Source organism: Podarcis vaucheri, assembly GCF_965113315.1.
Source record: "Podarcis vaucheri genome assembly, chromosome: 1".
Lineage (NCBI taxonomy): Eukaryota > Metazoa > Chordata > Lepidosauria > Squamata > Lacertidae > Podarcis > Podarcis vaucheri.
The window spans coordinates 77284817-77497325 of record NC_138759.1 but is presented as its reverse complement, the minus strand read 5'-3'; the positions used below and the strand labels follow the sequence as shown (position 1 = coordinate 77497325).

The 212509-nt window shown below is 44.4% G+C and overlaps 3 protein-coding genes across 8 annotated transcripts; all 3 read right to left on the bottom strand.

The window, feature by feature from the left end:
• Positions 1-40075: 40075 nt before the first annotated feature.
• DUSP8 (dual specificity phosphatase 8) lies at positions 40076-124629 on the bottom strand. 3 transcript variants are annotated; one of them, XM_082193577.1, is made up of 7 exons: positions 124290-124629; positions 104173-104578; positions 90125-90263; positions 53903-54069; positions 52125-52284; positions 50985-51108; positions 40076-50150 (listed from the first exon to the last, which is right to left on the bottom strand). In XM_082193577.1, the coding sequence occupies exons 2-7, from the start codon at positions 104401-104403 to the stop codon at positions 49037-49039; spliced, it is 1935 nt and encodes a 644-aa protein (XP_082049703.1). In that variant the 5' UTR covers positions 104404-104578; positions 124290-124629; the 3' UTR covers positions 40076-49036. The 3 variants fall into 3 exon arrangements, with proteins under 3 accessions (XP_082049703.1, XP_082049704.1, XP_082049705.1); XM_082193578.1 differs by lacking the exon at positions 124290-124629 and adding an exon at positions 106521-107784; XM_082193579.1 differs by lacking the exons at positions 90125-90263; positions 104173-104578; positions 124290-124629 and adding an exon at positions 69661-70087.
• Positions 124630-146529: 21900 nt separating this feature from the next.
• IFITM10 (interferon induced transmembrane protein 10) lies at positions 146530-173735 on the bottom strand. Of its 4 annotated transcripts, none has more exons than XM_082195387.1 (3): positions 173267-173735; positions 171083-171515; positions 146530-147609 (listed from the first exon to the last, which is right to left on the bottom strand). In XM_082195387.1, exons 2-3 carry the CDS (start codon positions 171293-171295, stop codon positions 147460-147462), a joined length of 363 nt encoding a protein of 120 aa, XP_082051513.1. In that variant the 5' UTR covers positions 171296-171515; positions 173267-173735; the 3' UTR covers positions 146530-147459. The 4 variants fall into 4 exon arrangements, with proteins under 4 accessions (XP_082051513.1, XP_082051512.1, XP_082051514.1 ...); XM_082195386.1 differs by lacking the exon at positions 173267-173735 and adding an exon at positions 172855-173098; XM_082195388.1 differs by lacking the exon at positions 173267-173735 and adding an exon at positions 172556-172812.
• Positions 173736-178202: 4467 nt separating this feature from the next.
• CTSD (cathepsin D) lies at positions 178203-205708 on the bottom strand. Its single transcript, XM_082194638.1, has 9 exons — positions 205496-205708; positions 201693-201849; positions 188938-189061; positions 186342-186460; positions 184367-184566; positions 183300-183422; positions 182833-182977; positions 181506-181604; positions 178203-180883 (listed from the first exon to the last, which is right to left on the bottom strand). Exons 1-9 carry the CDS (start codon positions 205555-205557, stop codon positions 180713-180715), a joined length of 1200 nt encoding a protein of 399 aa, XP_082050764.1. The 5' UTR covers positions 205558-205708; the 3' UTR covers positions 178203-180712.
• Positions 205709-212509: the final 6801 nt, after the last annotated feature.

Below are 212509 nucleotides of genomic sequence, written 5' to 3'. Positions count from 1 at the left end.
AGCGTCACAGGTTGGGAAAAGGTGCTTCTTCGCACCTACCTGGAAGTATGCCCCATTGAACTCAGTGGAGCTTACTTGCGTGAAAGCATGCGTAAATGTTTTGTTTTTCTTCGTAGCTTTTGACAGGGAAAGCGAGAAAACCCTTATTTTCTTTTTAGATTGCAAGCCTGAGGGCATGGGTAAAGAGTTGACTAAAACTTGTTTAAATAAATAAAAGTTGAAAATAGAAACCATCGATAAATGAGTTCTTTAAAATATATACAGTAATGTATTAGTATTATCTGGCTTTAAAATAGTATGTAGTCCTTCATTCTCATGCAAACCAGAAGAGGCTCATGCTTTTAGCCAAAAGGCCCAGAAAATAAACCTGTCTCTAAAAGTTGAAATGACTTTAGATATTCAATTGCATTTAATAACAATATGAAAGAGTTCTGTTTTATTTCACCTTCCAAACTGCAAGTAACTGGGAGCAGAACTTGTTTTGGGGTAAACATACATGGGACAGAACTGCAAATATAGCCATCATTCTTAATTAGATTGTTTACTGGGATTAGGATGTTTGTCAATCTATTTTTGGAAATTAAAGCATACTTCCAGTTTCCCTTCCTAGCCATGATCCATGCCTGAAAGATTCTGAACTTTCACTTAGAATGTCATGTATTTCTGAAAACAATGGGTTGTGCGGAAAAAGGGAGGGGAAGTTCTTCCATGAACTGTTGTTGTATAAATCTCTGCAGGAACAGGAGAACTTAATTGGATATAATCCAATAATGCTAAAGTTCAAACTAGACATTACACTAAATGTGCAATTGTATCTCATATGCTCAGTTCCCCCTACAAACAAACAAATATATCCCACCAGCTGTGGAATGGCACAATCAGGATTGGGTCTTGAGTGGGTTAACCTTTTCTCAAAACTTACGTTGGCCTAAGCAAGAAAGGACCAATGGAAACTCTGAAAGTAACAACAACCAGTTTCAGTGGAGTTTTCCTTATTTGCCTTCTGAATACTGAGCCTTGCTACCACATCAATGCATGCTTTCATTCATGTATCTTCTTCTCAAGCATGGTGCTCTAAAACTCCCTCAGAGCTTCCCCTACTGGTATCATGGGTTGTAACACCTGTCCAACACATACACCCCAGTATATCTTTCAAGGAGGACTGGAAACTCTTTCTTGTCTATTTAAAAAAATTAATAATAATATGTGAAGGCCACAGCAGGGTTTGAAGTTTAAGAGAGAGAAAATAGCAGAATATATTAAGTAACTTTTTAAAGAGGATGAAACTGGATGTGATGGAATTTTAAGATGCAATTGTTTGTAATCGTGATTATAAATATCAAGGACGGATGAGCAGGGAGTCAATAAGGATTATAACTGTTGAGAGATAAAATGTAACTTTGAACCTTGAAATAAAAGAAAGAGAAATCTGGGGGGAGGAAACAGTATGTCTATAATGTCTTAATGATGTGAACAAATTCTGCTGTTCCGCTCTGCAATTAGAATATCACCTCTCTCTGGAACTATGCAAGCAGTTCTGTACACCTTTAAGGAATAAACTCAGTGGGGCCTACTTCTGAATAAATATGCATCATAGGTAAAGGGGCCCCTGACCATTAGGTCCAGTCGTGACTGACTCGGGTTGCAGTGCTCATCTCGCTCTATAGGCCGAGGGAGCCGGCGTTTGTCCGCAGACAGCTTCCAGGTCATGTGGCCAGCATGACTAAGCCACTTCTGGTGAACCAGAGCAGCGCACGGAAACGCCGTTTACCTTCCCGCAGGAGCAGTACCTATTTATCTACTTGCACTTTGACGTGCTTTCGAACTGCTAGGTTGGCAGGAGCAGGGACCGAGCAACGGGAACTCACCCTGTCACGGCGAGTCGAACCGCCGACCTTCTGATCGGCAAGTCCTAGGCTCTGTGGTTTAACCCACAGCGCCACCCGCATCCCAAAATATGCATCATATTGTACTACTAAATGCTTAGCAATCCACATGAATCTGAAAACCCAGGCATGCTCCTCCTAGTTGGGAGGTGGGGGTGGAGAATGGGGATCTTTTGCAAGGGGGGGAGGAGAAGGCAAGGATGCTTAGCTTTTTCCCACCTACTGTTTTGCCTCTGCAACACCACAGCCACCAAACCACTTTTCCCTCATCCAGGGTTTCAGATGTGTTAGAAAAGTTGCTGGGGTGGATTGCAAAGTGCAAGTCTTTGTATGATAAATGATGGCCCGCATTACAAAGCTGTTCAATGGTCAACACATACTTGGAAACACCAGCTCAACTTCATTTTTGTAGTGAAGTACAGCTACGATTTCCTGACAAATGTTGACCCAACAAAAAAATCCATTCTGGTCTTTATCATGAAGCAATGGTATGAGGATAAACAAAAAACATAAATACCTGTTTTGACACCAGGGTAGGATAGATGTTAAGCAAAATACAAAAGGAAAAGCTAACAAGGTGTTAAAGTCCAGCACTTGCAGATTGAAACAGTCTAAGACGGGATCAGCAAACTTTTTCAGCAGGGGGTCGGTCCACTGTCCCTCAGACCTTGTGGGGGGCTGGACTATATTTTTTTTGGGAGGGGGGATGAACAAATTCCTATGCCCCACAAATAACCCAGAGATGCATTTTAAATGAAAGTACACATTCTACTCATGTAAAGACACCAGGCAGGCCCCACAAATAACCCAGAGATGCATTTTAAATAGAAGGGCACATTCTACTCATAAAAACATGCTGATTCCCGGACTGTCTGCAGTCCGGATTTAGAAGGCGATTGGGCCGGATCCAGCCCCTGGACCTTAGTTTGCCTACCCATAGTCTTAAGATATCTTCCAGCTTTTGTACAGGCTTCATTAGATTAGCTTCTGCTAGGTGCAAAACAAAGTTGCACCAAGGGTTTCTGGGGCAGCAAAACAAAAATGGCTCCCCCCACCCCCCAATGCCACCCAGATCTTGCTACAGTCCCACTGGGAACACATAGGTCCCTTGAGAAGCAGGTAAAATAAATAAAAAGAACCATGTGACTCCTGCTATTAGCAAGGCTAGAGGTTAATTTTAGGTGTTCCTGGGGTAAACAATCAATGGATGCCAAACTGCATAGCATTATCTAGTGTTTAGAGGGCACATAACTACCCAAAAGCTCCATAATCAGTGTCAGAAAATAATGTACCCCTGGTTTCAGGTCCAGAATGGAGTCTTTGAAGCCTAAATTACTCAGATATTATACTATATTTAGGGCCATAAATAACTAAAAAGTATAAATTGTCATTTGATCTCATGAATATTGCTGATCCATATCTTGTCCTACTTTAAAATTAGTGCGGCAACTGGACATCTAAAAGGCATGGTTCCTGGCTATCTGCATACCAAAGCAAAAGCTACTTGATCTGTTTACATTTGGAATGTTATCTTCCCCAAACCAACCGGCCCAAGACTCCCGTATACATGGGACGGTATTTTGGAATACATGGAAAATTACTAGTTAGCTGGTAAATTAACCATTAGCCTAGACCTCCAAACAACATGCTCCTCTGCAGCATTAGCTAACAAACAAACCAACTCCATGGTCTAGGCAAGGCAAGAAGTGGAAAGGATCAGAAGCAGCAGTTCAGGAGAGTCTTGTTGTTTTTTAATGCTTTGTGTGTCTGCCTCTACTCTTGCTTCTTTCTTAAAAAATTGTATTGGTGTGCATTTTTCTTTTTGTAAGGTAAAGGTAAAGGGACCCCTGACCATTAGGTCCAGTCATGGTCGACTCTGTGTTTGCGACGCTCATCTCGCTTTACTGGCCGAGGGAGCCGGCGTACATCTTCCAGGTCATGTGGCCAGCATGACTAAGCTGCTTCTGGCGAACCAGAGCAGCGCACGGAAACGCCGTTTACCTTCCCACCAGAGCGGTACCTATTTATCTACTTGCCCTCGACGTGCTTTTGAACTGCTAGGTTGGCAGGAGCAGGGACCAAGCAAGGGGAGCTCACCCCGTCATGGGGATTCGAACCACCGACCTTCTGATTGTCAAGTCCTAGGCTCTGTGGTTTAACCCACAGCGCCACCCGCGTCCCAATTTCTTTTTGTAAATCCACCCAAAAAATGTAATGAAATGAAATTGGGATTTTTCTCAGGATGGTGGAGGGGGTGTGTGCTGTGTCCCATTGGTGAAGTGGTGGTGGCACTGACCCTTCTTTTGACAAGAAATGCTCTGCAGGGGAGGAGGGACAAAAATGGGGGGGGCCGAGGTAGGTCAGTTGGGGAGGAGTCAGAAATGTCTATTTTCATCTGAGGAATGCTGGAGGTTATGCAATGGTTTGAAAAGGATACACTTACAAAAATGTGAACATTCCCCCTGTCAATAGTAGTTTCTTCTCAAATGTCTGTTATAACATACATTTTAATTTCTGCTTTTGATCTTCCACCTCTAGTTCTGTTTAAATTCTACACATGGAAATTGTTTATTTGTCGCCCATATTTCTGAAATTAATTTTATTTAACATATTCCACAGATTTCCTTCTTTATTGTTGTTACATGTACTGCTATATCGTCACTCCTGCTTAGCCAGATTTCTTTTCCTTCCAATTTCCTTTTGTACCTAAGAAAACTGCTTCTTAAAATTTGTGGACTGTATGGGATAATGAACACCATTGACAGATCCATTGACCAATTGTTGCTGTTTGTTCAATATGATTCAGCTTGCTTGCATTGTATAAGGGAGGAATCCTGACCATAGATCTGCTGGGCCAAGCAGCATAGGATCCAGCAGATCTCCAGCTCAGCTGGGTCACACCAGCATAAGACCCACAATCTGGCTCAGCCAGAGATACACCAATATGAGTCCCCCATATGAACTCAGCTGGAGTTCAGCCAGCTGAGCCAAATCTGGTGGCTTATATGCTTCTGCAAGCCCTGAAATAGGGATGTGGTGAGGCAGGGGTCAGCAAACCTTTTCAGCAGGGGGCCGGTCCACTGTCCCTCAGACCTTGTGGGGGGCTGGACTATATTTTGGGGGGAAAACCACACAAATTTCTGTGACCCACAAATAACCCAGAGATGCATTTTATTTTATTAAATCATTTTTATTGGATTTTTCCCTCTTATAACAATGTCTGCCATCATTACATTACATTAAAATTTCAAATTTCCCCTTTCCCTACTGACTTCCCTCAACTTCCATCCCTGGTTTATTGTCTCTCATATTACAATCTGCTGTTTGTGTATACTTCCATATTGTCATACTGTTATATTTCTTGTTCCATACAAATAAAATTGCAAATGTTTGTTTAAATCCTGCCAAAGACTCTATGGTTGTTGTTTTTGGGGGGTTTTTTTGCTGTTTCTGCAAGTATGATGTAAAGGGTTTCCATTCTTTTTCAAAGTCACTATTGTCTTTTTCACGTAGTCTGTCTGTTAACTTTGCCAACTCTGCATAATTCATCAACTTCTCTTGCCATTGTTCCTTTGATGGTATTTCTCCAGTCTTCCAATTCTGTGCTATCAATATTTTTGCTGCTGTCATCACATACATAAACAATGTTCATTTTTCTTTCGTTAGTTGTCCCAAAATTCCTATCAGAAAAGCTTCTGTTTTTTTTGTAAAAGTAATTTTAAACATTTTTTTTCAATTCATTTTTCAATTCATTTCCCAAAAGATTTGGATATTCCTACATTCCCACCACATATGATAAAAGGTACCATCCCCTTCTTTACACCTCTAACAGTTCTTCTGTTCGGTTTTACACATTCTTGCCAATTTTGTTGGTGTAACATACCACCTGTACATCATCTTCATATAGTTCTCTTTTAGCAATATACAATCCGTAAATTTCAAATCCACTTTCCAAAGTTTTGTCCAATCATCAAATTGTATGTTATGCCCTATATCCTGTGCCCATTTAATCATTACTGATTTGACTTCCTCATCTTTAGTTTCCCATTCCAAAAGTATGCCATATGCCTTCCTTAACAGTTTATGACATCCCTTTGGAATTTGGAAACTGTATAAGCAAATGCTTTTTTATTATCCTCTTTAAAAATTTATTTCAGTTGTCTATGATGCAACCAACTCTGAAGATATTCCTTTATTTCATCTTATTCTTTTAGTTTTAATTTTCCTTCCTGTTCAATTAATAAAAACACGCTGATTCCCGGACCGTCCACTGGCCAGATTGAGAAGGTGATCCGGCCCCAGGGCCTTAGTTTGTCTACCCATGCGAGGGCAGAAACAAAGGTGGAGGTACATTTGCTGGAGGGACACAGGTGGCGCTGTGGATTAAACCACAGAGCCTAGGGCTTGCCGATCAGAAGGTTGGCAGTTTGAATCCCTGCGACGGGGTGAGCTCCCGTTGCTCAGTCCCAGCTCCTGCCAACCTAGCAGTTCGAAATCACGTCAAAGTGCAAGTAGATAAGTAGGTACCGCTCCGACGGGAAGGTAAACAGCATTTCTGTGCACTGCTCTGGTTCACCAGAAGCGGCTTAGTCATGCTGGCCACATGACCTGGAAGCTGTACACCGGCTCCCTTGGCCAGTAAAATGAGATGAGCGCCGCAACCCCAGAGTCGTCCGCGACTGCACCTAATGGTCAAGGGTCCCTTTACCTTACCTTTGCTGGATCCTACGCCCATCACATGACCTGGCAAACCAGTGCAAGTTCTACCAGCAAAAAGGGTGGTGTAAGTCAAACTGCGCCACTGAAGTCAACAGGGAGGGCACAATGTGCCTTTCACCAATTGTCCTGGAGTTAACACTGGATCCCTAATACACTTTCAGAGCCATGTGGGTGAGGCTGTTGGGTGAGGCTGGGCTCAACTTCTGTGTTAATTGGCATACTGATCTTTTCTTCACTGCTGCGTGTGTGTTTGTGCATAGGTTCCCTGTGTTGCTGCATTGATATTAAATGAGAAGCTAGTGGTTTGCCCTGCCCTCTGCTTTTTACTTCTGCTTCCTCCTCCCATCTTGATTTTTTTTGTTGTTTCAAGATTACATGGTTTAAAAATGTTTATGCTGGCTGTCTTGGAGATACTGTGCCCTGAAAAAAATGCCATATAAACACCAGGTTGGGAGGTGGGGAAACCCACTGAAAGAGGGGGGGCGATAGCATTTTGTCAGAAACACAACTACCATTCGGACCACTTGATCCCAACAAGCAAAATGGCAGAAGTATTCTTAGCTGTGTGTATCTGTGTGCTTGTGTCGCTTCAGCAGTAGCCCTTTGTCAGTGAGGTGTGGATCAGGTTGCCGGTGAAATAAATGCATTAATGCCAATATAGAGAGACTCATTCTCAGCCTGTCTGGACAGCTATATAGTTTTACTTTGCCTTTAAATGGATACTATATTAAATGACGAGATACCTTCATTTTCCAATGCCATGTGTGCCTGACCTGTTTCTTCCATACGTCAGGTCAAATGCATTGTCTATATATAGTGCCAACTGTCCAAGTCTATGAAACATTGTCAGCTCTGAGTGGTTCCACAATTTACAGGATCCCAAAGCTTCACAGAAATAAACAATGAGCCTCAAAAAGTAAAGTGCAAAATATAATAATAATAATAATAATAATAATAATAATAGTAATAATAATAATAATAATATGTTTATTTGTACCCCACCCATCTCTGCCACTCTGGACAGCTCCCAACAGAATATTATTAATAATAACAGCGCTTTTTTCTGGGGGGATGCGGAGGTACGCATACCCTTAAACATTTTTAAGAAAAAAAGCACTGAATAATAATAATAATAATAATAATAATAATAATGTGGTATGAAGGAGAACCAGGATTTTATTCAGAGGAAACATACTTAGTAGAGAGGAAGTACAAAAAATACATTTCCACTATGAGATTCAATACCCAGACTTTGTTTTGATTTCATACGACTTATTCTATGTAATTTATTACAGAAGCAGTTATTTCTCCTGTCCATAGTAATACAATGCTCCTTCTGAAACAATCACTGAAATTGTAAAGATCGAGCAAGCATTTTAGCAAAAATGCTTTTGACCCTGGAAAGCTGCTCAGAGTTGCTTTTCCTTTAAACAACCAACTTCACCGAATCCCCATAACCCGCCCTGGCAAAGCATAGACATGTTGATCATTTTATATTGCAAATAATATGGTAAAATGCTACTAAATACACTGTAGGCTGGCATACAGATGTTTATAATTTAAACAGTATTTGAGATTTTCATAGCACCAAAAATGAGGTCACCACAGTATTATGAGAACATGTGACAACCGTGATTGTATTAGAGTGAGTGTAAATACACACTTATGAAACACACACACACACTTCATAGCATGGTCTTTATTCCTTGTCCTTTTCAGGGACAATTTGCACAAAGGTTTTTCGCATGGAAATTGCAGAGTGATTATGATTTCATGCGTGTACAGTTGGACTTGGTGGCTAGTCTTGTTAATGCTCTGGATTTTGAATCACCTCCTGAGTGCAACAAACTGCAATGGCAATATATGCTGAATGCCTGTGCTTTCACTGGAACGGCCACACCAACGTGCGGCGGCTTCGCGTGAAACCAAAAGAAAAGATGTAGAGGAAAATATGTAGCAAACTTCAGTGGCTCCTCCTTGTGTTAGCATTTGGAAAGACAGTCATATCGAACTTAGTGGAGTTTGCTTGAACTCATGCTTATTTTTAAGAACTCAGAACAGATCGATGAACAGCTGACCTTAGCATTTGGAAATCATTTTATATTCTACAGCATTTGGAAATCATTTTTTATTCTACAGCTTTTGTGCTATATTTGCACATGCCACTTCTATGCATCATTTGATTTAGATCCCATCAGTATACAGTACACCAGTGATTGAACCTGTGTGCTGAAGTTAGTTCAAGTGTGCCTGATTAGGACTAGGAAGACTCAGGTTTAAATCCTTATTCAGTTTTGGTCCTAGAGTGACCTAGAGCCAATTGCTTTCTCTGTGGCTCTTTCTCTCTCTCTCTGCCTCACCTACCTCCACAGCAGTATTTTTAGGATTATGGGCTGGGAGGGTATAGAATTGTGTGCCTTCCCTGAGCACCCTGAAAGCCAGGAGGTAAATACCGTATTTTTTGCTCTATGAGACACACTTTTTCCCTCCAAAAATTAAGGGGAAATGTGTGTGCATCTTATGGAGTGAATGCAGGCTCCTTGGCTTCAGGGATAGCAACGCGAAGCCCCCGAAGCACAATGGGAGCGCTCCCGCCTTGCTCTGGAGGCTTCGCGTTGCTTTCGCTGAAGCCTGGAGAGCGAGAGGGGTTGGTGCACACCGACCTCTCGCTCTCCAGGCTTCAGGGATAGCTGCCTGAAACCTTCGGAGTTCCCACTTCGCTCCGGAGGCTTCGGGTTGCTTTCGCTGAAGCCAGGAGAGCCAGAGGGATCGGTGCTCACCGATCCCTCTGGCTCTCCTGGCTTCGCTTCGTTGGAGAGGCGCTGTGCAGCTTTCCCTCTCTGCACAGCGCCCCTTCAGTGAAGAAGGAGGAGGAATGGAAGGGGCTCCGTTTCTCCTGCTGCTTCACTGAAGGGGTGCTGTGCAGAGAAGGAGAGGTTTCCCCCCCCCTTGTTCTCCCCCTCTAAAACAAAGTGCGTCCTATGGCCGGGTGCATCCTATAGAGCGAAAAATATGGTACATAAAATGTCAATGTATGTTTCTAGGTTATGACGTCCATTCTTTTTTGTGGTGTTTTTAGGGGAGACCCTTGAACATTTATTTACACCATTCCTAAGAAAGTTCTACATCTCTTACTTGTAAGGGTTATCCCTTTCCTCCTCTTGTACGATAATAAGTATCACACGCCATAAAACGGCGCATAGCAGATGTCGCAGATGTGCATTGAGCCTTACATTTTGAAATCTTGAGTAATCTTGCTCCTTTTGCCCCCCTTGCAGCTGCAATCACTTCACTTCTGAGAGACCATCTAAATGGTAGGCAGCATGACATAGACAGGCAAGACCCAAAGATCAAAGGAAACGCTACATTCCAACAACAGTATTACCCATCGCTTCACATAAAATCCCTTTACACAAAGGAAACTGTCTCAGCATAAAACCCCAGTGAATAAGATTAGCAGTTTTACCCAGTGTGACTAGCCATGAGATCACAAATAATCATCTCTCTTTCAAGGGTCTGTTTGAAAGAGTAGAAATCATTCATTTGCAAATCACTTTATGCTGTATAGAAAAATGACATTCTGCAGAAATCATACAATTTATTGCAGCGATAATTTCCTTTTCTTCCCCCTTTCCAGTTTTTTTTAAAAAATAATGATAAACCATCTGCTGATAATAATTATCCTTTATGCAGACACTTGATCCATCATTATCTGCAAACACTAGAGAACAGATGTCCCTTATCTGAATTATGCTTTCTTGTTACCCTTTGTTAAGAGTACTTTTGGCAGTGAGTGAAGGATGAATTTTCTCCAGTTCCACTGTGCATAGCATTGTACTAAGAGGAGGGTATTTAGTTATATGACACACATTTTAATCCATGGCTGACTCCCAAAACAATGTGTGCGTCATGTCAGATTAAATATTTTCTTCATCGGGCCGATGACGATATATGACAAAAAGCAAAAGGAGATTATCACCACAACACTTTCATTATAAAATACATCCCCCCCCGCAGGCTTTTAAGAATATTGTTTTTATGGATTTTTATTTTTGACCGCCACTGGTTTCCTGTACTGATTGCATCCCCTTAATTGTTGTTTTGAATTACAGTTTGTTTTCTATTTTCAGTATTTTAATTTTTGCACTTTGATAGCTGTAACAAGTCAGGATAGAAATATTTAAAAATTGGCTTGCAAATACTAAATAAATAAATAAATAAATAAATAAATAAATAAAGGAACATTGACATCTGTTTAATTAAGGCTGCAATACTATATACACTTACTAGGGAGTAACCGTCTCATTACACTGCACAGATGGCTCCTGAAATGCAACATATATTTATCTAAAACCATTTCAAATTCAACTTTTTGCACAGGAGAAAAAGTAATGAAGTACAGTACTTAAAAAAAAATATCAGAAAAATCTGGGACTTCCCTGAAAGTAGCACTTTAAAAAACCCCCACACAATCAGAAATGGCTTTCTTATTATTCAAGTTATATGCACATTCCTCACAGCATTTCTGTAAATAGAATCATAGAATCGTAGAGTTGGAAGGGACCCTGAGGATCATCTAGTCCAACCCCCTGCAATGCAGGAATATGCAGCTGTCCCATATGGGGATTGAACCTGCAACCTTGTCTAACCCACTGAGTTATCCAGAACAGAACTATACATTTTTAAAGCAACATTATAAAAGGCCTGATATCTAAAGGCCTTTCGGGACTTCCGGGTTAGCGCCTCTGGCAATGGCGGATTTCCTCTGATCTGGAGGAATCCGCTCCATGGAAATCAGGGTCTGGACCGCCACGGCAAGGCGGAGACCCACTAAAAACCACAGGCGGGAGAAGCTTGTGGATGTGGGATTCGGCTGGCACCTTTTGTGCCTCCCCTACTCGCAGAGAAACCCAGTTTCGGGGATCCAGAGCGACGTGGGGTGAGCGGTGCGGTGCTTCGAATCGACTGCTTCTTTCACGGAGTGAAGCCGCATTACTGTTGCCGGAGAGCACTGACTTTTTTCCTGTGGACAATTGGATTTTAAACAACTACAGTGGTGCCTCGCAAGACGAAATTAATTCGTTCCGCAAGTTTTTTCTTCTTGCGAGTTTTTCGTCTTGCGAAGCACGGTTTCCCATAGGAATGCATTGAAAATCAATTAATGCGTTCCTAGGGAAACCGCTTGCCAGGCTGGCGGTGCGGAGAAGGGCTTTTCTCCGCACCGCAAGCCTTCAGGACAGGTACGGGAACAGAGGGGAAGGCGCGCAGCGCTTTCCCTCTGTTCCCGGGGCTTGCGTGGGAGGAGGGTTTTTCCTCCCCACTGCCAACATTCAGAACAGCATTCTGAATGTTGGCAGTGGGAAGGAAAACCCTCCTCCCACCCCAAGTCTTCAGGAAAGCCATCCGATGCCGGGCGGCGGGGGAAGGTGTCCCCCCCGGCACCGGAGCTTCGTTCCAATGCCGCGCGGCGGGAGGAGGCGTTCCCCCTCCCCCTCCCGGCATCGGAGCTTGGTTCCGATGCCGCGCGGCGGGAGGGGGCGTTCCCCCTCTCCCGCCTGGCATCGGAGCTTGGTTCCGATGCCGCGCGGCGGGAGGGGGCGTTCCCCCTCCCCCTCCCGGCATCGGAGCTTCGTTCCGATGCCGCGCGGCGGGAGGGGGCGTTCCCCCTCCCCCTCCCGGCATCGGAGCTTCGTTCCGATGCCGCGCGGCGGGAGGAGGCATTCCCCCTCCCCCTCCCGGCATCGGAGCTTCGTTCCGATGCCGCGCGGCGGGAGGAGGCGTTCCCCCTCTCCCGCCTGGCATCGGAGCTTCGTTCTGATGCCGCGTGGCGGGAGGGGGCGTTCCCCCTCCTCCGCCCGGCATTGGAGCTTCGTTCCGAAGCCAGCGGCGGGAGGAGGTCCGAGGACAGTGGGGAAGACGCGCTGCGCTTCCCCGCTGTCCCTGAGATTTCCCTATGGGCTGTCGTCTTGCGAAGCAAGCCCATAGGGAAATTCGTTTTGCGAAGCGCCTCCAAAACGGAAAACCCTTTCGTCTAGCGGGTTTTCCGTCTTGCGAGGCGTTCGTCTTGCGGGGTACCACTGTACCCGTGAGTAGAACGGAAAATTGGATCTTTAAACATCTTAATTTGGCATCGTAACGGGAAGGTCCCAAACAGGAAGTCCGCCTTCCTCTTTTGTAAATAAATTGAAGCAAAGACGTTGCAAGCTAAAGCCTGGAAAGCCTTTTGTAAAGGATTTAATCTCCATCGGTTAAAATTACTAAACCCCCCTTGGAAGCAGGAGAAGAGGGGGGAAATTTTAGATCGTCTAAGCCTGCAGGAGAGAGAGTGAAGAAAGATAAATTACCACCGTTTTGAACCTGGGAACGGGCTGCCAGTAAGATCGACGTTTTGGGAAAATTCATTGACTGTGAATAAACATATGTTGACAGATAGTTAAATAAGAGAAATATATTGTTTCCATTGTTTCCTTTTGCACTTAAAAAGGAAAATTGAAACTAACTTTGTTGCTGGATCTGCGTTCAAAAGGATGGATACAAATAAAAATTGTTTCCCCTAGTGGGAGCTTTTGAAACTGTTGCAGGAGTGGAGCTGGGGAATTTTCCAGCTGTAGAGATTAAAGACCGTGAGAAACAGAGACTGACCTTGACAAGAATGTTGACAGAAGAAGCCTTAGTGATTGCATTTTGCAAGACAAGTGCTTTATTGGAACAGCTTCATGAGAAGACGGATGTGAGGATTATTAAAATTGACAATTTGGGACAAAAAATGACTGATTTGGGACAAAAAGTGAATACCTATACAGAAACTACTCAGGAATCGATTCAGGAATCTGTTTTGACATGGCAAGCTGTGGAGAAGATGAAGGAGAAAGTTGTTGTCGAATCTCAAGTAATTCAAATGGAGAGAGCCCCGGCCTTTCAGAGGCAATTTGATGAATATAAGCAGTGGCCTTTTATGATTGAATCTAGAGAAAGCCAGATTTGGAGGGATGGAGTCCCGCTTGGTTTGGAGAAGGAAAGTTGGTCAGATCTCCAGGGATGTTCTGGCTTTTGGGATCTGGATTTGGGTCAGGGGGAGATTGGAATTGTGGGGGCCCTTAGCTTTGGAGGGATTTTGAAACATGCTCTGAAATATCTTTTGGACTTTATTTCTGACTATGGAGAATGGGCTGACCTGTCAAGAAGGAACAAAGACATTGTTAGGTTGGAGTTTCTACTTCCCAGTGCCAAAGGAGATCTACTTCCCAGTGCCAAAGGAAGGAAATTAAGAATAAGATCAGCAGAAGATAAAGTAAAGTGCATGTATAAATATGAAGAAGATCTGCAGAAGGGACATGGAAACGAGTTAAGAGCCTCAGACAGAAGATCACCAGGCTGATGGACCATATGGAATTGATAGAAAGGACTGACAGAACCCGAGACCAGGGAGAAGTGACGGTGGAAGAAGATTGGAAAAAAGTTTAACAATTTATTTAGAGAAATATTGTAAAATTAATGAGTGCTAGAAAAATGTTGGAATGAAATTATATGGCTTTAGTAGAAATGTTATAAGGAGTTAAGTATAAATAAGTTTTAGGGTTTTAATGGTAAGATAAGGTTAAAATAAGTTAAGACAATTAAATGACAGAAAACAGTGAAAGATGGAAAGGATTTGCTGAAATAATTAATAACTAGAATACAAAAAAGGGAGGTGTGAGGAGGTCGATGAAACAAGTTAATGAAAGATAAAGATATGGAAATATTGGATGTGTTTTTAATTGTTTTTGCTTTTGTTTTTGTTTTGATGTATTGTGTCTGTTGATTTTTTTATATGTACTCTAATGTATTGATTTCTTTTGCTTACTTTTTCTTTTTCCTTTTTACTTCTTTCTGTAATTCTTAAACTTTTAATAAATATTATTTTTTTAAAAAGAGATCTAAAGGCCTTTCACCCATTAAGTGAAAGCTTGTTTCTGTATTTTTAGACATTTACCAAATACAGAAACAGACCAGTGAATGGTCTACAACGAGGGGCCACTAGTACTATTATTACTATCATTGTTGTTAATTGTATATTTTTATACAAACTCCCCTGAAAATTCTTATTGAAGGATGTTAAGAGAGTCACTTGAATGATGCAGACAGAGTCCAGAGGGGAAAGACACTGCTAATCCTATACTGTATAAATTGAACAAAAACAGTACATAATATAAGGAGAAGTGAGCAGAGAGGTTTGTCTTTCTTAGTATCTCAAGCATAGTACATAGCAGGAAGATATATAACTATACATACAGGAGGAAACTCCCTCAGAACTACACAGCCAATCAGAACTAGAGTTACCTCAGGAAGGAAAATGCCAATCTGAGTGGTTGCAAGATATACCTCTACCAAACGTTTGGTCCACTAACGGTGAACAGAACTGTAACCCTTAGACTACTATCCAAATGATCCCTGCTGCTGCACATCCAGCAAAGGCTCTTATAAATCCATGTGTGTTCGAAGAGCAGACTAGTGCCCTAGAAAATTCTGACGTAGCTACTTCTTTGTAATACATTTGTCGACAAGCCCTCTAAGGTAGTCTTATTCCAAACATACTGCAGATGGCAGGGGGAATGGGAAGCTGAGCCTAATAGTAGTTTGACTAAAGTCACCTAGTGAAGTGAGATTCCCTCCTGACTTTGACATTTGTTGTAACCTATACCTCTCTCAAGCTGTTTCACGGCGAGTAACATGAGCGGATAGTGCTGAAGATTAATTCTGTTTCTCTTTTCCTCTAGCTTCCTTGTAAGCTTGTGCAAACAAGACAGTGCTCTCTTCTGATATGGAAATGCATTGTTACATTCTTCCTTTTTTTATATACATAAAAGCATATTCTATTTTAACACCAGTTCAGATCTTCCCTGCTCATAGAATTTGAGGCAAAAACGGCATTACTCGTGTGTAAGAGAGGTATCGGCAGACTTGGGGTAACCCCAAGGTTTGCTGATGCCCAAAAGTGTATAGAAAAGGCTCTCAGAGAATGAAACCCACACAGAACCACTCCACAATAACTCAGAGGCACAGAATATTGAACAACTGAAAGGAAAACTCACAGCCAGATCAGTGGGGGAAAGGGAGAAGGACCTATAGATATTTTTAAAGGGTAAAAAAGAGCCATCTCATTGCCTGGGCAAGTTTCTAGTTCACTTTGAGAAGCAATTTTAAAATGTCTCCAGGGAAGTAAGTGACAGCTGCTCATAAACATCAATGGAGAAACCAGTAATTTTAGTGCAGTTGGTATTATCAGGCAGAAGTGCTTCCACTCTCCCAAACACCCAAGTGGAAATAGGGAAAAAGAGAGTCAATGAAAACTGATGGTGCTCAATAAGCATATGATGCTGACTGCCTGTTGGGGAGAATGGAACAGAGTGACTGGAATCCTGAAAACAGGCACTCTGCACTGGAATTTCCTCATCCTCACTGCTGGGGTTTCCTTATCACCCTGCTTCACAGCTACTGTGCAATGTTCAAGTAAGTATGGTACCATAACTTCTTTTTATTAAGCTACATGGGATTTCAGATTTTGCTGGCCAGGGTAAGTAAGGAATGAGAGTCTTCAAGCACACTGGGTAGAGGGCCTTTTTTAAAGTACGGGAACTGTACTCCTGAGTCTACACTGGACTAAGCCACTGTAAGTAAAACCACCTAGGTGGTTTTAGATAGGACAGCAACAACATGCTGCTACAAATCTGGAATTTGGGAGAAACAATACTGGTATCTTCCGGCAATACATGGTATGTTCCAGGCCCTGGTGCCTAACATCTAATTTTAGAAGTCAGTGGTCAACAAAGAAATAAAACAAGGTTTAACAAGGAAACCAGCCCGTTTGAAGGCTGGAGAGGGAAATTCTCTCTGCGTACAGGGATTGCTATTAATTCTCCCTTTCCCCCGTGGTGCAGTTAGGTAATTTTGGACTCTGGCCTTATTGGTCATACAGGCTTTCCCTTCAGATGGTAATGTGTGTGTACTTCAAAATGTGGCAAGCCAACAGCCCTGCTGCCTTTGTGGGGCCCTACTACTCATCCTCCTGAGTGAGGCCCTGGCCCTCTGCCCTGACAGCATCACTGTCTTTCCCCCTTCTAGTTTTATAATAAGAGGAAGATGATTTAAAACAACAACCACCCTGTTTGCATCACCCATGCAATAACTTTCCAGCATAGCAAATCATTCCTTCATCATTGCAGGGACCATAGGCACTGAATAGTTTAGCTGAAGGAAAACTTATTTTATTTTAATTCCGGGTCGTGTAGTTGCTTGAGGGAGCTGGGAAGTTTCGCTAAGTGTTTGCTGCCTCCTCCTCTCATTTTGCTCTCTGCCCTCCCATCATAAATCAACCGGCCACTACACGGCTCCATCCATAACAGTGGCCTCTTTATATGTCTCATGCAAAATTTAAGGTCATCTGATTGGAAGTCAAGCTGCTCTGTGATTCTGCTTGCAAGAAAGCCTGCTGTACAACAGCACCCTGTTAAGCTTCAGGCTTGGAACTGGGGCAGCAAATGGACAGGCTCTTTCCAACAGGGCTGCCAAATACTGTGTGGTGAATGTGACTGTTTTAGAGATGGGTAAGGTTGGCAACATTTGTAATAAAACAAGAGTGCCAGGGTTTATTTAAGGAAACAAACATCTGCCTCATGATCTGGGGTGGGGGGAAAGCAGCCTGGAAATGTGTGGCAGTCCTATAATGAAGGTGCTCTATAGGTATAAAAACTAGTTAAAAACAGATTTTCAGTCCCCAAGTCATCACTACAGTTTCTGGGTGAAACTACTCGTCTGGAGAAGGCACGGGCTGATTCCATGCTTCTTCTTTTGGCAGCAGGGTGGAGATCTCTGATACATGATACACTGAATTCATTTAAGAAGCCAGTAACAACCATAGTAAAACATTAAAACAAAACTATAAAACACATAAAGCACTGCTGTAGACACAACCCCAGAAAACATATTATGGCCAAGATTACCTAAATCTGTAAATAGTCTCCATAACAACATGTGCATTTGGATGTGAAAGCTGCCTTATCCTGTAGATAATCATTAACAAAACGCTAAGCATTACATAACGCTGTTGTAAGTATCTACTTTGGACATGGAGGATGAACTTTTCTCTAGACTTTTGGTTAGCTTACTTAATAGCAAAAATAGTCATGTAAGGCACATGGAGGGCTAGAAGACTTTTGCTTAAGTGAATGCTGTTGGTCTGTGATGGTTGGTGAGCACTAGGTGACGGGCACATCCTGCCTGTTTAGGTGGGGGTTGGGCAGATTGAATGCAGTTGCAGTAGGGAAAAGGCACTGGATTCTCTGCAGTTGGCTGGCAAGAAGGGGCCTTGGCATGTGTGCAGAGGCCATTGAAGGCATGGTCTTTCTGTGGATCATCCAGAGGACTCTGTTGACTGAGTGGCCAACAAGAGTTCGAAATAAATAAATTGTTGCATTGCCACATTTCTTTTCTTTATACTATTGGTCCATCTGCCTCAGTACTATATATATATATGGACTGGCAGTGCCTCCTCATTATTTCAGATGAGGCATTTTCCAGCCCTACCTGGAGATGTTAGAATTCCTCCCCCCATGTTGTTGTTGTTGTTGTTGTTGTTGTTGTTGTTGTTGTTGTTGTTATTATTATTATTATTATTATTATTATTATTATTATTATTATTATTTTGGACTGCAGTAAAGTTAGCAAACTTCTGCTGATGGGAACAATTTGTCTGCTACATTGAAGCACCTGCTTTGCATCTGAAAGGTAACAAGTTTCATGCCAGGCAAGACTGGTGTCTGGAAGGACATGTCTGAAACTCTGGAGAGAGAGTGCTGGTTAGTGTAGATAAGAATGCGCAAGATGAGCTTGTAGTCTAACTTGATATAAGGTAGTTTCCTATGTTCCTAGGCACACTGATGGAGGATTTAACTTAGCAATTTGCTGAACAAGGAGTAAAAAGCACATGTAGTCCTGAGTGTTGAGGAAACCTAGGGCCCTTGCTAGCCTGGGCTTAATCAGCTTCTGACAGTGCTCCCATCCTCCACGTTTTAATGGAAAAAGCCTGGTGGAACCAGAACCTATTTGTCTGCACGAGTGGTCTCTCACAAACAGAGACTCTTCTGTAAATACATCTCATATGAGCAATTAGCTCAGACAATAAAGCAGAACATATCCCTGAAGATTACCTCAGGGAAATGTAATTTCAATAGAAGGGAAGCAGGCCAGGTCTTGACTGGAAGAGCTACAGCAGCTCTCCTCTCCACTTTCCCACTTGGGCGCACAAGGAATCCCCCAGCATCTCAGAAAGGGTGCAGCTGCCTTAGGATTTGTCTATACATCTCTTGCAACTACCTGCAGAGGTAAAGTAAGAAAAAGGCACAGATTAATCTTGGGCTCTCTGTGGTTCTGCGATCCTATGACTTCAAAGCAACTTACAGTCATACATCTAAGTATGAATATAAAGTTATAAGAGGAAAAAGTACTTATTTTAGGGCTCAGGAATGTAAATCTGATGCCACTAAAATGCACTTTCCACTACGCTTGGAATACTGTTAAATAGATGTTGTTACCACATCCTGAACTTAAATTGGTTTCTTCATTCTTTCTGTGGTCACTTCTTGAGCACTTGTTTAGGTTGGTCTTTGATTGGGTGTGATCTTCTGAATAACAGAAGTTTGGGCCAGCCTGGGATAATGGATGAAAAAGTGGCCTTGGATTAGGAAAGCAGCTGAAATTCTCCCTTACTGTCTCCAAAAAGTCATCACCAGCCTGGTTCACTAAAAATTGGTGATTAGTACTACATATTCTAACAGCTAGGGTGACTGGGTTTCTCATCCCATTGGCCAAAGCAGTAGTTAATTATTGTATCTTCCAAGATAAGAGAATAAAATGCAATTTCACCACCTAATGGTCATATATAAAAAAAGAACAAAGCCTATTTACCCCACCATCACCCCCAGCTGATAATGGGAAGTGGGGGGATATGCACCTACAGGATGAGTGTAAAGAGGTTTTTTTAAAAAAAATAAATAAATCAGTACCCAGGAAACTTCACATGGGAAACTTCTCTTTTCTGTACCCACTTTCAAACCACCCTCTTCCTGCCCAGTAGAGAAAGCAAGGTCCAGAGTGTGGCCTGCCATGTGTGTTGGGCCAGTGACATGTTGGGAGAGCCCCATGGTTGTCATGGCAGCCATGAAGTCCTGCGCTGCCCCAGAACCAACTGCCTCAGCATGGATGTTGGGGTCACCCAGAACCAGCAGTCTGGGAGTCCTCAACACCAGCTCTGTCAGCTCAGGCAGGGAAACTGCTGGGCAGCGAGGCAGGCGGTAAACCAGTAGAATCTCTAATCTGTCCTGATCGCCCAACACAAGGAACACACATTCTAAATCCCCCCCCCCACACACACACTGGACAGAGACCCTGAAGACAGAGAATCTCTATAGACCACAGCAACTCCCTCTCCCCAACCCTCGAGTCTGGCCTGATGCTGCACCCAGGTGGGCATAGCTGGGTGAGACCAACCCCACCCTGTTCACCCACCCAAGTTTCAGTGATACATGCCAGATCAGCCTCCTCATCCATAATCAGATCATGGATGAGGGAGATTTTATTCCAGGCCGACCTGGCATTCGACAGCAGCAGTGGCAGACCCGAGGGCTGGCTGATTGCAGTTGACTGCTTGCTTTCCCATTTTGTACAGCAGGGAGCAGAGCTTTAGTTGAGTGCTGACTTCTGACTTTTTTCATGCACCGCCCACTTTTTAGGATTTACCAGTGGAGAATCACTGTGCAGTTCGACTCCATCTGATGATTAACGAGACTGGGCATTGAGCAGGGATTTAGCCCTTCATGTGGCAGTCCTGAGGGAAACCTGTCTTCTGAAACTAGTATTTGCTTTGGAGGTGGGGGAGAACTTCCACTGGCATTCAAAGAACATAAGAAGAGCTCTGCTGGATCAGGCCAAGGACCATCAAGTTCAGCCTCCTGCTCTCGCAGTGACCATCCAGATGCCCAAGGTAAGCTCACAAGCAGAACCTGTGTGCAACAGCTCTCTCCCCACTTACGATTCTGAGCATTTGGTCCTCAAAGGCAGCCTGCCTCCCAAAGTGAAGGCATAACATAATAATCATGGTTAACAGACATTCCAGTCCCATTAATTACCAGTCCCTCCCCCAGCCAATGCAATTAGATCAGACATGCCTAACATTACATTACTCGCCCCATCCCAACACTTTACTTACACTGTGCGGTTATTTTCTAAACCCACGCAAACCTCCACAGGCTAACAAGTAATAAATTCTGTACCAAGGGTGCCCCCTGATTTTATTCTCTAAATACAGGAGCCCCTTCAGTTTGGAGGATTTGATATTTGCAGATTTCTTTACAGATAAGTTGGAAAGAGGCTTTTAAAGGTAGCCAGTGTGGTGCTCTTCACATTTGCAGACTACAACTCCGATCATCCTTGTCCATTGATCATGCAGGCTGTGGTTGATGGGCATTGTATTCCAAAACATATGGAGTGCACTCTACTGGCTACTTAACTGGTAGCAGGAGAGCTAAATATCATGGCTGAGATCCAAATAGCTGCTGTGGCTCATGCAAGGGCCTTGCTGTGGCTCCTGTGATGGCCTGGGACTCGGGCTCAGACTCGGAACCGGAGGAATCTCAGTCCGCACTGGATCCTTTGCCTCAGGCAGCATTTGAACCAGGTCTGGGGCCTGATTCTGAAGAGCCCGTCTGCACAGATTCCCCTTCAACAAGCACCAACTGGGCCGAGTCAGGGGCCTGAGCCTGCCCTGGCTCCAGATGTGGGGATTACCTTGTTGCCTTCAGCTGAGCCATCACTTACAGCTGCTCCACTACCAGTTGGGTCAGGAGAGGCTGGGGCGGCCTCTGGGTCTAGTAACCCACCAACATCTCCCAAGCTGCAGAGCCTGAGGTCTGAGAGAAGGAGAGGAGTGCTGGCCTTTGGGCAAGACAGGGAGGTGAATCACCGGGGGATCAGGACCGGCTGTTACCCTGAAAAAGATAAAAGGCTATCGGACCCTGCCCCAGGTTGTGGGAGCCACATTGCTGTTTGCTAGAACCTGCCTGAGGCCCTGTGCCTGACCTAGCTTGGTTTCCTGCCTTGGCACTGTTGGACTGACTCCTCACGGAATCCTTGGATTCGGGACCGGACCTGGACCGCATTGCTCAGGTTAACACCCGGGCCCAGCACAGCCCCACAGAAATAGCAGCCCATGATAACACATGCAAGCTTTTTAAACTTCCCTCAGTTCTCCCTTCTGTTTGATGAACAACAAATCTACTCCCCCCTTGGTGTCAACCTCCGCACTTTATGCACTGAGTAGCACATGAATTCACCACAGGAAGATAACAATGCAGCGCCTTCATTATTACACTATAATAGAATTATAAGATATACACTGGGAGTGCTGTGATATGTGTGCCATATACTTTGTGAGGGACTGTTGCACTGAAGTCACAGAAGCAGTAACTAAGGGGGCACTGGATTAAGAATTATTTTTTTATAAAAAGTATTGTGACACGCTTTACAAACAATCCCTTGCATATATTTGCAAGGCAAGTGGCCATTCCACAGTCCCCTAGTAGTTGAGATTAAGAACTGGCATTTCAAACCGGGAGTTATCAGTGTGGAATTTGAATTACCTCAGGCCTGATTTTAAGAACAACGATGTTTCACCACCTGTGGCTCCTTCCCCGTCCCACCCCAGTAGCACTATGACCGCATTGCAGCCAAGTACCACAGACCAATCTGTGCTCAATGGCTGAAATGTAACTGAAAACAAGCATTTTCTAATTAGCCATTGCAAGGGCCATGTGCTCATGTTGTTAGGCTCCAAACTAAGCCCCACTTATTTTGAGGAAACATACTTCTGATCTCAGGGTCATTTCCCCAATAGACCTTGGAGAATAGAAGTCATAAACATTTAATATTCAGCAAAATGCTTGACACGCTCACTTGATAGCCGCACTTTCAGCTACTGCTTCTTTAAATCCCACTCCCACAGCCTCCCTCACAGAATAACACCACAGAGAATATATGTAGGAGAAGGAAAAGTAGAGATTTCCTGAAACAGAAGCCCTCTGGGGGAAGTTTAAGTGGAGGGTGATCGATAGCTAAGCTTCCGAGAGCCTCCCAGACACTCCAGATCAGCTATAATGGAGGGATGACCTCATTGCTAACAACTCCAATAGATGCCAGACCCAAGGGCACCTACTGGCTCAAGCAGAGGTGAAACGTGGGTATCATTTCTGTGCATCCCTGTTAATCAGCAACTATGGTGGTTCACTTCTCTCGGAGGCAGGCAGACGGAATGCTGCGCTCAGAGGCCATGTGATATGTCTTGAGAGAGTGCAAGGGCAATGATGACAGTCACCTTACAGAAGCAGACAAGATGGTTGACATATTGCTAGGCTTCTAAAAAGGCTTTGCTTAGGTTCTCCAGTCTGCAAGGCCTGAACTAGTTTCCTGGGGGGCTGTTTCAGAAGCTGCAGTGCTCCTTTGGGCATTCATTTTCTGCAATGTTGTTCAATGAGTAGGCTTCCTGAAGAAAACTCTCTGTGAAGAAGCAGTAAACATTACCACATGGGCCCAAGTTAAATGCATTTTTCTTCACCATCTTCTTGCAGGCTGGCCTCTCACCCACCAGGAAATCATGCTCCATTCTTGTGAGCAGGGCCTTCTCTCTGAAGTGTCTCATTCATCACTTGAAAAAAAGACAATAAAGGAGAACGCACCCTCACTTGGGCCCTCCACACTACCACTCCAGTTCCAGTGCACAGGAGAAAACTCCAGCCAAGAGGACATGGTGAGGAAGAGAAGCACCCACCCAGCATGCAGAGTCGCTAGTGCTCCAATGGAGGGGGAAGATGATAGGAGAGGTGGACCAGAGGAAGAGGCCCAGCTTTTGCTTTTGCTTTTTGGAAGAAAGTTGCTCATTCAGAGCAACTCCATAGTTGCCTCCTGAGGACCAGAACAGAACCAAGGGGACAAGAGCAGACCTGAGCTCAGTCCGTGAAGTTAACTGGATGATCTTACCCAAACATCTTACCAGAACAGAAGGATCCAATGGCCAGCCTGGGTGTGTGGAGTTAGTCCCCTGCCAGAAAGATCTTCATTGAGAAGCTGCCATCTACAGTTCAATAGTTCACCACACAGCACTGCTGCACCTGGACCAACATCTGCTGACAAACATAGGTTAGCATAGGATAGATCCACTCTTTACGAATTGTGAGCTCTGATATAGCGCTCAAAGTATGGGCAAGGTATGCCACCCTGAACTTCTTGGAGGAAAGGCAGGATATAAATTAATGAATCAAAGAAAGAAAGAAAGAAAGAAAGAAAGAAAGAAAGAAAGAAAGAAAGGAAGGAAGGAAGGAAGGAAGGTACGGTATGTTAGAAGGAATTCAGGACACCCAATCACAGGTGTCAGCAAACTTTTTCAGCCGGGGGCTGGTCCACTGTCCCTCAGACCTTGTGGGGGGCCAGACTATATTTTGAAAAATAATAATAAATGAACGAATTCCTATGCCCAACAAATACTGTAACCCAGAGATGCATTTTAAATAAAAGCACACATTCTACTCATGAAAAACACCAGGCAGGCCCCACAAATAACCCATAAATACATTTTAAATAAAAGGACACATTCTACACACTGATTCCCAGACCGTCTGCAGGCTGGATTGAGAAGGCGATCTGTCCCCCAGGCCTTAGTTTGCCTACCCATGGCCAATCATGTCTCCCAAGTTCAAGCTGAACTTCCTTGAATTGCCACTAGATGATGCCAACATGCCTCTTTATCAGAGCTGGATTTTCTGAGAGGAAAATCCAATCGAATATCTAAAGGGAAATCCTTGGGTGCTTCCAAACAGGTGGCTATTTGGGGACCAGTGCTTCACAGGTGTCCAAGTTCCCCACCCCCCTTGCAGCAGCCACATGGCATTGTGAGCATCAAAATGCTAGATTGTGTTCCTTTCCCACCCCCTTTAATTCAGGGGAAATCCGGTAAGTGAAACAAACCTGTTGCTAACTACCCATTTGCGACTTCCAGAGCACCTGACAATAAGCTTTTTGGGCATCTGGGAAACACTAAAGAAAATGCCATGCTTTGGCAGGTGTCAATCCCCGATGTCTTTATGAAATAAGATGATCTGGACACCTGCCAAAGCTGGCCTACAAGAACACAGTTATATCTGAGTGCAGTTTCAGTTCAAAACTATGCGCACAAAAATCTGCGATTTACAGAAAAAATAGCACAAAATGTGTATTTTTCTTTAAAAATATGGCTAGGAGATGAGTGTGTACGATGAGTGTGTACAAAATGCATACTTTAAGGAAAAGGAACTTTGGATGTGAAAAAAATGGGAACTTATAATAGAAAGCCTATGAAATAGGCTTACCTGTCTACCATACTGCCTGTAAATAGGGGGCCAAAGTGCTGCGTGGCATTTGTGTTCCTATACCTGCTGAGTGTTGAATGTACTCATCATAGCAGCTTGATTTTTTACAGCATACTTCATCTACTATTGCAGTAAACTGGAGTGTCCTGGCACACTGTTCAGATACCATTGGCAGAATTTGTGAACTTCTACAGTATCAAGTAGGGCTGCAACACAGTTTTGGCCAATTAATTGATGAAGTACAGTACAGCCTCATTTTCTAAAATTGCCATAACCACATGAGGAATGTCTTTGCTTAAAGAGCAAAGCCCTTCTTTTCAGGGATGCAATCTAGACATTTTTAAAGTGTTTGTGTATGTGCAAACTGTTTTGGCTAATCAGGTGTTACACAATAACATCTGGGTCAGATCAGTGATTCTACTCGCTTGTTATTCTGTCTATGGTTTTAACTTTCAAAAGGAACACAAGCCAAAGCTGTGATGATTTTAGTGGACCTTTTTTGTACTTCTTGAGCCATTGCAAAGGTGTTGAAACAAGCATTTGTATATATCTATTCCTTAAAGGCATATCCTGCCTTTCTTTCCCACTGGGAATTCCAGACTGCATTTAAAAAAACAAAAAAAATAGAATAAAACTATTTGCATGAGATGTTCTAAAAAGGGTAACTCCATAGTCATAAAATGGCATTTAATATTGAGATTTATACTGAGATCCAAGAGGCTGCTTGGGTCCACCCCCCAAAAAAGAAATCTTGGGATTATGTGAATAACTGCTTACTGAAAAGACAAAATAAGCAACTGAGAATAACACAAAAGATGATCCTAATGCTGTTCTATTAATCTAGGCTGCAGCCATAGTTGGAATACTGTGTGCAGTTCTTATAACCCCACCTTGAAAAGTGAAGTAAATTCCATTAAATTCAACAGGACTTCCTTCCAGGTAAGTGTGTAGAGGGGCTGCTGCCAGAAAGCTGGAAAGAGGAACTGAAAAGGAATGGTAGCAACTTCCCTTAATCTCGCAGCCATGGGTTTGAGCCTCACATTGGGCAAAAGATTCCTGTGTTTCAGGGGGCTGGACTAGATGACCCTCGTGAACTCTTCCAACCCTGCAGTTCTATGATTCTATGACTGATGTTTTTACATCTAGAAAAAGATGACAGAGGGGACAAAATAAGCATTTATAAAATGTTGAGCAAAGCAGAAGGTGTAGGCAGAGATTCTCTTACCACTCATCCCCTTATAATACTAGAATTTGGAGTCACCTCACGAAGCTGATTGGAAATAGGTTATGAGCAGACAAAACAAAGTTTCTTCAAAATGCAATGCATAGGTGTCATAAGATATGGTGTTGGCCGTTATCTTAGGTGATTTGGAGGAAAGACACAAAGTCAAATCTTATGCTATGCTGATTTCAAGAATTGACATTGGTTCAGAATGCTGAGGAAGAAGGCCCAAAATGACTGTCCAGAGCTGGGATTCCATTTTTATTATTTTGGACTGGAACTCAGAAGAAGCATTAGAAACAAACCTCAGGGAATATAATATACGGAACCAGTAGTGACAGCCAAGTCTCTCCACAAGTGTGTGTGTGTGTGTGTGTGTGTGTGTGTGTGTGTGTATGCGTGTGTGTGTAAAAACAGGACCCCAGTGCAAAAGTTCAGCCAGATTTGCCAATGCAAATCAGCTTGTCAGCATAGAGATAATGGTCACTTTATGCCTGTGGAGAAGCTTTGTGATTATGCTTGCCATAGTGAGATAGTGAGTCACTATGTTTCTGTAGCAGCTATACCATTGTTGGATTTTATTTTATTTTTGTTACTTCCTTATGCACATCATGCGAGTCTGTTCCCTTGTCTTGGATTCCTCAAAAGACAATCAAGGGAATGGCTATAACATCCATCTGCATTCACCACTCATACTGCAGTCAAGATGGGAGGCTTAAGTAGACACATACATGTGTGTTTGTGCGTATTTTCTTAGTGAAGTAATCCTCCAAGCTGGAGTGACACGATGAAGTAATGCCAGACCATTACACACCCTGAGTAAAGGATTCCAGTCTGTGCAGATAACTCCTGGTGCCTGGCACTGTGTCGCCATCTCAGTCTGCCAGAGATGTCTTGTTCAAGCCTTTCTCATAGCCTATAAACATTTCTCCTTTTAGCTATTATGGCCCTTTAAGTGGTTTTGCTTACAACTGTTGCCAGGGCTCTGCGTGACACAAACCAGTATCTCCAACCCAGAGCAATGTAATGGCACCAAATAAACACACTGATTTCACCTTTTGTAAGAGGGAGACCGAGAGTGCATGAGCATACTCAGAACCTTTTCACCCTCCTCCAATGCGAAGTATTTTCCCTGCTGTCTGGACCAGCAAGGATGCTGTCAATCACATCATCAACAGGCTGATAACTGCACCTTTGGGAGACTGACAGCAGAGTTAACATCAATCGATTTTCCGGGGCCACTATGTGTCCACACATGTACATTTGTTTACTATAAAGAAGAATGTCACACTCTTCTGGTTGTTCTCACCGCAGAAGCCTTTCAGCTTGCTAGATGAATGACTTCCAGCTTCTCCTCCTTTGTGCTGGTCCAGGGATTCCCCCCAAACTCCCCAAGCCAATTTTGGAAGTGGGGGGCACACAGGGGGAGGAGGGGGGCAAACACCCCCCAAGAAGTCACACACACAAGAAGTCCTTGTGCAAGGCTGATCCTGTCCTATATATTATGCAAGTTAGTAGTGCATATAATTTTTTTTCTAAAAATGTGTTCCTTTTGCCGAACTACAGTTGGCTTACTTAAAGTGCAGCTAGGGATTTATGGGACTTTGCTGATACATGTGCCAAAGTAGGTGTTAGAAACTTGCGACCCACCAGATGTTGCTAGACTACAGTTCCCATCATCCCTGAGCACTGGCCATGCTAGCTGGACTGATGAGACTTGTAGTGGAATAACACTTGGAGGTCTCCCACTTCTAGTATAGGGGATTGGACTTAACCGTCCAGGGGTCCTTTACCTTTTACCCTTTTAGTATAGGGGAAGGGTGCTGGAGGACCTCTTAAGGCACTGGGAGAGTTATGCCAAAGTCTTTGCCTTGCTCTCGTCTGGTGTCTGTGTTAGCTGTTTGGAGGCTTTTACCACTCCTGCATGCATCTCAGGAGAAACAAAACAAAACAGCCGTGGACCCACAATTTCCAGGCCTGTGTCAATAATGAGAATTGACTTAGCACAGATCTAACTGAAAATCTGTTTACCATCCACAGGGATATTGTGGTAATGTTTGTTATGAGGTACTACTAACTTCAGTGATTACAAATTTTAAAAGTGTGTGTGTGTTGATGAAAGTACAACTGGAATTAGATTACTGCAGATCACTGACCTAGCTGTTTGCTAGTGTTACAGGTTTATGAATTATTTAAATAAATAAATGTTTAAAATTATAAAACAAAACCTGCAGATCTTAAAATGATAACACGCAGGTGCCTTTCCTTCTAGAAACCAAGTTAGCTCAATGGTAGATGCAGAAGTGCTGGGAATATGCTGTGCCTGAAACCTTGGAGAGCTATGGCCAACCAGTATGGACAATGGTCTGACTCAGTGTGAGGCAGCTTTCCATCTTCCTACGTCCAAGTGCAGATTGTGAATGCACATTCTGAAAGCCATTAGGAATTGAATAGGCTATGGAAAGCCTCCACAATATGTGACCAACTCATGATCAAATCAAGCCTACAAGACTGGACTCATTGCCCCACACTCCTGCTGGCATTCTCCTTGCACAATTGTTTTTGAAGTTTTAGTTACTTTATTGAGAGTTTGGGTTTTCTTTAGGTCAAGGAAAGGAAGGGCAGAGTGTGGTGCCCTGGCCTCCTCCTCCTCCTGCCAAACTCACTCATCTGCTTAACTTGCCTTGATGCTTTGCCAGCGGAGGCTCCCGGTAGTTCACTGCGTGGGCTCCCCTCATTATCTGGCTCTAAATTTCTATGCCTGGCTAGTTCATCCCAGCTACTGTAGTAGCCAATGAGGTCAGGAGGTGTGGTTCGAAATCTGTTAGCCCCCAAGGAATAGGGAGTGAACAATGGGTGTTGATTAGGAGTGAATATGGCTTCTATAAGTGCACTTTTAATCTTTATAAATTACAAAAGGGAGTGGAAGGTCAGAATTCAAGTGCGATAACTGTAATAACATTATAATTTATCAAAACCAATGCTCAGGACTTCAAAAAGACTTTGACAGCCCCTGAAAAAAATCTCTGCTACCTCTTATTACACAAAGAAGTTTTGCTCACAAGGTAGTCCCTAGAGCCAATCAGTATCTGCCAGCCAACCCTATCTGCAGCATGATCTGTGATCAGGAATAAAGAGGTCTGGGTGGCAGGGCTGTAAACAATGTAATACTGGTGATTAGAACTGGAGATTGGGGGGGGGGAACCAAAGTTCCTTCGGCTTCATTTGCATTGGCTGTGCAGTTCTGTTTACATGGCACAGACCCACAACGCTGATGTCATCTGTCTTTGCTGGAAGGAGGCTGGCAATGACTTCAGTGCAGTGCAGGCAGGAGCCAAAGTGTTTGCTCCTCGTTCAGCCACACATCATGGAGGAGCCTTGGAAGATAAAGGAGTCTGCCGGCAGGCCCATTTGCTTTTTTCTACCTGCAATAATAATAACCAAATAAATAAATAAGTAAAAATAAAACAACTAGAGCCGGGGCTTTGGTGTTTTCTTAGGGGGTGTATGTGTGTAAAAACCCTGCATACTTTTGAAACCACAGATTTCGTCTGCTGCAAAACGAAGCAGAGTGGTGTTATCAGCTGAGAATTCTGACCTTTGGATGACAAAATTGATACAGTAGTTATGCACACTATTTTCTAGAAGACTTAATCCTTCATTAACACATGTGACTGACATGTTCTGAAAATCTGGAATCCAAGTAATTATGTAGGAACTGCTGAGTTATAAAGTCAGACAAACAATTTAATCTCATTCAGTTCTGAGAGGATTGGATTTTTTTGTGTGGAGTCGGTGCATGTATCCATTTAAAATGTGTATATACCTTTAATCCTTATGCCCAATAAATAACTTTGCACATAATTTTGTCCCAGCAGCGTTCAACATGGTACACAGAAAAATGATTGCATGCAGATACTTGGAACCTATACAGTATTGGACTGAAGCTGCTAACAGAAAGCATTATGAAAATAAAGAAAAAGAAAAAGAAAAGAACAGCATGCATCTTGGAAAGAGAGCTTTGGCTCCATCCTAGGGCAGCCTAGACTGATGAGTAATGGGCCCTTTTGAGTAATGCCATGACCAGCCAGCTCTGAGTCACTGAGGAAGCAGACCCATGCTGGAGCCTCAACATGGCTATTCTCAATCGCAGTCTGTTCCCCACAGATGCCTCACAGGGAATAAACAGGTTGAAGCATCAGAGGTGTGGGAAGCTGGTCTCCAGCTTTGAAAGAACTCCATGCTTTCTTTTGTTTTATGACCATCTAACCTCTTCTTCCCTTCCTGGTCTTCCATCTGCCACTTCGATCTCCCCATAGGAAGTCTGCTTTTTTCCATGATATACGTTGATTGCCTCCTCAGGATGCTTACGGAAAGAACAGGCTGCCCTGTATGTAGTTATTCCAGTTGCAGTCCAGAAGTTCAAGACCTTGTCAACCAGCTCATGCAAGGGATTCTAGGCACTTCAGATGGAATGGCAGAAGCCAGTTTGTAAATAGTATGTGCTCCATCTGGGGCAAATCCAGAGTGCATCCTGTTCCTCTCTGTTCCACCAGAGGTCTGAATGATCCTATGGACACCACAGAATTGTACCCCCCACTCAACTCTTTGATCCCTGAAGTCTTTGCCCTCATCACTTTATAGTGAGACTTACAAGCTAAGTCAAGGTCCTCTGTAAAATGGCAATGCCCAAGAACTGGCAAGTGTGGGTTTTCTAAGTTTCAGGTGCATGGAGCATGCTTGCAGGTGATAGCTGGAGTTTGGGTGTTCTGCTAGTGTTCTGACGTTGAAAGAGGTTTTCATGCTGGTTTTCTTCCAAATTGCACCCTTGAAGCTGCACAGGAGAATTCAAGTTGCACATCCATCTGCCCGTGACTCATAAAAGAAATGACTCTGATATTGTAAGCTGAAGAAAAGAAGGGTAAATGTGAGGCCTTCTGAATGTGAAGCAATACATGTGCCACTACTGAGACATAAGATACCACCTGGAAGCACGAGTGTCTCAGTAGGTAACCTGTATTATGAATGGAGGATGGGGGAATAGCAGTTATATAATTATGTTCAAAACACCAAGAGCCACAAAGTAAGAAGCTAGGAAAATTGCACCAGAGAACTTACTTCCAATTGTGCACATAGATTGCATCAATCTGTGTTCTACCCATGCCAGAATCCCTGCGTTGCATCAGTGTTCTTCACTTTGAATGCTTAATTCTGGAAGAAGTGTTGGAGTTTTGGCACAGAATGTGACAATTCTGTAAGGAGCAATGTGTCAGGAGAAGCACATTTTAAGTGAAGGGAAGTGGGTTCACATTGGCACCCAACCTCAAAAAGGAGATAAGAACCGAGACTTTGGGGTGGCCTTTATGGCAAAGAAGATGGCTTCCTCATCAGTGCCCCTCCCTGCCCCATTATGGGATGTTCTTCCTACAGCGCCCACTTGCCTGGTGCCAATGTTGATCTTTTCAGTGCCAAGCAAAGACTTTTCTGTTCTCCCAGGACTTTCAACATTCTTTTAGCATCCTCTCATTCCTAATTAGCTGGATATTTTCTCTGCTTGTCTTGTGGCTGTGTTGCTCTTAGCTGCTACTTTCTTAGCTCATGTAAAATGGTCCCAACTCTTGCATACATGTAGGTGGATTTGAGTGTAGTTGTTGGATTTTTGATCCATACTCTTTTGGATTTTATTGTTATTTTATTGCTTTATGAATCAACGGAGGGGCTTTGCTTTTAGAATTCAGCTGCCATGAGTTCAAGATCTGGGAGAAAAACAAGACATTCCCTCTCAAACTGAGCCGTGTGTTACAGGTCAGAAGTGTCCACCAGCCTCCCATACAGTACTCAATGGAGGCTGATCCATGTGAGCTGTCCCACCAACCTCAGCCAGCTCTCATCTGCCCTGCCTTCTTTCATGCTACAGGGGAAGCACTAGCTCAGTGTTTCCCAACTTTTTTTGGGCAAAGGCACACTTGTTTCATGAAAAAAATCTCGAGGCACACCACCATTACAGCCCCGTGACGTCAGCGCGCAGCGTCACGCCGGGAGGGACATGAATTGCTAGCAAATTACATAATCACCTCCTTGAGGGCTGGCTCATCTTCTCCGAAGGCAGAACCCCATTAATTAACAGCACAGACTCACACCATAGCCAAGACGAGGGGGGAAAACCTCAGTCATGCACCCCACCTGGCCAGGACAATCCCTGGGTGCTCCCTTGGGCCACTCGCCTGACCCACCTCGCAGGGCTGTTGTTGCGAGGAAAACACGGGGAGAACCACGCACGCCCCCGGGAGCTCCTTGGAGGAGAAAGCGGGTGATGAATGCAATGCACAAAATATATGAGAGGCGACCAGGTTTTGCAGGTGAGGGGCCCCCGCCAGCCTCCGCTTCCAACACCCGGCGCAACGACGCCAAAGTTTCCCCCCGGGCTCGGCTCGGGGAGCAGCGCTGCTCCCCCCCGGCTCCCCTTCGCCCTCCCGGCTCTCTCTGCCGCCCACTGGGGACCCCCCTCACCTGCCAAGTCCGGAGCGCCGGTGGAAGTTGCATGCATGCATGCAGGGCGCCGCGTTGCCATTGCATTGCACTGCACTCCATGCAACGCCTGCACGCATGTGTCAGGGGTTCAGAGACAGAGGCACAGGTGAGGGGGGAGACGGAGAGCGATGGGGAAGAATCCCAGGACAGTGAGGAAGAGGATGACAATGACTTGAGGTCTTCCATGAGTCTCTCAAGTGAATCGGAGGATTCCCAGAAGGGGGCGCCCCTAGTCAGGCCAAGGGGGGGTGACAGGGGGGACCTGCCAGGAGCAGGGAAGCAGCAGGGAAACCCCGAGTAGGAGTGGGAGATCGGGGCCGGCTTCCCAGCAGGAACGAAGTGAAGAGAGTGGAGTTCCCAGTGTGACACACGGAGCGGAGCAGGATGGAGACAGGGGAAGGAGATCGGGGCAGGACGTCCTGCCGGAAGAGGCGGAGAGTAGTACAGGGAGTAGTGTAAGTGTCAAGAGGAAGGTCAGGGGAAGCGAACGCGCGCCAAGTTCAAATGTGGAGGCGCGCGGAAATGGAGAGAGCCCGGAGGAGGAGCCTGGCCCCAAAGCACGAAGGAGGGGGGAACAGGCATCTGAGGAATCCGCTTCAGGAGAGAGCAGGAGGGAAGGAACCCAGGGGGGCAGAAAGACCCTGCGGAAAAGGAAAGACAGGAAGAGGTGGACTAGCACAAGCCTCTTAAGCTGGTGTAGGGGCGGGACCGATTCAGAGGGGACTTCAAACGTGCGCGCTCCGGTTGTGGAACCGATAATGAACTGCAATAAACATCCTTGTATATAAGAAGAGCCTGGCGTTGGTCTTTTGTGAGCTGAGACCTGAGGCAGCCCTGACAGCATGCATTGCCTTGCACGCCCGCCAAGGGGTTTCCCCGCGGTCCGATGCGTCCCCTCCAGCGCGGATGCAGCATTGCAAAAATAAACACCCCCCCGACGCAGCCCTACCTGGGGGGCAGCCTCCGCCTCCGCCGCTCCGCCTCCGCAGGGATCCCCGGGCTCCATCCTGCCACCCGATCTCCGCGGGGGCGCAGGCAGGCTGCGCGGGGTCTGCGTGGAAGAGCCCCTGCCCACCCGGCCGCCGCCGCCGCGCTCATTCCATGGCCGGGAGAAGAGCGCTTCAAACAAAACGCCAGGCCACGCTGGGAAACGTAGTTCGCGCACCCCGCGCGGGCGCGGAGCCCAAGGGCGAGGGGACTACGGATCCCGGCAGCCCCCGCGCCGGGGACGGAGGGGGAGAGGCCGGGCGCAGGGATGGAGGGACGGGTGGGCAAGCGAGTGAGTGAGTGGCAGCCGCCAAGCCTTGGCCGAGAGCCAGGAAGGGCCTCCCTGGAGGAGGAGGAGGAGGAGGGAGGCGCAGAGCGGGAGGGAACCCCAGGGGTCATCTAGTGACGGTGCCCCAATCGAAAATTTGACTTAAAAAAAATATCTTTCGAATTTTTTAATTTTTCCCGCGGCACACCAGGCAACATCTCGCGGCACACTAGTGTGCCGCGGAACAGTGGTTGGGAAACACTGCACTAGCTGTCAATTTCCTGCTCCTTATTCCCATGCAGAACTGAGCAGGGAAGAGGATGGGGACAAAACCAGCATTTGTTGGCTCTGCCTGTCACTGGCTCTAGCTCCACTTCCTGCCCACCTTCCTGCTTACCTTCTGTGCCACCAGCTCCAATGGGCACCAGCCACTGCTGCCCATACATCTCCCAATATGCTTTGTTGTGCTATCAGACCGGAGTGGAGAGCAGGCAGAATTTTCCTTAAAAGGCCACTCATTCATGACCAGAGCAAAACAGGTACACAATCTTAACTTGGCTCTCTCTCCCCTCATTCTGTGTGTGTGTGTGTGTGGTTTTACATGCCAGGAGCAAACACAAAGCAATTGATAGAAAATGTTCCAAGTTAATGGGCTCTATTTGCATAATTAGGGAGCAATTTCCATAATATGCAACTGAAGCTGCCAGGATTTGGGAGAATTAAGACTAGGTTGCCTCTATCAGAGTTAGTAAGAAGTTGACAGGCATTGCTGTAACCCACCCCAGGGTCTTAGGACAAAGGGCAGGATCTCGGGGGGGGGGGTTTAACCAATAACTAAACAAATAAATTCTCAATGCCCTATAGAAGACTGCTGGAGGAATGCAGATGCCACAAGCAAGCACCTGTGTCACAGATTGCCTATTACTGCCCTGAACAAGATGGAAAAGCCCCCCTCTCGTTGTGGGGCAAGGGCTCATGAAGATTGCACCTTGAGGGGTCAGTTTATGTGCAGAGGTTCAGCAATGCAACCTCCTTCCGCTAATGCACTGCGGCGCCTTGGCCTGCTGCCCTCCATGGGTGGTCACAGCACGATGGGGATAAAGCAGTGATAGATTGGATATTGGCAGCCTCTCATGGAGGCACCAAGCTAAATAAATAGACTGCAGCCTGTTTCAGTAGCTTCTATATTTAGCATGAGAACATTTATTTATAGGTTTGGCAGCCGCTCCGAGTCAATAAAAGCCTGAGTACTGGAAAAAGGATGTTCCAGTATTTCTCATGCAATAAATGCTGCTACCACTGCCACCTGAAGGAGGCTTTCCCCACATTCATTTATGAAGTCGTATCCTACCTTGTCCTGATGGCTCACGATGGGCTGCTTTTCCCAGTATATTGAAAATATATATAAAGGGGTTACTAAAAATTGTTACTTTCTATGCAATGGGAAAACAATAGCTATCATGGGGTTTGCTTTGCAAGCTGATTATGTTATAGAAAGGTCAGACGATCTATATTAGAGCTTCAGAGTATTCCTTGATTAAATTATGAGACTAGAGACTGATGTTGTGGTTCTGGTGGACCATGCTTCTTGGTGCAGTGCGGAAAACTGAATTCAATGATGACACTGATCTGATCAAGTATAACAAAAGCGGGGAAGGAGCTGGCCAAGAACCTTTGTCCCGGATGTGCTAGCTTTCTGTTTGCATGGGGGAGAATTCAGAGCCAGTGTGGTGTAGTGGTTAAGAGCGGTAGTCTCCTAATCTGGGGAACTGGGTTTGCGTCTCCGCTCCTCCACATGCAGCTGCTGGGTGACCTTGGGCTAGTCACACTTCTTTGAAGTCTCTCAGCATCACTCACCTCACAGAGTGTTTGTTGTTGGGGAGGAAGGGAAAGGAGATTGTTAGCCGCTTTGAGACTCCTTAGGGTAGTGATAAAGCGGGATAGCAAATCCAAACTCCTCCTCCTCCTCCTCCTCCCCCACCTCCTCCTCCTCTTCTTCTTCTTCAATCATATCCCCTGTGGATACCATGTTGGTGTGGTTTTACCATGTTGATTGCTTGCTGTTCTCTGTGCCCAGACTGAGCACCACTCTGCTTTGTTCCCCAAGTATTGCCCAACAGAGTCAAGGAAGGATAAACTTAACTTAAATTGCTATACATATATATAGTATACAAGTTGGGTTTGGGAAGTGACCAAACAGGATTTTTGAGCAGAGAGGAAAACATATGAAGACTGAATATGAATACTGCAATCCAATGCACTTTTGCTTGGGAGTAAGCCCCAATGAATTCAGTGGTATATCTGCCTGAGGAAGTGTGCTCAGGCTGAATGCATTTCAGAGGCTCTTGCTATGGACTGAATTCCTAAAGGGAGGTCCACAAATCTTTAAAAAATACATGCAGCTCAAAGGTTCGTGACAATAAAATAGGTGACCTAGATTGGTCACCTCTTGCCACTTCATTATGCTGCAGAACCTTTGGTAGCTGCTGGACAGAAGCTGCACATTATCATTGATCTCCGTTAAGCCATTGGATGCTGCACTGCCATATATTTGTCACAAAGTCTGCATAAATAGGCAGGGGAGAGTGTTGCAAGGCCTCCTTTGCCAAGTACTGTAGCTGGTTAACAAACTAGCAGTACTAGCAATGCTTGGAAATAATTTAACTTGGGGGTGGGAGGGAAGACTTGGGCAGCAACCCAGATCTCTGCCTGAGCCAGGCTCCCCTTCAAAGCTGCATAAGGGCACCAGCTCAATTCTTGCCAGAGGTAGAGTAGAGTTGGGATCAGCACGTTGGCAGGCAAGTTGCCCACCCCTTATGCAGAATCTAAGGCCATTAATCAAAAGCCTTTGATGCATTGCAGCCAGCCATTCCAAGATTACCAACCTTTTGAAGATCTCCTACACAGGAGGCTGCCTTTGTCACTGCTCTGCGAAAATTCACTTGCAGCATTCTTTAAGCACAGCTGTCTAGGGATTTCTGAAGACGATCAACGATCCATTTTCCAGTGGGATCGATTTTTGTTACGCACAGTAGCAATGTGAATGTCTTCACAGGTCAGTCTTTGGGATTTTTTTTTTTTTAAAGGGAATAAATACAAAGTAGCCGTTGATTTGTTGCAGGGAGTTTGAGTGCCCTTGCTAGAACTAGCAGTTCCGTTTCTGATTTTGTTAAATTTCCCAAGCATTCTCAAACTGCAGGATTTTGTTCCTGGGTGGGGTGCAGTGTGGAATGTGGAACATGGCTCATGGCTCTGCAAGTGTCAGGGACACCTATTGAACAGTGCCCACAACAGCATGACTAATGACTACACTTTGTCTATGCCTGTGCCGTTTCACAAAGTGTTTTGGTTTTATTTATTTACACAGACTTTGAAGAAACGTCTTCCTTCTTGCTCTACCATTGCAGCTGGGGAACACTTACTGAGTCTTGCAATCCCCTTGCCACAAAAATGCAAGACACCAGAAATGGCGTACACCCTGCCCAGAGCAATGTGCTGTTCTTTCACGAACTTTCTGCCAATTTCCCTTCTTAGCTCTGTGAAATTTGTGTGCTCCTGGTGTCCATTGATGAAGTGCAAAGCTCCTCAGGCCCTTTTGCAAAGAGAACAAGTTCAGTTCCTCCTCTCAATCTGTGCTATTCCTTGGCCCCTGCTGTTATACCAGAGATGGGTATCATGATAGTAGCGTTGGACTGGAGCTTGCCCAAGTGCAATCATTTGTACAATGTGATGAAAAAGCCTGGGCCATGTGACAGACACAAACTGGCTATGGAACAAGATTTCCCTTCTTGACCACCCAGGTTGAACCTAGAGGAAGGGCAACTGCCAAGACATCTGCAGTTGGTTTGACAGCAGAGGTTTAACAGAAGGTGTGTAGACTAACGGGGTCCATTTCTTAACTTTTTTAGTCTATAGGAACTCTTATCCTTTGTCTCTCCTGAGACTAGCCCACAATGCAATAGGGAAGTAGGCTTATTAATGGCATCTTATCATGGTGACTGGGGGATAACTCAGTGCCACTGTGGATTGCAATAGGATATTTTTGAAACTGTTTGGGGGTATTATCCAATATATACCTTCTGCATTTTGTGCCAGTGCAGATTTTGAGGGAGTTAAAGCACAGTCTGAATCTTCAGTGCTTAGACCTTGTGGTAATTACAGTAAAGCAAAGTTAGGCTTATGGTAGCAAAAAAAAAAAAGTGTTCTGTGGAAAGTTGTTCCTGAGTGATTTTTGCTGTGTCTATTAGTCTCTGGAACCAATTTTATGTTCTTTGTATGCTTATATAGATAAAAGCAATTTAATTTTATCAATACACATGACTGGGACTGATGGAAGCCAATAACACCTGACAGCTACAGGATAGCCACCACTGTTTTAGAGCCACTAAAACAAACTTATTTTAGGTGGATATGGAAACCTTTTCAAATATTGGGACCAAACATATGGTGAATGTCAGGTCTCAAAACCATTTTTTCACTGTAATTTTGTGTCAGCGCCTTTAAATTTATTTGAATTAAGGGAACTTCTGTCTGGGTGTTTTTATGCAGATCTCTCACACACTTAAAAAGTGGGTAATGCCTTCTGGTTAACTCCATCATCCCGTCCTGATACAACCATAATTGCTTTATTGATTTTTTTGTATCTACTGCTGCTTTTGGCTGCCTTGGGCATGATTCACGGAAAGGTGGGGCATAAATATTTATAGCTAATAAATAAATAATTGGTCCATGCCTCCTTATTCACCAGTTATCTCTAGTTAGCATTTAAGCCATCGTGCATTTGTATTCCTTCCTTTTCAATCTTACCTGTTTTTGTTTGTGGACATGGGTTTCTTTTTAAATATAGCACTTTAAATATTTATCTGGATAGTTCTAAGAACCTATTGCCTCTTCTAAGCTTCAATGTGTCCCTAACTCGTACCTGCCTATAGCTCAGTGTACCATACCAATATAGAATTCATCATGGTTTCTTCCTACATGTTTGTAACCATCCCCAGCTGCACAGGTACAAAACCTTCAGCCTGCGGGGCAACTTCAATCCCACCATTGTGCAGCAGGTTGTTGCCACTGAAATGGTGGCAAACTGTGTCACGAAATTCAGAGAAGTCTGGGAGGTGCCAATCTGGTTTTGTGTATAGTGGTGGGGTGGGGAAATTGCTTTTTCTACTGTTAAGCAAAGTCTCTTTTGAGGTAAACTTTGTGTGAACTTGGATGGGAAGTGGAGTTTGGGGAAACATGTGGTGCGATGTTAAGTGGGTTGATGTTCTGTAATTGGTTCTGATATATGGGGTGAAATTTTATGATTGGTCAGTATTTGAGCTAGTTAGAAGGTTCTGGAATGGGCATGCTCAGTCTGGACAAACTGTGGTAGCCTAAACGTAACATATCCTACCCTACCCTATAAAGACCATTGCCTAACCTTTGCTAGGGGCTTCCAGCCTGACCATTATGTGTGTCCTGGCCTTCATTTGTGTGTCTGCTGGGAGCCTTTCAGATCAGAAATAAAGTTTATTGAGGTGTTTCCTGAGTCTTCTTGTATGTTACCTCTTAAATGGGTCCCCTGGGAATTATAGGTAATTTCTAAAACAGTGTCATATAGGAATCTTCAGAGATTTCATTTCTCTGGCATCCCTATTCCAGCCTTCGCCAACCGGGTGGGGCTGATGGGAGATGCAGAATAACAGAATTGTAGACTTGGAAGGGACCACAAGGATCATCTAGTCCAACCCCCTGCAATGCAGAAGACCCCAAGACTGAGTGTCTCATACTCTACCAACGGAGCTATCCAAAATATCTGGAAGACATCAGGTTGGGGAAGGCTGTCCCTATTCACATCTCAGCACTGGTTCTATGGCAGAATGTGGGCTTTCTTGGTTGGAACAGTAAAATACTGTTGTTTTAGCTGACTTGACCATCGCTCCCATCAGCTTTATTGTGATCCCCTATGAATGCTCTCATTACTCCCTCCCCCCTTTTCTCCCTCCCTTGTCACTCCACACACACACACATTAAAGAACAAAACTGACACTGGCTGTTAAAACATCTATTAGGAATTTATTACAACACATTGTTCCCAAATACAAAAGAAAGGAAAAGAAAGAGAGGGTAAAAAAGCACTGCTGTTTACAGCCTCCAGTAATAAATAAATAAAGTCAAAGCCGGGGCAGAGTGCACCACTTAGTCCTGCCAGGCAACATCCAATGTCAGCATTCCTTTAGCAGGCAGAAGGGGATGCATTTTGGTTATCATGACTCATGAGAGAGGGAACGAACTCACAGACTAGATGCAAGAAGTCTATTCCCCACCCCATCCCACCCGACCTGTAGCCCACCCTGGACCGTACTCGGAATTCAATCCTAGAAAGCACGGGGACTTCAAAACTCATTCCCCAAGCCTTCCAAGGGCAACCTTTGATACTGAACTGCTCAGTTTGAGACCTATTCACTTCTTGTGTATGAGGATTTCCCCACAGACTAAGACCTTCCCGTTCTGCACCTGGATTAGGAGGTTCAAACAACTCGCCCCTAATCAATCTTTGTCTGTGAATGTTTGCAAGACAGGAGACCTGGGATAAAAACATGGCTCTGAAGACAAGAGACCAAAAAGGGATTCTACGTATGCCTCCTGAGAATATAGGTAACTCAGTTTCTCTACTCCTTCCAAAAGAATTCTGAGCAACAATAAATAAATGTAAGATACTGCAATGGAAAGACCTCATTCTGCACCTCTCTTCCTCCACCTTTTGTGTCTTTTGCATTGCAAATATAGTCAGTTTGATGGCTATTCTTAATAATCTCACCTTAAACTGATTCCTACCATGGTTGGCTAGGAAAGTACTGTGGCACAGAGGTGTTTTTACAGGAGGAAAATAAGTCTTTTTGTTCACTGGAGTTTTCAGTAATACTGACATTTCTTTCCAATACCGGGAAGGAAAATGTGTTTAGCAATATAGGAATGTTGAGACATGAGTCACCAGATGATACCTAAACACACAGGGGTTGTGCCTGATAGTTTCTGTCATCCTAAATTCCTTGAGAAATTTGTGACGGAACATGGACAGTTCTTCCTCATACAGGAACAGGCCTCAGCACATTTATCAGGGTGTTTTGGAGTCTTGTTCATGACTTGGAACTTTGTTTAAATTGTATTGTGGTTTTAGTTTTACTAGGACAATAATTCCAGTAATAATTTAATCTTAATTCACCTTTGAACTTTCTCATTAGTGATGTGAATCTCTGATCACTATTAAAGTGGAAGAGGGAGAATTTTGCGTTAGCGTAACAAAGCAACTGAAGCAAGAACTCCTTTAAGATTCTTGTGTGGAAATATCCTTACTTCTAAGTAAATCATAAGCATTTAAATCTCTTCCGGTCTGTTTGGACTAACGTAATCCCAGTTCTTGAGGTGGCTGAAAATTCTAGAGCACAGTGCCGTCAAACTCAAGAGTTCTTATGATAGGATTTGGAAACTAAACACTTCATCATCGGGCACAGATGCAGGTTTGTTCGTTTTTTATATCTCTAGGGAGAAATCTGGATTACTGAAATGTGGTCATTGCACTATAATTCTTAGGGCTACTTGTGTGGGGGGGGGGTTAGGGTTTGGGAAGACATTGCACTGAAACGTTTTTTGTAGTGCAGACAAGCTCTAGGACAGTGATGGCCAAACTTGGCCCGCCAGCTGTTTTGGGACTACAATTCCCGTCATCCCTGACCACTGGTCCTGTTAGATAGGGATGATGGGAGTTGTAGTCCCAAAGCAGCTGGAGGGCCACGTTTGCCCATCACTGCTCTAGGATAAAGAAAATGTGGAATATGTTGATTCTGTATCTTCTAAAGTACTACTTAATAATTTGAAATCATTTTGGAACTCTTCTGTTGCTCCCTAGAAACTTCCATGGAATAGAGATAGCTACTCCACACCTTTCCAAACTCCACAAGAACCGATCTGTTCCTCCTTACGACATCTAACAACCTGATGTGCCATAGTACTGACCAGCCACTACATACAAGGAGTCAGGGAAGGCAAAAGGGCAGTTGGAGATGGAAAAGTTCTGCATATACTCACAACAGAGAAACAAAGATCAACGTACATAGAAGTAAAATTACATAATAATAATAATAATAATAATAATAATAATAATAATAATAAATACTTAAATCTATAATTCATACATTGCAATTACAACATTGATAGCTTATTATCATTAGCATTAGGATCAGGAGGAAGGCAGAAAATACCTCCTTTTAAAGGGATGGCATCCAGGAGAGGAGACAGAACAAGAGCATATGGCTACAAGAAGAAACACAGGGAAAAGGAAAAATAAATAAAACCAGAGAGCGCAGATGAGAAAAGAGGGGGAGGGTCAAAGAAACATAGCACAGACTTACAAAGCGGGAGGGAAACTCAACCTATTTTTGTTGCTGTTGCAAAGAGAAGGTGCTGCAAGTCAGAAATTCACCATAGACCTGGGTGGTGCCAGCCTTAGTGTTTTGCACCTCAAGTGAGGTCAAAACAGCACATCTCCACCACTTTTTGCTTTTTAAGCTTGAGGGTTAAGAGGCAGGAAAACGATACTTCTCCAGAATCTGCCATGAAAGCAAACTGCCTCATGTTAAGGTTGGTCCTGGACTTCAAGATTTGCATTACGAACTCAATGAGCCTGCATTGTCCCACAAACACTAGAGCTTGGATTTATGAGGAATTTTTTAAAAGGTTCCTGGGATATTTCATTGGCATCGTACGCAAGGCCAGGTTGTTGTGTCTGAGGGTGGTTGTTTTGTAGTGGGGTGTTTTTTTGGTTTTTTTTGCCTTACCTTTTCGATAAATCTTAAAGACCTTATTTGCATCCCGGAAGACACTTGTCTCACAGCAAATCAAATGTTTTCATATAATTCTGATTGTCCGTGAGCAGAACCTATTTGCAGTCCCTAGATTCCTACTTCTGAGTTCCCACATGGGAGCTTTGGTTCTCCCGCATGCTGCTACTGAGTTGGCAATAATTCTGTGGCAGATAACTGTGTAGTTGAAGCATGAACATCAGATTAGAATTGGAGTCGGAGGTCCCCTGGAGCAATTTCCTAGTTGACAAGAACTGGCGAGTTCAACTAGGGTTGCCATACGTCCAGAATTTTCCAGACATAGCTGGGATTTGGCCGGCCATATGGCAGCCCATGTTGGACATGTAGATTTTGGTGAATTTCCTTAAAAAAGCTTGAAATTTAGCAAAAGAAGCTCAACAACTTTTGTAGCTGGATTTTCATTTTTTGAAATATGGCAACCCTTAGTTAAACAGCTAATATTTTTAGGAAAAGCTATTCTAGGTCACCTGTGGGCTTAACCTGATCCCAATAAAGACAAGACAAAGATGCCTTTTGAGTTCAACTAAGACAAGCATAATGGCATTTTTCTGATGTTTTCAATAGAAGGCAATGGTAGATTATTTCCTGCAGGATACATTCCACATAGGGCTATAGAAAATAGCCCAAATATGGCTTCTAACAAGGTTAGAAAGGAAATAAAAAATGCAAATTTGATTTTCATAAGAAGGGTGAAGAGTAAGACTGTGTCTTTCACCATTTTAATTTGCCCTTCTTTTCTTGATATTCTCTTCATTTGAGAAAATCCCCAGATTTTCACCTCAATCTCCACCAATTGTTCTAAAAATTCCTCCCCCCACTCAGATTGGCCCATTTTTTTCCTGCTGAAGGGAATTGTTGGCAATTTTGCAGCTTGCTGGGAATGCTAGCCTGAATACCCACATATTCTTCCCCACCTTTTTATTCTGGAGGAGTGATTGCTCTGAAATGACAGCAGGTGGCAGCTCTTCAGAGCAAGCAACCATTCATTTTTGTCCTTCCCCACTGATGCTATTAGTTGCTAAAATATACTGTAAGGATTGACTTTGCAGCACTGGCTGAAATCAGATTGTGAATTGAGAAAGTTTCCGTCTGACAGAATGGACTGCAGCACTTTTGTATAAATTTCAAGTGTTCGGTAGCTGTCACGAATTTGTCCTTGTGGTATTTTCTGCACCAAACACTGCTACACTTGTAACACAGAACAGATCTCAAGGGCCCTTGGTATTCACAGAATGCAAGTAGCACATTGTGTCACAGCAAATATGGCAGCCGACATTGAAAAGAGATAGGATTTTCCAGGTCATCCCTGTAAATATTCCCAAGGGACATGCTGAACACTGCAGTGCCAATGATCTGTGAACTTTCCAAGTGACTGTTTTTAATTCCTTGTGGACTTTTTGCAAAAACAACAACAACCAACCTAGGACAGCAATTTAGTTGTGAAAAGCAGAGATGCTGCAGAGTGACTGCTGAAGACTGGATTGCTTAACAGCCTTATAGATTTCATCCTTCATGTCTACTGCATACCATTTATGAAAGCAGCGCTCCATTATGAACTGTTCTGCCCTGCAGCAATATCTGCTCTGATCACCTGCATGTCTGAATGCTATTCTACTGTTGGTCCCACAGAAAAAGAGGCACAGGATTAAGTGTTTCTCAAACTTGGGTCCCCATCATCCCTAGCTAGCAGGACCAGCGGTCAGGGATGATGGGAGTTGAAGTCCAACAACAGCTGGGGACCAAAGTTTGAGAAACACTGGTTTAAAACATGGAGTTTCATGCTGCTAAAGGGTTAATCCACCCTTTGGATGCAATCTACTGGAGGAAATGAGGATTCTGAACTTAAAGCATCTGAAAGCATCAATATACATTAAGCACCCAGATACATTAAATTATGGTTGAAGATGTGAAGAGGGATCAAAAAGAAATTCTCAACCTAGGTAACCCATGTTTATCCTATTCCACTTCCGCCAGCCCCCACTACTCTGTCAAGATACTTTCAAAATACTATGCAGGTCAGTCGGATCACTTCTGAGCTTGCAGCATCTAATATGAAAATATTTTGGTAAAATAAGGATCATGAGGTCTCTACCTTATGTCTTGGTAGAGTACAGACAGCAATTGTTACAGTCAGGAAACAGACAATCTGATGCAAAAACATCATATTGCTGCTCCCTGTGGTTTGTGTTGGTAAGCTCTGAACCTGAGATTTTTATTTATTTTTTGTCTTGTGTAGGATTTTTTATTTTTGTAAAAAAATCACATTTCAACAAGAAAGAAAATGGGAAAAGAAATGAAGTTGCTTTTATCTCAAATAATTTTTTTTCTCATTTAAAAGCTACACAAACAACCCTGAGGTATTGGCTCAAAAAACCAGCATGTGATAAGAAAGGAGCAAATGCAAAATCAGTTACACAAAGAGGAAAATGTGCTTTCGGCTTTAAGAGAGATGGCTCTAGGCCTGTGTTCCAAAAGAAGGAGGCAGCATTGCAGTGCCTCTGCCAGGAGCTGTTGAGGGAATGTGTTGCTACTCCTCAAAAGGGAAGAAGACCAGTGTGGCCAAAGAGTGAAAATGTTCTTCCCTCCCACTTTTGTGTTTTTGACTGGGAACCTTTGCCCTATTACAGTAGCTGAATTATCAACACTCTACTGATTTGCTAACTCATTCTCCTGCTCAAGCCCCCAGGGTCAGACTCCCAAACTTTGGGGGATGAGGCCAAATATTCAGAATGTGAGAGGGATCGACGCTTGGTCAGCTGCAAATGTCCACACTAACCAGAAACACTGGTGCAGCAGAAGCCCGTTGTTCCAGCACCTTTTTGGCCCAAGATGGTCACAGTGCCCTCCTCTGACTCCATGGACTCTAGAAGCCCTCATGCAACTAGAGTCCCCCTAACTCCATTGGATCCATTGCCTGTCAAAGCAGGAAGGGCCCCTTTAAATGAGAATCCTCTCACCCAAAGAAGAGTTGGTTACACAGAGTTGCAGCTCCTACATAAGGTTCAGCATGAGGCTGAATAGTGCCGAGACAACATCTGAGCTCTGCTCTGAGTCTCTAGCCTGCTGTCCAGGGAGCTCTCGCCTTGCCAGAACCTAGACCTTGCCTTGCCAGCTTAGTACCTGCTGGAACCTGGACCTTTGCCTTGTGGGTTGGAGTGACCATACTGCTGAGGCCATCACTTGGAGCAGAACAAGAGACTAATGCGAACAACGTGGCCTCCAAAAAATACTTCGTGCAGCAGCGTTGTGCAAGAATGGTAATATTTCACAGCTACATACCACACAGATCAGTCCAATCACATGGACAGATGGCAACCATGAACGTGATTCGCTGGGGTTCGACTCTCCATGCAATTGGGCCCATCTACACAGTTGGTGATTTACAAATGTTACCACCTCTGTAGAGAACCTTCACTGCACTGCAATCTTCCTAGCAACTACACAAAAAAAGACCACCATGTTTCAACCTGCTCTTAGGTTCAGCCTTCCCCTGACCCCAGGTGTTGTTGGATTACATCTCTCATCATCCCAACAAGACCTGGGGACCCTAGGGTGGGCAAGGCTGCCTTAGTTCAACTAGGGGGAACAGACTCCAGCTCATCCTCATCCAGGGCCAGCCCCAATATGAAACGGAACGAAGCAGCCACTTCAGGCAGGAGATTTCTGCCATTAAAGAGTGACATACCGGTAAGTGGTGTACTTTATTCTTATACTTTTTACCACTGGGATGAGATGGGAAGATATGGATTATCCATTTCAAGGGTCAAAATACCCTGGGTTAACCCTGTCCTCTTCTCTGTCTTTTGGTGTATATCTTTAGAAAGGTGTCGGGAGAATCTTTCTTCCCTATCTCCGAAAAAAGGAAAAGAAATCCTGTGCAGGAGGATTTCTTACAGCCAACCATTCCCCCATGAAGTATGCCGGTGGGGATCTCAGGACTAGGTTTCTTTTGTGGGTAATATCACAGCCAATGAACATGATTTCTCAATGATAAGACAAATAGGTTCCATAGCCAAGCTAATCTCCTTGTGAACACATCAGTTGGAAGATGACTGCTGAAGGTGGGAGAGCTGGGAATGGATCAGTGGGTCCTTTGCACTACAGCTGAAATACTTTCTATCTTTCCTAGAACTTCCTTTCTCAAAAGGCTGTTCAGTTTGGTCTTTTACTGGTTTATATATTTGTCTTTGGACTGTTTTGTCATTGGATGATTTGCATTCGTTATGAAGTCTCTGTATGGCAGCAGCTCCCTGATAGAAAGTGAACATGTACTTCAGAGTAGGCACAAATTTATGATGGAGAACTGAAGCTGGGAAGAAATTCCTGCTTGCAGCAGTAAGTGGACACTTCCTTACTGTGGAATGGATCCCTAAGAACCTTCAATGATTCCCCCCCCCCTCTAGTACCACAATAACAGAATGCATTCAGCTGGCTAAAGCCATCCATTGCCAAGGTTTTAGGCATCAAGCATCTCCCTAACCCCTTCCACAAAACCTGATGGAGACTGGGTTGAACACTCTTTGAAAAGAGCAGCATCTGAGTGGCCATTCGCCATAATCCACCCTCCTTTGGAAGGGCAGGGAATGGCCTATTGTCACCATCATTCATCTGGGCGATATCCTGGACTGCTGGAAAGGGACTCATACTCTGGGAATTTAACCCCCAGCTCCAATACATTTCCTCTAGAGAGAAAATTAAAAAGAAAACCCAATACTCATCAAGCTCTCTTGATGACCCTTCCTGACTTTAGAACAGGACTCTCCTTCTCTTATAAAGGAACCCCGTGATACTCCACCCAGACCCAGGAAGAGAAAGGTTTTATGGCTTTGATTGCAGATGCGACAGGTGTAGGAAGTAAAGAAGCATTAAGAAGGATTCCTGGCTCAGTTTGTGTTGAACATTTTCTCACTTTTCTTTTTAAATAAAAGCGCACGCACATGCATTCTCTCTCTCTCTCTCTCTCTCTCTCTCTCTCTCTCTCTCACACACACACACACACACACACACACTCTCACACACACAGATTTCTCATCCCACTTTTTGGGGTGTCTGCGTCACTGACGTGAGTTACAGAAGGAGCCGCAGGCCTAGGATATTGCTTTGAAACTCGTGTTTCAGATTTAAATACCATACACAGTAAAAATAGAGCTGATAAGTACCGCCCCTACATTGTCTGAAAATCATTGCCAGAATGAACAGCTTCAAATAAATTAAAAAGAAAAGTTGAAATATTATTTGTCTCAATAAAAACTGTAGTAAAACCATTTAAACTTTTTTCTTTGTGTTTCTCTCTCTCTCTTATATTATATAATATATATATATATTTATATATGTATAGGGCTGCCGCAGTGCAGCATTTAAGAATTCTAGCCAGAGAAACACAAGAGGATCATGCTCAGTATGGGAAGGGGGACACACACCTAGGGAAGCTATTGAAATTTAGCCCCTCCAGGTTTCTGCAGCCCAATCTGGGAAGGAGCCACCCACAGATAATGTCCAACCCTGATGGAACGGGAGGGAAGCTCTCCCCCTGTAATGGGAGCGGGTGGGTAATATCAACAGTTGCTATTGTACTCTCACAAGAAAAGAACCTGCTTCCCTTTAGACTTTCCCCACTGGAAAGCTGCAGATCAAACAACAATAATCTTCTTTCAAGGAAAAAAAAAGCTTTTACATCAGTGGAAGTCTTTACAATGTTAATATCTCCCCTGTTTCTCTTTCACCCCACCTTTGAAGTTACACCTCAGCTCTCCCCTTCCCCCTGCCATGTTTGGGGGGCGGGGGCGGGTGGGCAGAGAGAGCACTACATGCGAAAGGAAGGAATCCAGGCTTTAAAGAGTTAATACACCCTCCACCAGCCAAAAAAGGGAATGCAGTGTGGTTTTGCCTTGGTGGTGGAGGTAGGAACATAAAGGGGAGGGCACCAAGCATGCACCGTTATGTTTCTTGACTTTGGATTCGTTTAGCTTTGCCTTGCTTCAGCATGTGTGCCCTTTGGAAACGCACACAGGCATATAAATAATACCCTCCCCTCCCCCTTCCCTCTCCCTAGTTAAATATCTCGCCAGCCTTCCCCCTCCCCACCCACCCACTGATGCACACGCAGCTTGCTCTCAGATCTCACAAGGTGAGTGTCAGGACACCTCAATGATTTCCATGCTGCCCGAAAAGCTAGACTGTTTGCTGATTTTGCCCAGGTCTTCCCGAGACCTGCTCTCCGACAGGGTCTCCTCGAACTCCATCTGGCAGCTCCTGCGCTTGAACTGCTTCTCGGCCGCGGTGTCCTCGTGCCAGCTGTGCCGCACATCCCGCGCCTCGCCCCGCTGCTTGTCCCTCAGCCTGATCTCGCAGCTCGCCTGGATTGTGCTGCAGCTGAACGAGGAGTAGGTGGCGGTGCCGGCAAACAGAGCTCCGCTCCCGCTGCCTTTGCCACCCGCCGCCGAGTCTGTGCTGAAGTACCAGGGGTTCTCGGAGGAAGGGGTGCCGGGGGACTCCAAGTGCACCCCCCAAGTGCCGGTGGGGGCCGGGGTGGCGGTCGGCTGCTGCCCCACACCGGGGAGGCCCGCCCGAAGCGTCTGCTTGAGGCTGTCCTCCACGCTGGCGCTCTTGTGCATGGCGCACACCCCACTGAAGTTCAGGCTCAGCCCGTGGGCAGGGGAGCCGGCTTGGTGTCTGTGCTTCCGTCTCTGCCGTACTTTGGCCTCGAGGAGGAAGTCGGGCCCGCTGGGCCAGTCCGGGCTGTCTGGGACAGGGGAGAACTGGCATGTGCCGTTGGGACCTGATGGGCTGTCCAGCTTGCACAGCTTGGGGGTTTCTCCTGCCTCTGTTGGACCTGGGGGGTCCTGCTGCCTCCGGCTAGGGGTGTAGGCTGACTTGATGTCCAGGGAGAAGGAACGCTTCAGCCGGTTGGTGTCTTGGATGCGCTCTGAAGACAAGTGGAGGCCACGGAGCCCTTGCTGCAGTGCTGTAGGCGAGACAACCTTGGAGACTCCCGCTGGCTTCTCGGAGTCAAGCGAGGAGGTCTCCGAGGTTGTGCTTCTGAAAAGCTCCTCAGCCTTTTCTGAGGTAGACAGAATCTGGTGCCTGCAGCCTTCAGGGGCTTCTGGCTGGTCTTGCTGGGATTCCCCTTCGCCCTTCTCCCCTTGGGCCTTCAGAGCCTTGAGCCGCTTCAGGCTTCTCTCATACTCTAGGAGCTGACCCAGGAAGTTGAAGTTGGGCGAGATGGAGGGACGCCGGTCTTTTACAAACCTGTTGGGGCAAACAAGACAGCTGCAGTTGTTACTGGGCCCTTTCTTACTTCTAAGGATTTGGGTGCGGGGCGCTGCAAAAATTGTATGATTCAATGCAGCACTGGAAATCGGCTGGATCTGTTTCCCCCACACACCCTGGGACATCAAGGAGTAGGAGTGTAATGTGACGCTTTAAAGATCACTCCTTGTTTATGTAATGGTCATTTCGGACAACCTTCAGACTCACGGCAGTAGCCATAGGATCTGTCTGTGGATGTTGGCTCCTTGTCCCCATACTGCCACTGCCACATGTCACACCAAGGTGCTTCTTTTCTTTCTTTTTCTTCTTTTTTTGCATGTTGCCACTAACAGCTAAACACTTATGTCTGCTGTGAGCCTGCTGACACATGCATGGGGACCAGCTGGCAACAGGCTGGGAGCCAACCTGCAGATGAGATTCAAGTGGCAACTACAAGCCTGACAGTCATGCAAACCAGCCTGTTAGCTTACACTGAAGAAACTGGCAAACGAGTAACTGAAAACACAGCACAGGTAGATTATGGGAGGTATCTAATTAAGGTATTATCAGACTAGACCTACTGAAGTTAATGGACCTGAGATAGTCACGTCCATTGATTTCCATGGGTTTACTCCTGGTAGGACTATGATTGGAATCAACCCTATAATGTATATGGCACTATGTTCTTTCATGCTTATTAGCCAGTACTCTTGAGCGAGACACACTGTAAGTATGCTTCATGATAAACAGCACCACTTAAAAAACAAAAAAGCCACACCCCAAAGTCAAATGCAAAGAAAAACATTAGTGCCTCTCTTTCAGAAGGCAACCTACCTGTAGGCATCATCTGAAGACATTCCCATGGTCTTCATGATGTATGCAATGGCAATGGTGGCCGATCGGGAGATCCCTGCCAAGCAGTGAACGATCACCTGGCAGCTGGACACCTTGGCCTTGTCTGCAGCAGGAGAAAACAGCCTTCAGGTCAATATTCTGGGACTCTACTATCTACGTTGTTCTGAATAACAAAGAGACTTGCAGTGCCTTGAAGGCTCACAAATTTATGTCAGCATAAGCTTTTGTGGACCAGAATCCCCTTCACGAAAGCTTGAACATAATAAATCTGTCAGTCTTTTAAGGTGCCACAAGTGTCTTGGTTGTTTTTCCTGTTGCATGCTAACACAGCTACCTCTCTGGAAATGGCTCTGAAGGAAGACGCTTTTTACCAAAAATGGAAGAGTAAATAAAGAGGAAAAACACAAATCTAAATGGTTTAAGTAAGTCAAATATGTGCAACCAAGAAGTGGAAGCTAGAAAACCATGACTTGTTTATTTGGCTTCTTGGCTTGTCAATAATGTTGCTGTTTTATCTGATGAGAAATAGTGGAGGGACTTCCTGACCTGCAATGGGTTGCTAATAAAGCACCAGATTATTATTCTTTTTTTAAAAAACAAACAAAACAAAACACCATTCACTAGTATATGCAATGCTTTAAAGAGACTTTTTTGGGGGTATTTCCCCCACCCTCTCTATTTGATAGGAAGAAAATTACTATTTGAACTCCCAGTCTCATTTAATCAATCATCTCTGGAACCAGAAAGAGCATAGTTGTTGTTGATAACGAAAAGCACCTTCATAGAGCAAGAGACATTTCTGTAGCAGCAACTGTTCTCCCAAGTGGTGTTAGCTATTCCTCAGGTGATGCTATGGGTTTACAACGGTCTTGGTAGCTTTGTTGTCTGGGGACAGGATGGTTGTTTTGTACAAAGGGAGAAAGTGTGCCTCCCAAGGGCAGACTGAGTGTTTTGAACACATCAGAGTTAAACAAAAAACAAAAACCAGAAGTCTGTGCATGTGCATGGGGGGAAATGAACCACCCAGGCACTATTGCCCAGATGCCTTTTGCAGCAACCAGGGTTACAGCCCAGAAGAAGTAATGAACTCCCCAAAATATGGTTGATCCACAGTCTTACCAATGAATTCAATGGACTTGTCCAGCCAGGGTAGAAGCTTCTCACAGTAATTGTCATTGACTGGAATGCGCATGAAGTGACTGTCACATATGAAATCTGGCTTGGGACAAGAGTTGCTGGCGTTGAGGACATAGCTTATCCCATTCTGGGTCATCAGGTCCTGAGAGAGAGAGAGAAAGAGAGAAGCAATGGATGTTTGGCAGTCCAGTGCAGGATGTTTTCACCCACTCTTCCAGAGCCCCTGAGGATGTCATTGCCTCCTCTTTTTTCTCCTCCATTGGCTACTAGGCTGCCCAGCCTGCAATGTATGGCTGTGCTATCACAGAGGGGGGCTGTTTGGGCCGCCAGCTGGGCACTGTTGCCTGAGGTCAATGAAGATTCAGTAAAAACCACTGGCTGCTGCCACAATGAAAAAAAGCAGGACTTCTGTAGGGAAGCCAAAACTCACTTCTAAAAGCAGAGTTTTACAGAAAATACCCAGAGCAAAGTTCTTTGGGGTTCCAGCTCATATTCCATTCCTCCTGTTTTCAGCCACTGATGCCCAATGCTATGCCCCCCCCTAGAGTTCTGTGGCTCCATTTTCCAAGTAGTCTCTGTGTAATAACTCTCACCTCGGTCCCTAGGAGCCAGCCGAGCTCCCAAGCTCACATTCCTGGCATTTTTCTCCCCCATTTCCTTCTACTCCCTGTGTAAAATGTTTCCCCTTCCCCTCTCAGTGTTTCTAGTTCAGGCGCTTCTACCTAACCCTCCCCCCAAGGCAGGAATGCCCAACTGGCTCCCTCCTGCCCAGGATTTGTGCCCACTGGTATGTTCACAACAATTGCGTCTTCTTTCTTCTTCTAACTTGCATTATTTTTTCTTTCAATGAAATTCTCTTCCCCGATGTGATATCATAGCCCAAGCATTCTGGTGTCCTTTGAAAGGATGCTGCCTGTTCCCTCCCCTCTCCAATTCCCAAAGCAGATCTTTGTCCATTTTGGGGCCTGCTCAAAGGGTTCTTTGCTTGCAGATGTGGGCTGCCGTTCCCTACACTCTCCCTTGCCCTCACCTCACCATCAGTCACTGTTGAATGCCAAGCTTAATACCTCATCCCCTGGCTCTGAGGCTGGACATGGAAGAGTTGAGGTCAGTGTTATTCTTTAGCTTGGCTGGCACTGGGCTCTGGCAAGAAACAGCTGGCTCCCCTGTCATAAAGCTCTCTCAGGGTCAACATTGCAGTTTTGATGCTCCTGCTGCTAATGTCCTTAGCTCTTCAAAAGGGAGCTCACGTCTATAGCTCTGTTTTGCTGCACAATTCAAAAATGGCCCACCGCTGTCCTGATCAGACAATATAGAGCAGGGGTCAGCAAACTTTTTCAGCGGGGGGCCGGTCCACTGTCCCCCAGACATTGTGGGGGGCCGGACTATATTTTGAAAAAAAAAATGGACGAATTCCTATGCCCCACAAATAACCCAGAGATGCGATTTAAATAAAAGCACACATTCTACTCATGTAAAAACACCAGGCAGGCCCCACAAATAACCCAGAGATGCATTTTAAGTAAAAGGACACATTCTACTCATGTAAAAACATGCTGATTCCCAGACCATCTGCGGGCCGGATTGAGAAGGCAATTGGGCTGGATCCAGCCCCCAGACATTAGTTTGCCTACCCATGATATACAGTTTCCCACACAGGGAAGACTTCCCCAAGTCTTAAGGGGAAGGGTTTCTTTAAGGCAAGCTACCTCTCCCTCCCCTCCCCACTACTTCTTCTCCTTCTTCTTTACATGATGTACCTTATTTAAGACATCTTTCTGGGAGCCTAGGTAGAGATGAGGCAAGATGCGAGTTGGGCCAACATTGGCCACTGGCATGCACGGCTGGGAGATGCTCATTGGCAGGATAGCAGTGGGTTTCCCTTCGCAGAGTCCTGGGAAGCAAGATGAGAAGGTGGCAAAGCCCCCTGGAGAAAGAGAGTGGAGGGAATAAGGTTATTGATCAACTATCCCCATTTCCCCACAAACTGATTTTTATGAAAATTCTGCAGATAGGGAACTGAATCAGAGAACTGGAAGCAAAGTCAAATAATGACCCTGTGGTAAAGAGGACAATTAAACCCCATTCTTCCACACTGAAGAGAAATCTTATATTCTGTTCTTGCATAATATAAATGCATAATGTTACATATTAAGACCCTAAGCTCCCACAAGAGCATTAGATACTAGATGCATGTAAAAGCAAGCTCCTTCGCCGTTTGCCTTGGTTACACACGATGGGCTTCTGGTGCCATGTCCCCTTCTGTCCTCTAGAGGACGGGAAAGGCAACAATTCTATTCATTAGCAAAAATAAAAATAAAGCAACACTCTTGGGGATAACACTGGACCTCTGCCGACACAGATTGTCTGGGTGTGTAAAATTCATCTTTTTATGATTAGTCCCTAGAATCTATAAACTTCCCTGCTCACTTACCTATTACAAAGACAGGCGTTTCACTGGTATCTAATGAAAGGTTAGAGAACCTGTGACCCCTCCCGGTGGTGTTGCACTATAACTCCCATCATTCCTGACCACTGGTCACACTGGCTGGGGCTGATGGTACTGGAGTCCATCATCAGCATTCCCACCCCTGCTTTTAAAGGCTTTTAAACCCGCCTCCCTTGTCACACTTGGCTCACTCCTTTGTTGCAGTCCTGCCGTCTGCCCCCATCCCTTGGTGCATGAAGCATTGTGTGTGGTCTCTCTGCAAAGGGGTAGGGCTCTCCACCTATTACTAGGTTAGCTAATCAACTGGCTGAAATAAATATTAACATACTCAAAGAAGTGTGCTGTTTTGTGGATATTGAAATGAAGGCGAACAATTCTGTGGACTAACCAACAACATCGCATCGTTTTCCCTTCGGGAAATAAACGCACTGCTAAAATCCTGAGACATGCAATGCTTTCAACAGTGCTGTCATCAGCACTGAGCACCAAATCGAGTGTGCTGCACGTTCCAATAAAAACCCCACATTTTAAATATGAGTTTAATGAATCAGCTCATTTATCATATCCATTAATCGCTTCATTCTTTCAGCCTTTACTATAATAGTAAACAGAGGGTGGATTTACCATTCACCATTTCTCTTCCGATCACTGTGCATCTCTTTCAGTACTGGTTTTTTTTGGGGGGGGGCACCAGCCGATTCACATGTGCTGTCTACTGTCAATCCCCAATAACTCACCAAAAGGATAAACTATTTTTCGCATTACCCTTTAACGTTTTAGTAGGCTGTCGCCTCCCAGCTGCATGAGCAAGCAGCATAGGCTGCTTCCAGCCTGCAGATTTTTAAATGATTACAAAGCAACCAAGTATCTTAGTGACGGGAGAGCAGCAGATAAACACACCATGCTAAATAAAATAAATTGAATCTGCAGGGGGTGGGGGTGGAGTAAGAGAGAGAGAGAGAGAGAAAGAGAGAGAGAATGTGTATGCATGTAATTCTAGGAAGGCAGGAAATAAATTACCTGCACTGGAATTTGGCCAGGATGCTATGGGCTAATTTTACTCCTCTTTTATAAATAGCCCCCCTGGGATCTTTAGCAGCCACATGTGAGCAACGCTTGTCATCTGAGAACAGGCAGTTGCCAGTGGTGTTGTTATAGGTTTAGAAGTGACTGAGGGAAAAGCATTGCCCAGAGCAGTGTTTCTTCAAATTGGCTACCTTTTCGTACATTTTCTGTGTTGACCTCACTGCCAATGAAGCCTTGCTATGGCTGCCGGGATAACCCAGTGTGCTATAGACAAATTTAGGGCATTTTCTAGAGCACACCCTCAGTTCCTTCAGGGCAGTGGCTGGAGGTGTTGGGTCTCCCCGAGTGAAATCAGAATGTGACCTAGGATACTAAGTTGGGTTGCACCAACGGCACTGCCACCATACAAGTATATGTTAAAAAATAATAATTAAGAAGCAGGACATGCCCCCAAGGTACATTTCATTTAAAGATAGGACCTGGATCTATTAAGATTGAAGACTACCGACCTCAAACACATCCAAGACTTTGCTGAAGCTGCATATTCAGAGGGAAGAATTGTGACATTGGGTAAAAGCAGCCTTTCAGGAAAGCCCTGAGTGATCTTCTCATTGAGGATCCTCACCCTAGTGTTCCCTCTGGAACACTCTGAAAATCAGTGGCTTAGGAAATCACTCCTAGGATCCTTCGACTGCGCCGGTCTGTTACTGGTAGATCCCTGTCCACCCCCCACCCCCGGTCCATCATCTGTAATCTCCAGCTGAATCACAGCATACATAGCTGCAGGCCTTTGTACTTGAAACAGACCCACGTCAAAGTCATGCTGCATTTCAGTAGTCTGCCTCTCTCTTTGTGGCTCCCACGCATGCACACAGAGCTCTTTTCTATTTCATGCCCCAGTGGATGGCCGATAAAGCGGCCCCGTGTACAATACTAATTAGGAAAGCGAGCCCATATACTCGATGGGTGGCTGAGATAGATGGCAGGATCTCATTTCTGAACAGATCACGGTGATTTATTTTTTTCCAGACGTTGCAGAACATGGCATAGCAAGCAGCACCTGAATCAAACAGATCTTGTTCTAACTTAGAGCTTCAGGCTTGTTCTTGTTCTGATCAGCTTCCCAAAACTGAGCAGCAAGGACATATCGGCGATAATGGCTTCTTCTGAAACACTGATGTTTAGTAGTGAGATTCTGTGAAGTTTACTTTCCAAATTGCACATCTTATATTGGATTGACACAACTAAATTGGAAAAGGCTACAAAGGTTCAGTAGGAGGAAATATTTGCTTAAGCACCAATTTATAATACAGTTTGACAAAAAATTGTTCTACAAAGGACTTGTGTTTTCCACCCCTGTGCCAGGCACAATTGAAAAGCCACCTTTTACGTAAAATACTGTTCCTGGCTACTCTTATCAGAAGGTAAAGCCTGACCATATAGTCCACGCAAGCATCTTCCTTGAGACAGCCTTCTGATCTAATGCTTCACAGGGTATATTTTTTGCTTTCCCTGCAGAATCTGGCAACTGACTAAACAAAAAAAAAAAAAAAACCCCCAATCCCTAAACACTAATAATATTTGTGAACAACACTATTTCTGCTGCCAGATAAATACTAGAATATTTTTTTTTAAAAAAAATCACCAAGTCTTGTCCGTTCGGGATGTGAGGAGTTAAATGCACTTTGCAACACCACTTCCTCTGTGGCTCTTTGTGGCATGACATCACCCCTCAACTGGGATATTAAATCAGAATGAACGAAACAAGATTAGCACAGGTGCACATGAGCTCTGGTTACTCCTAGCTGCCTCCCTCACCCCCCCCCCCCGCACCACAATTGCATCAATTTCACCATGAAGCATAAATTACAGGGTTGGGAAGTGTGTATGTAAGCATATGTAATTCTCTATTTTTTCTTGGTCTGAGGGTGTTGGCGGATAATCCAGGAGTCAAGACCTGGGCATCTAGAAAGACTAGACAAAAGAAGTCATCCTCTACACAACTTGTTGTATTGCTGCAAATGGATGAAGCAGTGTTATGCCGAGTTGAGTCAACTGGTCCATCTAGAGGACAGAACTGTGTATTCTGAGTGGTAGAGGCCCTCTAAGGCTAAGGTTCAAACTAGCTCTGTAAGCTCTGTGCATTTAGATATAGATCTCTCCACTCAACCCCCTCAAGACAGAACTGCAGAAAGAGGGAGTGAATGGTCTGTTTCTAACAGCAAAATGGGTACAGAATCCTCCCCTTCCTTGTAGCTTATGTCCCTGTAGTCCTTACTCTTCAAGCACTTTTCTCAGCTGAGCACACTCCTGCTATTGGAGTTTAGCTGAGAAGGAGAGAACCATCACAGAAACTGTGGACAGGTAAGCTGCCATGTATTCGTTCCTAAAAAACAACCCCTTCCTTCTTCCATGTGATTGGGGGTAGAGCCACATTTAAGCATACAAGTCTGCTGCCATCAGATCTATTCTGCTCAAGATCTTTTAACTGAAGATGTCAGAAACTGAGCCTGGCACCCTTACGCATGCTATTGAGCTATAATTTCCTCCTTCCCTAATGTGTTTTTCTGAATACTCAGAAGAAAAGCTAAGAATAACCAGCACTCAGCGTGTCAGGCAGGGAGGGGGGGTGGTTGTTGTTTTTTGCTTGCTTTTTTGTCTCCCAATAGATTCTTCTTGCCCAGTTGTAATCTGTATTGCAGAGTGATGGGGTTGCCAGTTGTCACTATGCTGTAGGGTGTCATAGGAAGGAGGTCATGTAATGCAGGGTTGTGCCCTACCCCTTCCTAATTTAAGTAATACCCTCTTGCCATGTTGGAGCATTAGCTCTGTCTTAGGGCTCAGTCCACCGGGCACTGCTAAGCTCTTGCACAGCTCCCATTCATTTCAGCAAAAACATTCCCCTTGAGGTTTTAGAATCTTTGCAGATGGAGAAACATGCCATTCATTTACTTGCCTATTATGCCCATTTTCAACTGGGAGGAATTGGGGCACTGAGAAATCTGCTCAGACCCAGGCTGCTCTTATCTGTAACAGCCTTACTAGAAAATACAGGCGGAGGGAATTTAACTGTCAGCAGATTCACTGCTAGTTTTGTTCAGGAAAATGCAAGCAAGCATGCAGGGTCTATTAAGAATGCCAGCGGGGATTCATTGAGGGAAGGAGGGCCCAGCATCTGATATTACTCTTGGCACACGTCCTCCTATCCCAACAAGCTTTTGTTTCAGAGATACAGCCTCATTATGAGCATGATCTTGCAAAGGCTGTATAAGCTAATTTATTGGATAGAATAAAGAAACATTAAGTCTGCCTGGGTCCCACTGGAACAGGGGTGGGGGTTAAATATCCAATTAAATAGTTAATTTCCTTAATCTAAATGGGGATTTGAGCAATCCTTCAAAGGAATGAGGGGGGGGGACAGACCTCTCAGCCACAATAGTGGCCTTAAAACCTCTTTTAACCTTAAGAAGTCAACATAGCTTAATGCAAAAAATGCAAAGGCCACAAGCAGGGTTCCAGACATGACTGATGATTGGGTTGGCTTTGCTATTAACACATGCTAGTTGCCCTTCTAGCATTAGATCAAGCGGGGGGGGGGTAAGGGAATAACAAAAGTCCTGGCCTTGTACAGTTGTGGTTCTTTTATTTGACAAGCTATATGGCCTAGGAGTGGTATTATCTTGGCATGAGTGGAATTAAGAGAGGGAGTGCATCTGTATGCGGGACAGCGTGGGCGGAAAGAGTTATCAGATTACTTATAAGTGCTCTCTCCAATAGGAGATCTGGTTGAGGCTTCAAGAGAGGATACCTTGCCCTGTCAAAAATCCTGAGGCCGGCCAGAGCTGTAGATTTCCTGGAGGGTTTAGACAAGATTACCAAGCACAGAATGATATAACTATAGAGATGGAAGGGACCACAAGGGCTATCTAGTCCAAACTCTGGTAATGCAAGCAGTGGCTTGGAGCTTTCAGGGGGAGATCAAAGTTGTTGAGCTTTTTTTTTAGGGCAGCCACTTTTTTCAGGAACTGCAGAGCACCCAAAACTCCAGGAAGCACCATGCCGCCCACAAACTCCCCTGCCACACAGAATCCCAATCCCTGACATGCAGCAGCTTTCGTGCCGCCCTACAGACCACTGTGCCGGCCTAAGTCCCCCACAAACCCGGTGCAGCCCGCACACCCCACCCTGATTTGTTATACTACTAAATGCAGGAATTACAACTAAAGAATCCCTGGTATATCTATCTATCCAACCTCTTTTTAAAGAAGAAGAGTCCACCACCTTCTGAGCTGGTTCAATCCACTTTTGAACAGCTCTTCCTGTCAGAAAGCATGTCCTAATGTTTAGTTGGAATCTCCTATCTAGTCATTCAACTCTGTTGGTTTGAGTCCTCCCCTCTGGAGCAGCAGAAAGCAAGTTTGCTCCTTCTTCAGATATTTGAAGATGGCCCTCATATCACCTCTCAGCCTCCTCTTCTTCAGGCTAAACATACCCAACACCCTCAACCATTCCTCATAAGGCTTGGTTTCCAGACCCCTTATCATCTTGGTCACCCTCCTCTGCACACCTTCCAGCTTTTTAATATCCTGCTTAAACTGTGGTGACCAGAACTGAGACCTGCAAGTATAGGGCGGTATACAAATTTAATGCATAATTAAAAAATAACAATAACTGGGTATGTATCAATCTTGAATGTGTTTACATGTCCCCAAAACACATCAGTGGATGAAATGAGATGAAAAGCAATCCATGGCCACTGGAAAGCTCAAAAAGGATTTTCTTCACTGGCTCCTCTTTCATCTAGGAGTTATATAATCAAGAACACGGTTGCTCTCTGTGATAAATGGGGTTCACAGTTCTGCAGATACTGCACAAACAGCTTTCTGAATGGCCCAGGTGGGTGCCTGAAATGTCTCGTTTGCAAGCACTAGAGTGCTCGTCATCCCTTCATTTTACCTCTGATAGCAACTTGTGAGTGAACAAGCCTTCCGCCTGCAGTCTCTGTGAGAAGGAAAGTGTTGCTTCATCAAACGCAAATGCTGTCTACCTGCATAGTAAAGTGTCCTATAACCTGAGAGTAGATATGGAATCCAATATGGAGAGAACACTTGGCACCTGCCTCTCTCACTTTTTTAAAACATATGATATAAAGGTTACAAGTGCTTAGGATGTTACAGGGGCACCACCTGGGTGTCAGCAGAAAAGGGTTAGGACTACTCCACATGCAGTCCCCGTTTTAGCAGTCAAACTACTCATGAATCAACCTTTCTATTTAAGCATCTTGAAGCATTTGAAGACATTAAATAATCCCACCTCACACCATCCAAGAGAAATAAGAGCATGCTTTTAAATGACACAGTAGACAGCTTTCTTAATCCTTGTCTTGTTTAGGCCATTAAAGAGGCTTGATTCACCCAGTCATTCTTTGTGCAACCAACATCATTTCTCCCAGTCTGTACTCTACCCCATGCTCATTGCAAATGATTTGTTGGAAATTTGCTGGACCACGGGTACAGTTGGAAATTTTGCACTTTGTCTCTCAAGCTACATAAAGAAGGTTTGTTATGGCAATTTTCATAGGGTCAAGTTCAGTGTTAGACACACCCATTGTTCTAGGTGCATTTTGCAACAGGGAATTTCATTAGCGCGAGTGGTTTCTGAGCTCTGGCAGCAGTACTGCGCCTAAGTTTTCAGATAAAAACTGCAGTGTAGAAGGAAAGGAGGACCTTTTTCTGCCTCGCCGCTTCCAGCTACTCTCTGAAGACTGGAGAAGAGACCCTCTTAAGAATATTAGGGGGTGGGCAGGGGAAGAACACCTGCAGTCCTGAGCATATCACTGTTCATAGCATTAGAGTGATGTGGAAATGTTACTTTCATCTCGCATGTTACACAGAGCAGGTTTTTCCAAGGCCACACAGGAAATCTGTGGCACAGCAGCTAATGGCTGCACTCCCAAAGAACACACGGAAAAGGTTTTCTCTAGACACAACACCCAACTAACTCATTCGTGGTTTATCACTTTCTCAGCCTTGTGAGCCCAGCTGGTAGCAGCTGCCTGGGAAAACTCTGAAGAAAGTCCCCAGAGTTCAGGCAGATGCCGTCTTTTCCATCCATGAGACTGAAGTCAACAAAGCTAGACTTGCAAGCCCCAGGTTAGTGCCTGATCATTAAGAAAGCCTTCTCTTCTGCAATAACCATAGTATGAAAACCAGAAATGTGAAAGAAATATCATCACCATCATCAAAGTGTCAAAAAGTCTATTTGCTGGAAAAGAACTAGTTTCCACCATAATGTGGTGCCTGGTGGCTATTTATGTTTTAAGCACTTAGCATCTTTTTGATCATGCGGAAGCCAATCTATTATTCCTCTACACCAAAGATTGTCCGCTTTTGTAAATATTGGCACATACTGGCTTCCCTACAGTTCCATGGAAATTCCCTAGTTCCCCAAGATTGCTCTTGATTTAGTTATTACTTTGCAGTGCTGTCTTTGCAATTCTGTCTTCCTCTTCCTAACTACATTTTAATTACGTCTGTGATTTCTACTTCTAAATTCAACTACTCCCCTGCTTAGTTTTGTATTGATTTGGATTATTTTTCTTCTTCTCCCTAATCTATTCTTCTGCCCTTGATTTCTTTCCCCACCTATTCTTCTGTGTTCCCTTGCAGAAGTCAGTTCATTTACAACTCATTATTTTCCTTCACTTTTCTTCTAACCTGTCCACTGATCTCCTTTGGCAACAGGTCTTGATTTCTCTTGGTTTCCAGTGATCACGTTTGAATATTTGGTCACAAAATATTTATTTTTCTTTCTGCTTCTCCCCCCACACCCCAATTTTTGCTCATTGTCTAATCCTTGCCACCTTTTGTCAAATATTATTTCTCTTTATTCATCTCCTAACTCTGCCGTGCCAACTTGCCTCCTAATGATGTTGTCTCCTATTTTGGTGGAATCTATCTGCCATGCAACAGCTGCTAACTGCTCCTGCTTTGACAAATGTGTTACTTTAATTTTCTCTTGTTCCTTCAACTTATCTCACTCATGCTCCTCTTGTTATATTTTCTTTCCTTGCTCTTCCTTCCCTTTTTTGAGACTGAACATCTTTCTTAGTTTTCTAAATATTTGCTTCCTTAATCTTAAACATTTCTTTCCCCTGCCCTCTGTTCTTTACTCTTTTACAATTGGATTCCATGCTTAAATGTCCTCTCCCCCCCCCCATAGGTGGATTGATTTAAATTAAGGCTGTTAAAAACATGAATTACATCACCAATAAAAAGACAGTCTTAAATCAGTGATTTCAATAAGGATACTCACTTTGAATTAATGTATTTCCTGAACAAGCAAACATTATTATTTGGCTGCTATAACAATTAAAATATATTGGGCTCGTTTGCATAAAGCATATCTGGATCCCTGGTTTATGAAACCAGGAACAAGCATTGAGCCTACATGTTAGAAATAGCCCTTAAAAATACAGGAATAATGGCCAGCAATCACAGCATCCAAGATAACTCCACTGATTATTCACAATTCATCTTTTTTTTCCTAGCTGTTTTTACACAGGAACAAAGCAGCAGGTTAGTTTAACATCATTATGCGCTGATGTGCAACCAGCCCTTGCAATCTGCATTGTGGCATTGATCGATTGTCGTCACTCCTGCACCAATTTAAAACCAAGCCACAGGATCTGGACAAAAGGCTTGCTCAGCTATTGATGCAATCATTGTGCCAGCATCTGTATGGAACTCTTGAATGAGGCCTGCACTTCACAGTCCATTATCTAGAGAACAATATACCTCCAAACCCCTCATGTTTTTTGTCATGTCAGTGTGGTGGCAGTGGAGGGAGCAGATGCAGCCTTAGCTTTCTTTGTGGTGCACATGCATTTTGACACTATTCTTTAGGTGAAAAAGCCACTGCAACCAGCCAGCTGCCTATCAACGAGTGGAGAAAGATCTCCCCAGCAAACAGGTTCTGAGACAAGTTTGGCTTTGGCTTTAGCAACTAGCTCAGAAATAATGTATCTTGTGGCTTCTCTTGGACAGCAAAGACTAGGCAACTGTAAAAGGATGTCAAATGATTCAGGGCCTTGTATTTGTTTAACTGCAGCTAGTGGTCTATCATCTTCCATCTTATGTACTTTAAGGATATGTGATCCCCTCAGACAATAGAGCTTGAAGCCATCTTCTGCTAGGCAAGTCTGGTTGATAAAGCATTTAAAACTACCTGTGACTAGAGATTTGGGCACCTACTCTAGGGTAAGATTTAGACCAGGGGTAGGCAACCTAAGGCCCAGGGGCTGGATGCGGCCCAATCACGTTCTCAATCCGGCCCGTGGATGGTCTGGGAATCAGCATGTTTTTACATGAGTAGAATGTGTGCTTTTATTTAAAATGCACCTCGGGTTATTTGTGGGGCATAGGAATTTGTTCATTTTTTCCCTTTACAATATAGTCCAGCCCACCACATGGTCTGAGGGATGGTGGACTGGCCCATGGCTGAAAAAGGTTGCTGACCCCTGATTTAGACTCAACTTCCATCCCCCAGCACAGAGCTGTCAATGTGCAACGTTTTCTGCAGCTCCTGCAGAGAACGATATTCTTGAAAAGATACTTAAGGGATATATGGAACTGTGTATGTGTGTGCACGCATGCACACACACACATTAGTGCGCGCACGTGCACACACATTCACATTATCTCAATGGCACCCTATGACCTTGCAGTATAATTTCGATTTCTCGCCATTCTGCAGCAGTTATCCCACAATTTGCTATTGCCACAGTTCCTTGCATGAACATGAAAACAATGCACACTGTTAAGACTTTCAGCCGTAGTTGCACTTTAGTGCTGGTGTCAATTCCTGATGCGCTTGCCAGCATCAACAATGGACTAGCAGTCTGCTGGGTGGACTCATGAAAGTTCTTCCAAGAGTACTGCTGAAAACCCTCCTTTACCCTTAGCCAAAAATAAACATTATTACTTAAGAGGAAAAAAAGAAGTCTACACTGCCTAGCTAGGACCCTGAGATCACCCCCCCCCCATTTAAGCCACAGGTGAACAGAATGACAAAATGCATCTACTTAAAATCACTTGAACTCAGTTCCTTATAAAGTCCTTATACCACCCTACCATCGTCAGAGTAAGATTTGTGAAAAGGTGCACTTCCCCCAGCCTGCAGGTTTTCAGTGCATGAGTGTGGGTGAGATGGGGATTCTAATTAACTTTAGTGATACTACATAGGAAATCAGGGTGGTAATTCTTGAATATTGACTGATACGAAGTACAAAGGTATGTATCATGCTATGTATGTGGTGTTAGAACAGGCATAGGAAAACTCGGCCCTCCAGATGTTTTGGGACTACAACTCCCATCTTCCCTAGCTAACAGGACCAGTGGTCAGGGATGGTGGGAGTTGTAGTCCCCAAAACATCTGGAGGGCCGAGTTTGCCTATGCCTGTTTTAGAATATCCGTCCCTTAATTGCTCATCTACAATGAAGAAAATGAAGTCTATCGGTTTTTAAATGAATTTTCTAACTATTCCAACACGTTAAGCCCTTGAATATAACTTGTAGAAAAAAATTTAAAATACTGAAGAGCACTAAAGGCAGCTCAGACTGGCGAATCATAGCATTGTAGGGTTGGAAGGGATCCTGACATTCACCGAGTCCAACTCCCTACAATGCAGGAATCTCAACTAAAGCATCCATGACAAATGACCATCCAACCACTGCTTGAAACTATTAAATGGAGAGTCCGCCACCACCTGAGGAAGTCCATTCCACTGTCAAACAGCTCTTACTATTGGAAAGTTCTTCCTGGGGTTTAGTTGGAATCTCCTTTCTTTTAACTTGAAGCCATTGGTTCGGGTTCTACACTCCAGAGCAGGAGAAAACAAGCTTGTTCCATATATTATGTGACAGCCCTTTAGATAGTTGAAGATGGCCATTATATCTCCTCTTAGTCTCCTCTTTTCCAGGCTAAACATACCCAATTCCTGCAACCATTCCTCATAAGGCTTGGTTTCCACACCCTTTATCATCTTGGTTACCCTCCTCTACACATGTTCCTCAATATCCTTCTTAAATTGTGGTGCCCAGAACAGTACTGCAGGTGTGGTCTGCCAAAGGCAGAATAGAGTGGTACTATAACTTCCCTTGATTGGAACACTATACAGTGGTACCTCTACTTGCGTTCACCTCCGGTTATGTATCCTTCAGTATACGTATGCGGCAAACGCAGAAGTATTTTGCCGGGTTTTGCCCCGCACGCATGCACAGAAGTGCTAAACCGCGTCATGCGCATGCACAGAAGCATCACCTCCAATTGCAAATTCCTCGGGATGTGACCGGAGCTCCGGAACGGATCCCATTCGCAACTGGAGGTCCCACTGTACTTCTGTTGACACAGCATAGAACAGCACTAGCCTTTTTGTTGCTGCATCACACTGTTGACTCATGTTCAAATTGTGATCTACTAAGACCCCTAGATTCTTTTTACGTGTACTACTGGCAATCCAGGTGCCCAGCATCTTATATTTGTGCAGCTGGTTCTTCCTGCCTAAGTATAGAACCTGATATTTCTCCCTATTGTAATTCATTTAGTTAGTTTTGGCCCAGTTTCCCAATCTATTAAGGTCATTTTGAATCCCGATTCTGTATTCCAAGGCATTGGCTACCCCTCCCAGCTTGGTGTTGTCTGCAAATTTCATGAGCATCCCCTCAGTTCATTCGTCCAAGTTATTTATAAAGATGCTGAACAACAATGGGCCTAGGACAGAACCCTGCAGCACCCACTTGTCCCTTTTTTCCAAGATGATGAGGAACCATTAGTGAGCACTCTTGGGGTTCAGTTAGCTACAAATCCACCTAACAGTGACCTTGTCCAGCACATATATTACCAGCTTCTCCCCAATAATATCATGGGGGACTTTGTCTAAAGGCTTACTGAATTCAATATATACAGTTCAATGTCTGGTACTTTTGCTTAAGGATGGCTTCCATTACAAGCCTCGCCAATGATGAAATCACAGCACTTGAAAATCTTACTCAGTCCTGCCATAGAAAATTCCTTGGCTTTCACAACCATTACTTCCTTTTTGCAGCTAGATGGTCTGCTCTGCTGTCTGCTCTGCTGTCTTGCCTTTACGTGCAAGACAACAGCCCTGATTTTGGTTCTTTTGTTCCCACACAAAGCAGAGTTCTCCAGCATGAGCTATATGTTTTGGTCACATACGAAACCCTGCTTAGTTGTCACACTGGAGCATTGCTACTCTCTCAACATAGCTAAATAAGTAGGAGGAGAGCGGTGACACCGCTTCCAGGGCTACTTCACACCTTCACTTCAATGCACAGGTATGCGTTTTTTGAGTATGGAGAAACAGCAGAACAAGCAAGTGACAGAGGTAGATCACACTATATTTCTATGGGAATTTGGCCTCTGTTCTTAGGGTAAGTAAGGGAGAGCTGTCATAACTGAAGAGTGTGGGTGGGATATATCAAGACCTGGAACAGCAAAATAGTCTCTGAAATTCACGAGGAAAGGACACTTGGCTGCATTCCCCACCCCCACCCCCACCCCTTCTAGGATTAGCAAAAGTCAGTTCTGACTTCCTTCCTCAAGTAACAAATGGTGTTCTACTCCTTATATTGGCTCAATTATCTCACCCATTGCTGGACATTGGCCAATTCCACATAAAGCCCCTTTTCGTATGTATCAAAGCGGATGGAATGTTCAGCACATTTTTTCAATGCAGCCTCACTGGCCCCTTTTGCAAGGGCAACATTTGCTGTTTCGCCAGAGCCAAACACCGGCTTCTAAAATGGCAGTTAAAGCAGCTTTCTGGAAAGGGGAAAAAAAGAATTGACACTCTCTCTTAGGTCTCTGGAGACTTCCTCCCCTGATCCCTCATTTTAAATGGCTTTAGGATCTTACCTCATCAAGTTCCTATTTAAATTCTATTACTGCAGTGAAAGGGCTCGGTTGGTCTTTGCAGCTGTTCCCCTCACAGCCCCCTGCTATATTGACTCTCACCATCTTCCTGTGCTGCATCAAGTAATCTCTGTTTTCATGACATTGTCATCATGGCTGGTGGCACTTTTGCTGGTGGCATCATCTTCATCATCATCAGGTATCTTTAACTCTGGGGTGATCGATTTCTGTTCCCCCCAATTCAGACAATTTTGACACCGCCATTGTGTGAGGAAGCTCAATAATTTGTCAGATGAAAGACTATCACATCTAAATTCTTCCTAGCTGAAGGAACAGGAACCTTAGTTCACCACCATACAAAGACCCAAACCTCTATGCACGCTTCTACCCACTCTATGCTCCCCCAGCCACAAAAAACCAAAAACATTTTAGGCATGTTATTTGCAGCATATAGCCAGTTCTGATTGTCTATACTAGTACCAGAGGCTAGAAGTAAGTATGGTTCTTGCTTTTACTGAGCTAACTAACATCTGTTGGGCAGGCAGTTTTGGGTTGCGTGTACAACAGAAAGAAGAATCCATAAGGGAGAATGGGGGGAAATTCCACATCCCCTGTCCTCAAGTCAGTCATGCTTCATTTTTTGAATCTTTGCCAACTGTTATATTTCTCCAAGGTGCAAGACCTTACGTAAATAGGAAAGCAACCATTAACACCAATATTTTTCTATTAAAAAAAGCATTGGGCAATAACACCCTTGAAAGAATCAGCCCTCCTGAGTTGCCGGTCTAGATTTTCCTCTGGTAAATGTGCCTCACCAGGACCAGCTCTACTGGTTCTAAGTAAAGAAAAATGTGTCATTTCCATAAATGACTTATTACTAATGACACAATCACTGGGCTATGCATCTCATGACACAAAAGGGCTTCCAAGTGCTGCAGGAAAATTCTGATTTTGTAAAGAGTGCAAGGGCTGTGGGAAAGTTTCATGGTTCCATCGTTTGGTAAAAGTAGGTCATTCTACTTTTTTAAAGCTGCTTTTCATTTCTCTTCTCACCTCTCAGGCTAGCCCTGCAAGTAATAAACCACTATGGATGCCTTTTCAATAAAGGAGTCATTCTCAGTACAGAAATGCAGTCAGGCATATTGAGCAGCAAAGCAAATGCACAAGATCTAGAGCTAGGGACAGCATAGTGCCCCCACCTTCCTCAATGCCTCTTCTTTTATTTTGCTTTTCTGGAAGGTAATTCCCCCTTTCCTTCCTTTCCTTCCATCTGCACATCCACTTGATAGAAAGTGACCTCTAAAGAAGGTAGCAGTGAATGCAAGATGCTTTCTCATGCATGGAGATGTCCCCAGGAAATTTCCATAGCTCCCTACCCTTCTGCCCTGGAGCATGTGGTGAGTTACATAAGAAAGGAAGAATCTGCCTCACTCCTCTGAGTTTCCCATTATATTCCAGTTTTAACGATCCCAGTTCATTGTGAAATTAAGTCCCCCCCCCATCCATTTTTTAAAAAGCCAGACCCTGTTAAAGGGGAAGCAACTCTTTTTTCTAGATGAGTGCTGCAGCACTGCACATGCAGGAACACAGAGGGACTCAAGGCAAGCATCACCCAATGCCCATCTTCTTGCAGCAGAGAGAGAGAGAGAGAGAGAGAGAGAGAGAGAGAGAGAGAAGACCTACACTGAAAGAGCAGCACATTTTCTGATTATTCTGGGCAAGGGGGAGTGTTACATTCCAACAGCCCAATTCTGAACATGTTGACTCAGAAGTAAGTCTCACGAATGAGATTTTCATTCGCATGCTCTGGATTGCTGCCTGTTGTGTCCTGCATCTGCGAAGGCTGGAGAAATGATGGGCATTCTCCCCCTCCTGCCGCCAGAATTTTAAACTTGTCCCAGTCCTGTGATGGCATGATGCCAGCTGCCAACCCCCTCCCCACTCGGCACACTCAGGAGGCAGGAGACATGGTTCAGGCAACAGATTCTATTCCTCTATTCCTCTATCCCTCTCCCCCCCCCCCGCACCCCCAAGCACACTCCAGTCCCATCCCCATTCACTTCTCATGCACACACCCCCATCTAAAAGGGATGGGAAATCCAGGGAACTAACCTCGCATCTCCCTGCTCTCCTTCATCCGTCTCACCCTGATTTTCAGCTTCATCTGCTCTTTGTGCATGTCTGGCCAGAACTGGTCCTCAGAGGGAGCAATCATAACATCCAAAGGCATCCAGGCAGCTGCGCTGCGTCTCTCTCCAAGAGCTACCTCCTGCCCTCGCAAAACAACAATTGCCAGAGGTGGGTGGGTGGAAGCCTCCTATTTTCCAAAAAAAGTAGGGGAGCCCGAAACACCCCTAGATCCAGCTTCTTGGAGAAATAAAAAAGGGGAGGGAGGGAGCAGGATAGGAATATTCCTGCTCCTTCTCAGCAGAACGATACTCCCCCTCTCTCCACTCCTTGTGTATGTGCAGCGCCAGCTCCAATGAGGCTGAATGAGATCAGCACATGAGCAACAGCCGTGCTGATCCACTAAGGAGCAGTCATAGCTAACGGGTCAGGCATGCAACCGCATTCCTTACTCAGCACACAGACATGCAGTTTAACTCAAGGGCTACGCTACTGGCATATGGTTCTCTCAGCTGCTTAAAGGGACAACATCCCTTTCCCTGCTTCCTCCAACCACCCTAGTGAACGGCAGGCGGCAGGGGTAAAAGAAACAGCTCTGGTGCCTTTTGTTTTTGCAAGTCAATATATCTGCACAGCAAACTGAAGCTTTAGAAGGCTGTGCAGCCCTGCTCATCCATTTGATACAAGCCTGGTCCCAAAGCACCAACAGAAAGCAGGAAGTGTGGTATAGTGGGCAGAGTACTAGCCTGAACAGCTAACGTCTGAGCCAGCAGTTTCCTGCATAATCCACTGCATCTCCCTTGTGATCAGGGGTGGCAGTGCAGTACATTACATCCTCTTCCTGCAACTCTTTGAACTTCACCTCTCCACCACCTCCACACCCAGGAGAAAACTATGCATCTCATTGAAGACTGTTCTGGACATGAGTCCCAAGCTGTCCTTATTTCTGGCCATTGCCCAGCTCCTGCTCCATCATGAAAGCATTGTTTTCAACAGCAAATCTGCACCACGACATTTTCCCATTTGTTAAGCTGGAACCAGGGCTCAACTAGACTTTGCCTCCCAACACCTTTTCATCCCAACACCAACCACACAACGCATATAACAGAATACACACAAGTACAGTGGTACCTCAGGTTACAGACGTTTCAGGTTACAGACTCCGCTAACCCAGAAATAGTACCTCGGGTTAAAAACTTTGCTTCAGGATGAGAACAGAAATTGCACGGCAGCAGCAGGAAGCCCCATTAGCTAAAGTGGTACCTCAAGTTAAGAACAGTTTCAGGCTAAGAATGGACCTCCGGAATGAATTAAGCCAGGGAACAATTTAAATGAAATTAATTGTGCCAGCAAAGTTATCCATTTTTATGAGGGCGAGGAAGGTTTTGTAAGGCCAGCGGTTAATTCAGAAAAAAATCCTCTTGCTATCAAACCCCAATGTGTCACCTTCTCACATTTTGCCTCTTAAAATATGGCACTGCTGCCATCCCCAGTTGCCCTGGTGGTGTGAGCACCCCACTGCATGTTCTACTCTCCAACGTGTAAGCTCTTTGCCACTTGCCACTGCTGGCCCTCCAGCCCCCATTTGCATGCACAACATCCCAGTTTCAATCCTTGCCATCTGCATGTAGCACTGGGAATGTCATTTGAAACCCCAGAGAGCACTGCCAGTCAGTGTAGACAGTACTGAGCTAGATGGACCAATGGGCCTGACTCAGTGTGCGGCACCTTCCTAGTTTCCTAACCCGTTGGCCTGAACATATCCGTCACCCAAATCTCCTGCTCCACAGACTGCCACCCTTTCTGCACCCAGCTTCCATAGCCTTTGCACTCTGCTCTGCTCTCCTTTACATTTCATGCTTTTTGACACCAGTGCAACAATCATAAAGGGAGACGTGGAAGAAGCTGATATTGAGGCCTGGCTCCTAGTTCCTGAACTTGTGTGGACTGTGGTAAGGGTACTCCACCCTGCTGACAGAGAAGAGCTTGATAAGGCAGTGGGGCCTAATGTTTGTTCTGCTGTGACAAGGACACTGGACAAGCATATACTCAGTATTCTTTAATTGCCTTTATGGCCTGATGCTTTCTAAGTCTGTTCATGGACTGAATGGTTCCTAGTTCTATGGAAAACCATCCAAGATTAGATGGGCTGGATGGGATGCTTTGTCTCTTTAAAGCCAATGATTTACAAGGGCAAGGACTCCAAGGCTGAACTGTTTCATGGGTGTTCGGTGTTTTTCCTTAACAGTGACATCACTCCAGATGAAGTCACCAGCATTAAATAAACCCTCCCTCCCACCCGCCGCTCCATGATTGGAACCAGTGTTCTAATGAGACTTGTTATTGTAACAAATATGGGGTTGATTATTATCATATGTGGGTTGGAGTTTAGAGAAGTACAATGAAACTACACTGGAGAAGAGGGGCAGTGTTTAAACAGAGGCAGTACGCTGAATGCTGCTCCTGTTAGCCCTCAGAACATATCGCTTGAGCACCGGTCAATGTATCATGCCAGTGTACTGCAGCAAAACTGGGGTAGAAGAACATAACTTTAGAGGACAAACGCATTTGCTTTCCTAGCATTTAGAACTGTTTCCTGAAACTGCGTAACATTTTCACTGGGTAAAGTAGGTTTAGCCAAGCAAACCTGTTATTTACTCTATTTCTGAACACTGCTTCCTGAAACTATTTTTAGGAGGGGGAGTAAGTACCCTATGCAGCCATGTCCCCTCTGCATTACGATTGGAGTTTCTTAATGAAAAATCAGGTCATATTTTATAACATACTATAGTCTATCATTTTCAGGTCAATATGTATGCATTCTCTGCCCAGTTGAACTGCTCAAAATTGACCTTCCTCCCATTTTTAATTGGACCTTCCTCCAATTAAAAAAAAACCTCCACCTCCCAACAATCAAGCAAAAGGTTGATAATGTGTTTAAAGACCTGGTTTAGAACTGAGGTACCATAAATATACCATTTATCAATGGAGAGGTCACTACACTGAGATGTACGAGCTCAGTTTCTTATCTTTTAATGTTATTTAATTCACTCCTTGGCTTGTCGCAGCTGAGCAAGCCCCTTCGACAGTAGACGCTGCTTCTTGTCAGGACTTCCTATGCTCTCTCTTTAACACTTGGGTGAATCCTGCGGGTACTTTAAGAAAAATAAGCATCTTTTGTTGCACATTTGCAGTGCAAGTCCTCCTAGCATGCAGACAACCAGGGCCCATGCAAATATTATAGCAGCTGCTCCCTGCAACGTCGACACTGACTGGCACAACACAATTTGTGAAAGCAATCAAGAAGTGTCTGCAATACTGAAAGCACTTTGTACTTCAGCATTCGGTTTATCAAAAGCTCCAGCTGGTGAGAAGGAACATCTACAACAGGGGTGAGGAACTTCTGGCACTCCAGATGTTGTTGGACTACAACTTCCACCACCTCAGACTATTGGCCATGCTGGTTCAGAGTGATGGGAGTTGCAGTTCACAGGATTCCTGTGATCTACAACAATGGAAACTTCCCACCTTTCCATTGCATGACTTCTTTAGGTAGCTCTGTCAGAAAAATAATAATAAAAACAGTTTTCTTAAAAGGAAATAAATATTAACTGGGAACAGGCTCTTATGTTATACACACACACCTCTTTTCTATTTGCAAGCATTGAATTATGACGTGACACAGTACTTTTGCCATTTTTGTATGTAGAAATTTGCTGAATGCCTCTCCTGTCCCCGCCCACCCCCAGCAGCCCCACACAATGAGTTTCTTGCTCTTGGTCCAATTGTTACAAAAGCTGTCTTGGCAGTGTGGGGGGAGGGAAGACAGTGGGTGGGAGTGCATTCCAAAGAATAATTATAGAATCAGGAAAACAAGTCTTCTGATGATGACATTGCTAAACAGAATGTTATAGAACACAGGCTTGGAATACAATTCACTCAGCCATGTGACCTGGCTCAGTCTCTCTCTCTGAATGAAGCACTCAGAAACATCTAAGATTCTGGCTGGTGATTACACTTCCACTGGGGCCACTTTGTACAGGAGTGAAGGACAGGCTAGCCCATGGGTAGGCAACCTAAGGCCCGGGGGCCGGATCCGGCCCAATCGCCTTCTAAATCCGGCCTGCAGACAGTCCGGGAATCAGCGTGTTTTTACATGAGTAGAATGTGTCCTTTTATTTAAAATGCATCTCTGGGTTATTTGTGGGGCCTGCCTGGTGTTTTTACATGAGTAGAATGTGTGCTTTTATTTAAAATGCATCTCTGGGCTATTTGTGGGGCATAGAAGTTCATTCATATTTTTTTCCAAAATATAGTCTGCCCCCCCCCCACAAGGTCTGAGGGACAGTGGACTGGCCCCCTGCTGAAAAGGTTTGCTGGCCCCTGACAGCAAACATAGCCACCATTCTCCTATCTTCTGTATGATGTTTCTAGAAGAAAAGAGAAAAGAAAAAACCAGGGAAGACATCCCTCTTCCTGCTGCATCTCACCTTAATCCATTCCCTTTCCTTGAAGGGACTGATCAGGGTGTGCTCACACAGGCACCCCTCTCTGAGTTCTTTCAGGAAGCATAAGAGGAAAGAGGGTGGGGGGAAGAGAGCAGAACTGGCAGATTGGGAGCTAACACAGTCTTTGTCAGAGCTTCAAGATTCTGCATGCAGGACCTGTAGTTTACAAGCTGTGTTTCAGGGGGCTAGACAGGACAGGCAAAGACAGGGGCTTTTCATGTGCTGTTTTGATACCTGACTGGTTAAGGCTTCCACTATGAAGCCACTGGCTTTTACTGACATGTATGCATTTATAACCTCAAAGCATAACAAAATATTATGGAATTTCTAATCCAAATGAATAAAGGAATTATGAATGTAAACCTATAAGAAGTTCAAATCAATTTCCACGTAAAACTGGAGGTCACAATGACAACTCCCAACCACCGACTGACTGGAGAGAGCGTCCAAAAGAAAAGAAAAGAAAAGAAAAGAGAAAAGTATTTACAGCTCTCCAAAAAAGGAGGACAGCCAAGTGGGACTGGTGGTTTTTTTCCCCTCCTTCTTCCTTTTTTGGCATAAGGGTTTTCTACTGTTGTGGGTCCAGCCTTGAAAAGGCCACGCTACCAAGCCTTGAGCTTGCAGCATATTCCTGAGCTTACTTTAAAGGGGGGGGGGCAGCAGGGGAAAAACACTAAAATCATAATTCTCTGTACAGAGCTGAAAATTAGTTCTTCTTCCAAATTGCTGGGCAGACAGCGGCATTAGTACTACACATTTCACCTTTAGTTTTATTTAAAAGTAATTATATGCCACCATTTATATACTGCAATATCAGGGTGCTGTGCGGCAATGAAACATTTCACTTACACATGCTTGTTCAAGACAAAGATAATCTATTGTTTGACTGTGAACAGATATGGGTATGCTCTGGAAGACTTTCTGTCTCTGCTTCAATGGACCAAAGACCATACCTCCATGCCACTGTGACTAATGCCACTAGGTCCACATTAATCCCCATCACAGATGCCACATAACTGGCTGAATGGCGCCCACCCACGAGCAGAAATATACACCACAACTGAACAGCATAGGAGCACGATATGCTGTGTACATAAGGGGAATGTCATTGCTATGTCATTGCTCTAAAAACAACAACCATTTTCTGAACTTGGTCGGGGGAACCAAGCTGAACAGGACTTGAGATCATGTCGATGCCCCATAAAAAGTGGGTAAACCAAGTATGGCAACACCACAGTACATGCCCAATGTGGAAGCAATCACCTGAACTTTCAGTATTAAACTAAAAGCCATCACCACCAACTATGATTCTTTGTGGATACTCAGTGATATTGAACAAGATCACTTGGAAGAATCTCTATTGGAATTTCACTGGAAAATAGAATTGTGCAAGTATCAGTACTGCTTGCATTGGGACAGTATTCCATTGGTGTGTGTGTGTGTAACAGTCGCTAGGCAACTACAAATGATCAGTGTGTTGCTAACCCACTTTCCAGAAGTAAAGGCTGCATCTGTTACAGGTTATTTGACTCCATCTAATAAACCAGTTTGTACTAGGGGACCATTGAGGTTCCTGTTGAGATGAAGAGGCTAGTGAGCGCCTTTGGTTTGCTTCTGGCAAACTGCTTCATTAGCACTTCATTAACACCTGCTGTTAACAAGCTTTTAAGGAGGCTGCCGCCTAAGCAGACAGCAGCTGCAACCTCAGCTTCTGGGCCAACCCAAGAACATATTCCCATTCTCTTCCCCACCATTTATGCACAAACTACTGTTTCTATCTCAGTACAGTAAGTACTCATGTCAATGATGAACCACTCCTGTCCTGAGAGTTAACGTAAGTGTGAAACATGGATGCACAAAGGATAATTCCTTTAGAAAACTTAACTGATACCTTAATGGTCATATCCGACAAACCCCTGAACTTTTATCTATTATCATGCATTCGATAAAGTGGGATCTTGTTCATGAAAGCTTATGTCATAGGGAACGTTCACTATTTCACTATGCAAAACGTGCTTCACTGTTTTTGCTGGAAACTGATTTATTAGACAAATCCAAACCAAGCCTAGAAGTTTTCTTCTGTAAAATTTGCAATAATGCCTTGTGGCTCCCAAGTACAGTATTTACATGTTTTCAAAATATCTTTGTCCACGTTCCTGTAGTTTCCTTACAGGCCGGTCCTGTGGAAAATGTAGCGAACTGGAAATGCCAAATCCCTTAACAAACCATATCTAAAGGCATGATATAATCTGCCACCAAACATTAGCTAGAATGGAATTCAGTGCAGAGAACATGGATTGGCAGCATATTAAAACAAGATGGAATTAAATTAGGATGCCAAGTTTCAAAGCTCTCCCTTTCTGCACAGTCAGCCACCATATTTGGACTCACAACACAATGCTCTCCAGCATTAATGGGGTACTGAGTGCCACCTCCTCAATCACTTGCCTTGAAAGGATCTTATCCATTAAGACTGATACACAACATGTATCACTGCCCTAAAGCATGATGGCTGCAAGGAAGATCAAAAGCTGGACATACAAGTTAGCCAATTAAGCAGTGCATGAAAAAGAAACACCAACATCTCAAGTCAACACAATGACTCTGCCAGTTGAAAGAGCAGTTTATCAAGTTTGTGTTGGCAGCTTTACTATGATTTAATTAAAAAGTTGCAGTTAAAAAACCCCCAAACCCTGTCTATACCTCTTTCACTGTCACATTCTACTTATTGCTGGCCCAAGGTAAGATAAAAGCTTAGATGTTCAGTTATCATGTATACAGCAGCAATGGACCACTTCACAGTGCTAAACTTTTTTTTTTAAAAAAAACAAACTTTCCAAGTATCTGAAAAGTGAATGGTTTTGAAAAAGCTTTTTTTGTTTTGTTTCTTTTTAAAGAACATCTCAGACAGTATAGTTTGATGCAGTGGAAAGTTGTTTTGTTATCTTTATGTGCTGCCATGTGATCAACAATTAGTACAGTGGTGCCCCGCAAGACGAATGCCTCGCAATACAAAAAACTCGCTAGACGAAAGGTTTTTCCGTTCGCGATTTGCCTCGCAAGACGAATTTCCCCTATGGGCTTGCTTCGCAAGACGAAAACGTCTCGCGACTTTTTTTCTTTGACTAAAAACAAAGACATGTTTTGTTTATAAAGTTAATTTATTTTCCCTTAAATTTTTGAACTGCTCTTTACAGTATGTGTGACTTTAAAGAGCAGTTAATAAACTGTTGTTGTACCAAATTTGGCTTTGTTTGGACTTTTTTTGACCATAGGAACGCATTAATTGATTTTCAATGCATTCCTATGGGATTTCGTGCTTCGCAAGACGAAAAATTCGCTAGACGACAAAAATTGCGGAACGAATTAATTTCGTCTTGCGGGGCACCACTGTACATCTTTTGAAAGCTGTACAGTGGTACCTCGGGTTAAGAACTTAATTCGTTCCGGAGGTCCATTCTTAACCTGAAACTGTTCTTAACCTGAGGTACCACTTTAGCTAATGGGGCCTCCCGCTGCCACCGCACGATTTCTGTTCTCACCCTGAAGTAAAGTTCTTAACCTGCGGTACTATTTCTGGGTTAGCGGAGCCTGTAACCTGAAGCATCTGTAACCCGAGGTACCACTGTATCAGAATTACAGAATTACAGAATTACCTTTCCCACTGATAACTTTCTGCTCTAAGCATCTGACCCTTCTCTTCTGTTTTACTTTTTAGTGCTTAGCCAATTTCTAACCCATTACTAAACTTTTAGATCTTACCTCTATGATACTTACCTTTTTTAATAGACTCCAGAGAAGGACATCTATAGGCCCATTTAGGAAGTTCAAATAAACTATATACGTCTATGCTACTGGTTTGACCATTTCCTTTGCACATACTTGTAAATATTGGGGCCCTGTTTTGCTTCATTTACCAGGCACCATTAAACAACCCCACATAAACAAATGGGGGGGGGATTAAATGGGCCGACACAAATATTGGCTCCTGACTTGTCAGGTGAATATAGAAGTATTTCTTCACAGCTGCTAATGTGCTTTCAACCCTTCCTGATATATATATCCCACAGGAGGTAAAGAAAATAAACGGATCTACTGAGTTTGGGGAAATAGGAGTGGAGGAAAAATGGGCATGTATGATATGCCACTGAAAGACGCAGGCTCTCCGTAGCACGGCAGGTTTGCAAGTGGTCTGGGAGTATGGCCAGACCTGTCAAAGGCAATGTGTTTGCTGAAGAGCTGGGGGATGGAGAGATCACTCATCAATTATTACCATGCCACATTCTTTCCAAATCATGAGTGTTAAATGGGTGCTCTAAATTTAGAAAAAAAGAGGGATGGAAAAATCTAAACATTCTTCACAGAACTGGTACAAGCTCTAGAGTGGGGAAGAAGATGGCTGATGAGCTCACATGTATACCTGGCCAGATGAAAAGCTACTGGCTTGAGAAAAGGTACAAAAGGCTTTAGCACAGCTTGGTGACCAAGAGTGTGGGTGTGGGAGGGACTCAGTCAGAACTTCAGAAGTAGCTCATTCAGTTGCAGAATATTGAATTCTTTATAACCTATGTCTTGAACTGTTGTGAACTATTCATCCTGTGCTTAAATGCAGGCTGAATTTAGTCCTCTATTTTATTTTACTTCAAAGTCTAATTCCACACAACTCTTAGTGTTAACTGTTTTATTTTTCTAGGCTGTGCACACACCCACTTCTCTTGTGAATGGCCTTAGGCTTCTCACATGAATTGCCCTAGGTTACTCCTCATGTGCCTGCAGTGTACCTCCCATGAGAAAGATGTGGCTATTCCACACTCCCAGGCTGCATCTATGAAAGCATAAAGGATGCTGCACTTGAAAAGCCAACCGTCAGAACCACCCCATCAGTCCTGCGATGCAGAACCAGGCAGGATTTGTGCATTTTAGTCCTAAGTAGGCTACCACCAAATTATGCTCCCTAATTTTCAAGCAAGAGCTACTTCAGCGCTATGGGAAACTGAGAGCAGAGTCATACTTTCAGCAAGTCCTTTGGTCTCCACCAAGCCAGGGCCCAATCTGTAACTTCCCCTCTGCTAGCATCAGACAGATTCAGCACCCACAACCTTGTCTTGTATATTCAGGGCAAAGCTGAGGATCTGGTTTGCTTGCTTCAGGATAACACAGAAAGAGGCCTCTAGTTGGAAATTAGGGTTTGTTTGTTTTTAAATAACAGGCCTTCTGGGCCACCACCTGAGGTGAATACATCTGACTTAGCACTGACCAACTGTGAGGAAGTATAAGTAAGTCTTACAGAGATACATCATGTGTTGTTAGTTTCATTTATCACTAGAGTCAGGTACTAACAGAGCCACAGGTACTGTGCGCAACTGCTCACACACTATTTGGAGCATCTTTCAAGCTAGTGTGACATGATAATGCTAATGGTTCTACTATTAGTAAGTGCACTGGTCATGGGCATAGCCATGGGGGGGGGATAGGGGGCAGCTGCCCCCTAAATCAATTCAAATCAATACAAATATGAGGTTCTGCTCCCACACAAAAATCCTGGCTATGCCCATGGTGCTGGCCCTCATCATGGTACACCCCAGCTCATAGCACCCATTTTTTGTTAGAGGAGGAAACAAGGGAAAACACTGCTGCCAACTGTCTCAAAAGAGCTACTTGACTCAGACTTTAAATAACCAATTCCATAAACTGTTTCAAGCACCAGTGACGTAAGTTGTGATTTGTGCCATTGATGCTGAAGCACGATCCTATTCTTGACTAGCTCTGCCCCACCCTCCCCAGGAAATCTGTCTCTCCCATTCCTATTAGCAATCAAACAATGCACGCCTGGTCCTCTCTCCAGAGCGGAGTCGGTGGCCCCTGCCAAGCTGCACAGAAGCACCAAAGGCAGCTGCGGTGTCAGCACTTGGGTCCGGCACATGCCAACTCTTCACCACCCCTGTAAGCAAACATAAAAGGGGAAAGAGGCTGGTGAGGGCTCCCTTGCCTCCTCCAGCCCAACACCATCCTTGCTGACAGCATGAACTTAAGAGGACTTTCAGGCAACATGCTTGATAAGCCAATTATAATAAAAGCGCAGAGGTGTTGAGGGAGGGGCTGCAGATGTTGCTCTGGAATCAGCAGAGGTTAAAGAACAGTCAGGCTCCTGCAGGAATAGCAGCGCTGGGAGGGAGAGGGGGTACGTAATGCAGAAAAAATGTTGGCTCCATTCACTTTTTCACCGCTTCTTGTGACGTCAGGAAATCCATCTAAATCAACAGGCTTGCTCCTCCTGCAAAGGGTGGGCAGCAGGCAGGGCTGTTTACACGTACTTGCAAAGCAGTACTGGCAACCTACCTACTGCCTGAGAAATGAAGAAGAAGAACTCTCCTCCTCCTTCCCATCTCCCATCCTTCCACCTATACCTGCTTGCTGAGAGCTGGGGCTGCAGGAGGAATCCCTTCTACCCCATGTCAATCCTCTGGCACTATGAGCTGCTATATTCCCTGCAGGTAACATATTGGCACCAAGTCGCTACATGCAGAGGTATGAGGTATGATAAAAGTATTATGAAAGACAGCAAAGCAGAGCCATACAGCAGGTGTGTGTGCCCAAGGCATCCCAGCAAGCAAGCAGCACCATCAAGGGCAAGACAGCCTGGAGTTCTAGCCCTGCTGACTGTGGAGCTGTAGCAGTGATTGAACTCTTGCTACAAGTGGGGAATTCTCACTGCAGCAAGCTCACCCGGTTGCATAAGCCAATAGATTTTAATGGCTGTCAGCGGCAGGGAAATTCCAAATGGGGTTTCTGAGGCCAGTGGGAGTGCTTTGTATCCTTACCACAAGATATCAAGGGTAAAAGAGGATACTGCTGCTTACCAGCAGCCTTTCTGCTGGTTTTCTATATAGGTATGAAGACTAGTCTATCTGAAACAGATCTTTATTTATGGGCTTAACCATCTGGGCTTTGGATATTGCGTCTTGCCTATGAAAACATAGTCACATTTGCACATATTCATCTGATTAATGAGATTTTTAAATAAAAAAAGTTACCTAGAAGATTTTAAAAACACAATTTTGGCTCAGATGTTTTCTTTCATTTTTTGTGCCCTAGAAGAAATGCTAGCACAAAGATTCTTAAAGGCCTCCTCCTCCTTCTCTTTCTACTGAGATATGACTTCCCAATAAAAGTACCAAACACAGGTACAGCCCATCCAGTATGAAGGAAGCACCCATCAATGCATGCTATGGCCCTCTTCAGACCAACATGGCTACCTACCTGAATTTAAAATATAAGTGAGCAATGGTCAGGCACAAACTGGGTCTCTCCTGACATGTATGTATGGAAACTGCACGCCTGAAAAATTCATGGATGCTGCCTTCGTATCCAATTGTCCCCACATGCATTCATCATGGGGGCACCCATACCAGAATACAACAAAATCAGTTATGAGATGATGGTGATGATGATGATCTTACTGATGTAGTCATGAGTACACTATATTGACATTATTGGTACTACCTGGCAGACAAGTTGTCTAAACAGGTTTCCTATAAGTCCCACTGAATTTGGTGGGCCAATGAATTGTGGGTGCTTTCAGAACAATCCTATGCATGATTACTTGGGTGTAAGTGCAGGTACTGGATGTTACTTCCCTCACTGTGAAGTTTTCTACAATCCTCCCACATTTCTCATACCAGAGAAGTAAGCCCCCTTCCTGTGTCCCTGCTCATGTAATTAAATTACTTGAGAGGGAGAACAGGGCCACACCAGCAGACCACACATCCTTGCATTGGGACAACACCCATTCACCAGGAAAATGTCTGCAACCAGCAAGCCTGCCAAATGCATGTGGGCTCTCCCTGTCATCTGGAACCCTGATTACATAAGAGGAAAACACCTGGAGGAGGTGATGGATTACCCCAGGGATAAGCAAACTTTTTCGGCAGGGGGCAGGTCCACTGTCCCTCAGACCTTGTGGGGGGCCTGACTATATATATATATATACACGGGAAGACACCCGAAGACACCAAAACCTGCATTCCTGTACCCGTGAAAATCTACGAAAGCAATATATATATATATATATATATATATATATATATATATATATATATATATATATATTTGCTTTCGTAGATTTTCGCGGGTACAGGAATGCAGGTTTTGGTGTCTTCGGGTGTCTTCCCGTGTAAGAGTCGGGGTGTCTGTGCGACGTTTCGACGAGGTCTCACTCGTCATCTTCAGGCTGGTGCTTTCGGCTTCTTGTTACTGGAACAGAGCAGAGTCTGGTGTTTGAGTTCCTATAAATACTGTTGAGGGGTGTGGTGTATAGCCTCCAACGTTCTGGGCAGAGAGGAAGTTCCTAGATTAGTGTGCCTTTTCTTCTTTTGTTCCTTAATTACTTGAGGGATATCTTGACCTCTTGAGCTTGTGAAGAGTTTTTCTGAGAAGATGGCTGTGCTGCATTTAGTTGTGCTCTGGCTTGGCTTCGTGTATAGGGGCGAGCTGTGGTTTTGTGCCTTGTGCCATCCAGTAGCCAAACTATAGTGGCACCTCCGGATGCTGCACCCCCCTGCAATCCCTACACAGATCTGGCTGGCACAAGGCACAAAACCACAGCTCGCCCCTATACACGAAGCCAAGCCAGAGCACAACTAAATGCAGCACAGCCATCTTCTCAGAAAAACTCTTCACAAGCTCAAGAGGTCAAGACACGAAAGCTTTAGCAACTAATCTACACTTAATGACCCACCCAGTGGTATTCAGAATATCACTCATGAAATCACCCAAGATATCCCTCAAGTAATTAAGGAACAAAAGAAGAAAAGGCACACTAATCTAGGAACTTCCTCTCTGCCCAGAACGTTGGAGGCTATACACCACACCCCTCAACAGTATTTATAGGAACTCAAACACCAGACTCTGCTCTGTTCCAGTAACAAGAAGCCGAAAGCACCAGCCTGAAGATGACGAGTGAGACCTCGTCGAAACGTCGCACAGACACCCCGACTCTTACACGGGAAGACACCCGAAGACACCAAAACCTATATATATATATATATATATATATATATATATATATATATATTGGGGGGGAGAATGAATTCCAAATAACAGAGAGATGCATTTTAAATAAAAGCACACATTCTACTCATGTAAAAACACGCTGATTCCCGGACCGTCTGCAGGCCAGATTTAGAAGGCGATTGGGCCGGATCCAGCCCCTGGGCCTTAGTTTGCCTACCCATGGATCCCTATGTATGCCAATTGTAGCATTTAATGGCTGTTCAATTGAAATTTTAGTAACTGAATCCATTACAGTTTCAACAGATTCCATGAAATATTCCCCTTATATCCACTTCTCAACGTAAGACATGCTCACTCTCTTGAAACATAAAATGTTAGAAAACAGGACCACAGAAAAACAATACATTTGCACAGGAAAACTGTAAAGAAACAAATGTGAAGAATATGAACCTTTCCTGGTAGTCATGGATGTATGTTACAATGTTATATCTTAAAATAGATGTTTGCATGTTTGGGCAGGTATACCTTTGGAAACTGACACCAAAGTAAGCTTCAGACCACCCAGGCATTGAACCATTTAGTCTAAATTAATAGCCTGTACATTAGACCAAAGAGGAAATTTTTTGTGTGTGCGTATTAGAAATCTGCTCTGCCTTCCTCTTTTAAGTTTTCAGCAGCCTTTTTCTTATTTTGAGTCATGCTTTCCACATAAAACTCAGCAGCCGTGACCCAGTGTTCTACATTTCAGTTCCTCTCCTCCACCCAGCACATTAGTGGTCTGTGTTTGACATTAGTGAATTGGCAGGCTCCAGGGCATGCAGTTCATGACGCCACAGCAAAAACACACATAAGAATCTTTGCCAAAACCTCAGGAAGGAAATTACCAGCAACTTCTGGGAACGGGCTCACTCCCCTCCCTGAATGTAATGGGGTGGGTGTGCATGCACACGCCTGAGAAACCGAATATATGTGCAAGTTGGGATATGTGAATGTAAAACAGAAATGTATATGGAGTCTGATAAGCCACTTTTTCTTCAATGGCAAAAGTTCTGCAAAATACACAAAGGATTGTATTGGAGAACGCTGAGAGAACATTTACAAGACACTTATACTGATTTTTTAGTTTAAAAATGAGGTTTTTTATCATGCTTATTCTCTAAGGAGGTCAAGGCAGCTCATTTTATCCTCATAATTCTGCCGTGTGCTTGATTAAGCATTGAACCTGTTAATCCCAAATCCAAGCCCAACATCCAATCCCTTACACTGGGGTCAGGTGGATGGAATTAGATCAGGATCTCCTGGCATATTTTCAGTTAGATTATCAAAGGTTTCTGACTCTCAAATGTTTAACAGTCTTAATAGCAAAACTGCATATCTTCTGCTGTTAAACTGGGTTGTTAGAATCCTGTCTCAGTAATAACTCAGATGTAGGTAAGCTAATTTTATATGCAAGTAACTGGCTTTGTCCCCAAGCCATCATTTTGCATTTGTCTCTGTTCCCTTAAGCCACTATTTTGCAGCTTGCTCTGGTTGGAGGACCTCAGGGGTTGAGTAAAAATTAAATGATCCTGCAGGCCTCCTGCCTGTCCACACCTACAGGGGGAATGTGATAGTGAGTTGGTTTGCACATTAAACTAAGCCAAACCATGGCTTACCATGAACCCGCAAGCTGCCATAGAGATCCTGGCCACTGCGCTCCTCCCTCAGTTTGTCTCATCCAGACAAACAACAAGATCTAAACCCAAGAACAAACCTGGGTTACTGCTTGTGGCTTGGTCAACAAACTAAGTCAAACAGTACAAGGAGGCTGGGGGAAGAGTGCTCTGGCTACAGTCTTCTGTCCAGGAACCCATATGCTTGTGATAAGCCACGGTTTGGCCAGTCAGTGTACACAAAACTGAACTGGACAGACGCTACATAAGGCAGCTTCCTGTATTCCTAAACATACTGGGAGTGAGAATGGGCAGAGAGGGAAGGCAAACATGGTCAGGGACTGCAGGGACACGAGAGAGGATGAAGTTCACATACTGGTTGGAAATAAACAGCTACAACTTGGGCAGCAAGACTCCAGGGTAAAAAGGCTGCTCTTTATTTGTAGTTGTGCCTAGGAGATACAGTAGTACCTCAGGTTACATACGCTTCAAGTTACATATGCTTCAGGTTACACACTCCACTAAGCCAGAAATAGTGCTTCAGGTTAAGAACTTTGCTTCAGGATAAGAACAGAAATCGGGCTCCGGCGGCGCGGCGGCAGCAGCAAGAGGCCCCATTAGCTAAAGTGGTGCTTCAGATTAAGAACAGTTTCAGGTTAAGAACAGACCTCGAGAACGAATTAAGTACTTAACCCGAGGTACCACTGTACTGAAATGTATGACCAGTGAGCTGTTTTACAGACTCTACTCCCAGGAAAGCAGAAGGGATTTCTGGGAGTTCAGGGTAAATTACAAATACTCTGGATGTGCTCACGGAAGACCCAGAATTATGTAATTTGTGCAGGGGCTGCTTGTCCTTGATTTATACCACAGTGACCTTGCAACCGTGGCACACAGTCTGCCGCCCGCAAGTCCCGCCTTGCCTACATCCGTTCTCCTTCCATGGGGAATTGCTGTCATGTGAAAATTGTTCAGAGCACAGCAAATACACTTGGCTGAATCACCACCTTCCTCCTCTCCCCACTGCTTGTGTTCTGTAACAATCAAACCTAAGGCAGTGCAGGGCATGGGCAGCAGACTCTAAAGCCATCATTACAGATACTATCTTCCTAAGCTAGCGATTATTTTACGGCTATATACTGTAGCGAGTGTAAGCATCTTTAGCCAATATAACATCAGAGCTCTGCTATGCCAAATGCTGTTTGTTGCTGAGCAACAGTCTCTGCCCAGAAGGACTCCGGCACCAACAGATAAGACACTGACATTTGCATTCTCCATTTTATAGGTGTTGGACAAAAGATTATTCAACTTGTCAATAGCATACAGCAAGCTCATGGTAAGAACTATTCTCCAGAGATCAAATATACGCTTGGGAGCAGACTAAAATCCTGCAGTGAAGACACCCTGACTGTATTTCTGAGATTTTTATTCACATTGCTTCCAAGAGATTCTCCTTGCATCACATGCTTGTTCCTGTGATCCCACATCTAAAGAAATTCTACCCCCTCTCCGCACCTGTGACATTATCATCATCATCATCATCACCATCATCAAATGTGTACGCCACTTAAAGCAGTTATGCATTCAAGGCATCCAGATAAATGCAACATTTCACAAAACAACCATCATGGCACAAACCTGGTACTACAAGTGACATTTCTGGATGGACAAGTTTGTAAACAAACTATATAAACAAAGCAATATAAACAGCAGCTCTGTTCAATCTATGGTGGCAGTACACATTATAAGGGCTAAAACAGAAACATTTCACGTGCTATATTGTAACTAATTTGCTTGACTTTAATGCCAGACATAAATGTGGAAAAGTTAGCTGAACGGAGAAAGGACTTTAGTACTGGGGTGTCTATTGCGGCACCCTGTGTATCAAGGCATGTGGCATTCTCAGACAGCCCCTTTGGCATCTGCCAGGGTTCCCTGTTCCTCCCAAATTTAATGATTTTAAAACTGAGATTGGGGGGCCTCTTTGGATAGTTGCTGTGGGTGCTTTCTGTTTTGGAGGGTGTTGATTGCTTGATTTCCTTATCTGTGTTTTATTTCTTTGGGGGGAGAACAGATGTTTTGCCTGTTATTTTCAAAGGGATTCTGAGCACCACAAGTTTTTCTTCTACAATTTGAACAGGGGGGGATGAAAATTTTATTCTTGATATTGGAAGCTGCCCCCCGCCCATGCAAATTGCAGGCATGTGAGTCCCTGATCCAGTTTAGGACCATTGCATGAGGATGCATGTGTTAAAGCTCCCTAATTCCTATGATAGGATCTGAACCCATATTGTGGGGTGGGGGGAGGGGGCAGGACGGCAGTCTTTGGAAAAAATAAGGGTTGCACTCAAAAGCAAGCTATGGAGTAAATGCCATGTGTCGCTTGGCCCAGAGTGCTAGGTAACAATATAAGCAGCAGATCTGGCTCCCAGGGTTATGGAATGAATAAGTGGGTTTAATCTTCATCTGCCTTTTCCTTTCTTTGTCCACTTGGGAGATTTCATTCATTCACACGCCTTTCCTTTGGAGCTCACTAGCACTGTAACTGTAACCACTCTGCAGAAAGCTATAATTAGAATATCATGCTTACTTAGCCACTTTACCATATGGGCTGTGGTTTGGGATAAGAGTCCCTCAGGGACCCTGATTCATTGCAACAAACCCCCCGCCACCACCCTCCTTTTCCTCTTTCCGAATGAATCCATTGATTATTTTTTTAAAGTGTTCTGGAAAAGAGCCCTGCTCATTCATTCACTCTGTAAATACTCACAAGGTTAGCGGGGAAGATTTGTTGACTCCCTGAAAACCTACCTACTTTTCTACTTTGATTGTCCAGTTCTGCAAACCCTGTTGGTTACTAGTTTCATGGAAAAGACACCAAGAAGAGCCAAGATGCAAGATCTATGCCAGCAGTTATGGCACAGGTAAGAGGGAAAGGCACAGAAAGAAGAAAGCTTTGCAGTGGCATGACAATGCGCTCATGTTCAGTAAGCCTGCGCTCGCTGCCACAGACTGGCTCAGGCTGATTCCTGCAGATGTGCAACACTCCCCTCTACTGGGCAAAATGGGATTTGTAGAGCATTGATGCAGCAATCCTTCTGCCCACCCCCAGCACAGCATACAGAACTTTTCCATGCTAAGTGGAACAGGCCAGTGGAATAGGTGTCTATAGTTACTCCTGCTTCCTTCAGAACATATTATTCAACCAGTCCGTGGCCAAAATCAGGCAGCCTTCTCTTCCAATGGTGTTCCCCAATATTCAAAGGTGCACTACATCTGAACATGCGAGGTTCTATCTAGCCACCATGACTACTAGCCATTGATGGGCCTACGCTCTTATGCCTTTGACTTATACCCCTGTAAAGCTATTTATATCGCGACCATTGCAACATTTTGTAGCAGACAATTCTTCAGGCACATTAGGGTGTAAAAGCTCACAGAAGCAGAATATTTCTATTTATTGTTTGAATTAAAATTAAGAACTTATATTTTCACATTCCATAAAAATGCCAAACACCACACTTTTCCCCGCTACCTACATTATACATAATGGATTTCACGTTCCTAACTTAAGTTTGGTTGGATAAAAATGCTGTAGATTTCCATTATTTCCCCCTCCCTCAATTTCCATTCCCCTCACCTCCAAAATCATTTTTCTCTCTAGGCTTTTATATTCCTGGATACGTTACATCTCTAAGTAGAGGAACAGATTCCAAAACCCCAAAGGGTCATCATAACAATTAGCAACTGAATAAAAATCACAAGATAATCTTAATATATGGAACAAACCGTATCCTTAGAGTCCCTAACTGAGTCCACAACACATATCCATATTTAACATCAATTCCTGTCCAATATAAGAGGGCAAATGAGAAGTCCATGAATCTTGCTCTCACACAATAGCTTAACAGAGTTAAGCAAGGCAACTAGAACTTGGGAATAAAGGTATATGGCAAAGAAGCCCTAGAAGGTACAATCATATGAGTGCTTGAGTTTTGTAGGAACACGGTCTATTTTCTCGATCTGATACTTTAAGCTCAGTGGCATCATCAGGCACCCGCATCAGGCATCAGGCAGGATGGTCACTTTAAAGTCCCTTCCATGGGTCTGAAAGTTCCTGAATCCTAGCTGAATCCCTGCTCAAGGCAGTCAAGGTATCTAGTAGCATAGGAGTGGGAAGAATGTGGTCCTGTAGATGTTGTTGGACTGAATCCCATTATATTATTATTATTATTATTATTATTATTATTATTATTATTAGAATTTATATACCACCCTATACCCTGGGGTCTCAGGGCAATTCACAGAATAAAATCAAGATATAAAACCACAAAATACCTAATAAAAATAAAAACAGCAACCCAATAGTGCCCCCCCCAAAAAAACACATTTCAAAAGGGCATAGGATATAAATCAAATCAACCAAAGGCCTGGTTAAAAAAGAATGTTTTTGCCTGGCACTTAAAGGTGTCTAATGAAGGTGCCAGGTGAGCCTCCCTGGGACAGCATTTCACAAATGGGAAGCCACTGCAGAGAAGGCCTGTTCTCATGTTGCCACCCTCTGGACCTCTCAAGGAAGAGGCACATGAAGAAGGGCCTCAGAAGATGATCTCAGCGACTGGGTAGGTTCATGTGGAAAGAGGTGGTCCTTGAGATATTGTGGTCCTGAGCCATTTAAGGCCTCAGTCAGCATGGCCAATGGTGGGATTTATAGTCCAGCAACATTTAGGGTCACAAGCTCCCTTCCCAAAATTATGTCAGCATGCACATTCCACTTCAGATAATGTTACTGTTCCCGAAGAGGAGGGTTTACAAAACAAAAAAACAAAACTGTGACGTGGCTGCAGTAAAGCACTTTCAGGAATACAGGTTGCTATTTAGGCCACAAGGTACTCGAGACCTAGAAAGGTAATGCATTAAAGGCTTACCATTTATTCCTCTCTCACACTCTAGCATCCATCTTGATGCCATGACACATCATCCAACCCCTTGGTAAAGTTCCCTTCTTCGTAGCTGTGCAATTAAATTCAGGAGTGACACAAAAGATGGAGGGGGAAGCTATTCGACCCTCGGTCCACCAATACAGCTCTATTAGTTACAGCAAACATCACATCTGGGGCTTGTGTCCAACATAAATCACATGGAAAGAACACTAAACGGCAAGACAGAGTAGTCTGTGGCTTTCTACCGCCACTTTTTGTCCTCTGAAGTGCTTCTTTCCCATACACTTAACAGGCAAAATCTTGGCCTTTCACTATGCCTGCCACCAATTCCTACCTGTGAGGATGGAGACATTGTGGAAGCAGCTGTCCAGCTTGCCTAGGAGGATGGAGAGGAAACTGTCAGACGCCAGTCCACTGGCATCCCGTGTGCTCTGGTCATAGACCACCACATCTTGGTGGTCTTCTGCTTCTACCTGCAAGAGAAGTGCCACAAGAAGACAAACGTTATTCCATAACCCATAAATGTTAAATTGCTACAGCTTTCAAAACAAAGAAACCTGAGTGGATCTCTTTACTGTCCCCACCCAGGGGGACAATGGTTTGCCCCACTCCTTTGTATGATCTCTCTTCATTTATAAATGCTTTGAAGGAAAGAAGGGGAGAGCAGGACTCGTGCGAGAAAGCTGTTGTTAGTGGTTGCAGAAAGAGTTAACAGAGTTTATTATTCTGGCATATGTAAAATACAGAAACTCTGTTATCCACCTATGCTAGCGAAGGGTGGTCAAGCCATGCCAGAACGTAGCAGGTAACACAGCTCCGAAAATGCACAAATTGTATTCAGGAACTGTACAGTACAGTGCAGTGCAGTGCTCAGTTATCTGAAGTTTGTGGAGGCCAGGAGAGGGAGAAGAGATCCTCTCAGCACCTTCGCAGAACAAATAACACAAATGATAATGGATGTTTATAGCAGAAGTACTAACTCAGCCAATTTGTCATCAACCACCCCTGTCTCTGTGCTATTAGCATCCCATGCATTCAGCGATTATTTACAAAGCAACACTAAAATGTGTGCGCTGCTTTGCAAAATGAAAGTCAGATCCCTGCTAAGAAGCTTATAAACCAAAATTTGACAACAGAGGAGACAAAAAAGGAGGGTAAGAAAATGGAGGCAGCTCACAGCAGAAGAATATGCATTCATTTCGGTTACTAGTTTCCAAACGAGACAAGGACTAATGGCTAATGGGTACTTTGAAGGTTGGAGGAAGCTGGGCTAAGCCAGCAGCCTCACAGAAGAAGAGGAGTGATCTGGAGAAGTGGTGTCATATACGTGCTCTGGAGGAAATTTCAGGGAAGGAAGAAAAAGCAGAGGTTGTTTTGTTTTGTTTTTTAAAGGAATAGGAGTCATTTGATAGACGAGGACAGGGAACTAATTATGGGCAGGGATACATCCGCTATGAAGAACACAACCGCCACCACAAGGCTGAGGACTACTACAGATGTTAGCAATAAGCAGGAGCAGATGAAGTACAAATGACCCACGCTTTCTTTCACACTTCCTGCGAAGGTGTGAAGTGGGAATCTGCACGCTGCATCTGTGGGGAGATACAGTAATTACAGATCTGTGTGGAGCTCACACTTCTCTCTGCAAAGAAGATGTGCAAAGTCCCATTGCATATGTTTCAGACAAAGCATGAAAAGAGGCTTCCTCTCGACAGTGGGCTTTTTTTGGGGGGGGGGGGTCAAAGCCACTATGCTAACTCCACCCACCCAAACACAGAAATTAAAGCTGGACAACCAGGGTGGAAATGCGTACTCTTTCTCTTCACCCCACATTTTCATACTTCCATCCTGTACCACCCATTTCCTAACCATCCACCCCAATAGCAGTGGTATCGTTTCTGATGAATTGGGTGGGAGTTGTCAGGAAGCAGGGGGAATCAAGTGTTTGTGAGTGCCCTTAAAAGGGGGCTAGGCTTAGACCTCAGCCTTCATCAGCTAAGCTAAGCCCCCCTTTCAGAACAAGGGCAGAAAGCACACACCTCCTAAGGCAGCCTTTGCCCACCTGGTTCCGTCCAGGTGTTTTGACTGCAACTCCCAATGGCCGTGCTGGCTGGGAGTCACAGTACAAAACATCTGGAGGGCACTAGCTTAGCAAAGGCTGCAGGAAACACATCTACTCCCATTCCCAGAATCATAATAAGCTGTTCTTTGCCATCTGGCCTGCAATCAGTTGTATTCTCTCAGATTCTAACAGGATTTCTCCATGGCACAAAATGCCATGTGGGGGTGTGTGTGTGCAGATTAGAGCAGAGAAGAATGTCGGAGGACGATTTCTCTAGCACAATTTCCTCTAAGTAAAAAAAAAAAAAAGGTGAAGGGCCGCTGGACAATTAAGTCCATTCAAAGGCGTCTATGGGGTGTGGCACTCATCTTGTTTCAGGCCGAGGGAGCTGCGGTGGGAAGGTAAACGATTTTCTCTACACCAGCACAAGGAAGCAGACCCAAGTCTGGAACTTTGTGCATGTGCAGAAAAGAAGGCATGAGGTTCACCGGGTTTGCGAGAATGTATCATTTGATCCCTGAGTAGGGACAAAAGGAGTTTCCCTCCGATGACAAGCCTCCGTGGCGCACCTAGGCCATGGCAGAAGCAGAGGCGGAGAGTGCGAGGCACAGTCAGGGGCTGCCGTGCCTAATGAAAGGTTAATGCATTAAAGGCCGATAAAATCCTCACAGTGCCATGGCTCAGTGCATCCACTGAATAGGCTGATGGGTGGCATACGCCGGCCTTCTGAGCTGGCGGCCTTCCTCCCTCTGGCGCAAAGCACATCTATCATTCTGCTGTCAGAGAACAGCAGCTGTGGTGAAGCAAAGCCAGAGAGACAGACAGACGGACGGACGGATAGAAAGAGAGAGGGCGCTAGCCAAATGGGGGAAAGGACTAAACAGCTCTTTCCATTACATTCCAGATAGTCTCTGAGTATGTGTTTGGTCAGCTTTGAAAGACACTTAAAATCAAGTTCGCTTTCATATGCAGCCATCCCGCTGTTCAGTGTATCAGACCGAGGAAGAGCTGTGGATAGCATACATGCCCTGGTAACAAAACCAAAAGCACATACCTTCTCCTAAAGAATGCTGGGAATTGTAGTTTGCTGAGAACTCTGAGAATTCTTTGTTTCAGATTCCTAACTCAGGCCCTGAGGAGAGGGAGTTACTAAATCTCTGGCACAAGCCTATGCACTCAAATAGACATGAAGCCAATCGGTGATTGCATCAGTAAATTTCTTTTTATAAAACCGTAGAACTTGTGTGCAAAGCAGGGGGGGGGGTCCCTAACCCTTTCTCTCCCCCATCCCCACAGCTTCTATCCTAACCCTTTCCAGAGCTGCTATTAGCAAAAAAAGGTGGGGAAACATACAGTCACAATATGGAGAAGTGTCATGGCTCAGTGATAGAGCATCTAGTTTATTTGCAGATGTTTCTTGGCTCTATTTCTGGCATCTCTGGGTCAGGATGGGAGAGACTTCTGACTGCAGCTTTTAGGGCTTGCTGTAATGCTAATAACTCCAAATTTCCTTTCACTTCCTTTTTACCTTCAAATTCCTTTGCACTAGCCTAGTTAATTAGATGCATGAAAATAAGAAAACCTATCTGTGGATAGAAGCTAATGCCGCTTCTGTGCACAACTGGTTTTCAAGTGTCTGGCATGTCAGTGCCCATGCAGACTACCACTAGCCCAGATGGCAGAAAGAGTCCAGCCATGCAGTGCACGTCAGGTGTGCAATTGCCATGGGAACCGTACCACCCATCCCTATATGAGACCACTTTTGTGAGAGTACTACAAGGATGCCCACTAAATGGATGGACATGGCTATATTAGATCCATTAATATCACTAGGTCTGGTTTAACACAGTTAGATGCAGCCTATGGAGCCCTTATGGCTGACCCTTTTTATGCCACACCAATCTCTCACATTTCTCCCTTTATACTAACAAATCTGGGGTGGGGAACAAAAGACTGTGTCCTCAAAAAGCTAGGGGAGGAATCCCTAGAGGCCACACCAGATTTTTGTTTAATTGCAGTCTCCTTCCTTGGAGGTTTCAAAGCAGAGGTTGGATGGCCATCTGTCATGTACGATCTAGTTGAGATTCCTGCATTGCAGGGGGTTGGATTAGATGGCCCTTGGGGAACCTTCCAAGTCTACGATTCTATGTTAGCCAGTTGAGAAGCTCATGCAAGCCTAAACAAGATGAACAAAAAGCTACATTCCACGCACCTTCCTCTGGACATAGAAGAGTGTGCAAAGCCAACTTGCAAATCCACAGAGAAAACAGATTCTATTCCAAGTTGTTTTGAGTTCACTGGACCTGTTTAACCATGTGTAGTTGCCTGGCAACTTTCAACACATCCCTTGCTGATTGACTCGTGTCTGGCTGCCAGCATGAAACTTGAGGGATGCTATTGATGCTAATTTAGCCCTCAATTATGACTGTCAAAACAAACCACTATAAGAGAGTAGCATAAATAAATGCCAAGCATGTCATGCCTCACTAAATATTTCCAGTGGAAATGGATATTTGGTTTTGTCTGTAGTATCTGAAACTCAAGAGGGGTGGGAGTTAAGCAGCAGAAGGACTGTGGGACATTACGGCTGGAAAAGGAGAGGGAGAGAATTCCCATTTTTATGCTCTAATGGAGAGGTTCTCAGAAGAAGGGAGCCTGGTTCTTTGGCTGATCCTGCCTTCACCTGCACCTTCACACATATATACTCACGCCACATCTTTTATACTCACTGCCTGCCATTTTCCCTAGTACATATTCCGAAACCCTGTGATCAGAATCCAAAAGATACTGAGTGGCCCATTCCTATTTTAATTTCCCCTGCAACACGCACATTAACACCAATTCCAAAGCTTCAGCATGAATAACCTGCTAAGAAAATGCATGTGACATGCAGTGTTGCAACGATCATTTTGCACCTGAGAGGAATACTGAGAAATTGAGTTATTGATCTAGCTGAGAAGCACCAAAGGATAGACTTCATTGGCCTTTCTGACTTAACAAACAAACAAAGAACAACAGCAGTGTATTTCCTGGCTTGTATTGGAAAATTTAATGCAGGATGTGAATACAAGTGCCCTGCGATTTTTAAAAATAACAGCAGACATTTATTCTTGTGACATAACCTAAGCACATCTAGCATGGCAAGCAAAGTAATCCCTCCAGCCTTGGCCACAGGGGCAAAGGTGACAGGAGAGTCACTCATGCGCAGTGTGCACTGCTGCCACAGGTGGGAGGATTCGCTACCAGGACAGGGCTGTTAGCAGCGAAGGAAACAACAGCTTTGGAAGCAGAATTATCCCACAGTAGGATTTAGTGTTCCTTCCACATGGGGAGCTTTGTTTTGGGCATTACTGACAGGTTGCTGAGCAACGGCAGATGGATGCGACACGGTTTATATCTTATTAAAGTTATAAGGTTTCTGGCAATAGAAATCCCAGACAAGCACTGGCAGCACAGAAGCAAGCCACATCGAGTAAACATGGTATTGCCTGGACTGAGTTCAGAACTGGGGAATAGCGGGAAGGGGTGTGGATGTTTCAAATACATTTTGGCTAAACGGGATTGCGTTTCCTTCAACTATAAAAGTGTTGAGTGACAGCTGACATGGATCTATGTTTAAAAGCCTCAACTGTTAGTGCCTGCTTGCACAGGGTTCCCAAACCATTTCTTCATTTCTTTGCCCCCAGAATGCTTCCCTGACCAGACCTATGCAGTTTCCACTTGTCATAACCAAAGCCTTCTACCTTGTCTCCAGCTCAGGCTTCATCACCTACTACCTCGTCCCGACTTGTGAGAATGACAGAGGAGGCATGAAAAAGGGATGAGCTTCTAAACAAACTTATACCTGGGTCATACAATGCTGCATCATCGGCTGAATGAGCCCTAGCATCAAAGCAAAACCTGCAATCAAATAATCAAGCTTAACTGCAGCGATGTTGATTCTTCCTCATTCAAAAGGTTGCGATCCTAAGCACATTTGCATGAAAATATAAATGCCATGGAAATCACCTTCCACATCAAGCGTGTTTCAAGCTGCAGAGTAACAAATCAATCCCTAAGTATAAACTGGTTTGCTACAATAAAAGGATCCTACCCCCCCCCTTTAGTGTTGCTAATGAAGGAACCCACACATGTGATCATGCAAATTTGCCAACCCAGTAGCAAGGGACACAGACTAAGAGTGACATTCAAAACTAGAGAAGTCTCCTGTATTGTTACTGTGTGTATGGAGGGGTTGTTGGGCAAAATGGCCTTAGCAAGCCATCTGCTTGAATGGGACCACCTCCTCTTAAAACCTCCTCTTAAAATCTTACTTGGCTACGAGTGATCGCCAAAGAAGAAGTGAATGCCCCATTCACTTGCCCTCCTTCTGTGGGCTCAACCTGCATATTGGTCCAGAGGGTGAGGTAGGCAGAGGATGCTGCTCCTAATCCTGTCCCAACCTGCTCATTCAGAGAGGGAAGGTGAAAAGTTAGCCATAGCAAGGAGGGGCAATACCAGGGCCAGAAGCTAGTGCCAGGCACACTGCAGAGGCCTTGGAATGAGCAACAGATTGCAGAGTCTTGATGCCAGCCTTGGCTACAGGGAAGGGCATATTTTCCCAATGCATTTTTCCCATCACATTACTGGAATGACAATTGCCGGGAGGTGGGACAACACACAGCACATTATCTTCCTTCTCTTAAACCATAAAGAAACAGGAGACCTTGTAGAGCCTGGAGCTGACAAGTCCAAGGCTGCAATCCTAAATCTCTAGTAAGTCACAATGAACTCACAGGAACCTGATCCTGGGAAAGCATGTCCACGTCTGGCCTGCGCGCATGTGTAAAAACATAACCTTCCTGTCTCACATACCAACCCAAATTATATAGGCCATACTGATCTCCTCTTACTCTTTCCATTCCCTACAGTTGCAAATTGGGAGGAGGGCCTGTCTTTATGGTCAGTACCTGACTGTTTTAGAAGCGATAATAAAATACTACTAGTACTAGATAAACATAATTTACCCAAAAGGGAGGAATTTGGGAGAACCTCTGGCTGCCTCCCAGCACACACACACACACACACACACACACACACACACACACACACAATTTCAAATTCTGTCAGCAGGAAACCAAAAAGGAGGGCAGGAGCTTGTCAGGAAGAATAATGGGGTAGGACAATTGTGCCTATGATGTCACCCTTCCTGCCATCTGCTACTCAGCAGCAGCTCCACTCACCCCCTGCCCCCCTCCCCCATTAGAAACAAAAAGACCCCACATAATAACATGAGGGTAATTCACAACACTGCTGCCCTCCACATGTCCATTCTCATCTCAGGAGAATTTGAAGAAGCATCACCGGTTACAAAAGAAGGCCAAAACTCACAGTTTAAATGTAATTGGTTTGGGGCTTTTTACTGTCCCAAAAATAGTGACCCTGGGTTGCAGGCGAGTGATCGAGGCATGTAGTAGGGATCTGCCCTGCTCTCAGATTCTTCTGACTCAATGCTTCACTCAATACTACCTGAACTAAGCTTAAGGAGGCTCCCATCAACCCACCAGAAGCCACACAAGGGACTGACTCTGGCTGCAAGTTAAAGGGAGAGGTTGCAACTTCATGAATGGACTGGCAGTCCTCCAAAGTTTTTCCTCTCTGACCACAAGGACAGCAAACACATGTTCAATTAATATTGGTTAAAAAAAAAAAAGCTAAAGAAGAACTAGTTGTATTTCATGCAGTTGTTACATGAGCAACTGAGAAGATAAGGGTGCAATAATCAACATCCTGAAAGGAATTTGCTTCTCTCTCTCTCTCTCTCTCTCTCTCTCTCTCTCTCTCTGCTACCTCTGAACTTACCTCTAACAACAACTAAAGCCCCTTAGTCCCAGAACCCCAAAGGCTTACAGCTATAATTTACAAATGTCCTTTATTACAAGCATCTTGACAACATATAAGCTCTGTTTGGGCACTTACCCCTTGCGTGATTACAGCTGCATAAGGAGATCAAGGCCATGCTTCTGACTCTGCACCCTATCCTGGCTGAATGCCCCGACTGCTGTCCATGCACTGAGGGTAAGGTCTCAGGAAAGGGGCAAACGCTATACAAGGGGGCTCCCTAGAACCCTAATAGCACAGGGTTCTAGATCATGGGAGTGGGGGTGCCTATGTGTATAGAGCAGACTCCCCTCTTCTGATCTTTGGCCACTATGTGTGGACAGTGGGTGATGGTGAGGGTATGGCCAGGTTCAGGAGGCCAGCATAGGAGATGCAGGAGCCAGAGAGCTGCTGCATGGCATTTCTAGCCATCAGGAAGCAAAGCTTCACCATCCTGCACAGCTCCTAGTCTATGCTCATGACCAGAAGCAGCAGAACATGGAAAACAAGCAGTGCATGCAAATTTGCTAGATATGCATAATTTATTGCTGCTGCAGAATTCAATTTTTTTTCACAACTGAACTTGGGTCACGTTGGCACGGAATCCTGTTCTGTGCATGTGAAGTTTATTTATTTATGTCACTTCCATTTATATCCCACCTTTACTCCAAGGGGCTCAAGGTGGCACACATGGTATTCTCCCCTAGTTTCTCCTCACAACAACCCTGTGAGGGTAGGCTAGGCTGAAAGACAGTGACTGACCCAAGGCCACCCAGTGAGCTTCATGGCCAGGTGACAACTTGAACCCTTGTCTCCCAAGTCCTATTTTAACCACTACACAACACTGGCTGTAAGTTGACAGTAAACTGGCCATAAAAAGGTAAAGGTAAAGGGACCCTTGACCGTAAGGTCCAGTTGAGACGACTCTGGAGTTGCGCTCTAATCTTGCTCTATAGGCCGAGGGAGCCAGCATTTGTATGCAGACAGCTTCTGGGTCATGTGGCCAGCATGACTAAGCCGCTTCTGGCGAACCAGAGCAGCACACGGAAACGCCAGTTACCTTCCCGCCGGAGTGGTACCTATTTATCTACTTGCACTTCGATGTGCTTTCGAACTGCTAGGTTGGCAGGAGCAGGGACCGAGCAACAGGAGCTCACCCCGTCACGGGGATTCAAAACTGGTCATACTACTGTGAATACTGTGGTGTGTTTATATACCAAGTCCTACATAATATGTTTTATTAATTGTATAATTCTATGCAGACATACAAGTCAGTAGACCCCATTGAATACAATGATGCTTACTTCAGAGCAAATATGCAAACAATATGTTGTTAGAGGGCCAGGATTGCTTTCCTTTAGACAGAGTTGCTATGTCCTTGACAGAAGGATACAGTGCCTAAATCAGATGTAATGTATATAGTAGTGTTTAATGTGGACTAGAGAGACCTGGGTTCAAATCCCTACTTAAGCTCTTGAAGAATGAAGTTCACTTGGTAAGTCTTGCCACTCTCAGCCTAACCCACCTCAGAGATTCATTGCAAGAACAACATACATGGATAGCTCAATGTATTCGCCTTTGCAGGAATGTGACAAAATAAACAAATCCTATAGAGAAATATCCACCTGGAATTGCCTCATTTCCCAAGAGAGACAATTAACTAACACCCAAAATCTCACAAGGCATTCTTCCTTTGCTGTCACCTCTTCTCCAAATCTTGCGGAAAACAAAAAAACCTAACCATGCAAAATTGCTCACCCCACTTTCAACAGATCACCAAACACCTAGAGCTAGGAACCTGCTGTTGTTACATGATTTACATCTTCAATGTACCTTCTCGTTAATGCCCTTTTGTTGAAATCAATGGAATTTAGGCGCAGGTTTCAGGTATCTTGACTGACTCCCATTGAAAGCAATGGTGGGTATTCCATTGAATTTTTTTTTTCATATGATGTATAATTACTTTGTAGAAGTCACTCTCACATGATATGATGACTGCCAGACAGCTTTAAAAAGGAAAGGATAGGGCTAAGAGTCTCTGAAGCAGTGTAAATTATGTAAGAATAAGCAAAATAAGCAAATTTGTCAGATTGGGATAGTTTGTTCAGGCTGCAGAATTTATCTACGAATCAAACACTGTATACCCATATCTACACATGATGATTAACAATACAACAGATGCAGTACTATTATTTACATTGAGAAATCTAGCATGATGAATACAAAAGACCTGTGCAAGTTTTTGATTACATCATTTGAATCAATAAATGTTTTGTTCCTGTGAAAGTCACCATGAAAATTTCCCCAAGTTCCTTTACTGTTGTTGCATTTTAACTCCAGTTCTTTCCCCTATAGATATTCATATTTGCTATTTTAGTAGTTATATGAAATCAAAACCTGTAAACTGCAGCATTTGAAAACCATAAAGCAAAAACAGAAATATTTCTAAATTTTAAAAAAATGCCTTTCAACTCAAGTTATTTTTTCTTAAACCATCTAATTAAAAATTTTAACTGGCAAAAATAATTTCTGGGGAGAAGATTTAGGGCCAAACTCTATAGATGAGATAGCCATCACACAGTTAGCAATTGTGTGAATGGATTTTTAAAAATAAATGGCAGCTTTGGGAGGCCCATTCTGGATCAGGGCACTGGCATGAGGTATAGGAGAGGTGTTGTTTAAATCAGGCCCCCTACTTCAACTCTTCACCTTTGGAAAGCAGGGAGAGAAGAAGCTTGCATTCATTCCACAATCACCAACTAATTGTCTGGGTGTTTGGGCCACCCTCCACTAAAAAATAAAAGCAAGATCAAACTTCTACACGTATGTAACCCAAAATCTGGCTCCCAAAGAGACCAGTTCTTCAACATGCATGAAGGATCTAAATGAAGAAATGTGTGTAACTTTGGCTTATTATACCATTTTTTCTGCCTTTCTACAATGATCACTAAAAATCCAGTTCAACATATACCTTTGACCAGGTCACATGCGCGCTGAAAGCCTATCGTGTGTAATCAAAAGAGCTCAAAACCTGTTGTAGGTTTGGCTGGGGTTTGGGTTTTGTTTAAGTGCAGAGCTATGGTCCTCAGGACACTGCCCATGCTTATGTGGTACCTGCATGGAATACAGAATCATGGAATACAGGTATGTCTGCAGATGCCTTCTGAGCTGTCTCATTTGAGAGCAGCTCCTTAACTCATTTCTTGCTCTACTTGCAACAGTTACCAGATGGCAAGTCAATTTCCCTGTACAGTATTTGGGAATAGCTAGCAAGTTATTCTAGGTCAAGATGCTCTCTCAGAATTGCGTTTAGCTTTTAAGCACGGCAGCAGTGACAGACACCCCACCCCCCTACAGCTCCCTAAGCAGTTAAGAACAAAAAGAGATAATGCTGTATATTATTCGGTGTTCTTCGTAGTGCTTTAAAAAGCCATTCAGGAACCTTTCTCTGTAACCTTCCCTTGAAGCGTCAGTAAAGCAGACTGGAGGCAAGAAGTATTCCCCCCCACACACACACACTCCACGCTCCCCACATCCAAGCAGGGGTGATGTCACTGCTAGCCAATTGCAATGAGCCGTGTGCACACATGCAAAGGGAGGAGGGAGATTATGAGGACTCCACAGATGGCTCCAGCTGGGCCTAGCATTTGATTAATCGCTTGAATTACCATTCTTTGCTACAAAATAATAAAATGGGGGAAGGGAAAGCAAGAACAAACACTAAAAAGCAATCCAGCTGCTGAGGGCTACCCACAAATAGAGAGCCGGAGGGGAGGGTCTATTGTGAAAGGATGGCTGCTGAACTGAATAGACTGTACCTGGGCTCTTCGGAAGAAGGGCAGCAGGCTGTGTGGGAGACAACAAGGTCTATACGTCATGAGATAAAAGCTTGCCTCCTTGCTTTTCTGTTTTGTAAGGCTGGTAGCAAGGATTTAAAACCCAGCATGTCAAAAAGAGCGAGGCATACCTGACAAGGGTTGCCAGACTCTCTTTGTTGTTGCTGTTAGCTGTGCTCTTCGGCCTGACGTGCAGCTTAACCTGCTTAATTTCTACATGCCATTGGCAAATAAGCATGACCGATATAAAAGATGATGGCAACCAGAAGCCTGCAATACAATACACACTTACCTGTGAGAAAAGCCTACTGAATGCAGAGGGATTTGCTGTCACATAAGTGTGTATACAGTGGTACCTTGGGTTACATACGCTTCAGATTACAGACTTCGCTAACCCAGAAATAGTACCTTGGGTTAAGAACTTTGCTTCAGGATGAGAACAGAAATCGTGCTCCGGCGGCGCAGCAGCAGCAGGAGGCCCCATTAGCTAAAGTGGTGCTTCAGGTTAAGAACAGTTTCAGGTTTAGAACAGACCCCCGAAACGAATTAAGTACTTACCCTGAGGTACCACTGTACTTCCTTGGGAGTAAGCACCATTGAGATTAAATTCCCTGGGTGGAGCAAAACCACATATTTTTTATAAAATTTCCTTCCTTTACCCTTTCACCTGTCTCCTCCTCGGCTGTATGAATAAGCATCCCAGCTTGCCTTTGCTATAGGGCAGCATGGCAAAGCCTTGCACTTACACCTATTTTTAGATCTCATAGTGCATCTGCACAGCCTGCTTCAGCCTATTCTGCTCTTCTACTGGACCACATGGCTGGTTGGCTACGATGAACATGGGGATATTCAGTGGGAAACGTATGCCTCATTTCACAGGGTACTATCTGCACACCTGATTGTGGAATCAGGTGTTCCTTATGGGGAACATAGGCAGTTCCCTTCTGGGTGTGCTCTATTACATCCGAAGGAAACCTTAGTGTTGGGCACTTATGCCCTTCACACCCAAGGTGAAGGAGGCTGCATGCCAGCCCCAAGGAGCATAGCACAACAAAACTTGTTAGTAAAAAGGCAAAGTAGATGTGAGCAGAGATTGACTCTGGAAAAGGAGGTTGATGGAATTGATCAACAATTTAGATAATGAGGCTGAATTGCTTGCCCTCAAGGTTCTAGAAAGAAGAGGCACCAGTAGTTAACCTCTCCTGCTTCAGAACATTGGCAAGCAGAAGACACACCATGCCAAATGGGCATGCAGAGTTATACCACCTCTGTGTCATTCACTGCCCTTTGTAAGGAAAAAGGATCAAGAATGATGGCTCGTCAGGAGCACAACGCTGCTCCTTCCTCCCTTCTGCACACAATTTACTCTGCATGCAATTATTTTCATTGACATAAATCCTACTTCAAAGGATTATCCCTGCTAACCCACGGCTCTTGAGGATAGATTATGCATCAGGCAACTGAGTTCAGAGAGACACAGAACTAGGTTCGATGAATGAATAGAGGAAACACTGCCTGTATTACAGACACTCTGAGGTTTCTCCCACACACAAATATTTTTAATGCTGTGAGTTTGGTGTGTTTTTTTAGTGATCCTCTGGAAACAAAATTTAAAAAGAGTTTCCTCATAGCACTTAAATAGCACTATATTATCAGGCAATGTGCTATTTCACGGCCAAGAGCCTTTCATAATGTTTACTTAATAGTAAGCCCTATTCAGCAAAGGTCTCTTTTCAATGTTAATTAAAAACTTCCTGTTTGCAGGTTCAGCCTGTTTTATTGCTGACCATTGAGTATCCTGGGGATTAATGATGAACAGCCCTCTAATCACCCCTTGAACAGCCTCTCTTCATTGTTCCTTATTGTAATTTTCTGTTATGATGAGGGGTTAATTATATTTTCTCTTATTCCCCGCTCTGGTTTCATTTTTATACAGCAAAACAAAAAAAGTAGGTACTTTCAGAGAAAAGAGCTTGTGTAGAAGCAATCTTAAAACACTTTTGCATTGCCAATGAATATATGTAGCAATCAGAACTGCAAAGCATTCTCAGTGTTTGTGCAGCCTTATATGTTAGTTAATACTATGCTTGTGTTAACTCTATTTGGTTCCCACTATGTCCAAAATAGTTTTGGTTTAAAGGCAGAACTACACATTTTGTGTAATCCCAGTATTCTCTTTGAGTATGAATTTTGTGTGTGTGTGGTTGTTTTTTGCCACAATGGAATTGGGAATTATGCAGCCATGATGGAAGCAGAAGACTGGAAATGGAGGAGAGCAGTTTCTTAACCCTTTCTGACTCATACTCATATTTCTCCAATAAGGATAAAAGCATCTGGTGTGGGGCAACTTTCAGTAGAAAAACAGCACATGGGGAGAGGATTAAAAAGCTCCTCTTTGCTGGTTCTGCACTGGCCTTCCTTTTGAACTGCAACCTGGGCTGATGCATATTTGTAAATGAAAAGGTCTCTAATAGGACCACTATGTAGCCTAAGTCCCAACTTAATACAACAGCATTAGCAGATCATTTATTGCATTGCTTCATATGTCAACTGCCCTTTGAGGCTACACAGGAGCACTGAGTCACAGCAGGACTAAGGGTGACCAAAGGCACCAAGCTTAAGTACCTTGATATTGGAGGCTGGCTGGATGAGCTCTGTGATGGATACTTTGTCTTGCTGAAGCCTTCTCTTGACCAGCTTGGAGCAGCAGATGTTGACGGAGCTGAGGACATGCCACGAGTTGTACTCCACAAAGGAGCGGCTGTCAATGACCAGCATGCTTTCGGACCCATTCCTCAAGAGGCTGGCAAGCTTCTTGGGATCCATCACTTTGCGTGGAAGTCTGTCCCCAGCCATGGTAGACTTGTCCCTTCCGCAGCAAGTGGGAGAAGGGAAGGAATGCCCAGGGCAGGGGAAGCCAGCTCAGATCTCCCAGAAGCGAAGGGGGCAGGGGGAAGGGGGGAGGCAGCTTGAAAACAGCCAAATTCTGCCACGTTGCTAAGGCCCTGTATAGCAAGTCATTGTGCCAAACCTGTTGAGAAGTACAGAGACAGACAGACAGAGAAAAGAGAAAGGTGGAAAATGTAGTCAGATGCTGTAAGTATCATATACCAAACTGGTACTATTTTGCTCTTCTCTAGCTTAGACATATTTAGGTGGGATGCGGGTGGCACTGTGGTCTAAACCACAGAGCCTAGGGCTTGCCGGTCGCAAGGTCGGCAGTTTGAATTCCCGCAATGGGGTGAGCTCCCGTTGCTCTGTCCCAGCTCCTGCCAACCTAGCAGTTCGAAAGCACGTCAAGTGCAAGTATATAAATAAGTACCACTCCAGCGGGAAGGTAAACAGTGTTTCCGTGCGCTGCTCTGGTTCGTCAGAAGTGGCTTAGTCATTCTGGCCACATGACCCAAAAGCTGTCTGCATACAAATGCTGGCTCCCTCGGCCTATAGAGCAAGATTAGAGCGCAACTCCGGAGTCGTCTCAACTGGACCTTACGGTCAGGGGTACCTTTACCTTTACCTAGCTTAGGTTTGACAAAAGCTACATAGAGTTCTATAACAGAGGTGGCTCCTCCAGATGTTGCTGAACTACAGCTTCCATCATTCCTGACCATTGGCTATGTTGACTGGGGATGATGGAAACTGCGAGTCAAAAAACATCTGAAGAGCCGTATGTTCCCCATCCCTTTTAAAGCAGGCACCACAGTGCATTGAATGGCTTAATGGATCAGCCATCCAGAGAAAGAGAGAAAGAAAACCCTGAAATTATAGATGGCAGCCTGGAAATGATACAGCCTGGGGCTTTTGACCTTGATGCTGAGCATCAGTGTATCATCTGTACATCACTCACAACTAAAGAAAAAGAAAAAAGACCTCAGCTTTTCTGGATGCTTCACTGATCTTCAATCCCACTCTGTTCTGTGTAGAAGAAGGGTTCTCAAAGTATGTTCCAGGGAGCCTGGGATTCCTCTACACCAAAGGGAACCTGTGGCCTTCCAGATGCTATTGTACTCCAATTCCCACGACTCCCAGGTAGCAGAGTCAATTATCAGGGATGTTGGGAGCTGTAGTTCAACACCATCTGGAGGACCACAGATTATCTCCCCTTCTCTAAACCCATCATGAGCCATTCAAAAAGAAGGTTTGTAATGGTGAAGCTACCAATGAAAGCACGCTCACCATTATGGATCAAACCCTGTAATACATAGCTGCAAGTCAATATGCTCTAGATCACTCTATTATTTCACATGCAAAAGGTACAAGACCCAGCAGGCATGGCCACCATATGCTCTGGACTAGAGAGCAATGTGCTATGGTTTCTCAGCAGACAACTCACTGTTGGGAAGGGGTCCCTGCTAGTAGAAACTCTGAAAGTCATTGACATAGGTCATGAAAACCACAGGGTGGGGGACGTACTGTTTAAGTTTACACTGGAAGAAATACTACCCCTATTTTGTACCCCTATTTTGTACCCCTATTTTGCATATAAAGGTTATACTGGGGTGGGGGAGAATAAAACAGAGGCGATATACAGAAATTTCTCACTTCATAGTGAGATTTCTCTGTAAAGAAATCAATATCTGTATTCACCCTTATAACTTAAACCTAGCAAGTTGCAACTAACCACTTGAAAATCTTACCTGGCGTGGCTTAATTTGCCAATTATTTAGAAAACCATCACAAAAAGTAAACCATTTCCAGCTCATCATTTAAAGAACAAATTAAAAGAGAAGAAAACACATTTTCTGCTTTCTTTACATTTCTGATCAATTCACACGCTCCCTATGATTTGTTTTTTAAAAAAAACAAATACAAAAACTGCAGGCCCAGTTTGTAATCCAATCAGCATAGATCCCATTTGAACCTTCCTCCTTCCATAGTTACCTCAGACTTAAGGCTTAAGAGTAAGTCCCACTGAATTTAATAGAGCTAATTCCTGTGCAGACATGCATAGGATTTTGTTCTGATTTACTCACAGTCTACTCTGCCTGAAGATGCTGAATTGAAAACTGTCTGCGTACACTGATTCGAGGGGACGACGGCCCAGTAATCCTTAAATCATGTAGCTCATAGTATTGTCTTCATTTTTTCCTTGTAGAAGAAACATTGAAAACTATACTAGAAGCCAAGGCAAGAAAACAAACTATTTCTGCTTAAATCTCTTCTCCTGCCTCAATTCTCAGTATTCATTATTTATTTATTTATCTGTAGGTTTGGCCAAAGATACCAATTACAGCAGTTGCTTTGGCAGTTGGCTGGTATACAACCCCTCTGCACCATCAGGTTCAGTTCAATATGTATGTATATATATTCTCTCTCTCTCTCTCTCTCTCTCTCTCTCTCTCTCTCTCTCATGTTCCACAATTAGATTTTCTTTTGCACTTCAGGGCAGGCTTTTAAAACTGAAACAGCCCTAATTAAGAAGGGTCTGAGGGGGAAGACAGAGGCTCCTGCTACCCTTATGACACACTTCATTATGCACTTTCCGCCTTGCTGAGGGTCCCCTGCTGTACCTGAGCTACAGAACCTAAGGTAATCAGAAAGGATGCAAATTAATTGGCTTTCTCCCCCTACATTCCTCTCCTGATTTTAACCCATCTCTCTCCACTGGTGGGGGAAAGCTAGCCGCACATTTCTCTCCATTTCTCCAAATTCCAACCAGGAGATTAATTGAAGTAGATAGACAAAGAGGCTCTCATTAAAGAGACAGAGATAATACAGACAAAGGGACGAGAGAAAGAGAGAGATCAGAACGAAATGGAGGAGTGGTCGAATAGAGAAGGCTGGCCAAAGATTGAGGACAAGGTAACAAATGGAGTCCTTCCGCTCTCAAGGCTATGAAGAAGGACAAATGCCCAGGACTTTCAAAACACAATTCAAAAGAGGACCTAGAGATTTAAAAACAAAACAAAACTTTATCACAGCTGCTCAAAGAAACACGGTTTCCAGGTGCCTTGCATATGCTTAACTGTAGTGAAGAAATAAATCCATGTGAGGGTTGAATAGCAACTGAGCCGGTCTGTGCTCTGACCTTGCCTTAATTGATGAAAAAGGTTTGTGGTGGCCTGTGACACAGCTCTGGCCCCCAAAGGCCCTTTCCGTAAGGTCTGCCAGCCGCTTCCGGTTGGCCCTGCGCTACCCCCACCCTGTTTCTCTCTCCTCTGCCCTTCCTGTCCTCTAGCAGCACAAGTACAAATTGAACTAAAGAACAGACAGAGAAAGGGAGTCAACTGTGGGTAGGCAGGCAGGCCCCTCCTGGGCAAGGGCAGAAAAGCCCAGCCAGTCTGGAGCAACTTTCCACAGGGCACTCTAGTCACTGCACTCTGTAGTCAAGCCTCCAGCCCCATGGCCCTGCCCGATTCCTGCCACGCTCTCTTCTCCCTTGTTTCCCCAGCCGTGATCAAGCTGCAGCTGCAAGGAGAAAAGGAGAGAGAGATGCAAGCAGGCAAGCATGGAACATGGAAAAGGTTTCTCTTAGGATGGCCAGCGTAGGGGCAGAAGGGGGGGGGCGGATCTCAGAGCTGTCATGCTAGGAGAAGTGCCTGCTTGCCTCCAGCAATCCCCTGCCCTTCCTCTCTCCTGCCCCACTGGATCACAGCAAGGAGAGAAAGGGAGAGAAGGGCAGGCAGGCAGGCGTTTCTTGTCAGACGTGCTGTGATTTCTGGATAATTCTCTCTCCCTAGTTAGAGGAAGGATGCGTGTAAACAGGGAGGGTGTGTGGAGGAATGTAAATGGGGGGGATGTGAAGGGATGGACAGATTGAGTGAAAGGGGAGGTGCGGATGAATGAAGGGGAAAGACAAGGATGGAGAGAGGTGACAGAGAGATGGGAGCTCCTGCCCATTTTTGGTTCTTGCCCTCATCTACTTTCTGTTTGAGCCTCCTGTATGTGCCCTCCCCCAACCTCACTATTTTCTCCCGGGGGAATGTGGTCATTTACCTGCAAAAGACTATACAAAGCCAGCCCCAAGAAAGAAAGAAAGAAAAGGACACGTCAAAAAAGCACAAAAGCAGTGAAAGCAAAATGGAAGTGGAAATCATGAGTTACAAGACACAGGAAATGCACACATCCCCAAATAAGGGGGAAAGTGTTAACTTGAGAGGTGTTGGGTTGCACCCCCAGAGGAACTCCTCATCCCAGGAGCAATTGCCAGCAAAAACCATCCTAGTGAAGAAGTGAGTCAAAAGCAGACCCACATTAAGCAGGATGCAGCCCACTAGCCATGTGTTAAGGCCTGCCACAGGTTCAATAGACTTCTTGGAAAAGAAAGGAAAGGAAAGGAAAAGGAGAGAGATTTGTCAACTACAAGCAGGCCACAGGATACAACTGGTTGGCTGAATGTGACTTGTGGGGGTCAGCTGCTGGGAAGAGTGGCAGCAACATGACTTCAACCAAGTTATTAAAACCCCCTCTTAATTATTAATTTTAAAATAACAAAATTTCCAGGGAAGAATCTGAAAATGTTTAGCCTATTTCTTTATCAGGCTGCCAAAGCAAAGGAAAACAATATCTTCTTGGGAACCAGCAGGGAGGGGGGAAATATTTGACTTGACTCTGGCACAGCTGAATTTAAAAATATAATTTAGTCTGATCCCACCCCAACTTAATAAGCTAGCAAAATTTACAATTTTTCAAGCTCTGTGTTATTCATTATCTCTCTCTCACAGCTTTTTAAAAAGAATATTACCAGGAAGCACTACCTGGCCTTGGAAAAAGGATGTCTTCTGAGGTCCAGTTCAGATAGGAGGAGCCACTCATGGCATTGGTTCAAGTGTGTGCAGAGTCTGCTAATGGGCTCACATGGAGGCACTATTTATATTAAATGATACAACCACAATACTCTTTTTTATTGTATTTATTCTCACAAAAAGTGGCTAAAAGTGACTTACAAAATAGTATAAACATTAAAACTAAATACTTAAAACCCCCAAAGAGAAGAGAAAACTAAAATCATATCCATTCATATAAGGGGCAGGTCTAAAACATCCTATCCCACTGGAGGCCACAAATACCTAAAACTCTTCAAGTTAAGGACCAAAGGCCTTACATCACAAAAACTGTTAAACCAAATGTATAAGCTACCAACAATAAAACCATCTTCTTGGCTATGTCCTGCCTCCACTGCCAGAGGCAATGTGTCTCTGAACACCAGATGGTGGGAATCACAAGTGGGGAATGTGCTGTTTTACTCAGGTCCTGCTTGCTGCTTTCCTGTGGGCATTGGTTTGGCCACTGTGAGAACAGGATAGTGGACAAGATGGACCTTTGGCTTGACCCAGTAGGGTTTTTATGTTCTTAAGATACTAGTTAACACAAATAGACCTTCCTCATTAACCCAGCAACAATCTTACAAACTTCAGAGGGGATTCATGTGAGCAAGCTGCAAATCTAGGCATTTTATGAAGATGAGGTAAAATTAAGGAATTAGGTATACCTTATTACCTCAATACAATGACCAACAGGCTACTAATTGTTAAAAGTGGGGGGAGGTTAATATGATGCCCCTCTTTTATCAGTTTATCAAAGCCACTGTAATCTTCTTGAGTGCTCCCGAAGACCATTATCATAATCCTTTAATCCCACATCTCTCTTGAATGACTTTAGTGAGGAGATGGGCACAGGGTTAACCTGAATGAAAATATTAAAGGAGGAGGTGCAGTGCCAAGCTGCAGCTTTGGGACAAGACGGGCAGCTTAACATTGGTATTAGGGTAACTACAGGCTGCCTGAGGACAACATGCAGTTCCTGTAGTGAAGGGAGGAGAAGATACAGTAGAGGCATGCCAAGAGAGCACTAAGCTCCTTGAATGAAACTTCAGGAATCCTTAGAGCAGGGGTGCCCAAACTTTTTTCAAAGAGGGTCAGATTTGATGAAGTGAACATGTGTGAGGGCTGACCAAAGTCACTGAGCTTTTTTTAAGATTGAAATTTACCCAAAAATTGTTGGGGGTTTTTTTAAAGGATTGAAGTTACTGGGCTTTTTTAAGGATTTTATCACAGGACATATACTGCCAGATTGAATCGACCGACGGGCCCCATTAGGACTTTGGACATGCCTGCCTAATCTAAAGCAGGCATGGCAAATTTCCGGCCTATGTGCCAAAACTTCCAGGCTATTTGTCCTTATTTTTCCCTAAGCCATGCTCACCTGTCCACACCCAACACCGTACAAGACATCAGAGGCGGTGCTAGTAAAACCATGGCTGAGAAAGAACAAATCAGAAACCTTAAAGTGTCCTTCGAATAATTCCTTGACAAGCAGGGCTTGCATTCAGCACCTTTGAAATTGGGCACCAGATGCAAGCCATGCCCAAATGCAGCCAGAGTTTGCAATCAGCACCAAGGGGCTGAGGGACCTGAGTGACTAGCCTGCCAGCTGGCCAGATCCTGTTCCCTAACCCTGATCTAGACCCATTCCAATCTGGTTTCAGGCCTAGCCATGGGACCCAATTGGTCTTGGTTGCCCCGATGGATGACCATTATCAAGAAAGAGACAAGGGGAGTGTGAACTTGCCCCTTCTTCTCAGTCACTCGGTGGCTTTTGATACTATTGACCATGGTACCCTCCTGGATTAGCTCTGTGGGATGGGTATCAGGGGCACCGTGTAACAGTGGTTCCAATTCTATCCGCTGGGCCAAGCACAGTCAGTAGCATTGGGACAGTGCTTTCTGGTCCCCAAGCAATTAAGCTATGGAGCACTACTTTATGCCCAGTGCCATTAGGAGATTTAACACAAGCTACCGAAAGTATGCTGGTGACACTCAGCTCTATTTTTCTGTCTGAAGCAAGATGCCATGCAGGTCCTGGATGCATACTGTACCTGGATAGAGTGCAGTGGCGTAGCGTGGGGGGTGCAGGGGGGGCCGGCTGTACCGGGCACAACATCGGGGGGGGGCGCTGCACGAGCAGTGCTAAAATCAGTGCTAAAATCCACGGGTTAGGGGGCGCAAATTACTTGCCTTGCCCCGGGTGCTGACAACCCACGCTACGCCACTGATAGAGTGGTGGAATGAATGAGGGGAAACGAGCTAGAATCTTGGCAAGACAGGCTCTGTGGGCGAGTGGTTTCTGTGTCTGAGAAGCTGGCCAACTGTCAGCCTTGAATGAAGTTACAGCCTCTCTGAAAGAGAAGACACGCAATCTGGAGGTGCTCTTGCTACATTACTGGAGGCCCAGATAGCCTCTGCAGCCCCTTCGCCAGTTTTGGCAAATATAAGAGCTATGACCATTGCTGGGCCAGGATTAGCTTTTCGTTCAAGTGTTGCTAGCTACACAAATAAATTACAGCATGTACAGTACTGGACATGAGGCTCTTTTTGTATACCTGAAACCGGTTAGCACAGAATGCTGCAGCACAATTGCAGGCACATTGCAGTGTAGAATATGTGCATGGTGGAGTATGTGGAGGGGGGGTATCGTGTGCCATTCAGGATCTACATCAGGGGTCAGCAAACCTTTTCAGCAGGGGGCCAGTCCACTGTCCCTCAGACCTTGTGGGGGGCCGGGCAATATTTTGAAGGGGAAAAAATGAACAAATTCCTATGCCCCACAAATAACCCAGAGATGCATTTTAAATAAAAGGACACATTCTACTCATGTAAAAACATGCTGATTCCTGGACCATCCACGGGCCGGACTGAGAAGGTGATTGGGCCGGATCCAGCCCCCGGGCCTTGGTTTGCCTACCCATCTATTTGCATGTAAAGCCTGTTCACACAGCCACCAAACACATAGTGAGATGGTCTGAGTGAACCCCCAGCTATTTTCTCCATACCCCATTTGCTTCTAGTCTGGCAAGTAAGAGGCCAGATAGAGCCCTGGGGCTTCCAGCTGCTGTTTAGTGAATCTTCTGTAGCCACCGCTTGGAGACAGGGCTGCCATTATGTAGGGAGCTACATGTAGCACTTGCTTCCTGGTACAGCAATTAAAGGGTAAAGGGTAACAGTGTGTGCAAGCCTTCAGAATAAAATATGTGCAGGGCAAGGGGTTGACAGAAAGTAATTCTTGGTTCAGTCTTCAGGCATGGCAGTTTATTATCTGCCGGAAGGATTACTAAGGCAAGTAACTGTCAGCTTAGAACCTGCAATGCTGGCAGGATGGCTTAAGCTGGGCAGCTACCTACAGTCTTATTAAGATGTAAATTCTGGCACTGTAGCTAAAATCTCTCCCTACCTCCCTCCCTTCCACCCACCCCTTCTTCTTTCAAGTGCTTAAGTGCTTAGCAAGCCTCACTCTAGCACCCACCCCATGCCACACAAGGAATCCCTACATCACATGACTATTACCAAATCATTATTCATATTTTTGCCGTAGTGGCAAGCAAGGATACAAGTCCTATTAACAAGTTAGCGCCTTGTGTTTCCACAGCAACCGCACAGATGCCAGGCAACAGCTATACCTTGGAGCCCAGGCAGACACTGACCAGGTTTCTTACTATTTCAGGCATAGCCTGGTTCTCTCTGCTGCCCAGGCAATTTCCTACAGCCAGAACATCAGTTTGGAACAGAGGACAACATCTCCACAGACTGCCCTGTTAAGGTGTTGCCCACTGTGGGTGGGTGGAGATACCTTGTCTATTTTGGGGCCCAAAAGCATCTTTGAAAGTCTTTTTCAAGAGATGGCCCTTATCCACTCAAATCGGGTGGGATTCCACTCCCAGCCACCACCACCCTTTTTCTGTACTAATCTCTGCACTCCCTCTGGCTAACTTCTGAAGAGCAAACCAATGTTGAAAACAGGTGCAATTAGAAAAATAGGGCAACATATGCGTAATTAGCATTTTCGTAACATCGCTCATTAAAAGACATTCGGCACAGAAGTTACTTTCATGAGTGCAGATTTTCACTGCTCATGCCAATCAAGTCTTATTTTATATTACTTATTTATTCAAAAAAGAAAAAAGAAAGGATAGCCCACCTATCTAAAAAAAAGACCTCAAGGCAACTTACAAGAATGAAATGGTCGAAAATATTTTGGAAATTAATGCCACACACTTCATATGAATTGCCTTGGTTTCCAGTATTTACAACAGCTTTCTTAGTCTGTCCTGTGGAAACATGGATAGTTTACAAGAAGCATGTGAAGCAGACACTGGGCATGCTATATAACCTGAGTTCTGGACCTCTATTTGACACACAAAAATAATTAAAGACTGTTTAATCACTGAACAAAGTTGATTCATTGTTGACATTTCAGTCTTCTTATAGTGGAGTTTAAGTTGCATTTCCTAATATGCTCATGGAACTGCAAATAACACACATTGTGGACCTGGAAGGCAGTTTCTCAATTCTATACCAATAAATTAACAAAAAAAGAATGGGTCAAACCATTCCTAGACCATCTGTCCTGGGCATCTTCCCAGAAAAGATTATACGTTTCCTTCATAAGATCTTGTAGCCCTCATTCTTGCTGCCCATATGGAAATTGTTTGGCATTTGTAAGACTCTTTAGCACTGTGACAAGTACAAGTGAAAAGCCAAAATCTGTTAATAAGAACATGAATCAAAATACTTTTCTGTATATACAAACTAGCACGCTTGGGAGTACACTAGACTAAAACCTTTCCCCCTGAACATCCAGTTTTCTGGGTTTGGGAAAGATTTCTGGAGCATATTCAATTAGGCCAGCCTTACCTGAACTCTGAAGAGGCAGAGAGAAGAAACAAGTCTAATATTTGTGGGAGCTTGTCCATAGTCTCCCAACTCAAAATGGTCCACTGGACTCCTGCATTCTCAGCAGAGCCATGACTTTTCAACAAATAAGCACATGTATAAACCTACCCAATGATATGGTTCAAATCATAGGAGTGACTCACATAAGAAGACAACAATGTACCCTTCCCATGAACTCCAATGACTGACTGTAAAAGCGGAATTCCAGAAAGACTTCTGCATTCCTAAGCTCCCACACAACCATTTATATTGAAAAATCTGAAAAGGGGCTTTCAGTAATACCAAGAAGCCCCAAATATACAGTTATTGAACCTACAATTCTGCACACTTATCTAGGAGTAAGAGTTCAATGGAACAATTAGCGAATATCAACAACTCCACCATCTGAGTCCCGTTTTCCACAGCCTTCTAACATGCTTCCTAACAGTTCCTGACAGGCTTACATGCTTGAGTGTAAGTATACTTCAATAACCCATCCCATGATGGGTTGGGGGTGCAATTATTCTGAAGTGAAACAGAAGGGAGGAAAAAGAAGACTAATCAAGGACATCCCTTCTTTGCATGTAATATACTCCCGTCTCTGATGCCCAGTGACCTTGCAATGATGGCCTCAAGATAAATTAATTTGAAAACCGGGGTGGGGTGGGGAACTGTCATGGAAGATGGGATTTAGAGTCTAGCAACATCTGGAAGGCCACAGAATCCCACCCCTCATGTAAACACTCACACAGGCATTGAGTTTCTACTCTATGAAGTCACCTTTGGAGTAATGGAAGAGCACTCAGAGTGATTTAACTTCATACTGAACACAAGTTAGCAGGAGCTACTGTCCAAGTTATAATCACTCCAATGCTTAAAAATGTCACTGTGGAAACTTTTTACATATTATCGTTTCCAACAATGCTGCAAATCTCTGGGAATGATTTAAGAGAAGTCCTCCAGTATAATAAAAAGTAATGCAAAACACTGGCCTAGGTGTGACCGTTCCTTAGCTGTTCAATCCAGTTCAAGACCTGTCCAACTTCCTGCATGCACCAGTACTTGTAAGCACAATAGTTTCTCAAAGAGATTCATAGGCTGGCACTATCGGGGAGCTTGGAGACGTCCTACTTACATACTCTACCTTTATGCCAAGAGGAAGAACATCTGGCATGCAGATGATGGGCCAACACTATGGGATATGCGATTCCTGAATTTTAGGTTGAAAATTGTGATTTACAAACAGGATTGCTGTGCTTGCTGATGCAGTGTTTTGGGGAGAGGGTAAGAGATCAACCAAATGCATGTTCTTCTTCCTCCCTCATCCAGCCCAGCTACCCAGAGTAGCAAATGCGCACTGCTGGAACTTAATGGTTTTCTTCTTGCATCACAAAATCTCTCATTCCTCACTGCACCAATTTACAGAATAGGGAAAAAGCATTCCAGCACAGATAATCTCCAGTGGGATCATTGATGTAACAGCTGGCAAAATGGGTCAGCTCATTAGCCACTTTGGCTGGAAAAGGGAGGCAGAACATTCCAGTATTTGTTCTCAAAAATGGATTCCAAAGTTGTATACTTTTTAGGGCATTCTTGTTATCAAAAGCCTGTCCTTTGTCTGATGGCATGCCCTATCCAAGGAGGCCACTTCACAATTACGTTTTAAGGTGCACAATAAAGTTTTTAGCATTATGCACCTACAAGTGTAAAGTGTTTATGCAAGAAACATTTGCAGAAACATCCAACATGAAGGTAGACTCCAAGGTGAGACAGGCTCCAGCTCCTGCTTAAGTGCACAGTCCTGAATAATGTGGATTGTAAATAACCTGGTCTACTACCAGTTAGGAATGTAAACATTTGATCAGCCATTGCACCTTCGCCTTTAAGGTTGGTCTATATCATCCTTCTCCAACCTGGTGCCCTCCATTATCTCCAGGCAGCACAGCTGGACTAGGGAAGGCTGATACAGATCATTAGCAGATGGCAATATGCTCCGTGCCATGCCCATGCAATGAAAAGCTACCAATTTCTTTAGACCAGCCTGCTGTTAACGACACAGGAGCAGGTCAAGCCAGGATGCTGGCAACCCGATCACATGTTTCAGCAGTTCTTTAGAAGGGGAAATGAAAAGCAGTTAGGGCAGCTGGTCTTTTAGGTGCAACAAAGCCCAGTGGTCATGGGAAAGAACCAAGTGGATAATTTTCTTCCTTTTGAATCCCTTTCCAATTTGGCACCGTATCTCCATCTTTGGGGCCAGTTACTAGTTGATCAAACCATATGCTGGTGTCAAAGCTAGGAACAAGTAGGGGAGGGCTTAAAAAAGAACGGCCTCGTGAAAATGATAACTCAGATTTTAGCAAACAAAAGGGGAAGACATTCAAAGAACTCAAATGACCATAATTCTCACATGATAACAGAAGCCATCACTTGATCGCTTATAGGCCAAGTAATTCAAAATGTCAAGGCACCAGCCTCAAATTCTGGGGCCACTGGCACTGGATATCCAGAGGCAAAGGGAATGATTCAAATGCAGAAGCAAGCAGTTTTTTATTCTAAAAAACAGCCCTTCTTGAGTTTAGCTCTTGGATGGAAACCTGTGGCCCTCCATATGCTGTTGGAATATAACTTCCATCATCCTTGACCACTGACCATGCTGACTGGGGCTGATGGGAGCTGGAGTCCAGCAACATCTGGAAGCTCACAGGTTTCCCAGTCCCGGTTTAGCTCTTTGTCACAGAAATATATATTCTAATGTTCCTTTTTTTTACTTGCTCCAAAATGCATTGTAGAAGGCAAGCTTTTCCTTATCAGTGCCTCCCTTTAGGAGCAATAAAAAAGGAAAGCATACTGTATATATTTAAAAAGGTATATATATTTCCCTGGACAAAGAATGTGCCATGCTTAACAAAACTGCTTCTTGCCTCCATCGAGTCATTTCTTTGTCACCAGATTTTTAAGCACTATCTTGTGCACAGCCATGCAAATTTCCTTGACAAAAGAAACAGAAATTTGAGGAACATCACCGCCCAACTCTCTCTCTCTCTCTCTCTCTCTCTCTCTCACACACACACACACACACACACACACACACAGAGCACATTTGGGATTTTCAAGACCTGACTGGTTGCCTGCCTGTGTTGCCAGTTCTTGTTGTACTAGGTTCAAAGGTGCCCATGTTCAAATGCACAATTCATTTGGAAGCACTTTGGGCTACCTTTCAACACAGCATAGGAAGACTGGGAGGAGGACGACGGAGCAGCACACACAGTGCTGAGCTCATAGCAGGGACAGCAAGATAAAAATGTAATCAATAAATATACACCATCAACACAGTCCAAGTCTCTTAGCATAGTATTTGTCAATGGAAAGGAAAGGAGGCCCGCAGCAAGCTTGTCATGCATTAACCATTACATGAATTCATCCTGTAAGCGTTGCTCTGAAGCGGACAGGCATGCTCATATAAAGGGTTTTATTCATCCCTGTTTCAGTAATGAATTAAAACTACAGATACAATGCCTACTTATTTTCCATGACATAGTTTAAACATGGTTGAATCAGAGGCAATCCAGTGATGCGCAGCCTTAATCCTTTCCCCCACGCCATTTTGCTGCTGATCTCAGTTTAGCTTTAGAATTTCACTAGAACTGGTATATGACTGATAAAAAAAGAAGAAATAGCTAAATAAATGTGTAAACACCCACTCCAGAGTAGTTTTCTCCCCTGTTTATTCTGCACATATTGCTATACACATCAACTTAAACTGGCCAGGATGCGTGAAACTACTGAATTTGGACTTTACTGATGTTAATGGAAGTTTTAACATTAATGGTAAATAAAATTATTTATGCACTTCCTGCCTATGTACAAAGGGAGCCTTCATGTTTCAGACCATCAGCTGAGAACCTAAAGAAATCCATCTTGTATTGCCTTTTTTCATTTTTCGGTGCTGGACAGGAGTTCCTCATATTGGCACAGTCTATGAACCATACCTACTGAACAGCATAATGTAACAAATTGGTGCACCTTGGAGCTAACCCAATTCAAAGCCAGGCTGACAGTGAGACAGATGAAGATCCAAGTCCTGTATCTTCACAGAAGCCAATGCTCCGAAAGGAAAATTACTATAATGCAGATCAATAGTTTAAAGCTCATAGCAGCAGTCTCTGTCTCTGACACACACAGAACAACTGTGGTCCAAGTGATGGGAGAGACATCAAACAAAACTTCCGGATCTACACCAGCCCAGCATATGGTAGAGAGACTTTTCATTTGCTAACTATTTCTGGAAGAGTAGCACTTTGCAAAAGATGGGCTCTGAGTCCTGAAAGTTTTGCAAACTGTAACAGTCCAACTGAAAGGTCAGCCTTTCCCCTGCAAAGTTGATCTACTAAAATGTTTTATCTTTCTTGCTTCTGTGTCTTTCACATAATCTGGAACCAGTAAGGAAATGTATAAACCCACCTCACTTGTGGCTTAAAGATCAACAAGAAATATCTGAAGAAAAATGGGGTGACCAGGACCCCAGGTACTGGAAAAGGTATCTGGAATAGACAACTCCACCAAAAAAGATAATGAGCACGAGGCATCAAAATTACATCAAGAAAATAATTTCCAATGTCAATTATCTTGCTTCCACAATTTCTACTATTCCCATGCAGCGCACCCCTACCGCCAATTCTAATCTCACACCTATCCATTACGCCACACTGGCTCTCTGTAGTTTTAATTAATTGAAACAGTTAAGAAGCTCTTCAATAGCTTTTTACAACATTGTTGCCATGTTGGCATAAAAAGTAGGAAAGATGATTTATTGGCGGTCATGACTTAGATAGCAGTGTAAGAAATATTTGCACTGTTGATTAACTCTTTAGGTATCTTTACCATTTATGCTATTTTAATGCCTCAGAAACATGTGTGTGTTTAATTTTGCAGAGTTTAATTCACTGTATTTTCTCCTCCGCTTCCCATTTCAGCTTGATTGCAAGTGATGTAAGACTCTAGTACTTTATTCCATCAACAGTCCATTAAGTCTACCATAAGAAACCACTTTGTATCTACAGGAAAATTGCCAAAAGCCGCCTACTTTTCAGAAGCACTTGCATTTTTTCAAGTGCACTTGCTTTCAGTTTTCACTAATATGCCAGAGAATAAACTTACAGCAGTTAAACCAGCATAAATGCTACAAAAAAAACCCCTCAATTAGCTCACTACAAAATAAACTATGTTGGCCCACCCAGCTTCTCCACATTTAAAGAAAAAAAAACATGCCAGTATAAATTTGACTGCACAATGTGGTCTAAGTCTCTATTAAATCAGCAGCAAAGATTGAACTGTCAGCCACGAGTAGAAATCAAGCCCATATTAAAATATCCCATAATTGATTTCATATAAAATAACTCTGACTAATTCTACTGATAGTCTACACTGAAACGTATAAATCAATGAATTGCAAACAGGAAAAACCCCACTATTTTTAAATAAATGAATAAACAAATGTAGTAACTGCTTGCCCTTCTATATAATGCACTGTTAAACCCCAATTTATGATGAAGTAGGCATTATGGTCCCACTGCTAGAGTGCAGTCATATTCATAAGGACAAGCCTTAGAAAAACCCAATAATAGGTTCACTTCTGTTCCACTATGTTATCTTGCCCTGACTAACTTACTCCAAACGAATATTTGATGAAATAATTTTGCAAAATGGGGTGGGGAAAATGCAGAGCTTGAAGGACTAGTTTTAACTTATTATTCATTTGGATAGAAAGCATTGAAATGGCTCTGTCCTGTTGCTAAAGTGAAAGGCTGCTGCAGTTTGCAAGGATTTTATATGATCCCTGTACAAAAGTAAAATAAATAAAAATTGCAGCTTTCTTGCAGATAATTCAGTGACAGGGCCATACTTTATAAATACTCAGGGTTGTGTTTCTCTTGTTTACATGCTGCATACTTTCTCCATCTTTTTAAACAAGGATGTGAAATCTCATGCTGAAATAACAGCCTTTAAGTCGCCAGACTCTCTTGTCTTCTTTGCTACAACACACAAACACAGATGTGGAATCCACTAAGCCTGCGCAAATTTCACCGTGTGAAATTAAAAGCCCAGGATGAAGGGATATACAAAGTTTCAAAAAGCCATATTCCGTTCATTCCACCCTGCTCTTGTCAATACATACCATTACCTATTTAGAGCACTTTCTAAACCATCATCCCACTTTCCCCCTTTAGCTATTCCTATGGAATAATGAATAAAGAGTGAATCTGTAGTTGCCTTTTTCCACGTTTCACTGAAGACCATCTTACTACCATGTTTAACTTCATATACCTTACAATATTATATGAATGTACACGTGCTCACACTCCTAGCCCATGTGCACACACTCCTAGCCCATAGTTCTGACTGAATTCTGCCAGTGGTTTGTCAGCTGCACTGATTGCTAGTCTATTTCCAGGCCCAATTTAATGTGCTGGTCTTAAACCTTTATGACTTGTGACCACATCACCCGAAGACCACCTTCTCCTGTATCTGTGGTACAAACATATCCACACACTTAACAGCTTCACTATGCCATACTGGAGAATATTCAGGGTTAAACAGTTGGAGAATTCTTGATCTTTAGAGTAGGCGTTTTCATCCTGCACAGCCAATTGTGTGGGTTTTAAAAATCCTGCTCATTACAGAAACACACTAGCTGGACCTGTGAACAAACAAAGAAGTGTTTTCCCCAAACCCCTGTGGAGAAATAGCCCATCTACAAACAACCCCTTTCCAGCACGAGGAAATGAAATGTTGTAAGGTTCATTCATTTTCTGTCCATATTTGATACTTCCAGTATCAAGCTATGCTTCTCACTTTCATTTCTGTCAAGCCACAAGAGACGCATGTGCTCAGGACGGGGAAGGTGCTGTGACCCTTCTGTTTTTGGCAAAGCATACAGCTCAGTACTGGAGTTAAACATATACTATTTAAGGTGCTTCTGGACAGTGCTTTTCACTGCAGTGCCAGGCCAGCAACCGGGAGGCTTGCTTTGCAATCCTCTTCCTAACTCCCACCAGTCACTGCTCTCACCTGCACTGCCTGCTGCTCGACATTTTAATGAGTGGCGCTCAGCACAGCTCATAAGAACTGAATCAGTGCACAGATGCAGATGGCTGTACTCTGAATCTGACTGGTTGTTCAATCTAATTGAGAGTGGGAGAGTGTTTCCTCGTACACAATCTTATTTGGCCAATGACCCTGGGCTTTGGGGATGCTTTTCATTTTTCTTTGTGGAATTCCCCTTTGAAGCGCAGGCTCTCTTCATGTGACACACCGCAGTCTACACCGGCCTGCTAGTCAAGCTGCTAAATTGCTGCCCAGAGATCATGCTGTTTCTGAACAACCGCACAGCCATGAAGGAAGGGGCGGTTTTGAATTTTCCGAATCCACAGCTTCTTGACCATTTCCACCAGGGATTTTTTTTTTAAACCACTCAGCAGTTGGAAAGAGAAGATGGACAAAGGGGCCAAGGAAGAAAGAGAGGACCAGGATGCTGTGGATGAATCCCTTTGCAGCTCTAGAATGGTTAAACATATCCAAGTTGAAATCTGGTAGCCTTGTCTGGGGGACTGGAGGATGCCTGGTCCATCTTCCCTATGATGAGGTATCTGGGCCCTTTCTGTGACAAGAAAAGAACTGGAGAGGGAATCAAACTGTGTGTGTGTGTTTGTGTGCGAGCGAGAGAGAGAGAGAGACTGAGAAAGAGAGATCATCCCATGCAAGGTTTGAGGTGAACAGAAGACATCTAGCACCCAGTGCAGTGAAGCTAGCAACCCTTCTCTCTTTATTGCTCACACCATTTCATTCAGACTTGAGCTCAGCTATTGTTCACATGCAAAACAAATCAGCTGACCTATCAAAATGTGTAATGCTGTCTGCTCAGCACACTTCCCTGGCTTGGATGCAATGACCATTCACACATAGTCTCCTTAGACTTCATTACAGACAAAGGGCATTTTCATCCATGACACTGAAAGTATTTCCTTTTTCTTTTTTGCATTCCCTGCATGCAAAATACGATTGCAAAGCCCACATAAAGTAGAATGCACATTCGGTTTAAAAACAGCTTCGTTTCCCTTACTTTCCCATTGTTCACACCTGTATACAAGTGGCACGAAAGACTAGACTGACTGCTTTGTGTCATCAGTGAAAATAGCCATACTTTTATAAAATAGTACCCAGAGGGTAAGCCTGATGCAATGGCTAGAATGTCTGGATAAAGCAAATCAATGTCTGCTCAGCTTTATGTATTCTCAGCCTAATTTATCTCACGGGGTTGTTGTGATGCCAAGCTTCTAGGTAGTCACGCAAGCCTTAAATATAAGTTGCACTGGCCTTACCAAAAAAAGGTACGAAAAGGTAAGTTCTGGTTTGCATCGGCTAATTTACATGGGGGCTTCTGTTCCTCCACCATGCAGTTTTTGCATTTTGACTAGCGTAATTCAACTGGGTTGTGCCAGAATTAAGCCAAACTGCAGCAAGATCTTGGGAGTCATTTGTTGCAAGCCTTCAAAACAAGGGAGTACAAGCGTTTTTATAGATGGCCGTACTATTAAGCTGATGCTTGCAGGAGCTAGGCTGAAACAACTCTTTACATTCATTATGAGAGATGTATAGAGAAGTCTTATATTTTTAATCATACTGAGATGCAGGTTGTTGTGTGTGTGAGATGCCTAAAGCGATGAAGCTTGGATTAGAACCTTTGCAACTGACAGCATAGTGATTTCACACCCACCCACCCAAAAAACCCATGCTTTATGACAAGTTGGCAATCCCTCTCCTACAGAAAGGCCCCAGAACGTCTGCATGCAGTATTTCTTGGCCACAGCTGTATCAAATCTCAATTCTGTATCGTGCAAAAAATAAAATTAAAAAGTCCCCCATCTCCACCACCAAGGGGGGAAAAGGCCCTTCCTGCTCTGTTCCTGATTGAACTGAAGACATGAAATGTGGGCAAACCTTCCTGACCATTCTATTGGATGAGGTGGTTGTTGTTTTCAAACCGTCAAATGCTGAATCACAGCACACACACACACACACTGCTGCTCCTAGTCAAGGCGCTAGCCAAGGTGAAACGCAACAGACTCTTGTTTCCTCGGGTGCTTCCGAAGCGCCAAGGAACCGGGCGGCAAACCAAACTCTTTCGGTATTAGGAAACCACAGTGCTGTTAACACCAACCTCACAAACCACAGGGGGAAAGCTTTATGGACCGTCTCTGTCTCTCTCTCTCTCTCCCCCCCCCCCGCGATCCTAAGAAGAATGAGGACACTCCACGCTCCGCATCCAAAGCGAGCCTTGAACATTTCTCCTCGTCTGATTCTTCCTGGAAAAGTCTCGAGGCATAACAACCACCTCTTAGGAGAAACGCACACAAACACGTCCCCCCCACCCCCGCCCCGGTCACAACTGCGCACACCCATATATAAGCACAGAGACTTTCCCTTCACTTCGCAGGAGCCTGCTGTTTTATTTCAGCCTAGTATAATCGGATTCTTAAAACCCTCCTGTTACTTAAACACACGTCATAAATATGCGATTCGCTGAACGCAGCTCTCCCTTCCCTGCAGCACGGCTGACTCTACTGCGCATTTTTCTGTATGCAGCATTGGAGAGGTGTTCCTCCTGCTAGAATTACACCTTTATTTATTCTTTGCAAAAACCTTCGGCACCTGCTCTACCTTCCAAAATTAGCACCCCCCACTCCCCCATCCCCAAAGCATTCCCCTCCCAGATAAGATTACGATGCATGCACTAAATTTATGCACAGTCACAGATCTAGTAGAAGCCGGCATTACACATAGGATTCCATGGGAACGCATGCTGAATGCAGCAACATGCAGCATTCGCGTCTTGATGCGGAAGGTCCAATAAGCGTATTAAAAGCCTGGGCAGGTTGTAGTACCCACCCCGCTGCCCACCCGCCCCCCATACAAACCCTCATGGGATCTCCCGTACTGCAGCATTCTGCAGGGTCATTAAACGATATGTGGAAGTCCAGTCCCCACCGCCACCCCCGACTCTCGCGCGGATCCTTAATAACATTTAAAAACACTTACCTTCCTGGCACTTCCTCTGTAGCCCAGGATCAAAGCCCTTTAAACCCTCCAGCTGATTGCAGATTTCTGCACATTCGTCAGGATAATTTAACCACAATTACGAGAAGGTCGGGTGGGAAACGCTCTGGAAACGCTGGGGCAAGTGCTGATGATGCAAGATCTAGCCCTCTGCAAATACACGCGCGCAGCCACACTGAAATGCGCTCATAATGCCAGCCCTGTAACTAAGGGGCAGGCATGTATCTGCAGAAGGGGCGAGGGTAGTGTGAGGGGGGGAGGTAGCACAGATAAGCATTAACAGGGCTGAAGGGATCCAGGAAGACAGAAGGTTGCACTTTAGAACTAAAAATGAACTGAGGATGAGGTCATGCCTTGAAAAAAAGCACCTGACGTCACCCTCAGCCAATCAGAGAGGGAGGCTCAGGGGCAGGATGACGTCAGCCTCTGATCCTGGGGCTTTGGGTGCAGATTAAAGGGAGACAGGCAGGCAGAATTGCAGCTTAAAAGGGGCAATGGCCTAGATTTTCCTTCTTTGCCTCGTTCCCTTCCAGTTTTGCAAGCTCTTAAAAGGGAAATGCCCCAGCCTCGGTGGAGAAAGCTGGTGCAGAGATGCAGCACTGTAAAACAAGCCGCTCATTCTAAATCAATGTGGCATTTATTGTTGCAGGAGGGAAAGGGAGGGCTGGCTCATTTCAGCGGCGCACAGATAATCCCTGCTGCTCAGAAGGAGGAACTGGGAAAGATTTTTTCCCTTGTGCCAAAGGCAAGACAAAGTTTAATTGGTTGGCTGCTGAATGAAGCAGGCTTAAGATTTTCACATCAGATGGAGTGATGTACCAAATGACCTCCAATACAAATGCATTCTTGTATCAAAACCTTAGTGGTGCTTTTTCTATATGGCAAAGAAGCACAAATGCTGGTCCTGATGACTCAGAGAAGGATAGATTTAGAAGATGAAACAGTTCCAAAATCCATATTAGGGCAACACCCTTATTAGGCCAACCAAAATATCGCAAAATAGTATCTAAGCTACTGTCACATTTTGGTTGGCATAATAACAGAAGTATTGCCCGAGTATGGATTTTGGAATTTTTCATGCGGGCCAACACATATGAAAATGCCTTTGCATTTTGTGTGACAAAGTAAACAGTGTTAATAGTAATAACACAGTTATTCTCATAGAATCATAGAATCTTAGAGTTGGAAGGGACCCAAAGGTCATCTAGTCCAACCCCCTGCAATGCAGGAATCTCAGCTAAAGCATCCATGGCATATGGTCATCCAACCACTGCTTAAAAACCTCCAAGGATGGAGAGTCATAACCTTCCAATGTGGTGTATATGTATTTTAGCATAAGCTGTAATCAAATTCAACATATGGGCAAAACATATCCAGGACTGACATCTGAATAGCAAGCTTTTATAAACGCTGTCACCCTTTTAAGGCCTTTTTAGTCACCACCAGTCTTGTACTCCCTCCCCCAATTTTAACCAAAACCCAACCCCCCCCCCATTTGTCACAATTTTGCTCCTCCTGATGAGCTGTGACATACTTTAGGGAGAGTCCCTTCTGTCACAGATACTCCAGTTAGTAACATTTTACCTGAGATTTCCACACATAATCCTTTAAGTCTATTAATCCAAAACCATAAGGAATGCAAGATAAGGAAAAGGGAAGTGTGGGGGAGTGTCTTCCTTAATTCCTCCCTTGTTCAGACTAAAATTTTAATGCATGCCTGACTTTTCTCTCTGTAAATTGGTAGGCTTTTGAACTGTGATATTCTTCCAAACCAAGAGCTGAGAGAGAGAGAGAGAGAGAGAGAGAGAGAGAGAGAGAGAGAGAGTTTTGACATTTCCCTAATTTCCCTTGTGGCTGTTCTGAAGAGGTCCAGCTGAATTTTTCCAGTTCACTCTCAGCTGCCAGTGCAGGGTTTTATTGTCAACTGAATGGCTTGGGCATACCCAGTAGCCTACATGTGCAACATTTAATTAATTTGTCAATGTTTCTAACAAATCCCAGTAGGGATTCTTTTCCCCAAGCAAGGGTACATTTAATAGCTAGATCATCTAAATTTTATTAAGCTTGGGTACTTTACATGGGAAAATTAAAAACAACCCAACCCAAATTCTTCACAAATGTTTCGGGAAGAGCCTTTGCTATGAGGGTGTGCCTCTTAAAGGTGCAGTGGCACAACACCTTTGATTAATTGAGGATTTTCTGCAAGGTGAGGGATGTTATAGACTCCCAACACTGAAATATGGCTCCCAGAGTTACCCATCTCAGTAACATCCTTTTATTGTAAGAACATGAGGAACAACCCAACCTCACTTCCAGACGTCCCTTTGCTTCCAGGTTCCTTGGTTTTTCTTCATTTCTCCCAGTGAATGCAAGCTGGCCAGGTCCTGTTGAAGCAGAGGCCTAGTATAGACCGTGGCTCACAGCTTCAACAGAAGCTGGGTTTTCTAACCCTCAGGCCCTAAGTGCTCTTTTCCCACCCCTTCCAATTCCCTTAAGGTTTCGCCCCTTTAACAATATATAGCCCCTAGAGTCCAATGTGGCATCAACAATCTCTGTCCATCTGGCCAAAGACAAAAGTCTTTTCTGAGCTCATCAGTTTTTCCTGCATAATTGCGTTTTCAAAGATGAAAGGCTGTTCTCCCCTTGAAAGCTGAGGATGCTGTGGGTTGATCTCAGGAAGCGGGATAACGGGCAAGGACTCCATTTAGGGAAGTCAGGGAACATCATCCACCCACCTCTGTTTCAGAATAAGGTCAAAAACAATGATTCCTCAGGAACACCTATCTTTCTGGATTACTCACTACATACAGGTTGACTACTGTGATAAACCATTAAGTGGGCCTTTTTTCTTGACTCACATTTCAAAGGAATGAATCTTTTGACTCATGCTGAAGACACTGTTAAAGTTACTATAAGGTATAAAAATGTCGCTGCAATTTAAAATACAGTCTTCTTGCCATTATTTAATCTTGAAATATATTTAAACTAGACAGAGACCCTTAATCCTTTCCCACTAACATCTGTTTGCCTTCACCACAGCTGAAATCTGAAATGGTGGCCCTGAATGTGGAAAATACTTGTGTGGTTGGTTCCAAAAGAGTAAGGGACATTTGCTTTATTAACGTGAAAAACAAATAACGCACACCCTATATTTAATAAATATTTATGTATCTGTGCCATAGCTTTTCAACGAAATTATTTTTCAAGCTTCTGCAATATAAACACATAAACTGCCATTCAGGATCAGGTCAAATGCCTGGCCTTCAAGCACCCAGCTAGACACCAGACTCAGAAAAGCCCGGAAGAAATTAATACCATAAGTTCAGAAAAACAGGCCACTGGACTTGGCTTGGAGTGAGTAAAACACACAATGCACGCAAGAGGCTGTCGATATGAGTTTGGACAGAGGTGTAGGGGGAAAGCCTTTGATCTTTACCACTCACTTCTCCTTAATCGGGCATCAAAATCAGAAAAACACAGTTTGGGAGTGGCAAGAAAACAAGGAAAACAAGTTTAGCAAATCCAAGGTGTTGAGAGACTGAGCTAGATAATGGGTTGTTCTCCTCTACTGTTGTCAGTATATGAAGGACTGTCTCCTCCTTTTGTTCAGACCCTCTAATATTGGCAGAGGGGGTCCTCTTGGTGGTTCCACTGCCCTCAGAAGTGGGAGGAACGGCAGCCCAGGAAACAGCTTCCCTTGTGGCCAGGTTATTCTTTACCTCAATTCAAGCTGAGAGGAAATGCATCATTTCATAAGAAATGCGTTTCATAAGTACTGCGTTTTCTAAGAAACAACAGATAGATATGGATTGTGGCTAACATCTTGTGACCACTGCTTACAGAACCAGTAGTGGGAGTACACTGGATGCAGAGAAAACAGGAGTGTGTGCACCACCTATGGGATGTGGGAGAGAGACTAGTTCCCCTATTTGTCTATTTGTCTGATTCCTGTCTGTTACTGTGGGTAAAAGGGTAGGGAACTTCTCTGCAGAGCTTGCAGAAGGTGTTTCAGTTCCAGAAGCTCCCATTTGCCTTGACATGACTGGTTCCCCTGCGCCAGACCTTTCAAAAGGTGAGTGGGAGCACCTTCTATTTCAGATTCTGCCTCCGTCACGTCCGCAACCCAAGGTTCCACTATGTATTTAAGCAGATTGTGGATTGTTCTGAAATAAGACGATATGCTGGCTTTCATCAGACCACCCTTTTACAAATTCTTATGCTCAGTGTGTGTGTGCACATTCAGCAAGGAGAATACATATGGAATCCACAAGACAACTTAACCGTTTAAGCTGTGCTGAAGCAAAACAGCAAGGGTCTTGCTTTTATCAGGAATCAGCCTTTCCCCTGGGGAAAAATGGTGGGTGTAGCCAAGATTCATAAACAACAACAACAACAACAGGGAAAGGTATGTCAATGGAGACAGGGAGTGAAAAACCCATGCAGGTTTAAACTGACCTTGAACTGCTTTGAGCCTCCCTCAGCCTATTTGTGGATCAGCTTTGGGGTGCTAGATTAGATAGCAGTTTTTGTCAGAACCCTAGTCTTGAGGAGCAGTCCTCACTCCAGCTGCCGACTCAGAAGTGCAGGCCAGACTGGACCTTTCAGGCCAGTAGTGCAGGAGCCAGAGGTGCTAGAAGGCAACCCAGGAAGCAGCATCATGCCCAGATGAGAGCCACACACCATACCCTTCAAGCCTTGCCCCTCACCAGGAACTGTCTCCCTCTATGTCAGGCACCTGCAGCTCCATGCTGACCCATTTGTAGAGATGACTCAACTGGAGTCAGAAAGGGGAAGGAGTAGTAGACTGTAAGCTGGCCAGGGCCAGCCCAATACAGTTTGGCACCTTGAGGCAAACCACAATATGGCACCTCCCTCCCAGCCAGGGAAGAAGGGCTGTGAAGACCTACACCCAGGAGCAAAGGGGGAATAAATATCTACATCAGGAACAAAGGGTGGGAAATAAAATCAACCTTCCCCAATGGCTGAAGTGGGAATCAAAGGACATTACAGGGGGGAAAGGGGGCCTGTTCTGAATCATACTGGGCAGCTGCAGAGCCCAGGAGACCCCCAAAGAGCAGCTCTAGGGGACCAGCGGTGCCTCCTATTCCCTGAGAGGCTGTTGTGGAGGCAACTGCCGAGGAGGCAGAAGATCGTCCCTCCAAGAAGCATGCAACAGCTGTTGCTGACACTGCGACAGCAGAAGCAGCAGGGGGGGTGCATTCCTTGGAGGCTGGATTCTGTGGATCCTGCTGCCCAAGATGGTTGTCTTGCCTTGCCTCATGAGTGGGCAAGTCCCTTGAAGATCTTCCATTCCTTAAGGAGCCTGGGACGGGGTGACCTGAAAGCATAAAGCCAACTTGGATGGTTTAAATTGCTCTCTTGAAGCTTTCCTTGATATTGCAACTCCTATGAAACTACTTGCTCTATACAAGATCCTTATCAAGATCAGGAGCAGGAGAGTCTTGGACTAGGCATCTGTCAGCGGCTGCCTCAGGTCTCAGCTCACAAAAGACCAACGCCGAGCTCTTCTTATATACAAGGGTGTTTATTGCAGTTCATTATTGGTTCCACAACCGAGGCGCGCAGCCCCGAGTCTCTAACGTCAGACATTTGAAGTCCCCTCTGAATCGGTCCCGCCCCTGCACCAACTTAAGAGGCTTGTGCTAGACCACCTCTTCCTGTCTTTCCTTTTCCGCAGGGTCTTTCTGCCCCCCTGGGTTCCTTCCCTCCTGCTCTCTCCTGAAGCGGATTCCTGAGATGCCTGTTCCCCCCTCCTTCGTGCTTTGGGGCTGGGCTCCTCCTCCAGGCTTTCTCCATTTCCGCGCGCCTCCACATTTGAACTTGGCGCGCGCTCGCTACCCCTGACCTTCCTTTTGACACTTACACTACTCCCTGTACTACTCTCCGCCTCTTCCAGCAGGACGTTCTCCCCAGATCTCCTTCCCCTGTCTCTTTCCTGCTCCGCTCCGTGTGTCACACTGGGAACCCCCCTCTCTTCCCTTCGTTCCTGCTGGGAAGCCGGCCCCGATCTCCCACTCCCGCTCGGGGTTTCCCTGCTGCTTCCCTGCTCCTGGCAGGTCCCCCCTGTGACCCCCCTTGTCCTGACTAGGGGCGCCCCCTCCTGAGAATCCTCCGATTCACTTGAGAGACTCATGGAAGATCTCAAGTCATTGTCATCCTCTTCCTCACTGTCCTGGGATTCTTCCTCGTCGCTCTCCGTCTCCTCCCTCACCTGTGCCTCTGTCTCTGAACCCCTGACAGCATCCATCTTCCTATTTGGGGGAGAACACCCTGAATTTATCTCACCACAACATTAGAGAATTCTACATTTGTTAAGTACAACTATGGGCCTGACTGTTGGGCTGAGAAAATGTCTAAAATCAATTGAAGGACAAATTAAATGTGCTGCGGGAGGCCTCGGAGCAGGGTTACTTGCATTTGCAATGCTAATCAGCAGCCCCTCGCAGGTGCTTTGAATACTGGGTCTTAACCCTGTTCTCCATCAGTTCACCAGTCTACATTGTAGGGTTGCAGTTTGCTGTGCAAGGGTTAAAAAAAAAAGGCAGACGTATGATGCATGTGCCTGTGTTTTCCTGTGGTGGAGCTAATAGCAGCACTGGTGGGTGAGTGGTTTTAGATCACAGAAAAAGGGTTCCAACCTCCTTTCTCCTGCAGCCCTTCCCTACTTTCTCCATGCAGTGACAGTCACAAGCAAATGGTGGTATTACATAGCTTCCATCATTCACCCTGGAGTGCCACCCACAAATGTATCCATGACAACGCACATTGAACAGATGGTGCATTTACAAATACACTTAAGATTATGGACTGGATCCGAACTATCCTTTTTGTGAATGGAACGGATCTCACATTCATGAAATTGGACTTTCCCACCCCCTTTCCTTTTGCAACTCTCCCTGCTTGAGAGGGGTTGGAATAGATTGTGTAGGAGCTGCTGATGGAGGAGGGAACTAGTGGCTGTTCCTTATGTGAACGGCATTGAAATGTAGGTTCCAAGCCTAAGACAACTCAGCATTTGGTTCCTTATTCACTTTTCCAGCAGGAGCCTGAAGCACATATGGTCCTTCATAACTTTTGGGGATCTTTACCATTCCTTCTGGGAATTGGCGGTGGAGGGGGAATTGGTGAACCCAGTAACCAATAGGGCTTTCATTGCCACTGGAGGTAGTAACAGATTTATTTGTTTAGGTGTCAGTTGCCAGCTTTTCCAGCAGAAAGACATAATTTCACATTGTGATCTCCTGGAGAAAGAGATAGAGAAAGAACCAGTGGTAAGGTTGATGGCCTTTGCATAAGAACAGTGGAGTCATTCAAAGACACTTTCTCCCAGCAAAAGAGAATCTGCCAGGCGAAGTTTGTCCATCTAGTGTCTCTTTCAGCAGTCTTTTTTCCACAAGCAGTCGGAGTGGTGAACCCCCAAAACCCTTTTAGTTCAACTTCAGTTTCATGGCAATACTAATCACATTGCCAACAGTGCATTGAAGTTCTTTTTAAGAAGGTTTTATTGATTTCCAATATATAGCAGCAATAAAATAAAATAAATTTTAAAAAGTGAGAGAAAATGCAAAATAAATACCCCAATTTACGCCCCCCCCACCCACTCCAGGACTGATCAGTCTATTTAAGTTTGCCAAAGTTCAGTCTGTGATTTCAGTGGTTGCCATTCTTCAGGGTTATCAGTAAAGTATTTCATAAAGGGATGTTATATTTCAACAAAATCATCTACATCATTTGTGTAATTGAAGATCTTGATATGCGTGTGTGTTGCCAAACCTGCAGGCACTGAGGCATGTACAACGAGAGGTCATTCAGTGCAAAGATCTTAGAAGCAACTGAAGAGCTTGATGTCTTTTGGAAAGTGGCAAAACATCTTTATATTAGCATTACAAAAAAAAAAAGACACAAGATTCTAGTGACTACCAGTTACGCAAGCTCTTCACTCACCTAACAAGTTCTCCGTCCGTGGCATCCACAAATGACAGGGAAGAAGACAAATCTCCTGTGAAGAGTACATGAAGAGTCAACCTAGTCCCAGGGCCATGAAAAATGATGTGAGAGAAATGAAACATTCAGAGGGCTTGTGTTCCAAAGGCCTGTTTGGGGAGCAAAAAATGTAAACAAATCCACTTCAGGTTCTTCTTCCCTGACTACATAAAGATTGCACAGTCTGAGGGGGCCCTCTGCCTGCCACATCAATAACGCTCTCCAATAAATGCTTTGTTACCTCAGGCAGGATCTATGGAAGCCCCACACTGTGCAAGGCAATAGTTGTGTCGGTTAGCACAAATGGATATGACTACAAGCACAGCCCTGAAGGAGGTGGCAGACCTTAAAGTCAGGTCCGCAAACAAGTGGGAGCTTTTTGTTGTTCAGTGAGGGCAAAAACATTTATACACAAATTGACTTTGATATAGGTCACCATTGTGTTCTTATGGACTTCCTGTTTATTTCATTTAGCACAAGGGGTGTCATTTGTATTTTGTATTTTTTTTACCTCAGGCACTAGAAATGGACAGCCTTGCCCACAAGTGGCAAAGGTGCCATCACTCTTTTGGCTCGGAAGGCAACTGTCTGAATGTGCTGCTTCTTCTTTGGCGATCACTCATAGCCGAGTAAGATTGTCTTCCATAAACACGGTTTTAACAATGAGTCCGTAAGTGACTGTGGAAGCCAATTCTGGATCCACACATCCTTCCACAGTGGGAACATTGGTTCCCGGGTGGGAGTTGATCACGGTGTGGATTTGCCAAGCATGCCTTCCTCTTAGCACGTTTCTCCCTTGCGTCCTGAGTTTGAGTGTCTTCAAAGCCCATGGCACCTTTAGTAAAGTTCTCCAACTGGAGTGCTCGCAGGCCCGTGTTTCCCAGTTGTTGGTGTTTATATTACTTTTTAAAAGATTTGCCTTGAGACAGTCTTTAAACCTCTTTTGTTGACCACCAGCATTATGCTTTCCATTTTTAAGTTCGGAATAGAGTAGTTGCTTTGGAAGACGATCATCGGCACAACATGACCAGTCCAACGAAGTTGATGTTGAAGAATCATTGCTTCAACACTGATGATCTTTGCTTCTTCCAGTACACTGATATTAGTTTGCCTGTCTTCCCAAGTGATGTGTAATTTTTTTGGGAGACACCGTTGATGGAATCTTTCAAGGAGCTGGAGATGGCGTATGTAAGTGGTCCATGTTTCACAACCATATAGTAAGGTTGGTAGTACAATAGCTTTGTAAGCAAGCATTTTGGTTTCCCTGCGAAATGCACAGGTATTCTGGAGATAGGGTTATTTCCTTTGCTTGTCCCTCCATGCCATCTTCTATCCAAGAGTGGCTGTGGCTTTCTCACAGAGCAACCATGGGCAGAGTCACTTAAGAATGAATAGGTCAGAGTGGGGGAGATGAGGAATGGAGTTGGCACCTCCTAGGCCTAGCTCAGCAGTAAAGCAGCCACAATTTGCATGCCAAGGGTCTTGGATTCCTCAGGATGGAAGAATCAGATAGCAGGTGATGAGGGTCTGCCAGGCAGGCAACACTGGATTAGATGGGTCAACAGGGAGGTAGCTGCCTTATGCTAGGTCAAACTGTGTTCACTCATACTTGCTACAGGGGAGAGACTGCTGGAACAGTCAAGGGGTAAAGCTTTTCACCTGCCGCGGACCCTTAGAAGAAATTGCTTTTTCCCTTTGCTCTCACTGACACCTTTTGCTTTTTTTTTTTTTTGGCAGGAATATGAATGCATTTGGTTTTTATTACTTTTTGAAATGTTAACATTTTGTTGCCTTGGATTTTGATAAGCTGCACTGTTCATGTTTAAATTTTGTATTTGTATAACAAGAAGAAGAAGAAGAAGAAGAAGAAGAAGAAGAAGAAGAAGAAGAGGAAGAAGAAGAAGAAGAAGAAGTCCATCTTCTAGGAGGGATGTATGGCATATCTTGGAAGGTAAGGTGGGGATGTGGTTTCTGATGTGGTTTCTGATGTGGTTTCACTATGTCTTCTCAGGCAGAATGTACAGGAAGTTCTTCCAAAGCCATAATGAATAACAAAGCACTCATGCTGAAGGTGGTTGAGCAAGGTGACATTTGGAAGATATTCCCCCCCCCCCATTGTGTTGGACTGCTTCAAACTTGTGAGTGCTGGGAAGGCATTATTGCAGACGATGTAACTGCTCAAATTTCCTGATGCTGGCAGTGAAGACTCGGGGTTGCGAATATGCAGGGGTTGAGGCGACACTTGCAAAAACAGGCAAGAGGTAGAGGAACTTAACTTCTCCTAGGTCTGCTGTTATGAAAATGCACTTCCCATGACTGTACACACACACACACAGGTTACTTCATACTTTGAGTCAGGAGTGTGTGTGGCTAATGAGAAACAACCTGTGAGAATCTACGGGGAAGAGCTGGCGCCTGGGAGAAAACTGTGATGAAAGCAATGGCGCCACCTTCCTATCACTTTAAGAAATGTCTTCTCATTTTAAGAAATTCCCTATCCATATACATACAGTGTCTAGCAAGAACAGGAGGGAAAGACTGCCTTGGGTTTGCAGTTTCCTAAAGCTATTTCCCTGAGCTACCAAGGTGTTAAGTATTGTTATTTTGCTACATGCTGGAACTGGTGAACCCAAAGATCCTCTCTTAGCGATTGCATCCCTCTCCCATAGCCCCCTTCTGGAAAACAGCATAAAAGTAAGGTGGCTTGTTCACCCTGAATATGGCTTATTCCTTGTCTGAGCCTCCGAAGGAGTCCAGTGCATCTCTGCTGTAAAGGATGCAGAGTTTTATGTAAATGTTAAACTGACTTAGAAACTGTGTAAAAGTTAGCTAGAAAACAAATTGCCATTTATTTTCTTTTTCTGCAGTCTCCGACTCCTTTTCCTCTTTTGTCTTGAATCATTTAATACACAACTGGAATTATAGGCCAGGAATTGAAGAAGTACAGTATTGTGCTACCTCATAGGTTTGGCCTTACTCAGGTGCCAAGCTATTGTGGGTTATATGCTACTCATTTGTATGGAGGGATAAACAGGAATTGCGGGGGGGGGGGGGGTCTGGGCTGGTGGCAACCTGTGGACCTGATAAGCATTTACTTCCCTTGTCTCAGGAAACCCCATAGCTCTGAAACCCCACCGCCTTCAAAGTCAGGGAAACCTAGGAGGTGCTGGCAGTCAATCACACACAAGGAGCTTCCCAACCTGTCCTACTTCACAAGGTAGGTGGGGACATGCGCTTTTTCATAAGGGGTCAGCACCCTCCCGCTTGACAATACTCCTTTGCAAGTGTCCTCCATGCCCAGTTCAAGGAAAATGCTGGGTTGGCAACTCTGTGTTTCCCCAGTGGTGTCCAAACTTTTTTCAAAGAGGGGCAGATTTGATGAAGTGAAGGGCCATGAGGGCTGACCAAAGGGCCGATCTTTTTTTAGGGTTGAAGTTGTTGAAATAAACTGCCACAGGGGCTGCATTAAACTGACCGGCCCCCGAAATGGACATTGGACACACCTGCCTTATAATGTACAGCTCTGCCCACAGCACATGTAAAGATGGTGGATTTTCTTCTAATGTTGAGACACTGGTAAAGCCTTGCACTCTCCTCAGGTCTCAGAGAGGCAGAATTGGTATCTCTGCTTAATATATACTCTTTTGTCCCACTATACACAACCACACAACCACTACCCTCTCTGTGCTGTTGCCAACACACAATCCTGTGCCTCAGTTTGCCTGTTTCTCTCTCTCCCATTCTATGCCTCTCCAGCACTCTTTTCCTGGTACTGCCCTGGCTGTGGGTATTTCTAGGCACAGGTCTTAAAGTGAGCGCTTTTTATTTTTGGCCCAGTCCTTTACCGCTGAATTGGAGCAAACCACAATATGTGGGAAACCTGAATTGTGGTTGTTTATTCCACTTCAGCATTAAAGAGCGAGTTTTTGCAGGGAAAGCCCTGGGCAAAAAGAAATAACTCTGGCATAGCACTTTAAAGCACAGACCTGTGCCTAGCAAGTGCAGGGCAAGAGGTAAGTGTAGATGAGCACCATGTTTGTTCAGAGCCAGAATCACCATTTCTTGGACAAGAACTGTTGCATGCATCCCTTTACTAAGTTTAGATCATAAGTGATGATGCCTCAGGAATGCCTGTCGCTCTGACCCGCCCACAGCAAGAAATCCTGCAAAGTGCCCCAGCCGTCTCCCAGTCTTCACCAATTCCACACTCACCCCATGAATCTCTTCAAGAAACTGCAAAAACAAATCACAGCACCTTCTAGAAAGTGTTTAAAAAAGGAAGGCAGAATCTTGTATGACTTCTGTGCTACACTGTATAATCAAAAACTTTCTGGCTGGAATGATCATTCAGGTGTTATCCTTTGAAACAAAAGAGGAATGGCTTGTCTTGCTAATCCTTAGCTATTGTTCTTTTTCAAAGAACCTACAAAGGAAGTTTACTTACAGCCCTGATCCTGCCCCTCTTCCATTGTTGCTGTGTACTTCTGAAAGTGTGTGTGTGTGTGTGTGTTGCTGGCATTAACATCATTACTCATGATACACGCATGGGTACTGTTATGTAGTGTAGTTTCACCCTGGGCCAACAGGGGGATACTGTATATAGTTTCCACTCAGGTCTGTAGATAGTTTTCACTCAGGTCCGCGTCCGTTATTTTAGGCGGGAACTCTGAGCTGTTATGGTTACAATGTTGACAGCCGGCTGACTATAAATACAGGCCGGCTGAGCTGTTCGCTGCCAGTTTATTTCCAGCTTACCAGAATAAAAGAGCTACTTGAAGAAATCGCTGTGCCGGCTGCTATGTCAACCCACCACTTAACACTGGCAACGAAGGTGGGATTGATGGACATCAGAGCACAGCCAGATGCGGCCAGCCTCTGAACTGAGCTGAATCACAGAGCGAAATCACTGAGCGAAATCACTGGGCAGAACCAATTCAGAGCTGACTGTTCTGGCTGGAGCACTGTGTTCCATCCATCGCCCTTCACGCCGGCATCGGAATCATGGCTTCACTTGTGCCTCTACCGCCGTTTGCGCCAGCATCTGAATCATGGGACTCCTACCTCGCTCGGTTCGACTGCTACCTCCAAGCCAACGAGCTGACAGCAGTATCAAAGGATCGGAAGCGGGGCCTATTCCTCAGCCTCTGTGGGCCTGAGGTGTTTGAGACGGCCCGAGCATTGGTTGCGCCTGAAGCAGTCCAGGAAACACCATGGGACACGATCCAAGAGAAGCTCCGCAGCCACTACGCACCAAAGCCGTCCAAGATTGCTGCCCGCCATGCGTTCTACCACCGGAACCAGGCAGAGGGGGAGTCAATCAACAACTACACCACCGCCCTGCGACAGGCTGCAATGCACTGTGAATTCCGAGACTTAGACGATGCCCTGATGGATCGAATCGTCTGCGGGGTCCGGGACATCCATCTGCAACGGCGTCTCCTAGCCAAGCCAGACCTCACGCTACAGAAAGCCATTGAGGAGGCTGTGGCCTCAGAAGCTGCTGAACGCTCCGCTCAGGAGATCCGCAAGTCCAGCAGCCCGCGTCTTACTAGGGAGCCAGTTCCGGTGCATCATGAAGAGGCCAGCAGTGATGAGGCATCCTCCAGTGAAGACGATGATGTGCACCAGACAAAGCGGGAGCGCAGGAAGTTCCAACAGAACTCCAAGGGCCAACCGGAATGTGCTGGCTGCGGAGGCAACCATTCCCGTGCCAAGTGTCGATTCAGAGACGCCATCTGTAGGAAGTGTTCCAGAAGGGGCCACATCGCTAAGGTCTGCCGATCGGCTCCGTCTGACTCGCAAGTCCAAGTCTTCACTCCAGTCGGCCAAGGAAAGTTGTTTCGCTCTCACCAACTGCCGCTGCCCGTCTGGAACCACGATTGGCTAAACCGACTCGTCGACGCGACGCAAGCTGAACGTCACGGTGCTCATTGAAGGAGCTCCATGTGACATGGAGATCGACACCGGGTCTGCCCTGTCCATCGTGTCATGGAGCACCCTCAAAAGACTGGTACCCAGAGTGTCCAAAAGGCAACTCGACTCTCACCGCGTACACCTGAGAGACTACCAGGGAAACGACATTCCCGTGGTAGGCGTTGGCCGGTTCCGGATCGCCTTCAAGGATTTTTCGGGCCTGCTCCGGTTGGTGGTGGTCGAAGGTCAGCGGCCAAGCCTCCTAGGGCTAGACTGGTTTGATTCCCTCGGCCTGGAAATCACCGGCATCAACTGCATCTCTAACGCAGAGACTGAGGGTCTGGTCAAAGACTTTGCCGAGGTTTTTGACGGCACCTTGGGGCAATATACAGGTACGCCCATCTCCTTTAGCCTTGATCCACAAGTCGCCCCCATCAAGCTAAAGCCACGCCGGGTTCCCTTTGCTCTCAAGGCTAAGGTGGACGAACAACTGGACAAACTGATCGCCCAAGGAGTTTTGGAGCCGGTTGACCACGCAAAGTGGGAAACCCCCATCGTCACGCCTGTCAAGCCAGATGGGTCGGTGAGAATCTGCGCTGACTACAAGTGCACGATTAACAAGGCACTTCAGCAGCACGCTTATCCGGTTCCTGTTGTCCACCACCTGCTGCATTCCCTGGGTGAGGGTAAGGTCTTCGCTAAGCTGGACCTTGCCCAAGCCTATCAACAACTGCCTGTCGATGATGCCACTGCTGAGGCCCAGACGATTGTCACCCACCGGGGGGCATTCCGTTGCCGCCGGTTGCAGTTCGGGGTGAGTGTGGCTCCTGGCATCTTCCAAAGCCTTATGGAGCATCTCCTACAAGGGCTTCCGGGCGTGGTACCATATTTTGATGACGTCTTGGTGTCTGCAGACTCACACCAGCAGCTGTTCGAGCGCCTCCGTGCCGTGCTGACCAGGTTCCAGGAGGCCGGGCTCAAGGTAAAGAGGGAGAAGTGCCAGATTGCCGTTTCACAGGTAGAGTTCCTGGGCTATCTTATCGATGCCTCCGGCCTTCATCCAACCACATCCAAGATCCGCGCTATCCAGCAGGCTCCCACCCCAAAAAACAAAACGGAGTTGCAGGCATTCCTGGGGCTGCTGAACTTTTATAACATGTTCCTGCCCCACAAAGCCACAGTGGCTGAGCCTCTTCACCGACTCCTTAGCACTAAGACGCCTTGGGCCTGGGGTCATCGGGAGACGGCGGCCTTCAACGCGGTCAAGGCTCTCCTTTCTTCAGACAGTGTGCTGGTGCAGTACAGTGAATCCAGGCTGCTGGTCCTTGCCTGCGACGCCTCACCTTTTGGCATCGGTGCTGTCCTTAGTCACCGTTTTCCAGATGGAAGAGAAGCACCGCTCGCCTACTTTTCCAGGACACTATCTCCGACGGAACGGAATTACAGCCAGCTCGACAAGGAGGCATTGGCACTTGTGGCTGGAGTGAAGAGGTTCCATGAATACCTCTATGGCAGGACTTTTGACCTCATCACTGACCACAAGCCACTCCTGGGCCTCCTCGCCGGTGATCGTCCAACTCCACCGGTCCTCTCACCATGCATGCTGCGATGGACTGTTTTCCTGGCTGCCTACCACTACCGGCTCATCCATCGCCCGGGGAAATCGATGGGCCATGCCGACGCCCTCAGCCGTTGCCCTCTTCCAGCATTTGTGGAAGACCCGGCTCCAGCTTCATCGCTCCTTCTGATTGAGGACCTTCCGACAGCGCCTGTATCGGCTGCCACTGTGGCCTCTGCGTCTGCCCAGGATCGCACCATCAGCCGGGTGCTCAACTGGGTGTGGAGGGGGTGGCCACAAGGGCCTTTTGCATCGGAGTTCCAGCCCTTCGCAACCAGACAACATGAACTCTCCGCTCATCGCGGCTGTCTGCTGTGGGGAGGCCGCGTCGTGATTCCCCAGGGACTCCGTCAGCGCGTCCTGGAGGCTCTGCACGTTGGCCACCCGGGAATTGTCAAAATGAAGGCGTTGGCTCGGTGTTACGTCTGGTGGCCTAATATGGACGATGCCATCACTGCCTGGGTGTCCGCCTGCCAAGCGTGCCAAGAGTCGAGGCCTGCACCACCGGCAGCTAAGGGACACACCTGGGAGACGCCAAAGACACCCTGGTCGAGGGTGCACATCGATCTGGCTGGCCCCTTTCACGGCCGGACCTTTATGGTAGTGGTGGACGCCTATTCCAAATGGCTGGAGGTCGCCCTGATGCCCTCCACCACTACCGAAGCTGTCATCCGGGTGCTGCGAGGCCTGTTTGCAACGCATGGGTGTCCTGATGTCCTGGTCTCTGACAACGGACCGCAGTTCACGTCAGGCACGTTTGAACGGTATCTTTTGGGACTGGGCATCCGCCATGCCCTAACGGCGCCTTTTCATCCATCCAGCAACGGGCAAGCAGAAAGAATGGTGCGCTCGACAAAAGAGGCACTGGCGCGCCTGGACCGGGGAGACTGGCATGAGCGGGTCGCCGAATACTTGTTCGTGCAACACATCACCCCTCATGCGGCCACAGGGAGGAGCCCTGCTGAACTGCTTATGGGCCGCCGCCTCAGGTCACCGCTCGACCGGCTACACCCAGACTTTGCCGTGGCTGAACCCCCAGGCTGTGCCAACGCACCACGGTCATTTGTCCCAGGAAACCAGGTCTTTGCCCGGAACTATGTGGGGGACATCCCTTGGGTGCCAGCCACAGTAGTGGGAGTCACGGGACCTCGCTCATACCAGGTGGCACTCGAAGACGGACGCTTGTGGCGATGGCACATAGACCAGCTTAGGCGCAGGGTTGGGGACTTGGACACTACCGAGGTGCCCCCAACTGCGTTTGCGGCTCCGGAAGAGACACATACAGATGGCGAGGCCCTACCTACACCTCCCTCGCAAACTGCCAGCGTGGAGCCGAACCAAGCCGTTTCAGAACAGACTCAGACCACTCCACTTGCGGAGGCTCCACCCACAGCAGCGGATCCAGGGGAGTTGGTTCCAACGCCACCTAGGGTCGCACCACAGCCTCAGCGAGAACTGTGTGGCCCTCCGGACTTGGCTACCAGTCCCCGGCGGTCTGGCAGAGTTTCCAAGCGCCCAACTTATTTAAAGGACTATGTTGTTGGACAGGTATCACTGTTGGTCTAAGTAGGGGAAATGTAACCGATATGCTTTTGTGCCTAATTGAACCATTATGCGTAGTGCTGTATATAAGGAAACCATTACGATTATAACTAACGCCTTATCTCGGTGGGGAGGGGTGTTATGTAGTGTAGTTTCACCCTGGGCCAACAGGGGGATACTGTATATAGTTTCCACTCAGGTCTGTAGATAGTTTTCACTCAGGTCCGCGTCCGTTATTTTAGGCGGGAACTCTGAGCTGTTATGGTTACAATGTTGACAGCCGGCTGACTATAAATACAGGCCGGCTGAGCTGTTCGCTGCCAGTTTATTTCCAGCTTACCAGAATAAAAGAGCTACTTGAAGAAATCGCTGTGCCGGCTGCTATGTCAACCCACCACTTAACAGGTACTCCTCTCAAGTGCTCTGTAAGAAGGGGATGCAAAGGGTTTGTCTATTACCAAGAGCTGGCAGCCAAAAAGTAAATAAATGTGGAAATGTGAAATTTAGCCTAGTCAGTCCCACTGGTTCTTGACCTTTCCTCCTTCCTCTGGACTGACCATCAAGGTTTTGCAGGGACCACAGGAACTGTGACAGGCCAAATTCCTATCAGAATGTTCCATTTTGTGCCTCCTATTGTTTTCCAAGTCAAATGCAATATTTCCAATTTCTGCACTGTTTCGTGTGTTTTTTAAGCTGCTTTTATTATATTTTGCACAGGGCCTTGGAACACATATATCTGGATTAGGGAGTAATAAAATAACCCCAAATTTAATAACAAATTAGCAACTAATAAACAACAACATAGGATGTAGTCCAACACAGAGCTATTCACATATTAATCCACCAGACTTAAATGTGCCTAACTCTGTGTTTGATTGTGAGTGCCTGCTGAGTATTTATTATTCTAAACAATTATCTAGAGTTTATGGGATAGGTGTACATGCCATATGTGCAGTATTCTTTATTTAAAATAGGATGACTATATTTGGCCCATGTCATTATCATTGCTAACATCACTGTAGCTTTTGTGAGGTATGAAACAGAAGTATAAATGATCACAACAAATTCTGCTATGGTAGTTTCATGTTTTGCAGTTTAGTCTTGAATTTCTCCCTGAAAAGATGTTTGGGCAAGACCTCCTTTGAAACCTTGAAAACCCTCTGCCTTAAACCCAAAGGTGTGGAGGCAGGGTGCAATTTCTTTGTGATCAGGGAAAGGCACTCTGCATATGCTTAGGGACTGTTTGTTTCATTATGTCTTCACATATTCCTGAAATTACTGATGCTGAGCCCTGGCAACAACATAATCCACAGAGGAAGCAGCTGGGGAAAAGATCATTCAGCATCAGAAAGTACAAAACTTATGCAGGGGTTACATTTTAGAGATGGCACCTAAAGCCAAAATTGTGTATGATCAAAACACATTAGGGACAATGGAGGGTGGGATTGCCAAAGTCTTTTCCCCCCACACGCTCACTTCCTTCTGCACCCTATCTATCTATCTATCTATCTATCTATCTATCTATCTATCTATCTATCTATCTATCTATCATCTATCTATCTTGCCAAGTATATAAAGCTGAATGCACACAAATTAAACGTGCGTAAGTTGCGGGCTTACTGTACTATAATATATAGTAGATAAACTGTATCAAAGTCCTATATATAAGCTGTAAAATATATAGACTGTAATGAGAAACGAAAGCAGTCTCTGCTGACCTTGGACTGGGATTTTCCTTCATTGTGCAAATATTTATTACATGCAAATGAAAAATTGACATTGGTTGTGCCCCTCTGCTTCCTGCTTCTAATATATTTCTGTGATTGCCTTCAATACTGGGGAAAGTGGCTTGTTCCCCTTCTGTTTACACAGGAGTGCCAACAGCAGCAATAGGAACAGAGGAGAGGTGGGCCCGTTTCCCCTGCTAATCAATAACCTGAAAGCAACAATCAGCTTCTGCTGCAAAGACACTCCTCACTGCAGAGCAAAAGGCAAGGACTAGAGAGGGAAGTGTGTAGCAATATTCCAAGGAAATCACAAATCAAAGCCTGCACCTTGCTGCTTCTCGGGTTCCGAAATGCTAACCTTCTGACAAATGGAGCAAGCAATCAGACATGAAAGATTTTCAGATCACTGGAGCAATAAGTAAAACAAAAATATGCACGTCAATGGGATGAGGAAAAATGCAACAGCAACAGCAGCAGCTACAGTACATCTCTTCTCAGACCTATCAGGCTAGAACATTTCTCCCTGGAGAAAGTCTGCAACCCGGCAGGGGGAGACCAGTTTGTATAATTGTTTAGCCTATTTGCCTCATGTAGCACATCCTAATACAAAAGGTGTTAGGTTTTATGAACTGCTTCTGTCTGGTTCAGAAACCTGTGTATGGCAGGATGCAGGTGGATTCTGTATGCTCCAGCAGCATAGTGTGTGGAAAGAAATGTGCAGACCCACCCCTTCCATTGCAATGAATGGGGAAGCTGTTGTACTGTATCGACAAGCCTGTGTGTTATTAAGATCTTACAACTGCTATTGACTATACAGTGGTACCTCGGGTTACATACGCTTCAGGTTACAGACTCCGCTAACCCAGAAATAGTGCTTCAGATTAAGAACTTTGCTTCAGGATGAGAACAGAAATCGGGCTCCGGCGGCGTGGCGGCAGCAGGAGGCCCCCTTAGCTAAAGTGGTGCTTCAGGTTAAGAACGTTTCAGGTTAAGAACTGACCTCCAGAACGAATTAAGTACTTAACCCGAGGTACCACTGTACAGTACTGGATAGTAGGCATTACTGTTTTGGTGCAAACCAATCTGTATTCTGTTCCAGCTATTCATATTTTAGTATCAGCTAACCAGGTTCTTTGTGAATATGCCATATTTGCCTAATGAGATTGGAATATACTCTCCCTTGCTCTGCTCTCCAGCTCCCTGAATACGAATGTGCACGTGACTATGACTAGTTGCATGCGGACACACACAGCCTCTCATGCTGTCCTTGCATTTTGCCAACACGGAATTTGGACATCCTTGTCTTTGCAGAGCTATTATCTGTAGCCTGTCCTTCCCCTCTCATCATGCAACTGTGTATGCTGGTCGCGTATCCATTTCTTCATTCTGCTGACTCGCCTGTGCCTGCGGCGCTGCTGCCTGTCTGTTATATATTTGATTTCCTTCCATTTGTACAAGCCCGGCTGCCTCTTACTTAAGGTGTGTAAAAGGGGGAGAAAGTATGTTAAAAATACAAAGGGATAACACCAGCATGAATAATGCCTTCTGCTACCCATTTTATATAAGGCCGTGGTAAACGGTGAAATTTCACTATAGGGACAGATTGTGCAAGAGGGATTCACACCAAATTGAATGGTCCTCAGTGGCTTCTGGTGCTGCTGATGTGGCTCCTGGTCTCACTTCTACCACCACTACTAATTTTATTATTTATTCCCTACCCATCTGGCTGCGGTTCCCCAGCCACAGCACATTAAAATTTTTAAAACATTAGACATAAAAAATTTCCCAATAACAGGGCTGCCTTCAGATGTCTTCTAAAAGTCAGATAGTTGTTTATCTCCTTGACATCTGATGGAAGGGGGTTCCACAGGGAGGAAGCCACTACCGAGAAGGCCCTCTGCCTGCTTCCCTGCAACCTCACTTCTCACAGGGAGGGAACCACCAGAGGGTCCTCAGAGCTGGACCTGTGTGTTCATTATTTAAGCCCCATACTTGTCAATGGCTATGTTCTGACCTATAGCCAGCTTTTGCCTAGGCTTGAATTATACATTGCACATACATTGGGAAGGGGATGGAGCTCACTGGTAGTTTCCATGCAAATGATCCTAAGTCCTCATGGGAAAGTTCTCTCGGAGAGCACAAATCAGTGTACAGACAACACTAAGGCAGATAGATCAATGCTCAGATCAATGGTAAGGCAGATGGCTATGTTCTTTCTCCAAGGCTGCCTGCCATGCTGCTCCATGAAATGGTGAAAACAAACAGAAGGGGGAGGAGCCAACAATTGGCTATGCATATGTCCGCAGAGCATGACCCTGACTAATTCTAGACCCTTGGAAAAGAGAGAGTAGCAGCTGGTGGTATAGGGGGGTCTGTGTTGCCAAGCTGGCTTTCTGACATCAGGCATTGCAGCTGGTTACTTGAATAGGAAGGGGGCAAGGCAGCAGGGAGCTCAGCATGGTGTGGGGGCACAGCAGCAGCCTGCATCATGCTGAGCTCCTAAACTGTGCCCCCTTGCCAGACCACAGCTGGAATAGACCATTTTCTGGCAGTTGCTAAGTACCTGTGAAAGCTTCCATGGAAGAAGGAAGAGGAGGAGGAGGAGGAGGAGGAGGAGGAGGAGGAGGAGGAGAAGAAGAAGAAGAAGAAGAAGAAGAGAGTTTGGATTTGATATCCCGCTTTATCATTAGCCCAAGGAGTCTCAAAGCGGCTAACCTTCTCCTTTCCCTTCCTCCCCCACAACAAACACTCTGTGAGGTGAGTGGGGCTGAGAGACTTCAGAGAAGTGTGACTGGCCCAAGGTCACCCAGCAGCTGCATGTGGAGGAGCGGAGACGCGAACCCGGTTCCCCAGATTACAAATCTACCGCTCTTAACCACTACACCACACTGGCTCATGGAGGCAAACAAACGAACTACCCATGAATCAAAGGTACTTTTAAGCAAAAGCGGCACCGCTGACTTCTCCAAAGTACATCCAAATAGTTTGGGCTATACTAACAATAGTGAAACAGCTGCAATCTTTGTATTTCTCTTTTAAGTGCTCTACTGAAGCTAGTTTGGTAGAAGGACACAATTCCACTATGAGGAAAGAGGCAAATTCTGTTGTCCATTAGAGTACTCCAGCCCCCGGCCCCTGTGGAATGAAAGTATTTATCAAGTGAACAATACAAATTGTCTGTAGGCTTACTAAATTGCTGAATGGCAATGCTATCTTGGGGCAGTTGGGGAAAAATATTTACTTTTGCACTGTGACACTGACCTAGATATTGTAATATTTAAAAAGAATGGTTCGGCTTGTTTCAAAAGCGATATTAAATGAAATCCTACCATCTTTAAATTGGTAAACAAAGCCCAGCTTTCTCCTGCTGTGGATGGCATTATGAGGCAGAAACATGCAACCTGTAGTATACAGTGTCTGATGGTTAGAGGTATTTTTATTGAAAGTTGACAGAGATACAGGATCTATGCAAATTTTCCATAAGTTGTCTACATTCTCAGTGTTTCCATGAGGTTCCAAAGAGGACCATTACTTTTTCCCTCCCCTCTGGGATTTACCCTGGAAGGCTCCAGGATTCGTCAGGAGAGGCTAGTGTAACCTGTCTAGAACCCAAATTTCCTGATTTATAAACATTTTTGCAAGCTATTATGGGCTTCAATCAAATAAATATGAAAACAAGTAAAAATGTAGACGGCAAAGATGTGTGTGTGTGTTGGGGGACACAGAGTGGGGAGCGGAGAGGGAAAGAACTTGGAAGCAGTCTGAGTGCAACTGATATGTTCTGCAAAGGCCATGCCTAACTCTTAGCAGCAAGCTTTTTTTTAAAAATTATTCCATTCCCTCTCTTGAGCTTCTGAAACTGTGTACAGACTTAGGGGTATATCCCGAAAGAGGTCTGCCTTTCACCATGCCCAACAGGGCAATCTGCCCCATCCTCTCAGTTCAGCACTCTCAGGTCGGTTATGTTGCCTTCATCTTGGGATCACTGGTGTACTCCTTCCGTTTCCCCTCCACCGCAGTCCGCCGTCCCCTCCGATTAAGCTGTGTCATTTCCATCTCACCATCAAATCCTATTTCTTTATCATGAAAATAAATACTTTGTGTACAAAATGTAAAAGTAAAACTCTCTGCTACGTAAGTTCACATACCAGTCAGGCTATTTGAGGGGTGGGGGTGGGGGAGAGGAGTGTAAAGGGGAGTCCTGATTGTTTCTTCGATCTGTTTGGGGTGGCGATTGCCATTTGGAGGGAGTTGCATGGGTGTCGTCTTATTTGTTTGCGTCCCTTCTGTTAGAAACTCAATGGCGGCTTCTGGTACGGGAATTTGGGCAGCAACTACTGGCCACGGTCTAGTAGTTGGTGAGTGGGTATCGCAGAAAGATGAAGACAAGGATGATGCAGAAAGTGGCCAGTGCCGAGCTGGTAATGTTAAAAAGACGGGCAGTCTTGGCGTCTTCGACAGCACCATTCAGGTCATTGAGGAGTTTTTTATCCCGAACCTGGAAAAAAGAAGAACAACCATTGCGTGACATGTCCAAAATGGAAGCCAAGTAATCGGGATACAGGAAGAGCCACAACCTATGACAAGATCTGCCCAGTGATTTCTGGTGCTTCAAAGAATGTGAGTGGAAACATCTAGTATTTGTTCCTACTGCATCATATGCATTTATTTCCTCTGCCTGGGACTCCCAGCTATCTCCTTTACCTTTAAAGGATCAGGACAGTACTACTGATATACTTCTTCCAGCAGGGTGAACAATAGCACTGCAAATGTGATGACGGGAGCAGGTGAGTCAGCGGGGGGGGGGGGGAGAGATGACAGGTAGGTGCTAATTGGCTTTTCCTTGCGAGCACAAAGCAGTATAGCATTATGTGTATAGCTGCTTCCTCTAGGAAACTATGTCTTTGGTCTATCCATTGGTCGCAAAATTTGAGATGCAAATAATGGGGAGGGGAAGATGGAGTGGAGATGACTGGGGCATTAACCGTTGACATGGGCTGTGTGTCATGCACTGGAGGAAACAATCGGTACATAGTTAAGACATTTCATTTCTTTAACAGCTAATGGCAAAAATCTGTGGTCTTCTAAGTTGAGACTTCACCAGGTTCGGCCCTGTTATGTGCTTCCTTTGTGACTGCAGCCAAGTTAATTTCCAATGCTCCTTCTGAGCAAAGCACATTATGGCAGGGCAATACACAGTTCAGAGTAGGGGTGGTAACCCTGTCATGCACTCCCATTTCAACTGGATCATGGGTATTTATGGGAGCTGTCAGTAGTCAATTGTATATGTGTGTGTGCGTCCCATCCCTCCTAGTGAAATCTGGCACAGGATTCCACTGCAGCAAGAAGCTGTAAGTATATTAATATTAATAGGGTTAGGCTAATGGAGGTCTTATGCAGATCCCATGCAGTTTAACCTATAGCCACTGCAGCTAGACTTCAGGTTTCATTACTACAGAACAGATCTTGCACATCATTCGTACCAGTAACATTGCAAAAATAAAGCAGCATGCTCTGGAGCAGCCCTGCTGGTGCCTCTGTATTCTGGAATAGGTGGCTGAGAGAAGGTGGCCTCTACAGAGAGAATCCAAAAGCAGTGTCACTAAGCAATTCTTTCAGGTGTGCAGAAGCTGTAGACATATGGCTCAAGCTTGACGTGACTATAGTTACATTCTATATGCTAAAGTTATTCTGCTATAGTACTTTCATGTGTTATTAGAGTACCCTTCATCAGTGCATTTCTTTGATTTGTCAGTGGGTCTATATACACATGGTTGTAGAGCAGTGTCTCTCAAACTTTTTTCTCTGGGCCACACTTACAGAATAAAAAATTGCTTGTGCTACACTGATTTTTCTTTTTTTTACTGATAAGAAATAGATTGGAAAACACAACTAGGATTGTCATCAGTATCACTTGATGCTTCTTCTCTCATTTTGAGAAGATACCTATCCATTTCCTGTAAATATTTTTTAAAAAGTTTTGACACTATACTACCCTGAAATATTGAAATGTTTCTTTGTCCTTGAATCTTCCCGCCACACTTGCCCCCCTCTCCTGCCACACCTTTGAGAACCACTGGTGTAGAGGAAGGATGGGGGGGGGACCAATGGAGTCCCATGACCATGAAATGCCAAACGTACAGCTTGTGACAGTACAATTAAAGTTTAAATGTATGCACAAAAAACAATGGAATCAGTTACAACAGCGGTAATTTGTGATAACTTAATCATCCTTCCTTTGTTGGAGAATAGCAATGTTCATGTCAGCATTAGGAGAGAGTCCTGGGAGACTGAAATGTTCTCTCACGAGTTTCCGAACGTTGCCATTCCTGATGTCAAATATGTGATCATCATTATCATCATCATCATTGCACAGAGACTGACTTGAAACTCAGTTACACAGCAAGTTTAAAAGAAGACGCCGGTATGAAACTACTGAATTAGAACTGAATAAGAAGTTTGATTATATCAGTTCTGAGCATAAGTAGAGCATAAGCATAAGTAGAGACTATGGGTTCTTGTCCCACTACAGACATTAATAAATTTAACAATGATTAAGGTAAAGGTAAAGGTACCCCTGCCCGAACGGGCCAGTCTTGACAGACTCTGGGGTTTGTGCGCCCATCTCACATTTATTGGCCGGGGGCCAGCGCTGTCCGGAGACACTTCCGGGTCATGTGGCCAGCGTGACAACGCTGCTCTGGCGAGCCAGAGCCGCACACGGAACGCCGTTTATCTTCCCGCTGGTAAGCGGTACCTATTTATCTACTTGCCCCCGGGGGTGCTTTCGAACTGCTAGGTTGGCAGGCGCTGGGACCGAGCAGCGGGAGCGCACCCCGCCGCGGGGATTCGAACTGCCGACCTTTCGATCGGCAAGCCCTAGGCGCTGAGGCTTTAGCCCACAGCGCCACCCGCGTCCCCATTAGGGTATCACTAATTACTGCTGTTGTGAATAGTCACTGAGTTTATTTTGCATACAATTTTAAGCTTCAGTTGAATTTTCATAGAGTGTACTATTGGCACTTCATTGCCATTAGATCTCATTATTTACAAGTGTATATAGTGAAGTGGACTCTGGTCCACGAAAGCTTATGCCGCAGTAACTGTGTTAGTCATTCAGGGGTCACAAGACTATTGCTTTTGCTGTAACACATGAACATGGCTAATTCATACTGCAGGGAGTTACTGCTTTAGTGCACAGGGAAGGCCATGTGATGCCCTTCAGATGTTGTGGTCTACAACTCCCATCAACCTGGACTGTTGATGGTTAGAGCCTTCAACATATAGAAACACTACATTAGCTACCTCTGCCTTACCGACTCGCATCAGGTCATAAGATTGCAGTAAGAAACGGAAGCCCACTTGCAATGAACCAAGCTAAACACCAGGTGTCAGTGGTGAACTATGTATGGCAAACCTACCAAGCTGTAGTGCAGCAGAGCTGCCTAGAAAGAGCTAAACGTTTTAATTGACCAAGTGTCTCCAGAAATCTTCCACGAATTCATGCAAGTCATTTTTAAAAGTGATTTCCTTTATAATTCCCCGAGTGTTTACTGCCTTGTGAACTTGACATTGCTCAATGAAGTGATGGCAGTAACAAAAGCCACAAGTTCAAATATTCGGTCTGTGATTCCAGCTTGCCAATTTCCAAAGCCTGCAGCTTATTTCAGGCCACGCAGCAACATCCCATGCATTCTAAATACATGAGATCTTCCATTTTGCTCCCCTTGCAAGGCCGTTCTTTTACAAATACACTCCTTGCTTATCACAGACTCTGCCTGCTGCCTGCTTGCTGGCACAGTTGCTATTGAAGGAAATTGCTAATGTTGACTGAACTGTAAATGGCGTAGGGAGAAACTGCCTGTTATGCAAATGCATATATTAACTCCCTAAATCAACTTCTTTTAAGAAAAAAAGCAGCTCCAGAAAGGATTGGCTTTCAGCAGAGAAATAGATGGATGTTTAACCCTTTCCCCACCCAGTGCTCTTTCTCAGTATCTCCTCGTTGGGGATCCAGATGTGTGTTTGCTGCACACATTCCTGCACACATTTGAAAAAGCATATGCTTTAAATATATGGTGTGGACGGTGGTATCACTGCAGGTGGGGGAGTATATTTCCGTTTCTGCATTAAATTTTGAAAATTGACAATCAGAAAATTAATAATATGCATTCTGAATATATTAAGAATAGTAGCATATCATTTGTTTTCATTATTTAGTTTATTCCACTTGCAGTGTCTCATTTTCTTGCAAAATGTATTTACCGTGACCAAGACTTCAGAAGTGAAGGGATTTTGTTTGTTTGCAGATAAACTTCAACAGAGTCACAGAGATTTTACAAATGCAAGCCCTTCTATCCCGAACTGTAATCATATTCTTTTATTGAAGAGGCTACATGAATTTGGTTCTAATCACCAAGACATCAATGGTTATTTATTATTTACCTCCTACATACCTTCTACTTTTTACATTCATCACAACCCTGTGAGGTTGGTTAGACTGAGCCACAACGACTGAGTCAAGGCCACCTAATAAACTCTGTGGCTGTGGGTGGGTCTCCCCAGTGTAAAGCAAACACTACTACAACTCACTGGAAACAACTTCAAAGATGGTCCCACTGCATTGCTTTGGATGGGCCTGGATTTATTTAACGAAATTGTCTTGTGGAAACCCAGCCATTTCATCTGCCTCTAGCTTTGGCCCATAGTCTTCCTTAGATTCACCACCTTTCAAGAGTCTCAAAGCAATCTTTGAGGTCAAGTTTTCTTGCCATGGAGATAACAATAATGGGGAAAGAGCCACTTGTTGACTAGTACTTGTTGCACAAATACAAACAGCACATAACTTTTACTTATCCCCAAAGCAGAAGTGGGGAACCTGTGGCCTTCAGGATGGTGTCAGACCACCACTGCTTTCATCCTTGAGTGGCTGAGGCTGGTAGGAGGTGGAGCCCCAATTTTTTTTGGAGGGCAGCAAATCCTTCCCCCCCTTTCCAATGTAGTATCATGTCTGGGGGGGAGCTCCATGGGGGGGCATCATATGACTTCACACAAAGAGCTCTGGGAATTATAATTGTGGTGAGAATTCTGCTGGAGAACCATAGCAGCGTAATGCATAGCATCGTATCCTACATTTGGTGAGTTATAAATCAATTCATTGGGGGGCAATTCCTAAGAGTTTAAATCCTTTTAAGTTTGCGGTGAAGACAGATCTCTTGTGCGTCGCTCATAGCCGCTGCACAGTAGCAGCAGCCATCTCTGCAAAAACATTTTTAAAACACCCTAAATAATGTATTAGCTAGCATTAGTGTCAATTATTATTAGTTACATTTGTATCCTGCCCCTTTCCCCAAGGAGATCCAAACAACATCTGTTCCTCCTCAAAAACTGAGATAGGTGAGATTGTGAGGCCAAGGTAGGCACTTGGCCAAGGCTACCAAAAAGAGCTTCATAACTGAGTGCGGGTTTGAACCTGGGCTTCCCACATCCACACCCAATCCTATAATCATGACTACACCATCACTGAGGACTCCTCCAGGTGTCCTTTTCATTGCACATTCATCATGATTTGTGTTCAGGTTGGCATTGGGGCAGTTATCTGTGATCTTGCTTTCAGCACCGTAAAAGTTTGGAGTCAAACGTGCGCCATTGCTTCCAACAGGTGCATGTCCCACAGTTTTCCGCCGAAACCCCCAAACTTTTCATACTACAAAGTCCCAAGGATTTTTGGTCCCACTTTTGTGCCCCCTCCAGATGACAATGAGGTGGTAACACTGGGGATGCATCACACAACAACTAATAAAATGGAACAATGTGTGAGTGATCCAGTATAAATCCACCACTAATAGACTGCTATTGCATCACTGATAGGTTGCAGAATACACCCACAAACACACCCACACACATACACACTAGTCTGGAGGGGACCTGCATGATTTCCAGGTGAACATGCTAATTTCCTTCCATTGATTCAGGTAAAATAAAAGCTGTGTTCCGTTTGTGATGGCTATTCCACCTATTCAAGCCATTATTTGAGTAATGGATTTGTAGTGAAGATGTTTGCACAGAGTTGCCTCTGTCTGATTAATATATTCTAGCACTATATGCTTCTTTGCAATTTATTTATTCTTTTAGATCTAACAAAAACCCTTTTAAAAAAATGTGCATCTAAAAATGTATGTGTGTGTTTGGAAACATATGTGTCATAGAGATTCACTTATCTGAAATCTAGAACTGGTTGCAGCTTACCATCCAGTTTATACTTTGTGGCAAACCTAGGATTGCTGCCACACATTGTGTGAAAAGGTCCTTTGTCTCATTCTCTGTCTGAATCTTCTACACCTCTTCTTCCTATTGCTGTTCTTCTTTCTCCCACATTCTCTATCTATACCTTTCCTTTAACACCTGCTTCTCTGTTGTCAGACTGCTATGTCAAGGCAGTGGGTGGGGGCCAGCCCTGAAGCTATTCCAAAACTGTAGCCAGCTTGATTTTTGCAGTGAAATGCAGACAAAATCTCATCACAAGTCTCTAGGAGCTGCAGGGGTACAACACTTTTGATGAAATAACTGAAAAGAACAAATGAAAAGAGCAGATCATTTAGGACTTGCAGATGCTCATGATAATTAGGAGCATTTAAATGAAGGTGTTCTAGGAATGTACATCTCCCAGGAGCACCAGAATGAACTTTCTCCCTCCTTTTGATCTGTATCTTTGTCATTCCCTCCTGTCCTCCTTTCCCCCACTTTTCTCACATTGCTCCCTTTCCCCACTTCCTATTGTTTTGAAGATTAATATGGATTATCTACCACACTGAATGCTTTTAGGTGAAATAGTGCAGGGTATCAGCAGGGATTATAACAGAGAAAGCAGGCACTCTTTAATCAAGCTGACAATACCTTGCGTACTTTTACATGCCCTTCTGGCAACCCATGTTAAAGAACTATATGCTGCCTCCTGTCACAGCAAAGCTGTTCACACAGGTCTCTCTCATCCTCTTTTCTTCCCCAACCCCTAAGCATATTAGGAGTACAATTCTGGCACCAGCATCTGCTGCTAAGTTTTGTCTGACAGGGAACCAGAGCACTGCACTATTGCTATTACACTGCTACCTCTTGTGATTCCTATTTAACTAGCCATGGCCTCATGCATGCTAATCTATGCTTCCTTCCAGGCACCAGACAGGTGTTGCGAATGACAGCCTCAGGGGACCAGATTCAAAGGAGAAAGAGGCTCCTGTGAGTTTAATAGCTGCTTGGGTAGAAAAGCTGCCCTTGTAAAATTTCCTCTCTGAAGCTTCTTTAACCTTTGGCCACTCCAGGATGTCCTATTGTTATGATCATTTTGTGGTGGTTGTGTTTTTTTTTTGGGGGGGTGTAAATATATATAGAGAGAATGCATTTTTAATCATGCACATCTTGCTATTAAGTGGCATTCTAGGCATTTAGGAGAATGGCCCCCTGCTTTCCATGTGGTTCTGGTGGTGTGCCAGTTTGTGATTATGTGGGGGTTAATAGATTCACAGCTGTGCCTTTTATTATGCAGAACTCCTGGTCAGCAGCATTTCTCAAGGTGCAACTATCTTTTTTTCTTGTTCTCATTTAGCCTTGTGTTGCTGTTCTTTCCCTCTCTGTTAGCTGCTGTTGCATAAGGATCGATAAAGGAGATCTTGGCATTGTGCTCTCACCAGGAAGATTCATGGTTTTCCTGGCACAGTGTAGACATCCTGTCCCGAGAGTTATGCACACATAATGTTTCTGCAGCATTTACTAGTAGAATAGCTGCCACAACTGGGCACAGGGCAGGCTGCTGACAGATTCTCAATTATCTCTAGTGAACTACTTCTGTCCACTGACTCTGTCTACCTGATATAACCCTCTCCACCCAGACATAAATGCAGCACAAACCAAGGGTTTGTTCCACGCAAATGAAACTATACACCCCCCCACCCACCCAATCTCCATCCTTATCTCACCACATTCATGTTATCAAACAATATAAATAACCATAAGATCACACCATAAAAATAATTAAAGCAACAGTCATAGCCAATTGATACGTCAACGCACACACACAATATTAGCCAACGCAACACAAGTAAAAATCCTATTTGGGAAAGTCTGCCTAAACAAAACAAAAAAAACACTCTCATGCAACACCCTAGCAGGGATGCACAGTGGCAGGATCTCATCATGATCCAGAATTAAGGGCCCACTGCCAAGAAGGTAGGGCCATTTACTGCTCTCATAAAGAGGAACCTAGATGATCTTAAAAGGTAAAGAGATTCCTAAGGGCAGAGATGATCTGAGATATACCAAGTCCAGGTCATGAAGGACTTTGTAAATTGAAACCAGCATCTCTAATTCAAGGTAATAGGTAGTCAGTACCTCTGCTGCACAATTACCGTATTGGCCTGAATATAAGTCTCACCTTTTTTTTCCCTTCAAATTCCGACCATGAAAAGTTAAAGTGCAGCTTAAACTGGATTTTATAATATTGCTGCTGAAACAGGCATACAGTAAAATGGGGCGGGTGTGAGTGCCTGCGGAATTTTAAGGGAGTGGCTTATATTTGGGTATTGTATTTTTTCCTTTTTTGCCCTTGAATTTTAAAGGTGCGGCTTATATCGGGTGCAGCTCATATTCGGGCCAATATGGTAGTTGAAAATTAGACTCCCACCTCCCTAACCCAGCAAGAAAGTGGACTGTGGCAATACATGTAAACTAAAGCCTCTGAGATATCATTGACTGTCCAACCTAGAACCATTAGATGGCAACCAACATTTGCACAAGATTCCAGGCTTCCATACTGACTTGATCATGATAGTGCAATCCTGCACGGGTCTATTCAGAGTTAAGTACCATTGCTTTCAATGGGGCTTACTCCCCGGTAAGTTTGTGTATATAGGATTGCAGCCTAAAATATCTTGAAATACTGAATTCACGATGAAGTTGCTGTTTGGAGACAAGCATTCCTATGATCCCTGATCTCTCTCTCTCATATTATTTGCAGGTGCTGCACAGATTAGCTCAGATACATGTTTTCTTTTAATCACCCCTTTTCCCAAAATGACTTCAAATAATGTTATGCTACTAAGGGTGAATTCTTATCAAACCTCAAAAAAAAAAACAACCCCAATATATTTGTCCTTGTAATAAGGCAATGAAAATGGAATGGAGAGCTGAGACACAGATTCCTAAGGCCAAATGTTTCCCAGAGCTTGTAACGAGATTGTGGTAAGTGCACAGAATTCAAAACTAGACCCAGACTTTCTGAAAAGGTGCCATTTATTAAATAAATTAAAGTAAAACCTCTGGGGATCCAGTTTCCATTATGCAGCCTTTGGTGTGAGGTTTTCAAGAGATCAGCAAGCAGAATAAAACTATCAAATCTCATTTGATGAATCTACATCCTACTTAAAATGCAAAGGCACATCTGTATGAGAGCCTCACTCGCTTCCAGTTCAATGCTTTAGTGCCAAAAAGGAAGTTTAAAACTATTCTGCTGAAAAAGAAGAGAAAATGTTATAGAAGCCAAGCCAAGCCCCTCCCCATATCTCCCCGTTTCCATGACTTGTACAAACAATGTGTTAGAACTCCAATCTGCATATACATGCAGGTAGGGAAAGGATAGAAAACACATAAGAACGACCTTGCTGGATCAGGACAAGCCTATTTTCCGGCATTTTGTCTTCAAGGGTGATTGCTCAAGATAGCTATGAAAAGCTCACAAGCAGGACATGATAAAGATAGTCATCTCCTTTTATCTCTCATCTGTTGATCAGAGGTGAACTACCTCTAAATGTGGAGTTTCTGCTTTTAGTGTTAGCTTAGAAACTACTGATAGGGCTTATACTCCATAAATTTACCCAATGCACTTTTAACGTTATCTGCAGTTGTCCTTATTGCTACATACTGTGCAAATGAATGCCACAGGCTAGTTCTGTGTTACACAGAGTACTAGTCTGAAATGGTAGGAATATACCATTGCTTCTGTTTATTACAGGCATGGCAATAACCACATATGTATTTACTGAAATTCACCAACATAAGAAACACCAGGTGAAAATAGCTTCCCCACTGTACACAGAATAGATCTTAGAGCTCTGTTGCAATTAGTGTTCTAAATGCTAGCTTGCTGTGCAAATAACCAAACTTCCCTCTTTTCTGAAATATACCCAGAAATTATGTGTTAAAACTAATTTGTCTCTCCTGCTCTTCAAGATGCATCCACGTAGACCGCTTACTCGTTCACTCTTTCAAAATCCTCTCTTGGCTTGCTCTCATAATTCATTACCTTCCAACTACCAGTCTCTGATTTCAAGGCCCGTTGTGACTTATATCTCTGTCCATCGGCTGATGATAGACTCCTCAGCCCTTTCTCCTAATTTTCTTCCAGTTTGGGACACATGGGGTTTTCGTAGGCATGAAGGGGGCTTATATTTCACAAAGTTCTGTGCATTTTCCTACTACATGGTACCCACACTGACGCCTTGATTTTTGTGATTGTCCCTGAAGAGTGTTGGCGGATCAGTGCTGATCAGCCAAAAGATTTGCAGCCACTACCATGGACAGCGGCACTAGAGGTCAAAAGGATAGGGTGATTGCAGGACTGACAGTTAGATCAAGGAGTTTGTGATTTGCCTGGTCAATGCCTCTGGTCCTTGCATTAGATCACTTAAGGGTTCTTCTGAGATCCCAATGGCATAAGGCATAGCACTCAGACCCCAGTCCCTGTTGGGGGCAGAGACATGGGGGCTGTTTTAAATTGCTCTCCAAGCTGCCAATTTATGTGGCAAGTTGTGTGTGCTGCAAATTACCATGTGGATCATTACCAGGTGGTGGAGAGAGGAAATTGTCCACATCATTGTGGAGCTGCTGCACTCAAAAAGCTTGACGTATGGCAAGAACTGCCACATGGAATGATTCAGAATGGCATTCACAGCACTATTGTTCCATGTTCACTAGACCTCAGTGACTTTGAGAATGGGATGTTATGAGTTGAGAAACAATTGGAAGCACGTGAGTGTGGCAGCCAAACCTCGTGTTAATTGTGTTTCTGCATTTAACATGCAGGGTTGTTGTTTTTAAGCATCAATGGTGTGTGTGATGATAATGATGATGATGGTGATATATTATTATTATTATTAATAATAATAATAATAATAATAATAATAATAATAATAATAATAATAATACCCCGCCCATCTGGCTGGGTTTCCCCAGCCACTCTGGGCAGCTTCCAACAAAATACAGTGGTACCTCAGGTTACATACGCTTCAGGTTACATACGCTTCAGGTTGCAGACTCTGCTAACCCAGAAATAGTACCTTGGGTTAAGAACTTTGCTTCAGGATGAGAACAGAAATCGTGCTCCAACGGCGCAGCAGCAGCAGGAGGCCCCATTAGCTAAAGTGGTCTTCAGGTTAAGAACAGTTTCAGGTTAAGAACGGACCTCTGGAACGAATTAAATACTTAACCTGAAGTACCACTGTATTAAAATACTGAAATACATCAAACATTAAAAGCTCCCCTAAACCTTATTATCAAGATTGTAGCAGGCAGTGAGGAGGAACTGAACCATCTCATTCTTTCTTGCAGTCATAAAGAAAATCTCTCTGCTCTGAAGCTATTATTTGCACTTGAAATTTAATGAGTTTAATGCCAAGTTTACTTTGGCCCTGAATGGACCTATAATAGTGGAAGCAACCAAAAAACCCATAGGAGAACCCAACTGTCCCACATATATCAAACTATGTAACCCATGAAATTATCTATCATCATGCAGTCAGAACCAGATGCATGAAGAAAGGTGCATGTTTAAGCAAGCAGCTTCATATGGCTTGCACAGGCAAGGCAAAAAAATACTGCAGGGAAAAGCACTACTCCATGCTCCACCAATACCCTCCCATAGTGCTGCAACTCAAGCAGACCTGGGGGGGGGCACTACTTTCTGGTCTTCAAGAGGCAGATCCCGACCTTTCACTGAAAGCTGAAATACATGACCATCAGCATCATGTTACATGGAATTATATCACTTTGGGAGAAAGCTAGGTAAGAACCTTCTTTCTAAAAAAGCCAGGATTGGGGCTTTAAAAATATATCTAACCTCTTAGTGTTGAGGTCCGACAAACAACAGGGGACCTCTGTGCTTTTGTACCACATACCACCACAACCACCCCATCCAAAAATCTTATAAAACTGCAGGTTTAGGACAAAAATCCAGCCTGGAGCTGCTCAGGATATGAAGGTAAAGGCTGCCATCATACAACATTTCTCTGGCCCCGACACTCTTAAACCTCATCCCATATGTTGCTGCTGTGCTGATGCAAAGGCAGCTCACAGCACTAGGGTTTCAGGAACCTGTTGAACTTAATGTCCTATACTTTAGGGCCTATTTAAGGCAATATTTTAGCTATTCAACATCATTTTATTTTTTAAAAATTTATTTTAAGTTCTTAAATTATTTAAAGTTCCAAGAGCAAACTCTGGGGATCTTATAGCCTTCGGCATGTTGGCTACCTCTCAGCTACAATACTCTGAACTTATGTTAACACAAAACAGTTTTTTTCTTCTTCAAGAGACAGCCTCTAGTTGTATTCACAACTGAGGCCCCAATTAACTTTGCTTGAGCAAACATGTAGCCCCAGTGATGTTAGTAGGCCAAAGTTCTTCACAGAAATTGCTGTTGTGGTCTGAGTAATGCCTGGAGCAAACTACTTCTCAATTAATATACATTGCCCAAGCTTACACAGCACCAGGGGCTGTGTCAAGTAAATAGCCATGCACAGCACTTGATCTCCACTTATGCAGTTTCTTATCACTTTATTCCACTTTAATCAACTTTTGATTAATCTCAGCTGAACTGTGGTCATTGAAACATATTGTGTTTGAGATGACATCACACAATGAAAAGCTGTTATCTGTAGTGATCAATCTGTGATTCCCACACACAAGCTGTCACTTGAAGTTCAGTTAAATCAGTCTTAGGATGGTCTATAGTAAATTGGGACAGTGCTTCTGCTTTTCAATACCATTGTCAGGTTTCCCAAAAGATAAAAAATAAGATGTAGTCGTAGCTGTTGTTTTTGATTTAGATAACCTTCTACTGGTCTAGAAGTATGCAAACTCCCCCCCCCCCGCCGCCATGGAGGGGAAAAAGAGACAGTAGTGAAGATTTCATATTGTCATTCAAGGCTGTAGTGCTGGGGTGCTCCTAGGCCTGTTGCTCAGTCTGGAGGGTTAAGCTATAGCAGTGGTCAGACATGCTTTTCACCAGGACCACCTGGTAAGACAGCTGGATATACATCTGGTGACATGGTTCATACCTTCTCTTTGTCACCGTACAGTGTAATACACAGCACACGGCTGCCCTTGATAATTGTCAGAGAGTGCTAACTGCTGCAGAGCGAAGCCATCCCTTGATGAAACAAGGCAGCAGGAGCATATTACACCAGTGAGAACTTGCATTGTTTCTCTATGGGATCCCAGACACAATTCAGGCGGCTGGCTTTGATTTATGAAATGCTTAACAGCTAGGGGGCAATTTAGCTATGTATCCATTCTGCACTTCTCACCCTGTCTTATCATTAGCATGCCTAAGGGCATTTAAATGCAAACAGTGCACACCTCAGTCACCATTTAACTTACTATCTATTGCGACTTATTCTGCAAGCAAGTCCAGCGAGTATTATGCACAGTCAGGATCCATATTTAGGCATTCGTTGAACTCTGCTTTCTCTGTCCCCATCCCCATTATCCTCTATGAGTTAGAAGGAGACTGTCAGGGTTTAACATTGTGTGTGGCACTTACATGAGCACACCAGGCTCCCTGTTGCAGACAATCACCTTCCAGCTTCTGGAGGGTGACCAGGGCAGCAGTGGCAGTCATCAGGGCAAGGGAGAGATGCTTGCCTGACCCCTGATCACTGCTGTCACTGCGGCATTTCAGGAAGGGAAGGAGTAAGGTGGCTTTGAGATGGGCATTATGCGTATGCACTTACGGAATCTATCTGGCGCTGCTGTTGGTGTGCTTGCACCATCCTGACGTCATCACTACCTTCCTCCTCACCCTTCCTGGTACATCACAGTGATGACAGTGATAGGGGGTCAGGTAAGCAGCACAGTGCTGCCAGTAACTACCGCAGGACAGAGTTGGTGCACTTTATCCCCATTCTCTCCCATCACATGTTGATTTAACATAGGAAGCAAGTGCCTGAATAGGATTAGGGCAGTGGGAGGATTGCAAGACTTTGAAAAACTGTACTGTACTCTAGCACAGTAGAAAAGGAGGGAGTGGATACATTCCAACAAATATATAAATAGACACTTACTTTAGTTTTTCAGGCTGCCCTCCATGAGAGAAAAGGATGGAGCAGAAATCTGAAACACGTTCATCACTCACCAAAGTGCTCATTTTGCTATACACTCTGCCTCTATCTATTCCACAGACCCCTGTGCATAAGCCACAAATGCAATGGGCACTGCCTCCTTTGTCACTCTCTTTCTGTGCCTTTGAAAAATGTTGTGCTTGCATTTTTTCCATTTCTCTCCATCTCTTCCCTGCTATAAAATCAGAGCTGCAAGAGAGAGAAGAGCCCTATGGGCTTGCTGCAGGAATTACTGACAGAAAATCTTCTGACCTGTGCCATGCAGAAGGTCAAAATAATTGACCATAATAGTCCCTTCTGGCAGTGAGAGCTATGAAGATACAGAAACTGTCTAGCCCACCACATGCTCCTGCTGACATTCCTTATATTGCTCTTATCAGTGCACAAGGCAGGTTATTTCATTTATTTCTCTGTTATAACAAATACCAGCGGTTCCATGGACTGACAGACATCAACACTACCTTAATGATCAGCTTGTTTCTCTTGCCTTAATTTTAGCCATTTTCTTGGATCTTTAGAATTGCTCTGTTCTGAACGAGTCAATGGGAGCTATAGATTCTGAGTGCTTTTGGTAAACAGACTTCTATCTATATCCCTCTGGAGGATTCCAAACATTTATTTTACCACTAAGGTTTACATCCAAATGACATTTACATGCAGTAAGCATGGCTCTGATCCTGCAAAGTATGGAGTACCTCCTTCAACCTTCCATCTTTACTGAAGCCTGCACTAAGCACTTCTGCATCTTCTGCATGAAATTTTTATGGAGCTTTTGACTGGCCAGCTCTTCTTCAAAGCCTAGATTATAAACCTGAGGAAATGAGAGGTTATAAGGACTGTAAGAATTGGAAAACTACACATCATCCAAGACACCTGTTAAGGATTTTCTCTCTCTCCTAAATGAACAAGTCTAGCTCATGCTGACATTTGTAGTTATTGGGCTGTAGATTTCAGAATATCTGCCTTAACTCTTTGCCCATAGATGAAAGCATTCTTCAAACTACTGTTATGGTGCACAAGAGTCCATTTTATTAAAACAATAAATAAATTGGGGTGAAGGATGAAAACAAGCTATTCCAAGACCTATGCTACAAGAATCTTCTAAAGAAAACTTTCCTTTCTAACCCAACGTCAACCCTTTGCTGCCTGTTTCAATGTACAGACTTATTCCTTTAATTAACCAGGCATTTAAATCATGGGTTAAGATGAACAAATTGCCACTACATTATTTGCACTGTGTATTCAGCATGCAACTTTTTCATTGACTTCAGATTAAATTGCTGCACTTGCCCAAATGTCCCAGTTCTCTGAGCGATGCTAAATTTCAGGTGCGAGCAGTTACCCATTTTTGTGTTTCTTTGGCATGAAGTCACTGGGGCTTAAGGCATTTTGTAATGTTTGTATTCATTTTCAGCTATACATGGTGAGCATAGATGGAAGAGTTCTGCTTAACAACTCCAACAGACACTCAACATTCATCTGTCTCCACATCAGCTTCAGTGGAGCAGGCTGCATCCTGAGATGTTCCAGATCTCCAGTTCAATTTTCTGTCTTCTGATCTGCCTGGCTCAAAACTTTAAATCTCATAATTTTATTTTATTTTTATCAGACACTAGTTTACTCACTTCTCTTCCTGCCATAGTCAGAGGAAGAAGACTAAGTACCCGTAATTTCTGCCTGTCGCCTATGCCTTTCTTGGTCATCTTAGCTCCCACTGAGACACACCAGTTGACAATGGAGTGCACTTCCAGGGGTGAAATCAAACCAGTGGAGAATCACAATGCCTGCTGTAGCTGCAGAGACTGGTAAATGCTGCCTCCTGTATTGTTTTTGCTGTGTTAGAAGAACTGGTGTCCTTCCTGAGGCAAAAGCCTGAGCAGTGTATATGGAGGTCCTGGGCTGTCCAGGCCTTGCTGATGTGGTCCAAAGGAAAGCAGAGCCATACATTTGGCACCAGCTTGGCTGCAGGAGTTGCCGGAAGGAGGCGTACAAGGCACCATCCAACCGTCCTAGGGACTCCACTCCAGATTTGTGCAGGGTTTACTCCTTAGCCTTTTCCTCTCTCCAAGATGTCCCAGAACCAATTGGGGAGTGGGGTCAAGGGCAGGAAAGCCCCATTGCCATAGCAGAAGTTCCTGCACAGGTTTCCACTTGTAAGTTGAATCCAGCCTATTGAATTTGGTGATATTATTAGAAGATTCCCAACTTCTGTCAAAGGTCTTTTAAATCTTGTATGCAATTATCCTTAAAAGGATACATCAGCAAAACAAAATAATTGTTTCTAAAGCCATAACACAAAGCAGAAAACTTTGTGAAATATAAGAGGCTCCAGAGATGATTGAATTGGACTCAAGGCTCATTTAATGCTTGTCTACACAGAGTAATAAGTTACCCTTCACTATTTTTACTACCACCTCTTAGGACTTCTAATTGACATGTCTGCTTTAAAGGAACACTATTGTTTATCCAAATCTATGTTTTGCTAGGTCTGAAACCAAAATAGTATCTCCAATTTCGCAGCTCATGATCTGCAAAAAGGAGCAGTAATTCTTGGGGGCAGGGGCGCTGCAGATACGCTCAAAGTATCTACTATCATCCCATCTGCAGTCCTGATGACAACTGTAGTTTCTAATTCTGACTTGCAGATTAACCACAGTCAGCCCAGTTGGATCCAGGGGTGGGGGAAATTGGTACAGATGAGAGGAACATGGGTGGGGGGAGAATCAGAGGGCGTGTGCAACCTGACCAGACCATGAGGCTACCAGAAGGTAGCCAGACCATGATTTGGCATCAAATGCAAACCAACCCAATGACTACCAACTCAATTTAAGATGTATTATACCATTCTGAAAATAACAAAAATGAAAAGTACTTTTACATTTCCCTAATCAAATGCTTCGAGAATAGTGACATTTTTAAAGATCATCGAATCATCATAGAATTGCAGAGTTGGAAGGGACCGTGAGGGCCATCTAAGTCCAAACCCCTGAAACACGAGAATCTTTTGCCCAATGTGGGGCTTGAACCCACGACCCTGTGATTAAGAGTCTCACGCTCTACCGGCTGAGCTATCTCTCAAGGGACATAGATGTATACAGATTTATAACAAAAGGCCATATGTAATAATTGCTGGGGTACATGGAGATTAGCAGCTGCTCTATGTTGGGGTTGGGTCAGAGGCACCTCAATGGGTGGATTCCCTTAACGTGACTTAATGTGTGAGGGAGGCTTTATTCTGAAGTGAAAGTACATGTTTACTGGCCAGTATGAGGGACAGTCCATCTCAGCACCCACTGCACAGAGATGCACTGTACTATCTGCAGGGAGGCTGGGCAACAGTTCTATTAAGTTCCCCCGTTATCTTCACTCTCTGCTTTCAAGACTGGATTCTATGTCACCTGACCCCATTTTTATTGACCAGAATTTGTTTCTTTTCTTCCACGTAAAAGTCAATAGCTGCCACTGACTTCTATGGGAGAAAGTATGCAAACACGGAGCCCCCTACCTCGCCTTACCTCAAAAACTGCTCATCCCAGTGCATGGTGCAGGCTTTGCAACCTCTCAAGTGTACATCAGACTCAAGTCCCACCTTTTTAATTAGTTAAAATAGTTTATCATTAATGCTGTTGCCACTGTCGTCATCATCTATCTACCTTGTTTTTTCCTGTTAATTAGGCAATAATAAAAACATACAAAATACAACATAAAATTAGCAATAAACCACAAGCAGAAGAACTGCAAAAAGAAGCTAGCAGCAAAATAACTTAAAACAATGAGTACCAGCAGATTAACTACAAAAGCAGCAGTGTCAAACAACAGGCAGCTAAAATACTCTATTCCCAAAATGCTTAGGGGGGTTATAATAAAGAAAAGGCCTTTACATTCCTCTAGAAAAACTGGCAAAGATAAAAAGATAGAAAGACCTATTTGGGGAGAGAATCACCATGCCTGTGGAGCAACTGCTGAAAAGACACACTTTTGTGTAGAGAACCTGTGTGGAGAATTTGAGCTAGGGATGTATCATTCAATTTAATAAGCCTATTTTCTTCTTGATAGCTATGTTAACACTTCAAATGACTTCTAAGTTGTTCTAATTTTATTTCTAATTCTTCTTCATTCTTTATTATTATTTATTGTTATTAGTAATGAAAAATCTTAATAAATAATGGTATGATTCACCACCAAAGTTTCATTCCGTACCTAAAATTCTGCATCTCCACCTCAGGTTCCTTGCCACTTCTTGGGTTTTGTGGCTCACAGTCTCCAAATTCCTCTTGCTGCCTCGCCCGTTCTGTTGGTGCCAAGACTATTGTGACATTAAGGCAGGGTGTGTGCAAGAGGGGTTTTTTTAACCCCAAAATCCCATGGGCCGTCTTAACTTTGTCTATGTGTGTTCTCTTCCCTTCAAGCTACGTGCTCTCCCGAGGCCTCTTCTTCCCACGAGGTGAGGGAACTGCACACAGACATTTCTCTTGGGCACAGAAAAGCCATCCCAATAAAACCTAAAATGTGTTTGGGCTGTCCCAGAATTTGCAAAGAAAACTGCCTCTAACCATGAGCACAATGCATTTCCTTTGCCAGTGAACAGCTGTAACATATCGGCAGCCCCCTGCCTCACAAAATACTTAGAACGAAGGCTTATAGATCATATGCCTGGCATTACATTCACACAGATGAGTTCCAGAACTAGTCTTTTTTGGAAATGTCCACACTTGTTTTCCCAACAAAACACATAATGAGAGAATAAGAAACTCATCTCCGCAATAACCCATTTCTGGGTTTCTCCCTTAGAAACCTTTTTCAACATTTCTGTCAAAACCCAAACCCTAACCCTTTACCCTCCACAGGCAAGTTCTCTGTTCTTTGTCTCCAACCCATTGCATAAACACAAGATGTCATCTAGGGCACAGTGAGCTCTAGGTTTAAGGTGGTCAAGCTGCAAAGTGCCCTCTGCTGAACCTCTCCCTGTGCTGATAGTCATGCACAGCATTGTATTATTCCATTGTATTATTGTTATTAATGCCACCCAACAACACACATCTCAGGTGTCAAAGGCCAAGGCAAGAGATGCATCTTCAGCATCCTACAAGAGCTGTCTACTGAATGCCGGCAGCACCTCTGATTCCTCTCCCCTTAATCAATCTAATATCAGGATTTTCCTCATTTTTCTTGTCCTTTGGGGCAAGGGTGTGAAGATTTGTCAAATTTCAGCTCTTTAATATCACAGTGACAAGTGAAGGTCAGGTTTCCTAGCAATTGTGCCATATAAAAAATAGGCAACAGGTGCTTCAGAAGCTGCCGCATGCTGCCATCTCACTACTATCCATGCTCCAAAGTGGACCAACAAGGGCACATAAAAAGGCATTCTCAGTGGCTTCCCCCTTTCCCTTGAATGCTGTTGTACAATAATTTTGTTTGGGCTGGCACTCAGAAATGGGGGGAAAGGGAAGGAAACATAGACAACCAGGGTAGCTCACACTCTTCTGCAACCTCTTCAGAAGCACCCCATGGATTCTGATCCTTTAAAAAAAAAAGGCAGCATGTATTGCTAATGCAGCTACATGGTGGACTGCCAGCAATAAGAATTTGCTGCAAAGATTGTCACTGAGGAACTTCACACATAACTAATGCCCGACATACTTTATACCACTCTCCCTCTCATTCATATTGCTTGTTCTTATTTAGTGTTGTAATTTCCCTGTTCTTGATCACTTGGAAATTTGCTTAAAAGCAGAAGTGTTCACATAAGTTTTACCAAAAGCCATAGGAGGACCATTTACCAGTGCTGTGTCAGGGACCCCAGGGCCTGATTCCCCACCTTATCACCTGGCCTGGTCTCTACCTGCACCTGGCTTGGTCAGGTGGCTGCAACTGTGTGTGTTCAGACCTCAGATCAAGGAAGAGAGTGGTGATCTGCAACATCCAACCCTGGAAGTAGTGGGCAGTATGACACATCTGGGAATGCCCAGGTCTGGCATAAACAATGGGAGCTTGGACTTAGTTGACTCTTGCCTGGTTAGCAAAGTATCCTCTGTGTGCTGCACTTCAGGCTTCAGCTTCCAACCTCAGCAACTGACATTGGGCACCTTGGAGCAGAGAACATTCATAGAATCATAGAATCATAGAATCATAGAGTTGGAAGAGACCACAAGGGTCTGGTCAGCTGGCCCTCTGACGGCCCTGGCATGTTAGTCCTGTTTGCAGGCAGATTACTCCTGAAGCACTGAACCAAAGACATGCTGGATGTGCAGCATGTCTTTGGTTTGCTGGATTACTCCTGAAGCACTGAACCAAAGACATGCTGGATGTGCAGAAAACCAATGAGGACTAAATAAGGTACAATGAGGAATGAGAAGGTCAAATACACAAGAGCTAGAAAGTGAAAAACCAAGATGCCACCTGTGGAGATATGCCCTATTGTTTGAAAATTAGTAAGATATATGCAATTTGGGTTTCAACAGAACATGGGATACTTTGATAAGAGCCATGGCAGGACAGGACAAGGAAGAAACTAAGGCTTGAGCCATGGTGATTGAAGGAAGGATAGAGAATAAGAGCCTAGCAGCTTTGAAGGAAGTCTGAGTATGGCCCAGAAGCTTGGCACACAAAACTGAGGTCAAATTCAATCTTCACCTTTCTACTCCCATTGCTACAAAAATTTTAGTGCATTTTGATCTGCACATTTTTCAAACTTTTCTCTTTTACAATGAGAGCTTGAAATGTGATTCCCCCCCCCCACACACACACAAATGCTACACTGAGATACACAGAAGGCCGGCCTGTTGTGCTACATTGTCTTGCCTTTGCCCACAGTTAACACAGAACAGCCACGGCCTGTTTGCTCTGACATTCTTTCCCATCTTGCAAGACGCTTGTGAGGAAGGCAGATAACGGTACCAAAAAACCCCAACAACCCACCCTACAGCTTGAGGATTAAACTTGCAACAAGGGGGACTTTGTGAACAGAATGACCTTCTTCCCATTTCTAAAGGAGACTCTGCTCTCAAAGTTTTGAAGCCATGTTTTGAAGGGGGTGGGGTGAGCCATATAACTTTTGAGCCGCCTGCCAAAAAATTGCTAAGCCCTTGTAGAGCTGTTGGCACACAACAGCCCATTAACTGCATCCGACCTCCCAAAATCTCTTTCATGAGACTGAGGGAGGCATCTGCAACCCTATTTCACATGTAGTGAAATGGAGAAATACAATAACACAAGCAAGGGAGGCAAGTTATTCAGCCCCCAAATAATATTTTTTTCAGAGGGGGGGGGACACACAGGAGTTTGTTGGAGCAAAGCCAGGTATTTGGTGGCCAGCTTGTAATACCAAAGAGACTGAGGGTGCAGCTAGCTTGGAAACAACCCTATTGCTCTCTTGTGGAATTCACGGTCGCTGGAGTTATATGCAATTAATTGATCTATTTCTGTGATGAAATCCCTCTGAATAGTGTAAATGCTGTCTGCCAAAACACATCCGTTATATTCCCCTCTGGACCTCAGATATATTAGAGGCTACACAACAGCCCCTGGGCCTCCTTTATCCCACATCCAGATAGCTATTCCCCCCCATATGTAAAAGGGGAAGTCGCCATCCATTCTTCCTTGATAGATGATCGCAATTTGCTTGTTGGCTGCACTGAGCAGTGAAATCCTGGAGCCCAGCTGGCTCATATTCACCCTGTAGTTATGAGGAATAATTACAGCAGGTCTGGTGTTCTCAGAGGGTAGTGTTACCTTAGAAAAGGTTACACAAGATAGAGAAGCTACATGGCCAGAATTTCATCTCCCACTTCTGCCATCTCCATTCCTGTTTTGACCAAGCAAGCCAAAAGGCTTTTATAGCCTTTTAACTGGCTGTAGGTTCCCTTTAACTCAATCGCCTGAGTGCATCATCTCCTACATGTTTGCTGATTTCCCTTTTTTATTTTTAAATCAAAGCTCCCATTTCTAGAGCCACCTTCCTTGCCCATATGACATGTACCATCCCCTCTGTCTTCCACCACTCCAGCCAGCAATCTTGCTCTCCTAGAAGGTCTCCATTGCTGACCTTGTAATTTACAAGGCCCAAGGGAGAGTGAAGCATGAGTTGCTTTCCTCCTCCTCGCCTGGGTATTCTAAACAGCAGCAGAACAGCAGCTGTTTCTTTCACCCCCTTCTTGCTCCCACTTGCCAAAGGAAGAAGCTGGCCTAACGCAGCAGGGGTTATAAGAGACCTAGAGGTCCCCCGAAGAGCAGAGTAAGAAGCTGACAAGCGATTCATCTGTGCTTAAGGCTGCTTCCCAAGGGTTTCTCAGGTCTTCCGGTTTGCAGCTGCTGCATTCATCAAACAATTCCTTTCCATCGAGAGCCAATCAGATCCCCAAAACAAAAAGGCTTCTCACTAAGGGTCAGATGCCAATGCCACAAGTTCGTAAAAAGGACTCCCGCTGATTCTGATTAGATTCTTATGAAGCATTCTTCCGTGGAGCTCTTAAAATATTGTTTTCAAAGATTTCCCTTTGCTGAAACTAAGCCACATTCTCAGCTTGCAGAAATATTCACCGTCCCTCCACTGCAGGCAACAGTATTATTACATGCTTCTACATCAGTTGGACTCCAGATGTTCACACAACAGTGATGCAACAAATTCAAGTATGCATCTACTTGGAGAACTTCTACTTGGAGAATCCAAACCACATTCCTAGCTTTCATGAGGGGCAAACATTCTAAAACCTAGCTGTGCCAAAATATTCTAGCCTGTTAAACTGGGAAACAATTCAGTAAAAGCTGTATTAAAGTTTAAAAAGTCCTGCATGAACAGATAATGCTTCATGGAATATGAGTGTTAGTGCAGTCCTGTTAGCACTGAGTTAAAATCCCTAGTCAGTCATAGATTCACTAGAAAGCCAGAGAAAGCCACAATTTCTCAATCTCAGATTATCATCTACAAAAAAGGAGGGATATTAATAACCTACCCCATAAGACTGCTGTAAAGAATAATCCAATACTATTCATGAAGGGCATTACAAGTAATGTAGAAAATGACACAATGATGGATGGTGATGGTAGGGATGGCAATGGCACGAAAGAATCCCTAACTCACCAAAATACTTTTAATTACATTTCTCCCCGGCTAGCTCTTTGTCTGCCAGTTGTAAAACTCATTTGCCAACCTTATTAGCCATGAAATCGGAAGAGAGATAATCACAAATCTTCAGCAACAGCCAAAGCCAATTCAGATCTATAATGGCTGATTCTTCTCATCTTACCCATCCAGATTCCTATGTTACTTTCACATAAGAATGCCTGCAGGTTATTAGAATGCTCCTTTTCTTTATTCTGTTGGATGCCATTCACAAACCAAAATATTCATGCTCCACAGCCAAAACATTTGTGCCCCACAAACCAAAATATTCATGCTCCCCTGGAGAGAAAGTTCTTCTCCCAAACCCAACACATTACGCCTGATAACATGCAAGAAAGAGCAGTTTTCATCAGAGAGCTGCAGTAAATCAGCTTCACTATAGTGAGCCCAGGTGGAGGGGCACAGACTTTCTCCAGCTATGGCCCCAGAGAGCCTCACTAAAAAGGGCTGAGATCGGTACTTACTTTCAGAGAATATGCCAAGGCAATGAATCCCAGACAGCAGAAATTGAGGTATACAAAGTTGAAGATGGACCAGAGATAGTAATCATTCACCTCGGTGGTGTCTGGGTAGATTTCAATCACCGTGGTGGGGTTAGTCATCGTCTTCTTCTCTACAGAGTGTTTGCATTGGACAGGTGGCCGCAGGCTGTCCCCTTTGCAGCTCTTGTTCTCCATGAGGCAAACGGCAGAAGAAGGAGACAGGACCGGCGATCCGTGCTGTGCAGGGGGCGTCTTGGAGATGCAAGCAAAGCACCCCTGCTGGGGGGCGTGGGGGGGTCTTCGAGTCCAAAAGGCCCCGTCAAAGGGACATGGAGGGCCCAAGGGGGGTTCCTGTGGTCTCTCCGTGGTGGCAGTCCCCAGTTTACACAACTATATCCCGGCAAAGTGTGATCCCCTGAGAAAGACGGGGAGGAAGGAGGCAGGCAGGCAGGGAGGATCAGAAAGGAGAAAGAGGTGGGAGAAAAACAGAGAGTGCAAGGATGCAGGAATCAGAAGGGAAGAATAAGAAGAGGGGGAAGAAGAGGATTAAGGCAGAGGATAGGGCAGTACACAATTGGGGAGGAAAAGAGGAGCAGAGGAGAGGGAGGACAGCATATCCAGGCAGGGAGGGAAGAGAGAGAAGACTGTTTACACACATGTACCAACCGCCAAGGAGTATTTCTCCGGCACACTGAGCAGTCATTAATGTATGCAGCAGTGTAACAGTTCCTGGTCTCCCTGCAGCTGGGTGTCCCAGCTCCCTCCCGCAGTCTGCTCTGCTCGGCTTCCCCTCCCTCGCCTCCCACACAGAGCAGCCCCAGAGTTCATCAACACCCCGGGAAAGGCAGGGGAGCTTGACCCATCCGTCTCCTGCTTTCTCCCTCTCTCTCTTTCTTCTTCTTCTTCTCCCCCTCAACCCCATTCCCCACTGTCTTCTGTTGATCCCTGCCAAAGTCCTTTGCGGTATTGTCTGACAACAACAACTCCTCTCTGTCATTCCCTCTCTCTTGCCCCTCCTCACTCACTCAACTCAGCATCAGCTTCCTAGACACTATCAATGAAGATGAGGATGGATTTTTTTTTTAAAAAAAAGAGAGAGAGAAAGAATTCCAAAGAAAGGAGCCTGGGCTGGGACTAGCAGGCAGTTCCCCAAACCGATCCGCTGCCGGCGTCCCCTTCGCTGCCTCCCCCCTCCCTCCCTCCCGCGGCGACCCTTCTCCTCCTCCCCTCCGTCCATCTCGTCATCCGAGCTCTCCTGTCCCGTGCCAGGATCGAAGCTGGGTGCTGGGAGCCGGGCGGGCGAGGAAAGCGAGTCTGTCGCGGGAAGAGGCTGCACAGCTGCGACAGATCAGCCCTGCCTTGTCTGTCTTTTGGTCTCTCTCTCTCGATTTTGCTGAGTCCTCATCTTTGCTGGATTCCTGATGTAATTGACTTTCCCTCCCACCCCCCTTTCACCTGTCAGCAGTTTTCCCGTTTGGACAATGTCGCGCGGTCAGGGGTGGCTGTGGGAAGAGGAGGAGAAAGGGGGGGGTGGAGAAGAAGAGGAGGAGCAGGGGGGTGTCAGCCTCAAATAACCCCCCCTCTCTCCCTCCCTCCCTATCCCACACGCTTTCCAATTGGGAAAAGCAGCCTGCTGATAGCCCCACGCTTGCTTGCCTGCCTGCCTGCCCATCTAGCCGCCCATCCATCCATCCATCCATCTCCGGAACAGAGGAGGAGGAGGAGGAGGAGGAGGAGGAGGCGAGACTACTCACAAGGAGGGACTCGGGGAGTTGCTGCGTCTCCTGCTCAGCACTGCCTCCGGCTCTTCTTCTTTTCCCACAACTGGAGTTGGTGGAGGAGGGGAGAGGGGAGCGGGGACAGCAGGGGAGGGGAGCGGCGAAGAGGTCAAGCGGCATCTCTCTCCCCTCAATTCCCAATCAGGGCAAGGCGCGCGCACACGCTCATTAGAGCCTTGAGGCTGCCCAGCTCCACTTCACCTCGGCCAGGCGCGCTCGTTGGTGTGCGCTCGCGCGCTCTCCTCCCCTGCTGCCGCCCTTCTGGCCCCAAGCGCGCGGGGTGTGTGTGTGTGTGTGTGTATTCGCGGGCGCGCGGGCGCGCACGCGGCGACCTTCTACACGGGAGACCAATAATAATAATAATCAAACCCACTCAACTCCCACCTACCTTGTGGAAACGCGGGCCGCCCCCCGCATCCAGGCGCAGGCATCGCCAGTTGAATGCCTTCCAGTTGGTCCACAGCGGTGTTTCAGAAGCAGCGGGGAAGCTGAGGGGCCACTTGTGTCCGAGGCGTGCAGAAAGTCCCTCAGGCAGCAGGCCCGGCCCGGGCCTCCGTGACCGACGCGCATGCAGACACGGGCACGCCGTCCGTCCAACATGGAGGTGCGTGGCCAGCAGCACTGAGGGACTCCTGGCCACCCCCGCCCCGTCCCCTTCTTCAGTCTCCTGTGGGGAGGAGGGTGTTGCCCTGCTGACGCGAGCGCCGAGGGGCAAGGGGCGCTCTGTGCGCTCCAGTCATGGGGAAGAGATCGAAATTGGATAAAGATCGAATGTCGCCTGCGCGGGCGGCGGACACACGCAGACACGTATCTGTACAGTCGTGTCAGAAGCGCCCCGCTGGCCCACAGAAGCTGGGGAACCAAGAGAGAAGTCTGGCAAGAGAAGGGGAAATGGGAGCTGGGACTCGTTTCCTGTGGAAAGATGAGGGAGGTCAAAGAGTTAAGGCTAAACGAGAACAAAAAAGTTGAGGCCTCAGTGGATTTGAGGGTGGCGCACTCTCCGTACCCGCCCAACACAAAGCAAACCCAGGCGACATCCCAACTGGAGAGAATACTGTATAGGAGAATACATATATTGCTAACAATTACTAGCATGAAAAGTTCATCATATTTTGAACTGAAACTAATAGTCTGGGTTAAATGTAAACAAAAAGCAGGAGTATCTTTTGCTATCTCCATTCTGGGTTTCTTTTTTAAAAATAAAACAAAAGCATCACTTTTTATATCCAAACGGTCTGGGGGTAGTGCCAGTCATTCCTGTTTTTTTTTTTTTCTTTTTTAACAGCCTCTGTTTCGGGTACTTTCTTGAATTCTTGCCCTTCTTGTCAAGGTTTTGGTCAGATAATGTACTGTGGTCCTTCTATTGGTTTGCTCTTTTCAGACTGGGATTTCTATCCAGAGTAATTCTGTAAAATGCGTTTCCTATAAGAATCCCTTTATTCTCTGAAGTACGCCACTTTCAGTTTGACCTTTCTATATATTTTAATAGAACCATGATAGAGTACTATTTTGTCTGATTTTCACTGTTCACCAGATTATTTGTACTCCATTTGCGGATAAGACTATCGGAGCTACATTGGTTGTGTCAGAGGGCAGCTTGCCTCTGAATTGAATACCACTTGCTGGGAATCGCAAGTGGGGAGAATATTGTTGCACGCAGACACAGGTCCTCCTTATGAACCTCTATAGGCATCTAGTTGGTCATTGTGAGAACAAGATGCTGAACTAGATGGACCTTTGGCCTGATCCAGCAGGGCTTCTTATGTCCTTATGTAACTTTGAGATTCATTTCATTTCAGTATGTTTTCTTACAATAGCTGGCCAGACACGGACAGGAAGCCTACAGTGGGGACATGGTGGCAACAGCCCTCTCCTGGGGTTATTCATCAGTGATTGGTATTGAGAAATATGCTGCCTCCAGATCTGAAGATAGCATGTAGCTAACAAGCTGCAGGAGGCAGTGGAAGGCAGGAGTGCCTGGCATGCTCTGGTCCATGGGGTCACGAAGAGTCGGACACAGCTAAACGACTAAGCAACAACAACATGACTATTAGTAATCTTATATTCCGTGAATTTGTCTAATCTCCATTTAAAGCTAAATTGGTAGCCATTCTCATATTTTCTGATAACAGATTCTGTTGCTTTTGATTTTAAGTGTGCAATGACCAGCATCTCTTGGAAGAAACTGTTGTCCAATGCCTAACAATATTTCCTCCAGGAATCATCCTCTCAGCTGCACACTGAGATTCTAAAAGCTCTGACTGGGTAGCCTGTGCATAGAATAAGGAGCATCTCAAAAAATAAAAGAAAAATGCTGCTTTGGAAGCTCTCTCAGAATGCCCTTGTTGCATGGCGTACTCATCTGCTTCTAAATAGATAACAATACTTTGCATTTATATAGCATATTTAAAGAGTTCAAAGCACGTCACGTGCATCAGTAACCCTTGCAACAGCTCTGTAGGCAGGCCTCAAAGAGTAAGTTCTATCGTACCAAGGGAAGGCCATGTCTCTAGTTACCACTTAACTGGGGGTAGGAGGATAGTCAGGAAATATCTTCAGTTCCAATATGACTTCCTGAGATACTGTATTTCCTCTCAGCTGATAGCCTTGGGCCTGTGATTTGTTCCATTTAATAGGCAGGCTGAGTTTCATTGTAGTCTGTCTCCTTTAAAAAGTGCTTATAATAAATGCCAAGAGGTTCATTTTTTATATATCAATTACCTTTCCCATGGGGTTTGTGGATGGCTTCCATGAAGGATTTGTAGAATTATGTAGCCAAGATACTACTACCGAGAGAGAGAGAGAAAGAAAGATGTGTAGACATATGTATGCTAGTGAGCATATAGTGATATATTTCTGACCATGTAGATCTTGCTTGAAATCCACTTTCGGCTATAGAGACCTTGGGCAAGCCACTGTCTCTCTGTTTAAATCAGCCCAATTCTAACCACATAAAGTTATTTTCTGAGGATACCAGTAACCCCATCTATGCCAACCTTAGTGCCTTTAAGGAAAGGCAGGATGGAATATTGAAAGATGCTGGTTGATATGTAGTATCCAGCTGTCTTCTAAGAAGTCACAGGATGGGATCGCAAGGGCAGCTTCAAAGAACCTTCAGATATGGAGAGGTAAGCAATACAGAACAGCAGCAATCCATCTCTCCTTTCTGCCACCTCCTCAAAATGCTGTACTGTGCATCAGTAGGTGGGTATGCTTGTGTCTGCTGCCTCCATGAAGTATCTCTGTGTTGCCCCACCCCTCCTCTCTAGATAGAGGCTTTTAAACTACACTTCATTTTTATTTCCCATCCCAAAGGAAACTGATAATAAATAAACCAAAGGAGTAGAAGAAACGGAAAGCACTTATGGAAGTTTTGCAAGTAAAAATAGTTTCCTAAACAATAAAATGTCTTTACTAGGAGGTGAAACATTCAGTTTGAGGCTGTTGCCATTGCTTTTATCAGAGGTGGGGGAACTGGTGGTCCTCTTGCTTAGCAAGGATAGTGAACTTAAGGCTTGGAGGCCAAATGAGGTCCTCATTCTTGGATCCTCAGGACTCTCCCAAGCCATACCCACTCCCGCTAGGTCACAACCCTCACCAGCAGCCCTGTTTGTACCCTCATGTGTTTTTTTGCCTCTCCTTGCCTGGGAGAGGGATGTCCGACTGTGTGTAGAAAGAGGTTTTTGTACAAAAGGTAAAATTAACTCGTTGCTACACCCATGTTTGCTTCTGGCCCCGTTCACCACTGGCATGATGTGTCCTCTATAAGGCTGAAAGAGTTCCTTGCCCCTGCTCTAGACAGTGCCAAAATACAGCTCCCATCAGCCTCGGCAATGAACAAGGATTGACATTTTAGTCCAACATTATTTGGAGTTCTACATGATACCCATCCTTGTCTTATGTAGAGCTAGTCTATAACCTCAGGTTACTCCACTTCTCACCAAGTTCACCTATTTACTTTTAAGTTCATCATATGGCAAGTAGTAGACCTTTAAGCAACAACAGCATAACTATTCCCTACAGCAATTAAATGCATAGGGTCTGCTCTCTTCTGTATTTTGCAACGCTCCTTGGAATTGCTCTTTCCATACTGAGAATTGCTTGCCTACTTTCTTTTGTGTGCCTATCACATATGCTAATGTTCAGCAAATTTGTCAACAAGGTATTCAAAGTAAGAAAGAAAATAATAATAGAATCCATTTCACTGCATTGATTTGATATAGCATATATGGCAGCAAGCAGTACTCCTGCTGAGGCTGTCAAATGTTTATTTCAGACAGGCACAAAAAGCCATGCATGGCACAGAAGAAATAGGTCATGTGACTGCATTCTGGCAGGGAGACCTGTGTTTTTTAAAGACAAGTATAGCCTCTGTGTAACAATTAAACATTAGTATCTTGCATATATTTAGCAAATGACTGGGTTGTATTCAATTACGTCAGGGTAGACCCACTGAAATCAATAAACTTGAAAGTTTGTCTAGTTCACAGATCTGACTTAAGTCAGATATAGCCTATCATTAGCAAAACTTTGAAGTTGCTTCTGTAGCACAGACATAAGCAACAATTCTGTTTGGGGCCTGTGGTGGCGCTATACGTGTGTGGCTTAATGAAATTTAGATTAAGAACCAAGAGTGTATTTGGAAAGGCAATTGATTTGCTTGCTCCATATGGGAATTAGGCATCGTAAATCAAATTACTCAGAGCAGAAAGCACCTCTGCCCACTCCCCTCCCTCAGTCTTCTCCAGTCAGTGTCTTTTGCTGCTAGCTCTCTCCATCTTAAGAAGTAACTAGGAACATTTTGCAGACCCTAGCACAGCAGCAGCAACCTCAGCTTTCAAGAAGCAATGCACTTCTCAAGGAAGGTGTAGTTTCAATAAACAAAATGTAAAACCAACTGCGATGTCAATCGTGTTCTTTTAAAAGGATATACCAATTCCTAGCAGATGGGCTATGTGGGATGTACAGCCATTGCATAGTGTGTTGCCAGCAGTAGCATTGAGGGCCTGGAAAAGATTAGTTTGTTGCCTAAATAGAATTGCATGAAACCCAACAATTATATTGAAAAACCTATTGGTAGAGCAGCTCTGGAGACTACAGGGACATTCCATTAAGAGGGGGGTGGGGATGCAATCACCCTTGAACTTTTTTCAAAGTAAAGATGCATAGGATTGTGCTGTAAACATAATGATCTGTGCCTTCTTTTCCATTCTGGATTAGCCTTGGTTTCTCAGCCAGTTTGGACATTGCTTGTACTGAATGGATCATCTGGTTCCTTGGAAAACACCACCCAAACCACTCAAATGATGACGCAAGATGGAATGTAGAGGAGACAAAATTTATTTTTTCATTACAATTTTTCTATGACAAATTGAGTGGAGAGATCAGCTACAACTTGCATCTGCCCAACAGGAGAGCCACAAGAGCATCTTACACATTTAGAAAAAGCAAGCAAAAAACAAGGGGGGAGTGGCAACCAGCTCTAAATGTATTCCAAACAAGCGGATTCCTCTACTGAACCTTCCAAAGGTCTGCAGAGAACGCTCTCCTCCTTTATAGACTATGCCACATGCCTTTTAAAGGGGTGGTGGTGGTTAGGCTGCTGTTAGCAGTTGCCTCTAAGAGACTGAAACATATACCATTACCGGCCAATCAGCCCACTCAGTGCTAATGAGCGAGATATACTTTTTATATATAATATATGGCATTCATGATAAAATTTCTTTAAGACAAAAGACTTGTGTTCAATCTTATCCTGATATGAATGACCACCTAAAGAAAATTTAAGACACTTTCTATACAGCTTCTCTTAAGAAGAGCTTTGGGCACTTAAGTTTGAAATGAAAGTTTGTACTTGATATTACTCAGTGAGAAGCTATTCAGTGACCTTGAATTACTAGTTCAGGGTTGAAGACTGTTAGGAGGAGCTAAGCAGGGATTTTAAAGAAAAGTATTCAACCCAACCGTGGGGGTGGGGGGTGGGGTCATAGTCTAGGACATGCAGCATATTCACAAATGTTCAAATTCCAGATGCCTTTTACTCCCCCGTGTTCACCAGCTTTTCTATTGTGTTGCTCTTCATGAACCAGATTTCATCTAGTTTAAAATAAAGCATCTTCAGCGAAGTGTGCTTGGCTCTGCATCAGAACAGCTCTTTGTTTAATCTAAAAGTTGTGTTCTGTGTTATCCGTGCTGTCTCGCAACCTTAGGGCTGGGCTCCAAAATATCAATGGAACATTTCAGATTTATCTAAAAAGATACTGGAAGACTTCATTTACCAACTAAACAATGACGTTCCAGTTTGTTCAACTAACATCTACCTAGCTTACCTCCACCTTCCTGTCCCGAAGGGCTGCTCCATGCCTTCTGCTTGCCAGGCCAAAATAGACGCCAATGCAGAGGCAGCTCTTTTTATAAAACACTTTCCATAAAAGTCTAGGTAACCAGAATCAATCTGTGCAGAGACCAAGCTTCTCATAGCAGAGTAAGTTTCGTAACAATGGTGGGGAACCTTTTTGGCTTGGCGTGCCAGATCTTCATCTCCCCACAACCCACAGGTCAACTCTTGACAGGTGGATGATCCTGGCCACCTGCCAAAGTTGGCCCATGGGGTTGGAGGGAGAGAGTGACCAAGCAGGATTCAAACCCCTGCCTGTCAGCTGTTGAGCAGGAAGATCAGTTGTGCTTTCTGCAAGGGCAGGTTGAACTTGCCCCACACCCAAAGTTCCCTGTTTTATCAAGAGATCTACAGGATTTTTCTGTACTGAGAAACGAGTGTCAGAGTAGCTGTGACTTGATTTAATAGTGGGGTGTGGGGAGAGGCCATATTTGACAAGTTGGTGAATCTCCAAAGCAACCTTGAGCAGGAAAGATCTCACAAAAATCATGGTCACTTTCCTTACACCCGCAAAAGAAGCTGGGAATTATGTAAGGTGTGGGAAACCAAGAGAAAGAACTTGTAACAATGTATCGTGAAACTACAGTACCTGAATGGGGTTGCTCAGACCAAAATCAAAACTGTGGCCGTTTATAAAATATGAGATGGAGAACCCAATCATACCTTATAGAAATACCCATTTCCACAGTTATAACTTCCCAAGGATTCTCTACTCATTGGAGCCCATCTAACCCAAAGTAATGTGGACCTGCTACGTTTCTTTTAAAAATGCAAATCAGGACAATTTTGCTATATCCCACATCCCCACAATGCAAGAAATACTACGGGGATCATTAGCCCAATGCAAATTCCGTGGTAACTTCCCAACTACCTAGCACTTCCCCCATAAACAACTGTGAAAGATTCTGTTCTCTATGTTGCCTTTATATATATATCAATAAATTAAAAATGGGGAACAGCTAGGCAAGTGAATCTAAAAGCATGTATAAAGGGTTCTTTTTTGGAGCGGATAAATAATAGAATTGTAGGATTGGAGGGAACACCAATGGGTTCATCTAGTCCAATCCCCTGCAACTGAGTTAATTTAAATATGGCATTTATAGTTCTTATGCTTAAAAAGGAATAGCATGTCAAGTAACCAGATGTTTGAACAGCTCATACAATGCTTGGCTCCTTAGGTATGTTTTTATTATAACTTTTCTATGGCCTGTATCATTCGAGGAAGGACAAGTGTTTGTTCAATGGTCACTAGTAGCTTTTCAGATTATTTTTTAAAAAGATCTCTGCTCCTTCTTATTTAAATTTTAAAGTGTCATATTTTTTTTCCTTTTAACTTTCCTGATTTTGTTCCTAATGCCTACAAGACACAGTAGAAAACTCCAGTGTGTTTGTGGGTGAATTTGGAGAGAGAGAGTGGGAAGTGGTTGTCAGCTGCATTTATGCGCTGCCGGAACTTTTTGCAAAACCAACGGCATCATTATCTCGATCAAACACGGTGTAATAACCGCCGATGAAGACATCACCCAGGATCCAAAGAGGTCCACCAGGTGGTGGGACATCCAAGCCTGAAAATCCACTCAAGCAAAGAGTTTCTCCTTGAACAGTAACCTACAGGGAGAGAAAAGAAGGTGTGGGTTTTTTAAAAACAAGAGAGTGAGCAAGCAAGAGCATATTAGTCTTCTCTATAGTTGCACCTTGTTTGCTTCCTTTTGCAGTTTAGTGTTCAGGAGCACCTAAAGAGCCACCAGTTGTTGAAGAAGATCCATGCATACAATCCCTCTTCAATATATATATATATATATATATAAAAGCCCAAACATATCCTTGTAGAAAAGCCGTGGTCAAACAATGTTTTATAGATGTGCATTGACCACTTAAGCAGCATTTATTGCCCCCCACAATATTTATTAGTTTTCAGTCCTCTTCCTGCTCCTCCCCAAAAAGAATTTGCTCACTAATCCTTCACTTAAGTAATTGGTATGCAATGAGAGAACTCCGTCTTAAGTTTTAACTAACTACCATGTAAAAAGACACAAAGGCAGAATCCATTGTGCTTTTAAGAGTCCTAGCTATTTCCCTGAAGTGCACAGGATCCAGTGCAGATATAACAAATCTATTACTAGATGCTGGATGAACATCAATAAAAGCATCCAGGGGACCCAAAACTGCTGCGTCTAGGATAGGTTGGTGAGCATTCTTAGGATGATCTCATAAATAGTTTTGAACTTACCTTCAAGGCATATTGATCTGGAGTGAGGGCATAGGATTTCCCTCCCAGGACCAAGTTCACAGTGGGAAGGGAAGACAGCTTATCACATGGAAGCATGTACTGAAAAATAAAAATAAAATGGAAGTATAAGAACCTTGTTGTAGAGCTACGAATTTTGACTCCTGAAGGTGTGTAGGCAAGAACTAGCTAGTGACTCCTACACTCCACTTCTCCCTAAAAGGGACTTGTTTAGGCTATTCTTCCTGGAACAGGGGCACCCCTTGGATGTTTCCTGCTGGCAACAAACATCTTGTCCCCAGCTGCAGTACAGGGGCAGCACTGAGCCATTATTAGGATTACAGTGAACGTTAAGTTCTCTATAAAAATCCCAAACATTACTACTACTACTACCTCTTACACTTCAATTAGTGCCACATTCTGATGCCTTTCCCACAAAAAAAGCCGTATATCTGGGCAGTTAAACAGATGGAAGATCCATATCTTGAGTAGACCTACCTTGCTGCACCTTTTAAGAACTACACAGACAGGAAATTTATCATTATTCAGCAATTCTCAAAGTGCTGAAGCGGCAGCTGAAGCTGAACATAGCAGAATTTCTCCTCCTATGCCATTGGCTGAGGGAGTTCTCTTAGACCCAGCTTACACAGCATGCAGGCTACAAATAAGCCCTTTGAGTGTAAGGAGTTCAGCCCTCACTTAAGCCACATTTTAAGCATTCTTCTCTCAGCCACTGTTCTGCTTGCATGTAATGACAGGACGTCGATGGCGCACCTGCAGAGGCTGCTGATCACAGGCATGCTAACATTACACACAAGCGCCAATGCGAAGCACAACATGTGGGATGTTGACACTGTAAGAAGTCCTGCATGCTGTATAAGCCAGACTGGAGTATGGACCTGAAAATCCTCTGAGGTGGAAGGGAGGGTGTATAGAACTTATTATGGCCAATTCTTCCTAAGCAGGTTTGGTTGTGGGGGGAAAGCTGCAGTACTGTAACATAAAGGTCACCCAACATATGAACCGCTTTGAACTAGTAACCAAGCTGCTTTTGAGGTAGCAATCCAAGCTATTGGCTGCATCTGACCCCAATTGAGACCAAACCCAATATATAAAAAGCAGTGCTAGAGAACCTGTGACCCTTCAGATGCTGGACTCCCAAATCTCATCAGCCCCAGCCAGTGTGGTTAATGTGTGGAGTTGAGTAGAGCCGGAGCCTAACAACATCTGCAGGGTCCCAGGCTAGCCAGCCCTGATAGAAGCAGTAGTCAGGCTGCACATATGGATGTCCCAACATTAGACCCACCACCTCACCCCATTCCCACATTACCTGTCCTTTAATGATTGGCTTAGCTCCAATGGCTTTCTGCAGTTGCTTAATTTCATCTGTTGGGCCTGTGATGAGGGAGGTCCCTGTGTCTACAATAGCTTCACAGCCATCTTTGCACACAGTCAGGCCATTGCCAACGTCAACCCTGGAAGAAGACAACAATTCCCAGATGTTTTTTTGTTTTTTTTAAGAATTCAATTCTACCCACCTTTGTGCAGTTGGGCGTAGCAATATCCTCAGCACTGGGGACTGAAATTCTTCTGTGCTACATGGCACAGCATGGAAGATTTTAGGAGAGTGGGGTTTTCTCCCCCCCCCCCCGGAGTCCTCACTTACTGCAAGCCCTACATGGTGTTACACAGCTCCCACTGGGGATATAGAACAATGCTTTGTTGCAGGCAATCTATATGCTAATAAACTATGGACCCCCTTGTGCACCTGTGAAACAAATGAGAGAAGCAACTCACTTGTCCATGTGGATCTGCCAGTAAGCTTTGCGAGTGACGTTCACCCAGGTGAAGTCCCCAGTATAATATTGTGGGTCCACCCCACCGAAAAGCAATTCACCTCCAGTGGCTCCTTTCGGATCCCTAGAAGAGGCAGCACACAAGTGGAGAAGGAAAATGTTAGTACAAAAACGGAGGGAGATCCGTAGCTTCAGAGCAATACACTCAATGAACTGTGGAAATGTAAAGTGGAAAAAACACGTAAGGACAAGGATACAGAAGTGATGCAGGGCAGGGAAAAGGCCCCCAGAATCCAAGGGAAGCAATGCCATCCTTTGTGTACTTGGCATATTTCTTTAAGTCTGGCTTTCAACAGCTCTGCTATCCTAAGCAGTCCTACCAGTGAGAAAGCCCAAACTGAACTCAACAGATATCTCCCCAAGTAACACGTGCACCAGATCGGGTGGCAATCCTTTATCACGTACACCATGGTGGTCTATCTAAAGAGCTCAAGACTGGTCTGTGTATGGTTTCCCATAGGGCTGCACTGCAAGCCTTCAGACCATTCTGAGCCTGCACCTGTGTCGTGCTCATTTGCTGGTTCCCTGAGCCCTTTCACAGTTGTGGGCATACTCTGCTGGGGAAACCCTTGGCCCATACCCAGTAACAATGGGGCATTTCTTATATGATGCTGCAGGACTCTTTATTCATGATCAGGTGATTTGCACCATATAGTAATCAATATTATGCACTGATTTTTGTGTGCAAATATTGTATTGTGTTGTGGGTTTTTTAAAAAAAGAATAAAGAATTGGGTGTGAGTCACAAGACAGAAATGAGTCAAAGGACATCAGGATGTTTCTAAATGACAAACAATAACTTCTTCCCTTGTCCATCACACCCTGATATTCCCTCTTCTCCTAATGGATGCCACACATAATCTTTCCATCTTCTTAAAAGGGCTTTATCTTTACACAGCAAATGTAGGCACCACCACCACACATATGAAATAATTAAGACGTTTCCTTTGGGGATAGAAAGGCCCTTTGGTCCTTGGCACACAAGTTAAAGCAAAGTGACATTCTCACCTGTTTAGATAAAAGGAAAACAGGTTCTTCTCCATTAGCGCCTGTTGCATTGCATTGTCAAAGAAAGGCAACACTTTATCCACAGAGATCTTAGGGTATGCCAGGCCAAGGATGCCATCAAACTTTGCAGCAATGAAAGTGATACCAGGCTGCTTGACAGCTTCACCAAACAACTGATTCTGGACAATCAGGTCACCAATCTGGGAGAAAGAGAAAGGAAGGTTGGGAGAACCCAAAACATACACATTTACACCATTATTGGAACAAATATGGTATCATTCTTCTGGTAGTAAGATAAAAACATGCTCAAGTGGTGCCAGGATCTCTCCCTTCTCAATACATGCCATATAAAGGCACATGGAACAAACAGAGCAATCTTGAAAAACATAAAAGCTGATAAGGAGCATGCAGTTGCCTTCTTAGAAGCCAGCAACTTCCATTATCTCGCTATTGTATTCATTTTGTAATTTTTAAGCGATTAAACTGCTTTTCTAAAGCTCAAGGCTGTGAGCAACAACAAACGCAAATGTAACAAAAACCCACAAACACAGAATGCAGGAACTAGACACAGAAGCAAATGCTTGCTGAAAAGAGGAAGTTTTATCACCTCTCTGAAATCGCAGAGATGTTAAGCTCTGAACTTCCCCCAGGCAACAATTTTCAAACCTTGGGAGTCAATGTGGCAACAGCTCTGCTTTTTTCTGCTCCTACCCTTCCTTGCCGCAGAGCCACAAAAGTGAGCAATGCCAGGTGAATCTGACCAAAGGCGGCACAGGGTGTGGGAAGGAGAAAGAAATACCATCCAGGGCTTCACATGAATTCATCTAGGCTGTTTCTTCGCCACTCAATTTATGACCAGATATGATGAAATTGTGAGACTTGGCAAAGATTTTGTTTGGTATGTCAGAATTGTTCTTTCTAATCTCTTGCTTGTCTTCCTCACTATTAACATTCAGGAGGAATTTTAAAAACATCCCTGCTCATCCAGGCATTTGATGGTTGAAAGATACCGTTCCTAGCAATCCTGAAATTATTAGATGTGAGAACATGTGGCTATTTTAATATGGTTTTAGATGCTCTTGAAGTTTTTCCTTGCTTTATTTTTTAATTGTGCTGTTATATTGCTTTATGGTTTGCCACCCTAATTGCCTTTGGGGGGAAGGGCAGGACAAAAACTTAGTATATGATTATGATTATTCTATTTTTTTCTGCTCTGTTAGCAAACGCTCCTAAGAATAAAAAGGGACAAGACCACTTTGCCCTGTAAAAGTTGCTTCATCAGCCAGTGATTACATGCATATCATAGTTAAGTCTCTCTTGCTCCCCTTTCCTTATAACGAGACACAATGGCTGAAGCTTTTTCAGAAACTAAGTTTCAGTGCTTGGTGCTAAATGCTGCTTAAAATAATTGTATCACCCTAGTCTAGCAACTTCCATCAACTTAACCTGGACAAGCACAGGTTCCCTTAAGGCCACAGCAGCTGTAGTTTACTTTAGGAGGATTACGAACAAACCAAGGCAATTCTTTCCATACACATGTGGCTTTAAAACTGGCCACTAAAGATGGCAGGCTCATAGAAAGGACTGGCAAAGAGAGCTTCTGGGGCCTTTCATGGCACACCACGAGAAAAGCTGTTTTAATGTGCAGCTACAGGACAATAAATTTGAAAGTAACTTCTCCTACCTTGTCTTTAAAAAAAAAAAAGTGCCATAATGCTGTCATTTACTTTCTGAAGCAGCAAAACAAACCCACAGTGCTCCACATGAAAGCTGATCACTGGCAAGGCAATCTACGTTTTGCGAAAAGCACATCCCATATGCCTCACAAACTTTTGGTACTATCCCCAGGAGTTCCTATCACACTATGATATTTTAGTACTCTCATATGGTGGTAGTGGTGGTAGGCTGTTGTTGTTTTGCTAAAGACTCAAAGCTTTAACAGCTTGGAGAAGTGAATTATTGGTGATGTACTAACCGTTACATGATCTTGGCTGAGAAATCCTGACAGGCTCCCAGTACCATAATGGATGGCAAAGTCTGTACCATTTTTCACATACGAGCTGGACTTGGAAGAATCGTATTTGTGATGCAGCACTGCAGGGGGGAAATAACACGACACACACATATACATAAATCCACATAAATCCACACACAGTCTACCAACTTGGAACACTTGACAAATATTTGAGGAGACACCAACCCCGTGTTCCAGATCAAACAGAAACTATAAGCCAATCCATAACTCCTTTCTCACAGCTTTTTAATTAGTGTTAGGAATCAGTTTTGCAGCATTTAATTAATTGGAGGGAAAACAACATTTATTCCCCCATTACCTTCAGTTTTCTTGATTCCTGTATGTAAATACATTCAAGAAACAAGCAAAAGGCAATTGTGCTTTGATGCAGACCTGACTTAAGATATGTACTTGATGACCTCATGCTAGAACCCCCAAAATGGATGTAGTATTTATTCTGGAAGAAAAAAAAACCAGGACAGACACGGACAGTACCCACCCTGTAGTGTCACTTATCAGCCAACAACCCATAATATGGACATTTATAGGTTTCATTTCAAAACAACAAATTTCTAGGCCAGCCAAATTGTTCTGAAGGGCTAGAGTGAAATACTGAATAATAGCAAATAGCAAGCTTACTGCTAACCCTGATTATGTGCAAGCTTAGGGACTGATGGACTGGACTCATTTTATAAACGGAGGCCATGGTTACTTAATAATCACAGCTATATCGCCTTCTGAACATCTTAAGTGGAGAAGCAATGAAGACATCTAGATGGCATATTAACCTAGTCTTCCTCTATAAATTGAACTTTTTATGCCATGCCCACAATGGTATCAGGGATGTTTAGGAAAGCAACTACAGTTAAATTGTAGCCCACCGGGGCTTCCGGAAAAAGGTGGTCTTTACCAAATCTTAGCTAGATCTGGCATGGTTGTAGCACAACTAACTCTGCCTGTTTCAAGTCCCATCTGCTGGGAAGAATAATTTTTCATTCCTCTTGAACTAAAGGGACTTGCAGAATAGGGTAGAACGACTGCCAACATGCATCTCTTTACCTGAAAGCATTAGCACAGAGTGCTTTCTAAAGCTCTTCGAACACATGGAGAATTAAGTGGAGAGATCCAATTTGGCTGCTAAATTGGATTTGAAAAGTATATTTTGGGATTCAAGTATACCTGGCAGGTTTATTTCTTGAAGATTCCCAAGACATGAAAAACCCGGGTACACGTGCTGAGCTCACACACTTTTCAAGAGGGTTGAAAGAAGTTTGAGGGGCTTCATTTCCTATGAGACACCCTTTTTTTTTGTCCTATGCATTTCTAGTCAAACAGGCTTTACAGAATAAAAGCTTGCAAAACCAGCTGGGTGTGCATAACAAGCATAGAACACCCTCTTTCAAACCACCTTTAATAAAGTCATTATCCGTTTTCCACCTAAAGCAAGGGTGGCTAACAAGCAGCCCTGCAACTACTGCTGGAATAAAACGCCTACCAGCCCTCCCCAGCACAGCCAGTGGTCAGGGATGTTTTAAAACTCCCATCAGTTTCAGCCAGCGGAGGTGCTGCGCACAGGTAAGTTCAGAAGACGTGGTCACCATGATCTCTACCAATGTGCACAAGGGTCTCATCAGAAGCAGAAACAGCTGCATTTAATTCAGTAGTCTGGGGAGACTACTGAATTAAATGGAGTATATTTTATTATCACTTTAGGCTCTCAGAGGTAAAAAAGGTGGAATGGTTAGCAGACCTGTGTTGCCACCAACTCTGTTTAAGTCAGCCTTTCTCAACCTGTGGGTCCCCCAGATGTTGTTGGACTACAACTCCCATCATCCCTGAGCTCTGGCCTTGCTAGCTAGGGGTGATGGGAGTTGTAGTTCAACAACATCTGGGGACCCACAGGTTGAGAACTGCTGGTTTAAGTGCTCTGACAGATCCTCTGGGAAAGAGGGGGAAACACAGTTGACAGCATAAGTTCTAAATCAGTGCTGGCTCTCCAGATGCTGCTGGACTACAAGTCCCATCGTCCCTGACCACCGGGTCCAAGTTGGCTGGGGCCAATGGGAGCCGGAGCCCAGGAGCAGGTTTTCCACTCCTGCTCTAAATGGCAAAATGTTATTCAGAACTAAAGGTTATATTTAAATTTCAAATTGCTTCATATTCCTTGTGCAAGGTTATATGCCTCAATAATATAAGAACAGTGACAGATAGATTTGGCTGACCAGTTTCCAACGTGCTGAGGAGCAGGCATCCCAGGAGAGAGAAGTACACTTCTTTGCCTCTCAAGCAATGGTCAGTTGAATCAAAGTATTCTTAAAAAGCAGCAAGGAGTGGGGAGTCAAGTTGGAAGCAATATTAAAAAATAGTGGACAGGAAGTACCAGGCTTCTCAGAATGAAGCACAGGACACAATCAATGATATGGCAAATAAAATTCTTTTAAAAAAGTTAGTCATTTTCATGCAAAGTAAGAGCTTGGCATAGGCTTTATCACATAAATACACTATAGAGGATTAATGGATGGTGCTACTTAAGTCAGTCAACTGAAGAGATACTTACAGCAAGCAATGTCCAACAAGTGGCACTTGACAGAAGGCACCCAGAGGTTGGAAGAGCCAGTGTCGAAGACCACAGTAAACTTCTGTGGGGGTGTCCCAATGCCAATCTCTCCATAATACTGAGCCTGCAAAATGAAAGTTGAGATGAGAGGACAAAAGGTAAGAAGCTGATCATTCCAGGCTAGCACCAGGTTTGCAAAGAAATAAAATAAGCATCACTTTCATGGTACTGGATTGCCAAATACAACGCTCATTACCCCACAGTATGGAGGATTACTACTAAGGGATCATTCTTACCACAGTGCTATTTATAGGATTGAGATAAGTCAGTGGCTACCGCAAAAGAAGCCACCAAACTTACATAACTACCCCACGCCCATATCAAGCTGCATATAGAGAGAGGGAGCAAGAGTGTGCACCAGGGAGGAATAAGGATCAGAGGGTCAGACCAGGAGTAAGCAGACCCAGGTACAAATTCCCACTAAGATATGAAGCTTCCTTGGGTGTCTGTGAGCGAGTCATTCTCTCTCAGCCTGAAATACCTTACAGGTTTTCTTGTGAGGAAAAAAATGGGGCAGGAGGGATGGAGGCAATGAAGGTTGCGTTTAGACCCTTAGAGGAAAGGAAGAAGATGCAAAGTAAATCAATAAAAAGAAGGGGGAGTTGGCTGTATCAAGATGAGGAGACTCTAGATGCAAGTCTCATTTGCTTCCAAAAGATGTTGCAAGGGTCACCAGCTTGCATGTTTTTGCTGTATATTTTTTGGGGTTTTGTGGCTTTTTTGTTTTGTTTCGTTTCCGTGACTGTGTGGAACCCAGTTCAGCTACTGATTGATTGATTGTGTGACTGCAGTACATTGTTTATTGTTTTCATTTTATGGATCAATTGTCTCATTAGATAGTAAAATTCATGTTAAATTGCTGTTTTAGGGGTTGTTTTTAAAAGTCTGGAAGAAATTAATCCATTTTGCATTCCTTTCTGTGGTAAAGCGCACCTTGGTTTTGGAACGCTTTGGTTTTGGAACGGACTTCCGCAACTGATTAAGTTTGAGAACCAAAGTACCACTGTAGTTATTATAAACTACACTTTGCCTACACTTTGTCATTATGATTGATATCGCATGTGGGGCTTAGATGAGGAACCTGTGGCCCTCCAGAGGTTGTTGGATTACAACTTCCACCATCATATCCAACCATTGGCCATGCTGGATGGAAGAGTTAGAGTCCAGCAGAATAAAGAGAGCCACAGACTGCTCATCCTTGGCTTAAACATGGCAATGTTTAATTGCCAGTGTGTTCGGAGCACAGAGATGCATTATGCCTCTCGATTATTCCCAAGAGTAAGGCCTTAGCCACTCAGAGCCAAGAGATTTCACTCCAACCCTAAGAATGAATTGCTACCATTCACTTATGTGGAAGTACTAAAATGTTCTATTTGAACAAGGGCTAAGCCAACTCTTTACTGCAAGTTCATTCCCAACATCCAAAAATCTAGCAAATGCTCATATGCGATGGCTCCATGATGGATACAACAGGATGTCATCATTCCTCTTCCCTGGTTCCCTTGGGAAAGTGTGCTTGAATTTAAAACAGAGTTTTGTTTCCCAAACATGCCCCAAACTTATATGCAAATCTCTCAACAAAACTTCCAGTCATATATTGCAACAGAATGTCTAACTCCCTTTAGGGTGTGTGGGTGGGTGGCTAAGAATGACAGAAGGTGTACCCAATTTAATCCGCAATGTTTGGGGGTTACCGCCTTACAAAGGTAGATTCAAATGTCCATGTTTTGGTGACAATATTTAAACTTCACTTGGCTCAGCCAGTAACTTCATATTGCTTACCAGCACATTCAGAGTTCCTGGGGCACAAGTGCACAAAAACTGGTGGATGAGAGGAGCTCCCAAGGCAACAGCTAATGACACAGCCAACAGCTCCACCACCCAGGGTGGGAGGTGCTTTTCATTCCTCTGGTCAAACTACCTGGGTACAAAAATGTTACCTGCGTTCTGTGCCTACAGCCTATGGAGATTAAAGGAAATTATACTGCCATCTCCTCCCTGGCACCTCACATTAAAACCATTATTGTATTAGGGCAGGGTGTGTTTTCTAACCTAGTACCTATATAGCACGTCATATAAGCCAAAGATATTGGCTATTACTCTTAATGCATAGCGGAGAATTAGAGGCTGTAAATCACCTTGTAATTAACCAGGACTGCTGCCTTGATATTCATTTTGTACTTAAGCAACTTTTGTTTACAAAGGCCAGTGTTTTATGCAGCGTTTATCTGTACAAATTCTCTCTCACACACGGAGGAATAAAGTCCTGGATCAGTATTTAGAAATCATTATATTCCATTCTTGTCCATGCTCCTAAAGCTAAAGTTGAGGTGCCACGTGGTCTCTACACATTTTTTTTAAGTATGCAGAATCTTTGCTGCAATGCGATAAATCCTATGTATTGCTCACCTGTGCTTCCTGGAATAGTTGCTATACTATGAAGGAACCACCATTCAGGCAGGAGCCTGGCAGCCTTTGCACTCAAATCAGAAGGGTAGTTTAAGTACTTGAACCAGGAAGAGGCTCACATTCCAGATGGGAGGAATTAAGCCGTCTAGAAAGAGGGAGCGGAGTTCAACTAAGTTTTGGTCAGAGTAGACCTACTGAAATTAATGGACCTAACTTGCCACATTTAATTAGCTTCAATGGTTTGTGTAAAACTGAATTGCATTCCCTCGAGGCATGGGGAACCTGCAACCCTCGAGACATTGCTGGGCTCCAACTCCCATCAGCCCTAGCCAAGGATGATGCAATGTGTAAGTCCTCCCAGCATCTCGAGAAAGCTTCCCCATCCTGCCTAAGGAGCATGTGAAGCTGCTTATGCTTAGGATGGTCACTTACCAGGACATGCATGTGATGGGAAGGAATTGCTACGTATCCATTTACTAGCATCATTTTGCAGATTCCTCCATTAGGACCTACACTGTTGTGAAACACACACACACCTATTTTTGGGGAGGGGGAAGAGACACAGGAAGGACTCTGGAAGTGAGACACTGCCACTGGAAGACAAGCAGTAACTCCCTCCCTCCCCACCCTGAAACAATGAGTGGGAATTCTGCAAGCAGCACCTAGAGCAATGACATAATTGGTTTGTGCTAACAGCAGCCAGATGGGTTCTACTGTTTAACACGGTCCAACAAGTGGCAGAGTAGAACTAAAAATGAAGTAGCACCTATCCTATGAGAGGGCACAGAACTTGCACACTACCCCTCCCCATTTTTGCTATGTGTTAAAGGGAGAACATTTGTAACAAAGGTCCACACACACCGCCTTAGCTCCTCTAACACACTGAGTAAATGGAGGTTACTTGCTCCTCATCCATCTCTAGGGCTGCAGCTACTATGGCAGGGAATATATTCCAGACTCCTCCAACTTTTAAACAAGAGGGAGGGAGACTCTCTTACGTTTCCGAAGACATCCTAGCAAACCATGCAGTCAGCATTTGACTCAATTGCTCAATGAGACATAAACATGTTCCCTTTCTGCTCCAGCATAAGCACCAGTGAGTGCAAAAGTAGCGTACATGCTGAACCAACAAGGATTAAGTAGGTCTTTACGCCTTTTGCTTCCAGTGCATGTACTGACCATAGAAAGGGGGGAAAGGGAGGGGGGAGAGGACTTTCCAGTTGCAAAGAGCTCTTCATCTACCACAATCAATATCCTGTAGCCTGCTGAAATTTGCACTTAATGGAAGAATGCTTTGGTTGTTTCCTCCCTCCTCAGCTGTCATGGCCATAGTATGCAACGGACAATAAACCTCACTCCCCTGACTTTAAAAAAAACCCACAAAAACTTATTGGAGCAGGATTCCTACTAAACTGATTAGGTACAGCTTGCTGTTCCCATCCGCTGGCAATTGCTGCACCTCAACAGTGGGGAAAGCTGCGCCTCCTCCCATTTTTGCTGATCCAACAGCTATTACACAGAAGTTCTGCCTGGAGAAAGAAGAAAGGGTGGCAACCCAACGCACATGGCATTTTTTTTTTTTTTTTTTTTTGCTCCAGAACAGGTTTGTGAACTTTGCCAAGTGTTTTCCTGGCATGAGTAGGCACAGTGCACTTATTTTTTCATCTTGAGAACCACAAGCATTTTTTCCTACTCATTTACATTTGAATGTGTTGAAAACTGCTGATGTGGAGCTACTGGTTGCTTATACCCCTCTTCAGGTATACCTGCCAGGATATTGCTGCAATCCACAGCAATATCTGGATTGGGATCTTCAATCTGGGATGAGCAATAATTGACTGAAGGCTGGCAAAAGCATAGTTTCTCTTCTCCTCCCTACCACTTTTGAAAGCAAACTATAAAAAGGGGATCATGAGCTGCATTGATCAGTCTGTTAAGGCCGTTTCTAAGCTGTCTGCTGCAGACATAGGGCTGCCACTATATATAAAATGCACAGAGAAAAGAAGAGGAGGAGGAGGAGGAGTTTGGATTTGATATCCCGCTTTATCACTACCCAAAGGAGTCTCAAAGCGGCTAACATTCTCCTTTCCCTTCCTCCCCCACAACAAACACTCTGTGAGGTGAGTGGGGCTGAGAGACTTCAAAGAAGTGTGATTAGCCCAAGGTCACCCAGCAGCTGCATGTGGAGGAGCGGAGACACAAACCCAGTTCACCAGATTATGAGTCTATCGCTCTTAACCACTACAGCACACTGGCTCTATACCAATTCCCTAGCATTGGTGTCTCTACTGAGTATTTACCTGATGCCACCACTAATGCGCCTAGTCCATCCTGCCTCTGTTCTGCACTGCAACCCCTAATAGTTGCACCTGGGAGGCTTCTGTGTGTGGTCATCCATGCATTATACAACTAGAATTGTAGAGTTGGAAGGGACCATAAGACTCCTCTAGCCCAACCTTCGCTTTTGTCCAGTGTCCACAACCCTGAGATTTAGAGTCACATGCTCTACCACCTGAGCTATCCCTTTGCCAGCAAGGGCAAGAGTTAAGACATACATCAAGTGAAGGATTTCATATTTGGGTGGCTCGCTTGAGTTCAGCAATTAAAGATAAGAAATTCACTTCACTTCTCCCTGCCTAATATAGACAGGCCATTGTGTAACAGCCACCATGGGGACTGCTTCTAAAGAAAGATGGAATAAAGCCAAGACAGGTATGAAGCTGTTACAACACCTAAACAGATTGGGTTGGTGGGGGGCAGCCTTACTCTAAGTAATATTAATTGGAAAGCTGACTCAGAAGTGTCTTGTTCTTGCAAATTGCAAATGAGGTGGTGTTTAGAGGAGTGGCAGCAACCTGGCTAGGAGGGCTAAGCCTTAGGCTAACAGGGAGTTCCTCTTGGAAATATACAGAAGAATGATCTCCACCTGCACATCAAGCCAGAAAACTGACAGAGCGACTTTTCCCAACTTTGATTTTGACCACTTTAGAAAGCTTTCACAGTTACAACCTTGACCACCTTCGCAGCCTTAAGGAAGGAAGGGTGAACATCCTATCGGCCGTAAACAACAGTAGCACCCATGGACCTGCCATTTTTTGTATCCACGGAATGAATGTGTCTAGTGGCGTTGGGTTCCTTTTGCTTTGGGTGCAAGAGGTGCTGGATTCACATCCCAGGCAAAACCTTGCAACTTTGCATTTCATAAAGGGAGAGCATCCAGGTTTAGGCTCCAACGTAGCCAAGTAGTAGGTCTGAAAACTCTGGAGAGCCTCTGCTAGCCAGGACAGGCAATAGGGAGGTAGATGGGCAATGGGTTGATGCATGGGAAAGCAGCTTCCTTTGCAGGATGCTCCACTGTGAGAAGCTTGACTAGGCATAGCTATAAAAGCACCAGGAATATATATTTTTGCCTGTGTGAATGAGTGCGGAGTGGTCTGGGTGTGTCAGAGTGAGCTTCCAGTCCACTTTGAGAAGATTGCCCAAGTTTGCTATTTGCCAACAGCAGCAGAATTTTTTTAAAAAACAAAACTGACAGTAACAAGCTTACAACAGTCATGAAGCAACTTTTCCTTCCACTTTTGCCATTTTCAGAAGGGAAGGTGATGCAAAATAGGAGGATATAACAAAGATTCAGTGTGGTGAAAGGGGGACAAGACTGACCAGCTGATGTTGGAAACAACAGCATCAAGCTGAGGTTTGGGGGTTTTTTTGTAGAAGAAAGAAAGAAGAACTAGCTGAAGCCAACTACTTCTATATTGGACTTGTCGAATTCATCCAGATCTCTATTCACCAGACTTCCCCAACCTGCTGCCTTCCACATGTTTTGGACTACTCCAAATGTGCAAGGGCTGATGGGAGTTGTAGTTCAAAACATCTGGCAGGTCCCGCATTGGATTAGTGTGCTGCCTTGTTCTGGTGTAGCAGCCAACTAGTCCAAAGCAGCCTCACTTTGTAATGGTGGATCAGCATAGCCATGGGTGTGCCCCACCCTAGAGGCTAAATGCAATCTAAATTAGGACTGGGCTGTAATTTTGAAGAAGTCTTTTACAGTACTCAAATGAGAAGTCAACACTGCTTCCCATATTGAGCTCAAATATCAACCTATGTAAACAATCCCCTTGCTTGCAACATTCATTTAAAAAAAGGGGGAAGGGGAGAGAATCTTCCAGATACATAATTCTAGCAGAGCAACACCCAAAACTGTATGCTCCAACAGGATCTGAAATGTGCCCAGAAGAATTAAAGATTTCCCTAAGAACACAAGGGGGACCTGCAAGAAAATGTGGTGTAGAACGATTCCGTTCAGGATTCCAACCACCCCGTTCCCCCTCCCAACAGGCAGTCAGCATTCCATGCCCACTGAGCATGCTCAAGCTGCATCAAAGCATTTTTCTGGGGTCCCTCCATGGGATTCTTTTGATAAAAAGAGTTATTCAGGTCTGCAGTTCCATTGGAAGGCTACTTAACCGGGCAAATGAGTTAGCAAATCCAGTTGTATACATGGGGAAAACATTGTCGCATGGCAAAAGGATTTATAAGCTTCTGGACTATGTGTGTGTGTCACAAGAGAGAGCTCATCAGTAAGCTATTATTTGCACAATTATCATGTCAGGAGCTCTGTTACAGTTTATCTGTCTCATGACTAGACTTCAAAATAGATACACAGCCCTTTTGTAGATAAAGCTAACTGAAACTAGCTGGGTTTTTGTACCACAACCATGAATCCCCCATAGTCTTATCTCCTCATGGAACAAGACAAATGGGGAGCATTGCAGGGTGGTAAGAAGGGGGCGGGGAGCAAGTCTTAGATGTAGCACTATTCCAAAGCTAGCCCCAATCCAGCCTACGCGCAATACCCTGCACACATCAGAGGCAGGAGGGTGAACAGCCTTGTTGTCACTTTTTGTTCATTTAAAAAAGTAAAAAAAAAAATCACTGGTAGCGCAATCAAACTTTTACAGTGCTTAAGATCTCATTTGCCATTCTTCACAAAACAGGAGACAAGGCACAAAAAGAACCATTTAATATATTCTGCTTGTCCCAAAAGTGAAAGGGATATATCTGGGAGCAATCTATTCTCTCCCATCACTTTTCTCCAAGCCACTAGTTTTGAAGCTTGCAGTTTAGACCCAGTTTTTGGGAGAATGCCTACCATCTACCCATTAAATTCAGCGACACTTATTGTTGCGGGGACAGGAATAGAAGTGTTTGATGATCAGCTGCCTATTATAGCTGCTACAAATTTCAAGTGCTTCTGGTAACAGAAACACTTTAAGAAAGGCATTTGTAATTTCCTGCAAAAAATATACATTTCTCATGCCGCGTAACAAACCCAAAAGCCTAGCATTAAAAAAACTTGGGACGTTCCTTGAAAGTTTCTAGATAATTATCATTTTCTGAATATACAGGGAAAAATTTAGCAGAGAAAGTCCTTGGTATATGTTCTTGGAAGGGTGAAGTATAAAGGAAGCAAAGCAAGCAGAATATCTACTGATTGCCTTTCTCCAAGGGAAATAAGGACCATCAGGTTTGTGATGCCTGCTCTCCTCTCTGGTCCATCCTCCAATATCTTCAACTGCTCCAGTGACCTGCAGTCTGGAGGAAGTTACAGATCCTACTCTTGAGGCATAGAGGCGCATAGTGATCCACTACCATTGATAATTGCCCCAAACCCATGTGTTATTTCTACATGGCAGGCAATGGAAATGAGGAAAGGTATGATTGCTTGAGGGTCTCGAGTAGTTTCACATCCCTGAAGAGCAGCCAGTTGCATTTCCATGCACAAAACTCGACATTAAAAGTATATTACTACCAGCTGCATGCTGATACAAGCTTTATGTAAACTGTTAATTATAGGATGGGGGGAAGAAAGGCATATATTTGCTAATTTCTTTTAGTATCCTGGGTTACGGAAGGTTTTAGTGTGGCCTTGTAGCAGCTGAGAGAGAATACTGACCCTACTCTAGGTCAGTGCAGTAGTAGCCTGAGAAAAGGAGTACACAGGGGCTGCCACACACAACTCAGAGCATGTGCTTGCCATTTGCAACGTGGCAAGAAAAAAATGGCAATGCAGTCCAGCACTATTTTCTTCTTTCTCTAATAACCGTAAAAAACTTTCCAGATGGACTTCAACTCTCATTAGTTTGGAGGACTGATCTACACATTCAGAGAAGCACATGATCCAGTGCTTTTAAGACTGCAAGTATTTCAGGACACAGGTATGGGCTCAAGTGTTTAAACAGCACCATCTGCCACTTGAAGTCAAGTATGTCATGGGAAAAGATTCCAATCCATGTTTCTCTCTGGTCTGTTGCCAATACATGCAATCTGATAGGTTCTATTTGTATTCATTCCAAATGTTGAAATTCAGTTTTTTTAAAAAATGGCATGAGACAAAGCCTTCTTCAAATAGGGAAAAAATGGTTTCGGATCAGCCATGTATTACACAACCTTCACCTTGCACATTTCAACATCAGAGGTAGAGCTTGATTAAACACTTCTGTCCCCATGCTTGTAGAACTCCCTTGGGATTGGCAAACAAAGAGGACAAGTCACAGGAGAAAACTGGATGGCTGACAAGAGCCTGGGGCGGGGGGGGGGGGGGAGAGAAGCCAAGATACTTGCTTTCCCAAGAGACAAGGCACACACAATTCAGAGCACAGCAAGCCCAGACTGCACCTCAAGCTGGAGAAGCAGCCCCCAAACTCTCAGGCTTCAGCTGCTATACTGGCCACTCACATAACTTCCCCATCTGTCACAACTCTCTCCAGACACAAGGATGTTCAGCCTGGATTTCTGCAAGTACTGTGGCAAAAACCCTCCGCAAGTCTAACAGCAGGTGTTTGGTAATTCTGAAGGAAAAACAAAAGCCATCCTCCCATATTTAGAACGCCTATCATGAACAGAACACTGATGCCCCACCCTACTACAGGCCTCTATGATTGGGTCAAGGAAGTGACTGACTGTGGCCAACTGTGAATGCAAGAATTAAGAGAAAGGGAGTAGCAAGCGTGTGGTGATGGGCAGAAGTTATGTAGTTAATTTCAATTCAGGAAAATGTGTACGAGAGGACAGGGAAAGTCAAGAGACCATATGGAAAGATCTTTACAGTCTTGTGATTTTAATTTGACAATTTTAATAAGACAATTGGATCCTACTGCTTATAGGTTTTACTGTATATTGTATTGTGGTTTTAAATAAAGAGGCCACAATATAACTACCTTCCCATGTCAGCAGTGGCCCACTTTCAAAGACAAGGGTAGGGAAGCTTTTCTGATAGGATGGGCAGATCTTCATCTCACCCAGCCCAGTAGGCCAGTTGACAGGCATGTGAGGCAGCTCACCTGCCAATCACCTGCCATCAGGTGATGCTTCCCCCGAAGCCCTGGTTCTCAGGACTTCAAAGCCAGCAAATCACAGGGCTTTCAAACAGCCCTTTATAAACAGCCTTGTACCAGGCAGCACTTCAAAGGAGGAACCAGGTTGTTCCTTCAGTCAAGCAAGGTGTGCTCCTACCCATCCATCAGCTGATGGGAGAATGGGAAGATGCCTTCAAATGCAACACACAAACATCCCGGGCTTCTACTTCAAAGCTCTGTGGTTTAAGGAGAAATGCTGGGTGTGTTGGTATTGAAGGTACACTCCATTCTGCCCAAAGACAACCAGAAGCTTTGAACTATGAAGTCAACATTCAGATGGCTTATTAGAATACAGTTATTTACAGAAGTAATTCTATGCCATCATATAATAAAAACTTTCTATACCACCTTATCATAAAATTTTAACAGCATGTATTGTGAAAATATAAAATGTCATTTTAATAAATTAACTTTTGAAAATACAGATAATCAGTAAGGTGACTGCATGATCAGAAATCAAATATTTCTGGTCATGAATTTAATGCCTGCTGGCATTAAAAAGTCTTCAAGAGATGCTTGAAAGTCAGAAGTGAGGATGCTTGCCGAAATGGTTTCGCAGCAAGAGACCAGTGACACTAAGTGCTCGACTTCTAGTTGAGGCCAGTCAGGCTTTTTTAACACGGGGTTAAAACTGGACTAGATGGTCTACAAGACTCCTTCCTCCAACTTTAAGAGTCTACCTGATGATCATCCAGCAGAGCCATCCATACCAAGCACCATTTGGGCTTATTCTCACATTTGCTAAAATGACCCAACAGTTCACCACCTGTACAGTGGTACCTCGTGTTATGGATGGGATCCATTCTGGAGGCCCGTCTGTAACGTGAAATGCCCATAACTTGAAGTACTGCGTCTGCGCATGCGTGATTTAGCGCTTCTGTGCATGCGGCAAAACCTGGAAGTAACCAGTTCCGGTACTTCCCGGTTGCTGCGGGATGTAACACAGAAAGACGCAACATGAAGCAGACACAACACGAGGTATGACTGTAGTTCTAAGAACTACTCAAAATATTTACATGTAAATTCCAATAAACCTGGATGAACTTGGTTTTAAGATTGAGCGTCACATTTTTATATGGAATCTTTTCTATTACTTCTCTATTGATGCAACTTGGCATCATAGCACATCACCTAGACCAACCTAATCATGAAAATCTGCTAAGAAGTGCAAGTTGGCCTTACACACTTCCCTGCTCCAAAAAAGCACTATTACCTCACCAATTCAGATTCTGAATGTATTCTGTTCACTTATCCCTTGGCTTGCAAGCCAGTATTACATTATGGCATCATTAAATCAGCAGGAAGGAGGAGAGATGGCTGTTACAGCACTTTACAAAAAAAAAGTTCAGAGTGGGAAACGGTCTGCAGAGACTGTAGCAAATTTCATTTCAAGCTACAGTGGCCTCTTTTCAGAGTTCAATGGCGGCACTTTCTCTGCGATTTATAAAATGGCAAGAAGAATTCAGCGACAAGTTATGGCATCCTAGCACTGATGGGTGGTCTGCATCAAAATCCTATTAGGGAAGAAGACTGGACCAACAGCTACTGTGAATCTTTGTTAACTGGATTAAGTTTCAGCCTGTTCAGGTATGAGTCATCCTTTTAAAGTGTGGAGGAAGTGACGTGGGGAGCAGAAGGGTTTTCCAAGAGGAATGCAACTGAAGCCAGTGGGATTGCCAGAAAACTAAGTTCTGCTCAGAAGCTTCTAGTTCTAGCCTTATACTCGGTCCTGTAGCCCATGGTTATCACACTGTTAAGTCTACGCTTGGCCTTCCCCTGCATGTGAAGACAGGCTGTGGCGGATTCAGCAGGCAAGACCAAGAGTGGATCCAATGGTCTAGAAGGTGCTTCTGCCATGTGCTGTAGATGGAAGTGAGGGTCAGGTGGGGCTCATAAACCTGGGAAGGTAGCCCATCTAGGAGAAGATCCTAAACCTCCGCTGCCTTGTGGGATATCTTCGGGAGAAGAAAAGGCTAAGGAGTAAACACCACGCAAATCTGGAGTGGAGACCCCAAGACGGCTGGATGGGGCATTAAACACCTCCTTCCAGCAAGTCCTACAGTGAAGCTGGTGCCAGACATATTGGTTTCCTTTGGACCACATCAGCGAGGCCGAGATGGGGGGGCGGGGGGTCTTGCCTTCAGGTTTTTCCAAAGACATTTCCCAGGCTTGGGCCCTGGGGGATGTCACTTTGGTGATGCTAATGCAGCAGTTTGACATCATCCCTGGAGGCAAATGGATGCCAAGAACAGCAAGTCTTCACTTGCTCATTGCGAGCGTTCTTTCTTCAATGTCAAGATCATCCGAGTCATAATGGCTATGATCCTACATGTCAAGCCCTCAGGAGCATCCTCCATATCTTATCCAGTCTTAAGCTTCCTTGATTTCCTCATACCCCTCCTACACATTCCCATTTGCTTCAACAATTACCTTTGCACAAGGCAAACAGTCATTATCAGCCTGCCCTATCTCCCACAAACACACGGCTTCTCTAGAAAAGGAGGCCATGCCCCAAGGAGTGCAGCGCTTCAGTGGGAGGAGAATTCACATGGTGCTGATACACTGAAATGCTTCTGGGATGACAGCACAAGTTCTCTGCACGCCAAGCCTGCCTAATGAAGAGGAGGATGTGCAGTTGTGACCCTGAAACACTGAGTGCCGGGTGTTTACAAATACCACTATGGATAATTTTCAAGGTCTGTTTTAAATGTGACCTTCTCCCTAATGGTTTTATTCACTGAGACAGGCAAGGACAATAGCAGGGTTCCTGGATATTGCTCTACCACACAGATCCCAGTCACCAAGAAGGAAGAAACAGTCAAAGCATTAGGAAGAGTGACAATCAACTACTACAACTACTATACTTACATCCATGTAGTTCTTCAAAGCTTCTGGGGTTGGTGCGCCCACACCAGCGCCCCCAAATTTGTATTTCAGCATTTCCCCCAACTCATTCAGGTCTTGGACGTTGGTCCCATATTCTGTGTAGATGCTGCGCATGGAGGGGAACTTCTTCAATGGAATTCTGTCAAGCAGAAACAATTTGGGGACCATTATCAATATTATCTAGTTTCAATTACAGTAGTACCTCTGGTTAAGTACTTAATTCGTTCCAGAGGTCTGTTTTTAACCTGAAACTGTTCTTAACCTGAAGCACCACTTTAGCTAATGGGGCCTCCTGCTGCCGCCGGAGCATGATTTCTGTTCTCATCCTGAAGCAAAGTTCTTAACCTGAAGCACTATTTCTGGGTTAGCGGAGTCTGTAACCTGAAGCGTATGTAACCTGAGATACTACTGTACACAGCCAAAGATTATCTCAGAGAAGTTCAAAAGAAATACATCTCTCTTTGCAGCAAATGCAGCAACTTTCTCTTTTGTCTTCATATCAAAAGAACAAGCAGCTAGGTTCTCCATTGGGGTTTGCTTACTGACATGGCTCCTGTGAAGTTCATGGATCCTTGCTAGTCTACCCCTACAGGGAATTTGGCAGCATTTATGGGAACCTCCCTACTGGATCCAGTTTTGAAACTTGATTTCTTTTTTTTTATATGTTAGATTATGCTGGGAGGCTATCCTCAGGGAAATTTGGCAACTAGCTTTTGATTATAATACTCTTAAATGGCACCTTTCATCTGCAGATACCAAGCAGCTTTTAAAGCTGACAAACGAAAGTACCAAAAGATAGCAGATTAACAACTGAACACATCCTGTGCCTGATCACTTTTATCACCCAAAGAGCCATATACAGTATGTGCCCCAACAGAGTATAGCAGCGACTATACTTCCTCTTATAATTCTTATTCCATGTCATGCATCCATAACCTGGTGCTCTTAGTAATAACAAATGCATTAACAACAACCTGCCTAACACTTCACAACTTTAAGCTTGTTTGCCTTTGTGTAACAAGATGCAGCCTCCTGGCAAGCTTTTATCCCGAGGAGGATAAAAGAACCAGCTCCAATAAATCACAATGCTTCTTGTCTGGCAATTTGCTTGAGCAGCCTGGGTAAAGGCTTTGGAACAGCAGCATCGCCCCAAAGCCACAGGATGCTGAACAGACATCAGAGCAAGAGTTTCTTTTCGGCTAGGAGTCACTCATACTTTAATAAAGAAACAGACATGCACAATTCCAGCAAAGCAGTTCAACCCAAACTGGAATTTGCAGAAAATCTAGGTTAGGTGTTTTCCGGTATATCCTAGGGGTTTGAGTTCAATGGAATATATCTGAAGTCAAGTGTGTATGGTATACGCAGTGTTAGATACTACCAAGAGTCAGTGGAACTATCTGCAAGTTTATGATCCCTTCAGATGACAGTAGCCATAGAAGCAGAACTACACAATTTTTGGCTGGCTTGAGTGGCCAATTTTTCTTCTGCTTCTTCTTTTGCCACCATCTTCGAGCATGTATAGAGATGGAAGGAGGGAGTCAGCAGCCAGCTTCTCACCATGCCAGGGAAGAAGTAGCAAGATCTCCATACACACACACACACAAGGGAAAGGGGTGGAGTGGAGTTATCTTTCCCACCCTGGAACTTATAATGGGCATTTGAAACTGGTTTTTTAAAAAAAGTTTTGATCAACTGTGTGAAATACACTTGACCTGAGTATTGACTTGATTAGGACAAAGATACACTAATAGATTGCTAATGGCAAATTAGTTTTATTTCACTGGTTCATAGCTAACAATCACTTATATACAAAAGAAACTAACAAATTATAACTTCTTGCAAAAACATAAGCTACCACCTGGCATTCTTGGTTTCGTGGAATATTTGAAACAATGGTCTACTAACAATAACTGACCAGCAGGTTGGCCAACCCAGCATAAAGCAAGAGACTGCTCCCACTGCAGATTCTCTGCAATGCATGGAAAACAGAGGCAGAGAAGGTAAGCATGTCTCATTCTGCTGGGTATTCAGAGACAGGCGGACAAGAGTTACTTGTCACCACTGCTGAAACACTTTTGTGGATCTCAGGAGATGAAGTGACCTATTTCAATTACGGCTCATTCTCGGAACGTTCCCTTTCTATGGGTATGACCCTTTCTGAAATAATTCAGTCTTCTCTGCAACTGGCTATGGCTCATGTTTTTAGCTGTTTCAACATGATTGGAACATTTAGTACTAACAGAAAGCAAAGACTGGGAAAGCTATAACTTTGGTCAAGCTAGACCCAAGTTTTAAAGCACTGCCAACCACGTAGGAGGCACTTTCTACATGTCAGAACATCAGCCATCAAACTCGTTTGCTTACTATGAACATGTGATGGCGTTAGTCTTTATCCGAGTGCCATCTCTTCAAACAGGTGTTGTCTCATGTGTGTGTGAAAGCAGGGGTGGGGTGGGGTGGGTGTGAGAAACCAAGTGAGCAGAGTTTTACAATGCCTGTGCCTATAAAAATCTACTCTTGGAGCTCTGTTTCTTATGTGATCCATCAGTGGGGCACTGTCTCAATGTTCAAGGCTCCTTACCTCAAGCACTTGGTGCTTGCAGTTTTTCTGAAAGTATGTATAAACTAAGCAGCGCTTTCACATTCACTAGATTAAGACTGGGTTATTTGGTTTTTTGGGTAACATCTATTGTTCTTAACCAATTCTATTGCTTTATTCTTTTTGTAAACCACTCTGAGGTTGCTATTTTTATAGTCAAGCAGTATATAGACTGTATGAAATAAATAAGTCCTGTTAATAAGTATCTGAGAAAGGAGAAGATTCACAGGCCACTCAGGACTACTTCTCATGCTCAAGTTGCAACCCTAGGTACACTAACATGGAAGTAACCCTCACCAAACTAACTGGGTCTCTCTCAGTAAACCTGCACAGAATCGTCTTATCAAAGACAACTTGCCTACAGAGCATACCGTAATACCTCCTGAGGGTGTTACTTCTTCCAATAACTAACTTCCTGCCACACATGAACTAAATCTTGGTTTGCACAGCAGCTTGATCTCTTAAATCCTCCCTCTACCTATCCTCAAATCTTGATGCCCCCCCTCCATTACATTTTAGATGGAGTTGGCACAATGAGAGCCAGGAGTATCACAAAACTGGGTACCAAGGGGGTGGCAGAAATTATACCCCGACAGCAACAGCCTGTATTCTTTGCTACATCAGCCTACAACCCTAACCCCTTACAAGGAAGTGAATTTCGTGATATTTTCTTAAAAGATAAAACATGCTTGGAGGGGAGAGGCCTACCACACGGATCCACACATTAACCCTCCTTTGGGGCTGCCCCAACCTTCCTTTTGAGTGAGTGTCCCTTGTGTTTGAACCCTCAGCACTTCCCCTTCAAGGAAAGGATCCTGCTCGCTCGTCTGAGAGCCCTGCAACCGGGCAGATGACAGCAGAGCCGCCCAGCCCCTCCAGATCCCGCAAGGCTGCAAATCGAGGGCAGCACGCCACGAGCTGAACTTGACGGAGCCCTCGAGATGTCCGCTCTTTCCGGACACGCCCTCCTGGGTGAGAAGCTAAGCCAGGATCAACACAGTTGATTAGCAGACACGGGGCTCCATTTTACTCCAAACACAACAACCCTGTAGTTTCCTCCGGAAGGTTGCAAAGCTTTCCTTATCTCCCCCCCCCCGCGCCGCCCCATCTTCTTTCCAGTTTCCTCCGCCAGCCAAGGAACCCCGAGCGCTTGGCGACTGTGCGAGAGGAAGGCGACCCTCACCTGATGAGCGCCGAGCTAGCGACCACCAGGGACGCGAGCAGGATTAAAGAGCGGAGCCCCATGACGACGGCAGCGGCTGGGCTGGATCGTAGCAACTCTCAGGTACCGACGGGGAGCAGATGCGCTTCTCGTGCTGCTCCAAGTCCGGTCTGTTTTGCACACCCGCAGCCCTCCCGGTATTAAGGGGAATGACTGAGCAATACAACCCCGTGACTGCTTGGTCAGCTGACCGCCCGAAATGTGCATCTCTCGCAGTCACGTGGTCCCCGGAGGAGGAGGGGGAAGGTCTTTAACCCGGTAAGTGCCGTCAGGCACCAGGAGAAATGCTCCGGTCTCATTACAGCAAAAGCTGAGCCAAAAAAAGCACATGCCTGTTTACGCACATGCGATTTCCGCGAGAGTTGGTTGGCTGCAGAGGAGGAAGTCCGCGTTAAGCGCTGGCGCTGCTGCACCCGGACACCCCCAAAAGTCACACGGCTTTGCTTAACATTAGCAAATGTTGGGTTCCTGTTTTTTGTCACGCACCTGATTCACAACTTAGCATTTTGTTCTAAAGTAAACGATGATCCGCACTTTTCGTTGCTTTTTGTTTTTGTTTTTTTATCCTTGGACATCAGCACTGCTGCATGTCCGGGATGAGAAAAAACTTGCTCATTTATTTTTCTTTTTTTTAAAAAAAGCTAAATCACCCTTTGTCCTGATTCCAAAGTGGTGGTAGAATAAGAACAACCATATCCTTCAAGCAGAAACGGAGAGGTACAAATTAATAAAACTAAAAAGCATACAGAGGCCATAAAGCCAGCACTTAAGGAAAAGTCTTGACCTGGCACAGAAAAGACTGTGGTGCCAGTTCCAGTCTGACTTCTTTCAGGAAGCCCCCTTCTTTGCACATACATAACACACTTCAGAAACTCAAGTGACACCGGAAATGCTTTCGGGAATATGCTCTGCGTATGTAAGCTTTGCAGATTTGTTTTTATTGCAGTGTTGTTTTACTGTACTTAAACCTACCCTGAGATCATATTGATCAGGGCATGCTAGAAATTCATATATAAAATTAACTAATGGACAGTATTATGAGCAGAGCCACATCTGAAGATTTTAATGCACAGGCAGGCTGTTGTGGGAGGAGGCACTCTTTATTGTAAGTCCTTGTAACAGGTGACAACAGTCCTGAGGTGTGAGGGATCATTATTGTTTATTATTACTATTATTAAATTTGTATACCGCTCTTCATCCAAAGATCCCAGGGCGATTCACAACCGAAAATGACATGAGAAAAGATGAGAAAGTTCTCTATGGACTTATAGTGCACATGGAGGATCATATATAGAATTAATATATAATAATTATTAAAGATTTTCTGGGTTTACAAAAGTACATGCCTTGTCTCTTTTTTCAGGTTGTACAGTCTTACTTACAAATTAGTTACATATGTTGTGAGACCTTAGTGTTGACTACAGTACAGTGGAAGCTCGGGTTGCGAACGTGATCCGTGTGGGAAGCACGTTCGCAACCTGCAGCGTTTGCAACCTGCAGCGCTGCATCTGCACACGTGCAGGTTGCGATTTGGTGCGTCTGCACATGCGCAAGCACCGAAACCCAGAAGTAACCCGTTCCGGTACTTCTGGGTTTGGCGCGGTGCGCAACCCAAAGCGTCTGTAACCCGAGGTATGACTGTATAAAGTTGGGGAAGGGGAGGGGTGGAGTGGTAAGGCTTATATATATATATTTATATAGGGTGCGTGTGGGGTTTCGTGTCAGCGTCAACTGGGTAGGTTCTCTTTCTTTTCGCTTGTTACATTTCCCTGGTAGTGGGAGAGGTTGGGGGCCCAGGGTATGGTTGGTTGCCTGTAGTTGGCTGCAATGAGGTTTGCTTGCTTTTATGAGGGTGGGGAGGAGGGCTTGTTGGGTCACGTGAGACAGATTGATTCGTATGCTGTCAGTGGATTTTTGTCATCGTCTTGTTGGGCTGTGTATGTGATAAAGGGGAGCCATACTGGGGTGAAGGCGTCCTCTTCTATTTGTCCCCGTGTCAGTTTCAGTGTATTGGTTAGCTATGGAGGATAGTATTTGAACATATGAAGAGCCGGCTGGATCAAGCCAATGGACTGTCTAGTCCAGCTTCCTGTTCTCACAGTGGCCACACAAGAGCACTCTCTCCTTCTGTGGTTTCCAGCAAGTCGGGCAGAGCTGAGCCATCATTTCTAGTAGCCATTGGCAGCCCTTATCTATCTGAAATGTCAAGAAGCCACTGTCGGAGATGTGTGTGGTCAGGCATCTTTCTAACAGTGGGCACATCACTGAGAGATGCCCTCTAGACCTGCTCCCTCTCCTCCACACCAGTGTCACCTGCTTGTTTACTTGTCTTCTCCCTCTGGCTCAGAAGCCACGAGCAAGAGGTGAGGAAGATCAGTGAGTCAGTCTCTCTGCCTGCCAAAGTGAGCAAGAGCCTGGAGAAGGGCCAGCCTCAGTGTAGTTACAATGGTGATGAGCAGACAGCTCCAAGTTTGAGGGAGCCCTGGCCCTAAAGTGACTTCTAATGGGCCACTTCCACACTGGTGTGCTCCCTTAGGATTATCTGAGGTATATAAAATTATGCATGGTATGGAGAAAGTAAGACAGGTTTTTTTCTCCCTCATAATACTTGAACCTGGGACCATCCAAGGAAGGTGAATGCTAGAAGATTCGGCACAGACAAAACAAAGCCTTAGTGTTTCAGGTTGAACTGCAATCCAGATCAGCCTGCAAATATTTTCACCAGTGTATGAAATCATTGCTGTGGTAGAATGTGGCCGTTAAGCAGATGAGCCAATGTTAACTCATCTATATCTGAGTGGCTCCTGAAAGTGATTCAACAGCGTGAGGTTATGAGATAAGGCTGGAAGAAGGGGAAGCTGCATATATTAGTGAAAATAGCATACACAAATTCATTATAATAGGGGAAATGGTTTGCCAAAATGTGTTTTATTAGCAGAAATGAGCACTTAAATGTTGGTAAAACTTTTGTGATGACCGTATTGTTATGAGTTTGTGGGTGCCAGATCTTTTTAACCCCTGAACCCAGCCAGTGTTAAAATATAAGCCAGGCTAACTTCCTGATTCCATAGATCCAGCAAGTCAGGCTGCCTTCCTGATCAGCTAATTGCCTGGGGTGATGGGCCATTAAGAGAAGGAAGGAAAGGGGCTTCTGCGTGAGACACCAAATGGGTGGCAGGGCCGCCTTCCTCTAGCTCCTGGTTGGTTAGAAGTAGAAAAACCAGAGTTTAGAGTTGAGTTTGTGTTACTGTGAGCAGAAAGTAGAAGGTAGAAGTAAAACTGTAGGCTGGAAAGCCAGAGAAGCAGAGTACAATGTTTGATTTCTGTTTGAATCCATGGCTGCAGCTATGGGGAAAATAAGACACTTTGGGGGTGTTAAAACAGTGAGTCCCTCCATCATAGGCTCAGGTTGTATATATGTGTAATTAAACCATATATCATAAAGACATCACAGTTTCCGCTGTGCCTGGGTGATTGCCTGGACCCCCTGGAATCTTGCACAGCTCAGAGATTGGGGAGGTGTACTACTGTGTGCGTGTGTTTAATTCTGAATTTTGAATTGTTATAACCTTTCACTGGGACCCAAGAGTGGGTAATAAATTTAGTGATAATAAATTCACAAACTGATGCAAAAATGTGGAAAAGCAAACTGAATACTGGATAAATGAGAAACTGAGAGAAACAGATATGACCAAAATAAAAAAATTCCTTCCAGTAGCACCTTAAAGACCAACTAAGTTAGTTCTTGGTATGAGCTTTCGTGTGCATGCACACTTCTTCAGATACATATTCTTCAGATATGACCAGTGCTTTTTTCCTGAGGGGGATGCAGGGGTACGCATACCCCTAAACATTTTGTGAATCTAAGTTTGGCCTCATTGAGGGGCAGTATTTCAATATGAGTAGGAAAATGAGAGTACCCCTCAACATTTTTTTAGAAAAAAAGCACTGGATATGACCATCCTTAGTCTTGGCTCATCTTATTAAATAATGTAAAACTTAGAGTTAACCCAATAATCTGATCTGTTTTGCTCTTTATACTTGTATGTAATGAACTTGAATAATTTGGAAACCTGGGTTGGGCTGGATTCCTATACAGTGGTACCTCAGGTTAAGAACTTAATTCGTTCTGGAGGTCCGTTCTTAACCTGAAACTGTTCTTAACCTGAAGCACTACTTTAGCTAATAGGGCCTCCTACTGCCGCTGCGCTGCCGGAGCACGATTTCTGTTCTCATCCTGAAGCAAAGTTCTTAACCTGAGGTACTATTTCTGGGTTAGTGGAGTCTGTAACCTGAAGCATCTGTAACCTGAAGCATCTGTAACCCAAGGTACCACTGTACTACCCAAAGAGGACAGAGTCCTTTGCCCTTCCTACTTCTGCCTAGACCTAGACTGGAGCTATGCTGTGTAAACTACAGTGGTACCTGGGGTTATGAACTTAATTAGTCTGGAGATCCATTCTTAACCCAAAACCGTTCTTAACCTTAGGCACACTTTCGCTAAAGGGGCCTCCTGCCGCCGCCGCGCAATTTCCGTTCGCATCCTGGGGCAAAGTCCACAACCCGGAGCAACTACTTCCAGGTTAGCGGAATTTGTAACCCGAATTTTTTGTAACCCGAAGCGTTTGTAACCTGAGGTACCACTGTATTGGGAGATAGGAGACAGCAGGCTAAAGCTTGACCAGCAGATTATTAGGAGCACAGCTGACAGTCCCCTTACTTCTGAGCAAATCAGTCACATGATGTGGGAAGTGGGTGGCCGTTACAACCTTGGAAGCTGCCTTATACTGAGTGAAACAGTCCATGTAGCTGTGGCTCTTCAGCCGCTTTTCGGATAGGGGGACATTCGCAGCCCTATCTGGAGATCCCAGAGTTTGAACCTGGGACCTTAGGCATGCAAAGCAGATGCCCTTCCACTGAGCTACGCCTCTTCCCCTTATACAATGGAGGACATATTGCTGGCAGTCTGCTCACAGGACTATCACTGGAATGGTGGTAGCTTTGCCACCCCACCCATGAGGCACTGCCCCAGGGCACTGTGGTAAGTTCAAATGATGGTTCAGCTCCACATGCACACTGCTGTCTGCCGCAGCTGCCAAGTGAGCCCACCACATGATCCACCAAAAGAGGAGGGAGCCCACGACGAGGGCCATTGCTCAGGGCATCCTCAAACCTAGAGTCCTACCCAAGACAACCACATTCGCAATCCCTCTAAAGTGAAGCTGTCCCAGATTACTCTAACCAATTCTAAATGTTTCTCCACAAAGCTTATAAAACTGTGTCTTTATTGAAATCTTTCCAAAAGACAGCAGGTATAAACTAACACTTAATGAGTTCAGCTGCTAGTGCCAAAAACATTCCAAATTGCATCCTCATGTTTACATAGCTCATAATGTCAACAGCATGTCTCCTAATGAATTGATAAATTAGTACAAAAACAATCGACGGAAAAGAAACTATATGAACTAGAAACAACAATGACAAGCACAAAACTTGAAGCAGTATCAATCTGGAATCCCCAGATTTATTTATTTTTTAAAAATGAATATATGTCCACTCCATATATTTGTTTCAGGTTATGGAATGAATCTACTTGGAATGAATCTACTCTAAACAGCATGCAGATTCACACTCCATGAAAGTCCTTAATTACACATTGCTCTTCTAAGACTGCACCATGCAAGCAGATTTTTAAAGACTGACTGAAGGAAAGAAGTTTGTGTCTGAAAGTGAAATGAGGATTGTGTATTTAAGGCTCATACAGGCAGTTTTTAAAACCCTTACTTTTCAGTGAGCCTTATACTTGTGTTAGGCCTCATTGCCCAGGTATGGTGTGATAGCCTTAAAAAAAGAAGTTTGGCTTTTTAAAAAGGAACTATTAATGAAGCTGGAGGATATTGTTACGGTTGCTTACGTGTATAACATTGTTTCTTCTGTTTTGAAGGTCTGTGTTGCATTGCTTTGCTTGCCTCATACCATGAGAGGTGCTAATCTTCTCAAAGAGTAACCCGAACACTGAAAACGCCATTTTAAAATTGTCAATATAATGTACGGGATGGGCGGATGGAGTCACAGACACCGTCCACAGCAGGTACATTGCACTTGCACAGTGTTATGTTCACCCAGCACTCTGAGGTGACAGGCAAGCAGGCTTGTCACATGTCTGCATTCAAACACACATGGGCTTAGTTATATGTATATGTGCACATTTATAAAGGATTGCTGTAATTTTAATTAGAAATACAACACATTTGACCATCATGGGGGAAGTGTATAGCCAAGTGACAGGTGTACCTGCTTGGTATAGTGTGCAAGTGCTGTAGACGGGCAATTTCCAGGCCACAACTCTTCTCCCTTTTTATGGTTTTATATTTTCAAATGGGATTTGGACAGGGCAGCTGTTTAAATAGAGGTGCTCTTCAAACCTGGCAGCCAATGAAAGAGAGGGCTATCCTCTGCAAAACAGCGCACATGGGCACTCTACAGATAGATGCATCCACAGGTGAGTTTTGGAAGTGTTTACTGCACATGAAAAGCTTTTTTGGCTGGGGGGAGGGCTTTTTCCTTATTTTGCAGTTGAGGTTCGCCTCTTCTATTTTTACACTTAAAAAACAACATCCCCCTTCCAGCTGATGGCCACCAATGGGTGGGGAGATTTGGCCACTTCATCTAAGTGAGGTACACCCTGCTCCATTTCTTAGAAATATGCCTACCACCAGTATGAGATACCAAAAAAGGGGGGAAAGGGGAAAAGCATTTGGCTTATCTCTAGAGAATACACTAACTAATCATTTCAGTAATTGGTGGTGGTAGGTATAGTTACTAGTGAAATAGATGAACCAAAAAACAAGATGAAATTGATTTCAGTATAGAGACTGATGGTGGTGATGAAGAGCTGCAAGAAGCATCATAAGACTTTGGTCTAATGCTTTCAAAAGATAGTTAGGTTATATCATGGTAAGTTCCATTAATTCA

Bases quoted from the DNA above. Each gene is read 5' to 3' on its own strand.
- DUSP8 (XM_082193577.1), bottom strand. From the start codon at position 104,403: ATGGCTGGGGACAGACTTCCACGCAAAGTGATGGATCCCAAGAAGCTT. The intron at 51,109-52,124 runs GTAAGACTGTGG...CTCCTGCTGCAG, and splicing joins CAAGTCCATTGAATTCATTG to ACAAGGCCAAGGTGTCCAGC. The intron at 50,151-50,984 runs GTAGGTTGCCTT...TTGCCCCAACAG, and splicing joins TCTTCAGATGATGCCTACAG to GTTTGTAAAAGACCGGCGTC.
- IFITM10 (XM_082195387.1), bottom strand. From the start codon at position 171,295: ATGGAGAACAAGAGCTGCAAAGGGGACAGCCTGCGGCCACCTGTCCAA. The intron at 147,610-171,082 runs GTAAGTACCGAT...TCTTTTTTCCAG, and splicing joins CCTTGGCATATTCTCTGAAA to GTTCGGGATAAAAAACTCCT.
- CTSD (XM_082194638.1), bottom strand. From the start codon at position 205,557: ATGGGGCTCCGCTCTTTAATCCTGCTCGCGTCCCTGGTGGTCGCTAGC. The intron at 201,850-205,495 runs GTGAGGGTCGCC...TCTGCTTGACAG, and splicing joins GCTAGCTCGGCGCTCATCAG to AATTCCATTGAAGAAGTTCC. The intron at 182,978-183,299 runs GTGAGTTGCTTC...GTCTTCTTCCAG, and splicing joins TGGCAGATCCACATGGACAA to GGTTGACGTTGGCAATGGCC.